The sequence below is a fragment of the Mesocricetus auratus genome, unplaced genomic scaffold (assembly GCF_017639785.1).
Source record: "Mesocricetus auratus isolate SY011 unplaced genomic scaffold, BCM_Maur_2.0 Super-Scaffold_100038, whole genome shotgun sequence".
In the NCBI taxonomy this organism is placed as follows: domain Eukaryota; kingdom Metazoa; phylum Chordata; class Mammalia; order Rodentia; family Cricetidae; genus Mesocricetus; species Mesocricetus auratus.
In genome coordinates this window covers 1,221,523-1,509,880 of record NW_024429216.1, presented here as the reverse complement: position 1 = coordinate 1,509,880, position 288,358 = coordinate 1,221,523, and the positions used below count along the sequence as shown (strand labels likewise).

At 44.9% G+C, this 288,358-nt stretch overlaps 7 protein-coding genes across 23 annotated transcripts; 4 read left to right on the top strand and 3 right to left on the bottom strand.

Moving 5' to 3' along the window:
- Positions 1-30,722: 30,722 nt before the first annotated feature.
- On the bottom strand, positions 30,723-37,993 carry LOC101826328 (binder of sperm protein homolog 1). Its single transcript, XM_040734231.1, has 5 exons — positions 37,897-37,993; positions 37,304-37,324; positions 34,517-34,546; positions 31,633-31,764; positions 30,723-30,865 (listed from the first exon to the last, which is right to left on the bottom strand). The coding sequence occupies exons 1-5, from the start codon at positions 37,991-37,993 to the stop codon at positions 30,723-30,725; spliced, it is 423 nt and encodes a 140-aa protein (XP_040590165.1).
- A 32,849-nt stretch (positions 37,994-70,842) lies between these two features.
- LOC101830126 (calcium-binding protein 5) lies at positions 70,843-133,403 on the bottom strand. 8 transcript variants are annotated; one of them, XR_005872634.1, is made up of 21 exons: positions 133,049-133,403; positions 131,864-132,119; positions 122,584-122,728; positions 121,382-121,942; positions 118,155-118,266; positions 117,789-117,925; positions 110,319-110,505; positions 108,341-108,461; positions 105,952-106,092; positions 105,047-105,100; positions 102,070-102,117; positions 100,899-101,048; positions 100,171-100,338; positions 99,183-99,278; positions 97,921-98,075; positions 96,313-96,484; positions 94,770-94,920; positions 93,872-93,997; positions 78,750-78,780; positions 78,138-78,281; positions 76,226-76,335 (listed from the first exon to the last, which is right to left on the bottom strand). XR_005872634.1 is itself a non-coding variant. In XM_040734468.1 (19 exons), the coding sequence occupies exons 4-19, from the start codon at positions 121,429-121,431 to the stop codon at positions 91,964-91,966; spliced, it is 2,289 nt and encodes a 762-aa protein (XP_040590402.1). In that variant the 5' UTR covers positions 121,432-121,942; positions 122,584-122,728; positions 131,864-132,119; positions 133,049-133,365; the 3' UTR covers positions 90,683-91,963. The 8 variants fall into 8 exon arrangements, 6 of the variants coding, with proteins under 6 accessions (XP_040590404.1, XP_040590405.1, XP_040590402.1 ...); XR_005872635.1 differs by lacking the exon at positions 78,750-78,780 and having other exon boundaries at positions 133,049-133,392; XM_040734468.1 differs by lacking the exons at positions 76,226-76,335; positions 78,138-78,281; positions 78,750-78,780 and adding an exon at positions 90,683-92,384 and having other exon boundaries at positions 133,049-133,365.
- Positions 133,404-137,335: 3,932 nt separating this feature from the next.
- On the bottom strand, positions 137,336-169,113 carry Lig1 (DNA ligase 1). Of its 5 annotated transcripts, none has more exons than XM_013125742.3 (28): positions 168,991-169,113; positions 167,427-167,500; positions 165,695-165,784; positions 163,692-163,827; positions 162,342-162,465; positions 159,872-159,967; positions 158,617-158,715; positions 157,523-157,648; positions 157,302-157,377; positions 155,934-156,014; positions 155,614-155,670; positions 152,152-152,324; positions 151,020-151,186; positions 150,578-150,654; positions 149,377-149,468; positions 149,082-149,181; positions 147,943-148,028; positions 147,292-147,407; positions 146,358-146,453; positions 144,802-144,912; positions 144,454-144,525; positions 142,407-142,551; positions 142,173-142,255; positions 140,773-140,925; positions 139,951-140,004; positions 139,238-139,381; positions 137,680-137,772; positions 137,336-137,585 (listed from the first exon to the last, which is right to left on the bottom strand). In XM_013125742.3, the coding sequence occupies exons 2-28, from the start codon at positions 167,489-167,491 to the stop codon at positions 137,502-137,504; spliced, it is 2,796 nt and encodes a 931-aa protein (XP_012981196.1). In that variant the 5' UTR covers positions 167,492-167,500; positions 168,991-169,113; the 3' UTR covers positions 137,336-137,501. The 5 variants fall into 5 exon arrangements, with proteins under 5 accessions (XP_012981196.1, XP_012981199.1, XP_012981198.1 ...); XM_013125745.3 differs by having other exon boundaries at positions 169,008-169,052; XM_013125744.3 differs by having other exon boundaries at positions 168,972-169,012.
- Positions 169,114-169,138: 25 nt separating this feature from the next.
- Positions 169,139-188,402, top strand: Zswim9 (zinc finger SWIM-type containing 9). Of its 6 annotated transcripts, none has more exons than XM_013125748.3 (5): positions 169,158-169,288; positions 170,250-170,403; positions 170,487-170,770; positions 178,066-178,378; positions 185,670-188,402. In XM_013125748.3, exons 3-5 carry the CDS (start codon positions 170,496-170,498, stop codon positions 187,638-187,640), a joined length of 2,559 nt encoding a protein of 852 aa, XP_012981202.1. In that variant the 5' UTR covers positions 169,158-169,288; positions 170,250-170,403; positions 170,487-170,495; the 3' UTR covers positions 187,641-188,402. The 6 variants fall into 6 exon arrangements, with proteins under 6 accessions (XP_005086789.3, XP_012981202.1, XP_040590206.1 ...); XM_013125746.3 differs by lacking the exon at positions 169,158-169,288 and adding an exon at positions 169,598-169,779; XM_005086732.4 differs by lacking the exon at positions 170,250-170,403 and having other exon boundaries at positions 169,139-169,288.
- Positions 188,403-226,611: 38,209 nt separating this feature from the next.
- On the top strand, positions 226,612-227,994 carry LOC101825802 (vomeronasal type-1 receptor 3-like). The gene has a single exon (XM_005086731.2). The coding sequence runs from the start codon at positions 226,629-226,631 to the stop codon at positions 227,574-227,576; it is 948 nt and encodes a 315-aa protein (XP_005086788.2). The 5' UTR covers positions 226,612-226,628; the 3' UTR covers positions 227,577-227,994.
- Positions 227,995-247,175: 19,181 nt separating this feature from the next.
- LOC101825541 (vomeronasal type-1 receptor 4-like) lies at positions 247,176-249,575 on the top strand. Its single transcript, XM_005086730.2, has one exon. The coding sequence runs from the start codon at positions 248,180-248,182 to the stop codon at positions 249,125-249,127; it is 948 nt and encodes a 315-aa protein (XP_005086787.1). The 5' UTR covers positions 247,176-248,179; the 3' UTR covers positions 249,128-249,575.
- Positions 249,576-272,003: 22,428 nt separating this feature from the next.
- LOC101829578 (vomeronasal type-1 receptor 4-like) lies at positions 272,004-272,973 on the top strand. The gene has a single exon (XM_005086744.2). The coding sequence runs from the start codon at positions 272,029-272,031 to the stop codon at positions 272,971-272,973; it is 945 nt and encodes a 314-aa protein (XP_005086801.2). The 5' UTR covers positions 272,004-272,028.
- The last annotated feature ends 15,385 nt before the right edge of the window (positions 272,974-288,358 follow it).

The following is a 288,358-nucleotide window of genomic DNA, read 5'->3' as shown; positions in this document are numbered from 1 at the left end:
CCAGCCCCTTATATAAGCCTAGGAGCTCCGAGTGAGACGTGTAGAGCCGGGATTGGTGGTTTGCTCATCACCCCAGATGACGGGTGAGGCACAGCTTAAACGGTAAACTCCAACTGACAGCAGATGTCAGCGCCATCTTCTAATGGCGATAGCGATAGTGAGGGCGGCTCCTCACACAACACCCCTTCATGATAAAGGTCTTGGAGAGATCAGGGATAACAGGAACGTACCTACACATAATAAAAGCAATATACAGCAAACCAACAGCTAGAATCAAACTAAATGGAGAGAAACTCAAGGAAATTCCTCTAAAATCAGAAACAAGACAAGGCTATCCACTCTCTCCATATCTCTTCAATATTGTACTTGAAGTTCTAGCTACAGCAATAAGACAACAAAAGGAGATCAAGGGAATACAAATTGGAAAGGAAGAAGTCAAACTTTCACTATTTGCAGATGATATGATAGTCTATGTAAGTGAACCAAAGAATTCTGCCAGGAAACTCCTACAGCTGCAAAGTCAAAAAAATCAGTAGCCCTACTATATATAGGCAATAAAGGGGATGAGAAAGAATTCAAAGAAACATCACCCCTTACAATAGCCACAAACATCATAAAATATCTTGGGGTAACTCTAACCAAACAGGTGAAAGACTAAAGAAATTAAAGAAGATACAGAAAATGGAAAGATCTCCCACGCTATTGGATAGGTAGGATCAATGTAGTAAAAATGGCAATTTTGCCAAAAGCAATCTACAGATTCAATGCAATCCCTATCAAAATACCAGCACAATTTTTCACCTCAAAAGGACAATCCTCAACTTTATATGGAAAAACAAAAGACCCAGGAGAGCCAAGGCAAACCTGTACAATAAAGGAACTTCCAAAGGCATCACCATCCCTGACTTCAAGCTCTATTATAGAGCTATAGTCCTGAAAACAGCTTGGTATTGGCACAAAAGCAGACAGGTAAACCAATGGAATCGAATCAAAGACCCTGATAATCAACCTACACACCTTTGAACACATGATCTTTGAAAAAGAAGCTAAAACTATACAATGGAAAAAAGGAAGCACCTTCAACAAATGGTGCTGGAGTAACTGGATGATGGAATGTAAAAAACAACAGATAGATACATATCTATCACCATGCACAAAACTTAAGTCCAAATGGATCAAAGACCTCAACATCAATCCAGCCACAGTGAATCTCTTAGAGGAGAAAGTGGGAAGTGCCCTTGAAGGAATTGGTACAGGAGACAGCCTCCTGAACATAACACCAGTAGCACAGACACTGAGACTGACAATTAATAAATGGGACCTCCTGAAACTGAGGAGCTTCTGCAGGCAAAGGACACAGTAACAAGACAAATGATAGCCCACAGAATTGGAAAAGATATTCGCAAACCCCACATCTGACAGAGGTCTGATCTCCAAAATTTACAAAGAACTCAAGAAGCAAGTCTCCAAAACACCAAAGGATTCAATTAAAAAATGGGGTACAAAGCTAAATAGAGAATTCTTAACAGAGGAGTCCAAAATGGCCAAGAGACACTTGAGAAAGTGCTCAACGTCTTTAACCATTAGGGAAATGAAATCAAAACAACTCTGAAATACCATCTCACTCCTGTCAGAATGGCTAAAATCAAAAACACCAATGACAATTTATGCGGGAGAGGATGTGGTGAAAGCAGGACACTCCTACACTGCTGGTGGGAGTGCCAAGTAGTGCAGCCACTTTAGAGATCAGTATGGAGATTCCTCAGAAAAAATGGAAATCAGTCTACCACAAGATCCAGTAATTCCACTCTTAGGCATATACACAAAAGATGTACCCTCAAACAATAAGGACATCTGTTCCACTATGTTCATAGCATTATTTGTAATAGCCAGAACCTGGAAAGAATCTAGATGCCCCTCAACTGAAGAGTCCATAGAGAAAATGTGGTACATTTACACAAGGGAGTATTACTCAGCAGAAAAAAAATGGAATCTTGACATTTGCAGGCAAATGAATGGCACTAGAAGAAACCATCCTGAGTGAGGTAACCCAGTCACAAAAAGAAAAACATGGTATGTACTCACTCATATAGGGATTTTAGACATAGAGGAGGGCATTGCCAGCCTACAATCCCACCGCCAGAGAGTCTGGGGTGCAGGGAGGACCCTAAGAGAGATATTCATGATAACCCGGAGAAGGGTTAGGGGATGCGATCTCCTAATTAGATTGGGGAGGGGGAGAAGGTGAGGGCAGAAGGAGATGAGAGAACGAGAAGGAAAGAAGAGGAGAAGAGAGGATGACACGGGAGAGCAGGAAGGTTGAGCCAGGGTAAGAATAGAGGAGAAACGGGTGGGAGATACCATAAAAGAGAGAGCCATTATAAGTGGGAGGAGAGATCTGGCACTAGTGAGATCTTCACAGATCTACTGGCATTAAGGCTACCTTATATGCCCTCCCATGATGGTGAGAATGATGACTGCCTTATATGCCATCCTAGAACTCTCATCCAGTGGCTGATGGAGACCGAGGCAGACACCCACAGCTGTGAACCGAACTGAACTCCTGGAACCCGGAGTGATGACCAAGGAGTCGGGATCGGGCTGGCGAGACCCACAGGGGCAGCTGACCTAAACAAGAGGCATCACATGGACCCCAGACTGATGACTGGGGAACCAGCATGGAACTGATCCAGACATCCTCCCACTGAACCTGGGTGACAGAGCAGAGACGTTGGCAATCTGTGGGACCTTGGAGAGTGGAGAAGTATTTATTCGGCATACAGAGGGACTCTGGGAGCCCATGTCACGTGGAGGGATGCTCTCTCATCCTGGACACATGGGGAAGAACCTGGGCCAATTCCCGGGATGATGTGACAGACTCTGGAAATCCCTCATGGAGGCCCTTGCCCTCCCTGGGGAGTAGAGTGGGGATGGAGTGGGGGTGAGGGGTTGGGAGGATTGGGGGTTGAGGGAGGAGGGGAGGGAGAGGGAACTGAAAGTGACATGTGTAAAAAGTTAAATAAAAAATATGGAAAAAAAAAGAGAAAGACCCCACTCACTTAATGGTCTTTTTGCCTGCTTATCTCTTTCCCACTTCTCTCTTTCCACTCTCTTTTTCTTGCTGTTCCCCTGGGGCGGACCAGACTTTCCTATCTCCCTCTTCTCTCCTGTCCTCCCCCCCTCTCTCTCTTTCTCTCCCTCCCTTCCTCTCTCCCTCCCTCTCTCTCTATCTCTCTTTCTCCCTCCCTCCCTCCCTCTCTCTATCTCTCTCTCTTTCTCCCTCCCTCCCTCCCTCTATCTCTCTCTTACTCTCCCTCCCTCCCTCTCTCTCTATCTCTCTCTCTTTCTCTCCTTCCCTCCCTCCCTCTCTCTCTCTCTCTCTCTCTCTCTCTCTCTCTGTGTGTGTGTGTGTGTGTGTGTGTGTGTGTGTGTGTGTGTGTGTGTGTGTGTGTGTGTGTGTGTGTCTTTAACTCTTTACTGTTCCCGCCCTATTTACATCTCTGTTCCTGGTTGGCCAACTCCTACCCCTCCCATTTCTTCCTTTTCCCAATAAACTCCATGTGGGTTTGTTGAGTTTTGTGGTTCGTGTTTCATCGCCTTTTGGTGCTGTGAAACTTGCTCGGGCTCTCTCCGTGACTTCTCCACCGCCTGCTGGCAGGCAGCTGAAGACACTTGGGGACAATGATCCTGAACTGACAGCCCACTTTCCATCTGCCTGTCTGCTGGGATCCCACTAATACTGGCTACAATTTGGTAAGGCGCCCTATCCCCCAGTCAGCGTAAACATTTCCTTGGACCTATGGGAGTGACCGTTGATCATCTGGCACCCTTTCAGTGTTCTTGGAAGTGGGGGAACCCCTAGTCACAGCCTTCAAGGCCACAGCAGATCCCTCTTGCTGACAATCACCTCAAGGTGAACTTCCCACAGGCAAGGCTTATCACCACCCTCACTGGGGCAGTGCGTTGGACTTTCGACTTCATACCTTCGGCGGTTACAGATTACTGCCTTCTCTCAGACTGCTGTGTCCTATCGGGTTCAGCCCTTGGCCCTCATTCTCGGACTGACAAATTGCAAGAATGACCTGTGCCACTATTTTTCTCTCTGCCTCTCCATGAGAAGTAAACAAACAAACAAACAAACAAAAAGCCCATCCACTCCACTGGGATGCCTGTTAGAAAATCTAAAACCCCTTCACTTAATGCCACTTGTAAAGGTCCCCAGACTCACTCACCTCTGTACTAAGAAATGGCCCAAATTGGCCGCCTTAACACTCTTTAGATCCCGACCTTTCCAATTACTGCCAGCGGACAGGAAAATGGAGTTACCGTATATCCAAGCCTCCTACTTCTCTGCTAAATAGTTATCTTTCCTCTGCCTCTTTCCTACCCAGCTGTGCTGCTACCTTGTCTTTCCTCTGTACAGATGCCAGAAGCTCAGAGGGGGCTGGCCTGAGACAGCATCTGCTCATGATGCTCTGAGAGGTTTTATTTTTATTTTTTCCCCATGAATGAGGTTTTCGGGTTTTGTACTCTAACACCATCTGTACTGACTGGTGCTTTCATTTCTCAGGCCAATGGTGGTCTTTTTGGAAGTTGTGCCCCTTGGACTCTAGTGTCCTTTGAGTTCCACATATCTTTGTACCTCAATCGTGGGAAATAAGCCAACAAATTTATATCTCAAAACTTTATGGGACCTTTCTAACTTCTGCCAGCAGATGGGAACCTGTTTATGGTAGCTGCCATCTTGACTGAGGGCAACCATATGGCCTAGCTGTAGGTCTGCCCACTCCATGGGTTACTCCCTTCTCTCAGCCTAGGCAGAGAGGCAGTCTAGCCAGCTTCTGCCAACAGATCCTACTGCCAGTTCATTTTCTTTTTGCCTTTTATTTCTTTGTCTCTAATTTCTTCTTTCACTGACTCTGTTGTGCATGACTTGTTTGCATAATGGCATGCCTTTCCAGGTTCTGGTAGGGCACACATCTCACACAAAAAACATGCCTATTCCATCGGCAGTGAATCTGCTTTCTTGTCACTGGAAGTTTTAAGTCTACTCTGTCTCTTTAAATGCCCTGTCTGTTTGCTATGTATGTGAATGTAAGTTAACTCTATAGGCAACTTAAATTCAACTGTGCTGTCTCAAATATTTAATGTGTATAAAACTCACAAACTCTTATAAGTTCCAGGGAGCAGAATTGGACCCACCCAAACAGGTCTAAGAGGCACCAGAGAGTTCTATACAGCCTGGACTAAAATGAGACAACCAGCTAACCCAGGACATGGCAGCACCCCAGCTTTTTCTCGCCCACCCAAAGATGCTCAATGCCCCAGGTCAGCAGGAAATAGTCTTGAGAACTAGATGCCCTTACCCCCTGACCTGCCACACCTAACTCCTCACCTTTTTAATAATAAACAAAGGTGGGAAGGCATTATGCTGGCCTGCCCCATCACCTAGCAGAATGCACTCAGGCAGTGCCCTGGTCAGCCCAGGGTTCGATGGAAGTGCAAAGGACCCCTCTAAGAGAAAGACCCAGTCCACTTAACATTTTTTGCCTGCTTATCTCTTTCCACTCTCTCTTTCCAGCTCTCCTCTCTTTCCTGCTGTTCCCCTGGAGCAGACCAGACTTTTTCCTGTCTCCCTCTTCTCTCCCTCTTCTCTCCCTCTCTCCCTCTCTCCCTCTCTCCCTCTCTCCCTCTCTCCCTCTCTCCCTCTCTCTCTCTCTCTTTTTATTTTCCAGTTTAAATTTAGATAAGAAACAAGGTTGCTTCACAAGTCAGTTCCAGGTCCCTCTCCCTTTCCCTCCCCTCCTCCTGTGCCCTCCCCCCAACCCCCCATTATCCCCTCATTTCCCCAGGGAGGGTGAGGCCCTCCATGGGGGTGTCCATAGTCTGTCATTTCATATAGGGCAGGGCCTAGACCCTTCCCCAAGAGTTCAGGGTGAGAGTGCATCTCACATTGTTCTATGGGAGTCCAAAGTCCGTGTGTATACTTGGGATGGGTACTGATCTGCTGCCCAAGGCTCAATAGATCTCTCTCTCTCTCTTTCTCTCTCTCTTTCTCTCTCTGTGTGTGTGTGTGTGTGTTTCTTTAACTCTTTTCTCTTCCCCCCTTCCCCTTCCATCTCTGTTCCTGATTGGTCAACACAAACCCCTCCCCTTTAAAAAATAAGGACAGTGTGTCACTTGCTCAGAAAGGCTTTTACCACTCTCTCTAAAATAGTGATTACCATCTTCCATCCAAGAGTTAATATTTCCCAGATTGCTTCTGCCTGATGTCTGCTCTACTATATTTGCATCTATAATTCATATTTGCACTTACAGATGTATGTATTTATAGTCTCTGCTACACTGCAAGTTCAGTGAAGGTGGGGATTTTTAAACACTTTATCCCCAGACAAATGGATGACATGCTCAGCCCCTGTTGTTTTGAATGAATATACCATGCTTTCCTCACAGGTTTGGGAATAAGGATTTTGTGACATTGCATAGATAAAGCAACTAGATGGATGCATGGCATGTTCTGAGTAATCATACAGAATAGTTGTTCAATTTCATGCCCCACTTACCACTTCTCTGCTGGAATTCTGGCTGGCTGGTGCTTTCACAGGTTTTTTTTTTTTTTTGCATGCTCTCGCAATCTCTGTGAGTTTGTGTGTGTATCTGCCCAAAGTTGGGTGGGAAGGTGGAGAGGGTAGTAATGGGAAAATTTGGGGAAGGGGAGAATGACATGCCCAAAAATTTGAAAAGGAAATACATTGTTAAAATACATAAGTAAAAAACAAATGATGGCTGTTGGTCTAAGGGACTTGTCATGCTTGTATACATCATAAGATAGTTCCCATGTCTGTGCTTACCAGAGATGAATCAGTAATGAAATCAGTAATGATTTTCAAAATATTTTCCAAAGCTAACCTTAGTAACTGTGTTTTCACAAGCTATTGTTTCTAGCTAATACGTCTGATTCTGAGGAATGTGGCGAATTTGTAAAGTGTTATTGGCAACAATATCTGAAACATGCAGTTAACCATCCTGGGTGCATCACTAAAGAAGGGAGTGTTCTGCACCTGGACGGTTTGTTACCAACATCCTTGTGTTCATTACATCCTTGTGGTTCCATTAACGGCTCAATGCATAAGCAAGCATAAATAAAAACAATTCAGATAGACTCTGCTTAGCTTGATGGAAGATACTCTATCTTCAAGTCTGATTTTACTCTCACTTCTGCCTCTGGGGTAAATTATAAGGAAACCTGCTAAGAATTCTGTTGTTGCGTTGTTTATAATAGCCAGAACCTGGAAGCAACCTAGATGCTCCTCAACTGAAGAATTGATGGAGAAAATGTGGTACATTTACACAATGGAGTATTACTCAGTGGGGAAAAAAACAATGAAATATTGAAACTCACAGGCAAATGGATGGAACTAGAAGAAACCATCCTGAGTGGGGTAACCCAGTCACAAAAAGACAAACATGGTCTGAACTCACTCATATATGGATTTTAGACAGAGAAAAGGATTACCAGCTTACAATCCACACCACCAGAGAAGCTAGGAAACAAGAAGGACACTAAGAGAAGGAGAAATAGACAAGATCTCCTGAGCTAATTGGGAGCATAGGGGAGGAGAGAGGGAATTAGGAGAAAGAGAAGGGGAGAAGAGGATTGGAGAGGAGTACATGAGAGTCAGGGGAAGAATAGAGGAAAGCAAAAAAAGAAATACCACAATAGAGAGAGCCATTATAGGTTTCGAGAGAAATCTGGCACTGGGGAAGTGTCCAGAGATCTACAACATTGACCCTAACTAACAATCTAAGCAATAATCAAGAGGCTACCTTAAATGCCCTTCTCCAACAACAAGATTGATGACTACCTTATATGTCATCCTAGAGCCTTCATCCAGTAACTGATGGAAGCAGAAGCAGACACACTCAGCTAAACACTGAGCCGAACTCTGAAATCCAGTTGCAGAGAGGGAGGAGTGATAAGTAAAGGGGTCAAAACCAGGCTGGAGAAACCCACAGAAATAGCTGACGTAAACAAGAGGGAGCTCATGGACCCCAAAATGATAGCTGGGAAACCAGCATAGGACTGACCTAGACGCCCTGATCGTGGGTGTCAGTTAGGAGTTCTGGGCAGTCTATGGGGCCTCTGGTAATAGATCAGTATTTATCCCTAGCACACCAATGGACTTTGGGAGCCCATTCCACATAGAGGGATACTCCCTCAGCCTAGACACATGAGCGAGGGCCTAAGCTCTGATCCAAATGATACGACAGACTTTGAAGATTCCCCATGGAAGGCCTCACCCTCCCTGAGGAGCAGAATGGGGATGAGATAGGGGGTCAATGGGGAGTAGGGGAGAAGGGGAAGGGGAGAGAACTGGAACTGACATGTAAAAGAAGCTTGTTTCTATTTTAAATTAAAAATATAACAGTGATGCTGCTATAAAAAAATCAGTGTGTCTTAGGTACTGCTGAATTGCTGTGAAAAGACAGCATTACCATGGTAACTCTTATAAAAGAAAGCTTTAATTGGGGACTTGCTTACAGTTTTAAAAGGCTAGTCCATGATTATCATGGCTGGAAGCAAGCAGACATGGTGCTGGAGCAGTAGCTGAGAGCTTTACGTCCTGATTCCCAGACTTCCAGCAGAGGTAGAGATAGAGATGGGGGAGCGCTGGCATGGGCTTTTAGAAACCTCAAAGCCCTCTCCCAGTTACGCACTTCCTCCAACAAAGCCACAACTGCTTCAACAAGAACACACCCCTACTCTCTGTCAAACAGTTCCACTCCCTGGTGAAAAAGCATTCTAATATATAAGCCTATGCGGGCATTCTCATACAGACCACCATACTGGTGTGAATGGAGAGGTTACGATGTTAAAAAGTTAAGTTCCAGTCTTATCACTGAGAAGATCTGAGCTAGGGTTTCACACTCCTTGTCACCTGACTCCATTGTATTTTCAGTTACCAAAACACACTAATTCTTTGCACACTGATTTCTGGGTTGTTTTTTATGGGAGAGTGAATCAAGGTTGGCTTGAGGCTTCCCCCTAGTGGTTTCCTGAAGAACATGTGGAAGCAATCACCATTTCTTCACTGCTTGACAGGCAGCTAGCTTAGCTGGATAAAAATTTGTCGGTGCCCATATTTTACATACAAGACTAATAATGTTATGTTTCCTCCGTTATTTACTCTTGAGCCATGGGAAGTCAAAATGATAGTTATATTGCAGTTAAATGTCCAATAAGTAATGAATGAATAAAGAATTTGTGGTACATTTACACAATAGAATACCACTGGTTCATTAAAAAAAATCATGAAGCCCAATTATGGACAGTAACATAGATAGACCTGAAGGGCATTATTGTACATGTAACAAGCCAGTAATAAAAACACAAATATCACATCATTTAATCCATGTGGAATCTAAAAACATTGATCTTGACTAATACTCAGTAGAGACCAGGGAAGGCAGATGGGAGGGGTATGGAGAAATTGACTAGTGAATACAATATTACATTTAGATATAAGAAATAAATCCTGGTGTTCCATGGCACACTAGGTGGATATAATTTAAAATAATGAATAATGTGCTACTCAAATAAGTTACGGGGGGAGGATTGAACAGTTTCTTTTGTTGGGATGACTAAAGGAATATGAGTGTTTTGAATTGTGGCATTTTGATCCCCTGTGACCTTAGCAGATTCCTGAGACACAGACTGTCACTGTGTCTGCTCAGAGATACCGAGAGAGTGAACCAATAGCAGCTCCCTGAGATACAGACAGCATTTGCAAACATCAGTCCAAGAGAGGATCCCTGAGCTAGACAGCAACTGAGTGGGTTGGACCAACAGGCAAAAACACTGCCTGTGCCAATTGGAGGAGGAGATGGCTAGGCACCAACGCAAGAATATATTTAACAGACTAAAGAGCAATATGGCAACACCAGAACCTAGTGGTCCTACAACAGGAAGACCTGAACACCCTAAGCCAGAAGAAGCAGAAGAAAACAACCTTAATATAACTTTATGAAGATGATAGAGACTCTTAAAGAGGAAATGAAAAATTGTCTTAAAGAAATCGAGGAAAAGACAAACAAAAAATGGAAGAAATGAATAAATCTCTTAAAGAAAGCCAAGAAAGATCAGCCCTTCCAAGACCCCAACCCCAGCGAGTCCAGCTTCAGGTGAGATTGGGTCTCCAGCAGGAACCCCTGCCCAACACCCATCCCCTTGATCTTCCAGGGCCGCTCCTGGCATCCAGAAGACCCGACCACGCAGGAAAGACATCAGCCCTTCCAAGACCCAACCCCAGCAAGTCCAGCTCCAGGAAAGACATCAGCCCTTCCAGGCCCCAAACTCCGTGTCAGCATCCCCAGCTTCAGCTTCAGGAAGGAAGAGGACCAGTGGAGACGGAACGACCCCACCAGCACCCACTGGAAGAAGAGATGGGAAGAAGACAGAATAAGAGCTCACTCAGCAATAGCAACATGTCCCCACCAGAATCTAGGGATCCAACACCAGCAAGACCCAAAAAGCACTACATAGACGAAGAAGAGGAGACAGACCTTAAAAATTATTTCATGAAGATGATGGAGACCCTCAAAGAAGAAACGAGGAAATCCCTTAAAGAAATAGAAAAAAAAAAAACAAAAAATCCATGAAATGGGGGAAAATTCAAAAAATAAATAAATCTCTCAAAGAATCTAAAGAGCACCAAGAAAAAACAACCAAAAAAATTAAGGAAACAACTCAAACAGTTGAAGGATTGAAAGCTGAAATAGAAACGATAAAGAAAACACAGAATGAAGGGATGCTGGAAATAGAAAAGCTGGGTAAATGATCAGGAACTACAGATACAAGTATCACCAATAGAATACAAGAGATAGAAGAGAGAATCTCAGGTGTTGAAGACTCATTAGAGGATATACAGTCGTCAACCAAAGAAAATCTCAAAACCAACAAATCCTTAACACAAAATATCCAGGAATTATGGGACACCGTGAAGAAGCCAAACCTGAGAATAATAGGTATAGAAGAAGGCAAAGAAATACAAATCAAAGGTACAGAAAACATATTCAACAAAATCATAGAAGAAAACTTCCCTAACCTAAAGAAAGATATGCCTATGAAAATACAAGAATCTTACAGAACACCAAATAGGCTGGACCAGAAAATGAAGTCACCTCGCCATATAATAATCAAAACATCAAACCTACAGAGTAAAGAGAAAATATTAAGAGCAGCTAAAGAAAAAGGCCAAGTAACATACAAAGGCAGACCTATCCAAATTACACCTGACTTCTCAATGGAAACAATGAAAGCCAGAAGATCCTGGACAGATGTCCTACAAACGCTAAGGGAACAAGGATGCCAGCCCAGACTACTATATCCAGCAAAGCTCTCAATTACCATAGATGAAGAAAACAAAATATTCCATGACAAAGCCAGATTTAAACAATACGTATCCATGAATCCAGCTCTACAGAAAATGTTAGAAGGAAAACCTAGAGCCAAGGAAGATAACTACATTCACAAAGACACAGGCAATATATAATCCCACTTTACAAAACACCAAAAGAAAAAGGGAGGAGAAAGTACACAAAATAACTTCACTAACAATAAATCAAGCACAAACAAGGATCATCAATCAATGGTCATTAATATCCCTCAATGTCAACGGCCTCAACTTGCCTATAAAAAGACACAGAATAGCAGAATGGATACGAAGTCAGAACCCATCCTTCTGCTGCATACAAGAAACACATCTCAACATCAAAGACAGACGTTATCTCAGAGTAAAGGGTTGGGAAAAGATCTTCCAATCAAACGGTCCCAAGAAACAAGCAGGTGTAGCAATCCTAATATGTAACAAATTAGACTTCAAATTAAAATCAATCAAAAGAGATGAAGAAGGACACTTCATATTCATCAAAGGAAAAGTACATTAAGACGAAGTCTCAATTTTAAACATCTACGCCCCAAATACAAAGGCACCTACATTCGTGAAAGAAACATTACTAAAGCTCAAAATGCACATAAAATCTCACACACTAACAGTAGGAGACTTCAACACTCCGCACTCACCGCTAGACAGGACCTCCAGACAGAAACTTAACAAAGAAACAAAAGAACTAATAGAAGTTATGACCCAACTGGGTTTAACAGACATCTATAGAACATTCCACCCAAATACAAAGGGATATACCTTCTTCTCGGCACCACATGGAACCTTCTCTAAAATTGACCACATAATAGGAAACATAGCAAATCTCCACAGATACAAAAAAATTGGAATAACCCCCTGCATCTTATCAGACCACCAAGCATTAACATTAGAATTCAACAATAACACAAATCGCAGAAACCCTACAAACTCATGGAGATTGATCAATGCACAATTGCACCATCCCTGGGTAAAGGAACAAATAAAAAAAGAAATTAAAGACTTCCTCGATTTCAATGAGAATGAAGACACAACATACACAAACTTATGGGACACTTTGAAAGCAGTGCTGAGAGGAAAGTTTATAGCACTAAGTGCCCACATGAAAAAACTGGAGAACAGTCATACTAGAGAATTAATAGCACAGCTGAATGTTCTAGAACAAAAAGAAGCAAACTCCCCCAGGAGGAGCAGACGCCAGGAAATAATCAAATTGAGGGCTGAAATCAATCAAGTAGAAACAAGGAAAACACTGAGAAGAATCAATGAAACAAAGAGTTGGTTCTTTGAGAAAATCAACAAAATAGATAAACCTCTGTCCAAACTAACCAAAAGACAGAGAGAGAGCATGCTAATTAACAAAATTAGGGATGAAAAAGGGGACATAACAACGGACTCTGAGGAAATCCAGAGAATCATCAGGGCATACTTTGAAAATCTGTACTCCACAAAATTTGAAAATTTAAAGGAAATGGACAATTTCCTGGATAGATATCATTTGCCAAAACTAAATCAAGAACAGACAAAACAATCTAAACAGACCTATAAACCCTAATGAAATAGAAGCCGTCATCAAAAGTCTCCCAAACAAAAAAAGCCCAGGCCCAGATGGCTTCAGTGCAGAATTTTACCAGAAATTCAAAGAAGAGCTAATTCCAATACTCCTCAAAGTATTCCACACAATAGAAGCAGGAGGCTCACTGCCAAACTCTTTCTACGAGGCTACAATTACCTTGATACCCAAGCCACACAAAGACACAACTAAGAAAGAGAACTATAGACCAATTTCCCTCATGAACATCGATGCAAAAATACTCAATAAAATACTTGCAAACCGGATTCAAGAACACATCAGAAAAATCATCCACCATGATCAAGTAGGCTTCCTCCCAGGAATGCAGGGATGGTTCAACATTAAAAAAATCTATCAATGTAATCCACCATATTAACAAACTGCGAAAGAAAAACCACATGATCATCTCACTAGATGCTGAAAAAGCCTTTGACAAAATCCAGCACCCCTTCATGGTAAAGGTCCTAGAGAGATCAGGGATAACAGGAACGTACCTGAATATAATAAAAGCAATATACAGTAAACCAACAGCTAACATCAAACTAAATGGAGAGAAACTCAAAGCAATTCCTCTAAAATCAGGAACAAAACAAGGCTGTCCACTCTCTCCATATCTCTTCAATATTGTACTTGAAGTTCTAGCTACAGCAATAAGACAACAAAAGGAGATAAAGGGGATACAAATAGGAAAAGAAGAAGTCAAACTTTCACTATTTGCAGATGATATGATAGTTTACATAAGTGACCCAAAAAACTCCGCAAGGTTACTCCTAGAGCTGATAAACACCTTCAGCAATGTGGCAGGATACAAGGTAAACTCAAAAAAATCAGTGGCCCTATTATATACAGATGATGAAGTGACTGAGAAAGAAATCAGAGAAACATCACCCTTTACAATAGCCAAAAACAGCATCAAATATCTGGCGATAATGTTAACCAAGGAAGTGAAAGACCTGTATATCAAGAACTTTGTGTCTTTAAAGAAAGAAATCAAAGAAGATACCACAAAATGGAAAGATCTCCCATGCTCTTGGATTGGTAGGATCAACATAATAAAAATGGCAATCTTGCCACAAGCAGTCTACAGATTCAATGCAATCCCTATCAGAATTCCATCACAATTCTTCAAGGACCTGGAAAGAACATTAATCAACTTTATATGGAAAAACAAAAGGCCCAGGATAGCCAAAACAACCCTATACAATAAAGGAACTTCAGGAGGCATCACCATACCTGACTTCAAGCTCTATTATAGAGCTTTAGTCCTGAAAACAGCTTGGTATTGGCACAAAGATAGGCAGGTAGACCAATGGAACCGAATTGAAAGCTCTAATTTTAACCCACACACCTATGAACACTTGATTTTTGACAAAGAAGCTAAAACTATACAATGGAAAAAAGAAAGCATCTTCAACAAATGGTGCTGGCATAACTGGGTACTGGTATGCAGAAGACTGCAGATAGATCCATGTTTATCGCCTTGTACAAAACTTAAGTCCAAATGGATCAAAGATCTCAACATAAATCCAGCCACTCTGAAACTTTTAGAAGAGAAAGTGGGAGATACTCTTCAACGAGTTGGTACAGGAGACCACTTCCTAAACATAACACCAGTGGCACAGGCACTGAGATCGACAATTAACAAATGGGGCCTTCTGAAACTGAAAAGCTTCTGTAAGGCAAAGGACACAGTCAAAAAGGCAAAAAGGCAGGCCACAGAATGGGAAAAGATATTCACTAACCCTACATCTGACAGATGGCTAATCTCCAAAATTTACAAAGAATTCAAGAAACAAGTCTCCAAAACACCAAAGGATCCAATTAAAAGGTGGGGTACAGAACTAAATAGAGAATTCTTAATAGAGGAGGCTAAAATGGCCAAGAGACACTTAAGAAAGTGCTCAACATCCTTAGCTATCAGGGAAATACAAATCAAAACAACTCTGAGATACCATCTTACTCCTGTCAGAATGGCTAAAATCAAAAACACCTAAGACAATTTATGCTGGAGAGGATGTGGAGAGAGGGGAACACTCCTCCACTGCTGGTGGGAGTGCCGACTCATACAGCCTCTTTGGAAATCAGTATGGAGATTCCTCAGGAAAATGGGAATTAATCTACCACTAGACCCAGCAATTCCACTCTTAGGCTTATATCCAAATGAGGCAAATTCATACAACAAGGGCATCTGCTCCACTATGTTCATAGCAGCATTATTTGTAATAGCCAGAACCTGGAAGCAACCTAGATGCCCCTCAACTGAAGAGTGGATAGAGAAAATGTGGTACATTTACACAATGGAGTATTACTCAGCAGAAAAAAACAATGGAATCTTGAAATTCGCAGGTAAATGGATAGCACTGGAAGAAACCATCCTGAGTGAGATAACCCAGTCGCAAAAAGACAAACACGGTATGTACTCACTCATATATGGATGTTAGACATGGATCAGGATAGTGCTAGTCTGCACTTCCATTGATAGAGAGTCTGGGAAACAGGAAAAGATCTAAAAGATATGCATATATGCATAGTACCCAAGAGAAGAGGATGGAGACAAGATCCTCTGAATGGATGGAGAACACGGCGAGGGGTGGAGGGGAGTGGGAGCTGGGAAGAAGAGAGGGGGTGAAGAGGAAGAGAGTTGGTCATGGGGGAACAGGAAGTTGAGTGGGTGGGGGTAGAATAGGGGGAAGAGGGAATCATAGGATAGAAGACAGATCAGGCACCAGAGCGACCTCGAGTGATCTAAAGGGATAACACCAATTGGCAAGCTAAGCAATAGTAGAGAGACCACCTCGAATGCCCATTCCTGATAATAAACTTGATGTCTATAACTATCCGGGAGCCTTCATCCTGTGACTGATGGAAGCAGAGGCAAACACACAATTAATCACTGAACTGAACCCAAGGAACCCAGTGACAGAGAGAGAGGAGTGATGAGCAAATTGGCAAAGAATAGGCTGGCAAAACCAGCAGAGACAGCTGATCTGAACAGGGGAGAGCTCTTGGACCCCAGACCGACAGTGGGGAGGCCAGCATGGGACTGATCTGGACCCCCAAATGTGAGTGTCAGCGAGAAGGCCTGGGCAACCTATGGGGCCCTGGGCTGTGGTTCAGTGTCTATCCCTGATATACAAACAGTCATCGTGTGTCTATAGCACAAAGAGGGATGCTCTCTCAGCCTGGACTCTTAGGGGAGTGCCTGGACCCTACCCAGAGTAAAATGACAGACTCTAGATATCCCCTATGTGGAAGGATTTGGCAATAGGGTGGGAGGGTTGTGGGGAAGGGGAGTGCGGGAGGAGGGGAGGGAGAGAGAACTGAGATTGACATGTAAAACAAGCTATTTAAAATTTTTTTAAAAACACAATAAAAAAAAGAAAGCCAAGAAAATCAAGGGGAAAAAAACCAGGTGAAGCAAACAGTTCAGGACTTGACAATAAAAATAGAGGTAATAAAGAAAACAGAAACCAACTGGGCAGTGGTGGCTCACACCGTTAGTCCCAGCACTCAGAAGGCAGAGACAGCCAGATCTCTGTGAGTTCAAGGTCAGCATGGTCTTCAGAGCAAGTTCAAGGGCAGACTTCAAAGCTACACAGAGAATCCCTGTCTCACAAAAAAAGAAGGAAGGAAGGAAAGAAAGAATGGAAGAAAAGAAAAGAAAACCAAGGGAGTTCTGGAAATGGAAAAATCTGTGTAAATGATCAGGAACTACAGATGCAAGCATAACCAACAGCATACAAGAGATGGAAGAGAGAATCTCAGGAGCTGAAGAAACAATAAAGGAAATCGATTCATCAGTCAAAGGAAATGTTGAATACAACAAATTCTTAACACAAAACATCCAGGAAATCTGGGACACCGTGAAAAGACCAAACCTTGTGGATCTCTGGACATTTCCCCAGTGCCAGGTTTCTCTTTAAACCTATAATGGCTCTGTTCAGAGACCCACAAGGATGACCCTAACTGAGAATCTGTGCAATAGTGGAAAGGTTACCTTAAATACTTTGCCCCTATAACAAGATTGATGACTACCTTAAATGCCATCCTAGAGCCTTCCTTCATCCAGTAACTGATGGAAGCAGAAGCAGAGACCCACAACTAAGCACTGAGCTGAACTCCTGGAATCCAGGTGTAGAGAAGGAGGAGTGGTGAGCAAAGGGGTCAAGACCCTCCTGGGGAAGCCCACAAAAACAGCTGACCTGAGCAAGTGGGAGCCCACCAACCCCAGTCTGACAGCTGGGAAACCAGCATAAGACCAAACCAAGCTCCCTGAACTTGGGTGTCAGCTAGGAGACCTGGGCAATCTATGGGGCTGCCTAAATAAGGACAGCACCAATGAACATGTTAACACAGAAATGGGAAGTCTCGGAGAGTCCCACCTTTAGACAAAGAACTATGGACAACTGATGACTGCTGAAGGGAAAATTAGACTCTCCCAGGGATGAGCCTTGTGGTTGGTTATACAATACAAAATTGTCAGCCCTGAAATCATATAGACACAAGCAACAAAAACAGACTCACCAAGTTGTATTTATATGCCTATGCACTTGTTTATATATAATATATATAATAAAGTAAAAGGCATTAAAGTAAGATGGTGTGAGGGAGGTACATATGAGGGGTTTGGAGAGTAAAAGGAAGGAGGAAAATGATATAACTATATTTTAATTAAAATTAATTTTAAAATTTCAAGGTCTGATTACTTACTTGGTGCTTTTTTGCATGCTGATACTTTTTTTATAATTTACTCTTTTGAATTTCATTTTACATTCCAATCACAGTTCTCCCTCTCATCCCTCCCTCCTACATCACCTCCCCCCAGCCCACGCCCAGTCCGTTTTTCCGCATGGGTAAGGGCTCCCATGAGGAGTCAACAAAGTCTGGCACAATGGGTTGGGGCAGGGCCATGCATTAAGGCTGAGCATGGCATCCCACCATAGGAAATGAGCTCCAACAAGTGAGCTTATGTACTGGGTATGTATCATGGTCCTACCACCAGGGTCCCCTCAGCTCGTCCAAGTTTCACAACTGTCTCCCACATGTGGAGGGCCTAGTTTGATCCCCTGGAGTCTCCACAGCTGTCGGTATAGAGTTCATGGGTTTCCACAACCTTGGTTCAGCTGTCTCTGTAGATTTCTCCATCATGATTTTGCTTTTAAAGACCTAATTTTGACTAGACTCAGACAAAGGCATAGAAGCTCTCAATGAGGACAGCCTACATCACTTGGCAATCTATTCGTAGCATTTCATTGGCTTCCTTCATTCTACTAGCCAAAATTGAGCATATCACACAGTCCCCTCTTTGTTTTCCTTAGCGCATTGTTTCTTCAAAGAAATATGTTGCAGGGCACATGGGGTAACATCTTCATTTAAAAAGTAGCTCATCGTACAACAAAGGAACTTCTGGAGGCATCACCATCCCTGACTTTAAGCTCTACTCTAGAGCTATAGTAATAAAAACAGCACAAAAACAGACAGGTAGACCAGTGGAATCGAATTGAAGACCCTGATATTAATCTACACACTTATGAACACCTGATTTTTAACAAAGAAGCTAAAATTATACAATGTGAGAAACCCTGCCCAAGCCCAGAGACAACAAAGTTCATTTTGGCCAGTAGAGGGTACTGTGGCACAAAGAAGAGACAATACTAAAGCCAAGGCATGTCTTTTTTTTTTTTTTTTTTTTTTTGGTTTTACAAGACAGGGGTTTCTCTGTATCGTTTTGGAGGCTGTCGGCAAGGCATGTCTTAACAAAGTTCAAGGTAGATTTAGCAACCAGTGTAAACTGTCCAACAGACAAAAGTCCACAAGTTCAACTGTCCTTCCTTCTGCCCAATTAACTGTCAGTCTCAAGTCTTCAAAGACCCAGAAACTGAACTAACAGTTCTTTACTGTTTTATTCTTTTTTGATTTTCCTTTTTTTTTCTTTAACTTCACCTCTGATGATTCCCTTGTTTATCATTTTACTACATTTTTAGAAGTATATTCATTTTACTGTATTTTAAAGGTTTATAATTTTTATTCTGCTTCAATCTTTTACATTTTTTAGGATTTATATTTATGTGCATGTGTGTTTTGTCTGCATGTTGTCTCTGAACCACATGCCTGCAGTGCCCACAGAGGCCAGATGAGGGCATCAGATCCCCAAGACTGGATTTACAAATGGCTGTGAGCCACCATGTGGTTGCTGAGAACTGAACGTAGGTCCTTTGTGAGAACAAGTGCACTTCAAAACTGAGCCATCTCTCCAGTCCTCTATCTCCTTCTCTAACTCACTTGGAAATTTCATAAGTCCATCCGTCATTACCCAGATTTCTCAGCATTCCCAGCTTCCAACCCCTGCCAAAACGGCCCATTAAATTCTGCTTACAGCATCATCAGGGTTCACCAGGTCACAGTTGCACATTAGTCCATATTTCTCCCACGTAACAGTTCCAAAGATGTGCTATACATGTGACCAGCATTAATGACAGTAATGACTCCACTCCTTGGTACCAATTCTCAGAAAGTAGCTAATTTTTTTCATTGCTGCAACAAAATATTTAACAGGATAAACTCAAAGATAAAGGGATTTATTTTAACAAATAGGTTTGGGTGGTGTGTGTGTGTGTGTGTGTGTGTGTGTGTGTGTGTGTGTGTGTGTGTTCTGGTGGTGGTTTAAATGATATGTCTTCACTATTTGCTGACGTTTCAATATGTTGTTAACAGTTTGTGGCTCTGTTTGGGAAAGCTTAGAAGATGCGATCTTACTGGAAGAAATATGTCACTGGGAGCAGGCTTTGAGGTTTCAAAAGACTTAATCCATTCCCAGTTTCTACTCTCTGCTTCCTGTTTATGGTTTAAGATATGAGTTCTCAGCTTCTGCTCCTGCTGTCATGCCTTCACTCGGTCACTATAGACACTAAACCTCTGGCATTGTAAGCTCAATTAAAATCTTTATTTTAGGCAGAAGACCCAGGATAGCCAAAGCAACCCTGTACAATAAAGGAACTACAGGAGGCATCACCATCACTGACTTCGTGCTCTACTATAGGGCTATAGTCCTGAAAACAGAAGAATCTCAAATGACAAAAAGATATTTAATGAAGTGCTAAACAGCCTTAATCATCATGGAAATGCAAATCAAATGACTCAGAGATACCCTCTTACACGTGTCAGAATGGCTAAGATCAAAAATACTGAGGACAGCTTATATCGGAGAGGATGTGGATTCAAGGGAGCACTCCTCCACTGCTGGTGGGAGTAGAAAGTTGTACAGCTATTTTGGAAATCAGTATGGAGGTTTCTAAGAAAATTGGGACTCAATCTACCTCAAGACCCAGAGGTACCATTCTTGGGCATTTACCCAAAGGAAAGTCAATCATACCACAAGGGCATTTGCTCAACAATGTTCATAGCAGCATTATTCATAATGGCCAGAACCTGAAAACAACCTTGATGTCCCTCAATCGACAAATGAATAAGGAAAATGTGGTACATTTACACAATGGAGTACTACTCAGTAGTAAAAAAGGGATGACCTCGTGAAATTTTCAGGCAAATGGACAGAACTAGAAAAACCATCCTGAGTGAGGTAACCCAAACTCAGAAAGGCAAACACTATATGTATTCACTCATAAATGGATATTAGATGTAAAGCAAAGTATAACCAGACTAAAATCCACAGATCCAGAGAAACTAGGTAAAAGGGAGGACCCTAAGAGGGATGCATGGACCACACTGGGAAGAGAAAGTAGATTGTATTTACGGGGTAAACTAGGGGTGGGAGGTAGTAAGGGGGCAGGGAGAGAGGATGAGAACAGGAGGGAAAGAGATGGCCCAGGCAGGGAGGGATGCCTTGGAAGAGCAATGAAAATGGTATCTTAACAGAGAGAGCCAGTAAGGGCGTACAGAGAAACCTGGTGCTAGGGTAACTCCCAAGAATCCACAAGGAGGACCCCAGTTAAGACTCCTAGCAATATTAAAGAGGATGCCTGAACTGGCCCTGTAATCAGATTGATGAACACCCCAACTATCCCCATAGAGCCGTCATCCAGTAATTAATGCAGAGATCGACAACCAAGAATCAGGCCAAGCTCCGGGAATCTAGTCGGAGAGGGAGGAGTGAACGTATGAGCAAGGGAGGTCAAGATCACAATGGAGGTATCTACAGAGACAGCTAAACCAAGCTCATGGAAACTCGTGAACTCTAGACCTACAACTGTGGAGGCTCCAGGGGACCAAACTACGCCTTCCATATGTGGGAGACAGTCATGAAACTTGAACTAGCTGAGGACAGGAAGACCACGATACAAACCTGGTGCATGAGTTAATTTGTTGGAGCCAATTCCCTATGGTGGGATGCCATGCTCAGTGTCAATGCATGGGAGAAGGACCAGACCCTGCCCCAACCTATTGTGCCAGACTCTGTTGACTCCTCATGGGAGCCCTTACCCATGAGGAGTGGACTGGGAATGACCTAGGGGGGAAGTGAGGTGGAGTGGGAGGAGGCAAGAGCTCGGGAGGAGGGGTGAGAGGGAGAACTGTGGTTGGAATGTAAAATGAAATAAAAATTTTCTAAAATAGGGGAAAAAAGGTGTCTGAGCCCACAACCAGTTTCACACATTAATTGGTTGAGAGCACCATCTGCTGGAAACCTTGCTAGTGTTTACCCTTCCAAGCAATATCTAAAAATCTAAGTTCTTGAAAAAGACAATGTTCTTGCCTTTCTATGAATTCTTCTATGAATTCTAACAGCTTTTCAGGTAGCAGTTTATTGTTTTGTATTTGTAGATCAAATCAGCAACATTAGATGTTTTCTGTCTTGATCTTGTTCCTTTGGGCAAATTCTGTATCTTATTTAAATGTATTGCTAGTCTATCAACCTCATTTGTGCTTTGCAAAGAAAAGAATAAAATGCCACAGTTTTGTGAAGTGGAAAGTATGAGAAGGATGTGAATAGCTAAATAGATGATGTAGAATATGCCTTTTTAACTATTAATTGGTATCATTTAACAATTTCTTGAATTTATATATTTTCATCTACCTGTCTTTACCCACAAGTTCATTTTCTTTAGGAACAGTAAATGTAAATTTCTTCATCTTTTGTCCAAGTTAGTCCTTCAGTTAACTAGCCTGTTATATGTGGTTCTATTTTAATTTATTGAGACAGGCTGTTCTATGTATGTCTTGCTTTGAGCTCTTGGAAATCCTCATACCTCAGCCTTCCAGTTGCTGGGATTACAGTCATGTGCCACTGGCTTATAATTTTAAAAATATTTTAGCTCAGGTTTTTTATTTAATAATTTTTTTACCTTTTGAGATTTAAAAAAAATCATGGTGATTTCATCTCAAGCAGCTTAGCTAATGCTTGAGAAGACAAGTGGTGAAAATTTGTGCACACTCTTTGATTCTTGGAACAAAAGGTTACCCAGTGATAATATGCAAGTTTGTGACTCTCAGAAGAAACTGGCATACACACACATGATCTTGTGTAGTTGTGAAGTAAAAAGTCTCTCCTGACACTGAACCTGATATTTCTCCTCTGTCTGTACATCTCTCCACGATCATAAGGCTTGGTGAGTCATGCACATCAGGACTATTTATTCACATGAGCTCCTCCACATGTTTGGATCCTGACCTGGATAGCACAGATGTGCTGAAGCAACCCTGCCTTAGTTAGGGTTGCTATGTCTACTATGAAGCATCATGACTAAAAATCAAGTTTGGCTTACACTTCTACATTGCTGGTTATTGTTGAACGAAGTCAGGACAGAAACTCAGATAGGGCAGGATCCTGGTTGCAGGAGTTGATGCAGAATCCATGCAGGGGTGCTGCTTACTGACTTGCTTCCTACAGCTTGCTCAGCTTGCTTTTCTATAGAACACAGGAAGAGCTGGAGAGATGGCTCAGAGGTTAAGAGCACTGACTGCTCTTCCAGAGGTCCTGAGTTCAAGTCCCAGCAACCACATGGTGGCTTACAACCATCTGTAGTGAGAACACAGGAAAACCAGCTCAGGAATGACACCATCGACCAAGGGCTGGTCCCTCCCCCTCTCTCTCCCCCTCCCCCTCTTCCTCCCCCTCCCTTTCCCCTTTCCCCTCCCCCATTGATCATTAATTGAAAAACTGCCTTACACCTGGATATCATGGAGGCATTTCCTCAACTGAGGCTCCTTTGTCTCTAATGACTCTAGCTTGTGTCAAGTTGACACCCAAGCTAGCCAGTACAATCACCTAGGAGATTCACCTCTAGCTGCGTTTGTGAGAGCATATCCAGAGTAACTTAACTAAGGAGCGAACACCCATGCTAAATGCAGATGACATTGTCATATAGACTCCTGTATCCTAAGCAAATAAAAAGGAGAATATGGGTAAAGTGAACTGAACACTAGCATTTTCCTCTCTGTGTTTCCTGGCTTCGGATGCTATGTTAGCAGCTACCTCATAGGTCTGAATAAACCCCTCTACCTTTTAAAATAATATTTAAATTTTACTCTTTTAAATTCCATATACTTATACAACATATCTTGATCATATCCACCACCAGCCCCATCCAACTCCCCATAGGACAACCCAACACATCTTCCTTCCTATTTCTGGGCATCTTTTTTGCTTTATATTTATTTATATTTTAGTCCACTGGGTCCAATTACTATGGCCCACATGTGAATGAGTGGGGCAGGGGTCATCCATTGGGCACCAATACTCTCCAAAGAAAAATGACTCTTCTTCCAGCCACCATTAACTACCCATAGCTCCTCAGCTCCAAGTGAAACCTGTTCCCTCCCTATCTATGCTCAGATTTTTAACTGGCTTGATCTTGGGCAGCTCTTGTTCGGAGAAACACAGCTACTGTTAGTTCATGTGTGCAATAAAGTGGTGTCCAGAAGATAGTATTTCACTACACATCTCTCCAGTCTCTATCTCTTTCATTCTTCTTGCCTGCTCTTCTACAGTACTCCCTGGTCCTTGAAGAGAAGGGCAGCATTCCTTTTCCAAGTTGTCTTTGCAATGAAAATAACTAGTACATACAGCCACATACTTAATATTTATACTTTCATGTCTGGTTTATTTCACTTAATTGGTTTCAAAGTTCATCTATGTGGTAGCACGTTTCAACCTAACTCCTTTTCAGTGATGGATGGTATTCTGTTGAACAGATAATCAAATTCTGTTGAGTGGTAGCTGGGTTTATTCCACATTTTATGACTAATTGCAAAGAACCTGCCACTTCCTGTCCCTGCTTTCCATTTATTTGTATGTAGGATTAAGGGTGGAGCTTGTGAGTTAGATGATACATCTTTGTCTTTATATTTGCTTCACAAAATTGCTATAAAGACTAAAAGATACTGTACATAGAGCACTTAGCATAGTATCTATCATATATGTGCAAAAGAATCTAGTTGAAGAGACAGGAAATCTATTTCCTTAATAGTCCAGGACTATGACCCAAACATACAGCAAATGATTTGGCATTAGCCAGGATCTTGTGGCCAAGCAGGAGAAACAGAATGGCTTTGATTCACTGATTAATCACAAAAGATATAGCCAAGGTGTATATACAGCCACTAGTGTCTCAAGTCAGCTCATTCTATGCACTAATTTCAGAAGCAACCCAAGGGGCTCTAATTCCTCCCCTTATAATTTGGTGGTGTGTTTAGAACTGCTGGGATCCCTGGGATTGCAGGGTAGCTACTTGTGGCTTCTTGCCTAAGAAAACAGACTCTCCCAATGCTATAATAGACACAAGATGTATTATCAAAATTATTTTAATAGCAACCTTGGAAAGAAGGCTTGCATTTAAGGAGGCAAAAAGCATGTAAGAAGAGAAAAAGCAGACATACCCCTGGGTGGCTTAGGGACTCCTCCTTGGTACAAAACCGTATTGGGGACCTCCTACGCTTACTTATAACTGTTTGGACAGTGTCCATCACAAGCCCTCCTAGAAGAACTGACATCAACCCCACATAAGATACTTACAAAGAGCTCCATCAACCATGCTCCCTGTGCATAGGTGAGTCATTAAGAAGTAGAAAGTCTTTCTTGGCATGAATCCTAATAGTTATCCATTATCCATCTGTATATCTTTCCATGGTAATGAGACTTGGTGAACACTGTGTATCAAACCCATTATCTTTATACAGCACCTCCATGTGTTTTGACCCTGACCCAGATGGTACAGTTGTGTTGGGCTTTATGGCTACCCAGCAGTTATTGCCATAGTGAGTACACACTATTCAAAAAATAAGCAATAACACTGTTGAAATGTCAAGATGAGAACAGTCATTGCCTATCCAAGGTTGCTCATGCCTTGGACATCTGTGAAAATCTGTGACTCTGATGCCCAGGACATTCAGCTACTGTTTCTATGTGTCTTCTACATAGTCTTTTGCCAACAGCTTGTATATTTCTTCTCCTGGCTTTCTCTTTCTACCTCCCTTGGTGATTCAATAGTCTCATGATCAGTCCCTGTGCAAGCCTTACTTCCTCATTTTAGACTAACTATCTATCTATCTATCAATCATAGCTCTCTGTCTCTCTATCTCTGTGTTTGTCTCTGTCTTTCTGTGTGAACTTTATTTCTCAAAAACTAGAGGAAAATACAAAATATTAAAATTACCCTCTAATCCTTGTCTTGGAGTCAATAATAGGATGACAAAATAATTCATACAAACAAAAGGTTCAGGCAGTCCTCTCACTTGGTAGGCACACCCTGAAATTTGTGTCATCTGTCTGAGGTTCAGATTTCAAGTATATCGTAGGTATGCTATGTCCCATGGTCACGAACTAGCTGCAAGTGTCTGGGATGCATATTCATGACTTCACGAACACAAAGGGCAATATTCCATGTGAGTGTAGCTCAGTGTCACTTGTTCTGATAGGAGTGATAAATAAGAGAACTGCCCCTCTTCAGAAACTCTCAGTCTCCCCTTTTGAATATGACTACCTGTGAAAAAGATGAAATGGCACATGAGACTCACAGGGCTAGGCCTAGTCACATGCCAAGAGATGTTAGGAGGCAACAGAAGGCAGGAATTTCCCCTGTCTTGATGTGAGATACCATCCCTTAGCTTCTACCCACTGAATGGGACTGGGCAAAGCCAGGTCTCCTCATGGTAATAATGATTCTCTTTCTTTTTATTTAATTATTTATTTTACATCCCAGCTGCAGTTTCCTCTCCCTTTCCTGCCATCCCCCAAATCTACTCCTCCTCTGTTTTAGTTCAGAAAGGAGCACGCTTCCCATGGGTACCAACAAAGTATGGCATATCAAGTTGCGATAACTCTAAGCACCTCCCACTGTATTGAGTCTAGTCAAGGCAACCCAGTATGGGGAATAAGATCTGAAGAGCCAATCAAAGCTTGGGGACAGCCCCTGCTCCCATTATTAGAAGTTCTACAAGTAGACCCAGCTTTACAACTGTCACATATATGTAGAGGGCCTAGGTCAGTCCCAGGCAGGTTCCCTGGTTGTTGGTTCAGACTCTCTGAGTTCCGATGAGACAGGTTAGTTATTTCTGTGGGTTTTTTGTGATACCCTTGATCCCTCTGGCTCCTACAAGCCCAGGGAAGGATCATTCCTTTTCTAAAAGACTGGAATGCATCATTGGAGAGATAACACAGTGGTAGAGCTCTTACATAACTTCCAAGAGGTCCTATACTCAATGCCAGTAGCAGAGGTACAGCCCCATACATGAAGAAGGCTGGAATGGAATATGAACATTAGCTAAGACTGAAAGGGCTGATTGAGCTGGAAGCATGTAGATAAACTGATGGGGGATGTCCTTCTGTATTCTGTGAATATATAGTTCTCTTATTCATTGGTGCATAAATCCTGATTGGCCAATAGATAGTCAGAAAGTATAGGCTGGACTATAGGGAATGCAAGGAAGAGGAACACAGAGAGGAGCCACCATGGAGATGCCATGTAGCTACCAAGAAGATAGGATGCTGGGCATTCTCTGGTAAGATAAGTCCAAGTAGAAATATTTAGATTAATAGCTATGGGTTAATAATTAAGAGAGAGCTTGGCAGTAAGAAGCCTAAGCCATCAGCCAAACAGTTTATAATTAATATAAGCCTCTCTGTTTTTATTTGGGACTAAACAGCTGTGGGACCAGGTGGGACAGAAAGTCCTTCTACAGGTAAACCTTCTAAAAGGTAGACCCTTCCTAGAGGAGGACTGGTGATCAGGTTTATCTCTGGAAATCCTTGAGAAGCCATACTGTGTAGACCACTCCTAACTGACTCACTTCTCTCAGCTCACATTTCTCTGGGCGAGCAGGGAGGCTCTCATGCAGATACTTTGCACTGCCACGCTAAAGAAAGCCTGAGACTTCCTGGTCTAATGGCCCTATCCACAAAGGCCTCTGAATCCACATATGTGTGTCAGACCCCTTCACTGGGCCCCATCACTAGGCTCTCCTTGACAACTTCTCTTCTACTCACTAGGAACAAGGCTTTTTTAAGATCCTCATGTGATTAATAATTAAGTTAGCATTTCAGTGCAGAATTGCCTTTCTCATTCATTATCCTCTTAGCCTTCTGCAGAACAACAGCTGGCGACTTTACATCCCTGGCATTTGTCTCTCGTGTCCTTAGGTAGCATCTCTTTCCTAGTGATCACCAGTTTTGTTCTGAACACATTCTTTTTCTTCTCTTGAATTTCTCATTAATAAAATGTCTTAAAATTTCTCTCTGGGCATTTAAGGTAGTCTCTCCACTATGGCTTCACTTGCCAGTTGATGTCATCCTTGTAGATCTCTGGAGGTCTCACTAGTGCCAGATCTCTCCGCAAACCTAGAATGGCTCCCTCTATTATGGTATCTCTCATCCTGCTCTCCTCTATTCTTCCCCTGACTCATCCTTCCTGCTTCCCCATGTCCTTCTCTCCCCTCCTCTACCTTAAATGTCCCTCTCTGATAATGATGACTACCTTATTTGCCATCCTAGAACCTTCATCCAGTGACTGATGGAAGCAGAGGCAGACACCCACAGCTAGACACTGAACTGAACTCCTGGAACCCAGTGACAGAGAGGGAGGAATGATGAGCAAAGGAGTCAGGACCAGGCTGGTGAAACCCACAGAAACTGCTGACCTGAACAAGGAGGAGCTCTTGGACCCCCAACTGATGGCTGAGAGGCCAGCATGGGACTGATCCAGACCCCCTGAATGTGGTGCTCAGCAAGGAGGCCTGGCCAATCTATGGAACCTTGGGCAGTAGATCCCTGGCATACAAATGAACTTTGAGTGCCCATCCCACAATGAGGGATGCTCTCTCATCCTGGACTTTTGGGGAAGGGCCTAGGCCCTGCCCTGAATGAAATGACAGACTCTGGATATCCCCATGGAGAGCCTCACCCTCCTTGGGGAATGGAGTTGGGATTGGGTGGGGGGACTGAGGGAGGTGGGTGAGAGGGGCGGGGAAGGAGGAGAGGGAGAGGGAGCTGGGATTGACTGGTGAAGCAAGCTTGTTGCTAATTTAAATAAAAAATTTCTCTCTGTTCTCCTTCATTTTGTTTGTTCTTTCCAAGAGCAATTTGAATATCACTGATAGTTTGGTTTGTGAAGGGTTGGGAGTGGTGTTCTTGATTGTGTGTGTGTTTGTTTGTTCATTCAAGACAGGGACTCATGTAGCCCAGGCTGGCCTCAAACCCACAAAGACTACTTTGAATGTCTGATCCTCTTGAATCCACCTCCCAAGTTCTGGGATTACAGGACTGTTACACCATGCCTGATTTACGAGGTGCTGGGGATGGAATCCAAGGGCTTCTGCATGCTAGGCAAGCACTCCACCAAATGAACTCCATGCACATACCAACTACTGCTGGTGTGTCAGTCCCGCCTCTACAGCAAGTTCTGCATCTCCACTTTGCCAAGCCTTTATGAAATCAAAGTTTTCTTTACCTTACAAAGGGAATGAATAGTGTGGTATCGATTTTTAAAAAGTCAGATTTTTCTGGGGTCTTTTGTTATGGTGGACTCCTGTTTGTACATAGTCATTCACAATTACATAAAGTCATGATGAACTGGAGATCTAGTTCTCATTTGTCTTTAGCTGTGTGGAAGGAAGAAGGGATCAGAGGACAACTTTCAGGAGATAGTTCTCTCCTTCCACTGTGTAGATTCTAGGGATCAAACTTGGATCATCGGGCTTGGTAGCATGAGCTTTTACCCTCTGAGTCATCTTATCCACCCCTAGTGTGTGATCTTCAAATGCCTGTAATCCCAGAACTTTGGAGGTTATTGTAGGAAACTCATCAGTTTAAGGTAAACCTTGCTTCTATGCCAAGACATCATTTTTTGAAAAGTTATGAATATTGCAAAAAGTAGACATTGAGTGAGGTGGTTTCATGTGAACCTATTTAAGATATAAAAAGTTTGGTAATGGAAACCCAGGCTTCCATTTTTGTACTATGTTCTTATACTAACTCATGTCCAGCTCTAGCCCAGACACCTTTCCAGTGCCCAAGAACTGCTGACTTTGCTGTCTGAATAAGAAAGGACATAGACACAGACCTCTAAGACTCAGATTTGTAGCTTTCTCCTTTCAGGAACTAAATGGGTGCCAATGTCTTTTGAAATTACCTGGTACCCAAAAAGAGCCAAGGTCCAGATAGGCATAAAGATTGCTATCTGGGTTCCAAGATGGGGATCTCTGAGTATGGAGCACCACATCCTGCCAAACCCCCAACTAACCAGGTTTCATGTGACCCTGCTGACAAGCTCACTAGAGCTCTTCCCATCATCTTAGTACCTATAGCACCAAGCCCACAGTGGTTAAGGTTTGCACAAGCTCTTTTATGTTCTAGATGAAACAGGAGATAGGTATAACACCCACCAATTCACACAGTGCAAGATACAGCTCCTACTGTCTAGTATTGATGATTCCTCGCTATCTTCTATTAGAAAACCATTGAATTCTGCTCAGTTGACTTCCCCTTTTGGACAATTTTGGAAGTGTTTGCTACTCAGTAGAGTATTCCAAAGCTGTTTCATGTTGCTGTGGTGTTTCCATACCAAAATCCTTCTCACCCATTAGGGTAGGTTTCGGGTCTGCTGTTCTTCTTTTGGGTGAAAAGATGAGGCATTTGCTGGGTAGTCTTCACTGCGGGATACAAATGGTGCTAGGAAGAGGAAGGGTGGATCATGAAATGAGTTGGTGCAGATATAAAGCAAAGTGGACACGGCACAGAGCAAAAACTATGTTCTCAGAAATTGTTTTTTCTTCGCAGTGAACTCCTAATTGACTTACTTGGACCATCTTCTTCTTCAAAGCAAAATCAAGGAGAAGTTATGAGGTTTTCATATTCCCCTTACTTCCCTATTATCAACACATCTGAGTAGTGTGACTGTGATATCTAAAGAAATTAGATTGGCAGGATGCTTTCACCTGACATGGTATTTTTAAGGGCTTCCTTTTATACACATAGCAAATAAAATATGGGAGCTAAACAATAATTCTCCATAAAATGCCATAATCCATCATCTAACCCCCAAGTCTTCAACAGTCAGAGCATCTTCAACTCACATCCTAGAAAAAGAAAATTTAAATTTATACAAAAACTTGTAATGAAGACTCCATCTCTTCCTCTCCTGACCAAAAGAAAGGGGGAAAGTCCTCCTCAAGAAAAATCAGTATTTTCCTTCCTTCTCTTCCTCCCCACAATTCTCCTCCTCCTCTTCCTCCTCCTCATCCTCATCTAGTAAGTCTCACCATTATTTACAATATTTCCAAGTCTGGTCTTTGTTGAAATTTGGCGTGAGTGAACACCACTTTTTTCCAAACACCTCTCCATCCTCTGTGCAATCCCAGTAGATCATGTTTCTGAACCAAAAGGGAAAGGAACACTGAGCATAGTCTGTAAGAGAAAGACGCATTGGGAAGAGGAACACTTTCTTCTTTGCAACACATATATGCATACATACAAACATACACATACTCACACACACACACACACACACACAGAGTTCTCACACTTCTGCACAATATCCTCTTCCTTAGTCCACCAATAGCTTATGAAAATTAAATTGGTACTACCCTGCAATCCCCTTCTCCTTTCATGTGCTCCTAGTAGTTTCCTTATAAAGATGATGGAGTCAAAACACCTCTAACCCATGTTTGATTATATGTGATTTTACTGCTGCCAGAAATCATGCATCTCGGGGACTAAAAAGACAACTAGGTGTATGAAGTCCTCACTATGCCAACAGGAAGACCCTAAGACCCCCCCAAAAAAAGAAAGTCAGGTTTAGCATTACATGCCTCTAATCTCAACACTGTGGAGGTAGAGAAAGACAGATCCCCTGGGCTTTCTGACCAAGTAGTCTCACCAAATTAGCAAGCTCCAGGCTTAATAAATAATAGTAAAGTAGAGGGTAATAGAAGGAGATACGCAGCATTGACCTCTGGTGCCCCTCACTCACTCACACACTCACACATACACACCCACGCATTCTCACACATACAACATATGCACTCACACACAACAGCAACAAAGAAGTTGTCTATCTCTTATTTTCACTTCAGAATATTCCCTGGATTCTGAGTTCTTGCCTGTCATACCAAATGGTCCCCAAGACAAAGGATGACCCTCCCATCTGCGGAATCTATAGTCAAGACTCTTACCTGAGAGAGAACAGTACTTCCAGTAACCTTGAAAAGTCTTGTTCAAAGAACACCACTTGTGTTTTGCATTGAAATTGACACAGTCATAGAATATTTCATGTCTGTACCAGAACGGAAAGACACATTCACCATCTAAAAGGAAGCAAAAAAACTTTATCTGTCCCTGAGCATTTTAGTAGCATTTTTTTAAATTAATGTCTGGCCTAAATGAGAAATTTATATCAACATTCCACACACACATACACACAAGGCTCAGGGAACTTCTCAGAACAGGGGTAGGAAGAATGTAAGGTCAGGAGGATGGGCAGGAGAGCTATGATATACTATCTTCTAGACATAGCATGGACATTCCAACATGCATCACAAAATTGGACTCAGTGCCTTACCAAAAAAGAAAAAAATAGAGAGGACATGAAAGGAGGAAAGGGATGTTAGGGACTTTAGGGGATTGTAACAGCGTGTCAGAGAAGGATATGATCAAAATACATTGTTTACACACATGTAAATTGCTGGAGAATAAACATAAACTATTATACATAACAGGTTTTAATTAAAATAGAATTACATCACATTCCCCCTTCCTTTAAATGTATTAGATTTCAATTTTTTATATTTTGAAAAACATATTTTAACAAATAAATAAATAAATAAGAACTATTCTATTTTTAGAAATCTAAGTGAGTTCTTCCATGGCTGAAGAGATGACTCAATAGTTAAGAGGGTTCAAGTCCAGTTCCCAGTACCCCAATGTGGTGACAAATTATTTATGATTTAATAAAGATTTCCTGAAGCAAAGCAGTCAAGTCAATAGATCTTAACTATACCAAGTTGAGATGGCAATCCTGTCTCCACGAATCCTCAGAGGCAACAGCTCTGAATTCCTGTCTCCTCTCGCTTATATTCCTTTCTCCACCCAGCCATATCACTCCTGTCTGCATCTCCTTAGTGCTGGGATTAAAGGTGTGTTATCCCAAGTGCTGGGATCAAAGGCATGAGTTCTGTTATTCTTCACTCTTGTGTAGGTCTGGGTAGTCGTGAACTCAAAGAGATACATCTGCCTGTCTCCTGAGTCCTGGGATTAAATGTGTGTCCCACCACTGCCTCATTTCTACAGCCAACTAGTGTGGCTGATTTTGCTTTATGATACTTCAGGCAATCTTTATTAAATCATAAATAATATATCACCACACCCCAGTGTGGCAACTCACAATTCCTATAACTCAGAATCCAGAGGACGACCTATATTTCTGGCCTCCACAGGCACCTGCACTCACATGAACACACCGAAATACAGACACAGGCACATATATAACCAAAAACTGAAAGAAACTCTTTTAAAAAAAATGAGTTTTTCCCAGAATCTCTGACCTCTGAAATCAAAATCACTACTAGAACTGTGAATGCCATTGTGAAAAAATGGGCAATTCCTGATTCCACAAACTTAAAAAATACTACCTATTTCACTCTGTCTAGGTCAATGCCGTCTTTTTATATTGAAATATTTATATCATGGTTAGACAGCTGATTATAAAATATTTTTTCTGTCTCAGTGCTGTTTTGTTCACAATATCCCAAATTGTTACTGGTTGGTTTTCTATATAAATTTTGAAAACTGTGATTCTCTATTAGAATAGGAGAAATTTTAAAGTATAAATTTTTAGTGCTGGTAAGAATTTATGATGGCATATTTCATGTTCATTTCTGTTTATGAGTCACGTGCAATGTTGTGTGAAAAAAGGAGGGAAGAAAATACCAGAAGCAAAATCACTAATGTTCCCATTTCAGAAGAGAACACAATGGCTTGGTGGTTAAGAGCACTGGACACTCATCCACAGGACCTGGGTTCGGTTACCAGGACCCACATAGTGGCTCACCATCATTTGTAACTTCAGTTCCAGGGGATTTGCCCTCTTATGGCTTCCTCGTGCGCTAGGCATACATATGGTGAACAGCCATACAAACAAGCAAAACACCCATGCACATAAAGCAAAAATAAAGATAAAAAATTTAAGAGAATGGGGGATCGTGATGGTAAAGTTGGGGGCGGGATGGAGGGGGGAGAGTAATTGAAGAAATATCTTGATAGACGGGGCCATTATGGGGTGAGGGAGAAACCTGGTGCCAGGGGAACTCCTAGGAATCCACAAGGATGGCCCCAGCTGAGACGCCTAGCAATAGTGGAGAGGGTGCCTGAACTGGCCTCCCCCCTGTAATCAGATTGGTGACTACCCCAATTGTCATCATAGAACCTTCATCCAGTAGGCGATGGAAGCAGATGCAGAGATCCACAGCCAAACACTGGGCTGAGCTCTGGGATCCAGCTGAAGAATATGGAGGGATTGTATAAGCAAGGGGTGGTGGTCAAGATCATGACAGGGACACTCACAGAGACAGCTGACCTGAGCTTGTGGGAGCTCACAGACTCTGGATGAACAGCTAGGGAGTGGCATGGGACTGACTTAGGCCCTCCACATGTAGGTGACAATTGTGTAACTTGATCCTTTGTGGGACCCCTGGCAGTGGGACCAGAACCTGCAGACCTGTGCCTGATTTGTGAGCTGGCTCTTTGGAACCTATTCCCCATGGTGGTATGCCTTGTTCAGCCTTGATGGGGGAGGCAGAGGCGGGGGGGGGGGGGGCTTGGTCCTGGCTCAACTTGATATGCCATGCTTTGCTGATTCCCATGGGAGGCCGTAGCCCTTATGAATGGAGACAGAGGAGGAGTAGATGGGGGGGGGGCGTAGAAGGGAGGTGAGGGGAGGGAACATGAGGAGAGGAGGGAGAGAAAACTATGGTTGGTATGTAAGATAAATAAAAAATGATGAATAAAAGAATTTAAGTGAAAGAACATACATTAATAATGAAAATTTTCTGATCAACTTACCTTCTATCTCTGACTGTCTAATGATAGAATCTGGGAAATAAAAATTTAAGTAAAGTTCATTTCAGTATTAGGCTTTAAGACAGATGCTTCCAGCAAATGACATTAATAGCTCTATGTTAGTCTGAAGAAAAGCAACATTGGCATGAAGTTATGTCAAGAGTATCACACACCTTTTTTCAGACCTAGTTTTATCCACCTGAAATGATTTACTTTATTGAAAGCCTACATATTTTTTCATTCTAGGATTGAACCCAGAGCCTTGTGCACACTGGGCAAGCAATGAACCATGCTCCCAGCCCCTTACTGGGGAACTCTAGGCAGGGGCCCTACCATTGAGTCACACCTTAGCCCCTCACTGGGGTATTCTAGGCAGGCTCTCTCCTAATCCTGTACATTTCTTAATGACTTAATTGCGAAGTATATTTCATTATCGATGTAAAGGAGACTACTTCCACTCTTAGAAGTGTCTGATAGACTCTTAACATGAATTAACCAGAAAATGTATTTATAATATATTTATCTTATATCAACCACAAAGCCAGATTCTAATCATTTCTGCCAGCTTTACAAAGTCAAATAACTTTATATAGGCTTATAGGTTAATTCTCTTTGATAATATCGAATATGTTAGAAGTCCCCTCTCCAGTCAAGTTAATTAGTTTTGTTGGCAATAGATAGTCCTGTGTTCCTACCATTAGTTGGAATAGCACTCCAATTAAGAATGCCATTCATAGCCAGATGGTGGTGGCACACACCTTTAGTTCCAGCACTGGAGAGGCAACAGCAGGTGAATCTCTGTGAGCTCGAGGCCAGCCTGGTCTACAAAGCTGACTCAAAAATAAAAAAGAAGAAAAAAAAAGAAAAAAAAAGAGCCAGGCGTTGGTGGCGCACGCCTTTAATCCCAGCACCCGGGAGGCAGAGGCAGGTGGATCTCTGTGAGTTCGAGGCCAGCCTGGTCTACAAAGTGAGTTCCAGGACAGCCTCCAAAGCCACAGAGAAACCCTGTCTCGAAAAACCAAAAAAAATAAAATAAAATAAACTGATCAAAATAAAATAACTGATCAAAGTGCAGAGAGTAAGTTCCCACCCTAACCTGTACCATACACCCTGCCCCTGCAACTCAGAGAACATCATGGAAGAGGGGCAGAAAGACTGTAACAGCCACAAAAACATGTAAGACCAGACCAAGGCCCTGTGGGTACCAGCAGACACACACACAGATGCGCAATTCAAAGTAAAATAGCTCTTTGTGAAAATAATCAATTAAAATATCAATCAGTAAGGGTATTTTAAAGAAAAACGTGCTTTAGAGTATGTTCAGCTATTACCAAAAACAGCCATATGAACAGACAGAGAAAAGTTATGTTTCATTATTTTCTGAAGTGTTCAGTCTTTGAGGAAAGAAAATAACAGTCTGACATGTCCATAATGACCCACTGAATCACTTAAAAGTATTGTTCTTAGAAGTTATTATTCAGGAATGATGAGCAAATGGGGTCAAGACTTGGTTTGTTTAACCCACAGAAACAGCTGACCTGAACAAGGGGAAGCTCTTGAACCCCAGACTGATGGCTGGGAATCCAGCATGAAACTGACCCAGACTCCCTGAATGTGGGTGTCAGTGAGGAGGCCTCGGCAATATATGGAGCCTTGGGAAGTAGATCAGTATTTATCCCTGTCATACAAATGGACTTTGAGTGCCTATCCCTCAATGAGGGATGTTTTCTCAGCCTGGACTCTTGGGGGAGGGCCTAGGCCCTTCCCTGAACAAAATGACAGACTCTGGATATCCCCCATGGAGGGCCTCACCCTCCCTGGGGAACGGAGCAGGCTTTGGTGGGAGGACGTGGGAGATGGGTAGGGAGAGGGAGCTGGGATTGACATGTGAAGCAACCTTGTTTCTAATTTAAATGTAAATATAAAAGTTATCATTCTTTTTAATTTTTTAACATTTTATTAATTTCATACATTATCTTTTGATCATATTCACTCCCTATAGAAGCTCCTCCCAAATCCACACCCCATTCCATTCCTACCCAAGTCTTTCCCTATATATTATAGGTGACTGGGTGTGTGGCCATCTATCGGAGTGTGATTGACCTACCTGAGTCCACGCCTTTAAAGACAACTAAGTCTTCTTCTCCCAGAAGCTATCAAGTAGCAATAGTTCCTTGGTGAGGGGTGGGAATTCCTGCCCACCACTCCTAATAATTTATCATTATACCCATAAATTAGTGCAGAACTCTAGCCTCCTCAAAGAAACTTCTGTATGGAGCAGATGGCATTTAATAGACGCCCACACTGGTCAACACACAGAGGACAAGACACTGTGGGATGTTCAGCTTTACATGGGAGATCTGTACCACACTCCATCCTCCCAGGCTCAGGGGCATTGTGAATGAGGGAATGGAACAGGACAGCTGAACATTTGAATTCACAGCAACTGTGGCAGCATGTACAGAGTCCATGCATGCTCAAGCCACACAAAATCCTTAACTATTTTTAAAGGAACTTCCTTTGCTTTGTATACACACAAAAAGTAATATTTCATCATTAAAAAATATGGAATATCCAGCCGGGCGGTGGTGGCACACGCCTTTAATCCCAGCACTCGGGAGGCAGAGGCAGGCGGATCTCTGTGAGTTCGAGGCTGGGCTGGACCAACAGCCTCCAAAACAATACAGAGAAACCCTGTCTCATAAAACCAAAAAAAAAAATGGAACATCCAATGACACTATCTGTCACATTTTTTACAACTTCTAATAAAAGTTTTTGAAACAAACTCACCCATGGTTGGTGGATAATAATCTGAAAGACACAAATGGGAACAAATAATTATTTTACTAAACTTAACGCTTAAAATGAAAGAAGCAAAAATATCACACCAAGTTCAATTGCTGTGAAAAATTTGAAGATCATTGTTTATACAGGGTAAGAAAGTACCCTTGTAACTGGGACTCTAGTCCAAGAGTCTCAAAGGTCACTACAGAACTTATCTTTGGCTCCAGTACCCAGGGTCCCATAAAAAAATGGAGCTTTGGTGCCAGGGACCTGATGCTGTGATGATGTCGGTAGTCTGTGTTGTGGCTGAGGGCTGTTGATGTCCCTAGTCCGCATTGCTGCTGGAAGCCATCTTGATGTGTGTGTGGCCTGAGCTGCCACCTGAGGCCATGTTATCATCCATGGTCCATGCTGCTGCTGAGGACCCTGTTGGTGTCCTTTGCCCTGGTTGGACCAGGGGCCATGTTGATGTCCACGGGTCATGTTACCACCAAAGGCCATGTGGATGTTTGTGGTCCATGCTGCTGCCTGAAGCTATGTTGATTTCCGTGGGCTGTGCTGCCACCTGAAACCATATTGATATCTATGGTCCACGATACCACCAGGGATTATGCTGGTATTCATGACCCTGCAGTAGCTGGGGACCATGTTGATGTTTGTGGCCCCTGTTATCACTGAAGCCATGGGGATATCCATGGTTTATGCTGTCCCCTGAATTAATGTTGATGTTCATGGCCTGTGCTGTAACCAGAAACCATGTGGAAGTCTATTAAACATTCTGCTGCTAACTATAAAGGGCAAGGAAGTTTTTTGTTGTTGTTGTAGTGGCATTAAAGGCCGAAGACTCACAGTTGAAAATGAGAGACATAGAAGGCTTCTGTGGCAACCTCTCTTCCCTACTCGTCCTTGCAAAGACAGTCTAGACAGGAAATCGTTGAAGAGAGCTCGTAAAAACTAGGATAGGGATGCTGAAGTGTAACTCTTCACAGTTGATGGCTTCTGGTGGGGGTTGGGGTGAAGAAGGACACAGTTTTCTTTAAGAGGATGGCCACTAGGGGTTTGACCATGCTCCAGTGATTATACTGGCAACACAAATTGAACTTGATCTTCTTCTTCTCCTCCCCCTCCTCCTCCTCCTCCTCCTCCTCCTCCTTCCCCTTTGGTATTGAGGGATGTAACAAGGGTGTGGGTGGAGTTGACTGGGAAATGAATGTGATCACGGTGAATCTTGTGAAATTTCCAAATAATAAACAAATAATATTATGCTAAAAAAAAAAAGAATGGAGCTTTGGTCTCTCAGGTCATTGTGTGAGTTGCCTTCCCATTCCTAAAGTTCCAATTGTTGCTGCAGCATCTGGACTCTATACAGCTGAGGCCCCAGAGTTTTTTCTGGGCCCATGGCTATAACCACAGCCCACTTTACTGGATCTGAAGTTGGTATTCTGACTCCAGCAGATTCTTAGAAGCCAAGGGCTGACTGGGGTTTTGACTCCACCCAGTCACCTTGGGTGCTGAGTGTCTAGCCTCACCCTTGGTCCTGTTGGCACATAGCCAAAACACGGGATGGCTTCAGTAATCCATTTGATAATCACCACTGTGTTTCACCAGCCTCCAAGCTGAACTGCATGCGAATATTCCTCTAATAAGAGTCACAGAAAACAGAACATCCCAATAGGCTTGGGAGAAAAGGAAGTGAAAATCCAACCCACTGCAACATGCATCCAAAACATGACAAAGTAACACAAAATATATATATATATATATATATATATATATATATATATATATAACATAACCTCCACTTGTGACACATTACCTACCAACCAACTCCACTATAAGGCATCCAAAGTGACAGAAATAAAAAAGAGAAATGTCTTTCAGGAAAAGTAATTTCTGGGGTGTTCCCCATAACATAAACATAGGAAACAAGAAAAGATAGGATATGGAGTGTTCTGCCCTAAATGGGACATTCCTATCAAGCCCCTCTCCCCAGGGCTTAGGGAATGTTGCAGAAAAGGAAGCATAAAAAGTGTAAGAGCCCAAGTGTGGGGAGAAGTATTGTGAAATTCTGCCCTTTGGACACAGCTGTCACACTCATGGATCCATGGCAGCTGTGATTATCTTGCACAAGATCATTAAGCCAATGTTCCAGCTCTCCAGCCCATGCCTTAATGGGGAGCTATTGGCATTCAAAGGCTTCAGGGAAAGAGCATCATAGTTTTTTGAAGGTGTGGCTACTGATAGGATTCCCATGCCTCAGTGAATGGCCCACACCCATGCCATGCACGCATGGGTTCAATTAACTAGACTTAATGGGTTATTTTTTTTAAAGGTTGGAGATGGGACATGTTGGGGGAAATTGAACAGGGGAATAAGGATATATAATCATATTTTATTGCATATACATATGTATAAAATTCTTAAGAATAAAGAAAAAATTGCCAGGCGGTGGTGGTGCACGCCTCTAATCCCAGCACTCAGGAGGCAGAGGCAGGTGAATCTCTGTGAGTTCGAGACCAAGCCTGGTCTACCGAGCGAGTTCCAGGACAGGCTCCAAAACAATACAGAGAAACTCTGTCTTGAAAAAAACACAAAAAAAAAGAATAAAGAAAAATTTTAAATGAAAATGGAAGAAAAAGAAAGCAAGAGAGGTTACTATTTGCCAACTTTTGGTTCTATATTTTGTTCCCAAAATAATAATAATTTCAAGCCTGGAATAAGATCACTCAAACCAGCCTTCTGTGAAATGTTTCCAACTCAACCGCTTCTCCTTCTCCAGGCCATGATCACAAACGGTTTCAGCACGTACTGCTCAAGACCTGTGTCTTCTACCTTCCCACGTCTCCCCACGTGCCTGTTCAATCATTGACTGAAGGTATCTGTGACATGTAATTTTTTCACCCCAAAGCCTACCAGGCTATCTCTGCCAAAAGGCTAAAATTTGATCATTTTCATTATGTGAAAATTTCGGAAAAACCACAATGCCTCCAACTTCTGATCAAATTCTATCATCTTCAGACTGGCTATGGTGGTAACATGATCATCACAGCCCACGCTGACTACAGTCAGCATCACAAGGCTTCAGTATGTACTTCAGGGGCTCAGACAAAAGCCCTACAGGCATTGGGCAGGTAAAGATACTTACTGCCAAGATAGGTATGAGGACCTGACTTAGGTCCCTAGCACCCACACAATGGAAGGAGAGACTCAACTCTCACAAGTTGTCTCTGTGTTGGTGTCATGATACGCTATCCTCACCCCCACAAAAAATATAAGACAAAATTGGAGTGATAACTGCAGAGGTGTCTCAGTGGTGAAGAGTACTTGCTGATCTTGCAGAGAGAAGACTTGAGCTCAGTTCTCAGGAGACACATGTCAACTCACAACCATCTGTTCCAGTTCCAGGATATCATTTCCACCCTTCAAGGCCACCAGGCATGTACATGGCACATGTATATGCATGGAGGCAAGAATGCTTATCTGTGACAGTAAAAAGGGGGGCATTGATGGGGCCCCTTGTAACTCTAGGAAACAAATGAACATGAGCTGTCTAAAGAAGGGTCATGAATAAGCAGCGGTTGGATAACCAAACCAAAGCATCCCTGAATCATTCTACTCACAGGCTAACATGCCCAGCATCCATGGGGTCTCACTCTACATAGCAGCAATGATAGTAATAATACATGGAGTGATAAGATGTCCATGCCTTCAGAGGACAGACACTGAAAGTGGAGGGGTCTTAGGAGCATCTTATCAGTTTCCTGTATGTGTACTGTATAAAGTGTACATGTTAAAAGAGAGACCTGGGCCAGCAGGATGGATCAGGGGAGAAAAGTGCTTACCACCAAAGCCTGATGACCTGGATTTGATCCCTGGGATCCATATGGTGGAGCGGGAATGGAAACAGACTCCTGCAAGTTGTCCTTTGACTTACACATGCATACCGTGACAGGCAAGAGTGCATGCACATACACAAATAAATAAATGGTATTTAGATTTTCAAAATAAAGACATACAGCTAAGGCAAAAAGTGTTATCTTTCAATGATCATAAAATAGGAATTCCGGTTGATACAAAAGTGGCCATACGAGAAGAATCTCTTCTTTCTCTTTCATTTTAAAACACTTATCCATTCAGGCTTTTCATTATTTTAAAACATGTCGAGGGGTTATTAAATGAGTATGCGCTTTCAGTCACTCCATAAAAAGCAGTAGGCATCACTCTACATAATCCTCACAACACTAAGACATGAACCAGAAGGAAGTCCCTCCATAAATAGCCAATTCAGAGTTAACCCAAGACAACATAACTTTAATTAAGAAAGAAAATAGCCTTTACAAAAAGTAAGTTTCTCCTTCTGTAGGCAATGAAAACATATCAAAACGAAGATGTGGTATGACCTCTGTCTTTCTGCTTGTTAGTTTAATCTTGCTAGTTTTGAGTCTTTTTTGGCAGATCATATTTTCTACACTTAAGAAAAACTGGATGACAGAGAACTTACCCTTTCATTCATTAAGACACAAAATAAGGGTGGCCTCTCCCCTACAGGACACCTCAGAAGTTGTTACATATAGTCCTGATGTGTGCAGCAACTTCATCAAAAACTCACCCCCAACCACACTCACTCCATGCCTCACCTTCATCTAGAACACTGAACAGAGTGTGAAACAGGCAGCTCGAAACCAAGAGGACACCCACAGGCTGGACCATGTTCCTCCTGTCAGAAAAACGGTTGATAAACCTAGCTCACTCGAAAGACCTTGCAGACCTGGGATCCAGTCCCAGCCTCTGTCTCCTCCTTATTCTGACATCTCTCCCCTCCTCCCTCTTCTTCCCACTCTTCCGTCTCTGAACAGCTAGATTCGTTCTGCTGCTGCGGTTTCCTATCCTTTTCTACTGTCAATGCTGATTTGGTTTCTCATCTTCCCCTCCTCTCTCTCCCTCCTCCATCTCTTATTTCTCTCTACCTAATCATCTATTCCCATCTCTCCTCTCTCACATCTGCCCAATGCATTCCATCTCTAACTCCAGATCATCTTGTCTTCCACCTCCTCCCCTGAATCCCTTGGATTGCCTCTACTCTCCCCCACTTCCCCTCCCCCTCCTCGTCATTCTCCTCCTTTGCCTCCCTCTGCTGCTCACTCTGTTCCCCCATCTCCCCCTCTACTCTTCTTCCTCCCTCTCTCCACACGACAAAACTAAGCCTCTAGCCCTGCAATTGAATTAATACGTAAAAAGGGAACACTTCACATTAGTTCCACTGAGCATAAACAAAGAGAATGTTGTTGAAGAAATTCAAGATGTTCCTATGAAAATAATCACCCATATTATAAGTCAGAGTTGAGGACTATATCATGGAGACCTAGGGACACTTCTTGTTTTTCATAGGACTCTTTAAAAACAATTAATAGATTAGTAGATGAAGGGCTGGATAGCTCCCTAAATAGCACGGATTTCATACTGCACAAAGTATTTACTACAATGTGTTTAAATCCAAAGGAAACAGGAACATTTTTCATTGAGGCTACTTTACCTCTTCCTCTGGAAAATTCCTCAGATCCTCCGTCTTTTGTCCACTGCTTGGGGCACTAGGAACATCATGACCCAGGCAGTACCGTCATCACCTGCCAGTGCAGAAGAAACCTGTAGACAGAAGTCTGATACTGGTTGCAGCAGTGGGTAGAGCCTGGGTTGTCTTGTAGATAGCATTGCTGGCTTTCTAGCCAGGAGGATGGCAGTGCCCTGTGGCTGTGAGATCATGATGCAGTAAAGAGGCCCAGGGTACTCTTGCTCTGAATTCCTAGTTGCTATGAGTTCGGTTGTACTTCTAATGAAAGTGCCAGAAAGTCAAGGCTGGAGACTGAGAGTCCATCGTTATACAGTATTCTTGGTAAAAACTTGCATTGTTTGGTTGCTTGGTTGGTTGGATTTTTTGAGACAGGATCTTATATAGTCCAGGCTGACTTCAAACTCTCGGTGTAGCAGAAAACTCCTGACCTCCTACTCCAGAGTGCTGGGATTATAGGCATGTGCCACCAAGCCCACCTTTAACAGCCATTTTTATTGAGAAATAATCATTGCACCCATTAATGGGATACAATTTTGAAGTTGTCACATGTTTTTAAAGTGCAGATGATGGGGGCTGGAGAGATGGCTCAGCGGTTAAGAGCACTGGCTGCTCTTCCAAAGGACCTGGGTTCAATTCCTAGCACCCACACCCACATGGCAGCTCACAACTGTCTGTAACTCCTGTTCCAGGGGATCCAATACCCTCACACAGACATATATGCAAGCAAAACATCAATGTACATAAAATATAAATAAATAATTTTTAAAGTGTAGATGATAATGTCAAGTTAATGAAGAAATCATCTCCAAAATGTACCTTTTTGTGTACAAAGTACTAAAAGATTTCAGTGTGATTCTTTTACGTTTTAAAATAACAAGTCACATCTTTATTTTTTAACCTTTGAAAGTGATCTCAGGGGCTGGGGAGATAGCTCAACAGGTAAGAGCACTGACTGCTCTCCCAGAGGACCTAGGTTCAATTCCCAGCACCCACAATGCATCTCACACCTGTCTGTAACTCCAACCTCAGTGGATATGCCAACTTCACAGATTCATACATTGTAGTAACCCACTTTTGAAGTTTTCTGTCCCATCCCACTGGCTAGTCTGTCTGGTCCATGCTTGGAAGGAGGAGTGTGGATTCAGGAAAGGAATTAGACAAGAGACAGGAGATAGAGTCTGGAGGGCATTCAGTGAATACTGAACTTCCATGTTTATTTTTCCAAGTCTTTTTATAACCCCATCATAAGAGGGAAAGAAGGCAAAAGACTTCATTGCCAAGATACAAAGAACAGAGTAATTGCTCTTCCGTACAGAAACATCATGTAACAATATCCTGAGTTACGTATTCTGTTGTTTGGGCAGCACATGCAGTGACTACACCTCAGGCCAAGTATCCTGTGATTTTACATTGTAGGCCAGACATCTTTTGTTTCACTTTGGAAGAGCAATAATGGCCTCGAACTCTCTGATCTTAAGTCATGATGAAACAGAGCCATTTCTACAGGCCCTGACAGTACATGCAGGCAAAACACAAACACACGTAAAAAAATTTAATTATACAAAAAAAATTAAAAGAAAGTGAACCTCAAATATTCTGCAAAAACAGAAGACACACTCTCCATATGAAAAAATACAGTTAAATTTAACATAAACATGGTTTGACTAAAATCTTATTATTCAGTTTTACCCTAAAATTTGGATTCTGATGAAATGATGGTAATTATGTATATATTACATAATAGAAGCCAAATATGATAGTCCTATGTAAAAATATTTCTATAAATGCAATATAAACTATGCTAATCCAAACATCAAAACTATAAAAGAAATGCAAATATGCCTGTTTCCATAGAAAAAAGAAAGTGATCTCAGAAGACATATTTTAGGAAATGTTTTGTTTCTTTTTTTCTCCCTTCTATTAAAAAGATTATTTTCCCACACAATTTATCCCGATTACCATTTCCCCTCCTTTTATGCCTCCCAGTTCCTCCCCACCTTCAGTTCTACTCCCTTTCTGCATCTCATTAGAAAAGAACAGGTTTTTAAGAGACAACAACAATATGTGACAAAATAAAGTATAATAAGATAAACGAACCACTACATCGAAGCAGGATGATGCAAACCAGCAGAAGGAAAAGGGTCTGGGGAAAGGCACTAGAGTCAGAGATACGTTTGCTCGTACACTCAAGAGTCCTATATGAAACTGAAAGTCACACTACATAAGCAGAGGGCCTGGTGCAGACCCATGGCAGTCTTGGGCTTGCTGCTTCAGTCTGTAACTTCATGTGAGCTTTGCTCATGCTGATTTAGAGGGTCTCATCCTCCTGGTGTGCTCCATCTCCTCTGGTTCTTTCACTCTGCCCACCTCTTCCATGGGGTTTCCTGAAGTCTGAGAGGTGAGAGTTAATGGAGACACCCCTTCTCTCTCTCTCTCTCTCTCTCTCTCTCTCTCTCTCTCTCTCTCTCTCTCTCTCTCTCTCTCTCTCTCTCTCTCTCTCTCTCTCGTGTGATGTCTGACTGTGGGTCTCTGTATCTGTTCCCATCTGCTACAGAAGAAAGCTTCCTTCTCTGAAGTTATCTGAATAAGGCACCGATCTATGAGTATTTTCTCACTACTTTTTGTTTTTCAGACCATTAGTATTTGGTTTTAACATAGATTTCCAGGCTATCTGGACTCTGGCTCTTGGTTACCCAAGCAGTTATGGGTATGGGCTCAATCTCACAGAGTAAGTCTTAAGTCAAAGTAGACATTAGTTGGCTATTCCCACATATTTTGTGCGGCTATCGCCCTTGAATATTTGGAAGGCATGAAAGATTGTATGTCAAAGGTTTTGTGACTGGGTTGGTGTTTACATTTCTCTTTTGGTGGCCTACAGAGTACCTTCCCATACCAAAGACACTTGAAGATGGGGATGAAGGTTCTGTGCGGGAGGAGGGGAGGAAGAGGGAGCTGGGATTGACATGTGAACCAAGCTTGTTTCTATTTTTTTTTAAATGTAATAAAATTTTTTTAAAAAGCTGTGACAAAAACATGAGATGACAGGGTGGGGGGATAAAGAGACAAGAGAATAAAAAAGGAAATCATCAAGAGAGTTTGTGAGTGCCTTTTTCCCTAACCCCCCCCCATTAGAAAACTTTAGCCTTGATGACTCTTTGGATTTCTGTCATATCCCTGTGCTGCTGGAGGCTGCCCCTCCCCCAGACAGCGGTAGGATCCAGCCAGGAGAGTCTCTCAAGTCTCAAATAATTCTGTGGAGGAGGTGACTTCTAGGAATGGGGTACCTTTCAGGTGGACCCTGGTCCTGGTGAAGCATCTGCTGAGGTAGGTTTAATACAGGCTCTGGCCAAAAGGACCACAGATGGTCTGGGAGCACAGGGGATACAGTTGGTGATGCGGGCAAACAAGGGGATATAAAAGTGGAATGTTCTCCAGTCCCTCGGAAGAAAATGGGCTTTTCAGGCTCTGGTTTTACAAAGAGACCACCTACATTATCATAATACTCTTTTTTTTCTTTTTTGTGATTTTTAAATTTTAAATTAAAAACAAGCTTGTTTTACATGTCAATCTCAGTTCCCTCTCCCTCCCCTCCTCCCCTGCCCCCCCACCAACCCCTTTGCCATCCCCTTTCTGCTCCCCAGGGAGGATGAGGCCTTCCATGGGGGATCTTCAAAGTCTGTCACATCATATGGAGCAGGGCCTAGGTCCTCCCCCATGTTTCTAGGCTGAGAAAGTATCCCTCTATGGGGAATGGGCTCTCAAAGTCCATTCGTATACTAGGGATAAATACTGATCCACTACCAGAGGCCCCAGAGATTGCCCAGGCCTCCTAATTGACACCCATATTCAGGGAGGTCTCGATCCTCCTATGCTGTTTTCCCAGCCATCAGTCTAGGGTCCATGAGCTCCCTCTTGTTCAGATCAGCTGTTTCTGTGGGTTTCACTACCTGGTCTTGACCCCTTTGCTCATCAGTCCCCCCTCTCTGCAAATGGATTCCAGGAGTTTGGCTCAGTGTTTATCTGTGAGTGTCTGCTTCTGCTTCCATCAGCTACTGAATAATCAGCTCTAGGATGGCATGTAAGGTAGTCATCAATCTCATTATCAGGGAAGGGCATTCAAGGTAGCCTCTCCACTATTGCTTATATTGTTAGTTGGAGTTTATCATCATAATCTTATAGTTTTGCTTGAAACAAGTCTCTAACCATTTTGGGCAAGTAACAACTATATCCCACCAGCAACCAATGAAAGAAAACTTATCCAGTGCTCTGGGTCCCCTGTAACATAACTACTCCCTTGTCTGCCAATCCCTCAAAGGACCTTCCTAAACAAAGGCCATTCATTTTACGGAACATTCTGGGTTTCCCAAGAGACAGTTTAACACAATAGCCTGAATATCCCTTTCTGAAATTCTTTACCTGGGAGTGAGTTTTCTGTGGCATCTTCCCACCTCACCCCACTAGGTGGCATTCATGCACAAAAGGAAGATGGGACAGACTAGGACTGAATCCAACACCAGCCCAATATTCAGAGAGCAGTGTTCTGTTCTTTACCAGAATTTTCAAATAGCCTCAGTACATCAGGAATTGATCAGACCACATTTCCAATCTTGACCCCTTTGCTCAGCAGTCATCCCTCTCAGTCACTGGGTTACAGGAGTTCAGTTCAGTGTTTAGCTGTGGGTGTCTGTTTCTGCTTCCATCAGTCATTGGATGAAGGTTCTGTTTCCCAGACTCTCTGGCAGTGGGATTGTAGACAGGCACTCCCATGATTCATGTCTAAAATCCATATATGAGTGAGTACATACCATGATTGTCTTTTTGTGGCTGGGTTACCTTACTCAGGATGGTTTCTTCTAGTGCCTTCCATAATTTCAAGATTCCATTGTGTTTTTCTGCTGAGTAGTACTCCATTGTGTAAATATACCACATTTTCTCTCTCCACTCTTCAGTTGAGGGGCATCTAGGTTGCTTCCAGGTTATGGCTATTACAAATAATGCTGCTATGAACATAGTGGAACAGATGTCCTTGTTGTATGAATGTGAATCTTTTGAGTATATGCCTAAGAGTAGAATTGCCGGGTCTTGTGCTAAACTGATTCCCATTTTCCTGAGGAGTCTCCATAGTGATTTCCAGAGAGGCTGTAGGAGTTGGCACTCCCACCAGCAGTGGAGGAGTGTTCCCCTTTCTCCACATCTGCTCCAGCATAAACTGTCATTGGTGCTTTTTATTTTAGCCATTCTGACAGGAGTAAGATGGTATCTCAGAGCTGTTTTGATTTGCATTTTCCTGATGGTTAGGAATCTTGAGCACTTTCTTAAGTGTCTATCAGTCATTTTAGACTCCTGTATTGAAAATTCTCTATTTAGTTCTGTATCCCACTTTTTAATTGGATCCTTTGGTGTTTTAGAGACTAGCTTCTTGTGTTATTTGTAGATTTTGGAGATCAGCCTTCTGTCAGATGTGGGATTAGTAAATATCTTTCCCCATTCTGTGGACTGCCTTTTTGTCTTGTTGACTGTGTCTTTTACCTTGCAGAAGCTTCTCAGTTTCAGGAGGTCCCATTTATTAATTGTTGACCTCACTGTCTGTACTACTGGTGTTATTTTCAGGAAGCAGTCTTCTATACCAATTCATTCAAGGGTACCTCCCACTTTCTCTTCTAAGAGGTTCAGTGTGGCTGAATTTATGTTGAGTTCTTTGATCCATTTGGACTTAAGTTTTGTGCCAGGCAATAGACATGAATCTGTCTGCAGTCTTGAGGTAGAAGGCTTTTAAGTTCAAGGTTTTTCTGTACTGCAGAGTGCGTTTAATACCATCATGGACAATCTAGCAAGATAGCTGTTTCAAAATAAAAGGAAAAGAGGGAACTAGGAATGTACTCTCAAGTGATAGAGCCCCTGCCTGGAGTTCATCACAGAGGGGCTAGGAGCAGAGACATGACTCTGCACTAGAGTCCTTATAAGCTAACAACTCTTTTTCTAAGTAAGGCCTAAGAAACACTCATAAATTCACAGACTTTGATTATTCAATCTCAAGGTCACTGGTTGACTAACAGAAGACACAGAACACTGATTTTGTATTTTCAAATGTGTGACTCCCTAAGGATTGGAGGGTGGATTTGTTACTATAACAGATAAATTCCAAAATATCATCGGTTAAGCACAAAAACTTTTTTCTTGTTCCTTTGTATAGTTTGGGTCTTAAGCATCTCCACCTTCTTTATTCATTCATTATTCATTTTACATCCTGACCACAGTGTCTCTACCTTCTTAAGTTCCGTTACTAAAGCCTTACTCTTCAAGTTACAGTGCTACAGGGAGGTGATCAAAATTTGAAGAGGTGGAGCCAAGTAGAAGTCTAGTGGGACATGGCCTTGAAAAGAGTTATGGGTACCCCACTCTCATTTTGGCAAGGTATCCCTAAGAACACACCTATATTTGTGGGGGGGGAATCTTACTATCCCTCCATATCTCCTCTGCACAGATTTACTGCTGCATTTGTTTATTCGGTACTTGTTTGTTAAGTGACCTTAAGTTCAAGGTTCTATATTATGAAAAAGAAATGCAGCTATAGGCATATCTAACACCCTTGCTGAAAAAGTTTACACTGAATAGAACCATAGATCATAGACAATACTTTCAGATTGGCAAGTTCTTTTGGAAATATGCAGAATAAGGCATAGAAAAGACTACTGATGAAAGTAGTGAAAAGTTTGTCACGGGTAGTGAACAGGAACTATACACATTAAGAGAGGAATGCCATCCAGGGTAAGACAAAGGACATGAGAAGCAAAGAAAAGACAAGAGAGACCATGGGGCAAGGTCAAAGAGATGTTCATCAGAGAGTGAGAACACATAGGTCAGTAGGGTCTGGATTATGGAGGATTGCAACCCAGTTAAGAAGATTAGGCCATCTGCTCAGTTGCTTCACAGATGACTAACAGTATTCATTATGTTACGGTTCTTACTAACAGCTCTGAAGGATAACCTTAATTCCATGCACGGGGACCATCTGCTCTTTCGGTCTCCACAACCTACCATGTACTTAGTGTATCCCATGGTTGAGGAAACACTTTGATGAAGGTGACATGGAGCTGCTGATGGTGGTGATGTATATATTCAAGATTTAACTCTGTTTAAACTGTGCAACATCTCTGAGAACCACAGGTGGGAAATACCTAATACAGGTATGGTTACTTAAGAATCAGCAACCAGCCAGGTGTTGGTGGTGCACGCCTTTAATCCCGGCACTCGGGAGGCAGAGGCAGGCAGATCTCTGTGAGTTCGAGGCCAGCCTGGTCTACAGAGCGAGTTCCAGGACAGCCTCCAAAACAATACAGAGAAACCCTGTCTCAAAAAACCAAAAACCAAAAAAAAAAAAAGAAAGAAAGAATCATCAACCCACTATGGAAGTTCAAAATTAGAAGTCTCTCCTTCTTGTTAATCCATCACTCATAGTCCAGAACAAAAGATGACGCAACTCTGCAAATAGCTTGAAAATGAACCACATGTTGCCCATCCATACTAGTAGAGAACTAACTGTTATAACAACACACTGTTCAGTGTTCAAGTTCATTTGACACATCATGGTGAAAACTGTGTAGAAAAGCATTTGCTGATAGACGTTTGGCAAGGTCCTCCTGCTTCATCCCTATCATGCTTAGGGACTCAAATCTTTTTCTTAGAGTTTCCCAACCTTGCACCTATTTGAAATTTAGGTGCCAGTGACTCTTCACTCTGGAGAGCATGCTGGTGCATTGTGGGATGTAAAGGGTAATAGATGCTAGAGCCAGAACTACCTGACTCTTCACCAGTTGGAACAACCGAAAAGATGTCTGAAATGTTTGTCTAAACTCAGTGGGAGTGAGGAATACAGTTTCCCCTCCTTCGCCAAGCATGTTGATGTGTACTTCACTGGCAGAGGACAGAGGATTCCTTGAGAATTGTTTTGAGCTGGAAGATATCAAACACCATTTCCACTACAGTGTATTGGAGAATGGAGGGAGAGGAGGAGGGATTGCCTACCAGATTATTTTACTTGTGGACTCCCGTATTGTGTCATGGAAAGGGGAGAGCAAAGTAGGAAAATAAAGGATATCAGAAAAGGGCAAGAATGGAGGCTGTGAACCTGGATTGGCAGACAAGAACGCTTAGCTGGCATTCCGTCTTTACCGTATCAGGGCATTAACTTTACATTGTGTGGTGTGAATATGTGAATGTTGGCTAAAATAGTGCTGTCTGCAATGCAGGACCAGCATTAAGTATCTAGTATTGGGGGATAAAAGAAATAAACAATACCCTATACTTTGGCTCTAATTAGCATTTTACCTCTTCTTATGATTCTTTTTTTTTTTAATCTGTTTAGCTTTACTTCCTCTGGTATTCTCTAAATTTGGCTAGTTCTGTCAGTTGTTTCTTCGGGGTGAACTGTGGTGATTCACCACTCTGGAGTCTATAGACATATTGAATAAAACATGAAATTCTCATTTTCATACAGGAAAATAAAAATATCAAGGGATTATATTCCCCAAGCTTAACAACTGAAATGTCACCTTCTCTCTGCTTGCCACATCTAGATACCACTAAAAATTACTACTTACTTTGCATTTTCTTTAAATTCTCATCCCCTTTCATTCACTTCACTAAATTCATCACTTGTTTGATATAATAAAAAGACAGCAGCACTGTCTGTGCAGAGAGAATGCAAATAAAAAATGCTATGAAAAGCCTGTTGTCAAATTTCACTAAATACTACTGTTCAAATCAGGCTCTGAGCTAAGTCCTGGCCTCATTTTTGCTAAAAGGGGAGATTACAAAATTAGACAGTAGTTATGTACCCTCATTAAACTGAAGCTTTCCCTTTTCATAATCAGAAGGACTCAAAAGACCATTGGAAAGGGATTTATTTTTTCTCTCAGTCTATGATATTTCAAAATGAGTCATTGTGCATCCCTGTTTATCAAACACAGTCATGTCATACACTAAAATGAATTTTTGTAATATTGGTGGTGCCGATTCCACTCTCTTAGAAAGGTCTCAGGAACAGTATACTTATTTACCTTTGTTGTATATGAAAGATGTTGTAGTGAACTTAAATGGTCAAGTCGATGCAGTCTAGAGTCACCTCATGAGAAAGGAATCTCATCTGAGGAATTAACCAGATAAGACTGGCCTGTGGCCATATCTGTGGAGGAAGGTCTTGATTGTAATTGATGCAAGAGAGTCTAACACACTGTGGACAGTGCCATCCCTATGCAGGTGATCCTGGGCTTTATTGAATCCCAGGCATCAGCCTGGGAATCCAGCATGGGACTGATCAAGACCCCCTGAATCTGGGTGTCAGTGAGGAGGCCTAGGTAATCTATTGAGCCTTGGGCAGCAGATCAGTACCCATACCAAGTATACACACAGACTTTGGACTCCAATAGAACAATGTGAGGTGCACTCTCACCCTGAACTCTTGGGGAAGGGTCTAGGCCCTGCCCTATATGAAATGACAGACTATGCACACCCCCATGGAGGGCCTCACCCTCACTGGGGAAATGAGGGGATAACGGGGGGGGAGGGGGGAGGGCACGGGAGGAGGGGAGGGAAAAGGAGAGGGACCTGGAACTGACTTGTGAAGCAACCTTGTTTCTTATCTAAATTTTAAAAAAAGAATAAAAAAATCATTATTGATTAAAAAAAAAGAAAGCTAGCCTGAAAGATAACATGGTATGTACCCACATATAAGTGGATATTAGCTGTGAAATAAAGGGCAACTATTCTATTATCTACAGACCTAAAGCGGCTGAGTAACGAGGAGAGTTCAATGGAACACACCCGGTTCTCCCTGGAAGCAGAAATAGAAGAGATCATGTGAGTGGACTGAGGGAGAATGAGGATGAGAATATGAGCAATCAGGTTGGGGGGTAGAGAGGGAGAGTACTGAAAGAGACTACTGCAAAGGACAGACATATTGGGGTCAGGTAAAACCCTGGCACAAGGGAATCTCCCAGGAATCTACAAGAATGCCTTCTAGCTAAGACTCCTAGCAATAGCAGACACAGAGATCCATAGCTAAACACTAGGCCAAGCTCCCATAGTCCAGTCAAAGAGAGGGAAGAGTAATAATATGAGCAAAGGGATCAAGACCATTTAGGAGATACCCACAAGACAGCTGACCTGAGCTAGTGAGAGTTCACTGACTTCAGACTGACAGCTGGGGAACCTGCATGGGACCAAACTGGGCCCTCTGAGTGTGGATGACAGTTGTGTGGCTTGGGCAGTCTGTGAGCGCCCAGTAGTGGGACCAGGATTTATCCCTAGTGCTTGAACTGCCTTTTGGAGCCCGTTCTCTTTGGAGGGATAACTTCCTCAGCATAGATATAGCAGGGAGGGTCTTGGTTCTTCCTCAAAGAGATGTGCCAGACTTCATTGACTCCCTCTGGGAAGCTTTACCCTCTCTGAGGAGTAGACAGGGCAGGGTAGGAGGAAGGTAGGGAGAGTGGGAGGAGGGGGTGGGAATGGGAACTGGGATTGATATGTAAAATGAGAAAAAATTGTTTTAAAATAAAAAAATCATGTCAAAAAGTTAAAATAAATAAATAATTACCTTTTGGTGTTCACTCACATCAACTTTTGGAGACTGATGGAAGTACTTCACAATACAGTTACATTACTCTGTCTACCAACTTTCAAGAGGGCAGATTTCCAAAGGGACCATGTTAATGTGCATGGCATCCTTAGATATGACCATAAAAAAGACATTTTTAGGATTTTATTTTTATGTATATGTGTGCCTGCATATATGTGTTATGCCCAGTCACAAGATCCCCAGAGAGACCACCGCTCAAAGCTGACACTCCTAAATTCAAGCATAACGTTTCTTTATTAAATTAAAGCCTAGGCAGGGACCTCGTCCGGCAGACTAGTGCAGCCGCAGCCACAGGAGGAGATCCCGAACCTCATAATTGAGGGGTTTTTAAAGGCAAAGATCACAGAATAGGGTTAGGGGTACAGGTTCAAAGCTGATTGGCTGCCGAGTCCAGGGGGATTGGGGACTTTCCAGGGGTTTATCTCTTGTACCATTTGTGCCCATAAAAGCTGTTTCTCAACTTTTCAGGTTGGTTGTCCTGGGCTCAGGGACATTTGTCTCCTCTTCCCACCTGTGGGGGCCATTTGTAGTTTATAGTTATCTTACCTTCCTGCTTGTTAGGGTCCTTTATAATCATCTCTCCTTCCTGCCTGTCAGCTCTTCCGGGGGCATGATGTAAGCCATCTGCACAGGTCATGGAGTCAGGTTCTCACATAGTGCTGTTTTGGGCCCTTTTCCTCTGGGATGACTCTGGTTTGGCCTTTCAATATGTATGTGCACCATATGGATGCAGTGTCTGAAGAGGTCTGATCCCTGGGAGCTGGAGTTTACAGGCAGTTTGCAGCAACCCAGTGAAGATGCTATAAACTGAACTGATGTTCTCTACAGCAACTGCTCTTAACCACTGGACCATCTCTCCAGTCCCAACCATATCTTTAAAACAATACCATTTATATGCATAGAAAAATGTTCTTGAAAGTCAGACACTGGCTGCTAATGCCAACTGGGTATCCTTTCTGAAGTTCTCAGGACCAGAAGCATTCGGAACTTTTGTGTCTTGGAATAAGTGCACATGTTTAATGAGCCATGTAGGGGGTGACTAAGCATGGATTTCATTTATGTGGTTTATATAAAGATCCTGTGGGTCATTTAATGCAATATTTGAAGATATCTGTGTTTTGATCACAGCCCATTAAATGATGCCTGTTGTGGTATTTTCCTGGGGAGCCATGTTGGTGCCATAATCATTTCAGAGTTCCTGATATCAGATGTTTACATTAGGGATGCTGATACCATAAAAGGTAACAATGTTAATAATGATGGTGTTAAAAAATAGTGCTCTCAAAGGGAAGATACCATGTTTTTCCATTTTTTTTATTTCATTTTACATTCCAACGACAGTTCTCCCCCCCCAGCCCTCCTCCCACCTCCCATTACCTCCCCCCCTAGCCCACGCCCAGTCCATGCCTCCTCACAGGTAAGGGCTCCCATGAGGAGTCAACATAGTCTGACACAATAGGTTGGGGCAGGGCCAGGCTCTTCTCCCATGTGTTAACATGGCATCCTACCATGGGGACTGAGCTCCAACAATCTAGCTCATATACCGAGATTATATCATGGTCCTACTGCCACTGAGCATGGCATCTCATCCTAAGTAATGGGCTCCAACTAACTAGCTCAGATACTATAAAATTTAAGACCAATCCAGCAAATGGACTATCATACTGTCTCTTACGTTGGATAGTTAGTGAGTGGGGAGAAGGGCTGGAAAGATGGTTCAGAGGTTAAGAGCACTAGCTGTACTTGCAGAGGACTGGAGTTCAGTTCCCAGCACTCACACAGTAGCTCACAACCATTTGTAACTCCAGCTCCAGGAGTCTTATACCCCCTCTCCTGGTTTCCATGATACTACACTCACATGCACACACCCACAAAGAGACACATACACATTCACACTAAAATAAAAAAATGAAACATTTTTTAAAAAGAGAGAAAAGAGAAATTCTAGGACATTTTTGAGGATTGCGTTTGTGAACAACGCCAAATGACTTTAAGCCTGTTTATTCCTGCTAATACCTGCTTTTGAATATTTAGGATTTTATTTTGCCTGGTACCATTAATCTTGAGCTTCTGATGGAATGTAATAAGTAACACAGCATGGTGGTGTACATCAGCATTTGAGAGGTAGAGTCAGGGGGTTCCCTGAGTTCAAGGCCAGTCTGGTCTACAAAGTGAGTGCCAGGACAGCCAGGGCCACACAGAGAAACCCTATCTCAAGAAAACAAAGAGAAGGAAATATATGGAAACATAGCAGACCTGGGATATTAAAAACTAGCCAGAAGCTTTTCTATGAAAAAATAATTTTTTACCACAGAAGCTAAGTATTATTTTGAAAAGTGTCTATATGGTTTGGGGAGATGGCTCAGTGTGTAAAGTTCCTGTCAACAGAGTGTGGGTCTAGAGTCCTGATCCCTAGTACCTATCTAAATGCTGAGCAGGCATAGAGGCCTGGCATATGTTCCAGGCTTTACAAATATTTCATGAAGTGAATGGGAAGTCTCTTCCAAACCTAATGTTTGTAATTAAGCAGTCTTGATTGATGATTGATGGTGAAACAATCAGTTTCACCTGTGGGTAGCCTAAGAAAGCTGAGCTATTTGTGAACTCAATCTGCCTCAGGGTTTCTATTTCTATGAACAGATACCATGGCCATGACAACGCTTAGGAAAACATTTAATTGGGGCTGGCTTACAGTTTCAGAGTTTTAGTCCATTATCATAATGGAAAGAAACATGGTGGCATGCAGGCAGGCATAGTGCTGGAGAAGGAGCTGAGACTTCTACATCGTGATCCATAGGTAACAGGAAGTGAACTGTCCCACACTGGGCATAGCTTGAGCATATGAGACCTCAAACCCACCCCCACAGTGACACACTTCCTCCGACAAGGCCACACTTCCTAGTAGTGCCACTCCCTATGGACCAAGCATTCAAACACATGAATGTATGGGGCTATTCCTATTTCAACCACCCAAAGTTCAATACTAACTGTGTAACAGACAATACTGGAAACCCTGCGAGGTGACAGGTGGGCAGTGGAGGCTGTGAGAGCTCTGGGGCTGTGGTGCTGGATGGAGGCTGACCAGTTCTGAGCCTCAAGAGTGAATATTGAGTGTACTAACTGGTTTTGTGTGCCAGCTTGACACAAGCTAATATCAGAGAGGAAGGAGCCTCTGTTGAGGAAATGCTTCCATGAGATCCAGCTGTTGCTTTTCTGTTGGCTTAGGAGCTATTTCTGGATCTTCTGATATTTTAACTACCATCTGTGGCCCCATAGCCCCACAGTCAGTGCTCTGCCAGCTGCTGGAGTTCAGCTCCAGCAGGGTTCTTGTGCGACAGGAAGGATGTGTGACGTTTGCAAAAATGAGGAGTCTGAACAACCGACTGTCTTTCAAACTGGTGGCCCCGACTAGCTCAGGCCGTCTTTATACAAATTCTAATGCATTCAAGCATGAGCAGTTCCAAATCATTTCTCTTTAATCATTTTCCAAGAATCATTTATATGTTAGTTTCTCTTCTTCTTTCCCACTCCCTAGACGTCATTGACCATTACCCTATATCATAATGTAGCAAGCCAAATGTTTACATCTAGAGGTGCACCTTATTCATGCTGTGCCTTAGCGGGCAGCAAACATGTGGTTGCAAAGTAAGAGATTTGAGCCCTGTGATTAATTCTTGACAATATGACCACAGCTAAGTGTATTGTGATGTCTAGGATATGGTTTTCAGGTGTATACCAGTTTCTGAGTAATCTGTTGGGAGCGATAATTGTTCTTTAGAACCTCTTGTAAATATTGTCAGTCTTTTTTAAGAATAGTCCATCCCCTCCCCAGCTTCCTAATGAATAGAACTTGGGCTCACAGGAAATAGCTGAGAGCAAGAAGGAAACATTCCACAATTAGATCACTTAACCCCCTCCCTCTGCGACCCTTTAATCTTGCCAGCACCTGTTACCTGCTTACCTTCAGTGGCCTGGTTACTAGGCAACGACCCCTCCCTCTCTGTCCTGCATTTTTCTGCCCCATCCCCCTACCTCATTTTCCCCAATTTAAGCCTGTACGAAACTCTCATTAAACACAGCTTGATTGGAAGGTCTGTCTTGCTGTCCATCTCTCTTGTGTCTCTTGTCTCGTTCACTCCAGGTTCCCATGGGCTCGAACCCCGTTGTGTCCTGCTGGCCAGGGCAATCTGTATGTCACCCTTATTATGTGGACTGCAGTTATAATAGTAATGATTAGTACCTAACTCTCTAACTATTGAGACTAAGTTTCTTTGTTCTTCTTGGGAATTTCTAAATGTACTTCTTTAAGAGGATCTAGGAGTTTCAGATTTCTTTACGGATACTTTGATGTTGGAATAGTATCTGAGTGTTCGTATCCTAGTGCCAAAGAAATGTCTGACCCTTCATGTCCTATCTCTTTTTCCTTCTGTGTTCCCGTAAGGTTTTTAATGTCATCTTTTAAGAAACCATTTTTTGTTGTTTCTAAGTTCTTTGGGTTATATTTATCTCTTTTTCGTATTAAATAGGCAATAATCATTAACCTTAGTGAGTTCCTCCTGCTTATTCAGAATGACTGCAAATGAAGCCAGGGACAACTGGAGAAACTGGTTTCTGTAACAGATCAGAGAAACTTAGTTTTTTTTTTTTTGTAGAGGCTATTGTTCCCAGTAAACTCAGGCATCGACTAACAAGGAAAAACTAAGAGTTACCACAGGTTTTAAGCATAGCAAAAGTCAGAGAAGCCTGAAGCCCATGAGCTCAGGAGTCTGCAGTATTGTACCCATAGGTCCTTGACAAATGGATGGGATTCTCCAAAAGTCCCTGCCATCTAAGGAGCTCCATATGCAACACACCTATGTGTGGTTCCCAAGGGTGACAGCATGGCTTCCACCAGCCAGTCACTCAGTCTGTAGCCTAGAGGGACTTTCAGTCCCCTGGATCCAGCTCTGTTGCAGCCACGATTTGTAGGACTTCAACTAAGTCTCCATTGTTCTATTTATCAACAAAGATTCAGGAATCAGACACTTTGGTGAAAACCTGTTAGATCAGAGAAGCTGAGATGCAACCAGCTGATCTTCTTTTTTGGCTCGAGATTCAGCAAGAAAGCATCTCTCTCCACATGTCTCAGACCAAAAAGATGGGGAAATCTTTAAGTCCCCTCCCTACTACTTCCTGTGTGTCTTTTTATGGCTAATTCTTGCTGCTGGCTCCACCTACTGATCCAAGGTTAATTTTATTAACATAGTCTCAGAGCTTCACAGTGTGCTCGGATATTTCAAAACATCCAGCTATAAGGCCTTTTCTCAATTAGTCATCAATGAGGGAGGGTCCAGCCCATGGTAGGTGGTGCCATCTTTAAGCTGGTAGTCCTGGGTTCTATAAGAAAGTAGGCTGAGCAAGCCATGAAAAGCAAGCCAGTAAGCAGCATCCCTCTGCGGACTCTGCATCAGCTCTGCCTCCAGGATCCTGCCGTGTTTGACATCCTGCCATGACTTCCTGTGATGAAGAGCAATGTGGAAGTGTAAGCCACATAAACCCTTTCCTCCCCAACATGTATTTTTGGGCACACTGTTTCATGGAATCAATAGAAACCCTAAGACATTGGAAAACTACCAGGAAGCAAGCGTCTTCTCGGAGAGGACACTATGACAAATACAAGACAGAAAGAATGCCTGTGTTCCTCCAAGTCCCTAGAAGCTGCCTAGAAACATAGGTGTTTACAGAGAATTAGCTGTCAGGATTTTTTGTTTGTTTGCTTTGGGTTTGGTTTTTTGTTGTTGTTGTTGTTGTTGTGTGTGTGTGTGTGTGTGTGTGTGTGTGTGTGTGTGTGTGTGTGCGCTCGCGCGCGCTTGGGTCTTTTTTTTTAAGTTCTATGATAATTTCATACAGTGTGCTTTGACCATGTTTGTTACCTTCTCCCAACTCTCCGCAGATCCATCCCCCACTTTCCTGCACACCCAACTTTGTGTCTTCTTTATTTTTGACAACTTCTGTTTCTAGAATTGACAGTGGCCTGGATAACCCATTGATAGATGTTGTCTACATCGCAATGTCAACTTAACAGCAACCTCTTCCAAATTTTTATTATTGTTTGAGAACTTCATATATCCACATTTTGATCAAATCCACCCTCCCCATTTCCTTAACTCCAATTCCCTCTCCATTCCCCATCACTTTTCTCTCCCAACTCCATGTGTTCTCTTTATTTTTAATCTACTAAGACCACTTAGTGCTTCTGTATTATGTGGATATGGTATCTCTCAGGGCACACATCCCTAAAGAAAACTAATCCTTCCTACCCCAGACAGCTATAAATTGCCAATCGTTCCTCAAATAGTGAGATTTCTTGATCATCCTCCCCTACCCATGTTGGGATTTTGTCTGGCTGGGTGTTGTGTACACAGTCATAGCTATTGTGAATTCATACACCCAACTATTCTGCCATATATTTTAATACCACATTTCTCTCTTTAGACTTCTACCCTTTTTTCAACTGTCCCTTCTACAATGATCCCTGAGCCTTGGGGAGGGGAGGAGGAGATAATGAAGATGTCCCATTTAATGTGCAATCTTGATCCATGCCTCATCCTGACTTTGTAAGGAACAACATTTATTCAGTGCCTTCCAGTATTAAGCTCTGATCTTGGGACCATGTGTACCAAGTTTTATTGAGACTACCTATAGTAGCTCTTGGAAATGCATTTCCTATCCTCTTCATTCAATAAATGTTCTCCGTAAAATTAAGTCCTTCCCATGGTCACATTCCTAGGCTGTGTTGAATTAGAATTTGAATTCTAGTAAAAATTTCTCTATAGTTTATGATGCTCTCTCATTACGTGTTGTTGCCTCCACAGAAATAAAAGTATGAAAAGGACATATATCTATGGATGCACCCATTTTTGCATAAATGCCATTATGTATTTCCCTGGCATTTAAAAATCTTAATAATAATCTAGAATCTCAATTTCATCCTAGATCTACCCTCAGATTTCTTGTTTTCATGAGCCTCCTACATCAATAGTCAAGAAAACACCCCAAAGATTTGCCTACAGGACAATCTAATGGGAGCATTTTCTAAGTTGACGTTCCCTCTCCCCAGATGACTGTAGCTTATGTCAAGTTGACAAGAAACTAAAAAGCACAGAAGTGTAGATTATAGTTGGCAGAAGTCACTAAATAGATGAAAAGTCCTCTTTAGCTCTGGATACCCTGGTGATATTGGAAACTTGCTGAAATCTCATCATTTTCATACACACACACACACACACACACACACACACAGAGATCTACATGATGAAAGGAGGGAACTGACTCCCACATATTGTCCTCTGACCTCTACACACATTTGGTGGCTCACGTGTAGACACACACACACACACACAGACACAGAGAGATCTACATGATGAAAGGAGGGAACTGAGTCCCACAAATTATCCTCTGACCTCTACATACATTTGGTGGCTCACGTGTAGACACACACATACACACACAAATAAGCAAACACACTCAAAGACTAAGTGAATAAACAAATGGGATGAAAAATAGGTCATTGCTGACAATGTGAATTTATGCTAATAAAAATAAAACATCATTTATTAATTTAACTGCTCTTTGAGGAAGTTCCTGGGGAAAGGTAAAGAGCTATTTGCAAATTTCATCTTCTCCAAGACTTTCCTAGATTAAGGGTCCTGTTGATTAAGGCCACCAAGAACAGAGGGAGGCATGTTAATGTGAACAGTGAATTGTACCAGAACTGAAAGCTTTAGTTCTTACTTCCAAGTAAGATAGAAACAATACACCAACAAGAATTTGCTTGGAAGCTGCCATGTGTCCATGCTTTTTTGGGGGTGGGGGTGGATAAAGTGTGGTACAGCCTGTGTGGTAAACAGATGCCTCTTTTTGTTTGTGTTTCTTGACCTCTCAGGATTCTCTGAACATTTTTCAGATAATGGAGCTAACTCTAGGGACATGCCCTGTCTCTTCCTCTCGTTCTACCAAAGCAAGGTGGTCGTGGAATTTATTAAGACAGCAAACTCTGGTGTCCAATGTCAGACCACACGGACAGGGATGGGAGGAAGAGCTGTTCTCATGCTATGAAGCTGCGGAAGGGGTTGGGTGGGTGCTGGCTAATTCTTCCATTCATTTACTCAGTGGCTTCCGAGGCTTTGCTGTATCCCAAACACTGTGCAGCCAGTGGGTGTGTGGAGTGAGTAAGGGAGGCAGGATCCTGCCTCATGAAGCTAGGACATAAAGACATCAGCAGTGCATTACTGCAACTGACTTTGAAGTATAAGAGAAAGGGGCCCACATATATCATTCAAAACATTAAGCACATAAACCTCACATAAATATAGAGTAAACATGCGCTAAGGTCTTGAAGACCAAATTAATTCTGGGTACAATCTTGATGGTTGTGTATTTAATTTTTTAATGGCTACAATGGTCTCTGGTCTGTGGCTAAGGTCAAAGTTCATTACGAGACTTTAACTTTTCAAGAAGACAGTAAGATAATTCTGTGTTATGATAAATAGATAGATAGAAAGACGTAGTAGATAGATGTCTGAGATAGGAAATAATATTGACATGCTAAGGAATGTTGCCAAGTAAGATACAAGATACATTAATAGCAAAAAAGACAACAAAATTTCGGGGGCCTATTCCTTACCTGGTAGAAATTATTTGCATCTACTGCACTATAATTATTCACAAACTGCCAAATCTTCTACAATTTACATCTAATTGTTGCAGAGTCTGAGCCTCTTATGAATAATAAATAATAGTTACACAACCACATCCCCTTAGAGCAGGGTCTGCAAACATCACCCACGTACCAAATAGGGGACAATATCTGTATTTGTTCAGCCTGGTATAAGTATTTCTATTTTATGTGACAGGAAAAGACTCCTAAAATAAGAGAATATTTTGCTAAAGTGAATTTGGAGAGTCCCCTTTCCCCGGCAACTGTTTGTCACTTATATAACCTGTAGAAGGGTTTTTGTGAGTGCCATGAGTCGCCGGAGCCTTCCCCACCCATCCTTGAGGAAAAGCTAATAGATAAGATTTCATAAAGGACTCTTGTGGGTGATCTCAGCTGCCCTAGCTTAGACAGATCATAACCAACCTGGAGGAGACAACACCAGTGAGGGTAGGGCATCTGGCTCAGTGGTAGAGCACTTGCTCAGAACCCCCCAGTAAGGGGCTGTTCGTGGCTCAATGGTAGAGCCCCTGCCTAGAATCCCCCAGTGAGGGACTGGGGGCATTGCTCAGTGGTAGAGCCCCTGCCTAGAATTCCCCAGTGAGGGGCTGGGGTATGGCTCAGTGGTAGGACCCCTGCCTAGAATCCCCCAGTGAGGGGCTGGGGTATGACTCAGTGGTAGAACCCCGGCCTAGAATTCCCCAGTGAGGGGCTGGGGTATGACTCAGTGGTAAAACCCCGGCCTAGAATCCCCCAGTGAGGGGCTGGGGTATGGCTCAGTGGTAGAGTGCCTGTCTAGACTCCACCAGTGAGAGGCTAGAGACATTGCTTGTTGGAGTTTTAGTCTTACATGAGAAAGGCTCTCTATTCCCTGCAAAGCAGCTCTTGTGTAGAGCCTAAGCATCCCTACCACACGCAGCATTCACTCAACTTTGAGTCCAGAGTGGGTTCTGAAGCGCAATTCTCTGTGACAGTGTGAAGTCTGGAGAACAGCTACTGATTGATCCCTTTCTTCTCTCTGGGTCTTTCTGAAGCACTGACTCCTGTCATTCCCTGCCATTTCTCATTCCTCTGTAACAATAAGAAGTATTTTAGCTGTACCACAGATGGGCCAAGGATAACCTCTGCATGGCATGCAACCATTTACAACCTTGATGAAGACCATGATGTGATACCCTGTTGATGATAAAGACCACGATGGGATACCCTGTTGATGATAAAGACCATGATGGGATACCCTGTTGATGCTAAGGTGAGAATTGGTGCTTAGATTAAGTTCCTTACTAATGTGGAGGTAAAGTGGGTCACACACCCGTACGCAATACTGAGAAAAACGTGAGAGCTGCTGCCCCTTCCAACGTGTCTGAACCACTCAGGCAACCACAGTGGTCACCTTCACTTTCCAAAGATGAGATGGATAGAAGGGGAGACTAGAAGAACTTCTTCAGTCAGAAGGTTTCAGGAAACTCAGATTTATTTCTCTTGCAAAGAAGAAATGAGTAGAGAGACAGGTAAACCCTTTAGACCCAGAAAGGCATCATTCCACATTAGTGGTGTAAGAGACTGTATATAAAAAGTTAGAAAAGTGGAATTTCTCAAACTGGAAGCTAACAGAAAAGGACAGCCTATAACCCTGGGTACATGGGGCCTGAGGCAAAGGGTATAAACTTCAAGGCCTTCATGGGCTACTGTGCAAGTTCAAGGTCAGCCTGGGCAACTTAATGAGATACTGTCTCAAAATTTAAAAAAACAAGAAAAGAACTGGGGATATAATTCACTAGGGAGGGGCTGAGGGTATGGTTCAATGGTAGAGCACCTGCCTAGAATTCCCCAGTGAGGGACTGCGTTGTGGCTCAGTGGTAAAGCCCCTGCCTAGAATCCCCTGTGAATGGCTAGCAGCATAGGTCAGTTGTAGTATACAGCGCTGGCTGGCCTAGAATTCAATGGTAAGAAGCTAGGATATGTCTTATTGTTAAAGAATTTGCCTAGCATTAGAATGGCCATGTGCCATCCCCCATTGCTATAAAACAAAAAGAAAAAAAAAAAAGAAAAGAAAACCTGGAAAGAGTAACCAATACTTCTCTGGTTCTCCGGAAGTTATGGCACCCCTTTGTTCATGCATTGTCTCTATCACTGAGTAGCTGACCAAAAAAAAAGGTGGTACCGCCGGGCGGGGGTGGCGCACGCCTTTAATCCCAGCACTCAGGAGGCAGAGGCAGGCGGATCTCTGTGAATTCGAGGCCAGGCTGGACCGACAGCCTCCAAAACAATGCAGAGAAACCCTGTCTCGTAAAACCAAAAAGAAAAGAAAAGAAAAGGAAAAGGAAAGGTGGTACCAAATTTCCTTTGGCACTTGGTGTTTGTCCCCAGCTTCAATCCAGCCACGTATCTCCACAAGACTAACTTTGCACACAATTTCCTTATCACCTTTTCCTTCTGTCTTTGCTAGCTTATAGAACTCCTCTACAGGACTGAAGAGATGGCTCAGTGGTTAAGAGCACTGGCTGCTCTTTCAGAGGTCATGAGTTCAATTCCCAGCAACCACATGGTGGCTCACAACCATCTGTAATGAGATCTGGTGCCCTCTTCTGGAGTGCAGGAATACATGCAGGCAGAGCACTGTAAACATAATAAATAAATACATCTTTCAGAAAAAGAAAAAGAAAGAAATCCTCTGCAGATCCTTCTGGACCTACTAACATAATAACCCTGTAACTTCTGGACTTGAGAAGACAAGAAAAACTTATTCATCAATGTGTGGACAAAATCTACTACAACTCCTTCCAGTGAAGCAAACTTCTGGTGGCTTCATTAGTATTTGTCCTCACAATACATGCTTCTTATAGATGACACCAAGTTAGTGACAGATTTGCAGTTGTGTCTTAGTAGTAGTAAGAATTCTCTTTCCTGACTAGAAAAGGAGCAGAGAATAGGTTAGGAATTCTGGGTACCTTAGCAATTGTGTATATATTCAAGAAATAGCCAGAGTGATCTCCAGTCTAGGTTAAGATTGAAGATAACCCCAGCCCTCCTTACCCTCCTCTTTCTCTTCCTCCTTCTGTCCTCCTCCTCCTCCTCTCTTCTCCTTGTCTTTCTGTTTCTCTTCTTCCTCATCATCCCCTCCTCCCCTCATCCTCCTCCCAACTTCTTTCCATTACAGCACGATTATCTTACACATTCCTCTCTCAAAAAACGTATTCCCGTAAAAGTAATGTCAAGGGGCTCATGATTAATTTTCTGAGCCAAAAGGGAATAGGTGTCTACTTATTCCTCACTCAGCTGTTTCTAATTACTGAGTCTTGAAATCCACCCAAAGTGACCCCTTTTATTTGTGATTTATAATGTACTTTAAACCACTGCATACTTATTCATCAAACTGCAGGCCCTAGGAGAAGAATATATTCAGAGGGAGACGTCATCTGAGGCTAGAAGCTGATTCATCATCATTGCACATCTTTCCAACTTAGTAAGACTTAGAAATGCTGCATCACTATTATAAGAACAGGTTGAGCTAAGTGTGATGGCTCACACTTTTAATCTCAGCACTTGGGAGGCAGAGGAAGGAGGATCTCGATGAGTTCTAGACTAGCCTAGTCTACATAGCAAGTTCTGGTTCAGCTAAGGTTACATAGTGAGATCCTGTCTCAAAAATATATGAAAAATTAATTAATTAATAGCCAGTTGAGCTTAAGGGGGATACTAGAGTTAAAGCAGTGGGGTCTTGAACACTTAAGAAGGAAAGAAGAAAGTCGAATTCCTGGAATCCAGTTGTAGAGAGGGAGGAGTCATGAGCAAAGGGGTCAGAACCATGCTGGGGAAACCCACAGAAACAGCTCACATGAGCAACTGGGAGCTCACAGACCCCAGTCTGACAGCTGGGGAACCAGCATAAGACTGAACCAGGTCCCCTAAATGTGGATGTCAGTTGTGTGGCCTGGGCAGTCTATGGGGCCTCTGGCAGTGGGACCAGTACTTATCCCTAGTGCATGAATGGGCTATGGGAGCCCATTCCCTATGGAGGGATACTCTCTCAGCCTAGATACATGAGGTAGAGCCTAGGCCCTGCCCCAAATGATGTTACAGACTTTGATGATCACCCATGGGAGACCTCACCCTCCCTGAGGAGTGGATAGGGGTGGGATGGGGGGTTAGTGGGGGAAATGGAAAGATGAGAGGAAGAGGGAACTGTGATTGGTATGTAAAATAAGATTGTTTTTATTTAAATAAATCTTAATTTAAATAAATAAAGAAAAAAGGAAAGTAGAGGGGTTTGCAGCTGGCTGTGAAATCATCAAACTGTCCAAATAAGAGGGTAGGGCTGGGAGGAAAGAGTCTCACAGGCTGCCTGGATCCAAGGAAGCCCTTTGCATAGGGAACACTGAAAATTTCCTACTGCCTTTTATGTATTCTAACAGTTGCTCATTGTCACAGACCAAATTGTGCTAATGGTGTTTATCATCACAGACCAAACTAAAGATAACTTCAAAAAAAAAAAAAAACTTCCACCTAACCCAGACCACCCAGCATACAAACAACTAAATAAGTTATAACATTTTGGTGGCTGCCATTGTATCAACTCTTCGTAGATCATAAAGGCAAATGTTCAACATTCTTAGCCATCAGGGAACTGTAAATCAAAATGACTCTGATATTTCATCTTATGCCCGTCAGAAAGGCTAAGATCAAAAACACAAGTGACAGCTTATGCTGGAAAAGATGTGGAGCTGTTCATAATGCACTAAACCTGTGAAATTGTAAGTAAGCCCCAATTAAATGCTTTCTTTTATAAGAGTTATCATGGCCATGGTGTCTCTTCACAGCAATAGAACACTAAGACGCTCCCCACGCCTATGAGCCTTGACTTGACCTGAGCAGGCTACCTTCATTTCCCTATACCTCCCCACTTCGCTGCATCCCCCTCTGTTAGAGGTTGAAGTGTCCTTGTGATAGGGACGGAATCAGGCTGGACAGATCCCTCTTAAGAAAGGACCTTTGTCCAATTGTAGAGTCCTGGTTTCAGTTATCAGTGGCCAGCCCAAGTTAGAAGTAGCCTCGGCTGGAGAGAGCTAACTCTAGTGAGATCTCCAGAGATCTACAAGGATAACACCAACTGGCAAACTAAGCAATGGTGGAGAGACTACATTAGTAGTCCCTCCTTGATGATAAGGTTGATGACTATCTTATATGCCATCCTAGAACCTTCATCCAGTGACTGATGGAAGCAGAGACAGATACTCACAGCTAAACACTGAACTGAACTCCTGGAACCCAGTGACAGAGATGGAGGAGTTATGAGCAAAGGGGTCAAGATCGTGCTGGTGAAACCCTCAGAGACAACTGACCAGACAAGGGGGAGCTCTTGAATCCCAGACTGATGGCTGAGAGGCCTACAGGGGACTGATCCAGACTCCATGAATGTAGTGTCAGTGAGGAGGCCTCAGAAATCACTGGGACCTTGGGTAGCAGATCAGTTTACCATGGTATATGAATGAACTTTGGGAGTCCAATCCAAATTGAGGGATGCTCTCTCAGCCTGGACACATGGGGAAGGGCCTAGGTCCTGCCCTGGATGAAATGACAGACTTTAGAGATCCCCCCCCAAGGAGGGCCTCACCTTCCCTGGGGAATGATGTGGGGGCTGGGGGGAGGACTGGGGAGGGTCTGGTGGAGGGGCAAGGGAGGCGGTGTGGGAGAGGGAGCTGGGATTGACATGTGAAGCATTCATGTTTCTAATGTAAATAAAAACATACACTGAGGGGGGAAAAAAGAACAGGCATTGCTCTTTACCACCGAGCATCTCTCCAGTCCCCATTCATTAATTGTGTTGTTTGTTGATATAGGGTCTGGCCTCAGACTCAAAGAACCCAGCCTGCTTTTGCCTTTGCCCCCTGAGTGCTGGGATTAAAGGTTTGTGCCCTCAATCCCAGCCCATTCATTAATCCTTGATCAATTTAATTTCATTCATGGGAGACAACATTGGCACTGACCTTAAGGGGTTGTGAAAATTGAAGAATATCTGTAGTTTTCATAGCAGTTTGTGATGTGGAATTTGAATCCACTATGCATTGAACTTTAATAGAATATTATCCAGTGTATTGTGATTATTGTTTTCATTTAGACATTATGGAAGGAGTTAATTTGTAGTAAAGAAGCACAATTTCTGTATCATTAGCTCTAAGCCAAGTTAATTTGAACTCTAAGCTGAACTAAGTATTTGAAGTTGTAAATGTCCGTTTTTGTTATTTATATAAAAAGATTAATGTTTAGTGTATTTGAGTTTTTCCCTCTGTAATTTTATTTTTATGATAATTAGGTTTTTAGAGGTTCAGAAGTGAATTTTGTACATTGCAATGTAAACACAATACTGTCTTTGTTAAAAAAAAAAAAAAAAGATGTAGCTTCAGCTCCAAAGGGGCCTCCCTCCTCCCCCCCTCAGGCTCATGTCCTCTCAGTTGACACACTAGGAATGGATGAGACCAGATTTCAGGATTCTGTTGTTTCAGTTCAAGTGAGACAACTCCATAGGGCTGTGTCCAAAGCTCAGTTTCCTCTGCTTGACCCCACCTCTTTCCCTGTCATTCACAGGGTTGATTCTCTCCAACAAAGCCCATCTGTTCATGTCTACTCACAGAGGAAAACCCAAACTGAGACACACCATCTTCAGTGAGCTCCCTCTCTTGCCATTCTAATTATGCTATTCTTTATCCCAAATTTCATCTGTTACTGTTTTTTTATCTTAAAAAATACATCCTATTCTTTGATAGCTTCAAACATGTATTCAGTGTATGTTGATCATATCCATCTACCAATACCTCCCTCCAACTCTCCCTCTTTTTATTATATTATATTAATAACCCTCTGAGTCTAGCCAATGCTGACATCCATCAGTGGTTTTACCCAGCAGTGGACACTGAGTTCTACAATCTGCTAGTGGCATGACAGTTATGGGAGTAACCAACTGCTGGCTGACTACTAACCCTGAGTCACGAGAGAGCATTCATGCCTGCCTACTGTAAACCTGGTCAAAAGCCCGTGCTTAGGGAAATCATAGCCCAGTTAGGGAAACCATAGGCCCTAGAAGGAAACCTAATGTGGTTTCACGAAACGATCACGCTGTCAAACTGCATTTTAAACATCTGTAGATATAAATGGATTCGGCAATTCTCTTTTCCCAAAGCTATTTTCAACCTTGGTCAGAGAAACTTCTTCGTGCTGTGGGTAGTGACTAATACAGAGGCCCATAACTAGCCGAAGTGCCAAGTATAACTAACTCTGAGCGCTCAGCTGTAGCTAAGTCATCTGTATCAATCTCCCACCAAAGCTCGGGCAATATAATGGAAGAGAGGGGTTGAAAGAAATATAGGAGTTGGCGGATAGGGAGGAAGGCTACGAAATGCTGCCTTCAGGACACAGCAAGGCTGTGGACTTCATCAACTCAAAGTAGCTATGGTTGTCTGCACAAGATCAAGCAGTCAAAACTCCGTCACACATGGAGGCAGGGTCCCTGAGACCCCGGCACTATTAGAAGAGGCAGTGGCTGTTTCCAGTGGAATAATCACTCTCTCTGTGGACACTGTCACTGGTAGGCTCACAAGTCCCGGTAGATATATAATCATCACACTTTCTCACTTTACCTCTCTCCAGATGATGGTTCCCAAGAAAGCCAAGCCCATGGTTTCAATCTTCTTATTTTAATGCCTCTGGATGTTTCGCCTGCACATATGTATGCATGCAGTTCTCACAGAAGCCAGAAGGGAGCCAGATACCTGGGAATTGACATTACATGTTGTGCTGAGAATCAAACCCGGGCCCTCTGGAAAAACAGCAGCCGGTGCTCTTAACTGCAGAGCCATCTTTGAAGACCCATAGCTGAGTGTTAAGAATCCTCATTTAGGATTTCCTGAGTCTTAACCTGCTTTCCTCTGGGTTGAAATATTTCAATTCAGAGAAAATGACTCCTTAAATACTAAAAGAAAAAAATGCTAAAATAAATTCAAGTGGTCCCCAGATAGTGACACAAAGAGAACCACAGGAAAGAGGGTGGAACATGTATTATTCTTCTCCTTTTACTTTATTTCAGTCATAAAAATTGAGGCTATTGGGTCAGAGAGGTCGGATGACATATTCTAGAGTTCTACCCAACGGACTTCAAAGCAAGAAAAGCTTGGAGGAAGGCATGACACGAAGTCTTGAGTGATAATGTGGCTGGAGTGTCCAGATCCGTGTCAGTATGTGAGGGATGCAGTCCACAAACCAACAAAGCAGCCCTGAAGCAGCCAGGGCAGATCAGCACAGGGGAAGAGAGCTTCTGGGAATTGCGTTTCAGTCACCTGGCTGAGCTAGGGATTTACGGGATCCTGTTTTCTTCCTACCCTCCTCAACCCCTCAATATATTTTGCAGGGGATTAATTCCCCCCAGGGATCATCTTGCTCTAAACCTTGATAATCCAGATTAGTGGTTTAGCTCAGTTCCTCTGGGTTATCTCACACCAGGGCAGGGACATGGGTCCTTATAGGGGAACAACGGACTGTGCTCCTGGGAAACTGGGAAAACTCAACCTTGAATGCCTCCTTCATGAGGCATTTTCAAGTCGAGACTTATCAGGATCCCCTTTATAACCCTGTGACTCGCTCTCTTGCCCAGAGAAGGAAACGGGGTTGTTGTTGGAGGAGCCAGGGGGAAAGTAGTCTGGATGTGGAACTTTTTTGAAAGATCTTTTTCTTCCTTCAAGCTGTGAAAAAGTTCTCTGCACCATCTTTTTTCCAAGGGAGAAATGGAAGGAGAATCTGCTGGGAAACAGAGAAATGGGGAAAGATGTCACAGCCCCTGGAATGTTTGAGTGACAGCTTAATACTAGTGCAATTCATATTTATGTACACAGTCTTCCTATGTGTGTCTCTGCTCCCAAGAAGCACAGCAACTGTTTGCAGCTCCAACCAAGTCCATACCATGGCAAGTCCACTCCCTCCCTCCACCCTTCAAGGGCTCCTGGGAATCCACTCCTCTACAAGCATGCGACCCATGTTGACAAAGCAGCATGTGTCTGGAGCTTATTACCTCTTCAACGAGACATCATCTTCACAAACTCTGAAAGAGAAAATTTCCTGTGAAGCTCCTTTCAGTAAAAGCAACTGGGGTTACTCTGGGGAGCTGTTCCTGCGTTGCAGGCAGTGACATCAATCTTTAGGAGATCACTTGAACTCTCTATGACACATTGTTCATAAAACACGCTGAAAGTGCTTATAAGTAGAAGTCATTAGTTTCATTTATTTCATCTTTCCTTGAAATACATTTCATAGATGAAACTCATGCCATCTTTTCTTTTCCTTGTGTGTGGCATACGCATGGATGTACAAGTGGAGGCCAGAGGAGGATGCCCAGTGTCCACCTCCAATGCTCCATGTCTCATTCCCTTGAAACCGGTCTCTCGCCTATCCTGGGGCTCACTAATTGCTGTTGTTGTTTTAATGTGTATTGGTGTTTTGCCTACGTGTACGCTTGTGCCCCACATATACACATGCCCAGTGAGAACAGATACCTCTCTGGAAGTGGAGTTGTGAACTGCCGTGGGTTCTGGGTCCTCTGGAAGAGCAGCTAACACTCTTAATCACTGAGCCATCACCCCAGACTCATCTCATCAAGCCTTTATTAAGCTGAAGGCCAGGGAATTGCGGTGAGCCTCTGATCTCCACTACTATCCCCCACCAGTTACAGGCACAGGGCTGGGCCTGGATATTTTTTTTTCACATGGGTGCTAGGTATCCCACGCAAATGCTTTTAGCCACTGAGCTATATCTCTAGCCTTTGTTCTATCTTTCAACCCTCCTGGTGCCTTGTTACAGAAAAGAAATAGAGGCTAGTAAGGGACCCTGGCCTGTTCGAGATCAAGTGGACAGTGAGTGGAATGTCCCGAACGAACAGATTGACCATCACTGTGTCTAGACATAATGTCAGACTCCACCATATCTTGAGGTCATTTTATCCATCCCTTGCTTGTAGTTGGCCAAAAGATCTGTCTGACAGCCTCACCTCCACCCCTTCCGCATTTTCACTGACGCACAGGACACACCTGTAACTAGTAAGATCCAGCGCGTACCCTACAAATTCATTAAGTTCCCACTGGAGGACTTGTAGAGCAGACATGGCTTTGGAAGTCTCCTCTCAGAGCAGGGAATACAGGAACATGGGAGATCAAGGTCATGATGGAGAAATCTACAGAGACAGCTGAACCAAGCTCGTGGAAACTCATGAATCTCTTGCACTGAGAGCTGTGGAGCCTCCATGGATCTGAACCAGGCCCTCCATATGTGGGAGAAGCTTGGGCTATCTGAGGGGCCCCTGGCAGTAGGACCAGGATCCATCCCTAGTGCATGAGCTAGTTTGTTAGAGCCCATTCCCTATGAGGGGATACCAAGCTCAGACTTAACACAAGGGAGAGGGGCTTGGTCCTGCCTGCCTCGACTTAGTGTGCCAGATTTTGTCAACTCCCCATGGGTGTCCTTACCTGCTGGGAGGAGTGGATAGGGGTGGGCTGCGGGGGAGGTAGATGAGGAGGGAGAGGAGGGAAATTTTACTATCGGTTGGAATGTAAAGTGAAATTTTAAATAAAAGCTCCCCTCGATGGCTAGGGAGCTGGATCAATGGGTTGCAGTGCTTGCTGCAAATGCATGAGGAGCTCAGTTTGACTCCCTGGTACTCACATTAAAAAGTGCAGTGTGCACCTGTAACCATAGCACCGTGGGAGGTGGAAAGGCGAGGACTGCTGGGGCTTGCATGTTACCAGCCTAGCTCCAGGCTCAGAGAGAGCCTGTGTCTAGAGGGAATTAAGTGGAGACTGATAGAGCTGGACACCCAATGCCCCCCTCTGATCTCTGTGAGTGTGTACACGCACACGTATTGTACACTGGCCTCACACACAAACACCAGCAAAAGGGGAGGGTGGGCAGGAGATACTCAGCTGTCCTGCAGCATGGTAGCAAACACAAGGTAAGTTCCATGGAAAAGAACAAAGACGCCCGTAAGGCTCAAGTCAGGTTTAATGTGCTCAGGCAAGGGAGAGGGGAGATGCTTGGAAAACGGTGTTCGACATGTGTCCTTGGGGGATGCAGAAGCCTTAGAAGCGCAACAAGTGGGCAGGGCATAAGTTACCAAGGAAGAGACGTTGAAGGATGCGCAATGGGAAGCACGTTTCCCCAGGGTATAGCAATCCACGGCACTGCTGCAGAAGACAGGGCTGGGTGGGCTAAAGAGATATGGACTTGGAGGACAGACTGCACATTTTGGCCCCATGCCTGAAGGCAATAGGTAGGTGCTGAGTACGTGCTGAGAATATCACAATTCAAACTTGAAGTAGCCAACTTGGGCCTCCTTCAGATATGATCTCACATACATGTATATACTGCACACATACTAGTGTACTATTTTATAGTTATTATCAACCTGACACGCTCTAGAGTTGTCTGGGAAGAGGCAATCTCAACTGAAGAAACTGCCCCAATTCGATTTGCCTGTGGGCATAACTGTGGGGCACTGTTTGGTGCCTAACTCATGGACCAGGCTCCAGTCCACTGTGGGCAACGGTTTCTGCATATCCCTGGGCAGGTGGTTTCTGCATGAGAGAGCTTTTTGAGCAAAGACCAGCGAGCGACCTGCTTTATCGTGGCAACAGAAATGAAACCGGGACAGAAATGAAACCGGGACACACCCTCCAATGCAAATTTGGAGAAATACCAGGAACGGTGGCTTGGAAAACCACACGAAGAAGGAACGGACATAGAGTCCCGGATTTCTGCCCAGTGTATTACCTTCAAAGTCAACAGTGCCATCTCCATTGATGTCAGCCTCCTGTACCACCTCAGAAATCTCCCGGGGAGTGAGCTTCTCTCCCAGCAGCCTCTGCATGGCCTGCTGAAGCTCTGCCAGTGTGATCTCTCCATCTCCATTGGCATCAAACTAAACAGAAGCAATGAGGCTACATTAGCTTCAGTGGGGATTACAGCCTCAGGGAAGGTCAGGGTTCCAGAACATTCACTGGAGGTTAAGAACCAAACTAAGTACTGAGGACACGTCATCCAACAGAGCGTTGGTTCCTCGAGGATAGGGCTTCCTTTTTTTTTTTTTAACCCCATTTTACCTTTATTTTTTCCCATTTTTTATTTGTAGGGCTTCTTTTAAATTTTTAATCTACATCATTTTAACATCTTCACTGCTACGTAACTGATATACAAAGAGCTATGGAGGTATAAGGCACACAGCTGGAAAGTTTAGACATATGCATAATTCATGGAATCATCATCACAACTATTGTGGCAGATATATCCATCATGGCCAGAGGCTTCCTTGTTCTCCCTAGCTTTTCTATGTTTCCGTGGTCTTTTTAGTTTTGGCTTGGTTTGGTTTGGCTTTTGTTTTGTTTTCCTCATCTCTAAACAAATTATTACATTTGTTTGTTTGTTTATGCGTGTGTGTACATGGTGGGCATACACATGCCACGATAAACCTGTGTGATGGGGGATGTCCTTCTGTATATATGTTTCTCCTACTGGTTGATGAATAAAACACTGTTTGGGCAATAGTCAAAAGAGGCACGAGGATAGGCAAGACTAGGAGATAAGGAAAATTCTGGGAAAGGCAGAGAGAGATGCCATGTAGCTGCCAAAGGAGCAACAGGTCTGGGCACTCTCTGGTAAGCCAAGATCACGTGGAAATACACAGATTAATAGAAATGGGTTAATAATTAAGACAGAGCTAGCCAATAAGAAGTCCTAGCCACTGGCCAAGAGTTTATAATTAATATAAGTCTTTGTGTGTTTATTTGGGGCTGAGAAGGGCGGTGGAGCCTGGTGGAGCAAACAAATCCAGCAACACCTGTGAAGGTCAGAGGCTAACTTTCAGGAGTTGGTTCTCCCCTTCCATTATGTGAATCCTGGGGACCTGAATTCAGTTCATCAGGTTTGGCAGTAAGTGCCTTTATCCACTGAACTATCTTGCTGACCCCATGCATTTTATTATTATCATATATCACTATATTTTTACAAATTAGTATGATTATTATATTATTTTATTTAATAGAATATCATAATTAATATATTTAATAGAATATTTTTATTTGTTCTTTGACAATTTTATTCAGCAATAACAATAATTTTAATTATGACATTTGTAAGAAGGTGGATGGTACTGGAAACCATTGTGTTAAGCAAAATAAGCCAAATGCAGAAAGACAAAAAAATCTTATACATGGAACATATATTAAAATTTGAGTATATATGTGTATGCATGGGGAGTTCATGAAACCAGCAAGCAGACAATGAGAGGAGAAGAAGAGAATTTAAGAGAGGAAGGAAGAGAGAAGGGGATAACAGAATACATGTGACATGAAAGTCAAAGAGGAACCAAGGCCTTGAATACACTAAAGCGGTATTCTACTTCAAAACCATGCCCCTCACTGGGGCATTCTAGGCTCTACCACTGAACCAAACCCTTAGCCCCTCATTGGATGATTCTAGGCAGTGGCTCTACCACTGAGTCATATCCCCAGCCCCTCACTGGGGGATTATAGGCAAGTACTAGGCCACTGAGCCACACCCCCAGATCCTGGAGACCTTGTCCATTCTTGTTATGTCCAGCAAACATCTTCCTATCCTACAGTCTCTGTACTGGAAGCTTCTTTTCCTAGAACAACTCTGAGCTTCCGGAAATATCAAATTCTTAGGTTCTTCCTTCCTGTTGCAGGAACCAAGATTATAGGTCCCAGCATTTAGGGAACATGGGGTACTAGATACCATTTGCAATCCATGATCCTCAGTACAGTGGTAATGAATGTATGCTTACTCCTAATAGTTTATGCCAGGATCAAGTAAGATGAATACCTATTGCCACGTGTTTGGAATATGATTCTCCTTCCCTCTGAATTTAATCCCAACTAGTTGATTTTGGTGGGGCAATACCCATGGTGTGAACTAATAAAACTAGCTCCCTGAGGTCTCTCTCTCCTCTCTCTCAGTATTATGGAATTATTAACTCACCTCCTTGAAGGCATCTCGCATCTCCTGGACACCAATCATCCCTGCTGTCTCTGCAAGCAGTTTGGGGGTCATCAGCTCCACAAAGTCTTCAAAGTCTACACGGCCACCAACTGAGGAAGAAGGAACACGGTTGGCAAGGATACCACAGGCTCTGAGTTTCTATGCCCACACTTTCCCATTCAAGTCAGAAATAGAAATAGCTCCCATCTTCCTGCAAGCTAAGAATTTTGAGTCTCTTCCTCTTCTCAGCCTAGTCAAATACTCAGGTTGCTCTAATGTGAACGAACTTATAAGACAAAGGAGACAGATATAAATGGGTGATCTTCAGCAAATCTCAAATTAATTTTAAACTGTGTATGTGTATGTGCACACATGAGTGCAGTGCCCACAGAGGCCAGAAGCAGGCATCAGATTCTCCTGCAACTGGAGTTACAGATGGCTATGAGCTGCCCAACATGGGTGGTGGGATCTGAACTCAGGGCTTCTGCAAGAGCAGTAAACACTCTTAACCACAGAGTCGTCTGTCTAGACCCACTCAGCAAATTTCTTACTGGTTTAAGGCTTATTCAAACTCCACCTATAGATCAATAGAAGAAATGAGGACTCTTTCAGGTAAGATGACAGTCACCCCTTTGTATCCCTGAAAACCAGTACTAGGACATCCATGGTGTATCAAAGCATGTTGATGCTCAAGTCCCTATCTTAAGTGTCATAATATGTGTATACTGCAATGCAGTCTCTCATATGCTCTCATCACCTCTAGATTATCCATTACCTGCTACACTGAGGTGTTCTGTGAATAACAGCTATGCTGAATTGTTTGGGAAACAGGGAGAGACAGAAGTCAATGTGTGTTTAGTGCAGATACAGTTCCTTTCTAAATGTTTTATGTTGGCACTTGCTTGAACTTGCAGATGTGGAAACAGCAGATAGGGTCCTAACTAATATTATGGCATGGAATTCAATCTTGCTATTTTAGATCCATGCCCAGGAGTCAACCTAATTTTGGATTCAATCACAGAATCAACTTTTGTTTCCATTTAATGATGCATTCCTGAACAATGCTACTAAGTGACATGGGATACAATACCAGATGTGTGTTCAACCATCAAGTTCAACATCAAGCTACTCTACATCCAATAAGGGCTCATTGGGGAATATGACCTTTCCCACAGTGGCATCCTTTTGATAACACTATGAACAAATAAGGCATGATCATATCTTTACTTGACAGATCTGGAAACTGAAAACCAGGAATATTCCAGAAATACTCCACTGTTCAAAATGACCACAATGAGTAAATAATGAAAGTGAAACCCATAGACCAGGGAGATGGCTTAGCAGATAAGAAGTATTTGCTGCCCAGCTGGATGACACTGAGTTTGATCCCAGGACCCACATGGTGAAGGGAGAGAGCTGACCCCTGCAAATTGTCCTCTGTGACATTCACATGCACCCCCCTCCATCAACACACAAAACATGTAAATGCAATTTAAAAATTGAAAGTGGGACACTGGACAGGCTCAGCTGTTATCCCACAGAGGACCTATTATCCTAAAGAGGACCTGGGTTAAGTTTTCAGAACCCACAGGGCAGCTCATAACTGTGTGTAACCCCAGTTCCAGGGAATCTAATACCCTCTTCTGGATTCTGCAGGTGCCAGGCACATACTTGGTGCACAGACATACACACAGGTAAAAATTCATACACATGATTTTTTTAATCTTTAACATTTTTAATAATAAAAGGTGCAACTAGTATCTATATCCGTCTTTAGTACTTCTAATGCAGTACAGTCCGAGCTGCCTTCTGGCAGACAGCTCTTTTTTTTTTAAGTGCTACTCTCAACCTGAACACCTTTCTCACTCCCACCCTGTCCTAACTCCAGCATGTCCCCAACCCCTGTCCTCACGGTTCATCCGGATTTGCTGGCCCAACTCAGTCAATTCCATCTCCGTAGGCATGTAACCCATTGTCCTCATGAGATTGCCCAGATCCTTGTAAGAGATGAATCCATCTCGATCCTTGTCAAATTCAAGAAATGCTTCCCGGAGCTCTAAAAATTAAGAAAGAAGAACTGTAGAGTAACCTGAAACAGTCAGTGGTGAAGACTGCTATCCCTTGAAACTATCAATAAGACACAACTAAAGATTCTACGAAGAACATGTGTAATGAACTAAATGATTTAGTATAAAGAAATTAAAGCAGAAATCTAAAAATGTACTGGTGAGAAGATGATGCCCGAGAGCATCCTCAGACTCTTGAATGAAGTTACAAGGGATCTCAAAAGCAGCCAAACTCTAAAACTTGCATCATTTCTGAGTTTCTCAGACCTATGCAAATGAGAAGACGCACTATCAACACTTGGGAAACAGAGCCTAAAATGACTCCGAATGAGCTGTGCAAATTGCACTTAGCAGGGAGAGGGGGGAAAGGAAATGTCACATGAAATAGTTTATACAAAAAAGGAGGAGGGGACAGCAATGGATGTCTAAGATGGAAGGGCATCTGGGCAAGGAGTTACCATCAATCTCGTCTTGTCCCAGTGGTCTCTCCTGAAAGGAACACAAGGAGAGGAGATTGGAAAAGTCCCACTTGCCCAAACAAGCCCATTGTTCTATCAAGTTTTCTGGTCCTTCAGACACTTCCTCTTTCATCTTCCTCCTTCCATCTCCACATCCCATTTCCCAGCTCTTCTCTGACCACCCTTTTCCTCCATCCCCTCTCATGCCCTCTCTCCCATCCTTGCATCTTAATCTCTGACTGTTGGTCCTAAACATGAAGGAGTTAGAACCTCTTCTCCACATGCTGAAAGTACAATATGCCTCATCTACTGCGTTCAGAGGGAGGTCTGTGTTGAGCCCTTTCATTGTATTTAAACCTCAGAACCATGTCAGTGACGTAGACTCAAATATTCTCATCTTACCCATGAGAAGCTGATGAACAGAGATATTAACGAGCCTACCAAAGGTCATGCAGTTCATAAATAGAATATCCCTTTCTAAGAGAGAGATAAATCGATTAGTCCTATTTCCCCTGTATTTGTTTGTCTATTTATGTAATCACTTTGAAATGCAAGCTCTTGCCAAGTCCTTGTGAGGGGTCAGAGGATAATTTGAGGTAGTTCTTTTCATCTACCATCCTGGAGATAGAACTCAGGTCATCAGACGTAGCAACAGGTGCCTTTGCCAGCATTCTCCCTGGCACTTACTGATTCATTCCATTATTCACTGATAGAGTCAGAGTCTCATGTAGCCCAGGCTAGTAACCAAGAATGACTCTGAACTTCTGATCCTCCTGCCTCCATCTCCCAGGCACTGGAATTACAGGAACATAATACAACACCCACTTTATATGGAGTTGGGAATTGGACACAGAGCCTCACGTGTGCAAGATAAACTCTACCAGCTAAGATACGTACTCAGCCACTTCATCCTCTTAAAAATGAATTCTTGTTAACATAGAAACGGGTTCACACTGTGATGTTGTCACACATCTGTATCGCTGTCCTCTACTGCCTTAGGCACCACGACCACATCTAGTACACGTTCCTCTCTTCCCAGTCCCATTTCTTCCCTGAAGCAATACCCACTTCTGCTTCTAGGACATGCATACTCCTTTGAGGTCACTCAGACGTAGGACTGGGACTAGGATGTAGGACTCCTGACTCCCGCGCCAAATGCTTTCTGCTACATTCCACTAATTCCAGCACCTCCATCCTCATTCCCAGAGTGAGCGCCCCCTTGTGGGAAACAAGCGCTCAGAGTGGTTCATGAAGAATATTCAGTGTGGGTCTCCCATCTGAGAATTGTTCCCTACACATGAATACACCTGGGGGTAAGCTTGGTTAGCAGTGCCTTGGAATTTACTCCTTATCAACCTCATAACCGGAGGCCTCCTCACTTTGGATTCTCTTTCTTCGTTTCTGCCCATGCAGTCTCTTACCTTTCCTCCTCTCTCTTCCTTCTCCCCTCCCCTATCTTCCCTTCACGTCCTTTCTCCTGGCTTCTCTTCCGTGCTCTGCCTTGTCCCATCTGGACCCTGTGTCCCCTCCTCTTCCCTTCCTTCCCTTCCCTTCCCTTCCCTTCCCTTCCCTTCCCTTCCCTTCCCTTCCATCTTCTCCCCTGCCCTCTCTACCCTCTCCTTTCTTCCCTTCCCCCGTCTGGTGATTTTAAAGCCTTACAATGAAGAACATGTTCCTAAGGATCAAACAGCACCAAATAAGTAAATAAATGAGTAAGTAAATAAATAAAATGTGCCGCTCGTTAACTGTATAGACTTAAAGCAAACTGCTTCATGATTTAAAGTTCCCAGTTCGCTCCCTTGTAAAATAAGAATGTAACCATACCCAACCTCATGTGCTGTTCTGAGGACTGAATGCCATCAATAAACCCTTTTGCAAAGGACTGGGCACACAGCAAGACTCAATAAGCAGTAACTATGGTTAATACCATCATCAGCATCATCAACACCATCATCGCCACCATCACCATCAACATTGTCATCACCACCAGCAGCAGCAGCAGCACCACTTATCACCATTGTCCTCACCGTCATCATCACCACCATCACCAGCAGCATTGGCATCACCAGCAACAGCAGCAGAACCATCACTGTTACCATCATCACCATCATCACGGTATGATTTCCCATATAAGACAAGGATGTTATCAACGATGGCTCCATCTCAGCTCCCTTTTACATTTCTCTCACTCCACCCTTTGCTCCCGGCTTCTGACTGCCGATCCTTATTCCCACACAGCGCTACCTGAACTCAGTTCATGCTCTCTCCATCTACTCCCCTTGTTCCTCAGCGCTTGTCTATCACTTTTCCCCACGCCCCAGGTTCCCTTGCTCTTCCCGATGCCTTTCTGCATCATCCCCACCTCACCCGCTGCTTCTCAGCAATGCCTTTCCTCAAGAAGATGCAGGCAGGGCCCATAGGAAACTGCATGGGGGCAGGTAAAGTTCACCAAGCTCTGATGTCAAGATGGCCCCTCCTTCCTGCTCCCCTGTGCCGGCAATCCAGCTTCCTGATTGTCTCAATCCTTTGCCAACTCTTCCTGCCTCTCTTGGCCTCTCCCTCAGACACTGTCACAGATCTGTGACAGCTCATGGGAAATCTCTAATCAGACTGTGGAGAGATAGGAGCTCTTCCTACCTCCCATCTGAGATGGGAGGGGAGAGCCAGTGTGAGCCTCTGAGACTCTTTTATCCCCAGAATGGAATTGGATAGTGCATTTTGAAATGGGGATTAGAGTGAAGCTCCCACTCATTTGCTGTTCCAACAAGCATTTTGAATATTCATCTAAGCCTAACCTTTGGTGAGTCAAAGATGGAAAGAATGGATTGGTATTTCGTAAGTCAGTCGTGCGCTCAGAGGAGAGGATCCAAGAACACTTGATACCAGAAGATCATAGGCCTTAAGGGGGATCTACATTTGTTGTTTTGCTAAATAGGCATGTTGCCAAACTGCCATCTAAATATTTAGTGCTGTACTTGACTTTTACTAGAAAAGCCCCTCTCTGCAGTAGGCAGCTGTTAATACAGATACAATAACTGGTCACAGTGCTGAGAATAAAAGTCTGTTGAGTGCTCAGCCCTAAATGGGACATTGCTAACAAACCCTTCCTCAAGGTTTGGGAAACATTAAGGAGTAGGGGTTGAGAAAATGTAAGCACCAAAAGCACCAAAAAATGGGGGAAAGTACTATGAAATAGTGTGTTTTGGACATGGCATTGCACTTAGTACTGTGGTTACTTACACAATTTTAAGTCAACAAGATCAGTTAGCAGTGGATTGTGTGTGTGTGTGTGTGAGGTGGGGGGGCAAGGGGGAAATAGGGTGTGGATATAATGGGGGATGTCCTTTTGTATATATGTTTCCCTTATTGGTTGATGACTAAAACACTGTTTGGCCAATGAGGCAGGAAGACAGCAGGACTAGGAGATGAGGAGAATTCTGGGAAAGGTAGGTGGAGAAAGCCCACCAAAGACAAATGACATGTAGCAGCCAAAGAAGTAACAGGTCCAGGCATTCTCTGGTAAGCCACGTGGAAATGCATAGATTTATGGAAATGAGTTAATAATTAAGACAGAGATAGCCAATAAGAAGCCCTAGCCATCAGTCAACAGTTTAATAATTACTCTAAGTCTTTGTGTGTTCATTTGGGACTGGAAGCAGCAGCGGGACTCAGTGGAACAAGAAAAACCACTAGCAACATGGATATGCTCAATATATATAATATACATGTATGAAATTGCAAAGAACATATAAGAAATAAAAGAATCCACTTGATATGAGGTGTTATATGATCTCCTATGGAGACATGAATACATGACTATTCTCCCTAAGATAAGGCACAACCGAAGAAAGGATTCCACCCAAGCCTGACTTGGTGAACCAATGGGCTTATTGGGGCTGCCTACAGGAATATGAATGATGGATTATCACCCAGATGCAGCTGTATCACCAAAAATGACATCCCGGCATGGGTAATGATTCACAAATGCCACATGCTGGAAACTCCATATACAGCTTGCATGTACTTCCACTGAAGAATACCTTATGGTAGTTTGAAAGAAAATGTCCCCCAAAGGGAATGGCAATATTAGGAGATGTGGCCATGCTAGAGGAAGTGTGCCACTGTGGAGGAAAGCTTTGAGGTCTCATATATGCTCAAGTCACATCCAAAGACACTGACCACTTCCTGTTGCCTGCAAGATGTTGGACTCTCAGCTACTTCTCCAGCACCATGTCTACCTACATGCCACCATGTCCTGTCACGATGATAATGGACTGAACCTCTAAACTGTAAGCAAGCCACCACAATTAAATGTTTTCCTTTATAAGAGTTGCCGGGGTCACCTCCAGAGAAGCCAGGAAACAAGGAGGACTGTAAGAGAGACATACATGGTCCCCTGGTGGAAGGGAAAGGGACAGGAGCTCCTGAAAAATTGGGAGCATTGGGGGAAGGGGGAGAGACATAGGAGAAAGAGGAGGGGAGAAGAGGAGAAGAGAGGAGAACATGAGGGATCAGGAAGATTGAGTTGGGCGATGAAGAGAGGAGAGCAAGAAAATAGACACATCAATAGAGGGAGCCACTATAGGTTTAAAGAGAAACCTGGCACAGGAAATTGTACAGAGATCTACAAGGATGACACCAACTAAGAATCTAAGCAATAGTAGAGAGGCTACTTTAAATGCCCTTCCCCTATAATGAAAATGATGACTACCTTAAATGCCATCCTAGAGCCTTCATCTAGTAGCTGATAGAAGCAGAAGCAGAGATCCACAGCTAACCACTGAGCCAAACTCCTGAAATCCAGGTGTAGAAAGGAGGGAGTAATGAACAAAGGGGTCAAGACCATGCTGGGAAACAGCTGACCTGGGCAAGTGGGAATTCATGGACCCTAGTCTGACAACTGGAGAACCAACATAGGACCAAACTAGGCCCCCTGAACGTGGGTGTCAGCTAGGAGGACTGGGCAGTCTAGGGGGCCTCTGGCAGTAGAACCAGGGTGTACTCCTAGTGCAGGAACGGACTTCGGGAGCCCATTCCCCATAGAGGGATACTCTCTTAGCCTAGATACAAGGGGGAGGGCCTAAACCCTGCCCCAAATGACTTGACAGATTTTGATGAGCCCTCATGGAAGGCCTCACTCTCCTCCCTGGTGAGTGGATGGGGATGGGATGGGGAGGTCAGTGGGGGGCATGGGAGGATGGGAGGGAGAGGGAACTGGGATTGATATATAAAATAAGGTTGTTTCTAATCTAAATAAAATTTATTAAAAAAGACAAAAGAGTTGCCATGGTCAATTTCTCTTCACAGAAATAAAAACGCTAAGACAAAAGTTGGCACCAGGGACTAGAGTATTGCTAGGATAGAACTGACCATGTTTTTGTTTAAAGGCATGTGGGCTTTGGTACTTTGGGTTAGGAAAGCAGTGGAATGCTTTAAGCACTGCCTAATGGGCCACACCAGCAGAAACATGAAAGACAGTGGTGCTGGATGTGATTTGATGAACTGGGGGGGGAGCTGGCTCAAGAGGTTTCAGAGAAAAAAAGAATATTTAATATGTGGCCTGACGATCATTCTTGTGATATTTTGGTGAAGAAAGCAGTTTCTTTTTGCCCTTGTCCAAACAGTGTGCCTGAGGCTAAAGTGGAGAGAGTTGAGTTAGTTCCCTTGGCAAAGGAAATCTCAAAACAGCCTAGGATAGACTCTGTCGTGTGGTTTTACTAATGTTCATGCTTACAAAGACCTATACTGAGGGCTGGAGAGATGGCACAGAGGTTAAGAGTACTGACCGCTCTTCCACAGGTCCTGAGTTCAATTCCCAGCAACCACGTGGTGGCTCATGGACATCTGTAATGAGATCTGGTGCCCTCTTCTGGAATGCATGCATATAGACAGAACACTGTATACATAACAAATAAATAAAGCTTTTTTTTCAAAGATTTATAATGAAAAGGAACAATCTGAAAGGCTGAGAGGAAAAGGAGCACCAGGAAGTGGAATGGAGCTAAATCCTGTGTTCAAGGAGATAAACAGATTAAGAAATGAAATAAAGGGAGTGGTGACCTCATGACAAGATCCCACCCACCCCGCTAAATTCGCCACCTGTGAAAAGGAACTAAGGAAAAGATTAGAGCAGGGTGTGATGATGCATACCTTTAATGCCAACACTCGAGTGGTAGAGGATGCTGAATCTCTACGTTTCAGGCTACCCTGGTCTACAGATCCAGTTTCATGACAGCCAAACAACAGTGAAAGACATAAAACTTGGGAAGACCACTCAGTACTCATCCCGAGTATACACATGGACTTTGGGCACCCATCCAACAATGTGAGGTGTACTCTCACCCTGAACTCTTGGGGGAGGGTCTAGGCCCTGCCCTGGATGAAATGACAGACTATGGACACTCCCATGGAGGGCCTCACCCTCCCTGGGGAAATGAGGGGATAATTGGGGGAGGGTTGGGGGAGGGCACGGGAGGAGGGGAGGGAAAGGGAGAGAGACCTGGAACTGACTCATGAAGCAACCTTGTTTCTAATCTAAATTTAAACTTAAAAATAAATAATAATAAAAAAAAAACTTGGGAAGATGTAATTGAACAAGATTGCCATGTTCCAGCCCCAGCAAGCAGGAGACCTTGGAAGCTTTGGCCACATGGTTCTTGCTTTAGAGTCAAGGAGCAACTAAGGAAAGCCACTGAGGCCAGGCATATGTCAAGAGTGTCCCTGAATAGAGGCCCAGAAAGGCTACTCCTTAAAGCTGTGAAGTTGAAGCTTGGATTACCTTGGAGACCGCAAGATGCTGCAGATGCTGAAATTGTCAGATAACTGCCGAGGAGAGCTGCTAACAGGGAGTGGGACCAGCCCAAGAGAAAGAAGTGTGTTCCTGTCAACATAGCTGAAAGGAGTTGGAGATGTGAAGAACATTTTGACATCAGATGTGGAGACACAGAGTTTGGTGTTCGCTCAGCTGGGTTTTGGTCTTTTTTTGGTTCAGTATTTCCTCACCATGCTCCATTCCCTAAGTTTTGGAGTGGCAATGTATATCCTATGTCATTACATGTTGGAAGTATATGATCTTTTTGTTGGGTCCAGGGTTGTACAATGATGGGTGACAAATCACCAAGTCTATTAAATCAGAAGCAAGCTTTATTCCAAGAAAAGAAAAGAAAACTCCTTGGGGCATAAAAGCTTATCAGCTATAGCCCAGACCACAGCCAGAGTTCAGGTCTCTGAAACTGTGGCAAACTGGGCAGTATCTGAACCCCACTTTTTATAGTAAGAAGCAAGCATTAGTCATGAACAAAAGAATTTTTACAATCTCAAGGTAAAACTCAGTTACAAATAGCTTTTTACAATTTCTGTTACCAGGGTTTTTCAGTTAAACGAATGCTTTTATCTAGGCCATTGTTTCTCTCTGGTGCTTTCTGTTGGTGTTTACCAAAACTCTGCGCTCCCCTGATGCAGCCAGGTTTGCACAGCTGGGAGGAGTATGGAGCAATGCACAATGAATACATATGCATACATCCCATCATTTAAAAGTTAACTCGGTTCACATCAATTTGCTGGTCATGAGTGGTCAGGAGGTTATCTAAAAGCTGGCTCTCAGTTTACAGAAAGACCCTAAGTTTGCAGAGGGCCATTTTAGCCTTGCAGACAGAACTATCAGTCAGTCTCAAAGTAAGAGAACCCGTTGCTAACAGATAATCCATAAGCTGCTGAGAAAGCTACTGATAGCCTGTTCTCTTATGCTTATTCCTTTGTATTTTTATATTTCTACATTCCTATTTCTGGAACCTATATTTCTATATCCTTATTCTTGGACTTTTCTACCTTGATTTTACAGGGGATTACAGTTAAGAGATTACGTGAATCTCAGAAGAGACTTTATGCATTGGACTTTTAAATAAGTTTGGGACTGTTATAGACTAGGGAGACTTTTGAATTGGACTGAAAACATCTTTGTATTATGAACGGCTACAAGCCTTTGGAGGCCAGGGAATGGAATGTGATGGTCTGATAGAAAATGGCCCCAAAAGGGACTGGTACTTTTAGGAGGTGTGGCCTTGTTGAAGTAGGTGTGGTCTTATTGGAGAAAGGACATACTATGGAGGCAGGCTTTGAGGATTCACAGGACAGACCCTCTGTGTTGTAGTCCCTGAATTTTTAAAAGTCCTCCTACGTGACTCTACTCTCTAGCTTGCTTTTTTTCAGCGATAGTGAAAATCAGCTGTATCAGCCACAGGCTTTTTTGCAAACAACTAAAAGTTAACATCCTAACATCCTATAAGCAAAAGTTATAAAACTTAAATGTAATGTGACTTTAAGCCTGACCTCAAGGTTGTAAAAGCACTTTGACCCCCACCTGGTGCTCGGTTTTACTCTAAGAAGAAGTCCAACCCCAGCTCCCATTGCCACAGTTTCAGAAGCCTGAACTCCAGCTATAGCTGATAAGTTTTTGTGTCCCATAGGGTTTTTCTTTTCTTTTCTTTTCTTTTCCTGGAATAAAGCTTGCTTCTGATTTAATAGACTTTGGTTCCTATTCCCCAACATTGCATAACCCGAGACCCAACACCTGTTACCTGCAAGAGGTAGAACTCTCAGCTGTTTCTCAACACCATGTCTGCTTACCACTGCCATATCCCACCATGATGATAATGGACTGAACCTCGGGACTGTAAGCAAGCCACCAAAATTAAATATCTTCCTTTATAAGAGATGGTGTGGTTGCTGGGCAGTGGAGGAGCACACCTTTAACCCTAGCACTCAGGAGGCAGAGGCAGGCAGATCTCTGTGAGTTCAATTCCAGTCTGGTCTAGAAAGTGAGTTCCCAGACAACCAGGACTGTTACAAAGAGATACCCTGTCTCAAAAACACAAAACAAAAACAAAAAAGAGTTGCCATGGTAATGGTGTCTCTTCACAGAAATAGAAACCCTGACTCAGACATGCCCTTGCCTCTATAAGTTGAGAGGGATCTTGTGAATCATGTAATGATCTGAGATGCCTTAGTCTTCAAAGTTCCATGAGTTTCCTGAGCCTCATAGGTTTGATAACATTCTGAGTCTTACAGGCATCCTTCCTCCCTCCCTCCATCCAGAAGAAAAGTGCTACACATCGCTAGGCTCTAAGAAGTGAATATGCATAAGACGAAGTATGGTGGTATATTGTTTATGATTTATTAAAGCCACTGGAGATCAAGATAGCAAAGCAGCCATACTAGTTAGCTATAGAAGCTAGGTGGTGATGAGACACACCTTTAATCCCGGGACTCAGGATTAAGAGGTAGACGGATCTCCGTTAGTTCGTGGCCATACTGACTACACAAATTGACCCAGTCTTAAAGAAACAGCTCACACGAAGGTGATCTCAGCACATGGGATCACCCACCTTTAATCCCAACACTAGGGAGGCAGAGACAGGAGGATATGGCTGGCCAGAGAAAGGAATAAAAGGAGAAGGAGAAAGGAACTGAGAGCTTTTGCCTCTGAGGATTCATGGAGACAGGATTGCTGTTCAGCGGGGTAGAGGTAAGATCTATTGGTTTGGCTGCTTTGCTTCGCTGATGTTCAGCTTGAAACTTAAACCCCAGTATGTCTCTGATCTTTTATTTTTCATATTACAATGAAAGGCATGGCACTCACTCATCCTCAGCTCAACTATTCCCTTGTTCTTTCTGGAAGCTTCAGGGGTGGGAGCAAAGTTGGTGAGTAAGGAGGGTGAGAAGTCTTATCAGCATCAGAGTCCAAAGGTGTTGAGAACACCCACACATGATGGGTAGGTGTCATGGAGCATGGGAAGCCAGAGCTCCCAGATTAAAGGAAGTGAAGGGATTCCCCAAATAAGTACACCATGTGCAGAAGATATTATGGTTTGGGTATGATTTCAATGTGCCCCAGGGATTCATGTGTTGAGAACTTGGTCATCAATGGAAACTCTTTATGAGACTGATGTATTTCTCAAGGGAACCCCATTTAGTTCCCTCAGAAAGTAACTATCACTTCTAAAAATAAGGAGTCTGACCCTCCCCTACCTCTGTTCTCACTCCTGTGTCTCTCTGTGTGTCTCTCTGTATTTCTATCTCTCTCATACATTCTCCCTCCATCATCTTGTCTATCAGGTAAAACAACCAAGGATGCTCTCACCAATGCCTAGCCAATACCAGTACCATGCCTTTGAACATCCAAAATTTGGGCTATATAAGCATATTTTCTCCATTCGGTTCCTATCCTCAGGTACACTGTAAAAATAATGGGAAAAAGACTAGTACAGGGCCCTGGAAATGAGAGAGTATGGATGATGTGAAGGCAACATCCAGGGTATGGCTTATAAGTAGTCGCCTAGGAGGGAATCTACCTATATAAATTTTGCACAGGGTAGTATAGCCCACCACAGTCTGAAGAATGTGTACTCGTGGAGGTAGCATGACATTGAAGGTAAATTCTAGACTATGGTGAGAAAGGTGTCTCCACAGGGGTGGACTAGGAGCTATTAGGAATGATGCAGGTTCAAGGAAAGGAACAGGTATGAGATTATCCTTCGAAGAGGCTTTATTAGGAGAATAATGGACTCATGGCTACAGGCGGCCATGATGGAGTCCGAAATAGGAAAGCAGATAATATCTTAACCATAAGCGGCCATGATGGCACCCTTAATAGGAAAGATAGCATCACAATTATAGGTATCTATGAGGGGCCCTGGGGTAGATATGGGAATCTCTAGGTCCCTCTGTTCCCTTCAGATCCTAAGAGCAAAAGGAGTTTCTCTATTTAATAGGTTTTTGGGGAAGGTGGGAAAGCTCTATATCATGTGACCCACATATTCCAATTTGCTTTCCGGTAGCTGTGATGTAACATCCAAAAACTATTATCCATGAAAGGAATCAAGGCCCCTTGAAGAGTGGTGAAATCTATGTCTAGAAAAGGAAATGTACAAAGGAAGCCTGCAGCGTTTTATGCCAGAAAGCAAGGGATTGCTCAGACAGTCATGGAACATGCCAGAGTTCAGCACCATGGAATTCCATAAGCATGCTGGTAAATTTGAAAATAATTTGCAAATGAAAAACTCTCTGGTGGGCACATCTTAAGTGATCAAAATGAAGATCCTGAGTGATGTAACAAATCAGAACAATGTATCTCCTGGTAAGTTGCAAAAAGAACTAAATGAGACGGAGAGATGACTCAGTGGGTAAGAACACTCTAAGAACACTCGCTGTGCATGCATCATCTCAGCACGCCCACAAAAAGCTAGGCATGACCCCATGAGTGCTTATGAGCCCTGTGCTGTGCGAACACAAAGACAGGAGGATCACTGGAGCTTGCAGGCCACCAGTCCGGCTCCAAGTTCAGTTGGCAGACCCTGTCTCAAAGGAATAAGGTGAATAATGACAGAGCAGAACACCAGATGTCCACCTCTGGCCTCTGAAATCACATGCACAGGCACACACTCCCATGCACATGTTTTTTGTATGACACAGCATCCGTAGCTTTTATGATCTCCCTGGATGCGATCATAGGTAGTTCTCAAGATTACAAAATCAACTTCTCTGAACCCTTCAAAATGCCAAGGTCACAGAATAAAGGAGAGATTGAGAACCTCACTGAACTTGGAGATCAAGATATAGACAGTGGAGCACAGGATTGTGACCTCAGACCCTTTGCCTCAGATGTTTGTAATGTGACAACTGAATATTCACTGGCCATTTTTGGTATTCCTTGCCCCATGTGTGCATCATGGCAACCTCTTCCTTCATGGTCTCATAGCCATGTGTTTGTGAGCACATCTGTCCATGTTCAAATTCTCTTTCTATGAGGACCCACCCTAACCATCTTGTCTTAATTTGTTCACATCTGTAAATTCCACATTTCCTGTTAATGTCATATCTACAAGCACATGAGGTACAGCATCAACTTTTCGGGGAGAAATAAACAATTCAACTCATAGCAGTCTTTAATGTTTATTGAGCCACCAAGAAGAGAGAAGTTGGATTGTTTGTGGGAAAATAGACAGCCCTGGAGCCCATCATGTTAAGCAAAATAACCCAGCCTCAAAAAGACAACTATCATGTTTTCCTTTCTAAGTGTAATGGCTATCTAGTTATCTACCTATCTTTCTTCTGTCATCTACTTATCTATCTTAGCTATCTACTTTGTATCTATGTGCTAATTAACTATCTTACCTATATACCTCATATCTACCATCTATCTATCACCTATTGGCCTATTTATCTTTATCATCTATCTAGATGTATTACATATGTTATAAAAGTGGAAGGGGGACAATTTGGTGGAAGGAAAGGAGTCCAAAAAGATGAAGGACAAGAGGGAAATTAGCAGAGAAAAAAGACAAAGACTGCATGTCTTCTTTTATATACAGAATTTAGGCTAAAATGCATATTTATGCACATATAACACAAGAGTAGGAGGGGGTTATTTGGAGGAAGAAGACCCACATGAGAAGGAAGTAGGGTCAAATGGAGGTAATGTAAAACAAATATTAACAATTATCTATGACTATAAAAAACCACGATGAACCCAATCATCGTGTATTCCGTCTACAAATAACAATGTTTAACCAAAAGAAACAAATTGGCTGGGAGAAAAGATAATAAGTAATGCCTCTTGAAAATTTTGCCTTTTTACCAGAGCTGGTCTAAGGTCTTAGGACTTCATTCATGAGCCTGCCAGGACACAAACCGGATTATCTCCTCCACAGATGATGAAAGTGAGGCTCACATGTGAGAGGACTTGCCTGTGTACTTACAGTGAGCAAATTGTGGGACCAAGACCCAAATCCGATGCAGAGCCATCAAGCTTGACCACTGACTTTCACGCAGAAGGGGTAGAAAGGAGAGGAAGTGGGCAAGCAGAAAGGGGGGCTGAGGCAGCAGATAAGACAGCCAAGGAAGACACGTATCTAAAGCAGATTGAAGGGAAGATGTTCAGGGAGAAAAGTACGGAAGGAAAGATACAACAGCATGGCAGGGAATGAAGAATAAGGGATACATCAAGGGTGCCACAAAATGCAGGGTGCTGAGGGACTAAGAAATGCTTCATCAATCAGTTAGTCAAGCAGCACGCATTTACAGAATATTTGTCTTCTCAGAGTTGCCTGGCTCTGCAGAGATGGGCCATGATTTCAGCTGAGGTCTTTCCTTTTAAAGAGCCAAGAAATCTGACTGGAAGTGTAAAATGAGCAGCTCTGGATGAACAAGAGAAACTTCTAAGGAGCTTTGGTCTCAAGCACTACATCCATTTTAGCCACATGAATGTTGGACACCGTGGCTCTGATGATCAAGGAGTCGTGTTCCAGCTTCAGGGTCCCCTGAGGGATCTGAAGATCATACTTTGCTGCCTTTAGCTCTGGAGACCCATTTCCCTGGGTGATGTCATCAAAGACACTCTCCAGGTTTCTGGAGACTGGCTCAGTTATGATGGCTAAGGCAAACTCAGTTCTGTGAAGGGCATAGTTGAAGGGGACAGAGAACAGCAAGGCCACGTGGGCACTTGGGCCCTGGTAGACCAGTATGCCCACAGTGCCCTGGAAGCTGGAGCTCTTCTTCACAAAGGAACAGCTGATGGTGGACTTTGGAGACAGCTCAGGCGGTGGGTCCACTAGCACATGCCCACTCTGCAAGTAGTGTCTGGGAAAGAGGAGTTACAGGTCACTGTTGTTCTACGAAAGTGCCCTTGCATGTTGGAGGAAAGTGGAAGATCTGGAGGACTCTACAGACCACGCTTGGTTCAAAAAGATAAAGTTCCTATTCCACAAGAATACCTACATTTAATCTCAGTTCTACTGCCTAGGGAGTGTCCCCATTAGTTATGCTTATCATGTAAATATTTGTTCATCTAATGATGTCAAGTCTGGAGACAACTGTTCAGATCCAGGCAAGGAGTTAATGATTTTGTCTACATCAAATAGTAGACCCGTCAGAATCCACATCATACTTCATTCTGTGTTTTCTGCAGCTTCACACTGAGTCATCACTTCCCGCTTATTCAAGCCATTCTACTCCAGATTCTTCTCATGTGGTTCTCCTTTATGTGGAAATCTGTTCCCACAGACACCTTTCCCTGTGCTTTGTACCCCTAATTCACCCGTGCACAATTTAAGTACTTGAGAACAAGAAAACCAGGTTCGTTGCCTGTGACCACAGACAACTGTGAGACTATGTCCGGCTCTGCCACATGATGTGGTGCCCACACTGGGAGACGAGGGTCCCACCATCAAGCCAGTGGCAACTCCTCCCAGGTAAAGGAAAACCACAAGAGGATGAAGGACAAGCAGGTCATTAAAGGTTAAGATCATTCTGGGCGGGACTGCTGCACTGATACACTCACTGCAGCTGTGGGTCCCCGCACAAGATCAAGTCCATCCACAGCCCCTAATGGATTGGGAAGGGGCACCCAAGCCACACCCCTGTATGAGGAGTTACTTTCAAAACTGATAGCTTCTGGTGGAGAGAGAGTCTATTTTCTCTAAGGATATTATCTGCTAGGTCTACAGACCAAGCTCCAGTAAATGACCCCACACCCACTTGCATATGGGTAGCACCAGATGAACTCAGTGGGTTATTTAAAAAAATTGGACATAAAGTCTGGAGGGGGATCTGAGAGCATCTGGGAAGAATTGGAGGGGGTTTGGAGGGTAAATATAATCAAATATATCATTTATTAAGTTCCCAAGGTAAAAATATTACATTTTTTTAAGATTGATGGCTTTGCAGTTCAGAGCACTTGCTGCTCTTCCAGAGGACCCAGGTTCAATTCCCAGCACCTACATGACAGCTCACAACCGTCTGTTATTCCAGATCCAGGAAATCTGATGCCCTCTTCCAGCCTCCACTGGCACTACACACACAGTACACATACATACATGCATACATGCAGGACAAAATGTTTATGCATATAAGATAACCAAAGGATCTTTACAGGCTTACTTTAACCTATGATTAGCACACGTGCTGTGAAACCTTTGCAGAAGGGAAGCTGAGACTTAAACTGGCTGCCTCTGTCTGATCTGCCACCACACACTGAACCTGTCACTGAGCTGGAAGTCCCTGCAGAGATGCCCAGTGACTACATATGAGGCATTGGGATGACTTGGGAGGACGAGGATGAGACTTACAAGGGCTCCTTGAATGTTATATCCGTGTTGTTGGATATCTTGATCTCCACAGTCCGAGGACTTTGGACATCCTGCACTGTGTCTCTCCAGCAGTCCTTATTTATCCCTAGGAAGCTGCCAGTTTTCCTGAGAGTGGAATGAAAAGCACCTCTGAGCATGATCTGACAGACACTTCTGGGCCCAACGGAAGTGACTGCAGATTCAGTGTCAGTTGTGAAGGGCCATGAGAGGGTGGCCATGAAGCACATACTCTCTGCTTCTGAGAAAATCCCCAGACATTTGGTCCCCCAAGGCAGTCACAACAGCCATAGCAACCTAGTCCACTCTGCTTTGCGCTTCAGAGAGCCACTCACTCCAGCATTGCTCACGGCCTATCTTCTCCCCTTCACCGATGCAAGCTCCAGTGGTAAGAAATACTTTCTCTCTTAAGTTTTTATTTTTAGTACAGAGGATGGAGCCTGGGGTCTCATACAAACTAAACAAGTATCCTATAACTGAGCCACACCTCCAACTGAGCCACACCTCCAACCCCTCACTGCAGAATTGTAGGCAGGGCATCTACCACTGAGCCACACCCTGAGCCCTCACTGAGGAATTCTAGGCAGGGCCTCTACTACTTAGCTGTACACCCAACACCTCACTGGGGGATTCTAGGCAGGGGCTCTACTACTTAGCTGTACACCCAACACCTCACTGGGGAATTCTAGGCAGGAGCTCTACTACTTAGCTGTACACCCAACACCTCACTGGGGGATTCTAGGCAGGAGTTCAATTGAAAACCACACCCACAATCCTCCCACCAGATGTACTGAAAGTTAGCTCTACAACAGATATTCCTTAGAGCCAACAGCTACTGATACAGCCTCAGCTACAGTTACTGATACAGACTGCTACTCACCCAGCCACTTTCCGAATCTCGTTGAGGATACTATCTTTGTTTATCTGAACATTCTCCTTAGACACCCTCAGCAAATCTGTCACCAGGTCTGGTGTGTAGAAGTCAGATAGTTTCATTGTCTCATACTTTTTTCTCCATGTCTCGATGTCATCTGAAATAGAGCCAAACCAAGAAAAGCATTTGTCAAGTTAGATTGTGTCCATTTAGGTCAGGAGTTGGTAAAGTATTTTTGTAGCCCAAATCCAGCTGGCACACCTGGCTTTATAAATAAAGAGGTCTTGGTATATCATTTTATAAAGTGAAGCATATGTTTTACCAACTATTCTCCATACCTACGCAAAGAAGAAAAAAATGCCTCCTTTTTCATATTAACCTGTGTTGCCGGGAACAAAGGCTAATAAATCTTTATTTAGAAAAAAGGAAGAGAGGGGTCTGGAGAGATAAGTCAGCAGTTAGGGGTAATAACAGCTCTTCCAAAGGCAATGGGCTCAATTCCCAGCACCCACATGGTGGCTCAAACATCTGTAATTCCAGTTCCAGAAAATCTGATGCCCTCTTCTGGCTTTCTTGGGCACCAGGCTGCACTTGGTGCACATACATACATGCAGACAAAATACCCACACACATAACATAAAAACAGCTTCTCAAAAACTTAAAGGAAGGAAGAAAGTACATACACTCGGTGAGCATGATAGTGCTCACCTACCATAGTAACACTTGCAGATCAAGGCAGGAAAATTATGAGTTTGAGCAAGGGCTAAGCTTCATAGTGAGACTCTGTCTTAGAAATAAACTTAACAGGGGGGTTGAAGAATGGCTAGGCAGAACTTCTACTGCTCTTTCAGGAGACTGGAGTTCCGCTGCCAGCACCCATGTCAGGTGATGGACAACCATTTGTAACTGCAGCTCCAAAGCACCCAATGCCTCTGTCGCTCACATGCACAGACAGACAAAAAATGCACACACATAACTAAATATAATAGAAACATCTTTAAAACAAAGCAAAGGCCAGTAGAAAGGGACAAGTAAAGCAGCATGTGGAATGTCAGCAGGTTGAAGGAAGGGGATCCTGAGCTCTAAGCCAGCTTTTGCAGGAAGAGTGAGACACTATCTAGAGAAAGAAAAGGGTCAGGCTTTACACTTTATTCCGTATATGGAACCCCATTCCAAAGGCAGAGTGGCGGAGAGTTCCAGGGAGTCCAGTTCCAGGGATAAACAGCAGGTTGGAGACCCACAGGATCAGGCCATATGCTGAGACCCACCTAGAACTGTTCACCTAGGACTAGATGGGGGGTGCTCAGGTGGGAGGAGCCAGACATCCATCGAGGACAAGGAACATCCCAACAAAAGGAGGAAACAGGCGGAAATGTCCAAGACAGAAACACAAAACATGACACCGTTTTGGAGATTCAGGGTGGTCAGGATGAGCTATAGATGTTAAAGTGCGGACCATGCATCCCTAAGATACAGCCCTTCCACCCCACCCCCCTTCTCCGCAGCCCAGATCCCATGGCTCCTTACCCTGCCCTCCTCCCTCGCCTACCTCCACAGGTGTCTTTGTTGAACAGAGTAAAGTGCATGACAACAGGTCCAGTTTCCCCTCTGAGGATGTAGCAGCTCGCCGGGGCTCTGGCCCATTCCTTCAGCTGATCCTCTCTCACGTCAGGGAAGGGGATTGCATGGCGTTGGCAGTAGTCTGCTGTGGCCCTGATGGTCTGAGAAGGGGAGAATAGGAAGCCTTGAGACACCCTGGAACCTCAGCAAAGACCTCAGGAGGAGGCTGCAAGGCACGCGGTCGTTTTCGGGTTTGTTTTGTACCGAAGACATCTCCCATTCCCTGTGGGCCAAGGCTTAAAGAACAACTTTGGGGTCTGTACGAAGGACGATGTGCTCAGGTGAGGGGACTCTCACAGATATTCAGAACCAGTCAATCTCATCCCCCCCCAGAGACTCTTTAACATCCAGCTCACAGGGAGGGGTGGATGGTGACAGAGAAAGCCAGTTTCCACTGCTGCTTGACAGAAATGGAGTCAGCCATGCAAGTGCTTTTAAATAGCCTACTGGTTACCATGGAAGTCAGTCTGCTTTCCATTCCTATAGGAAACACACAAGCCAATCGGCTGACAACCAGAAAAGGTTGGTTTGGGCTTAAAGCTTGGTCACCTGGTGGGAGTGTACAACAGAGCAAACCTCCTCATCTCACAAGGCAGGCAGCAGGAAGAGAAAGGAGCATGCTGTCCTTTGAGAGCATGATCCCAGTGAACTAGGGACCTCCCACTAGGCCAGTGTTTCTCAACACCTTTAGGGGTTGAATGACATTTTCACAGGAGTCACCTAAGACCACTGGAAAACACAGATGCTTACATTAGGATTCATAACAGTAACAAAATTGCAGTTATGAGGTAGCAACGAAAATGACTTTACGGTTGGGCATCACCACTGTATTAAAGGGTCACAGCATTAGGAAGGTTGAGAACCACTGCACTAGGCATATGCCCTCAATCTTCTGACACTCCCCTATCTCTACCCTAAGGATCAAGTCAAACACATGGGATAAGTTCTTAACTTCTGGGGTACATTCCAGATCCAACTATTACAGCCAGCAAAAAGAAACATAAACGTGAAATATAAATCTTCACCCACCAGCATTAAGAACAAGAAGGTAAAGGCATTTGCCATCAAGCCTGATAATCTGAGTTTGATCAAACATAAATATACTTTTATATATCTGTATGCATTGCGTTAGACATACAGATGCATATTATGTAAGTGTGTATATTTTAAAGACAAGATATATAGACCCATACTAAATGTGTGTGTGTGTGTGTGTGTGTGTGTGTGTGTGTATGCTACTGTACACATGTGGCATCAAAAGACAATTTATGAGATCTACCACATAGGTCTCGAGGATGGAACTCAGGTTGGCAACAAGCACCTTTATCTGCTGGTATCTTTAAAGTTTTTAAATTTATGATCATTATGAGCATCTATGCATGATGTGGGATGTGTGCACATGTCATGGTGCCCCCAGACAACAATAGCCCAATGTCCACTTCCCAATCAGACCCTGAGTTCCTTCCTGCACAGCCCCATCTCTGTCCACGGCCATCTCATCTCCTTCCCTCAAATGCATAGGTTTCTTTTCAGTTACCTCTAGTGGGTCCCCAGCACTGAAGTCAAACGAGAGGATGAGGTGAGCTTCACGAGCCGGAGGCAGAACAAGTGGGTAGGGAGTGTTGATGGCCAAACCAGCATCCACCAGATGCAGAAACTCCCGGCTCTGCATGGCCTCATCTGTGATGTTACCTAAACCCAGGAAAAAAACATGTCTGATCTAAGGTCAGAATGTCGGGTGCAGGAGGCAGCTGAGGCAGACGGAGCTGCTGCCTCAGAGAAGTGAGCATAGACCCGTGTGCAGCTGGGGTTCACTCCCGCTGTTGTCTGGACATGGTTTCCATGTGTTTCTCAGAGACGTGTGCACTGGAAGGTTGGTCCGCAGTGTGCAGTGCTGATGTGGAGGAACCTTTTAAAGGACAGACCTATTTGAAGGTGAAGGCACCATCCTGGGAAGGGATTTGTGTGGCAGCAAATTAGCTCTGGAGAGCGAGCCAAGTATTTATACGATGAGGCACTCCCATCCGTGATGGTGTCCCTTCTGCACATGGCTTCTCCATCACGTCATGCTACAACCAGGAATGCCCAAACCAGAGGTTGAACAGATGGGGACACCTCATCTTGGACTTTCATCTTCAAATGCTATAAGTTAAACAAACCTCTCTTCTTTATAAAGTACCCAGCCTGGGATGTTTTGTTATAACCAGAGAAAATAGAGTGTTACAACTTCTCAATTCACGTATAGTGCTGACCAAGCTAACAATGCTGTGAAGTTCAACTTCCAAGAGGAACTTATCTTTTCCCAAACTACAAGGGCATCAAGGCACAAGATATTGGTGGTAGGTAGTCTTATTACGGAAGAGTGGTAAATGGACTTTAAATATTTGGGGCATAGTCTTGGAAGAAGTCACTCATACAGCAAGGTGACAGAAGTTTGTAAAAGCAATGAAGTGTCTGAAGAGTACCCCACAAGCCAGTGTCTGTTCTATCTGGAACATGGAGGTCAGATCATGAAGGGATAAACTATGGTGAGTGTCTACATCTTTTTAGAGTCAGAGGAAAACACCAACACTTCAGGAACCTTGCCATGACTTCTATTGATACCAAAAAGACTATGTGTCTCTCTCACTGTAAACCACGACCATGGAGACGCTCTGTCATTCAGACCCTTGAGCACCGTCCTATCCCCACCCCACACCTCCAGGAAAGGGATGAGCTGACAACACTCATGGCCCTCATCCTCCCACAGCTCACCACAGCCCGTGAGAGATTCGGAAGACAAAAAGGGAATATTCTCACCATTTTTATAGAGGAAGTTGTAGACAGTTCCCCACTCCCACCTCCAACAACAGATTCCAGTTTTACTCAGAAAATTAAAAGTGTCCTGGAGTAAACCTAGATGCAAAATTGAAAGGCACATAGTAAGTATCATGGGATGGCATGTGTTGGCACTCCTCTGAAGTCCTATGGTCTTCAAGGTGACAGAGGGTTTTGAGTATGGATGACCCACCATAGACAGTGGTATCCCAGGGACTTGGGTCCCCAGTTGAATAAATAGTTCACACACACACACACACACACACACACACACAGAGTTTTCTTCTCTGTGTCTCTTTCTGTCTCTCACTCTCCATCTGTCTCTGTCCCTCCTCCCCTCTCTGTCCTTCTCTGTCTCCCCCACTGTCTCTCTCTCTGTCTCTCTTCCTGTCTCTCTCCTCGCTATGTCTCTCCATGTCTCTCTCTGTCTCTCTGCCTTTCTGTTTATCTCTCTATGTCTCTATCTGTCTCTATCTCTATGCCTCTCTGTCTCTCTGTGTCTCTGTCTATCTCTGGTCTCTCTCTTTGTCTCTCTCTGCTTCCTGACTGTGAGGAAATGTGACCAGCTCCCTCACTCCTTCTGCCAGGTGGACAGTATCTCCTTAAACTATCTCCCTTTCTGTCTCTCTATATCTGTGTGTCTCACTCTGTCTCTCTGTCTCTGTCTTTCTCTATGTCTTTGTCTCCCTCTCTCTCTGTCTCTCTTCTCTCTCTCTCTCTCTCTCTCTCTCTCTCTCTCTCTCTCTCTCTCTCTCTCTCTCTCTCTCTCTCCTTCTCTCTCTGCCTCCTGACTATAGGGCAATGTGACCAGGTGCCTCACATTTCTTCTGGTGGACAGTACCTCCTTCAACTGTGAGTGAAAATAACCCACTCTATGTTGCTTGTGTACGACAATTCGTCACAGGGATGAGAAACTGTCATGGAGCCAGTGGAGACAAGAGAGGAGGAGGCTGACAGTGCTGGCACTTACCCCTGATCAAGTTCATTGAGCTGTACATGGAGCCCTTGTGAAACTCTTCTGTCCTCATGAAGCAGTACAGCAGATATTCCAGAAACTGCTCCTTCTCCTTGGGAGAGATCTCATTCCAGTTCTGAACTATCTCAGTCAGCCAGGTGTACTTCTGTTCACCAAACTCATCTGCCACAAGAAACCCAGCTGATGACCCACATCAGGATGGACCTGCGCCATCTCCCAAGAATCACTGTTCAGCCCATTCCTCATCTCTTGTGGTGACCCGGCAGTGATTGTGTGATTGTGTTGCAGAGCAATTTCCTCTGACAGAAAACATTCCATCCTTCAGGAAAGCCTATGAAAAGTCAGGAAGGGCATGGTGGTGGCGGTGGCGGTGCACACCTTTAATCCCAGCACTCGGGAGGCAGAGGCAGGCAGATGTCTGTGAGTTTGAAATCAGCCTGGTCTACAGAGCGAGTTCCAGGACAGCCTCCAAAGACACAGAGAAACTGTCACAAAAAAACGTGAAGGGGGGGAAGAAACTAAACTCAGGAAGGATCAGGCAGCAGAGCTTAGTGGCACACACATTCACTTATGGGAAGGGACAGAAAAGAGGGCCACATCTCCACAGCAGGCCATGTGACTGTGGGTCAGCCCCCCACCCCCACCCCACACCCGCTTTCCTCAGGCTCTCCATCTCTTTAGCATCCACACAGTAGCTTGCAGGTGTGTCCTCAGGCACAGACCTCTCTCTGCACTCAGAACCTGCTGCAGGGCCTGGAGCTTATCCTTGATGCTGGGGTCATTCTGATCTGTGACATAAGCCATCATTAAATCCAAGAGCGCCTCAGTCACCGGCATCTCGGGCGCTTCCATGTGTATCTCCGCTCCAGCTGCTGCTCAGGGAGAAAAGCAGCCTCCAGTGAGTGTGGAGTCACCATCACTGCCTTGCCCACAAAAATCTCCTTGTCACCCCGTTCCTGACACTGCTGTGTATACCCAGGCCAGCTTCCATGTGTTTCACTTGCAAAGCTCCCACTTGCAATTCAGGAACCAGGATGTTCCTCCCAGGCCCACCTTGACTGGCAAGTATAGCACAGCAGCCCCGCCTCCCTTGCTCCATGTAGCAGAGACATAAGCCCTCTTGACAACGTTTCTTACCCTCCCATTATCCCTTTACATATCACACACATACACACACACACACACACACACACACACACACACACACACTCTCTCTCTCTCTCTCTCTCTCTCTCTCTCTCTCTCTCTCTCTCTCTCTCTCTCTCTCTCTCTCTCTTCCGATCATGATTTCTCTGTCAATCCAGGATCCTCGGTTGTCTCATCTGTCAAAAAAAATTCCTGAGTGGGGCTGGGGAGATGACTCCATCAGTAAAACACTTGCAACTCAACAAGAGGACCTGAGTTGAGATCCCAACACCCACTTAAAACGCCAGGCACAGGGGCACACTGTAATCAGCAACGATGGTGGAGATAGGAGCATCCTTGTTGGCCAGGCAGTCTAGCCAATTAATAAACTCCATGTTCAACATAAGATAGAGAGTGACAGAAGTGGCACCAGACACCGTCTTCTGGCTTCCACACACATATACATGCATCTTACGCACACACACACGCATGCACGCACGCACGCACACACACACATACACACACGCACACACACACGCACACGCACACACACACGCACACACACACACGCACGCACGCACACACACACACGCACGCACACACACACGCACACACACACACACAGCACAACTGTGCAGATGAGATCAGAACAGCACTTCACAAGGTGACTATGAGCATAATCATGGCATTCTGCATAATCTGTGGCTGGCTTATTCAAATTCTCATCCATGTCCTCACCAGTGATTTACAACAAGGCACAGTGCTTACCTCTCAGATGTCCCTGCTTCAGTTTTGCTCTCAGGTCTACTAACATGTCTGCAAGAGGGTAAAAATGCAAAATGTTTAGCTGTGCAATAAAGCCACTGGCTATGGTGTTGAATTCTTTGTTTGTTTGTTTGTTTAGTTTTCTAAGACAGGGTCTCATATTGCCCAGGCTGGTCTCAAAACTTACTACATAGCTGAAGATGACCTCAAACTCCTGATTCTCCTGCCTCCACCTCCCAAATACTGGGATCACAGGCAAGCACCACCAGTCCTGGCATTGAATGTGTCCAAAGCCAAGTTTCTCTAGAGCTATTCCTTCAGAGAGTTGACCACAGCAGGCTGGAGCTTCGCTGATACTGAATCTCAAGATCTAACTCCACGCCTCCCTTCCAACTCCACCTCCAGTAAGCCCATATTGGTAACATGAAATTGGATAGGACAATACACACACACCCCTATAAATCAAGGCTTCTTCCCCACAAAGCAAGGCTAGTATGCCCACTAAGGAATGAAACATGACCTAACCACCAACTTTAGCCACTAGGAAGCTAGAAAGAGACACTCTCTTTTTTGTTTGTTTGTTCTTTGGGTTTTTTGTTTTGTTTTGCTTTCAAGATAGTGTTTCTGGGTATAACCATACCTGTCCTGGAACTCTCTGTAAACCATGTCTACAAGGCTAGCCTGGAACTCAGAGATCTGCCTGCTTCTACCTCTGGAGTACTGGGATTAAAGGGGTGAGCCACCATACCTGGTTCTAGATTCATTGAACTTGCCTTTAACCAACAGATGGTGAATGGCACTTTCAAGGAACAGTGTTAAGGCATAGACCCAGAATATGCTTGACCCATGGTATTAAATGAAGAATGAATAGTTATGAGCATAAACTTTTAGTAATTATCTTTACTGTTAGCAGCTGCAGTGAGGCAGGTAGCCTTGAAGGTCAAGAGATTTCTATAGATATAACTCATATTCTGAATATTCTTTACTTTGGCTGAAGCTAACACCTTGCAGAAAGAATTTTTTTTATACCAGCTCAGCTCACAAAAAGTCAACAAACACACACTGTGGCACTAGATGAGGCCCACCATCTTCACCACAAAAGCTAAGCACACCCAGAGCATTCTTACCCACCACCTTTAACCCAAGCTTCATGTATCCAAATGCATTCCCAGCTTCCATCCTTCCCTCTTAAACTTCAATCTTGAACTGAGCATGCTCAAATGCTTACATCTGACTTTTTCCCATTTCCCACTTTTATGTGTGTGGTATCGGTGTTTACCACATGAGGGGAACATATAAGTATGAAAGTGCACATCACGTGTGTGTGCAGTGTGTGGTATGGGTGGAGGCTCAAGGGATGCTGGGAATCATCCTCTAGTGCTTCCTATAGTATTCATTGAGTCAGGGTTTCTCAATCAAACCCAGAGCTAACCAATCTGGTTATGGTAGTTGCTAGTTTTCTCTAGGAATCTCCTGTCTCTGCCATCCAAGGCTGGATTTACAGGCAGGCTGCCATGACCATCTGGTATTTACACAGGATCTGGAGATCCAAACTCAGGTCCTTGCATGACAAATGTCTTAACCACTAAGCCACTGATACATCTCTGCATCTTAAATAAAATATGCCCAGGAATGTGCACACTCCTGAAATGTCTTCCCAAATACTCACAAGTGACCCAAATAAGTCCCCCACACTTCCTTTGTTTGAAAAGGGCATCACTCACTTTGGCGTCAATGCTTGACTCTGCTTACCCACACAGGTAACAGGTAATGCCTCTTTCTTCTACTGTGTCACCTCTTGGCTGTGAGTTTTGGCTTCACACTCAGCAAAATGCAGACTCATTCTGTCTGGTTACATCATTGGTATTATGCATTAGTGAGACATTACTACTATGGTCCAGGCTCTGCTCTAAGCACCTTAGGTCATTTAAAACTCATCTCTAATACATGAAACGGGGGGGCAGTATCGTCTCAGTTATAGGAGGCATAGTGTCACAGAGCATTTGGCTGGCCAGAGCATATTATCATACTGCTCAGAGCTGTTATGTGGCTCCAGGCACAAGCTGCCATACATTCCTACATCAGCGCTCACTTGTCAGTGCGAGCACACAATTAACTCAGTATTCTTATGACTCATTGGCTCTCGAAAAAATTCAAGTTGAAGGCTGGAGAGATGACTCCGTGGTTAAGAGCACTGGCTACCCATCCAGAGAACCCAAGCCCAGTACCCAGTACACATACGGCATTTCTCAACCATGTATAACTCCAGTTCCAGGGAGTCCAAACGCCTTCATCTGGCCTCCGCAGCCACCGGGACACACATGGCAAACAGACATAAAATGCAGATAAAATATCCATGTACATAAAATAAATAAAATTTTGAAACAGGGTCTCTCTACATAGTCCTGATTGCCCTGGAACTCACTTTGCAGACCAGGCTGGCCTTGGACTCACAAAGAACTCCTGCCTCTACGTCCCATATGTGCTGGGATTAAAGTGTACATCACCATGCCTGGCAAAATAAAGAAAATTTTATAATTCAGGTGATTTGAGCATCCATTTCTTGGGGTTGTGGTAAGGGTAATATAACAGAACAGAGAATAACTGGTATTGTTTCCCAGTGTTTTTAACCTACCAGGCTCCATCCTTAGTACTTTAGAAGAATTCACTCTCTGAACCCTTACAACCACTGCTACCATCATCTGTGTGGTGTAGATAGGCAGCTAAGGTGCAGAGAGGCTGAGAAACAGAGGTCACACATAACCAAGCCGCACTGTTGCCAAGGCAGCCTGCACCCTGAACTCTTCAGACATCCTGGCTGCCCCAATGGTGGCTTGAGAAGGCAGCAGTATTGGGAAAATATAATTGTCAGGACAAGGACAATAGTTTCCTCTTCTGTCACATGAAGGAAACTGAAGATGAGTTTCTTTACACAAGACATCTCGAGGCTTCGGTCCCTGGGTTCCCCTCAAATACTCACCACAAATAAATTTCTTAATGACGTCAGTATCAGCTAGAGCACTTCCCCATAACCCTGTAAAGAAAAGAGAAAAAAACGAAGACTTTCTGTAATGAGAGTGAATCGATAGGGTTATATTACATTTGACTCCCATTGCCTGCTATAGACAGAAACAGAATTGGAATGTGGGGAACAGCTGAAGGGTTGGCAGTTCTAGTGGGAGACAATGATAGCTTTGGGGTGGGTGCTGCTGGGGGTGGGGAAAAAGGGGTATGGATGGATTCTAAAAACCTGGAAATGAAATGGAGATGAATTATTGCCAGATTAGACATATATAAAATGCAGCGATGACATCAAAAGACCCTACTTTAGTGACTAGATAGTTGGAAAGGCCATCTTCAGGGAAGGATAATATAGGAAAAAAAAATATGCAGAAGGAAGCATCCATAATGGACTTCATAGTGTATCTCAAAATTTTATGCTGACTGGTGCACACCTATAATCCTAGCATTTGGGGGGATGGATGCAGGAGAAATAAGAGTTCAAGACTAGCCTCAGCCACATAATCAGTTCAAGGCCAAAACGGGATACATGAGACCCAGTCTAAAACAACAACAAAAATCATTTGCTGAATAAATGGAGATTTAACATCTTTGAATTGCTACCACATGCTGGGTACAGTCCTGAGTGTTCTATTTGTGAGATTTCATATAAATCCCATACCCACATTCTAAATCTGTTTATCACAAGTTGCCTCTTGGACCATTGACAGCAAGGTAGTACATGGAAGATGCTGAAGGTCTTCCTCTGGAAACCCCAAATCCTAGCAATGAGGAAGCCTGGCAGAGCCAGACACTCAGATGGGTCATTCTTGCCCAACATCCATGGCCCACCTCCACTGAATTCCATCTGATCCCAGTACTGACCTCTCAGGTAAGTCAAGTCTCTCTCAGGCTCAGATTTAACCAGCTTTCCATCCTCAAATCTGCTTCCAAACTCTGTGATAGGGACATAAGCTCCAAGTGCAGGGTAGCCAGCATGGTGAGGGGTGAACTCAAACCAGGACTCTGGGAAGACAAGGCAAGGGTAAACCACAGGCTCTGAGCCTGGAACAAAGGTGCTGGGGTAAGAGGATCCATACAGTAAGGACTGCCATATAGAGATGCGCTGGCTGATCTCAAATACTGGGGATCTCTTCCCCATGCCTCTGAGAGCCTATTCAGATGGAAACAATTCATTATTTCAAAAACCCTGTTTCCATTACTTCCCCACACTTGGCGGCATACCCACCTTTCTCTTCTATTTCATCACAGATGCAACTGCAGAATATGGGAATGAAAAGTCTACCGTGGAGTGAGTGCCCTATTTACTGTAAGAAGGAAACTCACATGATTGTGTTTGTTCTACAAATTTTCCATCAGGTAGCAATGGAAAGAGGAGATGACACAGTACAGGAAGACAAATGAGGAAGTAATTATAAGAGTCCTCGAGAGAGATGCTGATGCTCAGTCCAGAATATACTCAGGTTGTGGAGAAGATGGTAGTTGCAATATGGAAGGTTCAGTTAGAGAAGGCATGGAGTAGAGGTCTCATTAGTCTTGAGGGAATATTTGAAAAGAGTGCAGCTATTCATATATTCTTGACTGAATAACTGCCTTCCTCTTTGAGGGAAGGCCATCCTCTCCAAACCAGTACATAGCTCAGGAGAAACATACATAGAGTGGCTAGGGAGGAAGGAACCTCCTGGATAGCCATCCATATCAGTCAAATCAACTCTGGCAATCAATGAAGTGGTGGGTGTTGCAGCCAAATTAACCTTACCTCTGGACTGCTGGGGGAGGGCCTATGAAAAGGAGGTGGCCAGCTCTATCTACTCTAGTGGAAAAACCATGCAAGGACCATGCTGATTAATTTCAACTTTCAACCGATATGAGCCAGAATACTTGCTAAAAGAGTCTTAATGGGGAATAGATTGTGTTAGCCTATAGGAATGTCTACGGGAGTCCTTCCTGCTTATTAGTTGAGATGGAAAACTTCAAGCCTACTGTGAGTATCACTATTCCCTAGGCAGAATCAATATAAAGGGAGAGAAAACTAGCCCAGGGCAAGCAAGAAAATAAGGATTCATGTGCTTATTATCTCTCTGTTCTTGACTGTGGATGTGATATGCTGAGTCCTGACTTGACTTCCCTGAAATAATGAGCCATAACCTGGAACTGTAAGCCAAACAAACCCTTTCTTCCCTAGGTTGCTTTTTGTTACAGTAGTTGTGACAGCAACAGAGATGAAACAAGATCAAGGACACATACGGGGAGGAAAGAAATAGAACAGGGGTGTCTGAGCTTTGGGATGCTAGGGTGAACAAACACCTGAGACATGGCCTGACAGATAATGAAAAATAGAGGCAAACTCATCAAACAAATAAATGCATTTTATATGCAGTAAACTGGGTGAGGAGTTCTTGATCCCAGGGCTCAAAAGACAAATGGAACATTAGCAAAGCCATTAGTGTTGGGGTGGTTATTGGAACCATGGAGAAGATGACAGTAAAGAGTCTCGAACCTGGCATCCTCACTTCACCCACATTTCAACTTCCTTGGTCACCCAATTCAAGTATGGGCATTCTAGTGGTTTCTGGGATTCCTGTTTGCTCTCTATGAGTGGAGCACCCTAGTCTATCCTAATAGCCCATTTTTGCTTCTGGGCCTCCCAAAGGGGCAGTCTGGTGGAAACATCCATACGTTCCACTCAGAGCCTTTCTGGGTAATTGAACTCAGGGACCCATGCATTCAAGGCAAACACTCTACCACTGAGCTATATCTCTGCCCTGTCAGGAGTGATCATTGTTAATTAGAACCTCTTGTAAACATTGCCAGCCTTTTTTAAAGAATAGTCCATCCCCTCCGCAGCCTCCTAATGAATAGAACTTGGGCTCACAGGAATAGCCGATGGCAAAAAAAGAAAACATTCCACAATTAGATCACTTAGCCCCTCCTTCTTCAGACCCTTTCACCTTGCCAACACCTGGTATCTGCTCACCTTCTGTGGTCTGGTTACTAGGCAACGACCCATCTCCTTTGATTACTCTGCCCTACCGAGTTTCCCTGCCCTAAACTATATAGCGCCTACAGAAAATAAAATCTTGCAGCTTGATCAGCCATGTTGGCTTGCTGTCCATTTCTCTTGTCTCCTGTGCCCTCATTCCAGGTTTCTCTGGGCTAGACCTTCGTTGTGCCCTGCTGGCCAGGGCACTGACCCTGTTCAGTGTCTTTCATTCCCTTGCTACCCTTCCCTCCCCTCCAAGTTTTTGCTCACTCTGAGTTTTTCTCTTCCTCCAGTCAGGCTGTAGGTCACCATCAATGGCTGCAAAGATTGGATAGGGCAGCATTCCTTCTTCCACAGGCTTCTTTATGCTGGACAAATTAGAGTTCTCCAGCTATGGAGAAAAAGTACCAGACTGAATGGGGGTGGTTTAGTCTCCCCAAACTCGGTGGGATCTTTGTACATACTGTACTAATTCTGGAATACGCTTTCTTTCTTCATCATCTATGAAACCCATTTCCTGATGGAGTCAGTTCTCCTTCTACCATGTGGGTTGCAGGGATCGAACTCAGGTCTTCAGGCTTAACCGTAGCTATCTCAACAAACCACTGTTCATACTCTGCAGTGTAGAAAAGAGACAGAGCTCATCTACAGAGTAAGGTGGGGTACCCTCAAAGAATGAGAGTGGATAAAAGTCAGAGAGACCACTGCAGAGGAAAACAGTCTTAGGGGCTGAGAGTGAAGAGAGCTCAAATCCCTATTCACCTAGTAGAATGTTATCCCCTTCGGGCAACAGTTCTGATCTGCCTCTGCCCCCCACCGCCCAGTGCTGACCACCACCATTCTGTTCTTCATTTCTGTGAGTTTCACTATCTTAGATGCCTCAGAGAAGTGGAATCATGTCACCGGCTTGTGCCACTTAGCATAACCGAAGGGGATAGTTGTCATGCAAAGTATTACCTTCCGCCTACCAATAAAAACACACACACACAGGAAGGAAAGCAAGAAATTTCTGGAGATGATCAATGCTTAGCGCTTTGATCATGAGATAGTTCACACATAGGTGCATGTGTCCAAACTCATAAAAATGTGTTTGAAATATATATGTGTACGTTCAACAGAGTGCACATCAATAAATCTTAAAAGAAAAATTAATAAGTGAGAAGTGTGGAGAAGAAACAGGACAGAGAGGGGTCTGGAAAGATGGCTCAGAAATTGGCAACACTTATATAGCACCAGCTTCAGTTTCCAGCACCCATGAAGCAGCTAACCATTTATAAAGTCAGTTTTGAGGGATACAGTGCCCTCTTCAGGTCTCCATGAGCGCTGCATGCATGTTAAACAAATACAGGCAAACACTCACATACAAATAAAATAAAAATAATTTTAAGAGAAAGGCGAGATGGGTATGAAGGACAGAAAGGACAGTGAGAAAGGGAAAAGGAGGAGAAGGGAAGGAGGGATAAGAGGAGAAAACAATACACTGTAGGTTCCTGCTTTTCTTTGATGGTTCTGAATAGCATCTGTTCCCCTAGAAGCCACAGTCAAACAACATCATTCGAAACTTCCATTTTCTCTCTTTTTATTCCAGTCTCACAGTTCAGGCTGTGTCTGTCCCTCTGGTTTCTAAGAATGGGAGAGTATCCAACTCAACCAAACCACAGAAACCAGAAGAAACCCACTGGAGAAAGAATTCACTGTCATCTCTGTGAGGAAGGCACCCACGATGAGTTAGTTCACCCTGGCAGTCACAGACATTTGGATCATAGTAGCCATCTGCTCTGAATAGAGCTGACCACCTGATGTGCTCAGACAACCTGGGGCTGGATCCCAGAGCCAGCTGGCTAGAGGGCCTGGAGGTGACCACAGTGCTACTCTGAGCCTGGGGACAACTTTTCCCACTAAGGACATGGAGATGCAGAAAACTCCAGTCTTTCTAGGGTAAAGGACAAAATATGAATACAGGGAGAAAGAAAAGTAAATTCAAGAAAAGAAATGTCCAAGGACAGAGATGGGAAGAAAGGCATGAGGCCTTGGAGCCTCATGCCTTTGGATGGTCCTAGATGTTTCTGACAATTTCTACTTATTTTACTGCAAAAAAAGAAAAAATGAGTCAGAGTCTGATTCTTCTACTTACAACCCTGGGATATTTTTAGTCTTGAGGTAAAAGTGGCCAGATTAGAAAGAACTGAAAGAAGTTATTGGTCAAGTCTTTTGGGACCCCCTACATCCTCTTCTGGGAAAGACTTACGTCTCTCATTTGCCTGGAAACAACAAAATAGGCCCAAAAGTCAGTCATGGAGTAATTCTCCCTCCTTGCTGCCTGGATGGCTTTCTTCAGGCTCTCTCCAACTTGCCAACTGTTGTCATATCGTTGTTTTAGCTCCTCTTCCATCCCTTCCGTATTTCCATTGTTAATGTAGAACGAAGACAATGCCCTGGGAACAGAGAGAAGCTGAGGATCAGAACAGTGACCCAAGAGTGCCATTAACCCTGACTGCCCCTCTCATGCGACAAACCAGGGAAATAATAATTAACTGCCATAGAGGAAATTAGATAGGGCAAAGAAGGACTCCAGTACATGGAGAACTCATGCAGCGTGATTCTCCTATTTAACAGATAGGTCAATGAGAGCAAGATAGAAGAAATACATCATGATTTAATGTTAGACTCCAGACCAGACTGCTACCCTGCCCAGCATATAGACACAGTCAGGTACCTACTAAAAGCATGGTCTGTGAAGATCTAGTTCACTTATTTCCAAGTACCAGGATCTCTAACCTGGGGAAGTAAGTTTACATTGAAGAGGGTAAAGATAGACACGTACCCTGTTCCCCAATTGCTTTCATGATGGGGATCATGATGAAACCTCCCTCCTAGACCTCTAAGAAGGAACCTGACTCTGTCATATAAGTCCTCACTCCTGTTCAGAGACCCCACCATGTTGTCTGTCTCGTTGCTGGACTCTGAACTCTGCTGTGAACTGTGTAGATGGCATTAAAAACTGGAGGTTTGAATAAGAATATCTTTCACAGATTCATGTATTTGAAGTGACTCCCGGTTGCTGGCACCATTTTGGGGGGGTCTGAAGCCTTCAGGAGGTAGAAGCTTGCTGTAAACTACATCACTGAGGGTGAGCTTTGAGAGTTCACAGCTTCACCCCATTTCCAGATCACTCTCTCTGCTTTCTGTTTGCATTGAAGATGTAATCTCTCAGCTTCCTGTTCCAGCTGCTATGCCTCCCTACCACTACAGACTCTCCCTTTAAAACCATAGCCCCCCAAAAATACCTTATACAGTCACTTTGGGCATTATATTTTAACACAGCAACAGACAAGTAACTAATATAGTAACTTCCGATAAAGTTTTAACCCTAATAATCCATCTCAATATCCCCCTGAATCCCACCTCTGGGACTGAATCCCAAAACTACCTATGACAGTCATATAGTATTTTTTTTTTTTTGGTAAACATCTATCAAGTATGTGACCATTACATCATTGCTCGTTTGTTTTCTACTGCTGTGATAAAATGCTGACCCAAAGCAACTTTCAGAAGAATGGGTTTATTTGGGTTTTTTAGTAAATTTTTATTTAAATTAAAAACAATCTTATTTTACATACCAATCCCAGTTTCCTCTCCCTCCCATCCTCCCATGGCGCCCACCACCAACCCCTCATTCCACCCCCCCATCCACTCTCCAAGGATGGTAAGGCCTCCCATGAGGGATCATCAAAGTCTGTCCCCGTATATCTAGGGTGAGAGAGTATCTCTCCATAGGGAATGGGATCCCAAAGTCCAGAATGGGTTTATTTGACTTGCAGACCAAATTATAGCCCATCACTGAGGAAAGTCAAAGCAGGAAGTCTGGCAGGGCAAGGATTAGTGAAGAGTCCATGGAGGGATGCTGGATCTCCATGGCTTTCTCAGCCTGACTTCTTATACAACCCAGGACCACTAGCCTAAAGATAGCTAGCATTTACCTAAATTGTACTAGCAGAGGGGTGATCAGCTGACACCGTTTTTCACATTGTCCAGATCCAAAAGCCTCGGAAGTCCCCTCGGCTTCTCTTCTCTCTTCCTGTCCCTCTCTCTTCAACTTCCTCAGTCTTCCAGCAACTCTATAGCTAATCCCACTCAGCCACCTAGATTCAAGGTGGCTTTATTGGCACAGCAGGGTAGCAGTGTCAACAATGCTCCCCCCAACAGGTGGCATTGTCTGCAGTAGGCTGGGTCCTCACACATCAAACATCAATCCAGAAAATGTCCCCAAGGCTTGTCTACATGCCAGTCTGATGGCGACAATTCCTCAGTTGAGATTCCTCTTCCCAAGTGACTCTGGTCAGTGTCCAGTTACCAAAGAAACTAACCAGTAAATCACCTTCATAATTAGCCATCAAACGGAACAAGAGGATCGTTGTCAGTTTAGAGAGGGACAAAGAGTGAGTTCCTTCCTTGGCATCACACAGATATTGAAAGGGAACTGGATTTGTTTTCAGACAACCCACCATCTTAGTGCTTTATCTGATCTTAGATAAACAAACTGAGAATATGCCTGGATGGAGAGAGAACTCCTTACCAGTTCCTATAAGGAAATTTGATACCAGCGGGTTCCGTATTTTTAAGATTTTTAAAAATTTGTATCTATGTGTATGTGTGTATCTGCAGGTATATATATATGTATGCACACATATATTCATGTGCCCATGGTGGCACAATGAACCCTCATTTACTTAAGTCACATTTGTCAAGTGTTTTTTCTAACTTATTTTATTGTGTGTGTGTGAGTGTGTGTGAGTGTGTATGCATCTGTATGTACACATGGGTGTGAGGGTGCTCACAGAAGCCAGGAGAGAGTGCCTCCCTTTGCAACTAAAGTTATGGGTGTTGTGAGCCTCCTGAGGTGGGTGCTAGGACCCAAACTCCAGTTCTTATGACTAAGCAGCAAGTGCTCTTAACTGCTGAGTCATGTCTCCAGGACGGTTTAACAGGTGTTTTTGGCACAGCAATGAGGGAAAGTAATTAATACAGCATGCGATTAATATGATTAGAAATTGATTCTCCATTCAATTTAATTTTATTAACTTGAATTGCCATTCCATCCCATTCCTGGGAGGCTGAAACACATGAGAAATGAGCTTCTCTGACCTCCACACCCATGGTGTTACACACATATGCACATGAATATATACACATGTGCTCAATAAATAAACGTAATAAAATATTTAAAATGTGTATCGGTTTTCAAAGACTTGGTCTGACAAAAGGAATGTCAAATATCTGATTAATGACCTGAATTCGTGATGAAATACTCATGGATCAGACACCTTAGGGAAGGAGTCATTTTTCTTTTGGGTGTGGCCACTGATAAGTCTCCTATACCCCAGAGGATGTCCCCACACCCACGTCCATATGGAAGTACTAAATGGACTGAGTCATAGTAAAAATGGGGGGAGATATGAAGTTGGGAAGAAGGTGTGCTGGGGAGGGCCTTCCGGGAGTGGGGAATGGATATGATTAACATATACTATACAAACATATATACACATATAATTTTCAAATAACTAAAAAACTATTATTAAAAAGAAAATGCACTGGTACAATTAATGCCACTGCATCCTTTTACTTTTTTGGTGGAGCTTTTGGAAAATCAGAAGGGACAGACGTGATTCAAGTTATATTTCTATTACATAGCTCCATCTGGATGCTTTCCCTATCATAGCAAGCCTGCAAGATTAGAACTGTAATCCTCCTAACAACCCAGGAGACAGAGGTACATAGATGTGACAGCTGGGTTTATACCGCCTGAAATGACTCACTGTAGGAGTTCTGTCACCACTGTTGGACTGCAAGGCCCACCTCCTATTACCCTACAGGCAACGTCATGCTTAAGCTCTGAGAAGTCTGTAAATTCTATTTCAATAGCACCTCCTGGAGTTGGGACAGAGAAGTATGGCTCAACCTCAGGCAACAAAGAGATGATGGTAGGTAGACACTGTGTGTGTGTGTGTGCGCACGCGTGCGCGTGTGCATGTGCGTGTGTGTGTGTGTGCTTTCATGTGCATGCATGGGTTAAAAGGAGTGCACACGCACTTATGTGTGCATGCATGTAAAAGCCAGAGGGCAACATTAGGCGTCATTCCTCAGAAGCCATCCATCCACCTTGTTTTTTGAGACATGGCCTCTCTCTTGCCTAGAGAGGAGGAAGCTAACTGACTCATGAACTGCAGGGCTCCACCTGTTTCCACACACTCTCCCTGCGCCCCCCAGTGTCGAGATCACAAGCAGGTGCCACGACAGCCAGCCTTTGAAAATATGGATTCCGGGGATCAATCTCTGGTCTTGTGTTCGCACTTAGCCAACTGAATTAGCTCTCCAGCCCTCATGCTGATAATCTTGATTGTCAGCATGCCATGATTTAGAAGCACCTAAGAGAGACATCTCCATGTGTGCCTATAAGGGCATTTCAGGGAGGTGAGGAGATGCACCTAACAGTGGTTCTCAACCTTCCTCATGCTGTGACCCTTTAATACAGTTCCTCGTGTTGTGGTTCCCCAACCATAAAATTAGTTTAGTTGCTACTTCATAACTGTAATTTTGGCTACTGTTATGAATAGCAATGTAAATATTTTTGGAGACAGAGGTTTGCCAAAGGGGTGGTGACCCACCGGTTGAGAATCTAGAATGTGGGAGGAACCAATCCATGAGCTGCTGTCTTGGCCTGAATAAAAAGGGTAAAGTGAACACATGAATTCACCTCTCTGTGCTTGTTCTAGGCTTCGTTTCCATTTGTAGTTACATGTGTACAGATACCTGTGTGTGGGTATGTGCATACGAGTACAGGTGCCTGCAGGGACCAGAAAGCATAGTTCCCCTGAAGATGGAGTTATGGGTGCTTGGAACTGAACTCAGGTCCTCTGGAAGTGAAGCACACGCCATCTCTCCAGCCCCGCTTTCTGCTTCTAGAATGAAGACAGAATGTGACAAGCCGCTTCATGTTCCTGCTGTCATAGCTTCCACGCCCTGATGGATCACACTCTCTCAAACTGAGCCAAATAAACTCTTCCTTCCTTAAGTTAACGTTAGTAAGTATTTACCACAGCAACGAGAAGAATAACTAAGCCAACAGGTGGGTCTCTGAAGGGGCTGCCTAAGTGCTACATTTCTGCCATCTGCTCCTGCCAGCCACAATGCATTCTCCACGCCATTAGTTCAACAGCTTGTGTAGTTTTATCCGCTCCAGAAAAGCTACCAACACTGATTAACAATGTCTGCCTGGGGCTTAGAACCAGGTTGTTAGGCATGAGCGCTTCTGAGCCCTTCGGATAAGAAAGTCTATATGGATTTAACCCAATAGTCTCCCATAAAGACAAAAATATTATAAGGGGCTGTAGTCCAGCCACCTAAAGTGTAAATGCTTAAACTTGAAAATGCTAGAAGTGACAGGGGAAAATTAGAGTAATAGAAAGGTCAATATGATCAAAGTGCATTATATGCATTATGGAACCATAACAAAGCCCTTCCTGCTGTACAGCTGATACACAATTTCAAAGAAAACTCTCAGCCCAGGGAAGTGGCTCAGTGAGTAAGAGTGCCTGCTATGCAAGCATGGGGACCTGAGTTTGAATCCAAAACACTCATGAAAAAGTAGGTTTGGCATCTCCTATAATCAGTTAGGTAACTGCCCTAGTTGTCATCAGAGAGCCTTCATCCACTGACTGAAGGAAACAGATGCAGAGATCCATAGCCAAGCACTGGGCTGAGGCAGAGAGGAAAGGACTGTACAAGCCAGGAGGCATCAAGGGAACCCACAGAAAAAAGCAACTGGGCTCATAGGAGCTCACAGACTCTGGACTGACAAATAAGGAGCCTGCACGGGACTGACCTAAACTCTCTGCATATATGTGACAATTATGTAGCTTGATCCACTTGTGGGACTCCTAGAGGTGGGTGCAGAGCCTGCCTCTGACTCTTTGGCTGGCTTCCAGGAACCTATTCCTCACACTGAGTTGCCTTGCCCAGCCTTAATACAAGGGGAGGAGCTCAGTCCTACCTCAACTTGATACGCCAAGCTTTGATGACAACCATGGGAGGTCTGCTTCATTCGAACAGAAACAAGAATGGATTGAGGAAGTGGGGGAGGGAAAAAGGGGGCAACAGAATGGGAGGGGAGGAGAGAGAGGAAACTACAGTTGGGGATGTAAAATGAATGAGTAAATTGAATTAATAATTTTTAGAAAGTAGGCATGGATGAACATGCCTGCACCTCTAGCACTGGAGAGCAAAGACAGATGGATCCTCCAGCCAGCCTAGCCAAAATTGTGAGTTTTAGGCACTAAGAGGCCACGTCTCGAGGCAATAATGGAGGACACTTGATGTCTGCCTGGCTCGGGCCACAGCAGGCCTCCACAGGAGCATGCACAACCCAGCATCTCACATGCAGTGGCAAATCCGTGGGTGAGTCTGTGACGGTGTTTACGGAGACATGAAAATGGCAAATCCGTGGGTGAGTCTGTGACGGTGTTTACGGAGACATGAAAGTGGTAAATCCGTGGGTGAGTCTGTGACGGTGTTTACGGAGACATGAAAATGGCAAATCCGTGGGTGAGTCTGTGACGGTGTTTACGGAGACATGAAAATGGCAAATCCGTGGGTGAGTCTATGACGGTGTTTACGGAGACATGAAAATGGCATGAGAAGACACACTCTGAATGTGATCACACCATTGCCCAGGATGGATCCCGATGGAACAAAAAGAAGCTGAGCTGAGCATCAGCACACCTCCGCCTTTCTGCTTCACAAAGTGCCCATGATGCCATGCCAGACACTGCTCGCAAGCTGAGAACCAAAGGAAGCCTTTCCCTCGTTAACTCCCCTTTGTCAGGTATTTTGCAACACCAAGAAAAGTGAAAACACAACTGATCAGTGCACAACTACTACAAACCGAAATATCACACCATACAACACAAGATACACAATTGTCATCTGTCCTTTTAAGAAATGGAGAATAGGGGCTGCAGAGATGGCTCAGTGGTCAAGAGCACTGACTGGTCCACCAGAGGGCTCAGGTTCAACTCCAGTTCCAGGGGATCCAACACCCTCACCCAGACATACTGTAGTAACTAGCCCCCCATTTCAGCAGCCATGACAGGGTAGCATGTGCTTGCATGACCTTGCGGCTCCTGTCCTGGTCACTAAGGTCAGATGCCCTCCTCGTGGCAAGGAACCAATCAGAAGTTAGCTAGCTAGCTTTACGGCTCTGGGTGTGCTTTACAGTCAAGTGCACAACAGTGCCATGCAGAGCATAGCAACCGCCCTGGGAGGGCCTATGGGCCACAACAACCAGTTAGTTGACCAATCAACACAGGCTCTGCACCAAACTTGAAAGCACACCAATCCTGAGACTGTTTCATACCCCTAGATACTGCCCTTACACTGCCCTTTAAGATCCCTGTCTTGAGGTTGCTCGAGGTCTTTTTCCAGCCATCCGTTAAATAACTTCAATAAAAGACTCTTTGCTTTTGCATCGAAATGGGCCTCTTGGTGATTTCGGGGTTCAGAATTTGGGCACAATAATACATTTAGGCAAAACACTAATATATATAAAATTAAATTAGATGGAAAATAAAAGACATCACGCATTTTGTGTCTGGTGGAAGATGCTCTCATTCTGACATCAGAAAACATGGCGCACCCTCCCTTCCTCACACACAACACTTACCAAGTGGACCCGGAGACCCCTGCCAGGTATGTGACAGCATCCAACAGGCCAAGTTCTTTCATCTCACTCAGTACCCCAAGATATGCGATGTGGGCCCGCAGTCCCCCACCAGAGCCCAGGACAGCAATGACTGGAGCCTGGGCATTAGAGGAAGGACAATTAGGGCCAGTGAGCAATGTAAGGAACAAGAGGGCAGGCATCTAAGGTCCTGCTTGAGTAAGATGACACCTGTCCCGTGACAATACTCTAGCAGAGTAAGCCCATACATATTTAGCTGCCCTTCCTGCTCATCCTGGATCCGTTGAGCTGCAGAACCTAGGAACAGCAGAGACAATCTCACCAGCACAGCCCTTCACGTGCACTGACCTGGTCAACCTGGATGTCCAGCTTTTGCAGAGCCTCCAGCACCTTGGGGCTACGATTGTTCAGAGCCACCTTCTCCGCTTCCTGAAATCCAGTGGCAAAGTAAACTCCAGAGCTTCTCAGGACAAAGAGAAAAACAGGAAACATCAGGAACTTTGCAGTAAGTAAAACACAGAAATTACCTAGAGTTATGTCCTCCAAAGAGCTATCTACCAGTCGTAGGTTGCTTAGGAGCAAATGTGGTCAAGGGCTCTGAGGTTAAGATGCATGCATAGCAGATATTGAAAACATAAACCAAAGAGCAGCCAAAGGCCAGCCAAGACGGTTCTGCAGGTAAAGGTGCCTGCCAACAACTCTGATGAACTGAACCACACACTAAAGGGAGAACTGACTTCCCCAAGTTATCTTCAGACCTACACATGTGATGAGGCACATGCATGCATTCACACATATTCATACAAATAAATAAATAAATGTAATTGTTTTAAGGGGGCTGGAGTCATGGCTCATCAATTAAAAATGCTGGCTGCTAATAGCCAGGAACTAGAAACAACCTAGATGTGCATCAACCAAAGAATGGATAAAGAAAATGTGGTCCATTTATGTAACAGAGTATTACTCAGCAGTTTAGAAAAAAAAACATCATGGAATATGCAAAAAAGTAAACAGAACTAGAAAAAAATCACCCTGAGTGAAGTACACAGACCCAGAAAGACAAACATGGTATGCTCTCACTTATAAGTAAATATTAGCTGTTAAGGATAGTCACACTACAATCCATAGACCCAGAAAGGCTAAATAAAATCAAGGGCTCTGTGGGAAGGGGGGGGGGTTCATGGATCTCCCTGCGAAGGAGAAATCAGTTTTGTGGGTGGACTGGGAGCAGGTGGGGATGGGACTGGGGAGATCAGGTTGGAGATGGGTGGGCAGTGGAAAAGAACATGGAGAGACTACTGGAATTGGGTGGCATTTGGGAGTAATTTAGACATCTAGTGCAATGGAAACTTCCTAGAATCTATGAGAGTGACACTAGTGAGGACGCCTGGTGATGGAAGATATGGAGCCTGAACTGTCCATCTCCTGTACCAAGGCAAGGCTTCCAGTGGTGGGACTGGGACATCAACCCAGCCACAAAACCTTGGACCTACAACCTGTTCTACCCACAAGATATGCTAGGCAGTGGTTGCTCAGAACTTGTAGGAGTGGCCAACAAATAACTGGTCTAACTTGAGGCCCAAGCCACGAAAGGGAGACCATGGCTGACACTGCCAGGAACCACAGGCTGAATAGTCCAGAGACCTAGGATAGAACTAAGCACATCTGAGGGGGGAAAGTCAATGAAATGATCCCCAATGATATTCTGCTATACTCGTAGATTGGTTTCTAGCCCAGCCATCATCACAGAGGTTTCCTCCAGAAGCTGATGGAAGCAGATGAAAAGATCCGCAGCCAAACATTAGGCCGAGCTCATGTAGGAGCTCATAGGGAAGCCTGGGGGAGAAGAAGGTTTGTCAGATTGTCAGAGGCAGAGAGGTTGAGGATACCAGAACATGGCCTACAGCATCCAGTAAGCAGGGTTCATATCAGCTCACAGAGACTGAGGCAGCAATCACAGAACCTGCATGGATTTGTCCTAGGCTCTCTAGGCACGTATGTTGTGGTTGTTTAGCTTAGGGTTTCTGTGGGACTCCTAACAGTGGGAGTGCGGGGTGTCTCTGACTCTTTTGCCTGCTCTTGGGACCCTTTTCCTCCTACTGGGTTGCCTCCTCCAGCCTTGGGTTTGTGTCTTGTCTTATTGCATGGTTATGTTGTATATCCTGTTACGTTGTGTTCTGAAACTGAAGAGGAGTGGATCTAGGGATAGAGGACATAGTGGGGGGACTGGGAGGAGTGGAGAGAGGGAAAACTGGTTGTAATATATTGTTTGAGAGAAGAATTTAAAAAACACAATGCTTGCTGCTCTTCCAGAGGACCCAAGTTCAGTTCCTAGAACCAATATGAAGCATCTCACAACTGCTTATAACTCCAGCTCCAGAGGATCCAACACCCTCTTCAGACATCCACACATACACATACATTAAAAATAAATCTTAAATTTTTTTTCAAAGAACACACAATATCTCAGTAATAAATTTTGCCATGACATGCTGAAATACCAGAATTCGGGATATAATGACTACAAATACTTGGTGGTCTTCAGTATTTTCAGGGTCTACATATGCAAATTCAATGACCCTCTGAGGAACTTGCTGCTCCGTTAAAGAGGCACATACATCTTCAGGCGGCCACTATCTGCTGAACAAGACAGCGGAGCACCTATTCCCAGAGAACTGGCACTTACTGGGAACTGAAAGTGATTTTAAAAAGGCCAAGAGGTCGTGTGGGCTCTGAAGATACCATGATGCCTTGCACAAGGGACCAGAACACCTCGTGATATGGGTGTCTGCAGGGGGGCTAGTGCTGGTCTGGGATCAATCCTCCATGGATACTGAAGAATGGCTACACTTTATACTCTGGATAGCATGGCAGAAAAGTGTTTAGTGGCTCTTAAAAATTTTGGACAGAAGCTGGCTTATGTAATCCCAGAATTTAGAAAATTGAGAAAAGAGGATGTTGACTGAGGATCAAGGCTAGCCTGAGCCTCACAGTGATGCTTGATCCCAAAAAGGCTAAAGAGAGAGATGGGGAGATGACTTGCTCAGGAAAATGTTGGCTGAGCAAGATTTGAGTTCAATCTCCAGCATCCATGTAACAAAGCCAGGCACAGCAGTGTGGACCTATAACGAGGCTACTCTGTCAGCCTAGATACATTGAGGTAGGGCCTACTGAAGACCCTACTCTATCTTTTATATCTTTCTAGTGCTGGGATTAAAGACGTGAGCTCTGTTACACTTTTAGACTGATTCAATCTCATGTGACCCTGGGTGGCCTTGAACTCAGACAGATCCATCTGCCTCTGTCTCCTGAGTCCTGGGATTTAAGGTGAATACCACTATCTCTATAGCTTGAGGCTGACTTTGCTTTCTGAATCCTCAGGCAAGCTTTAATAAATCATAAATAATATACTACCACAAGCACTTGTCTCCAAGCCCGATGATCTGAATTTGATTCCTAGGACTCCCATAAGTTGTCTTTGACTACCACATATATACCGTGGTACATGCACACCCTTTCACATTCAGAAATGTGATTAAAAAAACATTAAAAGTTAAATTACACCCGTGACTTACCGCTCATGTGTACTGCACGGTTGTGATTTGGAAGACTCTTCAGGGTTCATCTTCCCAAATTCTTCAACTATTTTCAATGTCCCACTTTGTGGTGAGTTGATGGGCGTTCTGAGGTCAGTATCGGTCCTAGCTGTGGTTTCTGTAGAAATGAACCTAGATGAATACTCCTTAAGGCAGATCAGGCTACCAGTCCAGCCTTACTTTGTAGTGATTATCAATAACTGTCATCCATGGATTGAATTCATAGTCTTTTTTTTTTTTTTTGATTTTTCGAGACAGGGTTTCTCTGTATTGTCTGTCGGTCCAGCCTGGCCTCGAACTCACAGAGATCCGCCTGCCTCTGGGATTAAAGGCGTGCGCCACCACCGCCTGGCTTCATAGTCTTTTTTTTTTTTTTTAATTGAGGTGAGGCACAGAAAAGAGCAATTGGGTCCTTGTTGAAAGTCAGGCTATTAGAAGGTTCTCTGGCTTTGAACCAAATGCTTTTGTCTCTTCAGTCGTTGGCTCCTCAGCCCAGAAGGGCAGTGATTTACTCAAAGTGAGGTTATTGATATAGCTAAGCTAGAGGACAAAGACATTATCGTGAACTTAGCACCATCCTGGAGGATAGTCCACACTGTTTCTCCTCCCTCTACACCTACACCCCACCCTTAACTTGAAGACTGAAAAACCCAGACTCCCTGATGGACACTGGGGAGGAGGCTCCATGTGATTGCACCCCAACCATTGAAGAGCAGAGGATTCTAGGGCTAGCGTGACTCCTGACCTGTCCTTGCCCTGTCCCAATCTGGAAAGGGCTTAGGAGTTTCAAGTCCTTCTAGAGGACTTGACACCTGGACCTCACCAGCTTTTCCACACACGTTCATCCACCAAAGACGTCTCCATCCTCTGGGATGAGCTCATAAAAAGAGCCAAATTCTGTCAGACAAAACTAGCTCTAAGGAAAAAAACTACCAGTTGAAAGTTGCTATTGCCAGTGGCTATCAGTGGTGATATGATTCACAAGTCCAACACAAGATTCGCTTTTTATTTCAAGGTTCTGGGGCTATTTTTATTCTATTTATCAATCACTCCATCCCTGTACTACCTGAATTTCTCTAGCAACTGAGCTGGTAGCTGTTGTAACCAGCAAGGACCCAGCTGCTTCAAGTGACACAAACACAAGCAAGAGGAAGTCTGGTTAAAAAGGTTTTGGTACTTACAGATCCTGGGGATGCTCCACAGCCTCCAGCACAGAGAGAGAGATGGAAAAGAGTGGTAACCAACAATATATACTGAGGGCTAGGTCTTGGGTTGCTTCAAGTTATCAGGCAAATGCCTGGGTGGTGCACTTAAAGGAAACCCAGCCTGTGGAGGGAGAGAAGGGTGCTTTCTAGTTCTTATCTGTGTTGCAAGCTGGTACACTTTGGGTGCGGTAAAGAACTACTTGGAAACTGTACCAAAAGGGGCCTACTTGGAAATCTTGTTCCTAGGACTAAAGTTAGGTAGAAAGATAAGCACTTATGCTAGAGCTATGCTATATATATTGCCTCAATTGCCTCAAAGGGCACACAGGTTCTCCCACTGATTTCTCTGGTTTCTCAAAACATTACTGGACACACATTCAGGTTGCATTAAAGCTTTCAATTCCCCCACCCATCGTCTCTAGAACAATAAAAACTTATACTTAAGGTGGAAATATGGTGATATTTATGTTATAGTTTCCACCAGGACTGATATTATACTAATAAATCTTGTTCTTTTAGACATGACAAGGAAATTGTAACTCATGAAATCTCAATGAAATGGTTATCCAAACAAGGCATGCATACTGAAAACTCTAGTTAATATGCAAACATGTGTGGGGGAAATCTCACACGGCTCCATTCCTTGATGAAGTGCTATAGGCAATTAATTAATGGCTGCTGAGAGAGAGAGAGGCAGTCTTCTCAAAGGATGCACCAGTGCAAACAGGTTATCAAACTTCAAGTGGTCCTCCTAAGAACATGTAGATACAAGCAACATTATATAGACCCATTAAGGTGTGTGTGTGTGTGTGTGTGTGTGTGTGTGTGTGTGTGATCTATGTATTAAAGAACAGGTCAAATATTTGAGGGAAAAATGCAGCACAAATTAGAGTGAGAAAATGGACAGGCGGAAATGATGTAAATACAGTATTTAACTTCTCGTGAACCTATAAGCAACACAAATGGGACTTGGTGGGTGGGGGGAAATTAAAGAGGACACATGTTGGGTGATTAGGGAAGGGAGGGTGGATCTGGGAGGAGTTGGGGGGTGAATAATGGGCAAAACACACTGTACAAAATTCTTAAAGAATAGACAGTTTTTTAAAAAATGGGTTATGGCCGGGTGGTGGTGGCGCACGCCTTTAATCCCAGCACTTGGGAGGCAGAGGCAGGCGGATCTCGAGTTTGAGGCCGGGCTGGACCGACAGCCTCCAAAACAATACAGAGAAACCCTGTCTCGTAAAACCAACAAAAAAAAAAAAAAAAAAAAAAAGGTTATGTTCTTTGACAGTTCCATACATGCATATAATGGCATATAATGTCTTCTGGGTCCCCCTTCCCCATTCTTTCGTTTCCCTCCCACCCATGCCATCTCCCTTTATTCCTTACAAAGCCCCACCCCATATTTACTAGCTTTTTAGTGTCAGCTATAGAAGTGGCTCACCAGACCCTACTACTTCCTCCTGATCTATTGACAACTAACAGATTCTGGGAGAGGATGTCACAGTACTCATTGCATACACACTGCTGAGCACACCGGGCTCTGACAGGTCTCAACTCAGGGCCACATGGACAGCCCTCATTTAACTCTGTGAAGACTGTGTCTGATTTTACCCTTCTTTTTTTTTTTTTTTTTTTTTTTTTTTTTGGTTTTTTTCGAGACAGGGTTTCTCTGTGGCTTTGGAGGCTGTCCTGGAACTCCCTTGGTAGTCCAGGCTGGTCTCGAACTCATAGAGATCCGCCTGCCTCTGCCTCCAGAGTGCTGGGATTAAAGGTGTGCGTCACCACTGTCCGGCCCTGATTTTACCCTTCTGCCCTCTTCTCTCCTCCTCTCTGGTGATGGCCCTACCATAAAATCTCTCTCATACCATCTTATTTTCTGGTGCTCTCTCCCTCCCTTCCCTTTTGGTCTTGCTCCTCACAGCCTTTCTCTTGGAAGCACTCTCGGCATCTGCCCTGTCCCTCCTTTCTTTTCTTTCTTTCTTTCTTTTTGTTTTTCCCCGTATCTGTGCTCAAGAGAGCCCTGAGAAAAATACAGACTGAGACCAAATGCCGGTTCCAGTGACCACCAAGACCCTCCCCGTTGCGGTCTCCTTGTGAAATGTCACCACAGACTCATGTTTCTTGATATCTGGTTCCCAGTTGATGCCACTGTTTTGAGAGTGTGTGGAACTTTTAGAACACAGGGACCTAGCCGGAGGATGTAGGACAACGACCACAGTGGGCCTTCCACATTGCAGGCTGGCATCCCTTCTGGCCTAGCTCTGTGCTTCATGGGAAGGGCAACTAACTTCGTAACCATGTCATCTCACTTTATTTTGTACAAATCCCCTTAGCAGATTTACTAATGAATCCCAACCCCCTAGGACAGGGTCCCAGCTCCATGCCTTCCCTACCATGGTGCTTTCATATCCCTAACAATGGGTCAAAGGAAATCCTCTCCTCCTTAAGTTGCTCTGTCAGGTGCTCCACTGGCATGAGAAATAGTCTGTGAGTTCAGATTCCGCATCTTGACAGTAGGCAGTGATTTTGTCAGTAGATTACGATATTCAAATGACAAATGTGAAGCGTGTCCCAGGACACAGCAGCACACTAAGACTGCCTTCCACTCCACTGTTCTTACTCTCCTCTTGGCCAAGCACAGCACCTACAAAGGTGACTTGTAACACCTTGTGTTTGCAAAACACAGAAAATGGTTACCTAACTCAGCAGGGTCACAGGGCAATTGCTTTGTAGATAAGGACATTACTCCATTAATTCTGCAGAAAATGATCACTTAACTTGCCAGGGTCTCAACATCATTGCCTACAGAATGGGGATGTTAATTCTTGCTAATTGTTCTAGAAAATACTTAACTAGCCAAGGTCTCAAGGTTATCATCTGTAAACTGCAGACAACAGCATCTGTCTTGTGGTGCATCTACCTAAGACATAAGTACAATCATTTACAACCTACCTTGCAAACAGTAAGCAACATCTAAGTGTAAATCATTAATCTTATGAGTTATTACCAGGTGGTGGTAAAAATCAAACATGGAAAAGGGATTTGCAGCACAAATAATAAAAACCCAGAGACAGATATTGGTGTTCAAACTGAGGATCAGAAAAGCAAAGCAGCCAAGCCACTAGAGAGTTCTTAACCTCTACCAAGGCTAAAACCAAAGAGGTGTGATCTTGCCCTCAGCGTGACTGCAGACTACAATGCTCTCCACCAAATTTCAAACTGCCCTGCACTGAGTTCCTGTCTGATATTCCTCTTTAGTGGTGGGATTAAAGGGATGTCATCCCAAGTGTTGGGATCAAAGGTGTGAGCTCTGTTGTTCTTTTAGGTTGATTCACTCTCATGTAGCCCAGGGTGGCCTTGAACTCAGAGATCCATCTACCTCTGTCTCTTGAGTGCTGGGATTAAAGGTGTGGCCACTACTGCCTGTTCTCTATGGCTAACGAGTGGCTTAGTGTATGTGTGGCTACCTAGTGGCTTAGTTTTTCTTTTTTGTTTGTTTGTTTTTTGTTTTAGGTTTTTCGAGACAGGGTTTCTCTGTATTGTTTTGGAGGCTGTCCTGGAACTCACAGACCAGGCTGGCCTCAAACTCACAGAGATTCGCCTGCCTCTGCCTCCCGAGTGCTGGTATTAAAGGCATGCACCACCAACGCCTGGCTGTGGCTTAGCTTTTAACTAGGTTTGAAGCTAACTAGTGGCTTAGCTCCACACTCTGATCTTCAGGCAAGCTGTATTTGTTAGATTACAAACAAAATATCACTATAGGGATTGATGTGGAATCTCCCTTCTACTCTGTTTTTTGTTTTGTTTTGTTTTTCAAGGCAGAGTTTCTCTGTGTAGTCCTGCTTGCTCTGGAACTCTTGTCTGTAGACCAGACCAAGTTGGATTCAAACTCAGAGATCCACCTGCCTCTGTCTCTCAAGTGCTGGGATTAAAGGCATGCACCACCACTGCCAAGCCTCTCTTATTCTTTTGTTGCTGTTGTTTTTTTTTTTCCGAAACAGGGTTATTCTGTATTGCTTTGGGGCCTGTCTTTGCACTCACTCTGTAGACCATGTTGGCCTTGAACTCACAGAGATTCACCTGCCTCTGCCTCCCAAGTGCTGGGATTACAGGCGCCTCTCTCTTATCCTTAAGAAACTACATTTTCTCTTCCTAACAAGTTGCCTAACTTGTTACTGCTTTTCTCATGTCTTTCCAGAACTAACTTGGAAATTTAAAAATAGCAAATATATAGCACTATAATATATATACATATAGTATACACTATACACACACATTACATATACATACCACATGCACATGCATTTGTTATATACACACTATATACATTCACCACACACTATATATACACACATACAAGACACATACACACCATAACTATAAACTATACATATTATTTACATACATATAGTACATATATACATGCCATATATACATTTATATACATATATGTACAATTACATATACACACTTGTATATTATATGGACATATAAAACATATATACTATATACCTATACATATATATGCTATATATGTGTGTGTGTGTCTGGTGATATTCAAGTACACAAATATAGATATATTACACATTTACAGGTATCTAACATCCATACACATCTTCATACTATATTACTACATATTTACAGATACACACTATATCCGTATTTATAGTGACACATATACATATGTGAACATACAAATCAAAGTACATATATTTACAAATATACACTATATATATACATACATATATATATCACATTTGTAAATATTGTGCATTTGGTGGTGTGCTAGTACTCATTTAACCGTCTTTCTGTATTGGTAAGATGTTACCCAACTTCCCCTGCTGGGGTAGAGACTATGACTCCCAGTTTGGTAACAGAGACCCTGACTTGCAGCACCTGGCTACTCCTGTGGTGTCAATAGTCTCACCAAGGTGATTTCAAGCTCCCATCATGAGGACTGTGGAACTGGGAAGAGGAGCCAGAGAAGAGGAAGAAGACCAGCACAAGCAGACAGAGAAGTGTGGGAATGGAAGGAAGGAGAGCAACAAAAATTGTATAGAAACGCCACAATGAAACACACTGCTTTGAATGCCAACTTTTAAAACTAATTTTTAAAAACATCAATTGTCCCTGAGGGCCAATGTGACCAGGCTTCAGCCCAGCACCTATGATAACACATACACAGACAGACAGACAGACAGACAGACAGACAGACACACACACACACACACACACACACACACACACACACACACACACACACACACACACACACACACACACACCACAGAGGAACACTCGTGTAATCCAGTAGAGGTTTTAAAGTCCTTTTATCCTTAGGAGAGGGAAAGTACAGGAGCTTAGGTTAGGAAATATGGAGGACTGTAGAACTCTAGACACTTGTCCAGTGTCTAGAATCCAGAACAGAGTGTGGGAAACCTGGGTCTGGTCATCTACTGGTTTGGCATAGTCACAAAGTCTGAATGGGCCTGACAGCTGCCAGTTACTCTTATTTTGGCACCACCCACCATGAAAGGGAGGAAAGAGATCAAAGGCATTCCAGGGAAGTCAGTCTGCTTTGATAGTTTCAAGCAAGCATTCCCCAAATGATTAACCATTGCTACCGGCCAAGAGCAGGCTCAGGATTTCTTAAGAAAGATGCTCAGGGGTACTACCACGACCAAGATCTGAGAGACTGAAAAGAACCCTGCACACTGACCTCCATTTCAGCACAGTATGTCACATGCAAGTGACAAGACAAGTGAAGCAAGGGGTTGATTTGGAGACTCCTCCGTCTAGTTAGCAATGACACTCCAGGCCAAATGAAAACATCAGCAACAATGGCATTCCCACCCTGCAGCAATGTTGGAACGGGGCTAATTCCTCCCTTGCCAATCCAAAGTATGTCTCTAGCTTTTTTGTTGTTGTTGCTGTTTTGTTTTGTTTTGTTTTTCAGGACAGGGTTTCTCTGTAGCTTTGGAATCTGTCCTGGAACTTGCTCTTTATACCAGCCTGGCCTCGAACTCACAGAGATCCAATTCTGCCTCCTAAGTGCTGGGATTAAAGGTGTGCTGCAACCACTGCCCAGCCTGTCTCTAGCTAGTTTGCCACACCCTTCTACTAAGTCATTGGAAATATTTGTCCATTTCTATAGCTATGAAACTCTGGAATTTCTGCTCAAATGATTAATGGTGTGTTACTCCTGCTATTTATATAATATTTTTATTTAAAAATTTTTTTCATTGTATATACAAGCTTCGGTTCCCCCTTCTCCCTTCCCCCTCACTTCTCCCTTATTTATATGATCTCTTAAAGCCAATTTGTGATATTTTTAAGTCGAGAATAGGTATTAATTTGACAAAATTTGCTAAGACCATTCTCAAATGCCATTAAGTCCTGTTACAAATTCATTATTCAAGATACAAAGTAGAACTTGTTTCGTAGGTTTTTGATGGTGTCCAGTGGCCAGTGATTCCTATTTTCAGCCCCTTCCACTCCTGCCAGCAAAACCTATTCCAAGCAAGGGGCATTGTCTACAAGCAGTGAATACAGAGAGGGCCCTCCTCCTCAGCTTTGCAATGAAAACATCGAGGCTGCATGTCAATATAAAAAAAATAATTTTTTTCTAATGGATTCTAAGCTTTTGACAATTTTTAAAAAATCCTGAACATGTATTTCCAGACACATTCATTTTCCTGTGTTCCTGTCTGCTATCTGGATTCAGTATATGTCACCATTGCTGTTACCGTGTCCATCTCTTCACCTGAAGTACATTTTATGTAGTTACTCATCTAATTCTCATGGCCCTTTGTAGTGACTTTGGTAACCACAAAATATGGCCTTTTGTTCTCATTTACAGAGAAAGAATCAAGGACAGTAAGTGACCTGTCAGCATAGCATAACTGTCAGCTATTCAACACTATACATCATTAGTCCATCTGAAATTTCATACTCACATCTGCTGCAGGCATGATTATCACTTTATACATAAGAAAACTAGGGTTTCAGCCGGGCTACAGTAGCAAACACAGGATGGAACCAGCACAGAATCCCGCCCCCCAACCCCCCAGGTACAGACACCTGATTTTTGACAAAGATACGGAAAATATAGAGAAATAGGCTCTCTAAAACAAACAGTACTAGAATAACTGTGAATCCACAAGCAAAATAATGAAGCCAAATCTCTCTCACCTCACACAGGTGTGTTCCAAATGGACCAGACATCTTTTGTAAGAAATGCAAGGCAAAGAGACAGACTCCATCCATGTCCACAGACTGAGACTGCCTCACTGAACAGCAAGGGCCCCAGCCTCTCCTCAGGATGAAGGCTGGTCGCCTTCACCGAAGCTGAGAGACATGCAGATGTGGAGGTACCTATAGCTGCTTTTGTAGACTGGGAACAAGGTGAGTTGTTTCCAATACACAGACATATTGTTTCTGCAGCAGGTGGAGCTGAATGGTCTGGCTTGGGCAAAGCAATTCTTTATGGCTTGGGGCTACTGCCAAATACACCCTGACTCAATTCCTCATGACCTGAGCCCATTACCCAGCAATCAAGAGACCTAAAACTCATGTTGGAGGAAGAACTGTGGTTAGAATGTAAAATGAATCTTAAAAAAAGTAGGCAAGTCATTTCAAGATACAGGAATAGGTGTGGACATTCTGACAATGATTCCAGATACTCAGAAAATAATGCCAAGAATTACAAAAAAAAAAAGGGGGGGGGGATTTCAAAATTTAAAAGCTGTGCATAGCAAAAAATACTTTTAAAAAATTAAAAAGATAAAAGTTGAGTGAAAAGACAGTCTGAAGAATTAGGGAAATCTTTGCTTTCTTCAGATTGAAGAAAGCATCTACACTATGTAAAGAACTCAAAACACAAATACCAAGAAATCAAACCCAATCAATAAAATGAGCAGTTCTCAAAAGATGAAGTATAAATAACCACGTAGCCAAAAAGTGCATCACTAGCCATTGAGTAAAAGCAAATTAAAACTACATTGAGTCTATCTCTCTCCACTCAGAACAGCCATCATTAAGGAAACAAGTTAAAGATGAGGAGGAGTCAAACCAAAGGGAACGTTATCCAAGGTTGATAAGAATGTAAATTAGTACTTGTACTATAGAAATCAGGGTGGAATTCCCTAAAAAAATAAAATAAAATAAAAAAGACAGATCTACCCTAAGATCCAACTATACTACTCCAGGGAACTTTGCTGAAGGGAAATAAAATAAATTTTATTCAGCCATAAGGAATGTCAATTGCAGGAAAATGGCTAAAATTCCAGATTATGAGATGAAATCCCGGGCCCAGAAAGGCAATTATTACATTCGTGGTTCTTGGATTTTATATAGGGAGAAGGAAAAAGAAGGGGACGTGGTGTGTGTGTGTGTGTGTGTGTGTGTGTGTGTGTGTGTGTGTGTGAGAGAGAGAGAGAGAGAGAGAGAAGGGGGGGAAACAAGGTTAAAGTACATCATAGAATGGTATGAAAATGTTTTTATGGGTTTTCAGTACTGTGTTCAATGAATATATACCAACAAAACAAAGGGCCAGCAAGACAGCTTTGTTGATCAAGGTGCTTGTTGCCAAGCCTAATGACCTAGGTTCACTCCCTAGGATCCAAATAGTAGAAAGAATCATCCCCCCTCCACCCCCCCAACCCAAGTTGTCCTCTGACTTCCCCATGTATGCTATGGAATCCATACAAATAAATGAATATAGTAAAAAAAAAATTCTGCGATAAATGGGGGGGGGGGCAGGTAGGAAGAAGAGGACTAGACCTTGGCCAGAACATTGAACTATTGTTTTCAAAGAATTGCTGTAAAAGTATTCCGAGAGGCACTCCAACCCTGGACTCCCAGGGGAGGGTCTAGGCCCTGCCCTGGACGAAAAGACAGACTATGGACACCCCCATGGAGGGCCTCGCCCTCCCTGGGGAAATGAGGGGATATTGGAGGGGAGGGAAAGGGAGAGGGACCTGGGATTGATATGTGAAGCAACCTTGTTTCTAATTTAAGTTTAATTTAAAAATTAAAATAAAAAAAAAGTATTCCAGACTTAAACCAGTGTTGACCCAGCAACAAAGACTTTCTAAAAGCCAGACAATGGGCAAGTATAGTGCATACATGTCATCCCAGCACTAAGTAAGAAGAAGGGGTCATAAGCTAAGAGGCCAGAATGAGTTACATAGCAAACCCAACTACACAAAACAAAACCAGACAATGGGCCAGCCTCATGTCAACAGGCACTCACCTGAAAGTCTACTGACCAGTCACCCTCTGGGGACCCATTTCCGAAGCATTCTGTTGATTCCTGAGCCTGCCTGCACCTGACTATTGATTCCTAATTCCCTGGACCCAAATGAGGTAGTGTTACGCTCATGGCTGTCTCTGGAGCTGTGTTGCCTTGCTAAACAGCACGTTCCTGTTTTCATGTGACAATTCTAGTCTTCTTTTAGCTTCTGGATGATACGGCAAAGCTCCTTCTGTCTTCAAGGAGTTTTCTAAGTCTGTGGAAGGAGGGCGGAACATCTGCTGTCGGCCAGCCCTCAGCCAGGGTCCTACTTTGCTAGGAAGAAAATTAGCCCTAGAATAGTCACCACATACCCTTAACTTGTCAAAAATGGGGTGTTCCTGGCAGCAACCTGAGCTGTTGCTTTGATTTTGGTGCCAAGATGGCAGGAAGCTTTGCAGGCAAGGTGGTGGGCAGCATGCCTAGGACAATGACCTCTTCGTTACAAGCCATGATACGGGGCAGTGACGGACAAGTTCCAGATAAAGGAATGGCCCTTGAAAGCAGATACTGTTCCCTGGGATTATCTTAGCCACCCCTTAGACTCTCAGGCAGCTGGCAAGCTCGCTTAGTTTTATTATTAGTGGTCTAGGAGGCCCACAAAGAAAGTATGATATCTTCAGCTAAGAAGAGAGGCACATTTATATCATAGTACATGAGAAGTCCTCAGGGTTTGAGGGCACTGGCCAAATCTCAATCCACTACTTGCTAGCTGAGGTTTATAGCAAGCAACAGTATTCCGATGAAGGTAAGGCTTTCTTTTACTGGAATACATGGAAAATAATTGTACCAATAGAATAGCTTCATGGGAGGGGGGTGGCTGAAGACTAAGTCTGACTCATTTCTCGTCCATAAGGGAAAATGTGGTGAGCTGCATTCACAGCTGGGTGATTTAGAATCTCCTTCCCAGGATAAATACACTTCCGAGCAACTTCTGTAGCAGGTGTGGTCACGTGACCGGGGTCTGCTCATTCTGATTCACCTTGAACTGGGAGAGCTGCTTCCGGTTCTTCAGCCTCCCATGATGCCCTCTGACACACACCCAAACTCCCGTTCTATCATCTCCCCATCTAGACAGGCCTGCGACAACTTTTAAGCTGGGAAGGATTTCACTCTCTGGGGAAGATTCATGTGCCCACTGCTCACCCAACTCCAGGCTTGTCTCCTCAGTGTCCAAATCCTCTAGACGTCAGCATGATTCCTTCTTTGCAGACGTGAATGGAGCAGGTTCCATATTCCCGTGGGTGTGTACGAGGCCCTCACGGCGTACTTACCGTTCATATGTGGCCTGAAGCAGATGGCCCAAACCAAAGCCTGCCTCACCCCTCCCCCATCACCCAGAGAGCGATCTCCACCTGTTAAATGGAGATCATTTAAAACCAGTGGGGCTCGCTGGTGAGAATATGAGAGGGAAACCATTGGCAAGGCAGGGAGGCAGAGTCACTTGGTTCAGGCTCAGGTTTGCACAACTGGGTCACATGAGAACTGTGCTGGCCGGGCTCCTTCTTGCCTTACCTTATTTAACTCCTACAACAGTCCAAGCAGGGTGTCAACTGCAGCCAACGGAAAACCCCAGACATCTGTTTTTGCCTATGCACGTGCTCCTATTAGTGTATTCACATGGGTGTGCAGGTACATGCATGTGCTTGTGCATGCTCAAAGTTAGTGTCAGCTATCTTCCTCAATCACTTTTGAGGTGGGTCTGGTCTTTCACTTAATCCGGAGCCTGGCAATTCAGCTGGACCAGCTGGTCCAGTAAGCCCCAGGAACCCTGCTGTCTCTATTGTCTCCCTGCAGGGACTCTCCCCCACCCCGAACCCCCGCCCTAAATTGGAGTCCTGGAGCAGTCTGGACTTAGGTCTTCATGCTTAGCAAGCACTTTCCTGACCATCTCCCTCGACCATGACAATTGCTTTTAAGGGGGATCTCTGACAGCTGGATTCTGTGTCAATTTGACACAGGGTAGGGACACCTGAGAAGATGGAATCTTGACAAAATGCTTCCATTATGCTGCCTAGGGCATTTTCTTGACTGGTGATTGATGTCAGAAGCACCTGCTTACTGTGAGCAGTGCCACCCTTGGGCTGCTGGTTCTGGGTGCTATACAACAGGCCAAGCAACATACTGGATGCGGACATGTAGAATACTGCAGATAGATCCATGTTTATCGCCATGCACAATACTGAAGTCCAGACGGATTAAAGACCTCAACATAAATCCTGCCACACTGAACCTCTTAGAAGAGAAAATAGGAGGTATCCTTGAACAAACTGGCACAGGAGACCACTTCCTGAACACAACACCAGTAGCACAGACACTGAAATAGACAATTAATAAATGGGACCTCCTGAAACTGAGAAGCTTCTGTAAGGCAAAGGACACAGTCAACAAGACAAAATGGCAGCCCACAAAATGGGAAAAGATCTTCACCAACCCCACATCTGACAGAGGGCTGAATATGCAAAGAACTCAAGAAGCTAGTCTCCAAAACACTAAATAATTCAATTTAAAAGTGGGGTAAAGAACTAAACAGAGAACTCTCAATAGAGGAATCTAAAATGGCTGAAAGACACTTAAGATATTGCTCAACATCCTTAGCCATTAGGGAAATGCAAATCAAAACAACTCTGAGACATCATCTTACACACACCAGAATGACTAAAATCAAAAACACCGATGACAGTTTATGCTGGAGAGGATGTGGAGAAAGGGGAACGCTTCTCCACTGCTGGTGGGAGTGCAAACTTGTACAGCCACTTTGGAAATCGGTATGGCAGTTTCTCTGGAAAATGGGAACAAGTCTACCTCAAGATCCAGCAATTCCACTCTTAGGCATATACCCAAAGGATATACATTCATACAATAAGGACATTTGTTCAACGATGTTTAAAGTAGCATTATTTGTAATAGTCAGAACCTGGAAGCAACCTAGATGCTCCTCAACTGAAGAATGGATGGAGAAAATGTGGTACATTTATACAATGGAGTATTACTCAGCAGAAAAAAACAATGGAATATTGAAATTTGCAGACAAATGGATGGAACTAGAAGAAACCATCTTAAGTGAGGTAACCCAGTCACAAAAGACAAACATGGTATGCACTCACTCATATATGGATATTAGATATAAGGAAAAGGATTACTAGCCTACAAACCACACCTCCAGAGAAGCTAGGAAACAAGGACTGTTAAGAGAGACATACACAGTCCCCCAGTGAAGTAAAAAGGGACAAGAGGCCCTGAACAAATTGGGATCATGGGGGAGGGAGGGAGGGTTAGGAGAAAGAGAATGGGAGAAAAGGAGGGGAGAGGAGGACATGAGGGAACAGGAAGATTGAGTCAGGGGAAGAATAAACGGAGAGCAAGAAAAGAGATACCATAATAGAGGGAGCCATTATAGGTTTAAAGAGAAATCTGGTATTAGGGAAATGTCCAAAGATCTACAAGGATGGCCCCAACTAACAATCTAGTGGAGAAGCTACCTTAAATTCCCTTCTCTAATAATGAGAATGATGACTACCTTAAATATCATCTTAAAGCCTTCATCTAGTAGCTGACGGAAGCAGAAGCAGAGATTAACAGCTAAACACTGAACCAAACTCCAGGAATCCAGCTTCAGAGAAGGAGGAGTGATGAACAAAGGATCAAGACCAAGCTGGGAAAATCCATAAACAGCTGACCTGAGCTAGTGGGAAATCATGGACTCCAGTCTGACAGCTGGGGAACCAACATAGGACCAAACCAGGCCCCTTGAACATGGATGTCAGCTAGGAGCACTGGGCAGTCTATGGGGCCTCTGGCAGTGGAACCAGGATGTATCCCTATTCATGAAAGGACTTCCGGAGGCCCATTTCCCATGGATGGACACTCTCTCAGCCTAGATACATGGGGGAGCACCAAGGCCCTGCTCCAAATAACTTGACAGATTTTGATGATCCCTCATGGAAGGCCTCACTCTTCCTGGGAAATGGATGGGGGGGGGTCAGTGGGAGGCATGGGAGGATGGGAGGGAGAGGGAACTGGGATTGATATGTAAAATAAATAAGATTATTTCTAATTTAAATAAAATTTATTAAACAAAAAACAATAGGCCAAGCAAGCAAGTAAGCAGCACTTCTCTGTGGCCTCCAGGTTCCAACTGTTAACTTGCCTCAATGATAGTGAAGTGAACCTTTAAGCTGAAAGACACTCCTTCCTCCTCAAGTTGCTTTTGGTCATGGTGTTTTATCACAGCAATAGAAAACCCAACTAAACCGGGCGTTGGTGGCGCACGCCTTTAATCCCAGCACTCGGGAGGCAGAGGCAGGCGGATCTCTGTGAGTTCGAGACCAGCCTGGACTACCAAGCGAGTTCCAGGACAGCCTCCAAAGCCACAGAGAAACCCTGTCTCGAAAAAAAAAAAAAAAAAAAAAAAAAAAAAAAAGAAAACCCAACTAAGACAGGCTTCACTGTGTCCCACCAGAACAGCTCTAGCTGTGCAAACCTGGACTTGCCTGGCTGTCTACCCTCCTCCTGGCCCATGTCCCCTCCAGCTGGTGGCCAGAGAGCTACCTGCTCCAGGTCCCTAGAAAGCTGCCAGTGCCCCGTTCTTCCTGGGACCATCTCAGAAAAGCAGGGCTTTCAAGAACATTCTCCCTCCCATCTTAGGAGCCTTTCTATCTCATCTGCCTAAGTTCTACAATATGTCTGCTGCAGCCTCGGGTGACCCTCAAGGGACTACAGACTGGCTAGGGCTATCTGCACCTCTGTGAGGACTGCAGTCCCTCCTGAAGCACAGAGAGAAGGAACAGGCCACTGGGGGAAGACTAGCAGTGATGCCTGGTCTCTGGTCATGTGCCAAAGGAGGCTGGCACTCAGCTACTACTTCTGAGCACCTGCCACACATACACCAGACAGTACGTTCAGGGCGCAGCCACGAGCAAAGAAGACACAGTCACTTCTTGCTCTTGTGATGACTGAAATGCTACACTGAGGATTCTGAGGCGATAGCTGGTGACAAGATGCACCTGGTACTGCATCACCGGCTCCCAAGGGGGACCTGCTTAGGAAGATGTGGGACTGACTGTCAGGCAAGCCACTGGTGCTCCTGGCCAGGGCATTTGGTGGCCCCCGGCAGTTTCAATGTCCTCACCTATATCTGCAAAAGACAGCACTCGAGTGTCAACCTGCCAGAGTGCTACCAGTTCAAAGACGTTAAAACATGAAGGCTCAACTACTGCTAGTCAATGATCAGCACTGACCACATGTGGCTATTTAAAATAAAACAAACTGTTTAGTCTTAGGACTTAGGTGGCAATGGCCATGTTATGAGTGTTCCACAGCACAGGTGGCTGGAAGCTGCCAGACTTTGGGGAACAGGGAACTTGTCCAGCACCTGCAACGGTCATATACTATACCGAGCGTGAGCTCACAGAGAGATGCCAGAGCCCAGTGTGGACCTCCTCACAGAGTAGGCATTTAATAGTCATTTATTGAAGACAAGGAAGCATCCCAGCCCCAGTATCCCACCCCTATTTCCCCACACACACCAATCAACACCACCAGGCAAACAGTACCCAGATTCCCTCAACCTCTGCCCCAGACCCAAGAGGCCAGGGGGTTAATAGCAGTCCTCAAGGTCGGAGTCCAAGTCTGAGTTGTGCTGGTTCTGTATCTGACTCTGCTTCCGGTACAAACAGGCCACCTGAGAAGGAGGAGGGGGGAATCAGCAGCTCCTCCCCAGCTACTCGAACCTCTATGGCTCCTGGGCAGAACCAACCCCATTCCCAAGGACTCACCTGGTCACTGGTGGTGGCCTGCTCTGGCTGCTTGTCTTCACGGACACGAATGAACCGAGGGAAACGAAGGGAGATCCCCTTCTCTTTGTCCACCTGTGGGAGTAGTGAGAGGGCTCTGCAGGGCTCCAACTGCAGTGAGCTGACACATGGTTCCCTAGTCTCTTCCTCTTCCCTGACCTGGGCCTTAGCTCAATTGGGCTGTAAGGTTAAAGGTGTCAGCATGTTTAACATCTTGGTACCCGCTGTACTCTAGCTCTCAGGACATATCAGCTGCTATAGCTGTTTATACTGTTAGCATCCTGATGAGGACGAGTGCCGAAAAGCAGTTGGGGACTCCATGCCAGCTGGCAGCTCTCAGGAGCCAAGCAGCTACGAGCCAGTTACCTCCGCTTTCTGCGGTACTCATTCTCATCTACGAACACAGGCACACAGACTGCCATTACTGAGAGCCTTAAATGGGTAGCAGCCAGCTACTAGCCTACGGCTGCATCACAGTTAAGTTAGGACAAAGGCCAGCTCCTTGCACTTGGTACCAAGGGCCCTTGCGCTCTACTGTAAAGTAAGTTGTGGTTTTTTGTTTTTTGTTTTTTTTTTAATGAGATAAACCAAGCTTGGAAGAACTTGCTTGCAATTCCAGCTGCTCAGGAAGATGAGGCAGGAGAATTTCAAGTTCAAGGCCTGTGCAGGTTAGTAAGAATTTACCCCAAAATAAACAACAATAACCAACACACAAACAGTGGGGGGGGGGGTCACGCCTTTAATACCAGCAGAGGCAGGAAGTTCTCAGTGAGTTGGGGCTAGCCTGGTCTACAGAGGTAGTCCCAGGATATCAAGAGCTGTTACACAGAAAAACCTTGTCTCAAAAAAAAAGCCACAGCGGGTAAAAATAGAAAAAAGAAAGAGGGGTAAGGCAGAGCATAATCCCCCAGTGGGGGGCCAGGGATGTGGCTCAGTAGTAAAGCACCTGCCTAAATAAAAGTCCCAGTGAGAACATGATAAGGAGAGCTTGCCTAGCATGTACCAGGCTCTGGCTTAAGCACCTAAAAAATAAAAACCCAAGACACTTTTCAAAATATAAGTCTGCTTCAATCAAAACGTACATGCCAGCCAGACTTCAGGAAGAACCTGAATTTGAGTTGCACTGTCTCCTGTGTGCTGCCTCCTGACTGCTGGAGCCAAGGCTACATCACTGATCTGTTCTGACACAGGGGTATTAGCCACGGAACTGCAAAACTTGGTACATGACAACTAATTCTGGGTGAAGTAGCAATGGCAGTCATTAAGGAAACACTGGGGAGGCAGGCTGAATGCTCACATAAGTCTGCATTCTCAAGTTACTTTGGAGTCAGATGTCACCAATGGCAGCAATGTCACTGTCTTCTTACTACTTGAATACCCAAATGTATTCAAGGTTTTTTAATAAATACACAGGAAGAGCATGACTCAAAGTCTGCCCCATCAGCTCTGCCTTCCCTCCTAGAGTCTTTCCCAATCCCAGCACTCACCAGGCCCCGTGCGGCAGGGTAGATGGGGGACAGGGAGAGATCCCAGCACTCACCAGGCCCCGTGCGGCAGGATAGATGGGGGACAGGGACAGATCTGCACACTTGACCTCCCATACGACGCTGGGGTCCAACCAGTGGTCTGGGGCAACTGCCCCATCAATCCTCACATAGGGCCGTGGGGTCGGCAACACTAGGGCCTGCAGGGAGCAGAGGGAAAGGAGATGCTTAAACCTCAAAGCCAGGGCTAAGGCTGAGAGCGAGAGGGATTAGAGATGAGGGAAGGGGACCAGTGGAGAAGATGCTTGTCCTCAAGTTACAAAGCCAGGCGTGGAGTATCCTAGGGAAATGGAGAAGCGACGAAAGGACTGATAACGGGCACTAAAGACAGAGAGGCAGAAGCACGGAGTGACATAGACACACACCCAACACAGGACTGGAGGGGAAGTTTAAGGAGGCGGCACAAACCTAGGGGAGAGCAGACAAGAATGGGACAGAGAGGGGGGGGTCAGACCTAAAGATACCAACACACAGGGCAGAGCTAAACACCCCAAAATGCCTGAGGACACCAGGAAACATTGTCCTTCTCTGGAGGCTCACAGCATTTCTAAGGGACAGCTTCTAGATACATGCTGTGCTGGGACACGCAGTCCCTTGGCCAGCACTGTCAGGAAGTAGCTGGCAGATCTGGGACTTGAATCTAGATGTTCTGGGACTCCATTCGGCCAGAGCGAGTGTGAAAAGAGGCACCGGTGGTCACGGGGCCCACCTTTAGGCTCTGGTGATGTTCCTCCAGCTCTTCATCGCTGAATCCAGTCCCCAACTGCAGGAGAATATGGCGAATTAGAAGTTCATCTAACCAGCTGGCCCAGCACCTAACCCTGCTCTTGCCACCTGACATGAGGTGGGGTGATGCTCACTGAGAATTCAGCCAAAACTCATAGAAGGGGAAAATCCCGTCCTGAAAGGCTGCGCTTATCATGCACTGCCCTTTGCTTTCTAGAAAAATTCATCTCCTCTGCTGTATCTCTCCAATGTCTAGAAAGATCTCCACTCAGCCACACCCCAACCTCTCACTGGGAGATTCTAGGCCCGGGCTCTACCACTGGGCCCTGCCCCCAGCCTCTCACTGAGGGATCCTACCACAGCTGTACCTCTGAGCTACCTTCCCAGCCTCACAGGCAATATGACACTGTCTTGTGACCCTCCCACATCCCAAGGGCTAGGATCATAGGCTTGCAACACCACTACCTACTCTTAACACTACCATAAGCTTAAAGCTAACATTTAGGAAATGCTAAAAAGTAGTTGGCAGCTACCTTTTAACAGCTTATGTAAGTTTCTTACTAGACAAGCCCTGCCTGTAGTGATAGCCATATTATTGTTTGACTTCTGTCCTAACAATAGTGCTTTTAAAACTACAGACTAGTGCCCAAAAATATAACAAATTACAAGGCACTTGATCACAAGGGTAAATGTGGTCATGTGAGATGCCACTTGTTCACTCAGAGCTGGTGGAGCCCGCACAATGACACAGGCGCACCCCACAGTGTCCCTCCCGATTCTGCGGCCGGCACCCAGTCCCCAGGACCTTGCAAATGGCCTGCAGCTCTTCACTCTCCTCATCATAGGCAGCCAAGAGGAAGCCCCCGTAGCGGCCGGCACGCTTCCCCCGGCCCAGGTAGGCACCAATCACCACAAGGTCCAGAGTGTCGCCCACACCGTCAAGGTAGTCCTTCTTCAGCTGGAGGAGGCAAGGGAGGGATGAGGGTGAAGAGAGGTGGGAACTCACTACTTGAGGCCTGTGCTGGAGAACTTTGGGGAAGAGAAGCCAGGCTCGCGGGGAAGCTGCAGGTACAAGGGCTTTTCATCTTAAAGCAGAGCCAATGGGTTGGAGTGTGTGAGGGGAATCATCTTTCTCTTTCCAGGCTGTGCTGGAATTTAGATCCTCCTGCCTTAGCCCCTCGAGTGCTGGGGTTACAGTAGGTACCACACGCAGCTGGGGGAGGGGGTCACTCTGTTTCGCTCTTTGCTTCAGTCCCCAAGTAGGCAAGGTTAACTCACTCAACTTCACACTCTTGCCCATCCACTCAAGAAACGCTTACGAAGCACCAGCTGAGTGCCAGGCAGGCGCTTCAGATTATGGGTACAAGAGTGAATTACTGCGAAGGCAGGGAAGGTTAGCACACAATGAGCTGCTTCTAGACGGGAGAAACAGACCAGAGCCAAGAGGAAATGTACAGCAGGTCTAGCTTGCCCAGTTCCCAAGCGCCTCGTTCTGTCATCTTATGCCAGGAAACACTCCCCACCCCCTTCTCATTTTGCCCAATCATACATCACTCTGGCTTATTCTCTATAAAGCAGCCAGAGGATGTCTACAAAGTGACAACAAGATCACACTTTCTCTGAGCCCCTGCTGGCTTTCTGAAACTTTTGGAAAAGAACCCAACTTCATCTCCGAGGGCCCAAGGTGCTACAGTCTACACAGTCTGGCCTCCCTGCTCACCCCGTGTCATATAATACTGAACCTACTCCGCGCCTCCAGGCCGTTGTACCTGTGGCTCTCCAGCCCAGCTGCTCTACCCTCATCTTCAAATGGCCCACCCTTTCCTGCTGTCCACAGAGGGGCCCAGACGTCCAGGGGGAAGGCAATTCTGAACTCCCCAGGGCCCTCCCTAACTTTCCTCATGAGCTCACTGGAGGCAGTGTATCTCGGCCACAACGCCGAGGACTCTCCTCTGTGTGCCTCATACAGCGATGACAAGCACAGGGAACATAAACACCTGCCTTTGGCTTCCTCCCCACGATATAACTAAGGCAGAGGCTAAGCAGTTCCCAGTGAGTTCCTGGAAGAGCCATTAGCCATGCTTTGCTAAGACAGGACATCTGGCTGGGATGGAGCATAAGGGGACCCATCACATGCACTGGAGACTCCAGTCAAAGCGGGGATGGACATCCACACTGGGAAGGCCAGGCGGAGGCCAGAATCACCTTGAGCCAGTTGTGTGACCTCTTGGCGATCTCATAGGTGGCATCAACATCCAGGGTCTTCACCATCAGCCCCTCGCAGGAGTCTGTAGGAAATACGGAAGCCTGACTGGGGAAACAGTGGCTCTCGCAGCCTGAGCAGGCAGGATTCCAGGCAAATCTCAGGGGTTGGGAAACAGAAACACGGCCAGTGCAGGCTACATCAAGGTTTCAGACCCTGAGAGAAAAGGTACTCACCCTTCACCGACTGCTCCAAGAACTCAGCAATCTGCTCGATGTCCTTGGTGTCCAGGGAGGTGGCGAAGACAAACTCACCCTCTGTCTCCACGAAGTTCTCCCGGAGCAGCTGCCGGCGACGAGACAGGGGCTGGCGAATCAGGGACTAAGGAGAGAACGTGGGCAACACTGAGGAAATAAAAACTGCAGAAGTCCACACTTTCACAGCACACACGGGGACCACACATAACAATGTGGTTGCAGAAAGCCTTGGGGAAGAAGGAACCATTGTCCAGCAGACTGTGAGAACTATAGCTGGAGGGATGAGAGAAAAGCAGACCCCCACTAGTGTGCTGAACTCAGGATTACCTAATGGGAAGCCATCATCCAGCTGGTGCCAGAATGAACACTCTGTGGAGTTATAATTTAGTTTTTGTTATTAATTTATCGTAATATGCAGATATGGGTGGCCACGGTACACGTGTGGATGTCAGAGGATAATTCTGTGGGGTCAATTCTCTCATCTTCACATAAGTTTCGGGGACTGAAATTATGTCATAGGGCTTGCCAGCAAAGCACTTTGATATGCTGACAGCTGTCTTGCTGGCCCCATTTCTTGTCATTTCTAATACAACCCAACAAGGGTTAGGACTACGAGTTTAACGCACAATTCCAAGAGGATCTTCCCTACACTAACTGAGGACTGGGAATCCCCTTCTAAGTGAGAAAAAGATTATCAATGCAATGGTCCCTCAATATCTATGGGATGGGAGTCCCTGCATCCCTCCCATTCCAGACACCAAAGTTTACACATGCTAACGTTCTTTATAAACAATGGCGAAGTAAGCTAGGTAGCAGGTAGTAGCTGCTTGCTAACTCACACACACAAACTTTACATTACATATACAGATAAAACAGATATAACCTTAATAAGATGTCATCTGTCCATGGGAAAGCCAGCCTCTGCCCACCTTACTTCTCTAAGACAAATTCATCCGTCTGGTGGAAACAATCTGTGCTCTGTGGCTCAATTAGTCAGAAATGTATGGACCATCAGTTCTCCTGATAGCCCACTGACAGGATCAGATCTGGACCAGGTACTTGACTGGCACTGCCCAGACAGAAGACATCAAGAGAAAGAGGAGGCAAGAAAAGAATAGGTGACCTCATCGCTCAGCGCAAGCCCCTAAGCACACAGGATGAGTTATCTCCGGGCCTGAGAACAATGTGTGTGATGTGAGTCATCAGCTTCTTAATTAGTCCCCTAAATGACCATTTTCAGACTTTCAGTCTTATGACCCTTTACCGTCTTTTTTGTTCTTAATTTTCACGTTTTTAGCAGATACTAGAGACACCCATGGGCAGGCACTTTACTTCTGAGCCCCAGTCCCTCACGGAGGGCAGGGGGGTAGGGGAGTGTTCTAGGCAGTGGATCTACCACTGAGCCACACCTCAAGCTTGTTAAAAAGTACTTGAGGACTCTCTTCAAAGGGCTTCTATTTAGGGGAAGGGAAGAGGTGGTCATACTTCTTGATATTCACCATATCAGAAATTTGGAATTTAAAATATATTAATTCATTAAAAAAAACCAGGGCATCCAATATGCGCAAATACCATTTATTCTTTTTCCTTTTTTTTGTGTTCTGCAAGTGGCGCACGCGGCCTTGAGCAAGTCAGGCAGGTACTACTGTACTACACCTCCCAACAACGGACTTTCTAAACCACACATCTGCTTAAAGTAATGGTGAGGAGAGGGGCCCTGGCTGGCTGACTGTGTGCAGACCCTTTTGTCCAACGGCACAGAGGCCGGCTTTCACATCGCTTCTGAAATCACAAGGAGAAAAGTCCACTTCACACACATGTAGAACCACAAGAGGGGTCCTTAAAATGACCCTGCAAGAGGTCTGGGGGCCCCTGGCCTGTGAGCCCACACTCAGAAAGCCACTGCCTGAGTGCGCATGACATCCCAGCTCAGTGATGGAACAGACTCAGGAACGGCAGCCAGAGACAGCTCCGAGCACACCCCGACCTGCCACTGTGCGGCTGCCGGTCACACAGCAGAACTCACCTCTCCGTTGAGGTAGATGAGATCGAAGGCATACAGACACACCTGCACCTGTATCTCCGATGCATCAACCTCCTAGTTGGAGAAGAATAAAGACCTGGCATGAGGGGAGGTGACCTTCTGTGCCCTATCCCATCATGCCTCAGGCAGACACCTATTATTGCTCACTCCCCTCCCCCCCCAGCTGAGGAGGCAGCAAGGCTGCAGGCATTAAACTCTGAATGAGGATGGCTCTTGGGAAATCCTGACTTCGTTCTCCGTCCCTCAGGGGATCAGCCGCGACCCAAAGTCAGAACAGGGAGGAAAGATACAGAGTGGCACTGTGACAGGAAGCTGACGGGCCAATGCTACCTTGCGCTTGCGTGTGGTGAGCACTTGGAATGGCTGGATCTGCTTCTTTTCCCGGTCCCAGGCCACAGCCTCAGTGTCCAGGATAAAAGATGTGACTGAGGGGAGTTTAATCTGCAAAGTGAGGGAAGAGGTCAAAAGACAGAAGCAGGCAGCGAATTCCCTCCCTCCATTGCTCTCATGAACCACAACTGACCTCAGCGAGACACAGAACAGACCCTGCTGAGTCCTCACCAAGGGCCACTAGCTTTCCTGGTGACTTGCCAACTGACCATGGATCAGACTCGGCAGCAGTGCCCACAGGGAAACTCCCCACTTCCTCTCAAACACATTCAACTTCCCTTGAACCCAGTACCTTCCCTGTGAGGTCTCTGAGCCCTCATTCACCACACGCTGCCCCAGTCACCCCAACTTCTGATCTCCTATCTGCACTGACCCCTGCAATAGCATCTCTGGCCAGCAGCCAAGGTGACTTTTCACAAACCTGGTTATTACTGCTACGCCTGCTGATAAACACCGGGCAACTTCCTAGGGCTGTGGAGAACTTTTCAGCAGCCCCTAGCCCTCTCTTCACAGACCAGCACATCAGCTAGTCTGTCTCTCACGAGCAGGTGTCTCCCAGCACTGGGTCTTTGCACAAGCTGCTCCCTACCTATGCAATGCCTGCCTTCCTCCCTACCCCCTCTCCTATGGCTGCCTTCTCTGCGAAGCCTTCTTTTCCCTCACTAGAACACTGGTACAATGCCAGGGGCTGCCTTGCAAGCTGCATCCCACAGCAGCTAGCTGTATGGCTTAAGACACTGCCTTCCTGACAATTCAAGAAAGTCCAATTCAGACCTACTTTTCCTTCACTCGGTGCTAGGAACTGAACATAGGGCCTTGGGCACTCCGAGTCATGCCGCCAGCCCCTCACTGGTGAATTCAAGGCAAGTTCTCTACCACGGAGTCATGCCGCCAGCCCTTTGTTAGTGGACTCAACACAAGTGCTCTACTGCTAAGCCACACGCCCAGTTTCTCATTGGTAGACTCTAGGCCACTGTGGTAACCCTGAACAATGTTCCAGTCAGTTATGGTTCTTATTCAGGATCACACTTTCTTCAGAGTCTACAGTGCCCCCTCTAATGAGGGCAGCAAACCCCGGCTGTGCTATCATAGGCTGTGATGGCACACAGCAGATGCCTAATCAACTGTGCCGAGTAGATAAGCACAGAAAACATGCTCCATAAGGGCACTTCCAGGAGACAGCAAAAGCAAGACGTACTCAATGGTTAAGAGCACTTGATGTTCTTGCAGAGGCCCTGGGTTCAATTCCCAGCATTCAGGAAATGTAGAGAAACCCCGGACCTGAGGCCCAGGCCTGCTCTGCCTCTGAGCTATTCACAGGCCAGTGCCCTTCAGGTCTTCTCTCGGCCTCATCACTGGACAGGCTCCAGCCTGATCCAGGATTCTACTAAGGACATTCATAGGAACCTGTGTTAGACAGTGTCTACAAGTTGAAGCCAGTGGGGGAAGGTTGGTCCAGAGAGGGCCATACCACAGCCCCCCAGACAGATGCTGACCTTGGGGATGCGGCTGATGATGTCAGGGTACTTTCCTGTGTTGTCTTCCTGGTTCCGGCTGAAGATCTTCACCTCTCCACCTTCCAGAACATGAATCTACCATCACAGGGAAAAGGAGAGGAAGTCAGTCCATCCCTTCCTGGGTGACAAGGTCTTCAGACCCCATCTTCAGAGGTAAGTTTGCGAAGCTCAACAAGCTGCTACAGAGACCTGAGCGAGTCAGCTCAAGTTTCCTGGTACCTGCAGCCTGTGTGCGGCATCTGCCATCTTTATTTCTTCTGTTTTTTTAACCTTTATTTAATGTGCGTATGTCACAAGTTGTGCTGCAACTGAACCATTGTGGATTCTACTGTTAGTTTAGTTGTTTGAATACTGTCTGATCACAGGGCTTAAGCAAGGAGATTTTATATATATATGCCATCTCCCACATGATATCTAACATAGCATGACCACTATTGCAAAGTGTTTTCTGATTGTCTTCTCAGTATTATTCTGAAGACTCACTGCTGAGGTTGTGCATGTGGAGTCCACGGCTGTGACTGCCCCAAAGTCCCAGGTGCCACTCATCTTGTCTGCTATCCCTTCCACGCGTGATAAACGCTGAGGTAGTCCCAAATCCCACCGAGACAGAAAAGCCATAGCACACTTCCTCAGCACCAATGCCTTGGTACCAGGAGGCACATGCCTGTCACTGTACTAAGTCACACAAGGGCTTCCCAGAATGGCAACCATAAATCACGCTGTATTCATTCCACAAGCACCAGGGGAGTCGGCGTCTGACGCGATGAGCCTTCTGTAGGCAGAACTTCTGGCGCCCCCATTGGCTATAAGCTGGAGGTGAAGGGTACCGCTCTCACTCAACGGAAGGCGGATTACAGCCAGAGGACCCGTCCTGAGCGCCTCCTCACACAGGAGGGCTGTGCTTTACCCATACCTGTGCCCGCTGCCCATCGTACTTGTACTCGCAGGTGAAGTCCACCTCCTCAAAGCGTTTCAGTACCTCGCTGACACCCCGGGTGGGATGGGCCAGCATTGGTTTAAGAGGGACCCCTGGGAGGGAAGAAAGAAAATTAGGAAGGCAGAGGGAAGGCGATGGATCAAGGGATTAGACAAGAGGGAGCAGCACAGGTTACCAATTTGCCCAGGACCTACGACTCTCTGCTCCTGCTCTCATGTAAAGGGCAGAACCACCCACATTTCAGAAGACACTTGGGTCCCCACACCAGCCTCCTGGCAGCTAATCAAGGTCATAAATGGGCACAGGAGTAACAAGAGCAGCATACGGTTACATCAATCACTTCCTCTACAAGCAACATGATTACCTCCCTCTTCCCCTGATCATCCAGGCTTTAGAGTGACAGCTTCAAGATAGCAAGAGGGTCAAGACAGAAGGAACCCCGGTCCTTAGATGACCGCTGAAGCCCAGCCGCATGCCACCATGGCTGCCTGCCGTGATCTGAACACGTAGGTGCATGACAGACTCTCCTTCTGGGGAATGTGTGCTGCCGCAGCCCAAGCTCTGCTCAGTTCACAAGGGAGAGCTCAGGGAAAAAGGAAAGGGCTTCGAGGGCCCATGGCACGGTACCTGGGCTCAGCCTGCAGTGCTCTGGGAGACTTTCCAGGCCATGTTCCAGCAGTACCGGGATGATTCGATACAGGTCAGGCACCTCACTAGGGAGGGGTTGGAGAGAAGAGAGAGAGAGGACAAGGTTTTTGTTTTCTTTCATGGTACTGGGAAAAGGGGTAGAACACAGGATCTTAGACATATGAAGGAAATGTTCTGTTGCTGGGCCACAGCCCCAACCCAGATCAGGATGGATCTAGGCAGACACTGGTGGATTCTAGGCAAGCTCTGCATCAGAGAGACATGCTCTTAGCCCCTACTTAACTGGGAGATTCTAAGCTCAACTGCCAAGCTACATCCCCACTCCTTGATTTTACAAGACAGGACTACATATCCCGAGATGGACTATAACATGAAATCCCAAGTGTGTACTGAGATTTCAGGTGTATACCGCCACACCCAGCCCATAGAGGTTCTTTCTAGAACTTGAAAACTCTACTGTCTACATATAAGTGCAAGTACAGAGATCCCTTAGCCCACGCCAGACCTGGGCTCCTGAATACCTCTGCTTAGCTCTCTGACCATGTCCCCAACTGCTCGTCACTACGTGTCCTACTCTCAGTCACCAGACACCATAATGATTGTCAGCATGTATCCTCCATCACCCCTTGCTCATATCCAGAGATCGATGACTGTGTCCCGCTCAAAGTTACTGCTGTCCCAGTTGGTCTGGGACAGGACAGAGTGGGTCAGACAGAGCCTGGCAGATGGTGGAGCCTCCAGATGCTGAGCCTCTGGGAGATGTGGACAAAACTTATCACTGAGTGCCCAGCACTCACAGCAGTCAGGCCCAGATCAGGTGCCTTGGAGACTGTTCACTGCCCTCCTTCCTCTGGCTGCTGACCAACGTCCCTCCATGTGGCTCACTACACAGCCCTAATTCTCACTGTGCCTGTAACATCTATTATGAGTAGCCAGAGCCTCTTCTCTGGGCTCCTTAGGGCTTTGCTTGGAACTCCAGGCATCTTGTGCCTGCAGGCCCACATGCTAACCTTGTCTGCCTCTCACTGCTCACAACCCAGCACCATCCCTGTCTTAGAGCCAGGCCAGTCGCTCACGTATCGAATCGGCCAGCACTCTGCCCCAGCCCTGCATCTCACCAGAAGGTCTGCTTCAAGATCATGCCTTGTTCTTCCAACCACATCTTTCTGGCCTCTGTGGTCTTGCCCTTCCCGGCATCCACAACAGCTGGGGGAAATTCTATGGAAAGACCCACAAGTGGCTTGGTTATGAACACGACCCCTCGGCCCACGATCATGGAGGGCAGTGTGTGGCATGACAGGGAACGGGATGAGGTAGGCAGCCTAAGAGCAGTCTCAGAGAATGGGGCAACAGATGGAGAAGGGAAGCCCTATAAACACAGTGATGGCACAAAAATGGGCCAGAGCTACTCACCTTGGCCAGGGGGCGTGAGGCTCACAGCCTGGGCAAGCGCAGCTAAGACCGACTGCTCAGCCAGCCCAAGGCGCAGCCGTCCACTTAGGGACCTGGGGAGAGAGCAGCAGGGGTGAGTGGGCTGGCCACTCTCCAGCCTTGTCCTCTGCTCCTGTCTCCCTCGTCTCTACCTACTGTGGAACCTCTTCAACGACCAGACAGTCTTCAGAGCCTCAAAGGGACCCAAGGTATCACGTAACCCCTAAATGACAACGAAACTAAGGCCAGCCAGGAATGGCCATGACCGCAGTTTATTCCTGGGAGACAGAAGCAGGAGCCTCACAGGTGAGAGTAAGGGCCTGAGGAGCGCAAGTCACAGGCAAAAGCCGAAACACAACAAGACTGCTGAGGGGGTGAGGGCTGCCGACAGTCAAGAGACCGACCCAGCCCGGGCTGTGCTTCAAGCCAATCACCACACAGGGAGCTAAAGTTCCTGCACCCCCCTCTATCAGCTGCAGTAAGGACGGCAGGCTCTACCTCACAGAGTGGCTGGGAGAACTGACAGCATCAAAGAGTAGGTACAGGGCAGAACACCTACAAAAATTGCTTCAAGACACACTTCAAGAGAGGTCAGTGACTTTCCATCCGCTGTCACGACAGCGTTATGCTGAACTCAAGTCCAGACAGACAGAGGTTATCCATCACAGAATTTGCCCTTGAGCTCCAGGATCCTTCTCTAGGCAGGATCACCAGGGGAGGGGAGTTAGTCCATGAAAAGGAGTTTCTACAGTTTGATATGAAATGTCCCCCACACGCTCACATTTTACATGCTTATCCACAGTTGGTGGTACTATTTTGGGAGGCTGTGGAAACTTCAGGAAACGATCTAGCCAATGGAAGCAGGTCACTAGGTCACTAGGTCACTAGTGATAACAGGAGATTATACATGCCTTGGTTCTAGACTTACTGTTTCCTTATCTCCTGTTGTCACAAACCCTACCATTTCTCTCCAACCCATGAACTAAAATACTCCTTTCCTCCATCAGGTAGTTTGACCACAGCAATGCAAACGTAACTGACAAGGCTTCCAACGTGAAGTCAGAACTGGGTCATGTTGGCACTCTCCTCACCAGAAGGCGGTCAAGTTAACAGTGTCTGGAGCCGCCAGGTGCTCACCACCTAGGCCCATATGCCTCCCCAGTCGCAGGAGCCCCACGTTTACCTGGCAATGAACCGGGCTTCCGAGTGGCGGCAGGCCACAAAAAGGCCCTTGATGATGTCCAGCTTCTTGGTCATGGACTGAAAACAGGCAAGGCACCATCAGAGGAGGAACCAGACAGTTTTCGTTTTTGGAAAAGCTGTCGCCACCGCCACCGCCACCACCACCTGTTGTAGCCTCTTGCTCGGAGGGCAATGATAATTAACTAGTTCTCTGCCTCTCTCCCTTTATCCAACAAGGATTAACAAGAGTTCTGACCCCCCCCCGAGGAGGCAAGGCATTAGGCGCTAGGGTCTCCAGAAGAGAACAGGATGAGACACTATGAACCACACAAGCAGAAAAGAACACTCGGCTCCCACAGTCAAAGCACACAATCCCGTCCACATGCTTTGCTTTAGGTCCGGGGACATCTGGGTGTTGGGATGAGACACCCTGATCCACTTACAGCACTGCCAGTGAGCCGGGCAATGTCACAGAATTTGGTGAAGACGCCGGAGGTGGTGAGCGGAGGTGGGGGCAGCATGAGTCTCTGAGTGCTGCGGCTGTTCTCGGCCACCAGGCCCACGTCACCCTTCTCAGCTACCTCAGCCCGGACAGACTCCAGCTGACGACCTAGAGGAGACAGAGGGCAAGGAAGGGGGACGGGGGCGCTCAGACTCTCTCCCTTCACTGGCTGGATGTTTCTCCAGCTATCTGGGCTTGTGGGCTTTCTCCTTCTCTACAGACTGCTTCCTTGGTACAACCAGTTTAAGCGTCTGTTTCCATTCCATTCAGAGGAAGACAAGCAGCTGGGTGAGCACACCCGGACTCAGGGACATGTGAGGATGGGACTGAAATCCATCGGATGGAGTGAAGCCAATGGGAGTGGAGAGAGAGGGCTTCCTGTTCTATCCTTGGTTGATCTCTAACAGCCTCCAGCTTTTTTCTTGTGTTTCTGTTGCTCTACCTACCATATGGGGTGTGCCTTGACCTTGTTTATGGTCCAAAACAGAGTCCCATTTATGGCACCCATGAGGGAAGAGCAGGAGGCTGGCAAGATGGGACAGGTAGGTAGTCAAGGCAACTCAAGGGTTGTGTCCCAGTGTCTTTCCTCACAACCCCCCTTGATCCCAGAGCTCCTGTCCCTACACAGGCTGCCTCCACCCCGTACTGCCCAGATCTTAAAAATATGGCCCTGTCAAATAATCTTCCCCATTGGCCTCTGTACACTGTGAATATGTATTGCTCTCATTGGTTGATAAAAAAGATGATTGGCCTAGAGCACAGCAGAAGGAGGCTAGGCAGAGAAGTCAAACTGAAATTTCTGGGGGGAAGAAGGATAGAGTCAGAGAGATGCCAGCCAGCCACTGGGAAACAAGATGTGCTAGAGGACAGGTAAAGTCACAAGCCACATAGCAAATCATAAATTAATAGACATGGGCTAACTTAATGAAAGAGCTACTTAGTAATAAGCCTGAGCTATCGGCCAAGCATTTGTAATTAGTGTAACTCTATGAGTGGCTATTTGGGAACTAGTAGGGAAACATCTGTTTACACTTCACAACCTCCAAGTGCCCCCTCTAGTTGGTTCCTCCTACCTGTGGCCTGGGCAACTGCCTTAAGGAGGACACCATCACCAACACCCAGCTCTAGTCCCTGCTGAGGTGGCCCGAGGCGGTTGAGGCTGAGGTAGAGAACAGGAAGCAGGTCTGGAGGTGACAGGGCCACCACGGAGCGCAGCAAGTTACTCAGTGTCTCCACCATCTTGAGCCTGGAGGAAAGGGCCAGAGTATGTCCACCTATCTCAAGGTCAGTGGGGTATGGGGTCCCAGGAGGGGGGGGGGAGTAGAGGAAAGGAACAAGAGAAAGGAAAGGAATGAAAAGACAAGGGAACCATGACAGTTTGCCTGTGGAAGGGTGACTGAAAATGACAACGAAGATGGTAGCAATCGTCCATAGAAAGCAGCAGTCATGCTCAGACACTTCCTCAAGAAGAAATGGGTTTTAAACCCTTTCCACCATTTAACGAATGCATCCTCACGTCCCCTCTGAGACAAGTGACATTATCATCCCCAGGGAGCAAATGAAGAAACAGACACAGAAAGACCAGACTTGCCCAAGGTCATGAAGCATCAGGTTGAGGTTCAGGCCAAGGCTGTCCATCCTAGGACACTCCAGCCACTGAAAATGACGGCCATGTTGCCTGTGAAATGTTGGTTACGGTGACACAGACAGAAACTGTGGGCTTCCTATTTGCCCAACTCATGTGGCCTAACTGAAGAGGCCATGTGGGCTGGGGATGTAGTTCAGCTGACAGACTGCTTTCACAACACACACAAATCCGCCCATCAACTGGGTATGGAGAGCCCACCTGCAATCCTACTACGCAGGAGGTGGAGGCTGCAAGAGCAGTTCAAGGGCAGCAAGAGCCACATGAGACCTGTCTCAAAGATCAACAGATCTTAAAGAAAGACTGTACTTTTCCTACAACAAGCCTGAAGGACGATTCTCTCAGAAAGGCGGGGGGAAACAAGAGAAACCCAGAATCACCACTTAACCCCTGTGGAAAGAGCACAGGGAGGGATGGTTGTGGCAGAAAAAAGAGTCAACTACTAGATGCTGGGATGTGCAGACACCTTCCTCCCCAGACCTCGTCACTCAGCTCCAGAATGGACCTGTCTTGAGATAGGGATTTTGTAGGTCTGATTAAGGATGGAGAAGGAAGCATGCTGGATTAGGGTGAACCCTAAACCCAGGGCCTCTCAGAGAAAAGAGCACAGAAAGAGAAGGTGGTGACGAGTACAAGCCTAGAAATGCCAAGGCTGGCTGGAATCCCAGAAGCTGGGAGAAGCTGTGTCAGGTTCTCTCCCCAAGCCTCAAGGAGTCAACCTGCCTGCCAACAACCAAACTGTTGCCACCACCTTGGCTTTAGACTTCAGGCTTCCTGCACTGAGGGAAAAATAACATTCTGTTGCTTTAATTCACCAAGCTGCAATCTGTTTCGGCCACACAGGGACAGCAGCAGAGGTGGAACAGTGGGTGGATGTATGAAAAGAACAGGAAGTTCCCACAAGGTTGCTAAGAGGGAAGCTGCAGAGTGGAGAAGCCAGGCATTCAGCTCTGGGGCCGGGTGATGGGAGACCAGACTGGTGACTTCATATGCAGTGAGAAAGAAAGCATTGTCTGAAACTAGTTCTGAAGAAACATGCTACAAATCCAAACCAAGACCTTCACACGAGTCACCAAAAACTTCAGCAGTATCAAGGTCACAAAGGACAAAGACAGATGGAGGGGATGCCTGAGGACAAGCTGGCCACAGGTAGGAATCCCAGATAAGAAACTGGGATAAAAATGGGCAAGTGTCACAATGCAAATGAAGGCAGGGATCCCTGTCACTAACAGCCTTGTGTTGACATCTCAATTCTGATCATCTTGGTTCTGACAATGATCCTAAACCAGAATAAGACATCAACACAAAGGAAGCCAGTCCAGACACATGGGGACACTCTATTGTTTTTGAAGGTTTTCTAGAAAATCTTTAAAAAAAAAAAAAACTTTAAAAAGAAAAAGAAGCCGGGCATTGGTGGCTCACACCTTTAATCCCAGCACTCGGGAGGCAGAGGCAGGCGGATCTCTGTGAGTTCGAGGCCCGCCTGGTCTACAGAGCGAGTTCCAGGACAGCCTCCAAAGCAATACAGAGAAACCCTGTCTCGAAAAACCAAAAAAAAAAAAAAAAAAAGAAACAAAAACAAATCAGATACCCCTGTACCCTATAACTTTGGATTTTGGGTCAGGAAAACCATCCGCAGTTTCTTCTAAGTAGATAAAGTATGAGATTCTCCAAAAGGTAATGTCTTCCCCTATGTCGTTGATAAATTCAGTCTCCAGGAAGCAGAGATGTATGCTCTCCCTTTATTCCTGGGGAAAGTGAGTCCAGAGAGGGAGGCCAAGCCACCTGCCACAGGCACAAAGCTAGGAAGCGAAAAAAGATTAACTGTTCCCTTGGGCGCCTCCCCCAGCTGCTGCTACAAGTCACTTTCTGAGCTATATGTCCTGGTGCTCAAGGTCCTTCCCACGTCCTCAGTCACCTCGCTGTGGGGTTACACCCCATGTGAAGTTCTTAGATATTCCCAAGGAAACATTTCTAAGGAAAGCATTGAGGGCAGTCTAGAGATGTATAAAAATGAAAGAACGTTATAGGAAAGTTTAAACATGCCAGGAAAGCTTAAGCCAACACGGAGTAGTAAAAATGAGGTTGACAAAGCAAGCACAGGCAGAATGAGGTACACCACATAACACTTATGCCACCTAGATTCACCGAAGAAAGCCCTAGGTGTAGGAGGCCAGGAAGGGACAGCACTAGGGAGCGGAGAACAGGAGCCAACATAGACTACTGAGGGAAGGCTCTACAGGGGGAACTTGGCAAGTGAGGTCACCCTGGCTATAACCAAGATTGGAGCAAGACGGAAGTCACTCTGTGTGACACATTTCCTGTAATTCCTAGAATCTGTTTCCTAACCCTGCAGATCTGACTGACCCTTGTGTCTCACGCAGGCAGTTCAAGCACAGGTGACGTCATCTGCAGAGTTCACACTCCAGAGCAGCGCAACCAAGTTGCAATCAGTGAGAGACCGTTCTCACAATGCATTAAGTGGAAGACTTCTGTGTCTTGACTACACGCAGCCTTTAAGCACAGGCTGGCCCCACTTAAACCAAGAGAATATGCCATCAGAAGTGATGTTGTAGCCAGGCATAGTGGCACACGCCTTTAATCCCGACACTCAGAGGGCAAAGGCAGGCAAATCTCCGTGAGCTGGGGGGCCAGCCTGGTCTACACAGTAACTTCCAGGCCAGCCAGGGCTATAGGGAAAAAACAAAAACCGATGCTAAGGGGCTTCAGAGGCTGGGCCTCACGATGATGTGAGCCATTTCTGTGAATGGACAGCGACTACGGTGGGGAGTAGAGGTGAGGAAAGACTACAGGCCACGAGACAGCACACAATGCCATGCTCAGGACAGACCCACAGAGCACCTGCCCCCAGGCCCGAGCAGTTAATTACCGAGCAGAAACCTCCTCGATCTTCTCAAATGTCCGGGCCACAGCGAGAAAAGGGACTCTAGGAAAGGGAAAGAGATGTGAGGGCCACTCGAGTAGACCATCACATCCTGTATCCATCCTGCCTCCCCACACCTCCTAGGGAATGAATAGCCTTGCTAGCACCAAACGGCAGAGGCGACTGCCCACTATCCTTGCCCATGGTGCCATGTCCCCAAAACAGGAATGGGAGAGATGTGACAGCTCTTCCCATAGAGGCCAAAGGGATGGCCTCCCACAGCCACAGGACAGAAGTAGGACAACATGGGAAGGCTAACTCCTTACTTCTGGCCGTGTTTCCAGCAGGCATCTTCAATGGGATGGTAGTTACTCTTGGAAGGATTGTAATTTGCTGGATCCAGGGTTCTATGAAGGTAAAGGAGAGAGAAAATTGGGGGACTCTGGGTCTAAGAGGTTACCTTTCTCAAAGGAATGCTTCTACTATGAGTTGGGCCTGGCCACCATCACCCAGCTCCAAAGGCCACCCCATTTCCATCTCCTCACTGGTCCAATCTAGGCAGGGCTTCTACCACTGAAACACACCCCAGCCCCTCACCGTGGGGAACTCTAAACAAGTCCTCTACCACTGAGCCACAACCCTAGCCCACACGTGCTTTTGAGTATGGCAAGAATGGGGTCTGATTTCATTACTTTGTAAGATGTTTATCCACCTGATCGTCCATTCAACAAATCTTGTGTTCCTAACCAGTGGTATAAGAATGACCCAATCACGCCAGGCGTTGGTGGCGCACACCTTTAATCCCAGCACTCAGGAGGCAGGGGCAGGCAGATCTCTGTGAGTTCGAGGCCAGCCTGGTCTACAGAGCAAGTTCCAGGACAGACTCCAAAAACAATACAGAGAAACTCTGTCTCGAAAAACCAAAAAAGAAAAAAGAAAAAAAAAATGGCCCAATCACAATAAAACAATCAGCCTATTCGGAGAACCACAACTCTAATCCAGTTATCAGGAAAGAGAAGCAGTCCACATTGTCCATACCCATTAGCCACCCAGAGCTGGCAGAGGCCCTCAGACAATCCTGGTAAAGATGCTTGCCATTTCCAAAACATGTGTTCCCCCTGGTAAGCTCGGTAGGGTGGAATCTGAATGCTAAGAACTGAGGACAGGGCTGGAGAGATGGCTCAGAGGTTAAGAACACTGACTGTTCTTCCAGAGATCCTGAGTTCAATTCCCAGCAACCACCTGGTAGCTCACAACCATCTATAATGAGATCTGGTGCCCTCTTCTAGCAGGCAGAATACTGTATACATAATAAATAAATCTTAAAAAAAAAAAACTTGAGGACAGAGTGCTGGATGGGGACCAGTGGACAAAGGGACTTCAGATTTTGTCCTGGGGATAGTGCAGAACCACTCTAGACAGTAGACAGGTGTTACATAGGTATCCCTAGTCCTTGGAGGGCCAGAGTGGAAGCTGGAGGTCAGGCAAGAGGCCAAGCAATCGATGGGTACGCAAACTCTGTCCCTGAGCGGTTCTTATTCCACCTGCAACCTAAAGTTTTGCAACAGGGGCCAAAGATGTCTAAACATTGAGCAACGGCCAATCCATTCGGGAGGAGGGAGCCCCAGCTGGGGCTGAGTCATGGCATGGAAAGGACCGTGCTGGATGTCTCTCAAACCTGGGCGCAGACTCACCCCTTGGTCTCTTCCTTCCCTGGGGTACCTGACTCTTCTCGTTTCTCTTTGGCTTTCACTGCTGGCTTCCGGGGAGCTGCAAGGGAAGACAGGGAGTAGAGAGGGCACGTACTCCTCATAGTGCCCACCTCCCAAGCCTTGTCCAGCCAGCACTGCCTCAACAGAGCCCACAACCTGCTGCCTGCACAGCCCAGAGGGACAAAGGGGAGAGAGATGCTCACTGAAGAAGCTGCTGAGTGTCTTGGCACCTCTGGAAGGAGGCTTGCTCTGCTCCTCTTCCTGAGGCTCCCGTTTCACACCGTCCTTACACACTGGAATGTTCTCTGTCTTTGTCTGGGTTACTGTCTCTGAAATGACAAAAGGGTAGACGGTGATGCAAACTGTTTCTACCCCTGGACTTCAAAACAGCAAGGTCACTGTGCCCTAGAAGTGCAAAACCAGGCCATTCTGACCTTTCTCCATCTGTCATGTAAATGCGGGGCCTCTCTGGCCTGTTGTTCACTCCTGGGGGCTAATGAAAGCACAGCTTGCACTGGGCTGGAAACAGAAGACTTAGGAATGGTAGTGAAAAGAAACCTCAGCACCCAGCTGGGTGGCATCTGCCTGGAATCCCAGCTATTCAGGACACTGAGGCAGGAGGCTTGCAGAACTACAAGGCCACCCCTGGACTACATAGGAAGATCCTGTCTCAGACAAGGGGGCTGGGGGCGTGGCTCAGGGGTAGAGCCCCTGCCTGGAACCTCCAGTGGGGGGCTGGGGTGTGACTCAGCAGGCAGCAGAGCCCCTGCCTGGAAGCCACTAGTGAGAGTGCTGAGGTGCGGCTCAGCATTAAACACTTGCCCGGCACACGCCAGGCTCTGCACTCCACCACCAGCATCACGATTTCAACAGTCTCACTTTTCTTGTACTTGTAGAAAACCAGATCTAAGTAGGTCTTCAAACTGTCCTTGTAAATGTCACCTATGGCACAGGAGTCTAAAGGACTCCAGGGCACAGAAGCTGCACCATGGCCTTCAAGGATACTCCCACTTCTCAATCTTATAACTAAGTTTAGACGCTGCTCTTAATGACACCTACTTGGTTCACTGTATTTAACTGGCACCTATGTGGTCCAAAAGCACTTTTATTTGAGGGCTCTTTCCTCGTTTCCCTCATAAAAACAATAAACCCAACAGTAACAACAAAATCTATGATTTCCTTGGCGGTCACACTGAACCCAAGATGGAGAGTCTATGCCTTGCTTTAAAAGGCCCACCCTCCAAAGACAAGTGACACCCCAATCAGGATCTCGAAGCTGGAGGGATAAGCAACTCACCAGGGGACTTGGCAGGCTCTAGGGGCTGGCCCGCCTCCTTTTCTTCCTTCTGTTTTACATCTCTAGTCTCTGTGAGGCTTTCCATTGGGGTCTGTGCTTCTGGTGACAGACAGGAAAGTTAAATGGTAGTAAGGCCTAGAGGCACTCCCAGCCAGTAGGTAGTCTGAGGCAGGAAGGTCACAAGTTCGAAGCCTGCCTGGACTACAGAGTAAATTCAATTTTGCGAAACCTTGTTTCAGAAACAAGATACTGACACATAAGTCAGTAACCCAGCACTTGCCTATCCTGTACATTTTTTACTTATAAAACATACTGAAAAGTTATAACCCTAGTAGACACTAACTTGGGGACAATGTGCCTTAGGACAAAGATACTTTTACTTGGGAGATACTCAGAATGGCTAAAATCTCCAACTTACAGTGAAATTTTTTACTAACTACAAATTGCCAATAAGAAATCAAGTTTCCACCAAATAATTCAAACTTTCTGTGGGAAACTGAGCCTAATTCTTTTTCTTATCACATAACCAAGGACGTGGCTGGGTCAGAGACTGCAACTGATGGAATCACAGACAGCCCCATGATCAATGAATCCATCCCAGTGGCTCTTTTCCTGCGCTGCACCAGGATAAAAAGAACCCGCAACAGCAAGACAGTCTACCGGCTCCAAGGGAACACAGCGACACCTGCTGGACACTAAGGGAAAAACTAGCTGAGGGAATTGTGTTCATTTCCAAATTGTCTCAAAGGACATGCTTGCATAAACTCACCACCTATGAAAAATAATTTCCATGGAATTGGGATGTATTGTATGAGAGAAGAATAAATTTTTAAAAAAGAACAGAGGAATACAAAAAATAAAACTTCAGCAAAGCAATGGTTAAAAAAATAATTTTCATTAAATAAACATGAAATTAGTTATACACAATACCAACTTAAGACAAAATGTTTCAAAAATGTTTCATGATAAGCTCCTGTGTAGTGGTATGGAATGTTTATTCTTTTAATTATTTACTCAAACAGGGTCTTGCTGTGTGAACCAGAGGGATCTCAAACTGACAGTGACCTCCCCCTCAACCTCCGGAGTGCTGTGATTACAGACATAGGCCACCATGTCTGGCCCCAAGTGAGAAACTTACAGGTTTAGATATCAGATCTGGAAGTCCAAACATTCCGTACTGCGCACACGAGGGCACACACACACACCTCTCTCTCTCACACACACACACACACTCCTCTCACCCTGACCCCCTCACCTTCTTCCTTCTTCCTTTTCTTGGCTGCTCTGTCTTTGTCCTCATTCTGCTCCTCCACAGTGTCCTGAATTGTCCGTTTCGGGAGCTGCTTCCGAGCTGGGAAGACAAAGGGAGCACTGTGGATGACCACTGGTTTACCGGGGCCTGTCTCAGTGAGATCAGACGCCGCATGGTCAATGGGGCCACTTGGAAGGTTCCGGATTCCCTTCCTGCCACAGCCACTACCCCAATAAACAGCTCATTCCTCAAGCTCTAAATCTGTAACCCTGAGTTACTTAACCTCTGTCCCGCCCTTCTTGCATTTTGAGAAAGGAAACACACACACACAATAACAACCCGGTGTCTGAGAGCCTTGAGGACTCAGCCACTACTCTCTAGCTCATATCTTACGACTACCCACAAGCTGCCTCTCTGCTCTTCAAACTCTAGAGACACCAGAGTCAGAATTCCCACAGATATGTTTTTCCTACCTGGGAGTCTCCACTTGCCTTTTATGAACCTTCCCCAGGCACCGTGGACAACGGACTCCCGAGCTCCCCTACCCAGCGAAGCATTCAGGGAACTGCATATGTGGTATTAAACTTTAGCACTTAAAGGGGGCGCAATCTGGAGGACCGAGTTTTAACCGTACATTATGATACGAACACATTTCCGTTCTAAATTACAAGCAGTCTTTTTTTAATGCTGAGGGTGTGGGTTCCTATTTGAAGGGCCTCTAGTCAGCACGAGCTTGGCAAACATAGCTCTGGTAGGCCTTGTCCTTCTCTGCCATTCCCTCTACCTTGCTAGAAACCATTAGGTTACATTGCTAAAGCTGCCACCAAGATCTACTCCCTTATATGGCCACTTCCTCCTCCTGAGGCTGACGACCAAAGGTCCAGCTATCTAAGTATTGAAGTCCAACAATCAAAAGCCCCCTTTGGCTCTCCTAATTAACATGCCCAATTAAAACCAAACACCTCATTCTAGCATGGCGTTTCCTATGTGCCACCTCTGTCTCCTCTCTATCCAGAGGTAGTCCTTTGTCCCCCTCCAGGACAAATACCTCCCTCTCCCTTGTTCTCGTCCCCTTCTCCCTAATCCTCCTGTCTTTGTCCCTTGCCCTTTGTCCCTGGACTTGGGGTGTCCTGAGCTGATACTGATTCCTTCACTATTCATTATAACTTGATCAAAGCTGGAATTCCTAGGAGACACATCTCTGTGCCTGTGAGGGCATTCCTGGTGAGTTTTAACTGTGGGAGACGCACCCTGAATTTGAGTGGCACCGTCCCACAGGCTGGGGACAGGGAATGTATAAAAACAAGTGGGCTGAAAACCAGTGGTGGTTCCTTCTGATTCAGGACATGAATGCAGTGTCACCAGCTATTGTCATGCCTTCCCAATCATTATGGACTGAACTCTCCAAGCGTGAACCAAAATAAACTCCTAGCTTTAAGATGCTTCTGGCAGTATTTTGTCACAGTAATGAGAAAGGGAGAAAAAAGTACACTAAGTCTTCAAAATCTGACATGCTGTATGTACATGTCAATTCAGACATCAGGCTTTTGTCATGGTTATTTAATCTGTGTTGGGGTTTTCAAAAACTGACAGTATTCTGTACAAAAAGCTAATCCCCAGACCTAGGTTGCTCACAGAACACTGGACATCTTCCCTTGCTGAAGCTGGCCCTGGTGGAACACCCTGTATCAAATGCTTGGGTCCTGGGGCGTTGCAGAATTTGGGCTTTTCAGTTTTAAGTCTGCAGACTGCACTGGCTGACCTGGTGAGCACCTCAGATCCGATGGACCTGGGATGCTGGTTTGCCCCAGCTTCGAAATGTCCATTAATTAAAACACCACACCTTTACAAGTCCCCAGCCCAAGCCGCCACATTACAAGTCATCAGAGCAGGCTGACAGTGTCCAGGTCGCATGTGGGCCTCTCACCTGGCCCTTCTCCATACCAAGTCTTCTCCTTCCAGCCTGTCTCAGGCTGATTCTCTGGGATGTTCTCCAGTCCCCAAGTGTGTCCCCTGTGCCAGAACTCCAGACCTAAGCGACCCACATGTCCCCAACTCACTCACACTACTTGGAGTTCTCTTCCTCCTTCCTATCCCGCCTGCTTCTCTTTGCCTTCCGGGCCCAGCTTATTTACCCTCTCTTCTAGAAGTCTCCATACTTGCACCTTTGCATCCAACCACCACTCCCCGAGGCAATCACAATCTCCAGCATGCACTGAGTGCTGACTGTGGGCCCAGTCAGGCCCATTAACTTCACATGAATCAGCCTTTAATCCTGGCCCTTCTGGGCAGCTGGCGCTACACTTCAGACCACCTACTCCACAGGCAAAGTAGCCACACCTCTCTCTGCAAAGATGAAGCCTCAGGTCACACCGCTGAGGAACAGTCAACCCTGCTCACCACCACAGGGGCACTGGAAGGATGACCACCATGGGCAGTACAGATGGAAAGGAAGGAGTTGGTCTGTCCTTACCAGTGCGACGCTTCGGGAATCCTGATGGGGAGATATCCATGGAGGGGCTACTGAGGAAAGGACTGTTCTCAGGACATGTGTCAGGGCTGGGAGGAGAGCTCTGTTTGGAGTCTGACACAGACTTCTGGAAAGAAACAGAAAAAACAGTTCTAGGATAAAGAGGACAGATACATGCATCACCTGGCAGTTGCAGCTAACACGCTTCAGAGCAGAACGGACTCAGTCTCTCATGCCTACCGTCATTTCTGTTCCTCAGTCTCAGCCCCACTCAGGTCACCTTGTCTCATCCAGGTAATCATCTGACCCACCAGAACACTTTGAGTGTCCCAGACTCACTCCATTATGGACCACAATATTAACTGTGCCTCTTAAAGTAACAGAATCTTCCTTTCTCAGCTGTACGTCTGGTGGCCTAACTAGACTGTATCTAACAACCTCCCTTGGACTTAGTACAATCATGGACTAAATATTACATTTCTCAGCCTCCTTTGATGCTAGTGTAGCCATGAGACTAAGGACTGTATTTTCAGCCTTCCTTGTATCTCCCATAAGGTGCAAGGACCTCTTGCACGTTATCCTGTGATATGATACACCATGCCATGAACAGGGGATGAACGGACACACACACACACACACACACACACACACACACACACACAGGAGGTTATATACGTGTGTGTGTGTGTGTGTATGTGTGTATTTTTTTTACTTTACAGAGAAGCAAGAGTCACAAGGAAATTTGACCACAGAAAGCACAGAGGCCATAGGCTGGCTCAGCAGATAGAGAAACAAGCTTCTAGAAGCATGGAAGTGGTCTTCCCTAGAGGTTCCAGGAAAGTGGCCCTGACCATACCCTAATCCACTCCAGGTACCCTGACCTACAGAATCATGGGATAACTGTGAAGCAGGAAGCACCACAGGTATGTTCTCCATGAGGCACCTGAGGCATGACGATGTCAAAGGCTGAATGAGCCCCACATCCCAGAGAAGATGGAGACTGGGACCTGTGCCCCAATCCCCCTGCTTGAAGTCACAGCAGCGGAGATTGCTTGTCTCCTGGACAACGCCCCCAGAGTCTTCCTGTACAGCTTCTGCACTCCGTGAGTAGGAAACTGGCAGGCCAAGGGTCAGCAAGATGGCTTGGTAGGTAAAGGTGCTTGCTGCCCAAGCCTGGAGCCCTGGGTTCAATTCCTAAAGCCCACGTAAAAGTGGAAGGAGAGACACTACAAAGCTGTCCTCTGGCCTCCCACACAGCGGGGACACACACACACACACACACACACACACACACACACACACACACACACACACACAAATGAAATTCAGAGAAGAAAACCGGCTGGACCCTACCTGGACTGTAGGGGTGCCAGGAGCTTCATCTTCCTCCTCCCCCTCGCTGCTTAGGACCTGGGCTGCCTTCCTTCCTGGCTTCTTCACTGGAGAGTCGCTCTCAGGGACTACTTGATTCCTCTCCTTCAATGCCACCCTAGAAGGTGGGAGGGGGATGTGGAGCCCATGGCAGGCAGCATGGCGACATCACCCAAACCACTCTGCAACCCTTCTCTCCCATTTCAGTACACCTTCTGGCATTCACTCTTTTCTGAGATGGTCTTGTGTAGCCAAGGTTGGCCGCAAACCTAGTATGTAGCAGAGGCTGACTCTGAACTCCTGACCTCACTAGCACTGGCACGATGGTGTGTGCTGCCATACTTGACTTTGTAATACACACTTAAGTACCCTTCCTTCTGTCTCTTTCTCTGTCCCATGCCTGAGGCATCCGGAGTGTCCATGTGATGGTATCACATCATAAAAAGCACATGGACTTTTTGGCAGGGACCAGGCACCTGCCTGGCACTAAAATCCATTCGGAGACCTTCTATCTTAGGCACAGTAGTTTCAGTTTCAGTGAGGTACAGTCACCCAGGCAACAGCATAATAGCCTCAAGTCTTACATGAAGAGAGGGAGAGTGTTCCTCTAAGTCACTGTCCCCTTGATGCCAGCTTACGGGGACACAAGGGGATGACATGCGTGCTGATGGCAGTCACTCAAGTGTTTAGTGTCCTCAGAAAGCTCACAATCAGCACAAAGGCCATCATGAGTACCAGCTACTTCATACTTCCTGGTGACAGGCACTCATCCTACAGAACTCCTTGACAAAGAGGGAAGCAGGCTCACGCTCAGCACCACAGAAAGAGTTCTAGAGACTTTCGGAGAGGAGAGAGCAATGGCCATCTGCTTGCTTCACCTCAAAACCCAGTGTCTAGAGCTGTATCTGGCACACAGAAAACACTTGAGAGCTGTGTTATAAGCAAATGCATACATATAATCTCATGAACATAACATATAGCAGCAATCTGAACGCAACAGTCTCGTTCTTTTGTTATCTAAAGGTAAGGTAAGGTGTTAATGAATACATGTCAGGCATTGTGGCAGCCACTTGAGCTCTAACAGTGGCAAGTATGTAGACCCTGGGATCTAGTATGACAGATATGTATCCAGTCATTATATATATTAAGCATCTACCGTGCCAATAAATGTGTTTGCTGCACACTGTCAACTGGTCACACTTCTTCCCTCTAGTGGAAAGAGGTCAAAAACCTTTTCCAGATTTTAAAAAACACTCTATTTATTTTTATGTGCATGGGTGCTTTGCTTACATGTACATCTATGCACATGAATGCCTAGTGTCTACAGAAGCCAGAAGGCGGCACTGGACACCCTGGAACTGGAGTTACAGGTGGTTATGAGCTACCACCTGAATGCCTGGGAACCGAACCCAGGTCCTCTGGAAAAGCACCAAGTGCTCTTAACTGCTGAGCCACCTTGGCAACCCCTAGATTTATCATCATCATCACCATCATTATGTGTATATTTGTGGGTGGATAGGTACAAATGGGCACAGGTATTCCAACAGGCCATTGGCATTGCATTCTCCTGGAGCTGGAGATACAGGTAACTGCCATGAGTGCTGGGAAGGAAACGGTGGTCCTCCGCAAGAGCAGTTTGTATGATGAACTAAATGTATTCACATCCATGCTCTGGCCCAAGGGTGATCATGTTACCCAAGCAAGGCCACACAGCAGCTCTCCTGAGACTCTATGAATCAAAACGTGGCCAGCATCTCTGCCCCATGGGCAGGGTCTGATCTAAAATGAATGCAAAGCATAAGGAAACAGAGCCCTGACAAGAACTCCAAAGTCCTAGTCTCAAGCTCTGCCTTCTGGCTGTCAGATACCTAAGTATCTAAATACCACTTTGAGGCCTGACACATGGGAAGTAGGTTTTTGACACATGCAGACAAAAGAGTCTTGACTACAAAATGCATATGCCCTGCCCGGGTACCCTTACACACTTTGGAGGGGGTTCTTTCTCTTTGATGCTGTCTGCTGTCTCCTTCTCCGGCTTCTTTGCTTTACCCTCTTTTGTGGGTTGGAAAAATGACCTGGAGGAACACAAGGGGGTGAGACATTAATGGCACCAATGCTCCACCCACCTAGGTCCACCTACAGCTCCAGACACCCATCCCCAGCCATGCAGATTGCTCTACTTTTGTATAACCTTAAGGGGGAGCAGGCACACACCAGGGTATAGATTAGTGGTAGAGGGCTTCCCCAGCATGGGCAAAGACCCTAGGTTTTATTCTGTTCTGAATACACACACACACACACACACACACACACACACACACACACACACACACAGAGAGAGAGAGAGAGAGAGAGAGAGAGAGAGAGAGAGAGAGAGAGAGAGAGAGAGAGAGATGAGAGAGAGAGAGAGTAAGTAAAGGGCAAAGAAAGAAGAGAACAGAAAGCATCTCAATAAAGAGCTGTCATCCCAGGAAAGACCACATCCAGGTTTCCTATCCCATGAGTAAACAGGGATTTGTGCCTCCTGGGTTTCTACTGTGGAGGTCCAGGTCTGAGTCTGCTAGTATCCAGTCCCTCCTTCCTCTGATGCACCCCTCTCTCTCTGGGCTTCTCTCAGTACAAGGACACGAGTGGCCTGCACTTACACCTGTGACACATGGACACATGACCGAGGCTTCACCAATTAAGGGAGTGCACTGCATACCTGTAGCCCACCTGATTGTCCCAAGCCAAAAAAATTTGACTCTAGAAATTGCTGGGTTAGAAAGAAAGGAGGTACTCTCTTCCCTGAGATTGCTGATCTTGCGACAGCCAGTCTGAGGCTGATAATATCAAAAGTAACAGAGCTGACCAGAGACAGACCATGACAACATTTTGGTTGCTGGATCTAACCGAGCCTGAAGTTGCACACTACAACTATGCAAACCAAGTACGTTCTCCTCTCTCGTGTTCCTAAAGGTACCTCGCATTAGCACAGGGTTTCTGAACTGTCACTGAGGCTATCCTGTGCACAGAGGGATGTTTAGTGCATGCTTAACTTTTGTCCACTTAGATATCAAAAGCAAATCCCAGACCCCTAAATCGTCAGAACCAAAATTTTCTCCAGACACTGCCACATGCTCCTGGGGGGCAAAACTGCTGAGAACCACTACCTTAGGGACCAGTACCCTGCAACTAAACATTAATTCTCCAGTGTCCCACTTCCCATTTTCCAGACTACCCAGCGCTAGAAAATTTCAACCTGAAGTCTCACTCTAGGTCTTCTCAGAAAATGCAGATTTGAAGCAGGAAGCCCAGAGTTTGGAAGGCATATTACACAGACACAACCTCTTGCAGGGAGCAGGGAGCTCAAGGCACGAGGAGACTCAGAAAGTTACAAGATTCACAAGCCCTTCCCCTAAGGTTTATATAAACCAGTCAACAGTTGCTAGGGGGTGAGAAGGAATGTTCAGTGGAACAGCCTGCAGACTAAGCAGGGAACTCCAGGGATGCAGCTTTCAGGACTCATCACCCATGATGGGTGGGCTTTGGAGTAAGCAGTGTGTCACCAGCTTTCCTACAAGTGACACCAACAAACTCACCGGTTCACTAAGCTAAACTGTGGTGGAATCATTTCTTTGGCTTGTCAGTGGTGCCCTAACTGGGGTTAATGAATATTAGTTTTCGTTTTCCCAAGAAAAGTCACAGCACAAAGTGCCTTGACCTTGGGGAGCTTACATGATACTTCTCTGCATGGTGGCAGCAGAGTTCTCCCCTTTCCTCTCTTGTTCTTTTCTTCTCATTAGTTGTACCTGAAAAACAAATCCAAAGACCTGTTAAGGATATTGGCTGTGCACAGACTAAGATGGGAGGGTTTGGGGGGACCAGAACAGACAGCGACCCTCCTTAAGGAAATAAAAACCAAATGCAATCAGGGGCTGCAGAGATAGCTCAGTGGGTCAGAGTGCTTGCTATAAAAGCAAGAGGACATGAGTTTGAATGCCAGCATCAACGTTTAAAAAAACAGAGAAGCAAGGCAGTACACGCCTGTAAACCCAGATCCCAGGAGCTCACTGGCCTCAGGGTCAGTGAGACCTTGTCTGAAGATAATAAGGCAGAGAGTGATATTTTCACACACAGGCCTGGATTACCTCCCATACACTCATGCGTATTACCAAACACAGTGCATACATAACCCCTGGTGTACATACACACATGTACACACACCAGGGAATATCGGGACAATCAGAAATATGCATTTCCTCTTCAGAAAAAAAAAACACCCAATTTTGCAAACCAATATGAAACTTTAAAATTTACTATTAAGGCATAAAATTTCCAAATCAGAAAAGGTGAAGTCTCCTTTCCTTTATGGTGACTGCTTTCCATCTAATATAAAAAAAAAATCACTGAGAGTACGTAGATTTTTTTCAAGTTTTTCTTCTTTCAAAGTTAAGTTTCTTTATTCTCCTCCCCCACTCCACCCACCACCCACCACCACACACACCGTCTGGTACTGAGGATGGAATCCTGGCAGGGTCTGGTGCTCCTAGGCAAGCATTGTATCACTAATGCACATCCCAAGCCCTCTCTGCCAGCTTCCCTTTTCAAACGCCCCTCCTCACCTTGACAACGCCCTTCTGTTCTTGCTATCCAAGTTTCTCTGCCTCCCCCAACTCCACACACACTTAAGCTACAAGCCCCGACCCACCCCGAAGTGTTTGCAGGCCTCACCTCCAGACCTCTCGGGTCCCCTTGCTGGGAGCCTACCTCACCTTTGACCTGACTCTCGACACTCATCACGCCGAGCTTCTCTCCCGTCTTCAGACAGGAGCGCTACCTGACCAGTGACGTCACCCTGCTCGCACCACGAGAGTCCCGCCGGACCCATTTTTACACCTAGCGTCCCCCTATTGATTGACAGCCGGGGTCCGGCGTTCACACCGCCCCCGGGCCCGCCCCTCCTCCCACGACGGGCAGCCAATCCCAGTGGCCACGCCCACCGCCGGGCCCCGCCCCCTCCCGGGTCTCGGCAGACGGCGCCGCCGCACTCCGGAGCTGCGGCCGCCCTCGTCCACCGGGCCGCCGGCGGCGTCTCCTTCCACCCCCCGAGTCCTCGTCGCCCTCTCCCCGCGCCCTCGGCCGCCGCGACGTCCCCACGCTCGTCCCGCGGCCCGACACCCGGAACCGGCGAAGTGCACGGGCGACAAGCGCTCGGGACGCTCGCCGCTCCCCCCCCACACTCCCGGGTCCCGCTCGCGCTCCTCCCACGGCCCCGCTTACACCCCTCGAGTCGCCTCACCGGACGCTGCACTTTACCCGCTCGGCGACGCGCGCCCCGGCAGGCAGCCCTAACTAACTTCGCGCCACCCGGATTTCGCGCGCAGACTTGGGCGGGCGGGGCCGGGGGCGGGGCTGGGAGGGGCGGGGCCGGGCGCTCCGTGCGCCGCCGCCGTCGTCGCCGGAAGACTGCAGGGAGTTGTAGTCCCCGGGCGCGTGAGGCGGCCTGGAAATGGGACGGAGCGAGGAGGGGGAGGAGCGCTGTCCCGCACAGCATGCTGGGAAGCGGCCCGGAGCCTGTCCTCTCCGTGGATGAGCCGGTGAGGCTGCGAGGTCGTTAAGGGTGACAGGCGGGGCGGGGGGGTGGAGAGGAAAAGGGTTGGGTGAAAAAGCCGCCTGGCCGGCCGCTGCGGGAAGAAAGGGCGGGAGGACCGCGCGGGGCATCCCGGGAGCAAGGGCCGGACCGGGCTTGGGCGCGGGGCATTGTGGGAGGTGGACGCTGCTCCGGGTTGGGTAGGTGAGTTGGAGGGGGAGGGGGCGGGAAGGGTGCCCAACTTGGGGAGTGGAGAAGCACCGCCGTGTAACATGGTCGGGCCGGGAGGGGCGGTGGTGAGATGGCCTGGGAGGGTCTGGGGAGGTAGGAACCAACTAGAAGGGGCTGAGCGAGGGAGCTGGTCGTGGGGACGGGGAGAGCATCAGGGGTGAAGAAGCCTGTCTGAGGACAAGGGGCCAAGTCCCGAACAAGACTCACACTGAGAATCGCAGCTATTGCTGGGACCAGAGGGGGGCTGCAACTTGACCCTGGAGGAGAGTAAGTCTTAGGAAGAGTATGGAGCGCAGGTGACTGTTGGTGACACTTCTGAGTTCTATTGGCCACAAGTGGGCCACACCCCTGGAGACTAAGGACCCATGCCAGGACATGGGAAGGACTTGTGAAGATAAGAGCATCCCTGGGAAGCATAAGCCACAGATCAATGTAGCGATTCAAGGGGGGGGGGGTCCTATCCGAGGGGCAGCAGCTGCACATCTGATATATCTAGGGAGGAGGAAGCCCAGGTGTCTGAAGAATGTGCTTGGGTTTCGAAATGCATGCCTAGCTGTGTGGATAGATACGAGTTACAGATTGTAGACTCCAGAAGTTCCGGATGAATGGCACCACTAGAAGTTGTCACCAGGGATAGGCAATACATCTGGAAAAAGGAGAAATCTTAGGCAGAAGCTACAGAGATGTCCACAGCTGGACTGAAGGCAAATACTTACAAGAACTGATTCCACTCGTAGGTAGAGATCACATCTAAGGTAACTGGGACTAGAATTGAAATTGCCCCCAACTGAACCCAGGGAAGCAAGCAACAGGTGGACCCCAAAAATGGGATGGAGATTCCTCTCTGGAAAACAGACAGTAAAACCACTTTGATCTGCCCCGGAGACAGAGGTGAGGTGCTATGAGTAGAGAAAATGGGGGAACCCAGGCGGGGATGGGTCTGATGTACAGTTCTTCTCCCCACTTCCACTCAGGGCCCCAAGATGGAGCTGACAGAACCCCCGCCAGGCACAGCCGCGCAGAAGGAGGAACAGGAATTGTTGGATCGAACCTTCTTCTCTTGGGCTGAGTTCAGCCGCTTCTTCGACAAGTGGTGCCAGCAGCGGCTGGTGGTCTTCTCAGTGAAGAGATCCGTACTTGTGGCCCGGAGCCCCTGGGCCAACACGCCCCCACTCTTCAGGCTCATCCACGTGCTCAAGTACAGCTACGTGCTGCTGGTGTGCAAGGATACGCGCATACCCAACCAGTCCATAGTGTGGTGCGTGAACCTGAGCCGTGACCCCCGAAGGGGGAGGGGAGCAAGGGGTGAGCCAGGTAGACAGCTTTCTGCCCACAGATCCAGTATCGGGGAGAAGCCCGCTGTCTCTACCGAGTACAGAGAGGCTAAGCAGGACAGATACCAGGAAGGATGCTTACTGAGACAAGGAGAGAGACAAAGCCAGGAGACGAACATACTCACCACGAAACAACCCAGGCTTAATACACAGGGCTTAGGAGAGGCCATCAGAGAGCGTAAAAGACATAATGAAACAGGATAAAAGTAAATGGGACAACTGGTTCCCCACATACCAGAACCAGCCAGGGGAGTAAGAGGGCCAGGATCTGCCCTACTCAGGTTTTGCACGCCTATGAAGAACTGCGAGGAAAGCCCCATGACAGGCAAACATCTAATTCAGCGTAGAGCCAGGTCCTGTGCTGGGAGCTGGGGGTCTTTCAGACTAAAATCTGCCCGTCTGGGACTTTCTGATTGGCCAGGAAGATTGGCGTTAAAAGAGTAAGCATGCAGGTAGTGCCTGGCAAATGAGTAGCGCCACCAAAGGGTTGGTTGACAGTCCCAAGAGAGTCTCTCAGGGCTGGGGATGTTCTCACTGATGTCTCCGGTAGGATGTGGGACAAGACAAAACCGTGTTTCCGGATAGCAAATGGTCAGCTGCTGAGATAAGCCCTCAGAGTTCCTGTTTGTCTCCTGTTACCTCCTCATACTCAGCTGCCACTGCTGTATCCTGTCTGGGTGTGTGTGTGTGTGTGTGTGTGTGTGTGTGTGTGTGTGTGTGTGTGTGTATGAGAGAGAGACCATTAGTTTGAAACCATGGATAAATACGAGCAGAGTACTTAAGAATATAAGCAGCACCTTTGGGCTGGCTGCCAGACTTCAGCGCGCACGTGCATTCGTGCGTGCGTGCGTGCGTGTGTGTGTATGTATTTAAGATCTCAAGAATACAGGCTGTGTCTTTGGACTGCTGAAATCCAGCTCTACCACTTACTAGAGTAGGGTGTCATTAGGCAATGGATTTCACACCTCCAAACTTTAGTTTCCACATCCCCAATATGGGGCTGTCACATGTATACCTGCTTCTGAGGACCATTGTGAGGATATATGAGCATGAATAAGAAGGCATTTACCCTATACCTAGCACCCAGGGCATAAGTGATAGTTGTTATCAGTGTAAGGGCATAGACTCGGGACTGGTGTCCACCTATTATTATAGTCATGGAAGAAATAACTTCATCTTCCTGGGCCTCCCAATTGCTCATTTGGAAAATAAGGAACACAGAAGTGTCTATATCATAGGTTTTGAACAAATAAATTAATACTTTTAATTGTTCAGAAGGGCATCCCTCAAGGAGTAATCACTCCACAGCTATTCTTATCCGAGGTATTTCAACATTTGTTGTGGGGGGTATGCTCTAGTTTGTTCCTTATTCTAGAAGTGGGGATTCAGAAGTCTATTACCAAAGCAGCATCAAGCACATGCCCTCACACAACGATCTAGAGAGTGGACACTTACAGAAGGGACAGGCCTAATCCAGCCTCTTCCTTTGCTAGCAGAAGCAAATTCAACAGCTAACAACCTGAGGACCTCTTGTGTGTGTGCGCTCTTTACTGGGTGTTTTGAGACCAGAGTTGATTATCTCACCTCTGGAACGGAGACAAAGATCACAGGAATGGAGGGAGGGAAGAGAGAGCATAACAAAAACAAGGGAAGAGAGAGCATAACAAAAACAAGGGAAGAGTAGTGAGCATCAAATTGAGGCTGGAGATAAAAAGTTGATAAAAGGAAAACAAAAGTGATCCACATAACATAACATGCACATAGGTTTTGTGGGGAAGCAGGGGCATGCCACAGTCTAGGTGTGGAGGCCAGAAAACAGCTCAGGGGATTCACTTCTCTCCTATTTTTGGTTGTGAGCCTAGCCTTTAACGGCTGAGCCATCTCCAGCCTTCACTTCTCTCCTAACTCCATGTGGGTACCAAGGATCCCGTAGGCTTAGCTTGACAGCAACCACCTTTACCCACTGAGCCATCTTAGGAAAGGTTCTAGAAAAGTTGACCAGTAACCATCCTTAGTTTTATTTATACACTTGTACATGTAGAGTTTTTTTTTTTTGTTGTTTTGTTTTTAGCACATGGTGATTTCTGTCTGCAGTTACTGTCTCAGGTGTTCTACAAATGCCAGGAAGAGCCACTGGGCATGGGGTGCATGGCTGTGGAAAGAGAACATTGCTCTAAATCTAAGCCTGATGACCTAGTGGACAGAAAGATTGGTTCCTGGGTGGAGAGCTCTGTGATGGGATTGATGGCTAGTTTGGGGATACCAACTTGAACTCATCATTTCTGAGCTCTTGGACCTGCTCAGTTGCTCAAAGCTGGCCCTCTCCGGTGCCACAGTCCAAGGACAGGCCATGGTTTGAAGTCTGTAACAGGGATGGTGCCAAAGTCAGGACCTGGCAGGGCTGAGTTCAGGGACTAGGGCTTCATCCTTGGGATACTGAGAAGTTCTGAAAGGCTGTGAGCAGAGTCAGTTCTGATTTAGGAAAGTAATCTATGTGGACCATGGTCTGGAGGACAGAGTTGAGAAGCCAAGCAGGATGCTCAGTGTCTGGGGAGTATCTGAGAATCACACTTTGCAGAGGTTCAGTCGCCTGAAGTTGCCCTCCAGACACCCCCAGCTCTCCAGCACCAGTGTCATTTCACCCTAACACTTGTCTCTGTGAGACAGCATTCCTCAACGCCTCCCAACATATCCCAGCCTTCAGAAAATCTTTAAAATCTGCAAGTTCTGCCAGGCTCAGTGAGCGAAGGTGCTTGCCATCAAGCCTGGCCACCTAAGTTTGATCCCAGGGATCCAGATAGTGGAAGGAAAGAAATGACTCCCACAAGTTATTCTCTGAGCGACACACCTGCTATAACACAATTTTTCTTTTTAATTTAGGAATAAATAAGAGGGGACCACCCTGTCTATTTTTGGATTAAAAAAAACTTTTGAAAATAGCGACTACCATTTATTAAATGTTTTCTCGCCCATCTCTGTCTAACCACTCTACTCCTCTCATCGAGCCCGGAAGAATGGCAGTATTTCAGCCCCAATTTCCAGATGAGAAAACCAAGGCACAGGTAGTTAAAGGACCCATACACACAGTAGCCCAGCTGCGGTGGGAAAACCAGGACTTGGACCCCACACTCTTGGCTACAAGACTCGTGCTTCTAATTTCTATCCCGTCTTGCCCCATCCATCTGTATTTCAGTCATAGATTGTCAGTGTAGAAGACAAGTGTTCCAGTTCCCTGATGGGTCTCTTGGTTCTCGGGATCAGCCATTAGTCCAGTCAAGAAAATTGTTCTGAGCACCTCATGTGCAGTGTACGTGTCTTGAGATGTAGTAGGGATCATAGGATACACACGGGCATCCTTCACATCACTTTTTAGTGTGTGTTGGATTTTGATGAATCCCTAGCTTGGCTTTCATCAAAAAGGACTTCCCAAAGGAGGTGATGCTGGCGGTATGGTCTGAAGGAGAAGTAAGAGTTGAGTGGACATAAAGTGTTTTATGAAGGAAGAAGGGATGCTAGTTTGGTGACTGTAGGGGTGGAAAAAGGATGGTCCAAAGATGTTTCGAAAACATAACCGGCAGGGCACAGTGATGGATGATTTTGATGAGAAGGGTGGCTGAATGAGTTGCCAGGTATTTAAGTGGGATTCGGTGGTTCACTCAGTGTGCAGTTGTTTTTGTTATCTGTGAATTGATTCCAAAACACTAGAGTACACAGGTGCTCAAATTGAGTAGCATTTGCATATGCCCCATGCATATCCTCCAGTAGAATTTAAGTACCTGTAAGTGAGTTGTAATACCTCCTGCATGCGTGTGCTTAGCTGTGTTGTACTGCTGGGGGAACAGGACAAGGAGAGTGTGTATATGTGCAGTATAAATGGTTTGTTTTTAGTTTGTGTTTTTTTCCCAAGTAACCTTGATTTAAGATTGGGAGATCCGCAGGAGGTGTTGGGGAACCACTGTATACATTTGCTGAGCTTCTTTGGTGGCTGGATGCTACTCTAGGTGATAAGTAAAATAATGCAATTCCTGTCCACATTTGCATTTAGAGGCACCGACATTACCCACCACTATATGCAGGGAAGAACAGCACATTTAGGCATCCATACTCTGTCATGTGAGTTGCCAGGACCCCACAGAGGACTTGTGTTTTCTAGCAAGATGGATGTCTGAGTGAAGACCTGATCTAGGAGCAGAAGCCTCCCAGGCTCAAGGGGACCAGGCCAGATTCCAACAAATGACCGTGAACTCTCCTTAGAAAATAAATGGGGTGGAACCTTGGAAATGTACCATTTTTGGTAGATCAAATGTGGCTGCATGTTGTTTCCACCTGACACCACTGTGGGGCCTATATGTTTGGGATTCTGTTTATTATAATTTATATACTTAAGAATATTCTGGTCCCAGCACTGAGGCAGGGAGATGGCTAGTTCAAGGCCAGCCTGAGTTGCACAACATGACTCTGTCTCAAACACCAAAATAGATCACTTTTCTAACTTTATATCTTATCATATTAAATAAGGGGAAAAGTCAAAAATTATTTAAATTTTTTTCTTTTTAATCTGCTGGGTTCCTGGGTGTGCATATAGGAGAAAGGTGTCTCGGGAAAATTTTTAATTATGTTGTTGATCCTGAGGACAAACACCTATCTAAGGTGCAATTTGGAGACAATGATTCTGGGGGGGATCCACTACTGACATTTACTAACTACCAAGGAATCATGAAATCCTTACTATATAGCAGGCTGTGTCTGTTACAAGGGTCATTAAACAAGAAGCCTTTAGGCTCCTTTCAACCTGAAACTCCTTTTATAATGTTTTATTGAAACACAGCCATACTGTTGATTTGTGTATATTTGCATGTATCTATTTGAAATGCCCTTGGCAGAAAATCTTTGCCAACCACTATTCTATAGGTAAAACCTGGCAAGGAAAAAAAAATGCTGATATCATACTATCCATAGAGAAATACTGCTGAACTCTCTTTTAGGAAGATGTCAATTTAAATATTATTTTTATGAAAATATTAATTTTGGAAAAATACTGGTATCAAACCCAAATACTGGTTTGTATTTCCTATGCTTATTCTTTTTTGGTTTTTTGAGACAGGGTTTCTCTGTATTGCTTTGGAGCCTGTCCTGGAACTCACAGATCCACCTGCCTCTGCCTCCCAAGCGCTGGGATTAAAGGCATGTGCCACCAACACCCGGCACCTATTCTCATTCTTTACAATACTGATTATAACTCCCGAAATTGATTTCACATGAAGGGATTTTTGCTCTACAATTTGAGAACCACTGTTCCAAACTCACACAGAGGTATCTAAGAGAATGTTTGTTTGAATGAGTGGGAAATCTCTTAATAGTTATCAGGGTCATGAAGTAGAACTTTAGCATGGGAAAAGCCTGGGAACTATAACAGTCTTCAAAGGAAGCACAGAAGGTGTCCGTTGTCTTTGTCTCCTATTTTGTAACCAATTATCGTAAATATGGCGGCTTAAGCCTCTTTTTTTCTTTCCTTGGAGACCGGTCTCATATAGACCAGGCCAACGTTGAGCTTACTGTGTAGCCGAGGATGACTTTGAATTCCTGATCCCCCTGGGCTACTCTCCTGGGAGAGCGGAGATGAATATTCTCTACCCTTCCACCCCCAGAATCCACACAAGTGCTTTGGTTCTTTTCCTTTCTCTTCTCCCTTGTAAAGGTCCTGATGATTTCTTGTGCCATCTCAAGATACTTAATTTAATCACATCTGAACGTTAGGCAACATTTGTAGTTCTGATGACTATGATGTGGACACTCGTGAGGGGGGTATCCATTTTCCCGATGTACTGCTGCCAAACAAAGGGTTTCTTTCCAAAGTGCAACACACACATAGGAAAATATACACACTATGCATGTTCAACATGATGACTTTGACAAAATAAAATGCATGTGTAAAAGTCCTAGAACTGGACCAGGTCTTCAAAAAGGTCACTACTGTTTAGCCTAGCAATAGAGATGAACTTAGTTTGCCATTGAATGTAATGTAGATTGGAATCCCACAATGGGTTGCTCTCTGCTCCTGGCCTTGTTAAGGTGCATCCACATTGAAGATGGTAGTGGTTAGTTGGTTCTTAGTGTTGTTTGGTGTTAAATTTTTTCAAATATATCAAAGCCTGTTTTCTTGCCCTGTGGCTGTTTTTCTGGGTTTCAGGTTCTGACTGGTATACATAGTTGTATACATGCTAATCGGTGTCTTTTGCTGTCTACATGCAGGCAGTCATGTTGAATGGGATCATAAGGTGTAGGAATCCGTAGACAGGTACTGCATGATGGACACTGTTGTCAGTCTCTATGCTTTAATTTTCCTTTTTTCATTTGCTGGTTTAAGAAGGGATCTGGCTGTGCTGCCACGTCTAGTCTGGAGTTCCTGGACTCATTCCTACCTCTAGCAAGAGCAGAGTAGCTGGATATGCAAAGTTTGAAAGCTGAAGTATACCATCCATTGCTTGTGGATTTGAAAACATGGCAAGGCAAAATAAATAACTGCGGGTAGTGATTGCCTCTGCAGACAGGGAAAGGAGAATTCATTAGGGCCTCGTCTGGAGATAGTATGGTGAAACCAGAAGCAGATATAAGATATGGTATTTTCATATGATCTTATTACATTTATTTACGTATTACATGTGTGCCTGTGCATACGTGTGTGTGGTCATATGTGTAGTAGCCAGAGGACAATCTGGGAGTCTTTTCTCTCCTCCACCGTGTGGATTCTGAGGATCCAACAGGTCATCAGGCCTGGTGGCAAGTATCTTTACCCACTGAGTCATGTCACCAGCCCCTGAGTATTTTATTGCTAAAAATTCCTGGTGGTAAAATAACAGCAAGGTGTGTGGCCAGTCACTGAACAGAGCTGGGTGTAGGTGTAAGACTTTCTACCAATGTTTAGTTCTTGCTGTGTCGTAGATGCTAGTTCTGTCTTTCGGGGGCTCTAAGCATGCGATTCTTTTTCCACCCAAGGGTCCTATGTGGAAAGTCTGTTATCACTTCCCTATTAGCATAGCCAGAGAAGAAAAGACACAGAGACTTAACAGATTCATCCAGCTGGTGTATTCTTGAGCCTCTCCACTCTTCTCTATCCTTGAAAGGCGAGGAGAGAGCTGGAGAGAGGTGGGAGGGAGGGGCAGAGAACTTGAGACTGCACGTAGGGTTGTGACAGAGGCGCTGGTGGTTCCCTCTGCAGGCCTCCCCATCCCAGCTGCCCAGCCTTCATCATTGTCAAGCTGAGCCCTTTGCGGGATCGACTCGTGGTGTCTGAGTGCCAGCTGACCCACTCGCACCCTGCCTGCCCACGCGAGTTCGCCTATCACTTCCGCCCGGGCCACTTGCTGGCCAATGCCTGCCTGCCAGTCCGCTACACCAACCAGATCTCTAAGAAGTTTGTGGCCCCTGCTGATGTGCGCCGCCTGCTGTCCCACTGCAAGGGCCGAGACCACGGGGTCCTGGATGCCCTGCAAGTGCTTGAGGGGCTCTTCCGCACAGATCCGGAGGCCAAGGTAGGGTCTCACAGGAGGCAGCATTGGGGCGGGGAGAAGCACACTGACCAACTAAGTGCGTGATTCATTCATTCTCTCGCCACATCATTCATTCATCCGTTCATTCAGTAAGCACCTGCAGCCACAGAACATCCTTTAGTGCAGGCTGCCCCGCAGCAACTTTCTGTCCTGGGCAGGCTGTCTGATTCTGTGCTGCATTATATGGGAGCCCTAGACATGCTTGACTGGTGAGCACTTGAAATGCAACTAGTTCTATAAGGGTCCGAGTTCATTTTAACTGATTGAAACTTAAATTAGCATATATGGCTGTTGGGCGTCTTGCAGAAGTTCTAGTGACAGAAACAAAAACACCCAGATAGGACGTCAGTTGCGTCCTAGGTAAAAGAGGATCCAAGCTAGGGAAGGTGCGATCCAAATTTTTTCAACGTGGACTATGCAAACAGAAAATGCATAAAGAAGTCCACCGTTTAATGAGTGTGCCCAAGGATTGTGCCCCCCTACTCAACGCCCAGGATGCTGTGTTATATAACGCGATAGAAGGAAACCTATCGTAAAGCAGGAGCTGGGGATGTGCTGAAAGATTGTAAGGTGCTGTTGACTATCTGTTGCTCACCTTTGCATGCTGAGAAAGCGTTCTACCACTGAACAATACCTCCAGCCCCTTACTGGAGAATTCTAGTCAGACCCCTTACCACTGCGCCACACCTCCAAGCCCTCACTGGGGGATTCTGGCCAAGCATTCCACTTCTGAGCTACATCTCCAGCCCCAACTTCCTGTACGGAATTTTATTTCTGGTACCCAGCATAGTAGCCATTGCCTTCATGTGCTCCTGATCATTTGAAATGACTCTGACATGATTAAGGAGCTGGGTTTGGGGCTGCTTGACTGGTTGTTGGTTTAGGTTTGTTTATGTTGTCGTTGTCTGGTTGTGTAGGGGGTACATACATGTGCCTGAGGTTGACCTTGATTACTTTCCAAAGATTTTTAAATGTATTATTTGGGGGGGGGGTATGCAGGTGTACCCATGCCACAGCTTTCTTTCATGCAGAGGTCAAAGGACAGTTTTCAGGAATCAGTTCTTTCCTTCTCTCTGTCATATAGGTCCTGGGCATCAAACTCTGGTGCTCAGGCTTGGTTGTGAGCACTCTGACCTACTGAGCCACCTCGCTGGCCTCCATCTCTGTTTCTTGAAGCAAAGACTCACTGAAACGGAAGCCCATTAATTTGACTAGGCTGGCTACCTGGCCAGTGAGCTTCAGGGATCTACCTGTCTCTGCCCCTCCCTCGCCCTCCCTCCCCCCCTTGTTTTTTATGTGGGTTCTAGACATCTGAAATTAGGTCCCTGTACTTGAGTGGCAGGCACTTTGTCAACTCTGCTATTTCCCCAGCCCAGAACTGGAGTTTTTAAGTAATTGAATTTAAACAGGCATCATCACTAGTGTGACTTTTACATCAGGTAGTACAGAGCTGTACATGTGCAGGTAAGTTTGCACTTCTGTATTAATATTATATATATAATATATATACATATATATTCTATATATATATACATACATACATATATACTTGCACACATACCCAGTGTACAAAGCCATGAGTTCATGAGATATCCATTCAAGTGAACTGTGTTTGGGCCTTAGGCACCAACCCCACATCAGCCTCTCCCCAATACTCCCCCATCCCCTTTCCTAATAACCCTCCTTGATTTTCATTATATATATTTTCTGATTGTACATCTGAGAGGAACATGCAGTATTTTTCTGTTTCAGTGTGACTTAGTGTGATCTCCTGGGGCCATCCATGTCCCTGTAATTGACAAATGATCTAATACTGTTCTTTATTAATTATTGCTGATTAAAACTCCATTAACCTCAGTCCACACTCTCCCTGCATATGTGTGCGTGCACACACACACACACACACACACACACACACACACACACTCCACTCAATAATGCTGTCTATTCTACACATCATTTGCATCTGTTTTTCGGGTTGCTTGTTTGAGGCAAGGGCTCATGGTAGCACAGGCTGGCCTGGAGCTGGTTGTGCACCTAAAGATGACCTTGAACTCCTCCTGGTATTGCACAGTATGCTACTATGCCTAGCACACAAATGGTTTGTCTTGCCGTGTGTGCTGAAGAATACCAAATGCCAACATCTTTCCTTCTTTCTCTGGGCCTTGGTCAGGTACCCTGAGAAAAGTCTTCCCACCTCCTGACTGGGGGTGAAGGCCAGAGTCTAGCAACCATGTGGGGAAGAGATTAGAGCTGGCAGTCAGCATGATGCATGCCAACCCTGCATGGAGCTTGGAATCTCCCTCCTTCATCCTCATGTGGGCCTGCTGTCCCCAAGACCAGCAACCTTCTCTTATCCTATCTACAGAATAAACCTCCAGTCACTCAGAAGCCTGACAGCCTAGAGGGAGAGAAGAAACACAGGGTCTTAAGGGAATGTCCTGTGCTGCCTGGTCCTGATGGGGGACTCCACTATTGGTTTCTAGTGTGTTCCATCTTCCCACTTAGGGTTCATAGTTTTTTTGGGTGGCATGACAATCCATTTCCTCACCTGCTTTCCAGTATCCAAGGTAGGTTTTGCACCTACCATCTTTTCTCTTTGAGGTTGAGGAGATAGTGGGGTGCTCAGTCCATCCTCTTGCATAGTTTCACCTGGTTTCTTTCACTTATAAGTTCTTTGCAAGAGTGCTATGTTAGAAAGCATAGCAGTATTCGGAAAAGGAATTCTTTATTGTCATCCCCAAACTAGATAAGCAGCGTTCATATTCTCCTTTCCCTTTGGAAGTTTTCTAAATAAGGGTGCATTGGCTTTACCTCACTATACTGAAATGCCCAAGGCCATGGACTTACAAAGTAACGAGGTTCATTTAGTTCACAGTTCTAGAGGTTCAGGTCAAGAATCAGCAGCTTTGCCAGGCAATGGTGGCGCACACCTTTAATCCCAGCACTCAAGAGGCAGAGGCAGGTGAATCTCTGTGAGTTTGAGGCCAGCCTGGTCTACAGAGCAAGTTCCAGAACAGCTAAGGCTGCTTCACAGAGAAACCCTGTCTCAAAAAACAACAAAAAGCAACCCCCCCCCGCTAAAATAGATTCAACAGCCTCATTGCTTTGGGCCCCTGGCATGGTGACACATCATGTGGGAAGCACTGGCAGCGCACACTGCTCAGGCCTGGAAAGACAGGAAGCAGGGAGCTGTGAGGACAGATTGGGTCACAGTCTTTCAGATGCATACCCCAGTGAACTAAAGACCTTCCCATGAGACCCCAAGGAGAACAAGCCTTTAACCCCTACACAATTGTAGGACACTGCTAGTACCGAAAGGCAGAGCAGAGATTGTTTTAGAAAGCTCAGTGCCGGGCCCTCCTCTTTGTATCTCGTTGACCAAAGCGAGCCATGATGCTGCAAAGCACGTGAAGTACAAATGCTTGGTGCCCAGGATAAAGAAAACTGGAGTCACTTGATTTGGTTGAAGTAGGAAATGTCTCCCATAGGCTCAAGTGCTCGAACACATGGTCACTGGTTTGGGACATGGTTTTGGAATGTTGTAGAGCCTCAGTGAGATAGAGCATTGCTGATGGAAGGGGGACACTGAGGGAGAGTATTGAGTCTTTATAGCTTGGCCCAGCTTCCTGTTGGAGCTCTGCTTCCTGGCTGCAGTCACAGGTGGCCGTCCCCCCCACCCCTGCCGTGAAGGACTGTAGCCCCTCAAACTGTAAGCCAAAACAAACTCTTCCCCACCTCAGTTGTTTCTTAGCAAGTATTTGGTCACAGTGACGAGAAAAATAACCAGTACATTATGCAAAGGACAAGAGCTGTGTCATCATGACCTTCCCGAATGTATTGACAATGTTTATATCATATCAGCCATTTTGAGGGGATACAGTCAAAGGACAATATTTATATCATATCAGCCATTTTGAGGGGATACAGTCAAAGCTGGCAACATGATTTATTGTTCTTGATATGTTCTGGAAGCTTCCCATACTTTATGGCTGTGCAGTTTACCAGCTGTGGAATAGCAAATGCATTATGAGTGGGTAACAGGTTCTTGGAGCTCCAGTTTGTTCATCTATAAATAGAAGTGATGACGACAATAGGCACTGTTTTATTGGGTTGTCAGGGGAGGACTAAAGTTTGTGTCAGGCAGTGTATGAACTTTTCCTCAGGAGGTAAACCATGTCTATTCACCTCAGACAGGGCACCAACAGCATACCCAAGAAGTAGTTCCACTCAAGTCTAGCTTGGAAAACTGATGAGTTTATTTGGGGTTAGAGGAGCATGGATAGTCTTGAGTCATTCCCTACCATCATGCTGGATCGTCATTGGCCCAATCTTGGGCAGGTCTCAGAAAAAGTTGTGTGTGTATACAGCTGCTGAAATCTCAAGAGAGCAACTGTCATGTGTTACCTAGATCTAGATGACAGTGTTCCACAATAGTGAGGTAGGGACAGAGAAAGAGAGAATCCAGAAAGTAAGAGGACCTTAATATTAACTATTTAGCTATTATCATCCCTCATTTCTTTCCTTTAGGACAAAGTGGAGACTAACGTCACTCTGGTCACATGAAATGGAAAAGGTGTCCTTATATGGAGAGGCATGAGTAGGAGCGATAAGTGCTCTGGTCTCTCTATTAGCATTGCTAGCCTCTGCACACACCCGAAACCATGCTCCTTAAGCTTTTCCATCTCTGCAGATGCACCAGTGTGCGCAAAACTAGAACCTGGGAGTCTGGCCCTGTGCCCAAGCCACATGGACTCAAATCCTTACTCTGCCACTTATTATCTGGATGGCCCAGGCAAGCAACTGGCCCCCCTGTGCCTCAGGTTCTCCTCTCAGAAAGGGGCTGAGTAAAGACAGCGCATGTGTTGTGGGTTATTAAATGGTTTGGAGGCATGCCTAGTAGAGAAGATGCGTCATGCGTGACTAATGTTCCTAAGCACTCTACTCACCTAGAATCGTCAACTTTAAGCCATATTTCTCTTTGGTTTGCTGCCTGTCCCACATACGCACTCACTGTTGCACCTTATTTACACCCCTCCTTTCCTAGAGCAGTACTCTCTCTGAACATGATGTTTGCTCCGTCAGTGTTTGGAACAAAACTTGTTTACAATATAAAGCCCCACCTTCATCAGATGTCAGCGTATCATTAAGTGTCTCCCACACATCTCTCCCACTTACACATACACCCTGCCACTCCTAAAGGCATGAAGCTGTGTCCTAGATCCACCACTTCCTAGCCTCAAGACCTGGGCAAATCACTCTGTTGGAGACTTGTTGGCCACTCTGGGCTTCAGTGATTCACTAGGAGTCACAGAACACAAAGTATTTTATACTCACAGTAAATTCAAATGACAGTGTAAAATGAGGACGGCTGGAGGGATGGGTCAGTGGTTAACAGCACTGGCTGATCTTCCAGAGGACCCAATTGAATTTCCAGCGCCCACCTGGAGGCTTACAACTGTAACTACAGTTCCCAGAGGATCCAGCTCATTCTTTCTGGCCTCCAAGGGCACCAGACACACACATGACTCACAGCCATACATGGCATAAGAAAAAAAAATAAGCATAAAATAATTGTAAGTAATGATGTCTGGAAATATTGTAGTTGAACTATAACCGGGTCAATGACAAACATACTGTATTTTTTCTTAAAATATATTGGATCTCACCAGGCTTGGTGGCGCACGCCTTTAATCCCAGCACTCAGGAGGCAGAGACAGGGAGATCCCTGTAAGTTCAAGGCCAGCCTAGTCTGCAGAGCAAGTTCCAAGATAGCCAGGCAAACACAGAACAACCCCTGTCTTGGGAAAAACAAAAACAAATGGTGTGCGTGTGTGTCTCGAATCTCATGATTTTAGGGTTAGGAAAATCTTTGAATTCTGCCAAACTGGTTATTTAATAGATATGTCTTTGTCTCTCTGTGTATGTGCCTGTGTGGCTGTGCATATGTGTGTATGTGTGTTTCACGTACCCAAGCATAAGGGTGTACATGTCCATGCAGAGGCCAGAGCAGGGGCATCATCTGTCTTCCTCTATGTCTGTTATATTGCCTGGAGACGGGATCTCATGCTGAAGTGGAGCCTTGCTGTTTTCAGCTAGGCTGGCGGTCTCCGAGCCCTCAGGATCTTCCTGTCTTTGCTTCCCAGTGCTGGCCGGAGGAGCCGCAGGAGTGGCCCACGATCTAGAACTGATGGTGTGGCTCAGTTGGTAGAGTGCATGCTTGGTTGGTTCCCTGGGTTCGACCCTTAGCACCTAATATAACCCAAACGTAGTGGTCCATGCCTATAACCCCACACCTTGGAAGGCAGACAGAAGGATCAGAAGTTCAAGGTCATCCTTAGCTGCATAATTTGAGACCTACCTCTGCTTCATGAAACCCTGTCTTGGGGTGGGTGGAGTCTTTGAACTCGTCATTATGAACTTGGACTCTTAGAGAGTACATGTTACTTCTTAGTACTGATGTTGCTTGCACCAGACAATGTACAAAACACATTAATGCATTTCATCCCACAGGACGTGCTATTGCCATTTTAGAGATGAGATGGAGGTGGGGCGCGCTGCCAGAAGCCACACAGCCAGAAAGAAGGGGGGTACAGGACCTCAGGTGGGGTAATCTGGCCTGGAAAGCTTTGTTTTTCACTGCCGTTCCCTCATTCATGGCTTGGGGAATAAACAGTTCCTACAAGAGGAAACTGAGGCAGGGAGGCTCAAATCAACACCATTTAATCTGCTTCCACAATCTGCTGCTTACCAGTGGTCCTCAAACCAAAGCCGTAGGGACACCCTGCGAGACATGCCTAAGCAGTTTCAAAGTCTCAGCTCCCGCAGAGACAGAGTGGGTCCACATGGCACTTGTCTTTTACAGCTCCTGTTGCCAGTAGTGGTCCAAGACCCTTGTATCATAGACTACAGGAAGGAGTAACACGGGCTCCCAGCAGCAGCAACTAGAACTCAAGAGTATCGCAGGGACTAATCATACGCAAATATCCCAGTATTGGCAAATCAGATCAGTCAGGGTGTCCTGATCTCAAATGCTGGAGAACTTCTAGTTTATAAGAGCACCGGATTTTGATTGTATTACACTGCCTCTTACCAGTCAAAAGATTCTGTGCAAATGCTTGCACGAATGGATTTGCATTTCTGCAGAGGAAGCATGTGCCCTGGGAATTGGACAGGACGTGCGTGCGCGGACACATACACACGCACGCGCACGCAAACAAACACACACGATGTGCTCTGACCCCTTTCCTTGCCACCCTGCCTCCGCCCACAGGTGAAGCTGGTGTTCGTAGAGGACCAAGCAATGGTGGAAACGGTGTTCCTCCTGACGTCACGCACCAGGGCGCTGCTGCGGCGCTTCCCGCGCATCCTGTTAGTGGACCGGCTACCCGGGCTGCAGGGCTCGCTGGACCTGATGGCAGTGCTGTGTGTGGATAGCGCGGGCCGTGCGCGCCAGACTGCCTGTTGCTTGGCACGCCCTGGCACACCCAGTCTGCTGAGATTCATGCTGGTCTCCCTGCTGCAAAGCGCTCCAGATGTGAAAGGCCGTGTGCGCTGCCTCACAGCTGGACCAGAGGTGGCCGGGCAGCTGCGCGCAGTTCGCCAACTGTTGCCATGTGCGCGCGTGCAGATCTGTCGTGCTCAAGGTCTGGAGACGCTCTTCAGTAAGGCACAGGAGTTGGGCGGTGCCAGCCAGGAGGATTCAGACCTGTGGCCACTCCTCTGCCGCCTAGCAGATTCAAAATCCTATACAGCTTACAGCGAGGCGCTGGCTGAGCTACGTTCCCAGGCTCCAACTGCCTTCATCAGATACTTTGAGCATAACTGGGCACCCCGCCACGACATGTGGGTACGTTTCCGTGCCTACGAAGCAACCCGTGACCTGGATGCCTGTGCTCTAGTGCGTGGCCATCGAAGGCGACTTCTGCGCCGCCTCAACCCCTCACACAGTGTGGCTCAGTGCCTTCGCGACCTAGTAGCCATGCAGTGGGCTGATGCGACTGGAGAGGCAGCCTCTGAGGGGGCTCCTGGTGACAGAGCGTTGCTGGAGAGTGAGTCCAGGAATAGAGCACAGACGGAGAAAGAGAAGGGGAGGGGTGCGGAGACCAGCAACTGGGGAGGGCCTGAGCGAGAAAGTGAGAAGGGGAAGGGATTACAGTTGAGAGATGGACAAGGAGTCTGCTCGGAGAATCAGAAGGTAAGGGGACCCGAAGGGACAGGAGCCCCGCTGGAAAAAGAGCCCTTGAGAGGGCCAGAGGTCAGAGACTGGAGGGGAACCCAGGTGGAGGATGGAAGGGCGAAGGTGCTGGGGCCCACAGACCTGAGAGGCACCCAGATTGTGTCTGAGAAGACCAAAGGTCTTGAAGGAAGTCCCTGGAGGGGTGTCAAATTGCAAGAGGAGCAGCCGCTTCTACCACATCCTCGAGATTGGAAAGGGCCTCAGTTTGAGATGGAGAAGGGGGTCGACATTAGGAATTGGAAGGAGGTCCATGCGGAAAAGCCCTTAGAGTTGGTCCCTGAGAATGGAGATCACAGGGGACCCCAGTGGGGCGGTGAGGGGCAAAAAGGGCCAGAGATTGCGGAGGAGAGAGATGGGAGGTTTCCAGTCAAAAGGAGACGGGGCCTCGAGGACATCGTTGTTGTTCATTTGGAGGATGCAAGAGCTACAGACATAGCAAATGGAGACGAAGGGGGACCCCAAACTGTCGGTTTCAAGAATGGTGAACAGCAGATGGAATTTGGGGACCCAGAGGGGAGGCTTCCAGGGCTGGGGAATGGTGTACCATGCACCACCTCTGTGCGGACTGTGTTGGAGGGCAATCCAGAATGGGCAGTGACAAGAGTCGAGTCCCTGGCCACAGGGGAGCTAGTAAAAGGAGGTGAAGGCCCAGGGGAACCAAAGAGGCTTTGCCGCCCCTGCAGAGATGAGGGGGTGGACTGCGAGCCACTAGCCAAGTTCCGAGCAGCCTGTGGGCCCGAGCTGGCAGACCTAGTGGCTGAGGAGCTGGCCTTCGCCAGGCAGCACGGGACCCGAGGTTTCCACTGGACCGGAGCGGGCTTTGCCCTTAAGGATGGCACCTCAGACTTCTTCCTGGATGGGGCCCTGACACACTGCAGCTGCTCGATCCATGCTGCCAGGCGCCTGCCCTGCAGACATCTCTTTGCAGCACGTCTCCTCACAGGGGCAACCTTGTTCCACATGGACCTGCTCAGAGATTGCTGGGGGAGATCCCAGGAACCCTGACCCTGTGCACCTCTGCCTGCTACCCTCCACATGGAGGGCAGAAACATGTTCTTTGATCCCAAAGATAACAGGGCTCACGCCCCATGGGCCACCCCAGCCCTTCTAATCACCTGAGTCATCTAAGGACCTCCTCTTGGCCCTCTTCCTCTACATCCTAGGGGATGCTGGCTATGGTCTCTTGAGATCCTGGAGCCACACCTGTGGGGCGTGCTAACGGCCAGGGCACATTGGAAGGACATTGCTCTGGAGAAGAAATGGCGGGAGGAGAGGCGTAGACAGGATCAGCCAAGGCAGAAGACAAGACCAGGACAGTCGGGGCAGGAGGAGGTTCAGTGGAGGTCAAAAAGAAGCCAAGGAGGGGGACACTGACCGAAGTAAAGACTGGGAGCCCTGGGGACTACAAGATTGAAATGGGAGAGTCCAGGGAGAACAGACAAGGCTGAAGGAGCAGAGGAGAAAAGGGAGACTCCTGGAGGAGAAGGGGAGAAAAGATAGGAGGAGGGAGGGCTTGAGATAGGACTTGGGAAGTGAAGCGCTGGAGGAGAGAGGGTGGTAAGGGGAGGAGACAGTTTTCAAAGGACAGGACAAAGCACAGGAAGAGGAAAGATGGTAGGATGACCTGGGGACTTGGCCATTTCTCAGGGTGGGGCAGGGGAAATGGCTCTGAACATCTAGTGGGACAACCTAAAGACTGCCTCAGAGGGAGGGCAACTAATTGAAAAACTGTGCTTTGAGATTGGAATAAACAGCATTATTTTGGTCTCCAGGCTGAGTTAATGGCTTCTGGCGGGAGGGGCGGGCGCAGGGGACACAGATCCAGAGGAAAAATGAAGTGGCCCAGCATCCCTTTGTTCTTTCTACCAATGATCTTCTAGGTTGAATGGAGGGTTCCCAATTAATCCCTTGCTAGGACAACTGGTGTCTCATCCTCTCTCTTCTGAACCGCTTCACAACCATAGCAATTTCCAGACACCTGACCCTGCCCAAGGCCTCTCGGTGATTAGTTTGAGAATGGGCTTTTGGTTAACAAAGTCTTCTGAAGTGGAAGAAAGACTGTCTTACTCTTAAAATGTTCCAAAATGAGATAATTCTAGGTCTGCTCATACCACGAGTCACCTCAGGCCAGTGTGGAGATGAACCCCATATGGAGGAGGTGTAGAGAACCCAGAGATGAACGCCTTATGCCTAGGACATGGCTCAGCGGGTCACAATTTTTTAAAAAATAAAATTTAAAAAAGGCTGCCTTGAAAACCTGATGATATGAATTAAATCCTCAGAGCCCAGGGAAGGAGAGAATTGGCTCCCAAAAGTTGTTCTCACCTCCGCATACACACACTCATGCACACGCATGCACATGGGGTAGGAGAACAAATGGGAAATATCTAGATTCCTGCTGGGTTCTGGGTCCAGGTCCTAGGGTTGGTCCTGGTGCGGTTTGTTCTGAAGTGAAAGATGCTAATAATGAAGACTGGCTTGACTTTGGGGTTCTATGCACGCAACTAATACAAGGGACCTAAGTCAATAGTAGGCTACAAAATCCACCTGCTCAGACTTCGGTGTAGACATGAAAAGGGAAACTTGTTGAGGCACAGAGTTGGATTTAGAAGGTCAGGGAGGGGCAAGAGCTTTGAGAAAGATGATGATTCCGTTACTGATGGACCACAAGGAACACTTAGAATAGCCAAAAAAAAAAAAAAAAAAAAAAAAGAATTTTAAGGTAACACAGTTCAGTGGTTCAGACAGGGAGTCAAAAGCTCTAACTACACCTGAATGTGGAGGTTCCAATGACAGGCCCTGTTCTTTGTGTGGTGAAATATACACACACACACACACACAAGGCCTTCTCTTGGCCAAGAAAAATACCTGTTTGAAGTTGTAGTATCAAATGCTCATATTTAGATCCCAGAAGAACTTTGTGTTCTCATCTGTAAGTCTCAAGGTTGACTGGACCTACTGAGTGCGAGTTGTCTATGATTATACTGGTGCTGTGCTAACAACCAAATGACATCCTAGGTATAGACAATAAGCATTTACTGCTGATGTGTTGTGATTTTTTTATAAATTTTATTTAAATTAGAAGCAATCTTATTTTACATATCAATCCCAGTTCCCTCCCATGCTCCCCACCGACCCCCCATTCCATTCCATCCCCCATCCACTCCCCAGGAAGGGTGAGACCTTCCATGAGGGATCATCAAAATCTGTCAATTTGGAGCAGGGCCTAGGCCATCCCCTGTATATCTAGGCCGAGAGAATATCCCTCCATTGGAAATGGGCTCCCAAAGTCTGCTCATGCACTAGGGGTACATCCTGGGTCCACTGCCAGAGGCCCCATAGACCACCCAGTGCTCATAGCTAACACCCACATTCAGGGGTCCTGACTTGGTCCTATGTTGGTTCCTCAGCTGTCAGACTGAAGTTCATGAGTTCTCACTTGATCAGGTCAGCTTTTTCAGTGTGTTTTCCCAGCATGGTCTTGACCCCTTTGTTCATCACTCCTCCCTCTCTGAAACTGGATTCCAGTTCAACTCAGTGCGTGGATCTGAATCTCTGCTTCTGCTTCCATCAGCTACTGGTTGAAGGCTCTAGGATGGCATTTAAGGAAGTCATCATTCCCAATATAGGGGAAGGGCATTTAAGGTAGCCTCTCCATTATTGCTTACTTGGGGTCATCCTTGTGGATCGCTGTACAATTCCTTAGTGCCAAATTTCTCTTTAAACCTATAGTGGCTCCCTCTATTGTGTCTCCTTTCTTGCTCTCCTCTATGCCTTTCCCCACTCAATCTTCCTGATCCCTCATGTCTCCTCCCCCTCCTCTTCTCCCCTCCTCTTTCTCCTAGCTCCCTTTCCCATCCCCTCATGCTCCCCATTTGTTCAGGGGCTCTTGTTCCTTTATGCTTCACTGGGGGACCATGTATGTCTTTCTTACGGTAATCCTGGTAATCCTTTTCTCTATGTCTAATATCCATATGTGAGTGAGTACATACCATGTTTGTCTTTCTGTAACTGGGTTACATCACTTAGGATGGTTTCTTCTAGTGCCATCCATCTGCCTGCGAATTTCAAGATTCCATTGTTTTTTTCCACTGAGTAGTACTCCATTGTGTAAATGTACCACATTTTCACCACTCATTCTTCAGTTGAGAGGCATCTAGGTTGCTTCCAGGTTCTGGCTATTACAAGTGGTGCTGCTATGAACATAATTGAACAGATGTCCTTGTTGTATGAATGTGCATCCTTTGGGTATATGCCTAAGAGTGGAATTGCTGGATCTTGAGGTAGACTGATTTCCATTTTCCCGAAGATTCTCCATACTGATTTCCAAAGTGGCTGTACAAGTTTGCACTCCCACCAGCAATGGAGAAGCATTTCCCTTTCTCCACATCCTCTCCAGCATAAACTGTCATTGGTGTTTTTTGATTTTAGCCATTCTGGCAGGTGTAAGATGATATTGCAGAGTTTTTTGGGTTTTTTTTTGTTGTTGTTGTTGTTTTGTTTTTGGTTTTTCGAGACAGGGTTTCTCTGTGGCTTTGGAGGCTGTCCTGGAACTCGCTCTGTAGACCAGGCTGGCCTCGAACTCACAGAAATCCGCCTGCCTCTGCCTCCCGAGTGCTGGGATTAAAGGCATGCGCCACCAACGCCCGGCTGCAGAGTTGTTTTGATTTGCATTTCTCTTATGGCTAAGGATGTTGAGCAATTTCTTAAGTGCCTTTCAGCCATTTTAGATTCCTCTATTGAGAATTCTCTATTTAGTTCTGTACCCCACTTTTTGATTGAATTATTTGGTGTTTTGGTGACTAGCTTCTTGAGTTCTTTGCATATTCTTGGAAATCAGCCCTCTGTCTAGGCTGGTGAAGAGCTTTTCCCATTCTGACTTTTGTCTTCTTGACTGTGTCTTTTGCCTTACAGAAGCGTCTCAGTTTCAGGAGATCCCATTTATTAATTGTCGATCTCAGTGTCTGTGCTACTGGCATTATGTTCAGGAAGCCATCTCCTGTGCCAATTTGTTCAAGGATACCTCCCACTTTCTCTTCTAAGAGGTTCAGTGTGGCTGGATTTATGTTGAGGTCTTTGATCCATTTGGACTTAAGTTTTGTGCATGTCGATGGACATGGATCTATCTGCAGTCTTCTATATGCCAGCATCCATTTATGCCAGCACCATTTGTTGAAGACGCTTTCTTTTTTCTATTATATAATTTTAGCTTCTTTGTCAAAGATCAGGGTATTGTGTGATGTTTTGATTGTGTTCTGACAAATAAAGTTTGCTTGGAGTCAGGGGGTGGAGCTAGCCACTAATTGACTGTAGAGATTTGGATGACAGTAGACAGAGAGGAGACAGGAAGTGGTAAGGGGGTGTGGAAAGAGGATCTTGACTATTTTTGACAGAGGAAGCAACTGGCTGGTGCTCCCTGCTCTCTGATCATTTAAGTTCTTCTTTCCCCAATATTTGACTCCTGATTTTTTTATTGATAAAGATTTGATGGGGGAAGTCCTGTACATTTGTTAATAAAGCACTGCTGGCCAATAGGAATCTAGATAGGTGGGACTAGGAGTCCAGGAGGATTCTGGGAAGGAGAAACACAAGAGAGTTCGAGATGTAACCGCCATGGGGTAGGAAGCCCGGAACTATTCTCCGGTAAGAGAAATACTTAGATTAACAATTATGGGGTAATTACTTAAGTCAGAGCTAGCCAGTAAGAAACAAGCAAGGCCAACAGCTTCATAATTAATACAGCCTCCTGTGTGTTTATTTGGGGACTACAATGTGGCAGAGCCCAGGCGGCTGGCGGGGGATAAACCAAAGCGGCTAGCAAAGAAAAAGCTTCTCTTTACAGAAAGATTAATTAGGTTAATTCTTCATCTAGCACCCAACATAGGACACCATATGTAAGCAGACATTGCTTATCCCAACCATGCAGTCCCAAATAACCAATTCAAAGGCTAACTATGAATTGCAAATGCTCAGCCAATAGCTCAGGCTTGTTACTAGCTAACTCTTGTGTTTAAATTAACCCATTTCTAATAATCTATGCATTGCCACATGGCTCATGACTTTACCTGTCTTGTAGCATGTCTTGCTTCCTGGGCTGTTGGCTGGCATCTCTCCTGACTCCACTCCCTTCTTCCCATCATTCTCTGTTTGGCTTTCCTGCCTAACTTCCTGCTCAGCTACCAGCCTGACCAATGAGAGCAATACATAGTGTAGAGAAAAGGATCGCTCCACAGCGTTTCAAATGATAACTGCTAAGAGACATGTGATTGTGAGAGCCGCTAGATTAAACCAACCTATATATTTTTAAACTATCTTGACTTCAAATTTTAAGTCAGAAAATGTGTTCCTTTGGGAAAGGGTTCTGCTTTTATTTCACAGGAAATGAGAGGCACTGGATTCATTCTGGCTTAAGAAAAATCAAATTTGATCAAGGAAGACCCCCTAAAAAAATCTCTGATGGGAACAAATGGTCCTGATGATACAATGTCTCAGAGCACCCGTGTTGCAGTTTCCTCTGAGTTATGCATCTAGAACGGCTTCAAGGCTACTGGCTGAGATGATCCAGCCTCACTCCAGTAAGGACTTGGCCATAGTCCTAAATTTTCTCAGGGTCTCCAAAATTTACCAACAACCCCAACAAACAAGAAGTATTCTACATCCATATTCCCAAAAATAAATTATGAATGTCATCATTTAGGGAGTTGTTATAGATAATGGTCAGGAAAAAAGCTAAACAAAGGAGATTAGTTTCAGGGATCTTGTCCTGGAACAAAAAAAGGGGGATGATAAATGATAAAATAAAAGTGTAGATTGTTGAATCTACTTTAATCAAAAAAAAAAACAACTATTGGCCTTACTTGTTTTACATTGGTATGGATTTGGGTTTATTAATAAAAAAATTTAAAGTTACTTTGTTATAATGTATGTATATTTCTACTCTTGTTTAGGATATTATGTTTAGCAGCTCATTTAAAATGTATTATATAATTAAGAAACATTAATAGTCACCTATAATAGCAAACTTATAGTCATATTCGGTTTTTAAGGTCATACAGAGATATAGTTCAGATAGGCAATCTTCAAACACTTCAAAGACCTTCAGAATATGGCATTTAAAATGTTTCAAGAACTTACACTTTTCTCATCAGTGAGACATGTCTGCTCCTGGTAGCACCCATTACTTCAAAGAGGATGATAGGAATTGAAAAAACTCCATATGGAATTTGTTTTCTCTATGGTACATGCTAGCCATGTGGGCAAAGAAACTACCCTTGCCTCAATTGCTGACAGGCTGGACCAGCAGGACATAAGAAAGGCAACTGCCCAACTTTTCCAAGACAATGTAGGATGGTCCTTCAAAATTCCCTGCTTCACAGGAAAGTCTGTCAGATATGCTAAGCCTATAGGCCAGAGTTGGATGCCTTAACATTACAGAGGAACTTTGGGTGACTGTCCAAGTAGCCTGATGTTCCTGTCATTAGGTAACATTTCACCCTTCTGGGGTCTTTGATGGAACTGAAAACTAAATAGTTAAAATTATAGTTTTCCTTAGTTACAAGAGAAAGTAAATTAGATACAAAACCTTAGACTCACCAGTGCAAATGGGTTGGATATTGTTACTTTAATTCTTAATAACTGTTTTTGTTGTATATAATTAGACAAAAATGGGGAAATGCTGTAGAACAACCTTTTCCACACTATGAATATGTATTACTCTCATTGGTTAATAGAAAGCTGACAGAGGCAAGGCAGTGGTGCATGCCTTTAATCCTAGCACTTGGGATGCAGAGGCAGGTGTATCTCTGTAAGTTCAAGGTCAGCTTGGTCTACAGATAGAGGACAGTTCTAGGGCAGGCTCCAAAGCTACAGAGAAACCCTGTCTTGAAAAACAAAACAAACAAACAAACAAAGCTGATGGGCCAGTAGCTGGGCAGGAAGTTAGGTGGGAAGGTCAAACCGATAATGATGGGAAGGAAGAGGGAAGAGTCAGGAGAGATGCCAGCCAGCCACCCAAGAAGCAAGACATGCTGGAAGATAAGTAAAGGTACAAGCCACATGGCAATACACAGATTAGTGGAGATGGGTTGATTTAAACATAAGCGTTAGTAACAAGCCTGAGCTATCAACTGAGCATTTATAATTCATATTCAGCCTCTCAGTTGGTTATTTGGGACCAAGTGGTGATGACAGGGAACATCCACTTACAATGTGTCTTGGATCACCCAAGAGGACTGTCTATGCCCTTGCTTCCTACAGTCTGCAAAACAGCACCTTAGAAATAGGGGTGGGAGTGGCTTGGTGGTTAGGAGCACTATCTGGTCTTCCAGGGGACCTAAGTGCAATCCCTAGGATGACATGAGGTGGCTAACAACCATATATAACTCTGGCTTCAAGAGATCTGAGGCCCTCTTCTGGCCTTCATTGGAACACACACACACACACACACACACACACACACACACACACACACACACAAACAGAGAAATTAAAATCCTCAAACAGAAATAGAGTGTAGAAAGAGATTTAGTGAAATGGATATAGTTCATCTCTCTTCACCTTGAAAGAAATGTTTGCTAAAAAAAAAAAAAGTGTATTTTTAGCCAAGGAACAGATTTTGCCCTTTGGGAAGGCAAAAAGAAAAGTCCAGATTAGTTACCCTGATAGCTTTTGTCAACTTGACAAATCTAACTGTCCCTGAGAAGAGGGAGGGAATCTCAGCTAAGAAATTTGACTCCGTCCTGGTTAGGTTTTGTCTTGTTTTGCCAGCGTGACACAAACTGGAGTCAAATGGGAAGAGGAACCTCCGTTGAAAATATTGTGCTATGAGATTGTGTGTGGGCAAGTCTGCCGGACATCTTCTTGATTGCTGATTGGTAGAGGAAGGCCCAGTCCTCTGCGGGTGGTGCCACTCCTTGGTAGATGGGCCTGGGTGGTCTAAGAAAACTAATTGAGCAAGCCACAGAGAGCAAGCCAGTAAGCAGTGTTCCTCCACGGCTTCTGCCTCAGTTCCTGTCTCCAGGTGCTCGAGTTCCTCTTAGCTTTCCTCAATGGACTATAACCAGGGATGTGTAAGCCAAATAAACCCTTTCCTTCCCAAGCTGCTTTCAGTCACGGTGTTTCGTTCCCGCAACAGAAAGCAAACTAAGATAGCCTCCATTAGGTTACCTTGGGGGCAAGTCTGTGGATCATTTTTCTAGGTAGCCAACTGCTGTAGAGGGACCCAGCCCACTGTGGGTAGAGTCATCTTTAGGCAAGTGTGCCTAAGCTGTTTAAGAAAGGCAACTAAGTCGGGCATGGTGGCCCACACCTTTAATCCCAGTACTCAGGAGGCAGGGGCAGGCAGATCTCGGTGAGTGGGAGGTCTGCCCGGTCTGTAGATCAAGTGCCCAGACAGCCAGAGCTACACAGAGAAACCCTGTCTCAGAAAAGAAAAAAAGGAACTAAGCAAGCCAGTAAGCAGCATTCCTGCATTGTCTTTCCTTGATGAAGAACCAGTTACCAGTAAAGCCAATTAAACCCTCTCCAAGTTGCTTTTGGTTGTGGTGTTTATCACAGTACTGTGACTCCTGGGGTGTGCTCCTGGTGCCCAACCCGTGAGTAAAATCGATCCCTTTGGGCCAGTGCAAAAATCATCTCCTGCTGCAGACCATCCCTGGGAAGTTCCCTAAAATCGTCTCACCCCGTACTCCCGCTGTCTCTGCCTCATTCCTCATACACACACACCATCATCTGGAAGTCTATCGCATATTTACCAGTATGCAAACACATTGCCTGGCCTTACGTCCATGGCTCTGCATCTGTATCTTTCAGCTGATTAACTTCCTTATGTTACACGCCTTAATTTCTGTGTTTACTAATTAACTTTGCATGCCACAGCGTATGTGTGGAGGACGGAGGATGACTTGCAGGAGTAGGTTATTGCTTCCATGGGATTCAACCCTGGTGGTGCAGTTGAATGCAAACGCTCTCACCTGCTGAATCATCCCTCCCTGGCTTCTTTATGTTGCAGTTTGGGGATAATAATAGTATTTACTTTGTAAGGCTCTGTAGGGATAAATAAGTGTGTGTACACAGAGTCTAACATTGCCTGCGTTTCTTTACTCAAAGCGTCCTATTCATCCATCAGCATACTGTTTTCGATCAGTGACCTATGAAGTTATTATCAGTCTATGACCAACTCTCCCCACCCTTCCAATAAGAAAAAGAAAATCTAACTAGTTCTCCGTTGTACGAAAGATTTCTGGTGTAAAGTAAGCTGAGTTTGAACGATGAAAAGGAAATGGCCCACCACCTGGGAGGGCTGGCGCTGTGTCGTTCCTGCGGCGACAATACTGCTTACCCTTTAGATCCCAGCTTCTGAAACCTTGTTCGCATCCGATTCGCCGGTTGGTCACCCGCTGTGGAACGTAAGAAACTACAACTTCCATCAGGCTGAGCGTAGCTCCGCCATCTGATCACATTCCCTTTGTGCTAAGCTAGAGCGCATGCGCAGTGTCCAAGCTTTGTTGCGGAGCAAGTCTCCCGCATAAACTTCGTCTTTGACTGGCTGGATTGGGAGGTTGTGGGCGCCGAGTCCAAGGGAGGGAGAGTAGAGGAACAGGAAAGGTCCTTCACTAGCCGAACAGTAGGGGAGCTCCCATTTGCTCTCAGGTTCTCAGAGCTACTGGGCCCAGGTCCTGGTCTGGGGGCGGGAGACTTCCATGGCAACCGGTGCATCTCATTGTGATGGGGAAAATCCAAAGGTTACTGTTGCCATAGTGATCCTGGTGCAGAAGATGAAGAGAGGGGAGATGCCATAAGGGGGATTAGGAATTCAGTGGCCAAAGCGAGCTAGGATGAAAATGAAGGAACGGAGTGTGGTACAGGGATTGGCCTGAAGCAAGAGGAATTAGACAAGTATTAGGGAAGATAGAGCTCAGTGATTAAGAACACTGGCAGCTCTTGCAGAGGACCAGGGTTCAATTCCCAGCAATCACATGAGGGCTCACAACCATTTCTAACTCCAGTCCCAGGGATCCAGTGCCCTCCTCTGTCCTCTATGGGCATCGGGCATGCTCGTGGTGACAGACATTCATGCAGGCAGAGCGTCCACACACATAAAATAGAAATAGAATTTTAAGAAGGAGATGTGGCAAGGTGACTGGGAAAACAGTACGTGAGGGGATAGGGAGATGCTTTGGAGAAAGTGGGAGTACCCGAGGGGAAATTCCTAGTCATTGCCGTGTTGTCTGTAGAGTTCCTTGTTGTTCAGGCATTGACAGCCATGAAGAATACCACAGCTAGCAGGGCAGATCGTGACTAGAGGCAGAATTTCAGGTCTCTGAATGGTACAGAAATAGCGCACACTGGTCCCAATGACAGGGCCAACCTGACTGAGAGAATGAGGGCGCTTAGAGAAACAGGGACCCGACGCTGGAAGATAGGCATGAATGTTACTGAGAAAACTGGGGTTCCCTTTTAGGGTTCTTAGTCTCATTAATAAAAACATGTGAGAATGACAGTGCCATTAGTTTTTGACAAGAAAGAAAAACACAAAACAGGACAGGCAACCTGTAACCTTTGGCAGCTGCTGGGACAAGGGAATTTGCATAAAAGAGAAAGCCAGGCCTTTCAGGTTAAGGTCCAAGAAAGCCATAGCGTTCAGTAGCCAAAGTCCGCAAGCATCCGCATGGCAGATGGGGGCTTCAGAAGAAAGCCTGAAAATGTCCAGTCCATCACAGGAAGAGGCAACTTATTCCTTAGATGCAGCCAGGTGAGGAAAACCTTCAGTATTCTCACACAAACTGATCTGCACATGCTCTCTGTTGAATGATACCCAGGTTGGGACCAGGGATCCAGTTTTCCTCTACAAACAGGCCTGTGCATGTTCTTTTTGTTGTATAAAGCCTAGGCTGGATGGACTTTCAGACTCTCTGGCAACTGGCTTCTTATGTTAATCTTGACGTGGCTGTCCCCAGCCCCAGATTCCTGCATATTAACTAAATGTTCAGGAAAGAAGAGAACACACAGTCAGACATGTAGAAAGCAAGAGACCTTGGAGGAACGCTCAGCCCCAAAGGGGATGTCTCCATCAAATCCCTCCCCTCAGGGCTCAGGGAGCCTTGTGGGAAAAGAGGAAGAAAGAGTGTAAGAGCCAGGGGGCATGGGGGACACCAGAAAATAAGACCTTCTGTACAGCTCTGAGGGGAAAGGCTTCCCCAGTGGCAGTATTGCAGTTTCACCAATGCAAGTGTTACAGGTCTGAAGGGAAAGGTATCCTGGCAGCCTGGACCCAAAGAATACCACAGAGTCACACCACAGAACAAACCTCACCCAAGAGACATACTGGTCGGTGCCATGCTGCATGTGGGTGACACTTGTGTAGCTTGATCTGTTTGTGGGGCCCCTAGCAGTGGGACCAGGATCTGTCTCTGGAACATGAGCTGGCTTTGTGGAACCCATTCCCTACGGTGGGATGCCTTTTTCAGCCTTGATGCAGGGGGAGGAGCTTGGTCCTACCTCAACTTGATGTGCCTTACCCTTTCTGAGGAGTGGGGGGGGGTAAAAAGGATGTGGAGGTGGGGAGAGGGAATGGGAAGGGAATGGGGGTGAACTTGTTGGTATGTAAAATAAATACAATTTTTTGTAAGAGATGTGTTGGGAGAGACACAGGATGGCTGCCTCTGCTTGGGAGAGTAGCAGCAACTGAGCAGGAGACAGCATTACGTTGGGTTTGTTGAGTTTCCCACGGTGGAGATTTGCAGGGTGGGGACTGTCACTAGCTGCTTCAAGGTTCAAATGCCATGATTTCTCCCACAATAATGAGCTATACCCTGGAATTGAGGGCTAAAATAAAACCAATCCCCCATAAGTTGCTTCTTATCAGATATTTTATCACAATAACAGAAATGAACCTAGGACACTGAACTTGTGGTTCATATGTAAAATAATGTTTTGGTTACAGGTTTACTGTTGTGATAAGACACCTTGACCAACTTAGAAGAGAGTGTTTATTTGGGGCTTACTATTTCAAAGGGTTAAAGTCTATGACCCTCATGGCAGAGAGCATGGCAGAGATAGGCAGATATGACACTGGATTTGTACCTGAGAACTTTTTTTATATTTTATTTTATTGAGCTATTCATTTTTCTCCATTCCCCTTCCCTCCTCTCCTTTGCCATCCTACCACCCCCCACACACACACACACATACACACTCCCAATTTACTCAGGAGATCTTATCTTTTCCTCTTCCTAGGAGGATCCATGTATGTCCTTTTAGGGTCCTCTTTGTTACCTAGGTTCTCTGGGATTGTGGTCTGTAGGCTGGTGTCCTTTGCTTTATGTCAAATATCCACTTATGAATCAGGACTGCTATATTTGTCTTTCTGGGTCTAGGTTACCTCACTCAGGATGGCCTTCTCTAGTTCCATCCATTTGCCTGCAAATTTCAAGATGTCATTGTTTTTTACCGATGAGTAGTAATCCATTGTGTAATGTACCACATTTTCCTTATCCATTCTTTGGTTGAGGGGCATCTAGGTTGTTTCCAAGATCTGGCTATTATGAACAATGCTGCTATGAACACAGTTGACCAAACGTCCTTGTGGTGTGAGTGTGCATCCTTTGGGTATATGCCCCAAAGTGGTATTGCTGGGTTTTGAAGTAGATTGATTCCCAATTTTCTGAAAAACCACCATACTGATTTCCAAAGTGGCTGTACAAGTTTGCATCCCCACCAGTAGTGGAGGAGTGTTCCCGTTTCTCCACATCCTCTCCAGCATAAGCTATCATCAGAGTTTTTAATCTTGGCCATTCTGACAGGTGTAAGATGGTATCTCAGAGTTGTTTTGATTTGCATTTCTCTGATGACTAAGGATGTTGAGCATTTCCTTAAGTGTCATCCAGCATCTATGTGAGATTCCTCTATGGAGAGGAATTTTTTATTAGATCATTTAGTCTTTTCATGTCTAGTGTCTTGAGTTCTTTGTATATATTGGAGGTCAGTCCTCTGTCAGATGTGGGGTGAGTAGAGATCTTTTACCATTTTGTAGGCTGCCATTTCGTCTTGTTGACCATGTCCTTTGCTTTACAGAAGCTTCTCAGTTTGAGGAGGTCCCATTTACTCAATGTTGCTCTCAGTGTCTGTGCTATTGGTGTTATATTTAGGACGTGGTCTCCTGTAGACAGCCCCTGAGAACTTCTTGATCAACAACCATGACACAGAAAGAGACACCTAATGTGGAATGATGTGGGCCATTGAAATCTAAGCACATACGTGTAGAGGCCCATGGTTGATGTCAGGAATCATTTTTCCATCACTGTTCTACCTTATCCACTAAGGAAAGGTCCTCCAATCAAACCCAGAACTCACTGATATGACTAGCCTCCTCTGGGGAGCTAGATTCCTCTGGGGATCTCCTGTGTCTACCTTCTGAGTCTGAAATAATAGGCAGGCCACCATGCCCACTTGGCATTTGCATGCATGGGGATCTGAACTTTGAGCCTCATACTAGCATGGCAAATATTTACACACAGAACCATCTCTTCAACAAAAATGCTCTATTTCTATGCCATAAATATGGTATACAATCATCATCTTCTCATTTTTGCCATTTTTGTTCAGTTCATTTGCTGTCATTAATATAGTACCAGAACATTCCTGGCATGTCTAACAAGTTGATAAGTAAGAAATTGCTCAGGGAAGAATAATTTCATAGAAGATCAACCATACATGTAATAGGAAACTTTCTACTGGCTGTATTTTTCATAGGACGAAAGTCAGTTTTATTTCCCATATATGATTAGGATGGAGAACCTCAAATGTAAAGTGATGAGGCCGAACGAGATACCACCCTGCTCCAAATTAGTGTCGTTGGGCAATTCAAGGTGCTTGAAAGTTAGAGCCCATAAAATCCTTGGCAAATTTCATGAGAACAACAACAACAAAAATCAAAACAGTGGCACCAAGTAGGGAACACCAAAGCAGGTTGGCAGATCACTTAGAACAAACAATGTCATTTTGAGCCATAAAATGACCCCAGGGTTCATTGCCCTTAAAATTTAGGATCATTAGCCAGGCGTTGGTGGCGCACGCCTTTAATTCCCCCAGCACTTGGGAGGCAGAGGCAGGCGGATCTCTGTGAGTTTGAGACCAGCCTGGTCTACAAGAGCTAGTTCCAGGACAGCCTCCAAAACCACAGAGAAACCCTGTCTCAAGAAACAAAAACACAAAATTTTAGGATCACTATCTAATGGACACTGTGTAATTTTAGAAGAGTTCACATGTGCCTATGAGGTTAATTGTAATACTATTACATATCAAACTTGTTCCTTATAAAATTAAACACATGGTTGTATGAAAATGGTTAATTTATTAATGTCTGTTTGTTCCTATGAAGTCCTTAAAGTCTCATATTAAAAACATACCATCTCTAAAAAAACAGAAAAAAACAGATAATGTGGCTGTATTCCTGAATCCCAGTACTTAGGACGTGGAAGCAGAAGGACCAGGAGCCCAAGCTTGTCTCTACTGCTTAACAAGTTTGAGGCCAGCATGGCCTATATAAGACCCTGACTTTAAAAAACCCACTATCTGCCAGTTCCTACCATCTGAATATTAGGAACGCCATGGTTATTTTGGTCAGATGTGATTAAGAACCCTCTGAAGCAGAGGGGAGTTTGTATATCAGATTACCCATGGCATCCTTTTGTAGAAGAGGTACATTCAAAGTTTGGAAAGGAAGAAATGAATGTGGAAATAATTTTCCTATTGTTCATCAGAACATAAGGGCAGATGACTGGGTAGCCCGAAGATAAAGCTCCACTAATCAGATCCAATACTTGGCTGTTCTTAGGTCTGTGAAGGGAATAGAAGGTGACAAAGGTGTTTGAGAAATAGAAAAACATGAAGAAACCCACCAGCAGAAGGATGCTGTGTGTGGCTCTCGTCTCAGAAGAGGCCTGGGCAGAGACTCTGCAACTGTGGACATGCCGGGTCTTCCTATTGTGTCTGAACAGGAGGGTCACCATGTAGAGGCTGGTCAGCATCATGAGAAGCACAAACAGGATGTCTCTATTTTTTTAACTTTTTTATTACTTTAATTTTAAATAGCTTGCTTCACATGTCAATCCCAGTTCCCTCTCCCTCCCTTCCTTCCACACCCTCCCACCAGTCCCTACAGCCTCCCACCCCATTCACACTTCCTTCCACATAGGGGATATCTAGAGTCTGTCATTTCACTCAGGGCAGGGTCCAGGCACTCCCCTAAAAGTCCAGGCTGAGAGAGCATTCCTCTTTGTGTTATAAACACACAAAGTCCGTTTGTATACCAGGGATAGACACTGATCTACTGCAAAGGGCCCCATAAGTTGCCCAGGCCTCCTCACTGACTCTCACACTCAGGGGGTCTGGATCAGTCCCATGCTGGCCTCCCAGCTGTCAGTCTGGGGTCCAAGAGCTCCCCCTTGTTCAGATCAGCTGTCTCTGCTGGTTTCCCCAGCCCATTCTTTGCCAATTTGCTCATCGCTCCCTCTCTCTCTGTCACTGGGTTCCTTGGGTTCAGTTCAGTGTTTAACTATGGGTGTTTGCTCTGCTTCCATCAGTCACTGGATGAAGGTTCTAGGATGGTTATAGACATCAAGTTCATTATCAGGAATGGGCATTTAAGGTGGTCTCTCCACTATTGCTTAGCTTGCCAGTTGGTGTCATCCTTGTAGATCGCTGGAGGTCTCACTGGTGCCAGGTTTTTCTTCTAACCTATGACTCCCTCTATTATGGTATTTCTCATCCTGTTCTCCCCCTATTCTACCCCCAACTCAACCTTCCTGTTCCCCCATGGCCTACTTCCTCTTCTCCTCCTCTCTTCTTTCCAGCTCCCCCTCCCCTCACCTCTCACCATGTTCCCAATCTGTTCAGGAGATTTTACCTCATTCCTCTTCTCTTGGGTACCATGCATATCTCTCTTAGGTTCTTTCCTGTTTCCCAGACTCTCTGTCAGTGGAAGTGCAGACTGGCACTATCCTGATCCATGTCTAAAAATCCATATATGAGTGAGTACATACCATGTTTGTCTTTTTGTGACTGGGTTACCTCACTCAGGATGGTTTCTTCTAGTACCATTCATTTACCTGCGAATTTCAAGATTCCATTGTTTTTTTTTTCTCCTGAGTAGTACTCCATTGTGTAAATGTACCACATTTTCTCTATCCACTCTTCAGCTGAGGGGCATCTAGTTTGCTTCCAGGTTCTGGCTATTACAAATAATGCTGCTATGAACATAGTGGAACAGATGTCCTTGTTGTATGAATTTGCATATTTTGGATATATGCCTAAGAGTGGAATTGCTCGATCTTGTGGGAGATTAATTCCTATTTTCCTGAGGAATCTCCATACTGATTTCCAAAGTTGTTGTACGAGTTGGCACTCCCGCCAGCAGTGGAGGAGTGTTCCCCTCTCTCCACATCCTCTCCAGCATAAATTGTCTTCGGTGTTTTTGATTTTAGCCATTCTGACAGGAGTAAGATGGTATCTCAGAGTTGTTTTGATTTGCATTTCCCTGATGGCTAAGGATGTTGAGCACGTTCTGAAGTGTCTCTCAGCCATTTTAGAATCCCCTATTGAGAGTTCTCTATTTAGTTCTGTACCCCACTTTTTAATTGGATCATTTGGTGTTTTGGAGACTTGCTTCTTGAGTTATTTGTAAATTTTGGAGATCAGCCCTCTGTCAGATGTGGGGTTAGTGAATATCTTTTCCCATTCTGTGGACTGCCTTTTTGTCTTGTTGACTGTGTCCTTTGCCTTACAGAAACTTCTTAGTTTCATGAGGTCCCATTTGTTAATTGTCCATCTCAGTATCTGTGCTGCTGGTGTTATGTTTAGGAAGCAGTCTCCTGTACCAATTCATTGAAGGGTATCTACCACTTTCTCTTCTAAGAGTTTCAGTGTGGTTGGATTATGTTGAGGTCTTTGATCATTTGGACTTAAGTTTTGTGCAAGACAATAGACATGGATCTATCTGTAGTCTTCTGCATGCCAATATCCAATTATGCCAGCACCATTTGTTGAAGATGCTTTCTTTTTTCCATTGTATAATTTTAGCTTCTTTGTCAAAAACCAAGTGTTCATAGGTGTGTGGGTTAAAATCAGGGTTTTCAATTTGGTTCCATTGGTCTACCTGCCTATTTTTATGCCAATACCAAGCTGTTTTCTGGACTATAGCTCTGTTATAGAGCTTGAAGTCAGGGATGGAGATGCCTCCTAAAGTTCCTTTATTGTGTAGGGTTGTTTTGGCTATCCTGGGTCTTTTGTTTTTCCATATAAAGTTGATTATTGTTCTTTCAAGGTCTGTGAAGAATTGTGCCAGAATTTTGATAGGGATTGCATTGAATCTGTAGACTACTTTTGGCAAGATTGCCATTTTTTTTTTATTTTACAAGGTTTCTCTGTATTGTTTTGGAGGCTGTCGGTCCAGCCTAGCCTCGAACTCACAGAGATCCGCCTGTCTCTGCCTCCCGAGTGCTGGGACTAAGGCGTGTGCCACCACTGCCCGGCTAGATTGCCATTATTGTTATGTTGATCCTACCAATCCAAGAGCATGGGAGATCTTTCCGTTTTCTGGTATCCTCTTTGATTTCTTTCTTTGGAGACTCAAAGTTCTTGATATACAGGTCTTTCACTTCTTTGGTTATCATTATCCCCAGATATTTGATGCTGCTTATGTCTATTGTAAAGGGTGAGGTTTCTCTGATTTTTTTCTCAGCCACTTTATCATCTGTATATAATAGGGCCACTGATTTTTTTTTTTTTAGTTAACCCTGTATCCTGCCACTTTGCTGAAGGTGTTTATCAGCTCTAGGAGTTCTCTTGTGGAGTTTTTCAGGTCACTTATGTAAACTGTCATATCATCTGCAAATAGTGAAAGCTTGACTTCTTCTTTTCCTATTTGTATCCCCTTGATCTCCTTTTGTTGTCTTATTGCTCTAGCTAGAACTTCAAGTACAATATTGAAGAGATACGGGAGAGAGTGGACAGCCTTGTCTTGTCCCTGATTTTAGAGGAGTTTCTCTCCATTTAGTTTGATGTTAGCTGTTGGTTTACTGTATATTGCTTTTATTATGTTCAGGTATGTTCCTGTTATCCCTGATCTCTCTAGGACCTTTATCATGAAGGGCTGCAGGATTTTGTCAAAGGCTTTTTCAGTATCTAGTGAGATGATCATGTGGTTTTTCTTTTGCAGTTTGTTTATATGGTAGATTACACTGATACATTTTCTAATGTTGAAACATCCCTGCATTTCTGGGATGAAGCCTACTTGATCATGGTGGATGATTTTTCTGATGTGTTCTTGAATCCGATTTGCTAGTATTTTATTGAGTATTTTTGCATCGATATTCATGAGGGATATTGGTCTATAGTTCACTTTCTTAGTTGTGTCTTTGTGTGGCTTGGGTACCAAGGTAATTGTAGCCTCATAAAAAAGTGTTTGGCAGTGATCCTCCCGTTTCTATTGTGTGGAATACTTTGAGGAGTATTGGAATTAGCTCTTTGAATTTCTGGTAGAATTCTGCACTGAAGGCATTTGGGCCTGGGGTTTTGTTTTTGATTGGGAGACTTTTGATGACTGCTTCTATTTCCATAGGGGTTATAGGTCTATTAAAATTGCTTATCTGTTCTTGATTTAATTTTGGCAAGTGATAACTATACAGAAAATTGTCCATTTCCTTTAAATTTTCGAATTTTGTGGAGTACAGGTTTTCAAAGTATGACCTGATGATTCTCTGAATTTCCTCATAGTCAGTTGTTATGTCCTCCTTTTCATTTCTGATTTTGTTCATTAGCATGCTCTCTGTCTTTTGGTTAGTTTGAACAAAGGTTTGTCTATTTTGTTGATTTTCTCAAAAAACCAACTCTTTGTTTCATTGATTCTTGGCAATGTTTTCCTGGTTTCTACTTAATTAATTTCAGCCCTCAATTTGATTATTTCCTGGCGTCTGCTCCTCCTGGGTGAATTTGCTTCTTTTTGTTCTAGAGCATTCCGCAGTGCTATTAATTCTCTAGTGTGACTATTCTCCAGTTTCTTCATGTGGGCACTTACTGCTATGAACTTTCCTCTCAGCACTGCTTTCAGAGTGTCCCATAAGTTTGGGTATGTTGTGTCTTCATTCTCATTGAATTCCAGGAAGTCTTTAATTTCTTTTTTTATTTCTTCCTTTACCCAGGGATGGTGCAATTGTGCATTGTTCAATTTCCATGAATTTGTAGGGCTTCTGTGATTTGTGTTGTTGTTGAATTCTAATTTTAATGCATGGTGGTCAGATAAGATACAGGGGGTTATTCCAATTTTTTGTTACTGTCGAGATTTGCTATGATTCCTATTATGTGGTCAATTTTAGAGAAGGTTCCATGTGGCACCGAGAAGAAGGTATATCCCTTTGTGTTTGGGTGGAACATTCTATAGATGTCTGTTAAACCCAGTTGGGTCATAACTTCTATTAGTTCTTTTGTTTCTTTGTTAAATTTCTGTCTGGAGGTCCTAAAATTGAGACTTCATCTGATGGATTTTTCCTTTGATGAATATGAAATGTCCTTCTTCATCTCTTTTGATTGATTTTAATTTGAAGTCTAATTTGTTAGATATTAGGATTGCTATACCAGCTTGTTTCTTGGGTCTGTTTGATTGGAAAATCTTTTTCTAAGCCTTTACTCTGAGGCAACGTCTGTCTTTGACGTTGAGATGTGTTTCTTGTACGCAGCAGAAGGATCGGTTCTGTCTTCGTATCCATTCTGCTAGTCTGTGTCTTTTTATAGGCAAGTTGAGACCGTTGACATTGAGGGATATTAATGACCATTGATTGATGATTCTTGTTTGTGCTTGATTTATTGGTGGTGGAGTTATTGTGTGTAGGTTCTCCTCCCTTTTTCTTTTGGTGTTTGGTAAAGTAGGATTATCTATTGCCTGTGTCTTTGTGAGTGTAGTTATCTTTGTTGGGTCTAGGTTTTCCTTCCAGCACTTTCTGTAGAGCTGGATTCATGGATACGTATTGTTTAAATCTGGCTTTGTCATGGAATGTTTTGTTTTCTCCATCTATGGTAATTGAAAGCTTTGCTGGATATAGTAGTCTGGGCTGGCACCCTTGTTCCCTTAGTGTTTGTAGGACATCTGTCCAGGATCTTCTGGCTTTCATCGTTTCCATTGAGAAATCAGGTGTAATTCGGATAGGTCTGCCTTTATATGTTATTTGGCCTTTTTCTTTAGCTGTTCTTAATATTTCTCTCTTTATTCTGTAGGTTTGATGTTTTGATTATTATGTGGCGAGGTGACTTCTTTTTCTGGTCCAGCCTATTTGGTGTTCTGTAACATACTTGCATTTTCATAGGCATATCTTTCTTTAGGTTAGGGAAGTTTTCTTTTATGATTTTGTTGAATATGTTTTCTGTACCTTTGAGCTGTATTTCTTTGCCTTCTTCTATACCTATTATTCTCAGGTTTGGCTTCTTCACGGTGTCCCATATTTCCTGGATATTTTGTGTTAGGGATTTGTTGCTTTTGAGATTTTCTTTGGTTGATTCCTGTATATCCTCTAATAAGTCTTCAAACACCTGAGATTCTCTCTTCTATCTCTTGTATCCTATTGGTGATACTTGCATCTGTAGTTCCTGATTGTTTACCCAGCTTTTCTATTTCCACCATCCCCTTATTCTGTGTTTTCTTTTTCTTTTTTTGTTTTTTTTTTTTTTTGTTTTTTTGTTTTTACGAGACAGAGTTTCTCTGTATTGTTTTGGAGGCTGTTGGTCCAGCCCAGCCTCGAACTCACAGAGATCCGCCTGCCTCTGCCTCCCGAGTGCTGGGATTAAAGGCATGTGCCACCACTGACCGGCTCTGTGTTTTCTTTATTGTTTCTATTTCAACTTTCAATCCTTCAACTGTTTGAGTTGTTTCCTTCATTTGTTTGGTTGTTTTTTCTTGGTACTCTTTAGATTTTTTGAGAGATTTGTTTATTTCTTGAAATTCTTGGTTCACCTCTTCCTCCATTTCATGTATTTTTTGTTTGTTTTTTCTCTATTTCTTTAAGAGATTTCCTCATTTCCTCTTTGAGGGTCTCTGTCATCTTCATAAAATAATTTTTAAGATCTGTCTCTTCTGCTTCATCTATGTAGTGCTTTTCAGGTCTTGCTGATGTTGGGTCTCTAGATTCTGGTGGAGTCATGATGGTCTTTCTATTACTGAGTGACCTCTTATTCTGTCTTCTTTCCATCTCCCACTGGGTGCAGATGGGGTCTTTCTGACTCCACTAGTCTCCTTCTTTCCTGAAATTGAAAACTGGGGATCCTAGAGGGTAGGGTCTGAAGCTGGGGACACCGGAGGATGGGGTCTGGAAGGACTGATACCTTTCCTGTGTGGGAAGGTCCTCTGGCTGCCAGGAGCAGCCCCGGAAGATTGAGGGAGTGGGTGATGGGCGGGGGTCAGTTGGTCCCAGGGGGACCTGAGCTCACCTGATGCTGGGGACGCTGGTGGGTGGGGCCTGGAAGGCTGTCTCTAATCGTTAATGCAGTTACAAGTGCCTTGGGGAGGTAAGAACATGAAAATTCCAATCAAACTATAGATCTTCAAGTGTCCTGAGAGGGGAAAGCAGTGAGATATGCTCACTGAGTGACCAAGCATCAAACACATCTCTTTCTTTCTAATTCTTTTTTATTATTCTTTCATTTATTACATCCTGACCATAGTTTCCCTTCCCTCCTCTCCTCCAAGTCTCCTCCTCACCAAGATCCACTCCTCCTTCATGTCCCTTCAGGAAAGGGAAGGCCTCCCAGGGATATCAACCAAACACAGTGTATCAAGTTAAAATAAGACTAGGCTCCTCCCCTCATTAAGGCTGGAGAAGGCAACCCAATAGGAGGAAGAGGATCCCAAAAGCAAGCCAAAGAGTCCAAGTCAGTCATTGCTCCCACTGATAAGAGTCCCACAAGAGCTTGGTGGTGGTGGCGGGCACCTTTAATCCCAATGTTCTGGTGGAAGCTCCTCTTCAGTTCCTAGCGTCTATATAACTAAAGAGTCTGGAATGTTCTGATGGAAGTTCCACCTCAATATCCCTCCCCCATCTCTCCCCAAACCCTTCCCCATCCCAATAAGCCTGCCCAACAGGACTCCTCCAGCAGAGATGCTCAAGACCACTCCCACAAAGTATTTGAATTGCCCCCCCCCCCAGTAAACAGACACATGGTTTTTCAGTCTCTCTTCCCTGCTCCTCTCTGGGGGGGGCACAAAGTCATCCTGGAATGTTTTACCCATTAAATTCGGGCTTTTTCTAATTTGGTTTGACTAGGTCTGATTTGGATTACTGCATCAGCGAAGAGGCTTATCAGGGTGCAGAAACATTTCACCCAGCACTTGGGAGGCAGAGGCGGGCAGATCTCTGAGTTCAAGGTCAACCTCATTTACAGAGCTAGTTCCAGATGGCTAGGATTGTTACTAAGGGAGGTACCACAATAACACCAAGCTACGCAACCATAATATATGTGCAGAGGACCTACGTCAGATCCTTACAGGCTCCCTGGTTGTTGGCTCCGTCTCTGTGAGCCCTTGTGAGCCTTGGTTACTTGATTCTGTGAGCTTTCTTGTGGTGTTCTTGACCCCTCTGACTCCTACAATCCCTCCTCCCTCCCTGTTCCCCAGGACCCCCCTAACTCCATCTAATGTCTCTGCATCTGTTCCCATCAGTTGCTAGATGATGCCTCTCTGATGATTATGCTAGACTCTGGTCTAGGAGTACAGCAGAGTATCGTTAGGAATCATTTCATTGAGTTTTTTTTTCTGTTCATCTTTGGTTTTGTCCTAGGTCTCTGGGTAGTCCAGCCCCTGCTTCCTGGCTCTCCAACCAAGCAGTGTCGGACATGGGCTCCCACTTGTGGCATGGGTCCCAAGCTAGGCCCCATTACCAAAAGTCCTTCCTAGGTGGTTCAGGCTCTGTGTGCCCCATTACTAAGAGCTTTACTAGGTGGTTCAGGCTCTGTGTGCCCCATTACTAAGAGTCTTTGCTAGATGGTTCAGGCTCTGTATTCCCCATTACTTAGAGTCCTTACTAGGGTCATCCTTGTAGTTCCCCAGGAGTTTCCATTGCACTAGGTTACTACCTTGCCTGTGAAATGCTGCTCCCCAATTCCAGTTGACTCTCCTAGTACTGTCTCCCTCCATTCCCCACCCCAACCTGACCCCTCCTGTTCCCATACCCACATCCTCTTCTTTCCTTCAGGTCATATAGATCTTTCACCTTTTACAAACACCCTTCTTTGCACACAAGAAGCAGTTCTGTAGACCTCGGACCTGGCTGTGGAACCAAGTTCCAGTCCAGCTGAGTTGTGTGCCGGACCTAGTCAAGGCCAGTCAGCATCCCAATGGAACCCAAATCCCCCAGGCTCAGTTACATGCTCATAGATACAGGGTGAAATCTACACCCTCAAGGGTATCTTTATTCCAAGGCTGCCTTTTCAGATCAAGATCCTAGATAGAGGCCAAGTGATGCACATAGGGCCCAGGATGGACACAGACACATTTAAGACCCTGTCCACAAGACAGACAGTGGAGGTTCCTTGTATAAATCCTGTGACATCCATGAGATCCAGGCCCATGGTCACTGAGTCATGACCTGAAGGGAACTAATCCACCCAAATCGCTTTCATAAAAAGGTCTTAGATAGGCTGGGCGGTGGTGGCGCATGCCATTAATCCCAGCACTCAGGAGGCAGAGGCAGGTGGATCTCTGTGAGTTCGAGGCCAGGCTGGACCAACAGCCTCCAAAACAATACAGAGAAACCCTGTCTCGAAAAACCAAAAAAAAAAAAAAGTTCTTAGATAACTAGAGAAGGCCTGGTCTCTTCTATGAAGAGATCCTACATACACAATGAACATTCAGGTATACAGATGTAAGACGTACCAAGCTGTGCCCAGAATCTGAATACATCATGGGTGGAAGTGCCAAAGCAGCCCAGGCTGTGACGACAAAGCAGAAAATGGGACACCAGGGCCTGTGACTGAATCTCTAGAAATCCCCTGAGTAAACAGACTGAGAAAGAACCTTCCCTACCAACTCATTGCCTTGGGATGCAGACTCAAAGGCACCTGAGATCTTCAGTCTTAAACGGGGTGTGGTCCTGCTTACAGGCTTGCCTAGGAAGAGACCACCACATGGGGGCAAGGCTCTCTGTTGCCACTGTCTCTGGACCATCCTGGGACCGCAGGTGAAGCAGAATTGTTCCACTGCAGGTTAAGCCGGGCTGCCTGTCAATCACTGTATCTGCTGAGGTTGCTGTCCTTCCCCATTGTACACACTGCTATGGGAAACATAAACTTAGCTGAACACAGCACAGCAAGCAGACTCACATAACATAAAAGAGGCAAAAGGGGCGGGAACAAATGAGAACTAAAAACTAGAGGAGAAAAACATCCACTCTAACAGTGTGCAAAACTCTACACGTGCACACATGCACGCACTCACGTACGCAGGCACGCACACAATGAGAAAGCATCTACCATCATCACACCTTCAGACAGAAGAGCCCACCACCGGAATCAAGGAGAAGGAGGGCTGAAATGTCTGAAAACTATTCCAGAGTCCCACTCTGCAGAGGATCCATGACCACATGCAGGAGCAAACTGATGGATGAAGTCAGCGCATCATTTCAGAGCACAGGTGAGAAAATGAGCAGAGTGAATGGAAAGACCAGTGGCTGGAAAGGGTAATTAAGACACAAAAGAAAAAATCAGCAAGGTAGTTAAGACCCTGAGAGCAAATAGGAAAGCTGAGAATGACAGAGCCAAGCAATCCAGTCAGAAGCACAGCCGAAAGCTTCAGCAGATGAGACCAAGGAGATGAGCAGCAGTTTCCAGGCTGGAGGATGACATCAAGAATGCAGCCAGAGAGCCTCATGGGACCCATCTAGGCCCCCTGCATGTGAGTGACAGCTGTGTAGCTTGGTCTCTTTGTAAGGCTCCTAGCAGTGAGAGCAGGACGTGTCCCTGGAACTCAGCTGGCTTTTGGGAACCTGCTCCTCATGCTGTATTATCTTGGCCAGCCTTGATGCAAGGGGAGGAGCTTGGTCCTGCCTCAACTTGATGTGCCATGATTTGTTCAAGTCCATGGGAGGCCTGAGCTTTCTGAAAGGAGACTGAGGAGGAGTGAAAGGGGAAGGGGAGGTAGATGGGTTGGGGGACAGACAATAAGGGAGTGGGAATGGGGAGCGGGGGAGGGAGGAGACTGGGGCTGGGAGGAGAGAAGGCAGGGGAAACTGTAGTCAGGCCAGCATGATCTACAAAGTGAGTTCCAGGACAGCCAGGACTACACACAGAGAAATCCTGTCTCAGAACACAAAAAGAAGGAGGAGGACGAGGGGGAGGAGGAGGAGGAGGAGAAGGAGGAGAGGAAGAAGAAGAAGAAGAAGAAGAAGAAGAAGAAGAAGAAGAAGAAGAAGAAGAAGAAGAAGAAGAAGAAGAGAAAGAAAAGAATATAATACATACATCATGGTGTGTGTGTAAAGAATGAGCAGGGCGGAGAGATGGCTCAGCAGTTAAGAGCACCGGCTGTTCTTCCCAGGGACCCAGATTCAATCCCCGGCACCCACATGCAGCTCACAGCTGTCTGTAGCTCCAGTTCCAGAGGATCAGACACCCTCATATAGACATGTGTGCAGGTAAAACAGCAATGCACATAGAATACAATTAAATAAAAAGAAAGCAATGAGCATGTGCAGATCTGCAGAATATACCCAACCAATCTACAGTGGGGTACAGCGTGGTGAGAGAAAGTCTACAGGCACTGGTGAGTTAAACAACAACACTAGAGCCAGTGTTCCCCAAACTCAGAGAAGAAATCATCATCCAAACAGACCTCAAGTAGACACACCAGAGAGGAGCCACAGCAAGACACTTCACAGTCAAGATATCAAAAATGTGAACCCCAGAACCGTCTTAGATGTTGCAATAAGGGGAGATCGTCAACCCACCTACCAAGATAGCCACGTGAGAATGGCATCAGCTCACAAGTCAGCAACCCCAAAAGCCAGGAAAGCATGAACTGATAGACTCCTGGCCTGGAAAGGAACTGGCTTTTCAAACCAGGTGCTGTGCCCCAGAGTTCTCTTCCCCTTGATGGAGGTGTAAGCGCGGGTCAAGACAAGCCCACGCCAGGGCAGTCCTCCAGGCTGAGTTGTCAGTGCAGAACTTACTTGTCACATTCCTGACAGCGCTGGCAGGAATACATGTGTTGAGAGATGCCTGGAGAAAGGAGAGCTTGAAAGCAGTCAGTATCTTGTAAAGAACACGCCCCCACCCCACCCCTACCCCACTGTGAGAGTGTGCACTGCCCAGATGAAGGAAACAGAATCAAGAATAGTTGTAGACAGCGGTTGGGATACACAAATACTTGTTAAAAGATGGGATCGTGGGGCTGGAGAGATGGCTCAGTGGTTAAGAGCCCTTGCTGTTCTTCCAGAGGTCCCAGGTTCGATTCCCAGCAACCACAAGGCAGCTCACACCTGTCTACCTGTCTGTAACTCCCTGTTCAGGGGAACTGACACCGTCACACAGACATACATGCAGTCAAACACCAATGCACATAAAATGAAAATAAATTATATCATCTATCATCTACGTGTGTGTGTGTGTGTGTGTGTGTATTGACATCTTGGGATCCTACACAAATACATCTGGGAATTTTAGAGACATAGAAAAGGTTCTGGGGTGTAACTTCCCAGAAAGGACTCCAGAAATGAAAGGAATCATGACTGAATCCTTGGCTAGAACACATGCTAAGACAGAGAAAGGAAAGAAGATGGTATAAATGGATATGAAGATAAAGAGATGGAGAGAAAATAAGAATGAGGAAATATTATATTTGATAGGAAACGTGAGACACAATACGTGGTAGATCACAGTCTGGCCGAGCATTTAATCCCAGCACTTGGGAGGCAGAGGCAGGTGGATCTCTGTGAGTTCGAGACCAGCCTGATCTACAGAGCAAGTTCCAGGACAGCCTCCAAAGCTACACAGAGAAACCCTGTCTCTAAAAGCCAAAGACCACAATCTAGAGAAGGGGGCTGGGAAAGGGGGACACTGACAGGGTCTTCATACTTCCTGCTCTTTCTCAGACCCATGTGTCTTGGATCCTCACCGGAGGTGACTGCATCCCAGACAGGTGTGCTAAACATCCCAGACAGGTGTGCTAAGAAGGCTTCCTAAGCACACTCCCAATTAAATTGCACACAGAATGGCAGCATGTTTCCTCCCCGTGGGCATGGCCCCCCATGGTACCTGAGACACTGATGGCCTTGCTCTAGTGCATCATTTTGGGGCACCCAGAGCAACAATGTAACAGTGTCCCACCTTTACACTGAGTCTCCGGGTGACCTCATTAAGCTAACTAGGCCAGGTGCCTTTGAGGACACACATTTCCCCATGCTGAGCTACACCACGGAGTCAACTTTGGGATCTGAAAAGTCATTATAAGTTAGTTCTCCGTGGGGGAGGGCCTTTCAAGATCCCCCAAGAAGGGCCTCACTCTCCATGGAGAGTGGAGTGGGGATTGGGGAAGGGTTTGGGGGAGAGTTGAAGGGAGTCGGGAGAGGAGGGGAGGGAGAAGGTGCTAGGATTGACATGTGAAGCAAACTTGTTTCTAATTTAAATTACATAAAGAAGAAAAAGTTAGTTCTCCTGTATTGGCTGAGATCACCACAGCCACTCAAGCAGGCTGAGCACTGAGCAGGACCCCAGAGATCATGCTCCCCGGTCCACAGGGGGCCATTGTGCCTCCTGCTCTTACAGTGTGCTTTGAAATTCCTCAAGCTGCTTAGAGGGCATGATGCCAGCCTGTGACGTTTAGTTTTGCCTACTGTACAGGGATGGGTCATGGCTGTAAAAACTGTTTGCCACAGACTCCTACTTTGAAATTCCTTGCTATAATAATTTTTAAAAATGTTTTGCTTATTGTGTTAAGTATTCCTGGTCAACACATGCTGTAAATCTAAAAAGAACATGAGATTATACATATCCTACATGGCAAGTAACTCTGAGTACCTCAAAATACTTTCAAAGTCAATGTAACCCTTCCTTTCCTCCTTGGCCAGCCATTGAGAACATTTCACATACCCTTTACCATTAGGTTTCATACCTTTGAAGCATACAGCTCAGAATTTAACAGTTTTTTAAGTGGAAAGAATTATATGTACAAATTCTTTCAAATTTTTCCATCATTTTTATTTTATGTCTTGGGTGTTTCACCTGCATGTATGTCTGGTACAACATGTATATGCAGTTCCTGCAGAGACCAGGAGAGGGCACCAGATTCCCTAACTAGAATTACAGGTGAGCTGTCCTATGTATGCTGGAAATCTAACCCTCCGGAATCTGATTTTTGCAGTTGTGGGATCATATTTAAAAATAAAGTTTTGTTTATTCTTTGAGAATGACATAGTTTATTTTGATCCTATTCATTTCCCTTCTCTATTTCCTTCCAGATCCTCCCCACCTCCCCTACAGCACAACATATTGAAGTCTCTCCCTCTCGTTCTCTCTGTCTCATTAAAAGGTTGATCAAAAGCCAGGTGTGGTGGCTCACACTTTTACACCCAACACTGGGGAGCTAGAGGCTGGCAGATCTCTGTGAATTTGAGGGCAGTTTCTTCTACATAGCAAGTTCCAGGACAGCCAGAGCTACACTCAAAAAAAACAAACCAAAAACAAAGCTGATCAAGTAGAGTTTCTGTTGGTCTTGGCATGGGGCCTACCCTTGAGTGTAGTGGGTATGCCAGATGTCGATCCATCAAAGAAAACTGACTTTTTCCCTCTCCCAGCAGCAGTCAAATGCCAATAGCTCCTCAGTTAGGAATGAACTTCCTACCTCTTTCCCCTCCTCTGTGCTGGGATTTTCTTGTTTGTTTGTTTGTTTGTTTGTTTGTTTGTTTGTTTGTTTTTAAGACAGGGTTTCTCGGTGGCTTTGGAGGCTGTCCTGGAACTCGCTCTTGTAGACCAGGCTGGTCTCGAACTCACAGAGATCCTCCTGACTCTGCCTCCGGAGTGCTGGGGGAATTAAAGGCGGGCGCCACCACTGCCCGGCTTATGCTGGGATTTTCTCTGTTGAGGTTGTATAGGTCTTGTGCTTTCTGTGACTGTCTCTGAGAGTTCCTATGTGTATCTGCCCTGGTGTGACTGGGAAACCCTGTCTCCTTGAAGTCATGTAGTCTTACCCTCTTTCCAACTCCTCCTCCTCACATATGCCGTAGGTGAAGGATGTGGTAAAGACAGCTCATTCAAGGCTGAGTGTAACCTTAGCACAACCGACTCCATGATGGGAGTACCCTTCTGGCCGTAAAACTCAGGGCCATCAGCCAAAATGAAAACAAAGACCTAATCCATCCAAGGGCATAGTTCTGAGAAAGTCTCTAAATGTACTAACCTTGCTTTTTACCTTCTGTGGTTCTGCTTCTAGCTAACTGTTCTCATTAGCTGGAGCTTGTCAACCCTGGGTATGGTGTGTGTGTGTGTGTGTGTGTGTGTGTGTGTGTGTGTGTGTGTGTGTGTGTGTGTGTAAAAACCTATCCTGAAGCCCCTGGCAGTAGGACCGGGATCTAACCCTGGTACATGAGCTAGCTTGTTGGATCCCAGTCCCTATGGTGGGATGCCACACTCAGCCTTAATGCATGGGAAACAGGCTTGGTCCTGCCCCCAACTTAATGTGCCTGACTTTGTTGTCTCCTCATGGGAGCCCTTACCCATGTGAAGGAATGGACTGAGGGGAGGGGCAGGGGGGAATTGAGAGAGTGGGAAGAGGGGTGAGGGGCAAAACGGGTTGGAATGTAAAATGAAACTTAAAAGAAAAGTTCATCCCGACAAAGTCTCGTAACTACACTGGGCTTGTATAGTCACCAACTAGCTAATAAAGACTCTCTATTGGCTTAAACCTGTGTCTGAGTAGTCTCCTGGTGGACAGCCCACAAAACTGAGCTATCCAAAGTCTCTTAGTCTCTGCTCATTGACCAGTTGTGGGTCTCTGGGTCAACTGTCATCTACGTCAATGAGAAGAACCTTCTCTGGTGAGGGTTGAGAGAAGACTGATCAATATATAGGTGTAACAATAAAGAATTAGGTATGATTTTAGTGTTGTAACCTCTTGCCAGACAGAACACAGATCCCGTGATACAAGGTAGTGTGAGAGGACCATGGTGATGACAGTCATGGATTTTAACAACTTTGAAACTGTAAGTTGTTATCTTGGTCATGCTGTCTTATCACAACAGTAGGAAAGTAGCCCAGATGACAAGACATACTCGAGTCATGGGACATAAATAAAGCAAGTGGGTACCAGCGGGAAACTTCAATCCTACTAGCTAGCTTTAGCCGTGCTAGGAAAGTGCTGTGCATGCAGTTACCAATCTCACCCGGGTGGGAAACCGGTGAATTGCACTAACAGCCTGCCTGACAGATGCCCATTGATGCAGTAGCGGCATGATTGTTACTGGGGTAAGCAACCAGTTTATGACTGGATTTCAGGCCCAGTTCATGAGATGGAACCCACGCCTGGTATTATTAACCAGACTGAGAACCTGGGCTAGACAGTATATGAGCCCTAAGGGAAAACCTATTACTATTACCTACTAAATGGCTGTAGCATTGGATGACTTCCAGGGACTTACTCCTTTACCTATAGATTAGCGTATGCCTCAGTCCCCAGCAAGGGAGCTCCCTCTCTCAGTCGATAACAATGAACACAGAGATGCATAAATAATCAACATGTGGGATAATGAAAGACCTCAGAGTGTTCGTCCCTAACTGGAAAGTCCGTATCACACCCCTCCCCTCAAGTCTCAAGGGTCATTGCAGAAGCAGGAACAGGACTGTAAGAGCCAGAGGTGAGGGGTGATTCCAAGGAAACTGGTTTTAGACACAGCAGAAGTTGTACACATAGGAATTCACACAGCATTACAAGACTAAACAAAAAAAAAATACCAGCATGAAAGGAGAGGGTAGGCACATCAACCAACCCATAACTAAGGAGGTTATTGGCATTTGATGACTGCTTGGGAAGACTGAATCAGTTTTCATAACTAAGGAGGTTATTGGCATTTGATGACTGCTTGGGAAGACTGAATCAGTTTTCATAACTAAGGAGGTTATTGGCATTTGATGATTGCTTAGGAAGACTGAATCAGTTTTCATTAGCGTGCGGCCTGTTATGTCGACTACACGACAGAACGCGAACCACGCGCAGGAAGAGTTGGACTCAATTGAGAGAGAAATATGACCGTGGGTGAAAAAGTCAGGGGTGGTACTTGAGGAGCTGAAGAGAGCGAACATGACCAAACCATGCTGCATAAAACTTCTCAGGCCATCATCAAGATTGTTCTGAAAACGATTTGGATTTCTCTGGTTGCTAAGCGGGGGAAATGAATTAATGACAGCTTCAAAAACAGGTTCTTACAACTACAAAAAATAAAGCCCTGCCGGGCGGTGGTGGCACACGCCTTTAATCCCAGCACTCGGGAGGCAGAGGCAGGCGGATCTTTGTGCGTTCGAGGCCAGGCTGGACCGACAGCCTCCGAAACAATACAGAGAAACCCTGTCTCGTAAAAAAAACCAAAAAAATAAATAAATAAAGCCCTTAAATTCTTGTATGCTTTTTGAATATGTGTTGGTTTGTTTGTGACAGGGTCTCTCTATGTAGCCCTGGAACTCACCATGGACACAGGCTGGCCTCGAACTCACGGAGATCCAGCTATCTCTGCCTCCCTAGTGTGCTACCATGCCTGGCCAATTTTTTTTTTTGCTTTTGCTTTTTACTTTGTAGGCATTAAACCTAAAAGTAAGGGGTATATGAAGGGTTCTCAATGGCTGGCCAAGGAGGAAAGGAAGGGTTACATTGACTTTGAAAGTGTACATTTGAGGTACTCAGAGTTACTTGCCATGTAGGATATGTATAATCTCATGTTCTTTTTAGATTTACAGCATGTGTTGACCAGGAATACTTAACACAATAAGCAAAGAAATATTTTTTATTATCATAGCAAGGAATTTCAAAGTAGGAGTCTGTGGCAAACAGTTTTTACAGCCATGACCCATCCCTGTACAGTAGGCAAAACTAAACGTCACAGGCTGGCATCATGCCCTCTAAGCAGCTTGAGGAATTTCAAAGCACACTGTAAGAGCAGGAGGCACAATGGCCCCCTGTGGACCGGGGAGCATGATCTCTGGGGTCCTGCTCAGTGCTCAGCCTGCTTGAGTGGCTGTGGTGATCTCAGCCACTGTAGGAGAACTAACTTATAATGACTTTTCAGATTTCAAAGTTGACTCCGTGGTGTAGCTCAGCATGGGGAAATGTGTGTCCTCAAAGGCACCTGGCCTAGTTAGCTTAATGAGGTCACCCGGAGACTCAGTGTAAAGGTGGGAGACTGTTACATTGTTGCTCTGGGTGCCCCAAAATGATGCCTAGAGCAAGGCCATCAGTGCCTCAGGTACCATGGGGGGCCATGCCCACGGGGAGGAAACATGCTGCCATTCTGTGTGCAATTTAATTGGGAGTGTGCTTAGGAAGCCTTCTTAGCACACCTGTCTGGGATGCAGGCACCTGAGGATCCAAGACACATGGGTCTGAGAAAGAGCAGGAAGTATGAAGACCCTGTCAGTGTCCCCCTTTCCCAGCCCCCTTCTCCAGACTGTGATCTTACCAGGTATTGTGTCTCATGTTTCCTATCAAATATAATATTTCCTCATTCTTATTTTCTCTCCATCTCTTTATCTTCATATCCATTTATACCATCTTCTTTCCTTTCTCTGTCTTAGCATGTGTTCTAGCCAAGGATATATATGTATGTGTGGAGAGAGAGAGAGACAGACAGAGAGAGAGAGAATATAATTTATTTTCATTTTATGTGCATTGGTGTTTGACTGCATGTATGTCTGTGTGAGGGTGTCAGTTCCCCTGAACAGGGAGTTACAGACAGGTGGACAACAGGTGTGAGCTGCCTTGTGGTTGCTGGGAATAGAACCTGGGACCTCTGGAAGAACAGCAAAGGCTCTTAACCACTGAGCCATCTCTCCAGCCCCACGATCCCATCTTTCAACAAGTATTTGCGTTTCCCAACCGCTGTCTACAACTATTCTTGATTCTGTTTCCTTCATCTGGGCAGTGCACACTCTCACAGTGGGGTAGGGGTGGGGTGGGGGCGTGTTCTTTACAAGGTACTGACTGCTTTCAAGCTCTCCTTTCTCCAGGCATCTCTCAACACATGTATTCCTGCCAGCGCTGTAAGGAATGTGACAAGTAAGTTCTGCACTGACAACTCAGCCTGGAGGACTGCCCTGGCGTGGGCTTGTCTTGACACGCGCTTACACCTCCATCAAGGGGGAAGAGAACTCTGGGGCACAGCACCTGGTTTGAAAAGCCAGTTCCTTTCCAGGCCAGGAGTCTATCAGTTCATGCTTTCCTGGCTTTTGGGGTTGCTGACTTGTGAGCTGATGCCATTCTCACGTGGCTATCTTGGTACGTGGGTTGGCGATCTCCCCTTATTACAACATCTAAGACGGTTCTGGGGCTCACATTTTTGATATCTTGACTGTGAAGTGTCTTGCTGTGGCTCCTCTCTGGTGTGTCTACTTGAGGTCTGTTTGGATGATGATTTCTTCTCTGAGTTTGGGGAACACTGGCTCTAGTGTTGTTGTTTAACTCAGCAGTGCCTGTAGACTTTGTCTCACCACGCTGTACCCCACTGTAGATTGGTTGGGTATATTCTGCAGATCTGCACATGCTCATTGCTTTCTTTTTATTTAATTGTATTCTATGTGCATTGCTGTTTTACCTGCACGCATGTCTATATGAGGGTGTCTGATCCTCTGGAACTGGAGCTACAGACAGCTGTGAGCTGCATGTGGGTGCCGGGGATTGAATCTGGGTCCCTGGGAAGAACAGCCGGTGCTCTTAACTGCTGAGCCATCTCTCCGCCCTGCTCATTCTTTACACACACACCTTGATGTATGTATTCTATTTGTTGTTGTTTTCTGAGTCTGGGTTTCTCTGTGTGTAGTCCTGACTGTCCTGGAACTCACTTTGTAGACCAGGCTGGCCTCTAATTCACAGGCATCTTCCCAACAACAGTTTCCTTACCTCCTCTCCTCCCGGTCCCCATCCCCCCAGTCCCCTCCTCTGGCTTCCCATCTATCCCCCTCCCCTTCCCCTTTCACTCCTCCTCAGTCTCCTTTCAGAAAGCTCAGGCCTCCCATGGACTTGAACAAATCATGGCACATCAAGTTGAGGCAGGACCAAGCTCCTCCCCTTGCATCAAGGCTGGCCAAGATAATACAGCATGAGGAGCAGGTTCCCAAAAGCCAGCTGAGTTCCAGGGACACGTCCTGCTCTAACTGCTAGGAGCCTTACAAAGAGACCAAGCTACACAGTTGTCACTCACATGCAGGGGGCCTAGATGGGTCCCATGAGGCTCTCTGGCTGCATTCTTGATGTCATCCTCCAGCCTGGAAACTGCTGCTCATCTCCTTGGTCTCATCTGCTGAAGCTTTCGGCTGTGCTTCTGACTGGATTGCTTGGCTCTGTCGTTCTCAGTTTTCCTATTTTCTGTCAGGGTCTTCACTACCTTGCTGATTTTTTCCTTTGTGTCTTTAATTACCCTTTCCAGCCACTGGTCCTTCCATCCACTCTGCTCATTTTCTCACCTGTGCCCTGAAATGATGCGCTGACTTCATTCATCAGTTTGCTCTTACATGTGGTCATGGATCCTCTGCAGAGTGGGACTCTGGAATGGTTTTCAGACTTTAGCCCTCCTTCTCCTTGATTCCGGTGGTGGGCTCTTCTGTCTGAAGGTGTGATGATGGTAGATGCTTTCTCATTGTGTGCGTGCCTGTGTACGTGAGTGCGTGCATGTGTGCACGTGTAGAGTTTTGCACACTGTTAGAGTGGATGTTTTTCTCCTCTAGTTTTTAGTTCTCATTTGTTCCCGCCCCTTTTGCCTCTTTTATGTTATGTGAGTCTGCTTGCTGTGCTGTGTTCAGCTAAGTTTATGTTTCCCACAGCAGTGTGTACAATGGGGGAGGACAGCAACCTCAGCAGATACAGTGATTGACAGGCAGCCCGGCTTAACCTGCAGTGGAACAATTCTGCTTCACCTCTGGACCTAGGAAGGTCCAGAGACAGTGGCAGTAGAGAGTTTTGTCTCCATGTAGTCTCTTCCTAGGCAAGCCTTTAAACAGGTATATACTCACTTATAAGTGGGTATTAACTATTAAGTAAAGGATAATTATATTACCATCCACAGACCCTTAGAGGTTAATTAACAAGGAAGGCTGTAGGGCAGATGGCATATGGATCTTCCTGGAAATAGGAAATAGAACAGATTTTGTACTTGGACTGGGTACAGATGGGGATGGAAATAGGGTGGAAATGAGGGATGGAGGAAGAGAGAGTATGTGGAGAGACTATTAGAATTGGAGAGCATTGGGTGAATGGAAACCTACTACAATGGTTTCCCTGGAATCTACAAGGGTGATCCTAGCAACGACTCTTAGTGATAGAGGATACGAAGCCTGAGCAGGTCATCTTTGTAACCAGGAAAGGCTTCCAATGGTGGTACTGGGTCATCAACCCAGCCACAAAACCTTTGACCTACAATCCGTCCTGCCTACAGAATATTCTAGGGCAACAGTAGCAGAGAACTTGTAGGAAAGGGCCAATCAATGGCTGGTCTATGCCCATGCCCATGTCACAAGACCCATGCTTGGCACTCCAGATAATCCAGAGACTTAGGATAGAACAAAACATGACTGCCCCTCCAAAACAAACATGGTGAAATGATTCTTAATGATGTTCTACTACACTCATAGATCAGTACCTAGTCCAGTCATCATCAGAGTGGCTTCCTCCAACAGTTGATGGGAGCAGATGCAGAGACCCACAGCCAAACAGTAGGCAGAGAGAGAGATCCCAGGTTGGAGGTCTCCATAGGGTCCCTCCCCTTGGATCTTGGGAAGTCCCAACAGTAGAGGGGGGGAGGAATTGTGGGAGCCAGAGGACACCAAGAGAGCCTAGCCTGCAGAATCCACTAAGCAAGGATCATAGGGGCTCACAGAGACTGAGAAACAACTATGAGGCCTGCATGGGTCTGTGCTAGGTCCTATGCACATATGTTATAGTTGTAGGCTTGTGTTTTGGGGGGATATTTGACAGTGGGAGTAAGGGTGTCTCTGACTCGTTGCCTGCTTTTGGGACCCTTTTCCTCCTACCGGGTTGCCTTTGTCCAACCATGATATCCCTGGTCTTACCGTGTCTTGTTATACTGAATTCAACTGACGTCTATGGGAGGCCTACCCTTTTCTAGGAGGAGGAGGCGGGGGTGGGGATAACTGGACCTGGGAGAGAGGGGAGGTGGGGAGGTGGGGGGAGAACTGGAGGGAGGAGAAACTGCAGTCTGGATGTATTGTATGAAAGAAGAATTCACTTTACTAATTTGTGCTTTGTACAGTTGGAAACAGTTTTCGCTCTCCCCACTCCATTTCAGGAGCCTTTGCAAACTGTGTGAACCACATTTGCCCCAAACACTGACGTTTGACTCAGGAAGTAAAGTGGGAGGTAGTGAGCTGAATGTCTGTGCCTGAATAGTCCGGACAGGCAGTTGTGGATTTGATCCTTGTCCTGACAGACTTGTGTAATAAGAGCCTAAACCAAGGTTAGGACAACTAGTAGCTACACTCTTGTTCTGAGCTGTGTTTTACAGAGACATCAAACAATTAGGAATATATTGGCAAATAAGTAGGTAAATAAATAAAATGAATGAAAATTTTAAAAAAGAACATATTGGTTTTAGAGAGAAGGTACAAGGTACAAGCAATATACAGGGAGACAATGTTCAATGTTTAATTTACATCTTTTTTTCTTCTTTGTTTTTTGAGACAGGGTTTCACTGTGTGTCCCTGGCTGTCCTGGAACTCGCTCTGTAGACCAGACTGGCCTCAAACTCACAGAGATCCACCTGCCTTTGCCTCCTGAGTGCTGGGATTAAAGGCATGCGCCACCACTGCCACCGCCGCCAGGACAGCATTTATGTTTCTGCAACAGGGTTACTTCACTCAGGATGATTGTTTCTTCCTCTGTCCATTCACCTGCAATATCATGATTGCATTTTTCTGAACAGCTGAATGGTATTCATATAGATATTATATCTTCATTATCCATTCATCAGTTGATAGCCATCTATCTTGTTTCCAATTTCTGGCTATTACGAATAGAGTAGCAGTGACCATGGATGAGCAAGTGTCCTTTGAGTACATACCCAAGAGCGATCTAGCTAGATTTTGTGGTACATCAGTTCCCAGCCCCTTGCCACACTGGTTTCCATAGTGACTCTGCCAGTCCCCATTGTTGCACCCTTCCCCCATGGGGGTCTGCCGACCAGCTTGTGACCAGAAGCTTCTAGCAAAACACCTCTTGTCCCCTCCTCCCAGTAAGGCCTGCATGCAAGTTCCTGTTTTCCGTCCATCCTTATTGTCTAAATGCTAATTCCTGGTTTTGGCCCATCCTTTGCCTGAGGGCCCTGGGAACGTAGGCTTCTGACCTTGGTGGTTTTCCACCATGCCTGACCAGTATTAAATACCACTCTTGTAAAAATAAACGCCATTCTCCTTGTAAGAATGAACCACTGTCTTTGTCTTCATTTACATCCTTAGCCCTTCACTCGGATCGGATCATTGTGAAGTGTTGTAGTCCTGTAACCTCAAACCGCTCGCTACCAATGGAGGTCCCACCGCCACCTGGAAAGAAGGAAAACTGCTGAAGAATTACACTCAAATGCTGGCCAGTGAGTAAGGTAGGAGGGTGTATTTGGATAGGGGTACCAAGTTAGGGGTACCGAGTCAGGCCCTAAATAGAGGGTCATCCCCCACAGAGGGGTGGTTTTGAGTCAGGCCCCAAGGATCAGCCATTCTCCTCGTAAGAATGAGCCGCTGTCTTTGTCTTCATTTACATCCTTAGCCCTTAGCTTGGATCACTGTGAAGTGCTGTAGCCCTGTAACCACAAACCACTCGCTGCACCCCATGCTCACCCTCTGCCTGCATCCTCCCTGACATATACTCTCATTTTTTATTCATCTTGGTCATTTTGACTGGGCTAAGTTGAAATCTCAAAGTAGTTTTGATTTGCAATTCCCTGATGACTAATGATGCTGGACTTTTTGGTTTTTTTGGTTTTTCGAGACAGGGTTTCTCTGGGTCTTTAGAGGCTGTCCTACAACTAGCTTTTGTAGACCAGGCTGGCCTCGAACTCACAGAGATCCACCTGTCTCTGCCTCCCGAGTGCTGGGATTAGAGGCGTGCGCCACCACTGCCCGGCAATGCTGGACATTTTTGAAAAGTGTTTCTCAGCCATTTGTCTTTCATCTTTTGAGACCTCTACATTTAATTCTATGCCTTCTTTAAAATTTGGGTCATTTGTTTTCTCAGTGCTCAGCTTATTAGTTCTTCACAACGTCCATCTGTCTTTCATAGTATTCAAATGTCTTTGGGCCCATATATTAACATGTTATGTGTCTCCATATGAGTCCATTAACCCTGAGCTTTCTACTCTCAGGCTCTCAGACATAATGGAAACCAGCTCCTGGAAGGGCCAGCTCTGATCCTGGCCTGCAGGGTGTGTATTTCACTACCATCTCCTTGTGCTTATCTGTCAATCACTGTATTCATCTACCTAGTCCACTCATTTTAACCTCACAACATGATGCATCGATATTTGGTTGGTCTGCCTTGTCCAATCAGAACACCAAAGACTTCCTTAAGATAATGTTTCTGCCGGGCATTGGTGGCACACGCCTTTAATCCCAGTACTCAGGAGGCAGAGGCAGGTAGATCTCTGTGAGTTCGAGGCCAGCCTGGTCTACAGACTGAGTTCCAGGACAGCCTCCAAAACAATATAGAGAAACCCTGTCTCGAAAAAACAAAAAACAACAAAAAAAAAGAGAAAGAAAAGAAAGATAATGTTTCCAAGAGACCTAATTTCTGGATTCTTCTTCCTGTCAGAAATTTTCATTGGGTTCCTGGGAAACTCGCTGCTCTTTATATTATATATGTACACCTTCTTAATTCAGCCTCGTCTGAAGAAGCCCATAGATATGATTTTCACACACCTGACACTTGTCAATGTTTTGAGCATCGTGTTCCGGCTGATACCAGATGTCATGGCGTCCTTTGCAGTCAAGCTCCTTTTCTATGATGTTGGATGTAAGGCAGTTCTGTATGCATACAGTGTCACCAGGGGCCTTTCCATCTGTACTATCTTGCTACTGAGTGCAATTCAAGCCATCACCATCAGTTCTAACCATTCCAAGTGGGCATGGCTTAAATCCAAGCTTGAGTCCTGCATTTTCCCCTCACTCCTTCTCATCTGGATCATCAACACCTTTCTCTATATTCCCATGGTTGAAAACGTAGAGGGCCAGATCAACTTCACTGTTGTGGGTTCTAGACATTCCCAGACGTACTGCCGAAGTAACCAGGTTCGCCATCACACCACCTTGTCACTTGCAACTGCATTAATGATTAGAGACATCCTGTTTGTGCTTCTCATGATGCTGACCAGCCTCTACATGGTGACCCTCCTGTTCAGACACAATAGGAGGACCCGGCATGTCCACAGTTGCAGAGTCTCTGCCCAGGCCTCTTCTGAGAAGAAAGCCACACACAGCATCCTTCTGCTGGTGGGTTTCTTCATGTTTTTCTATTTCTCAAACACCTTTGTCACCTTCTATTCCCTTCACAGACCTAAGAACAGCCAAGTATTGGATCTGATTAGTGGAGCTTTATCTTCGGGCTACCCAGTCATCTGCCCTTATGTTCTGTTGAACAATAGGAAAATTATTTCCACATTCATTTCTTCCTTTTCAAACTTTGAATGTACCTTTTCTACAAAAGGATGCCATGGGTAACCTGATATACAAACTCCCTTCTGGCTTAGAGGATTCTTTACCACATCTGACCAAAATAACCATGGTGTTCCTAATATTCAGATGGTTGGAACTGACAGATATTGGATTTTTTTTAATCAGCGAAGAGATTTATTTTTTGGCATGGTAATCTATTAATAATGAAGGCTTTCTTTTCTGTATTTGGAATGCTGATCTTATACTAGAATTTTCTAAGCTAGGAATTCCGAAAGACGTTATTAAGCCATAGTATATAGTAAAACAAGAAGGATTTTTTAAACTTTTAAATTTTGAAGTCTTATTATTGGTAAATGGAGATTTGACAAATATATAAAGTATAACTAAGATAAACTTTCAAAAACTTCAAAATTAGTTGGGCATTGGTGGTACATGACTTTAATCCCAGCACTGAGGAGGCAGAGGCAGGTGGATCCCTGTGAGTTTGAAACTAGAACTAGTTCCAGGACAGCCTCCAAAGCCACAGAGAAACCCTGTCTCAAAAAAAATATTCAAAATTATTCAGAGTTGCCTTCATTTTAAATAAGAAAAGTAATGAAATAGATTTAATAAAGTGGGGTGGAGAGATGGCTCAGAGGTTATGAGCACTGGCTGCCCTTCCAGAGGTCCTGAGTTCAATTCCCAGCAATGACATGGTGGCTCACAATCTTCTATAATAAGATCTAATGCTATCTTATGTCAGCAAGCACACATGCAGGCAGAATATGTATACATAATAAATAAATAAATAAACCTTTAAAAAATAGTTGTTAAATAATTTTCTAGACACCAACCAGGTATACAACCTTTAACCTACATTCTGTACTGCCCGTGAGATGAGCTTGGGTAATGGTGGCACAGAGATTTTAGGAGTGGCCAACCAATGTCTCATCTAACCTGAGACCCATGCCATGAGAGTGAACCCACACCTGACTTAGCCTTGCGTTCTACGGTCCAGAATCTGCATAGCCCAGAAGTTCATGACAGAACCAAACACAACTGGAGAAACGTTAACTATGCCTAATGACAGTCTCCAATGCTCAAATGACTACCACAATTGCCATCAGAGAGACTTTATCCAGTAACTGATGAAAACAGATGCAGAACCACAGTCAAATATTTGACCAAACTTGGTAAATCCTGACAAAGAGACAGGGGCTTAAGGGGATAATGTAACAGCCAGAGGGATCAAGGACATTACAAGAAAACCCATAGAAACAACTAACCTGGGCTCAGAAGAGCTCACAGATTGAACTAACAAACAGAGAGGCTACATAGGACCAAACCTACAGTTGTGTAGCTTGGTCTGCTTGTGGGACTCCTAACAGTGGGAGCATCTGGCTGTCCCTAATGCTTTGACTGCCTTTGCCCTTTGGGAACCTGTTCCCCACACTGGCTTGCCTTGTCCAGCCTAAATAAAGGTGAGGTGCTTAATCTTACTGTATCATTTTTAGTTTTGTTCAGTCAAACAAGTAGAGAAGAACGCCTGCAAGTCCTGATTTGCCACAGTTTGTTCATACACAGGAGAGGCCTGCCCTTTTCTAAACAGAAACAAAGGAGGGTTTGATTCGTGGGTGGAATCAGGAGATTCCAGGGGCATTGGATGGGAGGAGATGAGGGAGAAGAAACTGTGGTCGGTATGTAAAATAAATAATTAAATTTAATCTTCAAAAGAATAGAGAACACCATCTGAACACTAGAATACATTCATCTTTTTCTTCCTGTGCTCTTGACTATGGAAGTGATGCAACTACAATGCCTTGGTGTGATGATTAGTTGCTAGAATTGTGTTATAAATAAATCATATCTCCATTAAAAATAATTTTCAATGTAGACTTAAATAATAACAGACTTTATGTTTTCTCATGTACTCTCTTTCTTCTAGTTTGGTATTTTTTTGTCTTACTGGGTTTTTGCTTTTGAATTTGTTTTTTTGGGGGGGTTGTTCTAGAAAGAGAGAGAACATTAAATTGTGTGAGTAGGAAAGTGGAGAGGATCTGGGAATAGTTAGGGAAGGGAAATATATTGTATGGCAAAAAAAACCTTTAAATACAAAAGTGTATGTTGTTCAAATTCTATATATGTATACATGGTCTATAGTAATGCTTCTATTCATTTCCAAATTTATCCTGTTATGGATCAGTTCATATTACAAGGACTAATTTCATTTACTTTGTAGTGGAGACTAAAGTAATAACACAGAACTCAATGAAACCAAAAGCTGGTTCACTGAAAAATAAGATGTACAAGACCTTAGGCAAACTAACCAAGAGAAAGAAAGAGAAAACACACTTGATATAGTTCCGTAGGTCAAGACTCCTTTGGGGATTGCAAATCAGATATCCTGCATATCAGATGTTTACATTACAATTCATAACAGTAGCAAGATTGCGGTTATGAGGTAGCAATGAAATAATTTTATGGTTGGGAACCACCACAAAGTGAGAAGCTGTTTTAAAGGAAGGTTGAGAACCACTGATATAACTAGAGATGAGAAGGGGGACATTACAATCAGTAATAATGAAATACAGAGGATCATTAGGGAATACTTTGAAAACCTAAAATTCTAAAAATGTTAGAAAATCTAGAAGAAATAGATAAATTGTTAGGTATGTATGACCTACCAAAACTCAAACACATCTCTAAGGCACAATGAAGTTGAAGCAATACTAAAAGTTCTCACAAAAAGGAAAAGACCACGTTGCACCTTCATCTGAGATCTTCAGCATCAAATTGGGACTACTGAGACACCCAGACTACTGTATTGAGCACTTACCAGGTACTTCACTTCGCTGGTCTGATGTAAGACAGACATTATTGGACTAGCCCAACCACATAGTATAAATCAATTTAATAAGTCTCCTTCTAGTAAATATTGATTCTATTTGTTCTAGCGAAGCCTGACTAACACAAATTATCACCATGTCAGACACTTAAAGATAAACTGACACCAGCAGTCTTCAAACTATTCCATGACAATACGGAAAGGAACACTGCCAATCTGTCTCTGGTCCACCATTACCTTAACACCAAAATCAAATGGAGATTCAGCAAAGAGCCCTATAGACCACTCTCTCTGATGAAAAAGTTTCTTATTGAAATATGAACACTCAGGATGGTGTGAGCACATGCCTTTAATCCCAGAACTTGGGAAGCAGAGGCAGGCAAATCTCTGAGTTCAAGAACATCTTGGCCTACAGAGAATTCCAGAACAGCCAGGCTATACAGAGAACCCTTTTCAAGAAAGAATGGAGGGAGAGAGGGAGGGAGGGAGGGAAAGAACCAAAGAACCAAAATCAAAACCACATCTTAAAAGATCATATATAACATTTAAATTGGTTTCATTCTGTAGAAAGCAAGAATGGTTCAACATATACAAGCAAAAAAAAAAATACATCATATAAAATGGACTCACAGGAACTATTTGATGATCTTTTTGACCGGAGTGGGGGTGGGGGGTTGGTTTATCAAGACAGGGTTTCTAAGTAGGTATGGAGGCTGTCCTGGAACTTGCTCTGTAGGCCAGACTGGTCTCGAACTCACAGAGATCCCGCCGGCCTCTGCCTCCTGAGTGCTGGGATTAAAGGCGTGTGCCACCACCGCCCAGTTTGATGACCTTAATAGATGTAGAGAGGGCCTTAAGCAGAGAGTTCAGCATCCTTTCAATGCTGTGAAGAAGATAGGAATCAGAGAAACAGACCTTATTATGTCAATACTATACTAAATGGAGGGGGAAAAAGGAGTCCCTCTAAATTCAGAAATGATGCCAGGCATAGTAGTGCACACCTTTAATCCCAGCTCTCGGGAGGCAGAGGTAGGTGGGTCTTTGTGCATTTGAGGCCAGCCTGGTCTATATAGTGAATTCCAGGACAGATGGAGCTACACAGAGAAACCCTGTCTCAAAAAAACATAATAATGGTGATGGTGATGATGACAACAACAATAACAATAATGATGATGATGATGATGATAACAATAATATCAAGATGAGCCAGGGATGACCATTCAGCCCTTACTGGATGTGGTGCTTGAAGTCTTAGCCAGAGTAATAAGATATAAGGAATAAATGAAAGAGATACAAATAGAAAGGAAGGCAAATTATTCCTGTTTACAGATGACACAAATCTATAACCAAAATGCCTTAATAGTGTTACCAGAAAACTCATTCCTCACAATTCTCATCAAAGTAGTAAGATACAGTATCAAAAAACAAAAATCAGTGACTTGTATATGTAGGAATAACAAGCATGCCGAAAAACCAAGAGAAAAATCTGCTTGTACAAGCCCCTCTCTCTGCCCATCACACCTCCACTCCCTGAGAACTCTGCCTCTTAGTGCAGACCTGACACCCCTACTTCTTTTCCAAAGCCCTTCTTAGCCCTTTCTCCAAGCCCATCTCCATTCCTTTCTGCCACCCAGTGACCTCCAGAAACACCTTCTACCAGGGTACAGCAACCACAGTTGCCCAGGATCCAGAATGAGCAACAGCAATTGAAGAATAGAGCAACCACCAAATACAGACAAGACCAGATAGCAACATCAAGAAACACCTCAAACATTGTAACTCCACATGAAAACACAAACATGAATAGCCAACACAATACACCTCCTCCATAACACAGTACCCCTATTTCAGTAAACCCTGGAGTTTGCAATATAATTAATGGAAGCACAAGACAAGGACGGTGCATAGCTATCATGACTATTTTAGCAGCATCTTCCTTACCAGTGTATTTGTGTTAGTGGCCACACCCCTTTGGGCGTGGCTTCAGGTGTGGAAAGAGGGAAGCTGAGGGGGGACTTAATGGCTCATGCTCTCTCTAGGGTCCTGGATCGGATCTGTGTAAATTGTTCCCCAATAAAACACCCGTTTAGCCGGGCGTTGTTGGCGCACACCTTTAATCCCAGCACTCGGGAGGCAGAGGCAGGCAAATCTCTGTGAGTTCGAGGCCAGCCTGGTCTACAGAGCGAGTTCCAGGACAGCCTCCAAAACAATACAGAGAAACAGTGTCTCGAAAAACAAAACAAACAAACAAAAAAAACCCATTTATCATTTATCTTGGGTCTAGTGAATTCATTATTGCCCGTCTTCAGACTATGTTCAAGGAACTTAGAGAGGATATGAATAAATCCCTTAATGAAGTCTGTGGAAACCCAAAAAAGAATTGAATAAAATAATGAAAGCAACTCGAGATATGAAAGAAGTCGAATCGCTAAAGAAAATCCCAACTGGAATAAAACTGGAAATGAAAAATTTAGGATTTCAAACAAAAACCTGAAAGGTAAACCTCACCAACAGAGTACAAGACAGGAAAGAGAGAATCTTGGTTGTTGAAGACAAGATAGAAGAAATGGATAGCCCAGTCAAAGAAAATGTTAAATCTTTTAAAATACAGGCATAAGGCATCCAAGAAATCCAGAACAATCTGAAAAGACCAAGTCAGTGAATAATTGGGGCAGGGGAAGAAGAAGAAACTCAAGTCAAAGGCACAGAATTGTTTTTGTGGGTTTTTTTCTTTTTTTGTTTTTTGGGTTTTTTGTTGTTGTTGTTTTGGTTTTTCAAGACAGGGTTTCTCTGTGTAGTTTTGGAGCCTATCATAGTACTTGCTCTGTAGACCAGGCTGGCCTCAAATTCACAAAGATCCACCTATTTCTGCCTCCCATGGCCTCCCAAGTGTTGGGATTAAAGGTGTACCACCACTGCCCAGCTCAGAAAAAAAAAAATATATATATATATATTTGTTTTTTTTCGAGACAGGGTTTCCCTGTATTACTTTGGAGGTTGTCCTGGAACTTGCTCTGTAGACCAGGCTGGCCTCAGACTCATAGAGATCTGCCTGCCTCTGCCTTCTGAGTGCTGGGATTAAAGGCATGAACCACCAATGCCCAGCCAGAAAACATTTTTAACAAAATCATAGAAGAAAAATTTCCAGTCTAAAAAAGGAGGTGCCTATCATGGTACAAGAAGCACAAAATACCATCTATACTGGACCAGAAAAGATATTCCCCACAGCACATAATCAACACACTAAATGTACAGAACAAATAAAGAATATTAAAGGCTGCAAGGGGAAAAGACCAAGTAACATATAAAGACAACCTATTAGAATAGCACCTCACTTGTCAATGGAGATTCTAAAAGCCAGAAAGATTTGGATGGATGTTCTACAAACACTAAGAGAACACAGATGTCAGCCCAGACTACTATACCCAGCAAAGCTATCAATCACAACAGAGAAAGAAAAGCCTTCCACAATAAAACCAAGTTCAAACCATTTCTGCCAATCGTGCTCAATAGAAGGCAGTAGAAAGAAAACTTCAACCCAAGAAGACACAAGGAGTAAATAATCCCAGTTCAGCAAATAAAAACTTGAGGGGGATAGTGCACATCATAATAGAGAAAAAAAAGAATCAATAAACACTGCTCAGTGATAACTGTCAACATTTATGGTCTCAATTTCCCAATATAAGGACACAGACTAACCAATTGGATTAGGAAACAGAATCCACCTTTCTGCTGCTTCTAAGAAACAAACCTCACCAACAAGGATAGACATCACCTCAGGGTAAAGAGATGGAAAAGGACTTTTCAGGCTAGCCAGAGCCCTCAAGGCCGGCACTGGCAGGAAGACATCCACAGGTCCCATGATGAGCAGATTTGTGGTGGAGAAATGGAAAGGAGAAGCGGAGTGGTCCATGGGCTTGTGGAAAGGGGCAGAACGGAAGAAATGAAGGCCGTCAACAGTAGGCTGATGCGAAGGCCAGCTTGCCACCCGGGGCCATGATGAGGAGTAGGCTCATGTCCTAACCCTGCTTGCTACCAGAGGCCAGTGCCTTGAACAGGGACCCCCAAAGAAGAAAAGTCGGGTGAGTGGATCTCTGTGAGTTCGAGGCCAGCCTGGTCTACAGAGCGAGTTCCAGGACAGCCTCCAAATCTACACAGAGAAACCCTGTCTCAAAAAACCAAAAAGAAAAAGAAAAAGAAAAAAACGCAACTGAACGTCTTGCAACAGATTCTAGAGTGTGGGCATCTTTCTCTCCCTGACAGCCTAATAAATTCTACTAAACCAAGTATCCCTAGATACTTGCTGGACAAGTGTAGGACAAGAGACACTTAGGAACGGGTAGCACTGCTCGCCCGGCAACGCGAGGGAGAAGACCCTCCTCTTTATTTCTTCCTCATTGCCTCAGTCATCATAAGTAGTTGCCTTAAAGGAACTGATGGGTCTGTTTGTTTGTTTTCGTCCTTAGCTTTGGTGGTAGAGGCGGAGAGCCCGGCAGATCTGGCGGCACCGCCCCCTTCTTTGTCCACTTCTTTGGGGCACTCTGAAAAAAAAAAAAAACGCGAGCGAACTGAAATCGCCGCCCACTTCTTCGCCTGACTCTGAAAAAAAAAAAAAAAAGGCGCAGGCGAACTGAAACCACAGCCCACCCCGTTGCCCAGCTCTACACACAAAAATGTGGGCAAATCAAGAGTGTCTTCTATGTCCCCCGCCCTAGAACAGCTGTCTAGTTATGGATCAAATACGGATGAGGATCTTTCCCCTCTGTATTCCGTTGAAAGTGCTAAAAATCTGCTTGCAGTGGCTTCTACCCATGCACGATCAAAAACCCGAAAGCCCGAATTGGCCGCTGTTTTCTTTACCCGCGACAGTGACGCCTAATCCTTAGACAAAGGAACTCGCTGAGTTCTTGGCACCCGCTACTTTCTCCTCCTCCCCCCCGCCCCCGTGCTTCCTTTTTATGATGCTGTGATAAACCCTCCTTCAGAGTTTCCAGAACTATTCCCAGTGATTTTATCCACCAACAAGGCGGACAGCAAAGATGGAAGCGACAGAATACGGAGACCTTACAAAGGATCCGAAAGGCAGTCATGGAGAATGGGCTGCGTTTTCCTTTTGTTACTCAGATGTTCGAATCCTTGGCCACTACATTAAACGCCCCTCAGGACTGGAAAATTTTAACCAGAGCTGTCCTCTCTAGAGTGCAATTCCGCCGACGGAAAACCACATTTTAGGATGAGGGAGAAATTCTCAGACAGGGAAATGCTGCTAGAGGAGTTCCCGGAACCACCCACCCCATGCCTTACAAGGTGAGGGAGTAAACGCTGCTTCACAGATGCAAGGACTGCCTAACTACTTTGACCAAGTGCGGCTTTGGGCCACAAAAGCACTTAACCACACTAATGTTGCGCTTTCGGGACTGAAGCAAAAACCCAGGGAGCATTTCGCAGACATGCATACTAGAGCATTCCGGTAGACATACTAGAGCATTCCGGTAGACATACCGGGTGCAAGAGGCAGTAACCTGCCACCTGGGGGCGGCTTAGGCTCTAGTGAAGGATCTGATTTGGGATAGAGAGACCACTGAGGCAAGCAAAGCTGTTGCCCTGGTTCAAAATACGAGGGACTTAGGTTCTTTCTAACCAAGCAGAGGCCCTTGCGGCTGCTTTAGCAACACACCTTAAGACAAACGAGGCTTTGGGTTCAAAGAATGGCTGCTGGGTATTTGGAGGTCAGGGACGTTTCGCAAAGCAACGCCCAAACAAAACTCAGAATGCTGGGGGCGTGAGGCCTCCATCGGTTTGCACTAAATGTAAAACGATGATTCCACTGGGCTACAGAGTGTAGATCTAAAACCACTAACGATGGATAGCCTTTACACTTCCAACGGGATACCCCCTGACCGAAAAGTAAGGGGGACCCCTTAAATGTTTTGGAACATTCCTATAGGGACCCACCAAGCCAGAATGAGATTTAAAATAGGTGATGCCATATTTGGAGGCATTATTAACATGGGTGCAGAAAGAGTCTGAAGAAGGAGGAAACACCCACCTCCTGGAAACTCTGCCCTGGCCCTATGGTCAAGGGTGTTGGAGGACAGTCACCATCTTAGCAGGTGCCTCGACAGGTGATATGGGAAGATATTGAAGGCAATTACCCTCCCATTTTGCTTGACCTCCCCAATAACCTATGGGGAAGAGATCTTTTAGAAGATATGGAGTTGGTAGTCACCACCAATAATAAAGCCTTTTATAATGATTGCACAGTTCGTGATAAGCTTGGAATGAAAGGCTGCCCCCAATTCTAAAGGTCACTGATACTAAGGAGCTCCTTTGCCCACTAAAACTTTCCTGGAACTCCAACACCCCAATTTGGGTAGATCAGTGACCAATCATGGGGGGGGGTAATACCAAACATTATAAAATCTAGTTAAGGAACAGTTAGAGATGGACACATTGAACCATCTACTATCCCGTAGAACTCTCCCGGTTTTGTTACAAAGAAAAAAATCAGACAAATTCAAATTTCTCCATAATTTAAGGGCAATTAACACATCCACGAAGGCCGTAGGAGTTACTTAGCCTGGCCTCCCCATTCTCAACCATTCCCAAGGATTATTGTATAATAACTACCAACATAAAGGACTGCTTTTTCCTCCATCCCTCTTATCCTGATGATAAGCAGAGACTTGTTTCCTCAATCCCAGCCAAGAACAACAGAGATACCATTGGAGGATGCTCCCACAGAGCATGAAAAAATAGTTCAACAATTTGTCGAGTTTATGTATGGAAGACTTTAAAACCAGTAGCTAAAGGCTGTTACATTGTCCATTACACTGGACAGTTCTAATTGAACATCCTAACGCAGACCATTTTAAAAAAACTTGCTAACAAAGATTACAAAAGTCCTACTTTAAATAAGGAGTACAGGTATCTGCTGAAGAGGTGCAATGCCAGGAGTCTTATATGTTTCTATGGCACACTATAAATAATAATCCAAAAGTCACAAAAGTTACGGTTCAAATTCCCAACTCCTCCAACTTTATCATCCATGCAGACGATTTTGGAAACCCTTGCCTGAGTACAGATGAATGTTGTGCATGTTCCCTCTTTTGCACACCAAAAGTATGTCCATGTGGTTATTGATGCTTACTCCTCCTTCATTCTGACTTTAGTGCCGTCAAACGAAATTTAAAATCGGTCATATTTGCTATGAAAACCACCATGTTAGCAATAGGGGTTCCTTATATCAAAACAGATAATGGCCCAGCCTATACACATACTCTCAATTTAATGCCTTCTGGACTGACTGGAACATTGCTCATACCACGGGGCACTCCCTGCAATCCCCAGGGACAAGTCATTGTCAGACATGCAAACACTTCACTTAAAAAAAAAATACGAAAAGGGGGAATGGGATTCATACATACCCACAAGAAAAATTAGTATCAGCCTTATTTATGTTTAATTTTTAATTTTGGTAAATCTGGACTAACCCCTGCTTATAAGGACTGGGGAGTTGGGCTGGAGAGCTGGCTCAGCCATTAAAGGTTAGGCTCACAACCAAAATGATTGGGGAGTCATGCTCCCTTGAGCTACACCATTGCCCATAGTCCTGTACTGAGACTCCATTCATAACCAGTGGGGGGGTCCTGCCCCCTCCGAACAAAAGGTGAAGATTTTGCTTGTGTTGTCCCAGAAGGAGCAGAAAAAAACCCACTTGGGTACCTGGGCGAGCCATCAAGCCATGTACAGAGAATTGAGAGACTGCCATCAATGACGGACAGCCTGTCACTGGACGAGAGGTAAGAGGATCTGGTCCAGAGAGATAACACCTCCCTGGGGATGCAAGATGTGTGGAAGCCAGGAGGAGGACCCCAGAGTTGGAGTCACAGCCAGAGTAGACGACCTGGGTCAGCTCCCCGCATAACCTGGGGAGCTCTTAAAGCCTTATTAACTCAGGCCCCAAACCATGTTCCCGGAGGAGCCAGAGACAGGACCTTATACCCTATTCCTACTTACGTGTGCCGTTATTGCCTCTAATTCTCAGACTCCCGCTCAGCCTTTGTTATGGGTGGCAGTTAGAGCCCCTCCATTTCTAAAGCCAGTCTCCTGGAACTCTCGATTGCCAATCATATATAGTGACAACCCTAAAATAGACGACCCCTCCCGGTTAATTCATCTCCTTTCATCTGGGGCCTGGTTTGGTGAGGTTTTGCCTCCATGAAGATACCTGCCCTCCACTCACCATCTTGTCCTCTTGGCAAAGATAACCACAGGAGATTTTGCAATTTGAATAAATAGACAATTCCAGGGAGAAGAGTACTCTGCACTACCATAACCTCCCCCCAGGCCGATGGTACTGTGGAAATCCTGTTCAGGAACAGATACATGGCCAGAATCAATGACACTTTTCCGGTACCATGCCTAAGCACTATTTATGTGATGACAATCTTTGTGGAGACTAGGATGTCTGTCCCAAATGGATCCTACGATTTCAAGGATGTTTGTCTACCCACCGTCTCCCACAACCATCCTCCCTCCCAGCTCTTTGGGGTCAGTCCTTCTGAAATACATCCACAGAATACCCCCGTGTTATCTGCGGGAGCCAATGCCTGATAACAGCTGGCCACCCCAATCAGTTTGGGGCTGTCCATATATCTGTGGCCCACGGTCCTGTTTAGATTGTGTTGATGCAGGGAATCATCTTTTTTTTTAGTATTTTCTTTTTTAAACATTTTTATGTATTTATTTTGTATACAGTGTTCTGTCTGCATATATGCCTGCAGGCCAGAAGAGGGCGCCAGATCTTATTAGAGATAGTTGTGAGCCATCATGTAGTTGCTGGGAATTGAACTCAGGACCTCCGGAAGATTAGCCAGTGCTCTTAACTGCTGAGCCATCTCCCCAGCCCCGAATCATCAATTTTTATGCCTCCACTTACAAAGAAGATAACTCACAGCCTATTGGGAAAAGCGTCCACTGGGTCAATAGAACCCATTGTGGGCCTGCTATTATTTCACCTACACAGGACATGCCCGTGTCCGGTCACCCTTCTTTTTGTCGTGGTTCTCATACAGTGGATCTACTCTGAGCTGTACTGAGGTGAAATGAACCCTCTCCCCACGCTGGGACCCTAACTGTGGCAACACCTCCACTCACATGGTTTCCTCTAACGCTACAGAGGGGTGCCAAGGGGATATGACTATTACTAACAACCTCCCTGCTGTATCACAAAGACGTAAGATGGATTTTGGTTTCAGCCGTAATAGCAGCAACAGCCACTGCAGTAATTTCCTTGCAAACTTCCGTACAGACAGCAGCAGCCTTAAACAATATGTCAAGGTTAACAACCAAAGTGTCTGATGCCCAGCTCCTCCAAGAAGGCCTACTTAACCTCCATCACCAAGTAGGTACTATACAGGATGAGCCAAATGGCCTCTGGGATTTAGCTCAGGTAACCGTGATAGACCTCAGTCTGTCTCCCCTAGTACCAAACACATCTTAACCTCCCTTCAGCCCTGAAGCTCCAAAGACAGTAACCAACCGGGGCATAGAATCATTCATTACTAACCCTTTTCCAACAACTACATCAGGAAACCACCCAAATTAATGCCATCATAACTTGGTTTGAGATGTTGAAAAGGAGTAGCTCAAAATCTGGTCTCCATGTTGTCTCCAGAAAAGCTTGTCATATATAGGTTGTTCCTCCTGCTTTTGGAGGAAGGTATTTCAATGTGAAGGTCATATCCTGTATTTTAAAAAATCAATTAAAAGCTGGGCATTGGTGGCGCACGCCTTTAATCCCAGCACTCGGGAGGCAGAGGCAGGCGGATCTCTGTGAGTTCGAGGCCAGCCTGGTCTACAAAGTGAGTTCCAGGACAGCCTCCAAAGCTACAGAGAAACCCTGTCTCGAAAAACCACAAAAAAAAAAAAAATCAATTAAATACTCAAAAGGCGCTCCTCAAGGAACTGTTTAGCCTTGAGACAGTATGTCCAGATGGTGTCGCTAAGCAACAGGGAACATGAGAAATGAAAAAAATAAAACAAAACTAACTCCTGCGGTTATTTGAACAAACCTACTACCACACTAGATGACACAACATAATGGCGTCCGGGCTAACCAGAGACCCTCAGAATCTCTCCAAGAACCCTTTTTCCTGCCCTTTGTCTGTAGACACACTGCCTGGACACGCTGCCCCTCCTCAGGTACACTCCCACATGACACGGGTTGCAAGCCATCCAGACTCACTGGGCAACCAGTGCCATATGTCCTTAGCTGATCACAATGTATGCATACACACCAGTGAGCCCCCTTAAAGTAGATATGCACCCTGATGCTGGTCTCCAGTCTGCTTCCCGGGTAACTCATCATGACTCCCCCAACCTCAGAGCCACCAGAGCAATAACCACCAGTGACAACCAGGCCCAGGCCGTCGCCAAGAGCCATGCCTGGGTCCATGGTCCTACCACAGCCAGGGTCTGTGTGGACATCCATCCAAAGGTCACAGGGAAACCCAGTGCCTGGCTGTCACCTGTGGCCATGTAGGTGTCCAAGGGCACCACCAGAGCCACATTGACTCGGGTGACCTGTGCTGCCCCCTGGAGCCATGGTGTGTCCAGGCCTGAGCTGGGTCTGTGACCCAAGAGCATCCAGGGTCTGTGTTAACGTCCCTGGCCCATGTTGCCGCCAAAGGCTACCCGGAAGCCAACAGTCTGGGCCGAAACCTGTGGCCTCGTTAGTGTCCGAGGGCTGCTCCATCACTAAAGCCACACTGGTATAGGTAAGCCTGGTGTTGTCCAAGGCCAGGCTGCTGCCAAGGGCTATGTCTGGGTCTGTGGTCCTACAGCAGCCAGAGTCTGAGACATCTGTGACTCCTGTTGCAACCGAAGGCCTTGTGGTCTCCGGGGTCTGATCAGTCACCTGGGACCATGCTGGTGCCCAGGGTCCATGCTGCAGCCAGGATCATACAGATCTGAGTGGCACATGGTGACTGGCATCCAGGCCAGGGCTGCAGCCGGGGGCCATGTCTGAGTCAGTGGCCCTACCGTGGCCACTGTGTTCATATCTATGGCTCATGTTGCCATCGAGGGCAATGCTGATTCCCAGAGTCACCTGGAGCCTTGTTGGTATCCAATGGCCACACTGAGACCCAGCAGATCCGGGTGGCCTTCACCACTGCCTGGGGTCATGGTGACATCCAGACCCGGGCTGTTGCCAAGGATCATGTCTAGGTCTATGGTCCTACCACAGCCAGGGTTTGTGTTGGAGTCCGTGGCCCACGTTGCCACTTGGGCCCACATGGAGGCCTAGAGCCTGGCCCACACCCTGTGGTCTTGTTGGAGTCTAGGGGCCATGTTTCAGCTGGGGCCATAGACATCTGGATGGCCTGTACTGTCACCCAGAGCCATGGCGTCACTGGGGCCTGGGGTGCGGCCATGTGCCATGTCTAGAACAGTGGTCCTGCGGGAGCCAGGGTCTGGGTTGACGTCCATGACTCCTGCTGCCACTGAGTGCCATGTGGGTGCCCAGGGTCACATCAGTCACCTGAGTCCATGTTGGTGTCCAAGGGCCGTGCTATAGCTGGAACCATACAGAACTGAGTGGCCTACGCTGCCACCCAATGCCATGATGATGTCTGGGCAGGAGACGCCCCTGAGGGCCGTGTCTGGGCCCATGATCCTACCACACTAGACTCTGTGTTGAAGTCTGAAGCCTGTGTTGCCGCCAAAGGTCACACAGAAGCCCGGGATTGGGGCCACACCCTGTGGCCTTGTTGGTGTCCAGGGACCATGCTGCCACCAGGCCATCCTGATCTGAGTGGCCAGTGTTTCCACCTGGAGCCAGGAGGTCATCTGGCTCAAGCTGCTGTCTGGGTCTGAGGTTCAGCTGCACCTGGGGTCTGTGTTGATGTCTGTGGCCTGTGTCACCTCAGGAGGTCATAGGAACCATGGGCGATGAAATGAGAGGGCCACGTTGGGCTGGCCCTGCCCTTCACTGGCCCTGGGAAAGCTGGCCTTGCCTCTCACCGGACACCGCAAAAAGACAGCCGGTCTCGACTCTCACGGGAGGCTGGTCTCTGCATTTGGGAGAGATGGCCCCGCCCCTCATCACAGGTTGGGGAGAACTGACTCATCTCCTGAAGTGGGCAGCCCCAGTGTCCCAGACTGACCGGCTTAGCTACAACTCAGGCCCACACCCGGGCCTTGGGTCGCTCACCCTAATATCTACCCCCTCTAGGACCTGCTGGAGCTCATGAAGGGACTGATGCTGTGGAATGATACCAGGAGGGTTGCCATGACTTGGGGCCACCATGGGATAGCCCAGAGGAGTTTTGGTTAGAATCCAATGATGACCGTGTACCAGAAACCAGAGGCCCTGATCCAGACCAGTGACTCACGTGCTAGGAAAGCTGACTGGACAGAGGGGTGTACACTACCTGATACACTGTTCCCAATGCCACCAAGATGAATGAAGAGGATTGGAGAATAGAAGAGGATTTTTTGGGGTTGGCTTGCTTGCATTTGCTTTGGTCTGATTTTTTTTCTTTTGTGCAGATGCTGTAGGGGTGAGGGCATGATTTGGGGGGACATGGAGGTGAACAGAATTAGGTGCGTGATGTGAAATTCCCAAAGAATCAATGAAGAAATTATGTTTTAGAAGGGGTTAGGGGCTGGGGAGATGGCTCAGAGGTTAAGAGCACTGGCTGTTCTTCCAGAGGTCCTGAGTTCAATTCCCAGCAACCACATGGTGGCTCACAACCATCTATAATGAGATCTGATGCCTTCTTCTGGTATGCAGGCAGAACACTGTATGCATAGTAAGTAAATGAATCTGTTTTTTTTTTTAAAGAAAAAAATTGGAGGGCTCAAATTCCTATTCCCTGCTGTGTAGGGCTCAGCTGGTAGGCATATCTGACACATGTATGGAGTTCTATTTTGACCCTATAACAATATGTTTCCAAATTAATTCATGCCCTTTGATAGAAGGCAAAATGGTACTAGAAATGTTATAATGAAGAATAAAAGCCTGAAATCCTTTGTTTCATGCTCGCCTGCTGGGTGAACGTGGATCTCTGCATCTGCTTCCATCAGGTACATGATGAAGGTTCTATGATGACAATTGGGGTAGTCACCAATCTGATTACAGTGGAAGGCCAGTTCAGGCACCCTCTCCAGTATTGTTAGGGGTCTTAGCTGAGGTCATCTTTGTGGTGGACTACTGGAAATTTCCCTAGCATCAGGTTTCCCTAGGCCAGTAATGGCTTCCTCTGTAGAGATCCTTGCTCAACCTTGAACCTTGATGGGGGAGGAGGGGAGAGAGTCCTGCCTCAACTGAATGTACCAGGCTTTGTTGACTCCCCCATGGGAGGCCTTACCCTTTCTGAGGAGTGGATGGGGTGGGCTTGGCGGGAGGTGGGGGAGAGGAAGGGAGGGAGGGGAAACTGTGGTTGGTATGTAAAAATGTATAAAAAATAAAAATAAAAAAGAACCCGTTTTGGGAAAAAGAAAGAACACAGAAGGAAGGGAGGGATGGAGAGATGAAGGGAGGGACGGAGGGACGGAGGGAGGGAGGGAGGGAGGGAGGGAGGGGCGGAGGGAGGGACGGAGGGAGGGACGGAGGGAGGAGGAGGAGGGAAAGTCAAAAGAACCACTATAATTACTTGTACTTTATCAGATGAGGTAATAGAACTGGAAATAAGTAGCAAGAGAAACCACATGAAGATCTGAAGGGTAAACAATACAACTTTGAAAGAACAGCGGGTCACTGGAGAAACCAACGGGGACATGTGGAAATTGCTGCCATCAGATGATAATGGCTGTGATAATGTCTACGTCTGCCTGAAAACTTTTAATGATCTCACAGATTATAAAGTTTCTGACATAGCTCAACTCGGGAAAAGCACATCTCCAGACGGAGGCCACACTCCTGTTTAGTTGGCTTAGTCAATTACCATGAGATTCGCCCAGTAGCAGGAAAGTGAAGCTGTCCTTGGAGTGCGTCCCAACAATGCACAGTCAACAAGGCCACTGGTTACCATGGGTGACAAGCTGGTCCATGTCCACTGGGAAGAACAGTCCTCTCACCCTGTCCCTTATTTAGTCATGGCTCCTGCTAGGCAGCCTTTCCAAGACACTTCGCACGCGGGATTCACAGTGCCCTGAACAAGGATCTGCAGCCCTCAGCACTCAGATTGGGAGGTAGGTGTGGACACATTTCCACCCTTCCTGTCTTCTCCCCCAGTCTACCCTCCCTTACATTTTGGGTTTTTGCTCTGTCTTTTAGATTTACTTTTCCCTACCTTTTTTTGGTCAATTTCTTCCTTCCTTCCTTCCTTCCTTTCTTCCTTCCTTCCTTTCTTTCTTTTTGGTTCAATGCGTCTCTTGATCTTCGTAGATATTTTTGCCATTTTTTTCATTTTCAATTTTTATTCATGTAATTTATTGTATGATGGTTGCCTGCATGTATGTCTGTGCACCACACAGCACTAATGTCCCAGGAAACTAGCAAAAGACACCAGGTCCCTTAGAACTGGTGTTACAATTAGGAGTCTGTGTGGTATTGGGAATCAAACCCAGGCTCCCTGGAAGACCAGCCAGTGCTCTCAACGGCTGAGGCCTCTCAAGTCCCCATTTTTCCTTCTGTTAATAGTCTTTCATCTGATCTAGTCAATGATTCAGTCTCATGAGAATATTGTCCATCTATGGTTCTTTAGAATTCTAAAATCTTGGAGGGATATTATATCTTGCAGAATTTCGCGCATTCCTCTTAAAGCCCCATATTGGCTTAGGTAGTCATAATATAACCTTTTAAACAAGCATTTGCAGTTTGCCAGATGCCGAGTACAACATTTCACCCAAGTGCTTTCTTTGTCTTTCCTCCTGGACCACAGCAAAGTTTCACGGAAGAGTGTTAGCATATTCTCTGCAAGGTGGTGGCCTTGGCTTTATTTTTCCTGCATATTTATTTCTGTTGTTTGCTATGATGAACCTGCTTTTATTTATTCGACTCCTTTATTTTAGGTTTCATGTTAAATTTCCTTTTAAATACAATGTCATCATTTCCTAACGTCTTTTATCTATTCTACACACAAATTTCTATAAGAGACACTCTACAGCTCATTTCCATAATGGGTTTTTTTTTCATCATGTGATTTCCAAGATATGCATTTGTTTTTAACATGCTGGTAATCAGGAGATTTTTTTTCACTTTCTTTTGTGTGAGATGTCTACACATATGTGACCCTGTGATCGCTTGTTCATGTGTGTGTATAGGATAGACCCTGACCTCATGTGCCTTCCTCCTCCTAACTTTTTGAGACAGGATCTCTCACTCAGCCTCGGATGCATCAGTTGGTTAGATTAGCTGCTCAACAGGCTTCGAGGATCCACCTGTCACCGACCTAGCTAACCTTTACATGCTTTGTGTCTAAACTCACTTTCCAGCCTTATTTTATTACTTAATAACACAATGTTATTGGCACAGAACTTTGTCTAAAAGCAAACTAGACCATTATTGATGATCCTTTCTTTAATGTTGGTTATATGGTTCCATTTACTACTTGTTTCATATGTGCCTGATGGTAAATGATTTCCGCTTTATCGAAACAGTTGCTTTGCTACACTGAGCCTATCAGTTCGCTAGCTTAATTTTTAAGATGTTCCTTTTTATGTAATTTATTTCATCTTTATTTTATGCCCATTGGTGTTTTGCCTGCATTCATGTCTGTGTGAGTGTCAGATCCCCTGGAAATGGAGTTACAGACAGTTGTGAGGTGCTATATGTGTGCTGGGAATTGAACCCGGGTCCTCTAGAAGAGCAGCCTGTGCTCTTAACTGCTGAGCCATGTCTCCAGGCCCTCTAGCTCAATTTTTTATATGCCATTTTCTCTTTTATCTGTTGACTACGTTAAATGCAAGAAGACTTTGTTAAGATTTCCCATCAAGGTGGGCACGGTGACACACACCTTCAGTTCCAGCACTTGGAAAGCAGCGGCAGGCAAATCTCTGTGAGTTCAGGGCCAGCCTGGTCTACAGAGTGAGTTCCAGGGCAGTTAGGTCTACACAGAGAAACCCCGAATCAAGAAAAAAAGTTCCCATCATATTGCCTTTGATTGTCTGGTCTCCTATCATTTTCTAAGCTTTATTATGTATAAGTAATATTGCATATACGTTTATTCTCAAATTTAAGTTTTATGTTGCTGCAGAAGTTGGATTTTTTTACATGCAGTTATTGTGCTCCCTTGACATTTCTTCTGTGAATTATAGCTTATTTAAAGTGAATATCTTCAGTTAGTTAGTTTTAAGTTTTCTTCCATTCCTTTTAAGTTTTGTGTCAAATAGCCAGTTCCAAATAATATGTGTCATCTGTATTTTGTGGACTGCGAGGTGATTGAATTAAAATTATCACTGTAATTTTTATTACTAACATATATTTTTATATAACTGGATAGCTTACTGCTCTGTTTTTACTACATCTGTACCTTTGTTGTGGTTTAAATTTTTATTGTAATTTTTATTGATTTTTGAGGATTTAACGCATGTATACAATTAAGCATAATAATATTTATTTGAAATTCACATGTTTTTATATATGTATAGAAATTTCTCTGAGATTATTTTTAATATATCTCTTCATTGGTATTCAAATTTCATTTTCTTTTGTTTTCTTTTTTTAATTTTTGTTTTTTTTTTTCTTTTGAAGCAGGGTTTCTCTGTGTTACCCTGGCTGTCCTGAAACTCACTCTGTAGTCCAAGCTGGCCTTGGACTCACTGAGATCCACCTGCCTCTGCCTACCAAGTTCTGGGATTAAAGGCGTGCAGCACTACAGCCCAGCAAATTTCTGTTTCCTCTGGGTTCAAATGACAGTCTGGCATTTTAACTCAGACCTCTTTTTCCTTGCAGGAGAAAATACTAATAACATGGTTAGTGGAGGGGATTTTCAGGACTGTCCTGAGTCACAAAAAAAAAAAAAAAAAAAAAAGACAAGTTAGGGCATTTAAGGGCAGATACAGAGCAGAGGGAAAAGATGAGTGAAAACCACACAAAGCTGACAGAAACATATGTGTATCCAAAACACTGACGTCCAAGTACACACATGACCATCTACATGTTAGAAACAAACGTTGTTATAAGCATGATTACACCGATACCTGGGTTAAAGAAAAACTATCAGCCGATGAATAAAAATTTATGGGGACTGGAGAGATAGTTCACATGATAAAGACCTTTGGCTGCTCTTACAGAGTTCCAGGGTTCGATTCCCAAGCATGGATATAGTGCATAGACATGCAGGCAACACATCCATACACATAAGTAACTTTTATTAAAGGCCTTATAACATGCAAATCTGGCTTTCACACAGAACAGTATATCCTTCTGCCTGACATGAATTCAGGGTGTTTGGGTGCATTTGACCTGCTTTCCAACACTTTATTCTACTCTCTAAGATGGTCAAGAGTCCCTGGAATGCAGTTGCTAAGATGTCGTCTCTGAACCTAACACTGAAAGGAGTTGGATATTTCTTCAGGCGGTGAAGGCACACACCTGTAATCCCAGCACTTAGGAGGCAGAGGTAGGTGGGTCTCTGTGCATTCGAGACCTGCCTGGTCTACAGAGCAAGCTCCGGAAAAGCCAGTGAATCATAAAGAAACCCTGTCCAAAGGACAAAATAGAAAAGACAGGAATTAGACATTCCGTCACTTATCAGTTCTGCTCCTGAGCTGTCAATCATTGTATTTTTCCACAAACGTCATTTCAAAAATAGTTTTAAAATACAGTCCTATTATCTGTCACTCTCGACCTAAAAACCTGACATACATTATCATGCTTCCAAGTAATACCATCTTGGGGATCTTTCTCATGTCTCAGTTATGTGTTGGTGTCACAGGGAACTCATTACTGTTCATTTTGTACATGTACACTTTCTTCTTTAAGCCTCATTTTAAGAAGTTGATCGATTCGATTTCCATGCACCTGACAATAGTTAATATGCTGATGATCATATTCACGTTGATACCACATATCATGTCATCATTTGGAGTACCCAAATTTCTGGATGACACTGGCTGTAGAGCAGTTTTATTTGTATTCAGAGTATCCCGGGGTCAGTCCATCAGTACCACCTCTATTCTAAGCACATTTCAAGTCATCACCATCACTCCCAGTAATTCTAAGTGGGCATGGCTTAAGCCTAAACTCTCTAAGTTGACTTTTTCTTCCTTACTCTGCTCCTGGATCATTAACCTGCTCATCTATTCATATATGGTTCAAATGGTAATAGCCAAAACCAATTCTACTCATGTTGGCAATGGATATTTGGATCCTTACTGTCAAAACAAACACTTTGGGAACCAAAATTCAGGGTCATTTTTGAGTATCATATTCATTTATGACCTCTTTTATGTGGCCATCATGATATGGACCAGCCTGTACATGGTGACTCTCCTCTACAGACACCGCAAGAGAGCCCAGCATCTCCACAGCACAAACCTCTCCTGCCAGCCATCTCCTGAACGCAGAGCCACTCACAGCATCTTGTTACTGGTGAGCTGTTTTGTGTCCATTTATTGGTTGAACAATGTCATCACCCTTTTTGGTTTTTACACACAAGCAAAAATTCCAAACTTGGAGGGAATTAATGCAATTTTGGCAACATGCTACCCAACCATCTGCCCTTTTTTACTAATAAAGAATAATAAACTTGTTTTGCTATTCACTTCTTCCTTTTCTATAACAAGGATGACCTGCTTTCAAAGTGCACTCCATGGCTGAGCTGAAACCCACACTTTCTCATCATTGGAAGACTGTCTTAATGATTTCCATGGGATAAAGAATTTGAATGTGGAACTTGAGTAACTGATATGGCCTTAGTTATAATTCCAGCATTCTGTACTCTATTAAAAATCAGGTAGTTAGCTCCTGGCCTGGGGATGCAAGCAGGTCAACTTGTCCCCTGTTGCACCCTCTCCCTGTGGGGATCTGCTGACCAGCTTGTGACTAGGAGCTTCTAGCAAAACACCTCTTGTCCCCTCCTTCCAGTTAAGCCTGAATGCAAGTTCCTGCTTTCTGTCCATCCTTATTGTCTAAATGCTAATTCCTGTTATCGGCCCATCCTTTGCCAGAGGGCCTTGGGAACCTGAGCTCCTGACCTTGGTAGTTTTTCACTGTGCCTGCTACTGATATTTAATGTTCCACTCTTGTTACAATAAATGTCATTCTCCTTGCAAGAATGAGTCTCTGTCTTTGTCTTCATTTAAATCCCTAACCCTTCACCCAGATCACTGACAAGTTGTAGCCCCATAACCGCACCACTCGCTACAAATGGAGGTCCCACTGACATCAGGAAAGAAGGGAAATTGCTGACGGATTACACTAGAATGCTGGCCAGCAAGTAAGGCAGGAGGGTGTAATTGGATAGGGGTACCAGGTTAGGGGTACTGTGTTATCCTCCGGTCTTTGCCTGGTCTACTGAGACCGGGAATGCAAGAGGTCACTGAAAGGAAGTCCTCGTTGAAGGCTGACCAACATTCTCATTAAGGTTAGGAATGAGTGTGTTAAGCATGGGTACTACTAGTTCCTACCCTCTTTTGGAGGACCATTTGATCCAATTATTGAAAAGTCAGGGCACCAATATCAGACATATGACAGCTAAAGACTTCTTAAAAACTATACATAAAGTTAGCCCTTGGTTTTTGGTCTCTGGTGATCTTAATCTCCTTGATTGGAACCAGGTTTAGAGTGGACCTACAAAGAACTTTACATAAAAAAGGGCCAAACACCATACCAATTATTACCTTTTCTGTGTGGCATCTCGTTAAGGACATACTTATTAGTGATAATACGGTAGTAAAAGAGCAAGTCAAAAAAGCTAAAGCTTCACAGAGGCTCGAGACCAAGAGTCTATTACAACAATTCAAGCTTCCAATGCTTCTTCTTTTGGATACTCTCCCTTTTCTTTGGGGGATGAGACTAAGAAACGTAAAAAACCTCAACTTGAGAAAGGTGTCCTCAAATTAAAACGTAAGCTTAAAAATGCTCCCATAAGCTGTGTCCCCCTGCCTGTAATCTCGGGACCGAGTTGGAGAGAACATTCCCCTCTTGGCTTTGGGAAAGTGAAACGGTCGAAGGAGGCAGTTGTGGTGTGTGGGCCTCATGCCCTTTTCAACCTGGCTGTTGTTGGATCCTTTGCTGCCTTAATTTGTGCCCCCAGTGATTGGCTGCAATTATGTTGTGCTGAGCTGTGGGAGGGAGATTGTTTGGCCTGGAGGGGTGCCCATTTCCCTGGTGGGAATTCGGAGGTGCTTGCTGGCATGGGAGCCTAAGAGGCTTTACGATCCAGCTATTCATGCTCAGACCTCAGTGGCTGCTGGCCGCACATTTGGGGATGTTTCTGTAGATACTTTCTCCCACTTGTTATTCGCCTCTGCCCACTCTGGTCAAAAAGTGAAAGATGTTAAGAGTCACTATTTACAGGCTTTTGCTTACATCAGGGTCACAAAACAAATTAAGACCCATAATGGCCCTGCCTATGTCAGGAGAGGTTTTAATCACTTTTGGCTAGATTTTGATATTTCCCCCCAAACTGGAATTCCTTACAACCCCTTCGCCCATATCATTGAGAAGTGTTGTAGCCCCATAACCCAACCACTCGCTACAGTTCCCCTCAGACCAAGCAACCCAGAATCTGCTGACATCTCTGTGCTGGTCCCGCCCCCACTCAGAGGAGAGGTGAGCTTGGACCCCTGTCTCAGGCCCATCTTTGGAATCTCCTGGCCTGGGGACTTCGGGCAGATCAACTTGCCCCAGCAGACCAAGCAATCCAGACACTGCTGACATCCCTGTGCAGGTCCTGCCCCCAATCAGGGGAGAGGTCGACTTGTCCCCAGGTGGGTCAAGTCATCCTGAGGCTGCTGACATCGCTGTGCTAGTCCCACCTCCACCCACCAGGAAAGGGAGTGTCTCAGACCAGCCTGCACCCATATGAGACCCATCCAAGTATTGGATCTGCTTGCACCCACCAAAAGAGAGCCTTGGACCTGTACCCATCAGGAGAGGAAGAGACCCCACCTGCACCCACTGGAATAAGGGATGGGAAGATGACAATATAAGAAAACATTCAACAACAGAAAAGCCAATATGATGCCACCAGACTCTAGGGAACCTACACCAGCAAGACCTGAACATCCCAACACAGATGAAACAGAAAAGAATGACCTTAAAAATAACTTCATGAGCCGGGCGTTTAATCCCAGCACTCGGGAGGCAGAGGCAGGCGGATCTCTGTGAGTTCGAGACCAGCCTGGACTACCAAGCGAGTTCCAGGACAGCCTCCAAAGCCACAGAGAAACCCTGTCTCGAAAAACCAAAAAAAAAAAAAAAAAAAAACCAAAAAAATAACTTCATGAAGATGATAGACCCCTAAAAGAGGAAAGAAAATCCTTTTAAGAAATGGAAAAAAATTTCAAGAAATGGAGGAAAAGACAAAGCAAAAATTCTAAGAAACAATTCAAACACTGAGAGGTTTGAAAGCTGAAATAGAGACAATTAAAAAAAACACAGTCCAAGGAAATGCTGGAATTAGAAAAGCTGGGTAGGGGCTGGAGAGATGGCTCAGCAATTAAGAGGCACTGACTGCTCTTCCAGAGGTCCTGAGTTCAGTTTCCAGCAACCACATGGTGACTCACAGCCACCTTGAATGAGATCTGGTGCCCTCTGCTGACATGTAGCCAGAAGATTGTATACATAATAAATAAAAATCTTAAAAAAAAAAGATGTTGGACTTAAAAAAAAAAAGAAAAGCTGGGTAAATGATCAGGAACTACTAATGCAAGCATAACCAAAAGAATACAAGAGATGGAAGAATCTCAGGCATTGAAGACACACTAGGAGAAACAGATTCATCAATCAAAGAAAAATCTTAAGTTCAACAAATTCCTAACACAAAATATTCAGGGTGCTATGAAAAGAAGAAACCTAAGAATAATAGGCACAGAAGAAAGTGAAACCCAAGTCAAAGGTGCAGAAAACATATTCAACAAAATCATAGAAGAAAACTTTCCTAACCTAAAGAAAGACATGCCAATGAAGGTACAAGAAGCTTATAGAACACCGAATAGAGTGGACCACACACAAAAAAAAGTCCCCTTGCCACATAATAATCAAAACACCAAACATACAGAATAAAGAAAGACTATTAAGAGCAGCAAAGAAAAAAGACCAAGTAACATATAAAGGCAAACCTATCAAAATTACACCTGACTTCTCCATGGAAAATCTGAAAGCCAAAAGGTCCTGGGTAGATATTTTACCAACACTAAGAGATCATGGATGCCAGCCCAGACTACTATACCCAGCAATGCTTTCAGTCACTATAAATGGAGAAAACAAGATAATCCAAGACAAAAACAGTTTTATTTATTTATTTTTATTTTTTGGAGGTGGTATGCATCTTTAATCCCAGCACTTGGGAGGCAAAGGCAGGTGAATCTCCATGAGTTCGAGAACAGCCTGGTCTATGACGTGAGTTCCAGGACAGTCAAAGCTGTTAAACAGAGAAACCATGTCTTGACAAAACAAAACAAAAAACAAAAGAAAATAAAGGAAACTAGGAAAATAGCCAGGAGTGGTGGCTCATGCCTTTAATCACAGCACTCCAGAGGCAGGTGGATTTCTTTCTTTTTTTCATAATGTATTTATTCTTTTTTTTTTATTTTATTTTCCAGTTTAAATTGAGGTAAGAAACAAGGTTGCTTCACAAGTCAGTTCCAGGTCCCTCTCCCATTCCCTCCCTTCCTCCCGTGCCCTCCCCCCAACCCCCCCCCCGTTATCCCCTCATTTCCCCAGGGAGGGTGAGGCCCTTCATGGGGGTGTGCATAGTCTGTCATTTCATATAGGGCAGGGCCTAGACCCTTCCCCAAGAGTTCAGAGTGCACCTCACATTGTTCTATGGGAGTCCAAAGTCCACAAAAACAGTTTTAAACAATACATATCCACTAATTCAGCCCTACAGAAAGTACTGCAAAGAATACTCCAACCTAAGGAAGTTAACTACACTCACAAAACCATAGGCAGTTGATAATTCCACTTTATCAAAAGTCAGAAGAAAAAGCAGGCTAAATCTACACACAATACCACCAACAATAACAAATCCAAAACAAACAAGAATTAACACTCAGTGGTCCTTAATTTCCCTCAATATGAATGGTCTTAAGTTGCATATAAAAAGACACAGGCTAACAGACTGGATACGAAGACAGAACCCTTACTTCTGCTGCATACAAGAAACACACCTCAACTTCAAAGACAGATGTTACCTCAGAGTAAAGGGTTGGGAAAAGATTTGCCAATCAAATGGATCCAAGAAACAAGCTGGTGTAGCTATCCTAATATCTAACAAACTAGACCTCAAACTAAAATCAATTAAAAAAGATGAAATAGATCATTTCATATTCATCATAGGAAAAGTCCATCAGGATGATATCTCAATTCTGAAGATCTATGACCCAAATACAAAGGCATCTGCGTTCATAAAAGACTCAAACCACACATAAATCTTCACACACTTACAGTGGGAGACTTCAACACCCCACTCTTTTTTTTTTTTTTTTTTTTTTTGGTTTTTCGAAACAGGGTTTCTCTGTGGCTTTGGAGGCTGTCCTGGAACTTGCTTGGTAGTCCAGGCTGGTCTTGAACTTACAGAGATCCGCCTGCCTCTGCCTCCTGAGTGCTGGGATTAAAGGCGTGCACCACCAATGCCCGGCTCAACACCCCACTCTTACACCAGAAATAAACTTAACAAAGAAACAAAAGAACTAACAGAAGTTATGACCCAATTGGGTTTTTGTTGTTGTTAGGCCAAATTGTTTCCTTTATTTTTTTTTTGACCCAATTGGGTTTAACAGACATCTATAGAACATTTCATCCAAACCCAAAAGAATATACCTTCTTCTCAGCACCACATGGAACCTTCTCTAAAATCGACCACATACTCAGCAACATAGCAAACCTCAACAGATACAAAAAAAATTGTAATAACCCCCTGTATCTTATCAGACCACCATGTTTTAAAGTTACAATTCAACAACAACACAAATTTCAGAAACTCTACAAGCTCATGGCTATTGAACAATGTACAATTGTACCATTCCTGGGTCAAGGAAGAAATAAAGAAATTAAAGAGTTCCTAGAATTTAATGAGAATGAAGACTCAACATACCCAAACTTATGGGACACTTTGAAAGCAGTGTTAAGAGGAAAGTTCATAGCACTAAGTGCCCACATGAAGAAACTGGCGAATAGTCACACTAGAGAATTAACAGAGCACCTGAAAGTTCTAGAACAAAAAGAAGCAAACTAACCCCAGAGGAGGAGTAGACACCTAGAAATAATCAAATTGAGGACTGAAACCAATAAAGTAGAAACAAAGAAAACAAACAAAGAATCAATGTAACAAAGAGTTGGTTCTTCCAGAAAATCAACAAGATAGACAAACCTTTAAACAAACTAACCAAAAGGCAGAGAGAGAACATGCAAATTAACATAATCAGAAATGAAAAAAGGGACATAACAATGAACACTGAGGAGATCCAGAGAATCATCAGGTCATACTTTGAAAACCTGTACTCCACAAAATTAAATAATTTAAAGGAAATGGATAATTTTCTGGATAGATATCACTTACCAAAATTGAATCAAGAACAGATAAGTAATTTAAACAGACCTATAACCCCTAACAAAATAGAAACAGTCATCAAAAGTCTCCCAACCAAAAAAGCCCAGGGCCAGATAGTTTCACTGCAGAATTCTACCAGAAATTCATAGAGCAACCTAGATGCCTCACAGCTGAAAAACTGATAAAGAAAATGTAGTATATTTACACAATGGAGTACTACTCAGCGGAGGTAAAAAAAAAAAAAAAAAAAAACAATGGAGTCTGGAAATTCGCAGAAACCATCCTAAGTGAGGTAACCCAGTCACAAAAAGACAAATATGGTATGTACTCACTCATATATAGGTTTTAGACATAGAGCAAAGGATTACCAACCTGCAGTCCACACCACCAGAGATGCTGGGAAACAGGAAACACCTTAAGAGAGAATGGTCCCCTGGAGAGGGGGAAAGGGACAAGATCTCCTGAGTGGATTAGGAGTATGGGGAGAGGGGAGAGGGAGTTAAAAGAAAGAGAATGGGAGAAGGGAAGAAAACATGAGGGGGAAGGAAGGTTGGGTCATGGGAAGAATAGAGGAGAGCAAGATAAGAGATACCATAATAGAGGCAGCCATTATAGGTTTAGAGAGAAATTTGGCACTAGGGAAATGTCCAGAGATCTACATGGTTGACCCTAACAATCTAAGCAATAGTGGAGAGGCTACCTTAAACGCCCTTCCCAATAATGAGATTAATAAGCCGTCCTAGAGCCTTCATCCAGTAGCTGATGGAAGCAGAAGCAGACACCCACAGCTGGGCACTGAGCTAAACTTCTGGAATCAAGTTGAGGAGAGGGAGGTGTGATGAGCAAAGGGGTCAAGATCAGGCTGGAGAGACCCACAGAGGCAGCTGACCTGAACAAGGGGAGCTCATAGACCCCAGGCTGATAGCGTGGAAACCAGCATAAGCCAATCCAGACTCCCTGAACATGGGGACAGTTGGGAGGCCTGGGCAATCTATGGGGTCTCTGACAGTGGATCAGTATTTATCCCTAGTGTATGAATGGACTATGGGAGCCCATTCCACATAGAGGGTTACTCTTTCAGCCTAGACACATGGGGGAGGGCTTAGGACCTGCTCCATATATAATAGACTTTGAAGATCCTTCATGGAAGGCCTCACCCTCCCTGGGGAGCAGAGAGGGGATGGGATAGAGGGTTGGTGGGGGACAGAGGAGGAGGGGAGGAAGAAGGAACTGGGATTGACATGTAAAACAAGCTTGTTCATAATTTAAATAAAAATTAAAAAATAAAACAAAACAAAAAATCAAGTAGTTAACATTTTTCTTGACTACAATTCTGTGTACATAATTTTAATAACTTTAACATTTACTGCCTACTCAAATTATGACACTTTGGACAAAATGAATGTATTTTAAGTATTTTAAACAATATTCTACTTATCAATTTTTCTCTATTAAAATACTTTTTTATTTTTTTAATGTTTTATTTAATTTTTTATTCCTTTTTATTTAAATTAGAAACATGCTTGCTTCACATGTCGGTCCCGGCTCCCTCTCCCTTCCCTCCTTATTAAAATACTTCTAATCAAAATTTTTAAATGCCATTTTGAGCTTGGGTTATGTGTTTTGAGGAGTGTTCTGTCCTAAGGAACGTCTTTTAACAATTGAACAAATAATTTTACTACGTTAGCTATTACCTACCTCAAATACTGCTGCAGGTGAGACTCTTTTGTGGTGTAACTGACTGGTATTTAATAATATGTCCTTGTACCACAGCTATCTTTGAGTCAGCCATATTTTTATGTTTTTAATTATTTCCTTTATTTTTGAAATTATGATATAATTATGCCATTTCCCTCTTCCTTTTCCTCCCTTCATATCCTCTTATATATGCCTCTCCTTTCTCTCTGTCAAATTCATAGCCTCTTTTTTCATTAATTGTTCTTACATATACATGTGTGTGTGTGCATGTGTGTGTGTGTGTGTGTGTGTGTGTGTGTCCGTCCCTAAATAGATAAATACTACCTGATCAGTCTGTAAAATGTTACTTGCATGTATGTATTGAGGGCTGACCATTTGGTATTGAACAACCAGTCGCTGCACCCTTTCCTGGGGATGGCTATCTCTCCCATTCTTGACATTCCTTAGGTGCCTATAGTTCTTTGTGTAGGGCTGAGGCCTCCTAAGTGTAATCTTCACTGGGCATCAAGGAAACTCCTCTTTGCAACAATGGAGATCATTGCAAAAAAAAAAAAAAAACCACACATAACCCATCAAAATGCAGTGAAGCCCATTCCCAGTGGGTGTATTTACAACACAACTTCTGCACCTAAGGCTCAGGGAACATTGATGAATGGGGAACAGAAAGATTTTAAGAGCCAGAGGATGAGGGAATCTGCTGTGGGATTGTGTTCCTGGTATTATCAGAAGTTACACCCATGGAGTACCACATCCTGGCTTCTCACCTCTTCTTCCTCCCCCCAGCCCCTCCCAACTACCTTCCCTTGAACCCCTCCCTCTAGTATCCCACACACACACTCTCAAGTTGACAGCCACTTTTTCTATTATTATTATTGTTGCATACACACGTATGTGCATTTGTATATAGGTATATGCATCAACAGATATAGATACCATCTTCGAGGTCTGTTTCAGTTGCTTACATAACATTTAAGTGTTGACCATTCTGCTTTGGACAACCAATAAGGGGCTCATACCTGGGAGAGACTGATTCTCCTTCTCCCAGCCATCATTAGTTGCCCCTAATTCTTTATCGAGTGGGGCCCCACGAAATTTTCCCCCGTCCATGCTAAGATGCCCATTGATATTGCCATTGCTCCAATCTTGATTGTATAGCCATTTCTAGGATAGACTCTTTCACAGTAGACTTACTGGTATTCTATGTCTTACAATGGTTTCCATCCCCTCTTCTCAAATGGTCCCTAAGCTATAGATATAGGATCTGTGATGCAGATGCAGCCATTGGAGCCGAACTCCCCACGATCTGTTGATTTCCGCATTTGTGACTAGTGGTAGTTTTCTGTGATTGTCTCCATTTGGTCTGAGAATTTGAAGCTAAGAAACAAACAAACAGCCGGGCGTTGGTGGCGCACGCCTTTAATCCCAGCACTCGGGAGGCAGAGGCGGGCGGATCTCTGTGAGTTCGAGGCCAGCCTGGTCTACAAAGTGAGTTCCAGGACAGCCTCCAAACCTACAGAGAAACCCTGTCTCGAAAAACCACAAAAAAAAAAAAGAAACAAACAAACAAACAAAAGATGAAAGAGAATGTGCATTTGCCTTTCTGGGTTTTGTTACCCACAATTTTGTAATGAATCCAAATAAAACAACTTTTTTCAAAGAAAACATTTTCAGCAATCTGTCCTTGGCTAGAATCACTTTGATCTGTTATAGTCTCCTCTACGTGTAGTGAATAGATGTTTCTTGACATAACCCAGGTTAAGGTCATCACCAACAACCAGCAACTAAACAGAATATTACATATTCAAACTTGAATTGGGGTGGAAAGTCTGCCAAGAAAATCCCAGTAATGTATTTATATCATTTCTCCCTCTCTCTCTGGCCTTCTACTCTTTCTCAAAGTCATGCCCTCTTCTTCTATAATTATTATTGTTACATACATACATGTACACATACATATTACACATTACATTTACATGTAACCAGCTGAGTCCAGTTAGAGTTGCTTGTATGTCTATGCCTTTAAAGTTGATTAGTTGGGATTAGATAAACCATCAGGGACTTTATCCCTTAAAAAAGGCTGATTCTTCTTCTCTCAATAGCCATTATCTATAGATCTATATTTCTATTTAGACAGATATAGATAGATGGAGAGATTATAGATAAATCTACATCTATATACAGATAGAGATATCTATATCTGTATATCTTCATCTAGGAGTGACAAATTTCCCCCAACCTTGTTCCACTGGTGTTGTCATTATGCAGATCTTGTGTAGACAGCCGTATTATTGAGATTTCATGGGTGCAGCTTCCCTATCATACCTTAAAATGAGCATCCGAGTATTCTGGCTCTTACAGTCTCTTCCATGGTGTTCTCTGACACTTAGGTATAGGGGTTGTGTGGCAGATGTACCAACTGAGACTGGGCACTCCCAGGTCACTTCCTGCATTTTGAAAAGTTGTGGATCTCCACAGTAGCCTTGCTGCAAAATACTTCTTTGGTAAGGGGTGAGAGCTTCACTGTGGATGTAAATATACATGTTTAGAATACAGTTAGAAACTGTGTAGTTTAGGAAAATAGCGGGAGTATTAGAAAATGAAGTGTGACTCTGGGAAGAAGAAATGACAATGACTTAAAAATATCTTTAAAAGTGTTCAGCATTAGAGGCTAGAGAGATGGCTCAGAGGTTTAGACCACTGACTGCTCTTCCAGAGGACCTGAGTTCAATTCCCAGCAACCACATGGTGGCTCACAGCCATCTATCATGAGATCTGGTGCCCTCTTCTGGCGTGTAGGCATACATGCAGACAGAACACCGTATATATAATAAAAATAAGTAAATAAATTTTTTAAAAAGTGTTCATCATCCTTAGTGATCAGAGAAATGCCAATTAAAACTACTTTGATATCTTACTAAGACCAAGAAAACAACTAACAACAAATGCTGGCAAAGATTGGGGAGAGGAGAGCCCTTATTTAATGTTGGAGGAATTACAAGCTGGAGCAGCCATTGTGGAAATCAGTGTGGTAACTCTACCCATGACCCAGCTAGGCCATTCTGCGGCATATTCCCAAAGACTCAATACTCAGTATCCTACTACAGAGATACTTGCTCAACCATGTTCACTGTAGCTGTATTCACAATAGGTAGAAAATGGAAACAACCTTTAGGCCCTTCAACGGATGACTGGATAATGAAAATGCTGCACATACACAATAGAACTGTAGTCAGCTGTAAGAAGAAAAAAGCAAACTTGAAATTTTCAGGTGAGTGAACTTGAAAATGTTATATTGAGTGAGTTAATCCAGACTCAGAAAAACAAATAGCAAAAAAAAAATCTGGGTTAAAAAAATAATTCTGGAAGTGTGACCATCCCTGACTTCAAGTCATACTAAAGAACTTAGGGACAAAAGCACACAGGTCCACAGAGTAGACAGACACAATCCCCTGATTCACAAAGATGCCAAAAAATGCACATTGGAGAAAACCAGCCTCTGACAAATGGTTAAATGAAGGCTAAAAATCCACGGGTAGAAGATAAAGCGGCATCCTTACCTGTCACGCTAAACAAAAGTCATCTCCAATCGGATTTTAAATCTCAATACTGGATCCCCCATTCTGAAAACATTAGAGGAAAAATAGGAAATACACTTCAAGATGTAGACACGGGAAATACTTTCTGAATAGGACTCCAGTCCCTCAAGAAGCAATGTCAGCCATTGACAAATGCAATCTCATATAATTAAAAGCTTCTTTACAGCAAAGGAAAGTAAATCCAATGAAGAGCTGGATTCCAGAATGGGACAAAATTTACCAGCTTATACAGCTGACAGAGGATCAAACAACCCCAGCCAGTGAATTGGCTACTGAAATGAGCAGACAGAACTCAAAATACAAAATAGAAAAGCTCAATGAGGGACTGGAGAGATGACTCAGAGGTTAAGAGCAGTGACTGTTCTTCCAGAGGTCCTGAGTTCAATTCCCACATGGTGGTTCACAACCATCCATAATGAGATCTGCTGCCCTCTGCTGGCCTGAAGGCATATATGCAAGCAGAACACTACATAAATCTTTTTTAAAAAAAAGTCTAGCCAGATGTTGGTGGCGCACACCTTTAATCCCAGCACTTGGGAGGCAAAGGCAGGTGGATCTCTGTGAGTTCGAGGCCAGCCTGGTCTACCAAGCGAGTTCCAGGACAGCCTCCAAAACAATACAGAGAAACCCTGTCTCGGGAAGAAAAAAAAAGTTCATGAGTGGTGGTGGCACACACCTTTAGTCCCAGGAGGCAGAGGCAGTTGGGTCTATGTGAACTTGAGGTCAGCCTGGTCCATAGAGTGAGTCCCAGGGCAGCCAGTGATGCACAAAGAAACCCTGTCTCATAAAACAAAAAAAGACAATTGGCATATGCAAAAATAATAACTGAAGATAAGCTAATGAATTTGAGAGGGAGCTGGGGAGGGACATAGGAGGTGTCGGAAGGGGAAGAGGAAAGAAATGATGTAAATACAGCATTCGTAGAAAATTCTAGGCAGATGTAGATGGAGTAGGGAGAATCTGAGATTTTAGGGACAGGAAAACATGATCAAAATAGATTGTATCAAAAAGTTGAATTAAAAAGTCTGCATATTAGGCATACATGCAGACAGAACACTATATATAATAAGTAAACAATTTTTAAAGTCTGCATATTGTATACTTTATTACACATATATGTGTATTTAGATATACTAGCCATCAAATAAATACAAATCAAAACTACAATGAAATTCCAACTTATACCAGTCAGAATGACATCACCTTCCCCCGTCTCTTTCCAGACCTTCCCAGCTGCTCTTCCTCAAACCCCTCCCATGCCCCCAACTCTCAATTTGACAGCTTCTTTTTCTTTGATTATTAATATTATTACATACATATGTGTGTGCACAAATACATATGTGTGTGCGCCATCAGTACTCATATCTTCCCATATATGTGAGAATGTGTGTGTGTGTTTGTGTGCGCCGCGCACACGCGCGCTCAGCAGTTAAGAGCACTGGCTGCTCTTCCAGAGGACCTGGGTTCAACTCCCAGCACCCACATGACAGCTCACAACTGTCTGTAACTTCTGTTCCTGGGGATCTGACATTATCATGCAGACATAGATGCAGGCAAAACACCAATGGGCATAAAATACAAATAAATACTTTTTAAAAGAGTGAAGAATGAACATGATCAAAACACATCATATGAATTTTTCTCTTCTTTTTTTTTTTCAAGACAGGGTTTCTCTGTGTAGCTCTGGCTGTCCTGGAACTCACTCTGTAGACCAGGCTGGTGTCAAACTCACAGAGATCCGCCTGCCTCTGCCTCCCAAGTGCTGGCATTAAAGGTGTGTGTCACCACAGCCCTGCTGAATTTTTCAAATAATTATTTTTTAAAATTCTGAGGGGCAAGCTGGGCGTTGGTGGCGCACGCCTTTAGTCCCAGCATTTGGTCTACAGAGCAAGTTCCAGAACAGCCTCCAAAGCTACAGAGAAACCTTGTCTCAAAAAACAAACAAACAAAATTCTGAGAGGCTTGAGATATGGCTTAGTGGTTAAGAGCACTTACTGATCGTTCAGAGGACTCATGTTAAATTCCCAGCACCTATATTGTGGCTCACAACTATCTGAACTCCAGTTCCAGGGGATCTGGCTGTCTCTTCTGACCTCCACCAACACCAGGCATACATGTGGTACACATACGTTCATTCAGGTAAAAGATCCAAATACATACAATTTTAAAAATAGGAAAGCAGTTTTTGAAGAGCTCAGTGGATGGCTCGTCCGGTAAGAGTACTTGCTGCCCTTCCGGAGGATCCACGTTCGGTTCCCAGAACCCCAGCTGGAGGCTCACAATGGCCACAAGTTTGCTTTTGATTCTTTGTTTTTGTTTTGGAAAGAGGCAGGAGAGAGGGAGGGAGGGAGGGAGGGAGCGAGAGAGCGAGAGAGAGCGAGAGAGAGAGAGAGAGAGAGAGAGAGAGAGAGAGAGAGAGAGAGAGAGAGAGAGAGAGAGAGAGAGAGAGAGAGAGAGAGAATGAAGTTGGGTGGGCAGGGATGTCAGGAGGATCTTGAAGGAGTTGGCAGAGAAGGAAAAAAAACGTAATCAAAATATAGTGTACGGGGGAAAAAAAAAGAAACTTAAAAGACCCTAAAGCCCCAACCGTGTGTTTGGGACTATTGGCAGTTGACGGCTGCTGGGAGAGGAGAGTCTTTTTTTCACAGGAGTGTGGCCACGGCGGGCTGTGTCCCAGTGAATAGCCTCATACCCACGAGCATATGGGCAGCGCCGAGAGTGGATGAAATTAGTTAAAGTCTAAAAAAGAGAGAGAAAAACACATAACATTGTGAGAGCCGCGCGTTTGGAGGACGCTAGGGGAAGTTGGAGAGAATTGGAATGGGAATTGGGCATGATCAAGATACATTGCAGGCAATTTAAAAAATAAAATAAAATGCTATTTTAAAAACAGACTGATGAGGAAAGAGACCAAGGCTGATATCGCGTCACAGATATTCTCATGCTTATTGTGAATCCAGGAAGTTAGGTTTCACAGAAATCCAGGGTACCTCTCTTTTTTTCAGATACTCTTGCTTTGTGTGTCGGGGTTTTGCCGGCACCACATGCGTGCTGTGACAGCACAGGCCACAAGAGGGCGCCGGATCCCCTGTAACCGGAAAGACAGATGTGAGTGCTAGATGTTGAACCAGGGTCCAATGTGAGAGCAACAAGAGCTCTTAACCGGTGAGCCTTAGGTCCAACCCCCAGGATTGTCTCTTAATATGCTAATTAGAGGTCTCCTTGTGGCCCTCATGATGTGTGTGGAGCAGCCTCTATGTGATGACTCTCCTCTATGGACACAAGAGAACCCAGCGTCTCCACACGGCAAGTGTCTCCTCCCAGCCGGCTCCTGCTTTACAAGCCACGCCCAGAGCCCTGATGCTGTGTCCTTTTAATGGTTGAACAACTTTGTCACTATTTATTGGTCTTATACACCTGAGGAAAAATCCAAGATTGGAGGGAATTAATGCAGTTTTAACCACATTCACAAAAGCTATGAAATAGAATCAAACCATATCTCCATCGACCGATAAATGGATAAGGAAAATATAGTATATTTACACTGTAAAAAACAAAAATAACCCTGCAGGTGTTGTGCCAAGTTTGTGAAATCCCGGAGACTAACCCAAGGAGTCCACACTCTGATGCAAAAGCAAAAGACTCCATTTATTGTTCAGCTGGCCAGCTGGATCTCTTTCCATGGTGGAGGAAATGAGACGCCCACCAGCCAAAAACAGAAGCTTTTAAAGGGGCAGACCATACGGCTGAAGGCCACAAATTTCAGTTTCCATGGTTACTTAAGATCATACAAAGTACAGAGTAAAGCAGTAACTATATATTTTAAGCAAGATACATTTGAGTAAGATAAGACAGGGCATGAGCTTGTAGGGTTACAGGGGATCACAGGGTCTGTCAGCTATCACCTGGGCCTGGGGATCTTTATGACCAACAATTAGCAAGGAATGTTAGCAGCAGTGGTGGACAGTTTCCTCCCCTTCTCTGAGAGCAGGGGCTCAGGTGCCAGCCACGGCACTCCTGATTTAAGGAGTTTCCTTTTCCATTAGAAGTTTCCTTTCTCAGGAACACTCCTCCACTGCTGGTGGGAGTGCCAACTTGTACAGCCACTTTGGAAATCAGTATGGAGATTCCTCAGGAAAATGGGAATAAGCCTACCACAAGACCCAGCAATTCCACTCTTAGGCATATATCCAAAAGATGCCCATTCATACAACAAGGGCATCTGCTCCACTATGTTCATAGCAGCATTATTTGTAATAGCCAGAACTTGGAAGCAACCTAGATGCCCCTCAACTGAAGAGTGGATAGAGAAAATGTGGTACATTTACACAATGGAGTATTACTCAGCAGAAAAAAAAAACAATGGAATCCTAAGATTTGCAGGCAAATGGATGGCACTAGAAGAAGCCATCCTGAGTGAGGTAACCCAGTCACAAAAAGACAAACATGGTATGTACTCTCTCATATATGAATTTTAGACATAGATCTGGGGAGTGCCAGCCTGCAATTCCCACGGCCAGAGAGTCTGGGGAACAGAACCTTCTTCCAATGACTTATGGAAGCAGAGGCAGACTCCCACAGCTAAACACTGAGCTGAACTCGAGGAACCCAGTGACAGAGAGGGAGGACTGATGAGCATAGAGGTTAATACTGGGCTGGTTTAACCCCCAGAAACAGCTGACCTGACAAGGGTTAGCTCTTGAATCCCAGACTGATGGCTGGGATTCCAGCATGGGACTGATCAAGACCCCCTGAATGTGGGTGTCAGTGAGGAGGCCTAGGAAATCTATTGGGCCTTGGGTAGTAAATCAGTATTTATCCCAGGCATACAAATGGACTTTGGACTCCCATCCAACAATATGAGATGCACTCTCACCCTGGATGCTTGGGGGGGGGGGTTAGGCTCTGCCCTGGATGAAATGACAGACTATGGACACCCCCATGGAGGGCCTCATCCTCCCTGGGGAAATGAGGGGATATTGGAGGGGTTGGTGGGAGGGCATGAGAGGAGGGGAGGGAAAGGGAGAGGGACCTGGAACTGACTTGTGAAGCAACCTTGTTTCTAATTTAAATTTAAATTTAAAAATAAAAAAAGTGAGGAAAATCAAAATGGGTGTATATAACTGCAAAAAAAAAAAAAGAAGTTCCCTTTCTCTGTATAGATTTAGGGCCCAGGTTTTTAAACTTTTATTAATTTTAAGTTTTGGTCCCTCACAGGTAAATGAATGATCATGCAACTCTCTTTGAAGAAATTTCTAGAAGTGTTAACGTCACTGTGAACAAAGTGGGGTTGCTGGTGAGGACACTCTCGGTGGATCTGCTGAGAGAAAAGACAGATGAGACAGAGAAGAAGGTTCGTATGACCTGCGTGCACCTTCAAGTGCTGGATTTGCAGTGAATCAAGGGGACGGAGGGCCGTTTGGAGCTGCGGTGCACCAGGCTCAAGACACCTGCCTCTAGTCCCCCAGTGTCTGTTGAAGAGCCCCAACAGTTAGCACCCCAATAGTTGGAAAATTACTAAGCTGTCCCGTCCTTGGACGTGAGCAGCTACACTTAAACATCATCCCCTGGTGGTCCTCAAGAACTTGAAAGTATTTCCCAGACCTCAGTCCTCAAGGACTTGGGAACATTCCCCGCACCTCAAGGTTCCAGGCCGGTCACAAAGTTCAGCCAGGGCACAGACGTTGCCTAAGACAAATAACGAGCCAGTCAGCCACAAGCGTACGTGTTTGCATGAAGGTCTGGCACCGATTACCAAACACCCCCACCACCCCGTTTGCGGTTTTAGGCTTTAAAAACTTACTGTAATTTCTGCTCGGGGTTTACTACTTCCCAAGGCTGCTGAACCCCGGTGCGCCAGCTTAATAAAAATCCCCTTGCGTTTTGCAACGAACTTCGGCTCCCTGGCGGTCTTTGGGGCGAGGGTCCTGAAAGACTGAAGGGTCTTTCACTGTAACCCCTGCCTCACCCAGAAAGGCATTTCTGTGGTCTCTGAAACCCAGCAAAGATCTGCATGAATTGGGATGGGTGTTGGGATCCTGCTGAGAATTAAGAACTGCCCTTATAGCCAGGCAATAGTGGCACATGCCTTTAATCCCCGGCACTTGGGAGGTAGAGGCAGGCGGATCTCTGTGAGTTTGAGACCAGCCTAGTACATAGTGAGTTCCAGGACAGCCAGGACTCTGTAGAGAGACCCTGTCCCCCTCCCCCAAAAAAGACCCTTGGTGATGCAACTGAAGCATGTCAGCTTTTGTAATTATTTAATTTTTATGTCTTTCATCTATGTATATCATCATTGTGCTTATATACTTCCTATGTTTGTATATATGTGTATGTGTGAGCATATATATATGTATATATATATACATACATACATACATATATAATTCGAAACAGGGTTACCATGCAGCATTGGCTGGCCTTGAATTTGCTATATAGACCAGGTTAGTTTTGAACTCAGAGATCTGCCTGCCTCTGCCTCCCAAGTGCTGGGGTTAAAGGGACCTACTACACCCAGTAACCCCTCCTTTTTTGCTGTCTTTTCTATTTGTAGGTCTTGATGACATTGCTTCCCTGGATCTTACAAACCCTACCCCTCTCCTCCCAAAATTGTCTGGGCCTTGGGGAGGATGGATACACGTCGTATTTAGGAATCCAGACTTAATGGCCAGCCATTCTCAGCACTTTGAATATTTATGAATATCTATATCAGCCATCCACCTCTGTTGACAAGAAGTTTCTCTGACGCAGGCTGCATTAGGACTTGTCTGTGGGAATAGTCAAAACTATTCGGAAGGCAGTGTAACTAGTGTCTGTTTTGCAAAACTGAGCGATCTCACAGTAAAACTATTCTTCAGCAAAACATGCGATACAGCTGTGACTAATCCACCTATTATGTGGTCCAGATAAAACTCCTAGTGTGCTGTCATGTTCTGTGTGGAACCTTAAAATACACTCACCGTAAGAGCAGAAGGCACGGGGCTGGAGAGATGGCTCGGTGATTGAGAGCCCTGGCTATTTTACCAGAGGACCTGTGTTCAATTCCCAGCACCTGCATGGCAGCTCACAGCTGTCTGCAACTCTAGTTCTAGGGGATCTGAAACCCTCACACCAATGCCATAAAATTAAATAAATTGTTTTGTTTTGTTTTTTTAAAAAGGCACAATCGCCTCCAATGAAGCAGGGCAAATGGTCTCTGTAGCCCTGCTCAGAGCTCAGCTTGTTCCAACAGCTGTGATAATTGCCACCACTGTCCTAAAACTTTTAATGACACCTCAGTCCTCAAGTTTACTTTCAGGTGGAGTTCATCTTGGGAAAACGCACGTCTTCACATACAGACTTTACACTCAGTCTGTCAAAGTTATCTGAGATTCCAGTTGCGTCTGGGAGATAGATGTTTTCCTCTTGGGTGCATCAGATGAGGCACAGAAAACAAGGTCATTGGCACCACAGGTGACAAGCTGCCTCATGTCCACTGGGAGGAAGAGTCCTGTCGTCATGCTGCCCTTGATTTAGTCATGGGTTCTGCTAGGCAGCTTTTCCAAGATGCATCATGTCTGTGGAATTCACCCTGCCGTGAGGAAGGCTCCCAGTACACAGCGCTCAGAACAAGGGAGAGGTATGCTAACCGCACTGCTCCCCTTCTCGGTTCTATCCTGTCTTAGACTTACAGTTTTTTCAGATTTGTCTCATGCTTTTCTTTTAGTTGATCAATTGTATCTTTCTTTGTGTTTTTTTTTAACAGTCCTTGTCTTTAACCCATGATTGTTTCGCTATTTTCCTCCCTTCATTTATTTTCATGTCACAGACAATGATTCGATTTCCTGAGGAACATTGGACTTATTTCTTTCTATAATTCTAAAATCTTACAATAGAAATTAGAGCTCAGAGAAATTTGCCCTTTCATCCATACTTTCCAAAAATGGTTGCATAGGTGATTGTAATATAATCTTGTAGCAAATATTTGTGGTTTTGCAGTTACTGAAACATTTTAGTTTGTTTGCTTGTTTGTTTTTAGAGACAGGGTTTCTCCATGTAGCCCCAACTGTCCTGAAACTCACTCTGTAGACCAGGCGGGCCTCGAACTCAGAGATTTACCTGCCTCTGCCTCCTGAGTGATGGGGTTAAAGGTGTGCCCCACCACACCCAGTTCAGCTGGGCCCTAACTCTGTGTGAGAGAGAGAGAGAGAGAGAGAGAGAGAGAGAGAGAGAGAGAGAGAGAGAGAGAGAGAGAGAGAAAGAGAGAGAGAGAGAGAGAGATCGTGAGCATGTGAGCATATGGGCGCAGCCCTGGCTAACTTGGAGCTACTCTGTAGACCAGACTGGCTTCGAACTCACAGAGATCTGGGTTTGGAGGGAGGGAAGGTGAATTGATTTAATTATCTTTAATCCCCCAAATTAAAAAATATGCATTTAACTTAAAAAAGAAGATAAAAGATACCATTTGAATGTTTAAAAAAAGACAAGGGGCCAGGCAGTGGTGGCGCATGCCTTTAGTACCAGCACTAGGGAGGCAGAGGCAGGTGGATCTCTGTGAGTTCGAGACTAGCCTGGTCTACAGAGCTGGTTCCAGTACAGCTAGGGCTACACAGAGAAACCCTGTCTTGGGGGAGAGAGAGAGAGAGAGAGAGAGAGAGAGAGAGAGAGAGAGAGAGAGAGAGAGAGAGAGAGAGAGAGAGAGAGAGAAACAGGCAAGGGACTGCTTATATAAGTAATCCTGCTCCCTTATCAGTTTCTTTGTGTGACATTATTTAAGGTGATGTATTTCTATTGGTTAGTTGAAAAATATTTTGTAGGCTGGAGAGATAGCTAAGTGGTTAAGATCACTGACTGTTCTTCCAGAGGACCTGAGTTCAAATCCCAACACCCTTCATGGCAGCTCACAACTGTCTGTAACTCCAGTTCCAGGAGATCTGACGCACTCATACAGACATGCATGCAGGCAAAACACCAATACAAATGAAATAAAAATAAGTAAATATTTTAAAAAGAATTTTTTTACTATTTTTATTCTTTATTTGAAATTTTCAGACATTTATACAATTTTTTGGTTTTTTTTGGTTTTTTTTTTTTTTTTTTGGTTTTTCGAGACAGGGTTTCTCTGTGGCTTTGGAAGCTGTCCTGGAACTCACTTGGTAGTCCAGGCTGGCCTCGAACTCACAGAGATCCGCCTGCCTCTGCCTCCCGAGTGCTGGGATTAAAGGCGTGCCACCAACGCCCGGCTCATTTATACAATATATTTGGATTTTTTGCACTCACCACAGCCTCCTACCTACTCCCGTTCTAACTCCTATCCCGTCTCCATCCCAAGTTCACTGTATTTTATTTGTTTGTTCGTTTGCTTGAGACTGTCCTGAAACTCACTCTGTAGACCAGGCTGTCCTTGAACTCAGAGATCTGCCTGCCTCTACCTCACAAGTACTGGTATCATTATTTTATGTGTCCGGATGTTTTGCTTGCATGTATATCTGTGCACCGTGTGTTTGGTGCCTCGGAGGTCAAATCCCCTTGAACTGGAGTTACAGACGGTTGTTAGCAGCCGTGTGGGTACTGCAAACTGAACCCAAGTCAGTGCTCTTAACCACTGAGCCATAATCATCACCCCAGCCCCTTTGTCATTCTGTGTGTGTGTGTGTGTGTGTGTGTGTGTGTGTGTGTGTGTGTGTGTGTGTTTTGTTTTTCAAGACAGGGTTTCCCTGTGTAGCTTTGGAGCCGGTCCTGGAACTAGCTCTTGTAGACCAGGCTGGTCTTTTTCTACCTAAACTGCCTGCACTTTCATTAGCTAAATCTCATACAGCTTGTGCAATGCAGTAAAGACTTCCTGTCTAATGCTCCTTTCAGCCCTGGAGCTATGGTCAGTATTTACACAATGTAACTGTGCCCAGCAAGGACCTCTGATATGGTTGTGGTTTTTGTCAAATTAGCTGCAATGATGGGATGTTTGGGTAATGACATATGACATATTTGAAATATAATAGGAAACATAATATATGCCGGGCAGTGGTGGCACATGACTTTAATTCCAGGGCTCAGGAGGCAGAGGCAGACAGATCTCTATGAGTTCCAGGCCACCCTGGTTTACAGAGTGAGTTCCAAGACAGCCAGGGCTACACAGAGAAACCCTGTCTTGAAATAAATAAATAAATAAACGCACACGTTTAGTCTGTTTAGTCCACTTAGTGTTTGCTGCTGTTGTTGTTTTTTTAAAAAGAACTTTTTAAAAGATATTTATTTATTATGCATGCAGTTTTTTTTTAATCTGTGCACATGCTTGTACGCCAGGAGAAGGCATGAGATCTCATTACAGATGGTTGCAGGCCACCATGTGGTTGCTGGGAATTGAACTCATAACCTCTGGAAGAGCAGCCAGTGCTCCTAACCTCTGAGCCATCTCTCCAGCCTGTTGTTGTTGTTATTCATGATTTATTCATGCTTTATGAGGTCTTCTTGACAAATGCACACCATGCTTGTATATTTTCTTATGACATCTACTTACACGCGCACACGTGACTGTGTTTATATTCTCCCATTGTTCCCTTGTGTATCACTCTCCAGCCCCGTTTCTTTCTTCTTTTCTGTTTTTTTCAAGACAGTGTTTCTCTGTGTAGTTTTGGAGCCTGTCCTGAAACTCACTCTGTAGACCAGGCTGGGCTGGTTTTAAAGGTGTGTGCCACCATGCCCGGCTCCAACCTCCATCGCTGCTTCAACACCTTGTGTCCTCTGAGGTTCTCAAGCTAAGGGTCTCCCTGTTGGGTTTGTAGATTTCTCTGTCAGATCCCACATGTGAGAACACATATGCTGTTTATGTTTGTGAGACTACCTTATTTTGCCTAACACAATGATCCGCCGTTCTTTCTGTTCATTTCCTGCAAATAATAGGAATAATGACAGAAAAATGTATTTCTCTGAGAATGTGCTCAACACCAGGGTATGTATAGTAGAACTGAGGGGCCGTGCCTCTAAAATGCTTCAGAAATTTGCTAGTGACCAAGGCTGGCAAAAAAAAAAAAAAAAAAAAAAAGGAAAGAAAGAAAACACAAATGGAAAATCTACTTTTGTGGAAAATTGCTTTTTTAATTTATTCATTTCCTTTATGTGTAAAGATGTTTTACCTGTATGTGTATGTTTATGCAGGCATCAGATTCTCTGTAACTGGAGTTACAAACAGTTGTGAGCCTCCAAGTGCTAGGACTCGAACCTGGGTCCTCTGGAAGACCATCTAGTGCTTTTAATCACTGAGCCAACTCTGTAGCCTCTTTGTTAAGGATTTAAAGGAGGAGTTTTGCATGCAATCAGAACTCTAAAGATATATAAGTATTCATAGTAGTGTCCTTGGGAAAGGTCAGAACTCTCAAATAGGACTTTTAAAATACACAGCAAGATCTACTGAATAAAAACTCTTTATAACATGAAAATTCGCCATTCAGGCAATTAACAGAGCTCAGAAGATGTTTGCATTGAGCCCACCTGCTGCTTCAACACCTTCTAACCTCTGAGGTTCTCAAGACTCCCTGGAATGCAGTTCCCAGAGTACCACATCTGGAACCGCAAAAACAAAGGAGTTTGACCTTTCTCTGACCTTCTCTCCTCCTGAACTGTTGATCAGCTTATTTTCCCACAAACATCAGTATGTAATTTTATAATTCAGTCCGCTTAGTTTTCACTGGAAGCCTGACAAACCTAATCATATCTCAAGCATCGCTGAGGTGATGTTGCCAAGCAACACCATCTTGGTGGGTTTCTTGATATCCCAGCTCTGCCTGGGTGTCATAGGGAACTGGTTGCTCTTCATGCTGTATGCGTATGGCTTCTTAGTCAAAGCTCGCTCCAGCAGACCTATCGATCCCATTTTCATGCACCTGATGGTAGTCAATATATTGACGATCATATTTGCTATGCTACCGCATATCATGTCATCCTTTGGAGTCAGATATTTTCTGAATGATGCTGGCTGTAAGGCAGTTTTATATGTGTTCAGAGTCACCCGGGGTCTGTCCATCTGCACCACCTCTATTCTGAGCACATTCCAAGCCATCACCATCACTCCCAGTTATTCTAAATGGGCGTGGCTTAAGCCTAAACTCCCTATGTGGATGTTTTGCTCCTTCCTGTTTTCCTGGTTTGTCAAGCTGCTCATATATGTGCACATCATTGAGACTGTGATGGCGAAAATCAATGACACTAATATTGATTATGGATATTCTCATGCTTACTGTAAAAGACTACCTAATTACCCCAAACAAGGATTATTCCTGAGTATTATCACAATAGGAGACATCTTCTTTATGACCATCATGATATGGACCAGCCTCTACATGGTGTCTCTCCTTTACAGACACCGCAGAATAACCCGGCATCTCCACAACCCAAGCCTCTCCAGCCAGCCATCTCCTGAACGCAGAGCCACTCACAGCATCTTATTGCTGGTGAGCTGTTTTGTGTTCTTTTATTTGTTGAACAACTTCATCACCCTTTGTGGATTTTATACAGGTGAAAGAAAGCCAACATTGGGGGCAGTCGTTATAATTGTGTCATCATTCTACCCCACTCTCTGCCCCTTTTTATTGATGAGCAATAATAGAATAATTTCACAGTTTATTTCTTCTTTGTCAACACCGAGAATTATCTGTTTTCAAAGAGCATTCGGTGGCTGATACGAGGCCCAGACATCCTCATCAACAAACAGGTCTCTCTAATGATTTGTGTGCTAAGTTTGAAGCTGTGTGGCTCTTGAATCCTTGATATGGTTCAAGTTAAAATTCACACAAGTTGTACCTTTTCAATTGTTAGATTTTTAATATTTTGTCTCAATAAAAAGTACATCCATACAATTTCAATAATTTTCATATGTATTGTCCATATAAATTATAAGACTTCGGAGCTTGCAAAAAAAAAGTGGTCATGTTAAACTCTGAGTGCCATGACACCACACACATTTTGAATATATGGTCCTACACACATACAACGTCAGACAGATAGACAGACAGACTTTACAATTCGATACTTTGACTAGGCTGAGCTTGGTGAATCCTACTGAAGAGAGTGAGAAAGAAATGTAGGAACCAGAGGGGTCATGGACATCACAAGCAAACTCACAGCATCAATTAAGCTGTGATTAGGGATGTCCTTCTGTATATATGTTTCTTATTGGACGATGAATAAAACACTGGTCAGTTGCCAGAGAGAAAGCATAGGCAGGATTATAGACCAGGAGTAGGCAGACAGGGGCCACCACCAAAGAAAAGCCATGTAGACCACAAAGGAGTAAAAGTTCCTGGCATTCTCCAGTAAGCCAAGACCATGTGGAAATAAATAGATTAATAGAACTGGGTTAATAATTAAGACAAAGCTAGCCAATATGAAGCCCTAGCTATCAGCCAACAGTTTAATAATTAATATAACATCTGTATGTTTATTTGGGGCAAAAACAGCAGCAGGACCAGGCTGGAAAGAAACTCCAGTAACAAACTTGGGCTCACAGGGGCTCACAGAGTCTGAATTGACAACTAGGGAGCCTGCATGGGACTGACATAGGCCCTCTGCATATATGGGAGAGTTGTGTAGCTTGGTCTTTCTTGTGGGACTCCTAATAGTGAGAGCAGGGGCTTTTCTCTGACTCTTTTGCTGGCTTTTGGGACCCTAATCCTTATACTAGATTGCCTTGCCCAAATTTAATACTGCAACTTGATATGTCATGTTTTGTTGATATCTATGGAAGGCCTGCCCTTTTCTGAACAAGAATGGAGGTGGAGAGGATGGGGGGCACAGGGGTAGGAGAAGAGGTTGGGAGGAGGGAGAACTGTGATCAGGATGTAAAAGTAATTAATTATTGTACAGCCACTTCGGAAACCAATATGGCAGTTTCTCAGAAAATTGGGAATTAATCCACCCCAAGACCCAGCATATACCTAAAGGATGCTCAGTCATATCACAAGGACATAATGGGGGATGTCCTTCTGTATGCTGTGAATATATGTTTCCCTTATTGGTTGATGAATAAATGTTTCAACCTAAGAACAGACAGGATGTAGCCAGGCAGGAATGATAGGAGGGGCAACCAGACTAGAAGATTGCAGGGAAAAGGAATAAGGCATCAGTGAGATGTCATGTAGCTGCTGAAGGAGTAATATGCCAGAACATTATGGGTAAGCCACAACCTTGTGGCAACAGACAGTTTAATAGAAATGAGTTAATAACTAAGAGAGAGCTAGCCAATAAGAAGCCTGAGCCATTGGCCAAATAGTTTATAATTAACAGAAGCCTCTGTGTGTTTATTTGGGACTAAAGGACTGTGGGGGACCAGGCAGGACAGAAACTTCTGTCAACAAAACTCTTGCTCAACTGTGTCCATAAAAGCTGTATTCAGAATAGCCAGAATCTGGAAACATCCTAGAGGGCCCTCAGCTAAAGAATGGATAAAGAAAATGTGGTACATTAACACAACAGATCGCTACTCAGCTGTTAAAAACAATGACATCAGGAAATTTGAAGGCAATGGAAGGAACTAGAAAATACTGTCCTAAGTGAGGTAACCAAGACCCAGAAAGATAAACATGGTATGTACTCACTTGTAAGTAGATATTAGCTGTAAAGGATAACCATGCCACAATCCACAGATCCAGAGAGGTTAGGAAACAAGGAGGACCCAAGGGAGATGCATGGATCTCCCAGAGAAGGGGAAATGGAAGAGATCTCATGGGTGGGCTGGAGCCAGGTGGAGATGAGAACATGAGGGATTGGATTGGGGGGTGAATGGAGGGAGAGAGTACTGAAAGAGATGACTGTAAACGGGGAAGGGCATTTTGGGGTCAGGTAGTAACCTGGTACAAGGGAAACTCCCATCTACAAGGATGACTCCAGCTAAGACTCCTAGCAATCTTTGATCTCCAGGAGCCTATGGGATAGGAGGGGCTTAGTCCTACCTCAACTTGGTATGCCATATTTTGTTGAAACCCATTGGAGGCCTGCTCCTTTCTGAACAGAAACACAGGAAAAGTGGATTGAGGGGGGATGGAGGGGGAAGAAATGGGGGGAGAGGATGGAGGGGAAACTTTAGTTGGGATGTAAAATAAACAAATACATTTAATTAATAAAAATTTAATTAACTAATGAATTAAACAAAAATGTTTATTTTAGATATATTTTGTTTGGTTTGGTTTATTTCTTGAGACAGGATCTTTGTAGGTAACCCTGGATTTTCCTGGAACTCCCTTTGTAGACCAGGCTGGCATTGGATTCAAGAGATCTGTCTGCCTGCCTCCTTAGTGTTAGGAGTGAAGACATGCACCACCACACTGGGCTATTTTATGAACTTTTTATTCTATTTCATGATGTTTTCCTCTTAACATTTGTAATTAGAAGATTCAAAACATATCATTTGTATCCTGAAAATTTTCTTTTGAACTGCCCTATTTATTTATTTGTTTATTTATTTATTTTGGTTTTTTGAGTCAGGGTCCCACCATGTAGCCCTGACTGTCCTCAACTCACTATGTAGACCAGGCTGGCCTCTAAATCACAGAGATCCACCCTCCAGGGGTGTGTGCCATGAGAGCCAACTTGAATAGGCCTCTTCTCTTTTTTTATACTTTATTTTTCTTAACATCTTTTTTTATTGAGCTACACATTTTTCCCAATTCTCTGTCCCTCCTCCCTTACCCCTTCTACCCTCTCCCCTACCCCAGAAGCTCCCAACTTACTCAGGAAATCTTATCTTTTCCCCCTTCCTAGACAGGGCCATGTGTCTTTCTTAGGGTCCTCTTTTGAACAGTCCTCTTCTAAAGAATGTGTTATGAGCCGGGCGTTGGTGGCGCACGCCTTTAATCCCAGCACTCGGGAGGCAGAGGCAGGTGGATCTCTGTGAGTTCGAGGCCAGGCTGGACCGACAGCCTCCAAAACAATACAGAGAAACCCTGTCTCGTAAAAGCCAAAATAAAAAAAATGTGTTATGACCATTCGACAAATAAATTTCCTCTAATAGATGCTGCCTGTCTTAAACGGAGGGGGGAAAGCCATCATTTGTGAGTCATACATGTGTCAGTGCTGTAAAAGGGGGAAAGAGGGCCTGGAGAGATGCCTCAGCAGTTAAGAGTACTTGTCGGCTCTACCAGAGGACCCAGGTTCAGCTCCCAGCACCCACACACGGCTGCTCACAGCAATCTATAACTCCAGTTCCAGGGGATCCCACACCCCTCTTCTGCCTTAATGGGCACCGGGCACACACATGGTGGGCAGACATATACCCAAGCAGAACGTCCATACATGTTAATTTTTTATTTAAAGTATGTATTACATTATTATTATCTATTCATCGACTGATGGACATCTAGATTATTTCCAGGCTACTGTGAATAATAGATCAGCAATGGACAAGGGTAAACATGTGTGCCTATGGTAGGTAGGATATAGAGTCTTTTTTTTTTTCTTTCCAGACAGGGTTTCTCTGTATTGTTTTGGAGCCTGTCCTAAAACTCGCTCTGTAGACCAGAGCTGGCCTCGAACTCACAGAGATCCGCCTGCCTCTGCCTCCCGAGTGCTGGGATTAAAGGCATGCGCCACCAAAGATATAGTCTTTTTTTTTTTAAGATTTATTTCTTATGTACACAGTGTTCTGCCTACACATATGTCAACTCGCCAAAAGAGGGCACCAGATCTCACCATAGATGGTTGTGAGGGAATTGAACTCTGGACCTCTGGAAGAGCAAGCAGTACTCTTAACCTCTGAGCCATCTCTCCAGCCCCAGATATAGAGTCTTTTAAGGTGTTACCTTTGTTGTTTTCCTATTGCTGTCACAAAACACCATGGCCAAGGCAAGTTATAGAAGAAAGAATTTCATGCGTGGCTTACAGGTTAAGAGGGTTAGGGTCCGTGATTATGACGGTCAGGAGCATGGCAACAGGCAGGAAAGCAAGGTTCTAGAGCAGAAACTGAGCCCTTACATCTTCATACACAAGCAGCAGGCTCTGAGAACGGCAAGGGCTTTTGAAATCCTAAAGCCTGCCCGCTGAGGACACACTTCTCGGAACAAGGCTACACCGGCTAACCCTCCCCAAACAGGAGAGCAAGCATTCAAGTCCATAAACCTATGGGAGCCATTCTTATCCAGACCACCAGAGGTGTATACACAGGGTATAGCAGGATCGTGTGGCAGATCTACAGCTTTAGGGGGCCTCCACACTGACTTCCATAGCGGCGGAGCCATTTTCACTCCAACCCGCAGTGAGTAAGTGATCCTCTTCCCTCTCATCCATGCCGGATTTTTGTCAACACTTGGTTAGCGTTCTGACTGGCTTAAGATGCATTCTCAAGATAGTTTTAAGTTGCATTTCCCTGAGGCTAAGGATGTTGACCTTTTTAGTTGTTCCTCAGCCATTTATATCATGCTTATTTTTGAATTTATGTTTGTATGATGCCTATGAGCCTTTTGCCTGGATGTATGGCTGTGCAACACATGTATGCCTGGTGACCTTGTAGTTCAGAAGAAGTCCCCAATAATGACATGGAGGCCTTGAGTTTAGGCTTGTTGCCAACTAGCCCTTTTAACTTAATTAACCTGCTTCTACTAATCTACATTCTGCCATATGTTTTTTTGTTTGTTTATTTGTTTGTTTTTGAGACAGGGTTTCTCTGTATTGTTTTGGAGCCTGTCCTGGAATTCTCTCAGTAAACCAGGCTTGGTCTTGAACTCACAGAGATCCACCTGCCTCTGCCTCCCGAGTGCTGGTACTAAAGGCGTACGCCACCAACGCCCAGCGGTTTTTTTTTTAAACCTCTCCTTCATTCTGTTTACCTGACCCTGTCATGTCTCACTGGTGTCTCCTGTCTCTCTTCTTCCTGGAGTCCTGTTTTTGACCGGGAGTCTCACCTAACCTCTCCCGCCTAGCTATTAGCCATTGAGCTCTTTATTAAACACTCGGAATAAAACTGTGACACACTCTCACAGTGCGATCAAATATCCTGCAACACTCCTCTGCAGATTCATCACGTTCAGAACATGTGTTCTACCCTCCATATGAAAAAGATACAGGCCGCTTCTGTTGGTGCATGCTGGTAGGATACACTAAAGAGGCCGGGGCAGGAGTAGTGTGAGATCAAGACCAGCCTAGATTACACATCTGGAACTGGAGACAGAGCTCAGTCGGTAGAGTGCTTGCCTGGCATACACGAAGCCCTGGGTTCAGTCTCCAATGCACATAAACCGGATTCAGTGGTGCAGGCCTACTGTCCCAATACTCGTGAAGAGTAAGCTGGAGGTTCAAATATACGGTAGTTTGAATGTAATTGACCCCCATAAGCTCACAGGGAGTGTGTTGCATATTAGATTACACTGTGAACCCCATGATTGTGTTATTTACTAGAAAAACTTGACTCTAGCTGTGGTGTGGCTCCGCCCTAGCACACACCTTTAATCTGAGAGCTTTCTGCTTGAATATTGGAAGCAGGATGAAATAGAGCAACCTTGGGTCAAGAGGTGGAGCGAGCAACCAGTTATCAGGGAATAACCATAGAGAGGAAGAGGAGGTCGGGAGGACACACACACACACTCACACACACACCCCAGGAAGTAGAAGGGAGGGGCAGTTTTCTTTGAGACGGCATAGGAGAAAGCTCGTTCTGGGATGCCTGGAGGAGAGAAATAAACCGGGTGCTTTCTCTGCCTCTCTGAGCCAGCAGCCTTTCACTCCAGCATCTGGCTCCCGAGCCTTTATTGGTAAAACTGAATGACTGAAATCCGGTTCAAAAACAACAGGAGGCAAAGGCAGGTGGATCTCTGTGAGTTCGAGGCCAGCCTGGTCTACAGAGAGAGTGCCAGGATAGGTTCCAAAGCTACAGAGAAACTCTATCTCAAAGAAACAAAACAAAAAAAAACAAAAACAAAAACAAAAAAAAAAACAAAACAGGAATGGCACTATTAGGAGGTATAGCTTTAAGCATGTCATTGTGGGGGCAGGTTTTAAGGTCTCCTATGTTCGAGCTACACCTAGTTCAGACCATTATGCCAAGTTTGTGAGACCCCCCAAAAAAGACCACCAAGGAGCCGACTCACTGATGCAAACGCACAAGGTTTAATGTTAAGTTACAAGCCTCGGCAGGGACCCTGTCCAGCAAACCAACACAGCAGCTGTAGGGAAAGGGTGTCTGGCCTCAACTGTAAGGGTTTTTTTTTTTTTTTTTTTTTTTTGGTTTTTCGAAACCGGGTTTCTCTGTATTGTTTTGGAGGCTGTCCTGGAACTCGCTCTGTAGACCAGGCTGGCCTCGAACTCATAGAGATCCGCCTGCCTCTGCCTCCCGAGTGCTGGGATTAAAGGCGTGCGCCACCAACGCCCGGCCTGTAAGGGGTTTTTAAAGGAAAAAAAAAACACACACACACACAAGCAGGGTGATACGAGCCTTTGACTGTTCAGGACTGGGTAAGAGTAGGTGACCTTTGGATTCACTGATGTGATGGCTAGGGGAATTTCAAAATTGTTAATAACAGTTGCCCACAAAGACAGTTGTGATGAGAGGATGTTATTTACCAAAATTAGTCATTGCCTGACCACCTGGATAGGGTCACTTTATCCGGGGTAGGCACAGTTTGGGTGTTCCTTGGAACTGTTTCCTTGGCTGGAGCTGAATCAGCCTTGTACCAAGCAGGGAATTTCTCAAGGTGGCTTTTTCTGAGGATAGACTAACTCCGTCCTCTCCAGTTTACCTTGCTGTCACACAGACCACTTCCCATCGCCTTCAGGTCAAGATGTAGGACTCTCAGTTCCTTCACTAGCATCAAGATGATAACGGACTAGGCCGGGCGTTGGTGGTGCACGCCTTTAATCCCAGCACTCGGGAGGCAGAGGCAGGCGGATCTCTGCGAGTTCGAGACCAGCCTGGACTACCAAGCGAGTTCCAGGACAGCCTCCAAAGCCACCCTGTCTCGAAAAACCAAAAAAAAAAAAAAAAAAAAAAAAGATGATAACGGACTAAATGTCTGAAAATGTAAGCAGCCCCAATTAAATAGTTTTCCTTTCTAAGAGCTGCTGTGGTCACCGTGTCTTGTCACAGCAATAGAAACCATACCTGAGACTAAGTGTAAGCAGAAGTTCAAATCCCTCCTCAGCTGCATAGCAAGTTCAAGGCTAGTCTGAGATACAAGAGACACTGTTCTGCACTAATAAAACATAAAAATAATTTTAAAAGAACATACCAATGGAGATAATTGCACCATCAGTAACATTCCACCTTAGAATGATTCAAAACACCTTGCTTTATGAACCTCAGTCTCGATCTATTTCAAACTTCTTGAGTTCTGGGGCCACTGGACAGATCCTGAGTCCTGAACACAGGACATCACATGACGGCCATATTATTTTATTTTAATTTCATTTATTCATTTTGTATGTGGTGTGTGAGTGTGTCTGCATCTGTGTGTGTGTATGTGTGTGTGTGTGTCAGTGTGTATATCTTGTATAGTTTGTGTGCATGCCATGGTGAAGAAGTCAGAGATAACCTCAGAAAGTCAGTTTTTAATTCCACCATGTGGGTCTCATGGATAGAATTCAGGTCACTTGGACTGGCAGCTGGAGCTTTACCCCACTGAACCATCCCACAAGCCCATGTGACCCTATTTTTAAATAAAAACACTCAAATGATGACACACTCCTAACCTCAAAAACAGTGGTTCTCACCTCCAAAACAATACAGAGAAACCCTGTCTTGAAAAAACAAAAACAAAAAAAAAAGTGGTTCTCAAACTGTGGGTCACACCCCCTTGAGAGTCAAGTGATCCTTTCACAGTGGTCACATCAGATGTCCTGCATATCAAATATTTACATTAAGATTCATAACAGTAGCAACATAATGGTTATGGAGTAGCAATGAAAATAATATCATGGTTGGGGGTCACCACAACATGAGGAACTGTATTTAAGGGTCACAGCATTAGGAAGGTTGAGAACCACTTCTCTAAAACATTTCTAGTGACTTTCTTTCCTCTGTATCCTTTTTAAACCAGTAAAATCGGGTGTTTAGTACCCTGTAGTGTCCCAAAATCTTTTCCCTTCCAGCTCCATCTGAGAACACTTGCTGTGAAGTCACAGTGTTCCACACAGGCTGTTACATAACTTCTCTTTGCAGTTGATGGCCTGGAAGATACTCAAGAAGCAGGTGCTACCAACACACATGCCCCTGGCCACTCTGTGGACGTAGAAGACAAGTTTGCATCCTGTATCCCTGAGGAAATGCTTCATCCCCAAAGCAGCCATCGACTGCGGTACTCCTTCAGTGAGTATAACCAAGAAATTGGCCAAGGTCAGGTGCTGGACAATCAAATACGTGGACCTGCCCGCACCTCTCATGAAACAACGGGAATTGTAATAGCAGAAAAGAAGGCAGTTCCCCAGGGACCCAACTATGGTCTGATGTAGGAAGAGCATCCCTACTGCAAAGTCCCCGGAGTGACTGACAGTCCCATTCAGAGTGTCATGATCCCGCATGAAAACACAAAGCCGGAGTGATATGGGCAATGGGATCTACTGCTGCCCGCTCACCTCTGTGTCCCACTCGGACATTCCCTACGCTGTGTCATGAGTACTATCACCGCTGCTACCGTTAATGGTCTCGTGGGTGTGTGCAGGCGTGCAGGAGCCACGGCATTGTAGGACAATGAATCCGAAGACAGCCGTCAGCAGTGAGATCTCTCCTCCCACCAGGGACTCCAGGGGTGGAGCTCAGGTTAGCAGATGTGAGCGAGCGGGCAACGCTTTCATCTGCTGAGTCACCTTGCTGTTTCTCGGACATTCCTTAGGAAAACCATGTTTTCTTTCTCGAAGACTTTAGATATAAAAAAAAGAAAATCATGCAAGTAATGAGTGCATCAGTATTTTATGAAGTAAATACACCTAAGAGTCTGTTGCTGTTTTCCATGCAAATTCTACAAACAGTTCTAGCAAGTCAACGCTCGGCTGTTCTCATTCTACAAGTGAAGAAAATTAGGCACAGAAAAGCTGAACAGTATTTTTTTCTTGGGTTTTTGTTGTTGTTGTTGTTGTTTTGGGTTTTTTTTTTTCTTTTTTTTTTTGGTTTTTCGAGACAGGGTTTCTCTGTATTGTTTTGGAGACTGTCCTGGAACTAGCTCTGTAGACCAGGCTGGCCTCGAACTCACAGAGATCCGCCTGTCTCTGCCTCCCCAGTGCTGGGATTAAAGGCGTGCGCCACCAACGCCCAGCTTTTTCTTGGTTTTTTGAGACAGGGTTTCCCTGTGTAACTTTGGAGCCTGTCCTGGAACTAGCTCTTGTAGACCAAGCTGGTCTCGAACTCACAGAGTGCTGGGATTAAAGGTGTACACCACCACTGCCTGACTGACCAGTACTGCTTTTTTTTTTATTTTATTTATTCATCATTTATTTATTTATTCACTTGTTTACATTAGTGAGTATACAGTGAATCAAGAGAGAGAGACGTGACGGGGACCACCAACCACTTGGTGACCATTGCCATTTGACAAAGTTCCAACATTTCAACATTGCAAACAGGCCACACCTTTTTAACTTTCATTCCTAATGGTTCTCGATATCATCAATGCCTTTCCCTTTGGGAAATTTAGTACCGGCTTTGGTAGAAGATAAAAACGTATAGAGTGGTAGTCTAGGCTCTCTAAACAAAGTAATTCTTTGTGGGAAAAACAAAATCTCTGACACCAGGGGACCATGAATTTAACTGTGCCCTCCTAACAAACACCAAGAACAGGAATGTTAGAATTTACTAGACACACCTGGATGGCAAGGCTGAATTACCTACCTACAATTCAGACGCAGAGGAGCCTGAGGGAGCCAGAGCCCATTAAAGGCAAGAATTCAGTTAATTAATAAATACAGAGAAATCAGAATAGTACGTTAACCTAGTAGACCGAGATGTCAGAACCTTCCTTTTTGGGCAAGTTAGTAGGGGAGAAAATGCAGTGTCATTAACCAGCTGTTCCCCAGAAGTTCTATTCCCCAGATCAGGCATTTGTGTAAGGGTCTCCATTCATTCCCTTGGGAGGAACTCAATGGCCTGCCATTAACATATGACTGGAGTTGCCCCGCAGTGGGGGGAGCATGCCTTTAATCCCAGGGCTCACTTGGGGAGGCAGAGCATATGTATCTCATTGAGTCCGAGGCCAGCCTGGTCAAACACAGCCAAGTTGTTCCAGGACAGCCAAGACTACACAGAGAAACCGAGTCTCAAAAAAAAAAAAACAAAAAACAAAAACAAAAACAAACAAACAAACAAAAAAAACAAAGACAAAAGCCTGTGATGAGGCCGGGAGGTGGTGTCGTATGCCTTTAATCCCAGCTCTCAGGAGGCAGAGGCAGGAGGATCTCTGTGAGTTCTAGACCAGCAAGGTCTACAAATCGAGTTCCAGGACAGCCTCCAAAGCCACAGAGAAACCCTGTCTAGAAAAAAAAAAAAAGTCTGTGATGACCGCTGCCTATTGTTAGACTTCTCAACCCCTGACCTCAAGCCACACCCACAGTTCACTGACCGCTATTTCTAAAGTCACCTCCATGAAAGTGAGACGACTCACCTGCTGGTGATGGCCCACGCCTTTGATCCCAGCATTCAGGAGGCAGAGGCAGGTGGATCTGAGTTTGAGTCCAGCCTGGTCTACAGAGCGAGACCCAGGACAACCAGAGCTACACAGAGAGACCCTGTCTCAAAAAAAATTTTTGTAAGTGAGATCAATGGGTAAAGGCACTTGCTACCAAGCCTGACAACCTGAGTTCCATCCCAAGGTCCCACAAAGTGGAGAGACCCTAGAAATGGTCTCCTACCTTCCACATCTGTGCTGTGGAAACACACACACACACACACACACACACACATGCATGCACTCGCGCGCACCCACGCACACAAAACAAATAAATTGTGTTTTCTAGACAGGACAGTTGCACATATGAACTCACAGTGCTGATGACAGCAGACACAAAGATCTGTCTGTGCAAACTCAAGCCAGATCAAATCCCAGCATGGAGGAGAGGGATGGGCACAAAAATCCCACCACTAGCTGAGGAGTGAGTTGGGCCTAATAGAAGAGCCATCTTTCTTTAACGCAGGGCCCCTGTTAGGTCCACCATACTCCAGTGGATGACCATACACATAAAAGTATAAAGACAGCCGGGCGGCGGTGGCGCACGCCTTTAATCCCAGCACTCGGGAGGCAGAGGCAGGCGGATCTCTGTGAGTTTGAGGCCGGGCTGGACCGACAGCCTCCAAAACAATACAGAGAAACCCTGTCTCATAAAACAAAACAAAAAAAAAAAAGTCTAAAGACAGCAGTAATGCGACTCAGTAGGTTAGAAAAAGAAAATGAAGACAAAAAATTGGGTGAGCACAAAATGGGAGGAGATGGGGGATGAATACAAATGAAATACTTTGTACTGCATCCTCAAAGAACTAATCAAAACTGTTTTCTCAACAAGAAGAAAGTGTTTTCTATCTACAACCAGATGGAAGGCCCAGTGGAATGATCACACACCGAGCAGAGGTCTACAGATCATGAGTAGAGGATAAACCGTTACATGGGAGAAACAAACTAACCAGGTCTAGGTCTATACGGGGAAATTAGCAGTTTTATGAATGGGAAAACATCAGATGGAAGTATTTCAATTTCAGAATCCGGAAACTCATTGAAACAAGTCACCTAATGTGAGAAGGGGAAACCTGTTCCTTGAGCAAATTTCAACAGGACTGGTGTGAGCACTAAGTCTGTGGGCATTTTTTGGCGGGGGAGGGAGGGGGTGGGGAAGCATGGAAAATGTCACCAAATAAGGGCTGAGAGTGCGGTTTAGTGAATCAGGTGCTCACCTGTCATGCAGGAATTCCTGGTCCAATGCCCAGTACAGCAGAAACTGCTCACCGTGGCATGTCCCAGTTACCCTAGCATTTGGGAAGTGCGAACAGGAAGGTCAGAAATTCAAGGTCACCTTCAGCAAGAGAGAGTCAAAGGGTAGCCTAGGATTCATGAAACTCTGTGCAAAGGAAATACAAGAAACCAGAAAATAGAAATCACCCAATAATGCAGTTAAGAAAACTGTTGAATTCCAGTTTTTTTTCTTTATATATATATATATATATATATATATATATATATATATATATATATATATAACCTAGCTAGGCAGTGGTGGCACATGCCTTTAATCCCAGCACTTGGAAGGCAGAGGCAGGAGGATTGTTGTGAGTTTGAGGGCAGTCTGGTCTACAAAGCAAGTTCCAGGACAGCCAGGAATGTTACACAGAGAAAGCCTGTCTCGAAAAGCTGAGGAAAAACAAAAAAACAAAACAAAACAAAATTTAAAGAGCACCTAGGCCTATAATGTTGGTAAAAACAAAATTTAAAGAGCACCTAGGTCTATAATGTTGGTTTTCCACAAAGTCCTCAAGTGACTCAGTCATTATTTCCCTCTTCCTGTGTGATCAGTCTCCAGATCAGAAGAATCGCTTTATCCTGATAAAAACCACTTGTCCTGTCCCCTGACCCACTCTCTTGCTTGCAAACTGTGCCTCACAGACCAAACTGTAGAACGCTCCCCTGACTTCTTGCCGCAGTCAGGATGGTGGTCCTGGGCAATGGTGGTTTGTGGAAGGAGGCAGCCAGGTCTGGGATATGAGGGAGTGATCCTGTGTTCTCACCTCCCCCTGGGGATAGCAATTATTTCACCTTCGGTAACAATGACTGGGAACACTCAAGGGGGTCAAAGCAGCTCTTGGAAAACTTTGGCTCAGTGAAATACCAGAGCGATCACGGGTTTCTAGACAGTGGAAAACACTTGGGAGAGGCTCTCCATCCCCGAGAGCTTAGGAGGTAGACGAGTGCGCTCTCTGAAGTTTGAGACAGGACAGAAGTGCACGAAGCCTACTCTGGATGCTGGGCTTCAGTGGGACATACTTCTGTGGGTTCTAACCCAGTGCTAATTGTCAGATTCTGGTCCCCGGCCATCAGACAGCTAGGCTGCATCACATACTCATAGAGAAGACGTGACACTAAGACCACCCTGCCACCTCTTCTGACATAAAGCAAATTCCAAGAAACAGGCCTGGGGTTTATCTGTCAGTTAAAGACTGGCTTAACTGGAAAACTACAAGGTCCTCAGGAGATAGGCCTGAGCAGTAGTAAATTGTAATAGATAGGATCGGACCATGCTGTCAGGTTACCAAGCAACATAGGAGTTCCCACCCCTGACCTCTTGCCCTGGAGATAAGGTTGCCAGGCAACACAGCAGACCACCTCTCCCACTGACCTCTTGTCCCTGCAGCTACAAGTACACCTTCCCCCTTCTCCTCCTCGATTCTCCTATATAAATCCCTTTGTGATGAATAAAGATGTCGTCTTGATCAGTTACTTGTCTTGGCGTCCTTTTCTCGTATGTCTGGGCCCCCATCTTTCTCCTAGGTGCCCTCCAGTCCCCACGCTGAATGTCCCTCGGGTTGGGGCACCAGACCATGATTTAATCCTGAACGGAGAAACAAGATCATGCAAAGGACTTGAAAGGGATGTCCAAAGAACTGACACCAGGGCTGGGGAGGTGGTGACTGAACAAATCAAAACATGCCCTGCAAGCTTGAGAAATGGTTTTTAGAATCCCCAGAACCCACATCAAAACTGGGCATGGTAACCACTTATAATCCCGGCATTTAGCAGGAAGAAACAGGGTCTGGGGACACAGGATGACATGGCTAGCTAACTGGAACTGGACGGCTCCAGGTACAGTGAGAGCCCCTGCCTCAATAAATAAATAAATAAATTGGAGAACACACACACCCTAGGTCAACTTTGGGCTTTCCCACATGAAAAACCACACAAGCGCGCACGCGCACACACCACATACAAAGGAAGCTTAGACTACAAGAGATAGAAAGTCAAGTGTTAATAGATAGGAAGAAATTGTTTTAATTCAGTACAAGCGAGCATGCAGATGTTGTAATGTGTATTAGATTGGAGCAACACCAACCACCGAGGTCATAGAGACAGCATTATTAGTTACTCTTTTTTTTTTTTTTTTTTTTTTTGGTTTTTCGAGACATGGTTTCTCTGTGGCTGTGGAGGCTGTCCTGGAACTAGCTCTTGTAGACCAGGCTGGCCTCGAACTCACAGAGATCCTGCTGCCTCTGCCTCCCGAGTGTTGGGATTAAAGGCGTGTGCCACCAACCCCAGCATTAGTTACTCTTGTTTCACACTCTGGCAAATACCGGACAAAGGCAACTCAAGGAGTGGTTTGTTTTGGCTCACAGTTTGAAGACGCTGTCCAACACAGTGGGAAAAGTCAGGGCAGCGGGACTTCTAGGCTACAGTCAGGAGGCGGAGAAGGGTGGATGAACGATCACACTGAGCTCGCTAGCTTCTTCGTATGCGGTCCAAGATTCCAGTCTGTGAGATGATGCCACCCACACGGAACCGCGATTTGTTGTTCCTCCTCGTTGAAGTTTCCCTATCTCATTGACAACCAGACATGGGTTCCCATGGTGATTCTAAATCCAAATGAGTTGACAGTGAAGATGGTGTGGGGAACTCGAAGAGTCACAGAAGACAGTGTCAGAGTCCCATCACACATAAAAAAATAATCTAACCCGTGTAGTAGAACTGAGAGATAATTGATAAGCAAGGGTCACTTAAATAGTTCAATATATAAGGCAGCCAGTACTCCAAATAGTGTTTAAGGCCTCTATATAATTGTGATATGAAAGTGTTGCCTGGTGTCAGCCATACAGAATTTTTTCTTGAGTTTTTAAGATAGAGTTTCTCTGTGCCCCTATCTGTCCTGGAACTTGCTCTGTAGACAAGGCTGACCTAGAACTCACAGAGATCCATGGGGGCTGGAGGAATGGCTCAGAGGCTGATAGCACTGACTGCTCTTCCAGAGGTCCTGAGTTCAAAATTCCCAGAACCTACATGGTGGCTCACAACCATCTTTAATGAGATCTAATGACCTCTTCTGGTATGCAGTCAAACATGCAGACAGAACACTGTATATATAATAAATAAATAAATCTGAGAGAGAGAGAGAGAGAGAGAGAGAGAG

Bases quoted from the DNA above. Each gene is read 5' to 3' on its own strand.
- LOC101825541 (XM_005086730.2), top strand. From the start codon at position 248,180: ATGCTTCCAAGTAATACCATCTTGGGGATCTTTCTCATGTCTCAGTTA.
- LOC101825802 (XM_005086731.2), top strand. From the start codon at position 226,629: ATGTTTCCAAGAGACCTAATTTCTGGATTCTTCTTCCTGTCAGAAATT.
- Zswim9 (XM_005086732.4), top strand. From the start codon at position 169,244: ATGCTGGGAAGCGGCCCGGAGCCTGTCCTCTCCGTGGATGAGCCG. The intron at 169,289-170,486 runs GTGAGGCTGCGA...ACTTCCACTCAG, and splicing joins TCCTCTCCGTGGATGAGCCG to GGCCCCAAGATGGAGCTGAC. The intron at 170,771-178,065 runs GTGCGTGAACCT...TTCCCTCTGCAG, and splicing joins CCCAACCAGTCCATAGTGTG to GCCTCCCCATCCCAGCTGCC.
- Lig1 (XM_005086745.4), bottom strand. From the start codon at position 168,488: ATGAGTGTCGAGAGTCAGGTCAAAGGTGAGGTAGGCTCCCAGCAAGGG. The intron at 144,526-144,801 runs GTAGCATTGGCC...TTCTCCAACTAG, and splicing joins TCACCACACGCAAGCGCAAG to GAGGTTGATGCATCGGAGAT. The intron at 137,586-137,679 runs GTGAGTCCTTGG...CCTCCTTCTCAG, and splicing joins AGGCCACCACCAGTGACCAG to GTGGCCTGTTTGTACCGGAA.
- LOC101829578 (XM_005086744.2), top strand. From the start codon at position 272,029: ATGTTGCCAAGCAACACCATCTTGGTGGGTTTCTTGATATCCCAGCTC.
- LOC101826328 (XM_040734231.1), bottom strand. From the start codon at position 37,993: ATGGATATCCCCATGGCTTCAGTGATAACAGGGGCCACAAACATCAAC. The intron at 34,547-37,303 runs GTGAGTTTGTTT...TTTATTTCCCAG, and splicing joins TTATTATCCACCAACCATGG to ATTCTATCATTAGACAGTCA. The intron at 31,765-34,516 runs GTAAGTTGATCA...GCTTCCTTTTAG, and splicing joins TAGACAGTCAGAGATAGAAG to ATGGTGAATGTGTCTTTCCG.
- LOC101830126 (XM_040734468.1), bottom strand. From the start codon at position 121,431: ATGAACCCTGAAGAGTCTTCCAAATCACAACCGTGCAGTACACATGAG. The intron at 118,267-121,381 runs GTAAGTCACGGG...TGTCCTGAGAAG, and splicing joins CCGTGCAGTACACATGAGCG to CTCTGGAGTTTACTTTGCCA. The intron at 92,385-93,871 runs GTAAGTCTCATC...CCTCTTTCCCAG, and splicing joins ATAACATTCAAGGAGCCCTT to ACACTACTTGCAGAGTGGGC.